The 288,358-nt window shown below is 45.3% G+C and overlaps 1 protein-coding gene and 1 non-coding gene across 17 annotated transcripts; both read right to left on the minus strand.

Annotated features, from left to right (window-relative positions):
- Positions 1-52,828: 52,828 nt before the first annotated feature.
- TRNAC-GCA (transfer RNA cysteine (anticodon GCA)) lies at positions 52,829-52,901 on the minus strand. Its single transcript has one exon. It is a non-coding gene; the product is annotated as a tRNA-Cys (tRNA).
- Positions 52,902-53,801: 900 nt separating this feature from the next.
- Positions 53,802-170,604, minus strand: PNPLA4 (patatin like phospholipase domain containing 4). 16 transcript variants are annotated; one of them, XM_070365579.1, is made up of 9 exons: positions 170,128-170,259; positions 169,231-169,345; positions 168,032-168,152; positions 167,638-167,822; positions 164,406-164,500; positions 162,474-162,609; positions 145,240-145,305; positions 128,782-128,934; positions 94,014-94,876 (listed from the first exon to the last, which is right to left on the minus strand). In XM_070365579.1, the coding sequence occupies exons 4-9, from the start codon at positions 167,815-167,817 to the stop codon at positions 94,721-94,723; spliced, it is 786 nt and encodes a 261-aa protein (XP_070221680.1). In that variant the 5' UTR covers positions 167,818-167,822; positions 168,032-168,152; positions 169,231-169,345; positions 170,128-170,259; the 3' UTR covers positions 94,014-94,720. The 16 variants fall into 16 exon arrangements, 15 of the variants coding, with proteins under 15 accessions (XP_070221688.1, XP_070221687.1, XP_070221680.1 ...); XM_070365578.1 differs by having other exon boundaries at positions 170,124-170,222; XR_011463179.1 differs by lacking the exons at positions 94,014-94,876; positions 168,032-168,152; positions 169,231-169,345 and adding exons at positions 53,802-59,918; positions 67,876-67,993 and having other exon boundaries at positions 170,124-170,270.
- Between the last annotated feature and the right edge of the window lie 117,754 nt (positions 170,605-288,358).

Genomic DNA, 288,358 nt, shown 5'->3' on the forward strand with positions numbered 1-288,358 from the left:
GTAGACACCCCACCTCCCACAACCATAGAGACACCTCAGTCCCGCATGAGCTGGGTCAGGGGTGACTAATGGAATTGAGTGGATACATCCTGCCCTAATGTACACCACCCGATCTCATCACCATAGCAATCCAGGCGTGTCCTGGGTAGCTGTTTGGTACAGCAAGCTGAACACGCTGAGGTCTAGGGAGTGTGGCTGGTTTTCTGCAGGTTACCGAGGTCATAAGGGGCCAGGCTGATTTTAGTCCTCAAGCAGCAGGGCTCCAGAAGCCTGCAAGCTGTACCACCCCAGCCTCTGAAACACACATCAGAAGGTCGGGAACTGGGTGAAAACGCGGAGAGGGGTTTGATCGTATAGTCCAGTCTTGTGAGCATGACGCCCATGAGAGCAGAGATGGTGTCCGCAGTTTTTCGTCACTGCAATTGCCTCCCATTGACATAACTTCACTCTAAACACAACCTTCTGTATTTTGGGCCCTGGCACGTGCAATGTGGAATCTAGTTCCCCTACCAGGGATGGAACCCTTGCCCCCCGTTGTAGGGGCGTGGAGTCTTCACCACTGGACCACCAGAGCCGTCCTAAACACCACCTTCTAGTCATCATTTGTGGCTCTAACGAGTCCAGTGATTAAGCGGCTTGAGGACCAACTCGAGCTAAGACAGACTTATCCAGTCTCTGGTCCCCGAAAAGGCTCAACCCGGAGAAACCTGTTCTCTTCGATACCAGAGGCATGTCTGCAGCTGAGAGAGGAGAGTGTGGGGTCAAGGTGACGATGACATTTTGTGTGTGTCAAGTTGGCCAGGATGCAGCACCCAGACGTTTTGTCAAACACAAGTGAAGGTGTTGCCATGAAGGTATCTTGCAGATGTGAGGAGCATGGACCATCAGTTGACTTCGAGAAGACTTCCCTCCACAGTGAGCATGGACCTCATCCCATCCCTTGAAGACCATGAAAGGAGACACTGAGCTTCCCCAGAGTAAAAGGCATTCAGTCTCACGTCTGGGACATAGAAGCCGTGAGTTTCCAGCCAGCCTGACTAACATCACGCTTGCCAGAACCTCAGTCATACAACGTCTCAAGAGTAAATCTCAGTATATAGATAGTTGGGTAGGTAGGTAGATAGACCTCTAGATCTGTATGGTATGTCTCTATCTGCCAAGCTGTCTGTCATCTTTGTATCTTTGTCATCTTTCTATCTACCTGTTTATCATCCACTCATCCATCCATCATCTACCTATTCAGCAATCCATCATCTGTGTAGCTATCTGTTCTTTTACCTATGTTGATCGATCTACCTACCTACCTACCTTTGTAATCTATCATCCATCCATCCATCATCCACTCATCTATCCATCTATTCTCTTATCCATATCTATCTTTATATCTATTATGTATCATCTGTCTATCTTACTGACTTCGTTTCTCTGCAAAATCTTGACTGGTCCATTGCGAGGAGGTAGACCACATTGCCAGGCGCTCACCGGTAGAATTCCTGTTTCCAGCATCAGCTTTCTTTCAGGTTGTCGACGGCTTGATTACTCACATCCAGGGCTCCAGTGTGGATGAGTTCACTGTATTACACCTTTTATTTCCAGTTGCTCTTTGTTGAGTATTCTTCCTGTTCGTCATCATGTATTTCTTTTTCCTCTCCGGGTGTTTGCTTTCTTCTCTAACGCTTCACCGGCAATCCTGTTCTTTTCGTTATTTCGACACACGTGTCCGCTAGAACGTCCCCATGAAGACTCACTGTTTACCAGCCACTTTAATGTGTTATTTAAGGAGCCTGATTTCCTGGGCTTCCAGAAGATGAAGATATGCTTTGGCTGCAATTGATTCTGATGAATCGTGTCCAGTGAAATTAATTCATTATGCACTTACTATCGCAACATGTTCCATGTACCTATCAATATATTACCTGCCTTGCAAGCATGTAGCCAGCCTCAAATGCCAATAGAGTTGCCTTGTTTACAGCAGTAATACCCAAACGTTGTTCTGTTCGCAATTTCATTTATGCCTTCAAATTACAAACCCGTCTGTTCACTTAAAAAGGTAACATCTACAAAAGCAATATGGCTCTATCATTTAATCAAAGGTCATGCAATATAATTTAATAGAGGTTCAGTGCCAGAAAAAAAAAAATCTCTTTATGCAAACATAGCTCTGGAAATTTATAATTTGAAGGCAAAAGCAATAAACTTTTAATCTCTACAAACATCTCACATTATTTTTATGCAATATTCCCTAAGAAAATCTTTACCTTTTTTTTTTTTCTGTTCTAGTTAGTGCGTGTACTTTAAGTATTAAGTGGAAAAAAATAGATCCTGAGGGGAGCAAGGATCATATATAAAAAGATAGGTGAATAGTTAATAACAAAAGTAAGAAGATATATTATGAAATAAAGTACATTTCCTTCTTTCCTAAAATGTGCTTTTTCTTTTAAAATCTGTTCTGTAAATTATTATTATTGGCTCCTTGCACGGCTTAAATTTTCTGTGATGCCTTTGCAATGATACTGCTCTGCAGAGACACCTGAATTAATGTCAGATCTAGAGATCACATGAGTTTGTAGTCATAGCAACGGACAGCACAGGTAATGGTTCTGATTTTATATAGATTCATGAGCCTTTAAAATTAGGCCTTTTTCATTTTAAAAGAAAAAAAAAGTGAAAAGAACCATCTCTACCCTTAAGAATGAGGTATACTGAAAATTTTCACCCATTACAGTCATATGCAGAAATGATTGCTTGAAAGTTAAAGTGAGTAAGATGCGGTGAACAAACTGTAGATTCTATCTTGAAAATGTCAGGAGTGTAAACTCTACGTTGAAATAGGAAATCCATAGGCCTTACTATTTCATGTGAGTGGAAAGAGTCATCTGAATTATATGACTGTTTGAAGGTATATACATGTTTATTACTTCAAGGCTTTGCGCAGTTTATGAGGGAGAGCTTTGGTTTGCAAAGATAACATGCTGGCCGGTGACGTCCAAGTCTTTATGAATTCTCAGCTAGTCAGGTCAGCAGTACTGAGATATGATTGTGTGAAATAACCTTAATTAATGAGTGCGGCTTAATCTGGTATTTGCAGAAGTGGCTTTTCATCAGATGTGGAACCTGGGTGAACACCCAATTTTCCTCTGCCTACACTACCAGCTTCTGATACATGGGAAACTTCCAGTAGGATACACTGAAATTACGAGGAGCTGATGTAAGCTTTTTAAAATTTTTTACTTATTGATTTGCATCTGTGCTGGGTCTCCACTGCTGGGTGCGGGCTTTCTCCAGTTGCAGCAGTCGGGGGTTACTCTCTAGTTAGTGCAGGCCTCTCATTGCAATGTGAGATAAAGGTTTGAAGGCATATATTACAGCGCACATTTCCCCAAGGAAATACTTAAGACAAAATTGTTAGCATCAATAAACTCTATTCTTGCTGTGACCACCTCATTTTCCTCCTTAAAGATTGCCAAGCAGTTTCCCTAACGAAAGAAACCAGTCTGAAAAGGCTACTTGCTGCAGGATTCCAACGCTACGACGTTCTGAAAAGGCAAAACGATGGAGACAATTAAAATATACAGTGGTTGCCAGGAACTGGAGACGGGTGTGAATAGAGAACACAGAAACTCTCAGGGCAGCCAAACGATTCTGTATATAATGATGATTTGTTGTCTGCTCTTGTTTAGTCGCTCAGTCGTGTCCGACTCTTTGCGACCCCATGGACTGTAGCCCACCAGGCTCCTCTGTCCGTGAGACTTCCCAGGGAAGAACACTGGAGCGGATCACCATTTCCTCCTCCAGGGGATCTTCCAAACCCAGGGATCGACCCCTTGAACTCGCATCTCCTGCTTGGCATCTTGACTATTGGGCCACCTGGGAGCCCACGTATCATTATACACGTAGCCAGATCCACAAAGTGTTCAACATCCAAAGTGAATCCTAATGTCGTGTGTGGATTTTAGGTTATTATCATGAGTCAAAGTGGGTTCACCCTTGGTTTAAAAAGAAAAGCACCATTCTGGAGACTGATGCAGATAATGGGGGAGAAAGTGCATGCATAGAGGTGGGGGATGTGTGGGAATCTCTTTCCTTTCTTCTTAATTTTGTTGCAGACTCGCTCTTAAAAACTGTCCCTAAAAAAAGAACAAAAGAACAGGCTTTCAGTCCTTGCTTGCTCATTGTCCTGTGTAAGCGTGCGTGGTCAGTTGCTCTGTTGTGTCCAACTCTTTGTGACCTCGTAGAGTGCAGCCCTCCAGGCTCCTCCGTCCATGGGATTCTGCAGGCAAGAATCCTGGAGTGGGTTGCCATCTCCTCCTCCAGTTCTGTGTGTGCCAAGGACAAGTCTTAGTTCCTGTGCCCCTGGGTCTTCTCAAACCAAACGGACATGGGACCTCGCTCGGGCCTCTGGGTGAACAATGCATCACATCTCGCTCTTTCTGCTCCTCAGTCACCATCTCAGACCTGCTAAGACGATGCTCCAGGTTGGTTGCAGCTTCTGTGTAGGAACATCTAACGGTCTGTGTGTGTTTCTTCTCTGTGCAGGAGTGTCTCCCCTATTCTGTGCTTTCAGTTACCCTCAGGCACCTGGGGTCCAAAAATATTACAGAGAAGGTTCCAGAAATAAACGGTTCAAGAAGTTTTAAATTCCGTAAGGGAGACCTGAGTTCGATCTATGGGTCGGAAAGATCCCCTGGAGAAGGGAAAGGCTACCCACTCCAGTATTCTGGCCTGGAGAATTCCATGGACTGCATAGTCCATGGGTTCGCAAAGAGTCAGACACCACTGAGCAACTTGCATGTCGCATTCATGTTCTTAAGTAGCTTGCTCAGCCCCACTGGGAACATGAATCACCGGAGTGCTAGTCATGGTCATTGTTCAAGCCACTCCAAGCTAGAGTTTGTCCCGCTGTGAAATAGCATACCTCTGGCCGTGTGTGTGTGTGTGTATGTGTGTGTGTGTGTGTGTGTGTGCACGCGCAGCTCCAAAGAATATTCCTTTCTCTGTGTGTGTGCGTAGTTACCTTCATTAAAATGCATTCAGTGTCTCTTTAATTTGTAAACCGCAGCAAGCAGTCAGTAAGTTTTCCTGAAACCTATTTATTCAACTCGCCTTTGTCGCTAGGCTGCGATGCCATCTCTCTCCGGGAAATGTAGATTCCTTTCCAGTCTTCAATAATTAACCAATGTGATCCCATTTGTGAATCCGTCTCAGGGAATCCATCCCATTCCCTGCTATTTCACTTCCATCCACTTTCCTCATACGATGAAAGTCATAGGCACATTCCAAAAAACTATAGGGTAAGATTCATTTTAAAACCCCATCTACTTGCGGAGGAAAAGCTTTGGACTATAAATACAGTTGACTGAGGGAGAAAATAACACAATCTTTTTTTTCCCTCCTTGGTTTTATGTTTCAATTTTAAAAGTCATTAATTTTTCATTTTCATCCTGGAAGCATTTTCTTTTCCATTTACACAATGCCCAAGCATATCAAGAAAGTTTAAGCAATAAAAACACCAAAGTTGGGTTTTTTTTTTCTTTTGATAACAGTGAGCTGAAAATATCTGGTTACAGAAAGGCATCTGGAACTCACACTGTGTACCCTGCTCACGACTCTGCTTGCTATGTATTATTTAGTACATCCTGTGTGGGGAAAAAGCACTTGGTGCTCGGGGTTTTGAAAGAAATTTTGGAAAAGGATGTTTTGAGTTCTGCTTTCTACCAGATCACATTTGCAGCGACCACCGGTGGCTCAGATGGTAAAGAATCCGCCTGCAGTTCGGGAGACCTGGGTTCAGTCCCTGGGGTTTGGAAGGTCCCCAGGAGAAGGGCATGGCAATCCACTCCAGTATTCTTGCCTGGAGAATCCCCATGGACAGAGAGCCAGGCAGGCTACAGTCCCTGGGGTCACGACTTTCACTCCACTCACTCTGTTTGCGGTGACATGTATCTGCAGGTCCCCTGTGCCCAGCATCCATTTAAAGTCGCAAATGCTCGTGGAGGCATACTCTCAAGATGTCCCGCCATCACGGCCAAGTCTGATGGCTTCAGGGGCCTTGTCCCCAGCATCCTCGTCATGCTGGTCCCAGTCAATGATGGAGGAGGCAGGCAGGGACCAGATTTGGAGACAGACGGCTTAGGAGAAAGGAGGGCATGGACGAGCTCCTAGCAGACTAAGGAGGTGATTGCCCTTACTGTGTTTTCATTCATTCATTTGTTCCCCAGCCCCCTTCCCTTCTATGGGTCCGGGATTGTGGTACCCAAGGGCTGTGCTGTAGCTGTTGCAGACCTGGGAGGCTACAGCTGAGCTTACCGCATCTGGGGTACATTGCTCTCCCCTCAACAGAAGCACCTTTTCTGCTTCTCTGTCCTTTTCCCATCATGATGCTTCCATCCAGATAAAGCAACAAATAAAGATGACAGAAATCGTTAGTGAAAAAGGGAGTAACCTGTTTCATATTCAACTGAAAGCACGCAGCATACACATCGACTCAATTTTTAGTGTTATTTCAGACCATTTTCTTTTTTTTTTTTTTTTAACTTTTTGTGCTGTGTTTAGTTGCTGACTCTTTGCGACCCCACGGACTGTAGTCCACCAGGCTCCTCTGTCCATGGGATTCTTCAGGCGAGAACACTGAAGTGGGTTGCCTTTCCCTTCTCCAGGGGATCTTCCCAACCCAGGGATCGAACCCAGGAAGCTACATTACCTCTCTCCTTTTTTTTAAAAAAAATAAAAGTGCATTTACTTCCCTCTGCCAGGTCTTCATCGCGGCACCCGAGATCTTTGGTTGTGGCATGTCTGCTGTGAGTTGCGGCCTGTGGGACCTAGTTCCTTGCCCAGGAATTGAACCCAGGCCCCCAGCTTTGGAAGTGCAGAGTCCTAGCCACTGGACCGCCAGGGAAGCCCCTCAAGCCGTTTTCTTGCTGTTTGAACAATCTCTTCTTTGGAACCTAGATTTCAAGCCCAGCCTCCTCACCTCGGCCACCACCCTTTTCACACCCCACCCTTATTGAATGACCCTTCTTATTTAGCAGTATTACTTTTCTTTTTTAAGTTCCTTGTGCTGTGTATCCTGCCTAGTAGAGGTGGTTGTTTGCAAGCCCTAATGCATATACGGTTGTTGAGGGCACAGCTGAGATTGCACGTCCTCCGACCTTTCTGACAGAAACAATGGCTCTCCTCTCTGGGCAGAGTTGTTTATTCTACAACCCTGCCTCCCACTGTTCCTCAGGACAGTTCCCTGCATCCTCAGTTACCCTCAGTGAGGTGAAAAACTGGATTTGGTTCACCTTTGCATCCCCAGATACTTGGACCCGGATGACAGATAAGGGGATGCTATTCATTTCTATGTGGCTTGACTTTCCCAAACGCACTGCTCTTTAATTAAACATCTGCAGTTTAATGAAACTGTTAGATTTGTGAAGCCTTTTTTCACCCATCTGGTGACATAGAACACTCAAAGCAAAAGGCAAATGTCTGCTTAAAACTTAGGCTTTTCTGCAGATTTTTTTTGGAGCCACTCGGTGGTATCAATACACCGAGAAAGCATTAGCATGCTTCTGCAAAAGAAAATAAGGGGCAACTTTCACAGTTCGAGTTTTTTTAATCATTGACTGATTTACTGTTTTCTCTTTTGTCATTGCTCTGCTCGGAGTGTTCTCAGTCACATTTGGCTATTTTTAACATCTCGTAAGTGCAGGCGGAAACCCTACCATTGGGAAAAAAAGGCATTATATTAACAACGTCTGTTTTCCCTAAATGAAAGGAAACTTTTGCTTGTAGATGTTTAATTTGCAAGGCACAATTTATAACACTATAAAAGAGACATTTCTCTACAAACTTAGAGCCCGATCATTTCTTTCCCCATTGGACATCTGCAGAGTGAGAGTAAACATTTCTTAATTTAGAGGAAGGTGAGGCTATTTTTCAAGTGAAACCTCTAAATTAATCCTTTGGTGTCAGTGCTATTTCCTGCATCCCACGTCTGCCTTAAATATAGTACCTGCGCAGATGAAGCAAATGCAAAAGTAGCTTCAGATTTAAGTAGGCGATATTGTCTCATGTAGAAAAGATGAGTCTTGGTAACATGAAAGTAGCTGTTTTTTTGATACTTGTAGATTTCCATTTTTTTTTTTCATATGGTTCCTATACTGGGGATGGAATTAGTGCACAGATTTAGGTCCATCCTTTAAAAACTTTTTATTTCTCTTGTAAGGTTGAATCACTTGTTAATAATGAACCAGTGCTTTATTTTTGGCCACCTGTCTACCTACCTTCTGTCTAAGTCATTGATTTATCTACAGCAGCATGTCTTGTGCCAAAAGCTTCTAAAGTGGTCATATGTAGTAATAAATGTTATCCTTATCATGAATTGTCCTCAAGTTGGAAAATATTAGATTCTGGCATGTGAAGGTTAAAAGCTCAAGGGGGAATTCCAGTTTACAAATCTGATTCCAGGAATCTGATCAACAAAATTCCCGGCATCCAATATGTTTGAACTAAATTTGCCCTTATCAAGTGCACAGATGGGGCTTCCCAGGTGGCTCCGTGGTAAAGAATCCTTGTATCAATGCAGGAGATGTGGCTTTGATCCCAGTGTTGGGAAGATCCCCTGGAGGAGGGCATGACAACCCATTCTAGTACTCTTGCCTGGAGACCCCCTTGGACAGAGGAGCCTGGTGGGTTACAGTCCATGGGGTTGCAGAGAGTTGGCCATGACTGAGCACACAGCACACACACGTGCAGATAAGCATACTGGTGCTGGGTCCCCAGGTCCAGCCTACACTGGCCCACTCAGATTACAGTTCACTGGCCTCTTTGGTCCAGAGGTGAATTCTCTTATTGAATTTTAGTCTAAAGAAAATACCAGAGATTTAAGCAACAAACACTTGTTCCTCACACTTCCAGAGGCTGGAAGTTTGAGATTATGGTACCATCATGGTCAGAGTTTTACTTCATTAAGACTGCTTTCTATCAGTGGTGCTGGAGAAGACCCTTGAGAGTCCCTTGGACTGCAAAGAGATCCAACCAGTCCATCCTAAAGGAAATCAACCCTGAATCTTCATTGGAAAAACTAATGCTGAAGCTGAAGCTCCAGTCCTTTGGCCACCTGATGTGAAGAACTGACTCACTGGAAAAGACCCTGATGCTGGGAAAGAGAAGAAGGATGAGAGGATAAGGGGAGGAGAAGGGGACGACAGAGGATGAGATGGTTGGATGGCATCACCGACTCAATGGACAGGAGTTTGAGTAAGCTCCGGGAGTTGGTGATGGACAGGGAGGCCTGGCGTGCTGCAGTCCATGGGGTGGCAAAGAGTCAGACACAACTGAGTGAGTGAATGAAAACAGCAATGCCCTGAACATTAGGGTACATGGAAATTTTCTTTTTTTAACTTTTTTATTTTGTATTGCAGTATGGCCAGTCAGCAACGACGTGATCGTTTCAATTGAGCAGTGAAGGGACTCAGCCATACATATACATGTATCCACACACACCCCCAAACTCCCCTCCCACCCAGGCTGCCACGTGACATTGATCAGAGTTCCCTGTGCTGTCCAGCAGGTCCCTGCTGGTTCTCCATGTCAAATACAGCAGTGTGTCCATGTCCATCCCAAGCTCCCTGACTATCCCTTCCCCCATCCTTCCCCCTGGTGACCATAAGGTTATTACAGAGTATTGAGCAGAGTTCCCTGTGCTGGACAGCAGGTCCTTGCTGCTTCTCCATGTTAACTATAGCCTTGGGTACATGTCCGGATATCCGTCTATGTACCGATGTGTGCCCTTCATTCAGGACTATTTTGACAATCTAACAAAAGACATTGCAGGAAAGAAGTGAATGCCATCCAATCTTCCAAACCACTTCCCCTTCAGAAGTGACTATCTGCACAACCAGATTTAAAGCGGGGTTTCCTACAATGGTAGGCTCTGCAGGTAGGAATCTTGTCAGGTCTGTTTCCCAGCAGTGTGCGTAGCTTGCAGCTTGCCCTGATCACGTGGGCAGGGGTCACACAGGGAGGGACGCAGGAAAGCCGTCCGCTTTAGCTTGGATTTAGAAGGTCTTTGTGGATATAGATACTCTGCCTTATCATCCATTCTGCTGTGTCTTGGAGCAATTTCTTCACTTGACCTCTGCTTTAAGTGACAGAAACGGTTCTCTTTCTGATCTTGAGCCTGTGACGTGTCCATGCAGGAACACGTGTCTGCCCTATGAATAGGGTGACCGCTGAGGTCAAGGCTTGTTCTTTGCAGAGACTCTTACTCAGAGAGTGTTTCTTCTTTTATTTTAGCTCGTACAATTTCTCCTGAACTGAGTGTTATAGCTTTATGGTAAACTTTTAACTGAATACTCAGTGATAGCAATAAAGTATGTAGAAATATACTATCCCAGTGTTTCAGCCCACTCCAGCACTCTTGCCTGGAGAATCCCATGGACAGAGGAGCCTGGCGGGCTACAGGCATAGGATTGCAAAGAGTCAGACACGACTGAGCTACTGAACAGCAACAACCACTGCACATGGTTTCTCAGTTCCCCAACCAGGGATCCAACCCGTGCCCCCTGCATTGAAAGGCAGAGTATTAAACACTCCACCGGGAAGGTCTCGAAATATAACTGCTTTAAACCAAGAGAAGATATATTTTATTTTGACATCACTTCAAAACCTTCTCTTACCACCAGCATCAAATTTTCAAATTCATGAATTGTCCACTCTTACACAGTTGGACTTCCCTGGCGAAGAAGGTAATGGCACCCACTCCAGCACTCTTGCCTGGAAAATCCCATGGACGGAGGAGCCTGATAGGCTCCAGTCCATGGGGTCGTGAAGAGTCGGACACGACTGAGTGACTTCACTTTCACTTTCACACAGTTGGACTTCCCTGGTGGCTCAGACATTAAAGAATCTGCCTGTAATACAGAAGGCCCAGGTTCCATCCTTGATAGAAGATCCCCATCTTCCATCCCCTGGAGAAGGGAATGGCAACCCACTCCAGTGTTCTTGCCTGCAGAATTGCGTGGACAGAGGAAACTGGGTGGGCAACAGTCCATGAGGCCGCAAAGAGTCAGACACAACTGAGTGACTAACGCTGGACACCGTTACCAATCTTTCATCCCAAAAGCTTTCTTCCAACAGAAAATCTTCCAGCAAGGGACTTGTGCCTCTAGAGGAAGAAACTAAAACCAAACACACCCTGAGGCTGACATCTGAATAAGTATTATAAATGATGGTGGATCCTCGCTTAGCTGAGCTGTGTCTCCAAGGCCAAGTGTCTTCACTGTGTTTTACCTTTGTGGAAGCCTGTGAACTTCAGCGAAATGCCTTACAGAGCCCAGCTGTCTACTGATGAAACACTTTAGGTTCTCATCTCCTTTGCAAAACCTCTTGAGCCACCACTGAATTGTACATCTGTTAGCAGTTCCTGGGCCAAATGCATTATTGATGTTGCACGTTTTCCCCACTGCTTTACGACCCATTTTGAACTTGAATTAAAACTGCACTCAGGAACTTCCAGGGTGGTCCATTGGTTAAGAGTCCATTTGCCCATGCAGAGGAACACAGGTTCTATTCCTGGTTCTGGAAGGTTCCACCTGCCACGGGGCAGCTAAGCCCACAACCCACAACTACTGAAGCCTGCCTGCCTAGAGCCCATGCTCTGCAACAAGAGAAGCCACCGCAGTGAGAAGCCCATGACGCAGCTGGAGAGCAGCCTTCATGGCAGCAGCTAGAAAAACGGTGAGCAGCAGCGAAGACCCAGCACAGCGAAAAATAAATGAATAGATAGACAGATAAATAATTGCTTTTTAAGAATCGCTCAATTTTGCTTTTTGTCTACCATCGTTTCTATAGTCTAAAATAAATATTAAAAAATAAAATAAATAAATATAAAATAAACAGTTAATCATTAGCCAAAAAAAAAAAACCATAAAGCAAGAAATGTGCATTCAAATGACAATATACTATAACCACATTTATTTAAGAATGTATTCCAGTATCAAACGGCATAGGTCAACAGTGCAAAACGGCAATTACTTTTCAACCAACCTGATATTTTGGTTCAAAATCTTACACATACTGTGAGTGGCCTAGGTTGTGGGTCTGAGCCTTTCAAACGCCCAGTGGCAGGGGGACATGGGAAGAAGCTACCAGTTTTCAGGGTCTGGGTTCTAGCCTGTCATCACGACGTGACTTTACTCTCAGTCATCTTAAACCAGGTGACATCCTGGTGGCTTTGTTAGCATCTGTAGCCCCATATGCCACCTTAGGTGTGAAGAGCAACAGTGTTCTCATTTTCTTAAGAAAACAAGATTCCAGTCCAGGTTCGATGCATGAGACAGGATGCTCAGGGCTGGTGTATCGGGATGACCCAGAGGGATGGGATAGGGAGGGAGTTGGGAGGGGGGTTCAGGATGGGGGACACATGTACACCCATGGCGGATCCATGTCAATGTATGGCAAAACCACTACAATATTGTAAAGTAATTAGCCTCCAATTAAAATAAATAAATTTATATTTAAAAAAAAAAACAAGATTCAACCACATTTCCAGTTGCAGGTGGGCAACAGGTGGTCCAGTGTATCGTTCTCACGAAACCTCATGGTTTGCAAATTGGAAAGCACCTTGTGAGGTCCAGTGAGGACTAAGGTATGTGGACCCTATTTAGTCAACACATGATTCACTGTCCTCTTTTGTCCCTAATGATTGAAGCAGAAGCCAAGCCTTTCTAGGAGCTTTGGAGCCAAGGAGGAAAGAGAGACAGAGCAGAGGAGAATCTATTTTCTACAGGGAATACTAGCCAGGCTTCAGATGGATCTGTACATTGGCCGTTTCTTTTTTCCCCCAAACAAATCTGTTTTTCTCAATCTGTTCCTATAGCCCAAGTCAGGATTCACAACATGATTTGGTACTTTTATGGGTTTATTTACAAGTTGACATGTGTTTCTCAACCTTTACCATGTCGAGCTGAAATTTCTGATGCTGTGGACCTGGTTTTATTTCACATTCAGTCCTTTCTGGGGGCTTTTCAGGTGGCTCAGTGGTAAAGAATCTGTCTGCCAATGCAGGAGACTCAGGTTCGATCTCTGGGTTGGCAAGATCCACTTGAGGAGGAGATGGTGACCCACTCCTCAGAAATCCCATGGACAGAGGAGCCTGGAGGGCTGCAGTCCATGGGGTTGAAAAGAGTTGCACACAACTGAGCATGCACACACGAAACACACACCTTTCTCACTGCCTGGCACCCTGTTAAATGCTTCAGTTCAGTTCACTCACTCAGTAGCGTGCAACTCTTTGAGACCCCATGGACTGCAGCACGCCAGGCTTCCCTGGCCATCAACAACTCCCAGAGTTTGCCCAAACTCATTTCCATCGAGTCAGTGATACCATCCAACCATATCATCCTCTGTCGTCCCCTTCTCCTCCTGCCCTCAATCTTTCCCAGCATCAGGGTCTTTTCCAATGAGTCAGTTCTTTGCATCAAGGGGCCAAAGTATTGGGGTTTCACCTTCAGCATCAGTCCTTCCAGTGAATACCCAGGACTGATTTCCCTTAGGGTTGACTGGTTTGATCTCTTTGAAGTCCAAGGGACTCAGATTCAGTCAAGGAGACCCAGATTAAATCAATGGTCACAGAGATCCCCTGGAGAAGGGAATGGCAGCCCACTTCAGTATTCTTACCTGGAGAATCTCATGGACAGAGGAGCCTAGCAGAGTACAGTCCATGGGGTTGCAGAGTCGAACATAACTGAGCAACTGATACACACACCTTAACTTTGAAAAGGAGAGGCATTTGAAAGAGATTTTCTTCCTAAAGGATCATTTGGGAAACGTTCTAGGTTTTGAGCTTTCTAAGCAATTGTGATTTTCTTTGGGAATTTAGAGTATTTAGACTTATTTTATTCCTCCAGTTCTGCAAAGACAAAGGCGTTTGTGGAATATAAGAAGAGAACATAATAAGATTAACATGCACATATCTTCAGTTCAGTTCAGTTCAGTTCAGCTCAGTTGCTCAGTTGTGTCCGAGTCTTTGCGATCCCATGAATCACAGCATGCCAGGCCTCCCTGTCCATCAGCATCTCCTGGAATTCACTCAAACTCATGTCCATCGGGTCAGTGATGCCATCCAGCCATCTCATCCTCTGTTGTCCCCTTCTCCTCCTGCCCCCAATCCCTCCCAGCATCAGTCTTTTCCAATGAGTCAACTCTTCGCATGAAGTGGCCAAAGTACTGGAGTTTCAGCTTTAGCATCAGTCCTTCCAAAGAACACCCAGGACTGATCTCCTTCAGAATGGACTGGTTGGATCTCCTTGCAGTCCAAGGGACTCTCAAGAGTCTTCTCCAACACCACAGTTCAAAAGCATCAATTCTTCGGCGCTCAGCTTTCTTCACAGTCCTACTCTCACATCCATACATGACCACTGGAAAAACCATAGCCTTGACTAGACAGACCTTTGTTAGCAAAGTAATGTCTCTGCTTTTGAATATGCTATCTAGGTTGGTCATAACTTTCCTTCCAAAAAATAAGTGCTTTTAATTTCATGGCTGCAGTCACCATCTGCAATGATTTTGCAGCCCCCAAAAATAAAGTCTGCCACTGTTTCCACTGTTTCCCCATCTATTTCCCATAAAGTGCTGGGACCAGATGCCACGATCTTCGTTTTCTGAATGTTGAGCTTTAAGCCAACTTTTTCCCTCTCCTCCTTCACTTTCATCAAGAGGCTTTTTAGTTGCTTAAAACAAACAAACAAAAACACAAAACTCGATGACCAAGTTTAAATTTGCAGCATGATTATGGAAGAATGGAACTGACGCAAAGGAAACAGTCAGTTTTCTGGCATGTAAAAAGATGGGACACGTTCCCAGAAGGCAGAACAATCGGAAGAAATGGATGTAAATGGTGAGAGATTAAAATTATAAATGAGAAAGAAAAGGATCAGCTTCCAATTAGTGTTCCTGAAGATCATTTGAAAGCAAATGGAGCAGAAACAATAGTCAAGGTTCGTCCACAGAACAAAATTTTACCAAAGTGAGAAAGGGACATGATTCTAGCTTGAATGGCTTCACTTGGGTTTCAGGTGACGTTAATAAGAATGAAATGAAATCTAGGCATGCTGTGCTGAAATAAAAGTAAAGAAGCATCTCTAAGTCCCCTGGTAGACAAAGCAGGTGACAAAGGGAGCCGGATGGAAGTGGTCTCCAGACAGTGGGCAGCACCACCTGCAGAAAGACCTAGTGACATCTACAGAGACCTAGACAGTGTATTAAGAAGCAGAGACACCACTTTGCTGACAAAGGTATGTTTAGTCAAAGCTGTGGTTTTCCCAGTAGTCACGTACAGTTGTGAGAGCTGGACCATAAAGAAGACTGAGCACCAAAGAATGGATGCTTTTGAGCTGTGGTGTTGGAGAAGACTCTTGAGAGTCCCTTGGACTAAAAGGAGATCCAACCAGTCCATCCTAAAGGAAATGAGTCCTGGGTGTTCATTGGAAGGACTGATGCTGAAGCTGAAACTCCAGTACTTTGGCCACCTGATGGGAAGAGCTGACTCACTGGAAAAGACCCTGATGCTGGGAAAGATTGAGGGCAGGAGGAGAAGGGGACGACAGAGGATGAGATGGCTGGATGGCATCACTGACTCAATGGACGTGAGTTTGAGCAAGCTCCAGGAGCTGGTGGAGGACATGGAAGCCTGGTGTGCTGCAGTCCATGGGGTCGCAAAGAGTCAGACCCAACTCAGTGACTGAAGAACAACCTGGAGGCCACCCAGGTTATGCTAGTGGTAAAGAATCTGCCTGCAGTGCAGGAGACCTGGATTCAATCCCTGGGTCAGGAAGATCCCCTGGAGGAGGAAATGGCAACCCACTCCAGTATTCTTGCTGAGGAATCCCATGGACAGAGGAGCCTGGTGGGCTACAGTCCATGGGGTCACAATGAGTCGGACTCAACCAAGCGCTCTTGCATGCACATACAAACAATGTCTCTAGAAAGTGGGAGTGTAACTACCTCTTCGAGATCCTGATTTCACTTCTTTTCCATATATCCTGAAGGGGGATGCTGGGTCCTTATAGTAGTTCCCTTTTTTAATTTTTTGAAGATACTGTGTTTTCCATAGGGTCCACCATTATACATTCCCAACTGTGTTCAAGAGGTGAGTTTCTCAGCATCCTCATCCACGTGTCATTGTTTGGTTTGGTTTTGGATCAGTAGCCATCCTAACAGGGGTGAGATGATATCTCTCTGTAGTTTCGATTTGCACTTCTGTGACAATTACAGGTGGCGAGCATCTTTTCATATCAATCCAGTTCAGTTGCTCATTCGTGTCCGATTCTGTGACCCCATGGACTGCAGCACACCAGGCCTCCTGTCCATTTCCAACTCCCAGAGCTTGCCGAAACTCATGTCCATCAAGTCAGTGATGCCATCCAACCATCTCATCCTCTGTCGTCCCCTTCTCACTCCTGCCTTCGGTGTTTCCCAGCATCAGGGTCTTTTCCAATGAGTCAACTCTTCACATCAGGTGGGCCAAAGAATTGGAGTTTCCGCTTCAGCCAGTTGGCTGTTTGTATCTGTTCCTTGCACAAATGTCTGTTGGATTGAAATAAGCCAAGGTTATAGGACAAATACTCCACTTCTGTGAAGCATTTTAAGTAGTGCTACTCATAGAAGCAGAGACTACATTAGTGGTACCCATGGGGGAATGGGAAAATAATGTTTCAGTTATGCAAGATGAGTAAGTCCTACAGATCCTCTGTAAAATACAGCACCTGCAGTTAACAATACGGAATTGTGCGCTCAAAAGTTGTTGAGAGGAGATTTCACGTCAAGTGCTGTTACCACAAAAACAGACAGAAGATGGACACAGAGACATAGGAGGAGGTCGACATGACTGTTACCTTGATTGTTGTATAATATCACAGATGTTTGCATATGTCCGAGCTCATCAGATTATACACTTGCAGTATGTGGAGGTCTTTGTGTGTGAGCCACGTAAAAATAAATACGCTGGGAGAAGTTCACCCACTGAAAGCATTTAGAGTATCAGAACTAGAATGACTTGGGAGAGAATTAGGAGATTGCAATTAATATATATACATGACTATTTAGGGCTTCCCTGGTTACTCAGACCGTAAAGAGGCTGCCTGCAATGCAGGAAACCCAGATTTGATCCCTGGGTCAGGAAGATCCCCTGGAGAAGGGAATGGCAACCCACTCCAGCATTCTTGCCTGGAAAATCCCATGGATGGAGGAGATTGGCAGGCTACAGTCCACCGGGTTGCAAAGAGTTGGACATGACTGAGTGACTATATATAAAAAAAGGTAAATAACAAGGACCTACTGTGTAGCACAGGAAGCTATAGTCAATATATTGTTATAGAGTATAATGGAAAGAATCTGAAATATGAATTTTGTTATACATTTGTGATCAACATATATATACTACCATACATAAAATAGGTAAACCAGAAAGATCTACTATATAGGGAGCTATATTTGACATCTTGTAATAAGCTAGAATGGAAAAAAATATGAAAAGAATATATATATGCTCACATATATATATGTATCCATTCAGTTCAGTTCAGTCGCTCAGTCGTGTCCGACTCTTTGTGACCCCATGAATCACAGCACGCCAGGCCTCCCTGTCCATCACCAACTCCTGGACTTCACTCAAATTCATGTCCATCAAGTCAGTGATGCCATCCAGCCATCTCATCCTCTGTCATCCCCTTCTCCTCCTGCCCTCAATCCCTCCCAGCATCAGGGTCTTTTCCAATGAGTCAACTCTTCGCATGAGGTGGCCAAAGTATTGGAGTTTCAGCTTTAGCATCAGTCCTTTCAATGGACACCCAGGGCTGATCTCCTTTAGGATGGACTGGTTGGATCTCCTTGCAGTCCAAGGGACTCTCAAGAGTCTTCTCCAACACGAAATGTATAAACCACTGTTGTACACTTAAAATTAACATAACATTGTCAATTAACTCTACTTCAAGTTTTTAAAAAGTAGAATGAAAAACAGCATATTAAATTCAAGGCAAAAAAAGATACCACATAATTTATATGAAAATCAATAGCATGGATTTTTTTCCTTTCATTTCTGAAAGCTATAATATGATCTCACAAGGAAACATTGGGAAAAGTATTTTAATAAAGAGAGCTTGCCTATTTAAAAACTCTCAACCAGATAATGGGAATTTTTTTTTCCATTTAAAAACTGTTAATCTGTATCAAAGGAGTCCTGCCAAAAAAGAACTGGGAATCTTTCATGAATATATTAGGCACCGTTTGCCAACCTGATCCAATTTTTCTCTTGTTGAAGCCGCTTCATTAATCTAACGTGCAAGAAATAAATATTTGATATGCAATTAGTTGGAGATTATTATGGCCATAATGGAAACTTTCCAAATAAACAGCTGCTCCAGCACTTTAAATGCATGAAAAGCAAGGCACAGAATGGAAAAATATAATGACACACCAGCTCTACAGAGGAAAAAAGTTAACATATTCAATTAGTTCGAAAGATGGGTGCTCATCTAGAAGTTTGGTGACGGTTTATCAAAGCAGAACAACAAAAAAAGCTGCCAGAGATGGGGCCAAATGCCCATCCACCTGAATTTTCATGGAAGTGCTTGTCTAAAAATGTAAGACATTTCTACCCAAGAAGAAAATATTATGGAAATAGATATGGCCCAATTCCAATAATTCTTCAGCATAGCCATTTTATACATACATATGTGTGTTTCCTTAGTCGATCAGTCGTGTCTGAATCTTGTGACCCCATAGACTGCAGCCTGCCAGGCTCCTCTAGCCATGGAATTCTCCAGGCAAGAATGCTGGAGTGGGTTGCCACTTCCTTCTCCAATACATACATACACATAGACACATATGCGTGCTCTGTGATTCTTTGTGATCCCATAGACTGTAGCGCCAGGCTCCACTGTTGATGGGATTCTCCAGGCAAGAATACTGGAGTGGGTTGCATGCATTCATCTGGGGGATCTTCCTGACCCAGGCATGGAACCCAGGTCTCTGTGTCTCCTGCATTGGCAGGCGGATTCTTTACCACTAGTGCCGCCTGGGAAGCCCCAGCGAAAGAACAAAGGGAGTTTCTGGAGGTGGTAAAAATCTGACTCCAAATCCAAAGAGTCACTGGGAAGTGTTCACAATATACCAGCATTCTGGTGCAGGTCTCTAGAAAACTGACTCCGGGGCGAATGTGTGGGTTGCCGGGGCCCTGCCGAGTTCTGACATGAAAGTCTGCAGTCCGTTGCATTTTGTCTTTGCTCCGCTCTGAAACAACCCGTCAGTTCAAGGGAGGTCAGAATCGGTTATTGTTTCTCTCAGCTTCCCTTCTGCCTCCGCGAGCCAAACACACATACACAAACCAGAAGCACAAGAAGGAAAGCGCTGGTCGAACACCGTTTCGCCCAGGTCGAAGTAAACTGCCTGGTGACGTACTGATGTAGACCGTCTTCGGTAATGTTCTCATGACATTCAGTCTGGTTAACGTACCCTCTCCCCTATTTGGGCTTCCCGGGTGGCTCAGTGCTAAAGAACCCTCCTGCCAGTGCAGGAAATTCGGATTCGATCCCTGGGTCAGGAAGATCTCCTGGAGGAGGAAATGGCAACCCACTCCAGTATTCTTGCTTGGAGAATTCCACGGCCAGAGGAACCTAGTGGGCTACAGTCCGCAGGGTCTGCAAAGTGTCAGACATGACTAAGCAAAGCATAGCCAAAAAATAAATGATGTCTATTGCTTTCCGCCCATTCCTATTGGAGCCGATTGCTGGGAAGTTAGACATAACAAACACACAAGCTCCAGAACTGAGGCCACTTACTCAATCAGTGTATTTTTAGCTTATAAAGTACAAAGGCTACTCTAACATGTGGCTTTGTTGCCACCATTTCCTACTGACTTGTCCATGATGCAGTAGGGAAAGGAGATGTCTTGGCGTGAAACCGGAGCTGAAGTCATTCCCGCTGCCCAGGAGCTGACATTATTCAAGGGAACATGGGGACAGAGGCATAAATTAGCCCCATAAGTAGCACCCAGGGGTACTCTGCAAGCTATTCATCCAACACTTGTATATTGGGAACTGCTGAGCGCTGGGTTATGGTTTTTCCAGTAGTCATGTATGGATGTGAGAGTTGGACTATAAAGAAAGCTGAGCACCAAAGAATTGATGCTTTTGAACTGTCGTGTTGGAGAAGACTCTTGAGAGTCCCTTGGACTGCATGGAGATCCAACCAGTCCATCCTAAAGGAGATCAGTCCTGGGTGTTCATTGGAAGGAATAATGTTGAAGCTGAAACTCCAATACTTTGGCCACCTGATGCGAAGACCTGACTCATTGGAAAAGACCCTGATGCTGGGAGGGATTGGGGGCAGGAGGAGAAAGGGAAGACAGAGGATGAGACGGTTGGATGGCATCACCGACTCAATGGACATAGTTTTGGGTAGACTCTGGGAGTTGGTGATGGACAGGGAGGCCTGGCGTGCTGCAGTTCATGGGGTCGCAAAGAGTCGGACACGACTGAGCAACTGAACTGAACTGAACTGAGCCCTGGGCACATTGACCTCTGTGCTATGAATTCAACTGGGATTGTAAGGACCCTGCGATCAGGATGCTTATATTCCTATAGGTGTGGCCACCAACATGCTAGCAAACAAACTGCTTCTGATAAAGAAACCTACGGGGACTCCCCTGGTGGTCCAATGGATAAAAATCCCCCTGCCAGTACAGGGGACACGGGTTTGATCCTTGGTCCAGGAAGATCCCACGTGACACTGAACAACTAAACCTTTCTATCGCAACTGTTCCTTGAGCCTGTGCTCTGGAGCCTGGGAGCCCTAGAGCCTGTGCCTCAGGACAAGAGAAATGACTGAAGTGAGAAACCTGTGTGCTGCAACTTGCGAGTAGCCCTCACTGTCCACAACTAGAGAAAATGCCCGCCCAGCAATAAAGACTCGATGCAGCCAGAAAAAATGAAAGCTTAAAAAGAAAAAGTGCAGGATACAGCCAGGTGGAGGGGCTGAAGCGAACCCAGTCCTTGGAAGTATCAGGGAATTCTCTGAGAAAGTGGCCTTGAAGCTGAGAAACTGTGATGGAAGGGTGGGACAGGTCAGGGAGATCAGTGGAGGAGGGAGACTTGGGGGAACAAAAGCTGTAGGAAGCGAGGGAAGGAGCCGGGTGTGGAGACTTTTCTGGGGCCCCTCCAGGCTGGGGAAAGATTCTGGAATCGTATTGCTGTGATTCCAAGAGGAAGCTTCTAGCAAGTGTTGCAGGCAAGAGTCTCAGTTGATTCTTGGACGTCGCTTAGCCATGACTTGACTGTCGCATGCATGGTGGCTGGACCAGAATGGAAGGAAACGGGGAGACCAGGGAGCAGACTGCAGATCGCGCCTCGTTATTCTTGGGCTCTGTATTTGCAGATTCATCCGCTCCACTACAATCTGTTCTTAACCATTAGGTCAATCCTGAAGGTTCTTTTGGGAGTCATACATGGACTTGGCTCAGCTGGGGGTTGGACATTGCAACGCCCTGCCTCCTGATTTCAGCTTTCAGGCTGTAAACCGGTGTCTTTTTGTGGACTATGTAGGGCTGCGTTTTCTCATTTATGTGTGTTTTAGCAATGATGTCCCTGTGGGAAATGGCCCCTAATTATGGTGTTTTGATACTGTCTGCTGTAGGGAAGGAAGCCCAAGAAGACTGCGATGTGCCTTAGCAGGACAATACTTGACTTAGACAAGCTCCTTGCAGGCTTGAGTTGCCATGCTGACGGCCTCGGGTTCCAGGTGGATGACTCAAAAATACGTATGAAATAGCTCAGTTCAGTCGCTCAGTCGTGTCCAGCTCTTTGCGACCCCATGGACTGCAGCACTCCAGGCCTCCCTGTCCATCACCATCTCCCGGAGTTTGCTCAGACTCATGTCCATCTAGTTGGTGATACCATCCAGCCATCTCCTCCTCTGTCGTCCCTTTCCCTTCCCACCTTCAATCTTTTCCAGCATCAGGGCCTTTTCCAATGAGTCGGTTCTTCACATCAGGTGGCCATAGTATTGGAATTATGAAATATGGAATAAACAGATACACACTTAACATGGGTTATGTGTTGATCTCTTATGAAAATGTTGTGAGCAGTGGCTCCCAGAAACCTGTACTTCCCTAGGAGAAATGACCCAGCATGCATTAGTTCAGCATTTGCAATGACTTTGTAGAACATACAACCATGGCAAGAATCAGCTCTATTTTAGGAGGTCCAGCTGAGAGGCATTATGATGTGAAAAGTCCAAGTGATAGTTGCTCAGTCGTATCTGATTCTTTCACAACCCCATGGACTGTAGCCCGCCAGGCTGCTCTGTCCTTGGGATTCTCCAGGCAAGAATACTGGAATGGGTTGCCATTCCCTTCCCCAGGGATCTTTCTGACCCAGGGATCAAACCCAGGTCTCCCACATTGCAGGCAGGCAGACTCTTTACCATCTGAGGCACCAGGGAAGCTATTATGGGGTCAGCAGTGGTTACACTTGGTCATGTGATAAGGTTTGACTGTGACCTGGATGCCAGGTATGGGGAATCAACTGACATCCTCAGGTGGTGATGCTAAGTGTAGAGCTAGGAAGTGTGTCTTCCAGTGGAGAAAGAGAGTCCCATGAGGGTTTATGAAGATGGCAGATACTGTGGATAAGGCAGCTTTGGAGCTGCACCTTCAAAGCATGGACTGGTGTATGTGGGTTTGCTTATTACATAATGACATGTATTTCTGTGGGAACTGTATGTTCACATGGCAAAGGACAGTGCTGCTCAGGAAACTTAGAAGCAGATTAGACTCATTTCTTACAGTATTTTTTCAACTGAAGTATACTTGGTTTAAGTGAAAGTCACTCAGTTGTGTCCGACTCTTCATGACCCATGGACTGGGGCACGCCAGGCTTCCCTGTCCTTCACCATCTCTTGGAGCTTACTCAAACTCCTGTCCATCGAGTTGGTGATGCCGTCCAACCATCTCATCCTCTGTCGTCCCCTTCTCCTCCTGCCCTCAATCCTTCCAGCATCAGGGTCTTTTCCAGTGAATCAGCTCTTTGCATCAGGTGGCCAACGTATTGGAGCTTCAGCTTCAGCATCAGTCTCTCCATTGAATATTCTGGGTTGATTTCCTTTAGGATGGACTGGTTTGATCTTCTTGCAGTCTGAGGAAGGTTCAAGAGTCTTCTCCAGCTCCACTAAAGGCATTATTTGATTATATTCTTTTTTCTTTAATTAGGAGCATTTCATTCACTCCTCATAGCCATCAACCGAGAAAGACCTTAGTTTGGCTTTCCTTAAACAATCTACCACCTTTCCTTGCACTATTCAATAACATCTTCTAATATATCATAATTGCCTCTTTTAAAATTTAATTTTTTTAATTGAACAATAATTGCTTTACAGAATTGCCTTAGTTTCTGCCGAACATAAACATGAGTCACCATGGCTTGCCTTTTACAATTCATAACTTATCTGGTGGCTGATCAATCCGAGCAGCTTTAAGCAAGAATTACAGGTACTTGTCTCACACGTTTATTGATTTTATTACTGATAGCCATAAAACTGGCTGACAGCTTTTTGCCTAATCATATATCAGATGTAGTATTCGGTGAAAGCATACTTTTTAACCTCCAGGGAAAACATATGCAGCACACAAAAATACATGTAGGTAAACCTTTATTCTTCAGCAATCTAGGGTTCCTCTATTAGAGATTCATGTTAAAAAACCCAAGATAAATCATGGTACTTAATACTGCAATGTTGGATGTGCATGTCAGATCATTGTTATAACTGCCTCTGTTGACTTATGTCTTGTTTGCTTATTGTGATAACATTTTTCCTGTGCCCTGGAGTAAGGAATCTGGTTATATTTTTATTAGCTTACTTTAATGTACTGCTGAGAATGAACATACTTAATATACCTATATTGAATATGCACCAACTTGTAATAAAACTAGGGCTTTCCCTGGTGGCTCAGACAGTAAAGAATCTGCCTGCAATGCAAAAGACCTTGGTTTGATCTCTGGGTGGAGAAGATCCCCTGGAGAAGGGAATGGCAACCCACTGCAGTATTCCTGCCTGGAAAATCCCCATGGACAGAGGAGCCTGATGGGCTACAGTCCATGGGGTCTCAAAGAGTCAGACATGACTGAAGGAAAGATATAACAACAACACCAGTAAAACTGTATTTAAATATATTTAAAATACCATTTTGCATATAGTATATGAGCTAATGATTCTAATCCCTTGATATGTAGGTGGGTATGTGTACATATATGTACACATATATGCAGCCATGAAATTAAAAGACGCTTACTCCTTGGAAGGGAAGTTATGACCAACCTGGATAGCATATTAAAAAGCAGAGACATTACTTTGCCAACAAAGGTTCGTCTAGTCAAGGCTATGGTTTTTCCAGTGGTCATGTATGGATGTGAGAGTTGATCTGTGAAGAAAACTGAGCACTGAAGAATTGATGCTTTTGAAGTGTGGTGTTGGAGAAGACTCTTGAGAGTTTCTTGGACTGCAAGGAGATCCAACCAGTCCATTCTAAAGGAGATCAGTCCTGGGTGTTCTTTGGAAGGAATGATGCTAAAGCTGAAACTGCAGTACTTTGGCCACCTCATTCGAAGAGTTGACTCATTGGAAAAGACCCTGATGCTGGGAAAGATTGAAGGCAGGAGGAGAAGGGGACGACAGAGGGTGAGATGGCTGGATGGCATCACCGACTGGATGGATATGAGTTTGAGCAAACTCCAGGAGTTGGTGATGGACCGGGAGGCCTGGCGTGCTGCAGTCCATGGGGGCGCAAAGAGTCGGACACAAGTGATCAACTGAACAACAAGTACATAATTTACTTAAAGACTCACCATTTAAATGAATAAACAGTGAGTGCATTCCAGTCACAGAATTTAAAAGTTGCCCATGATTTTAAGCTTTAATTCCCTTAATACACAGCAGACATCCACTGGAGATTGTCTTATACTCCTGTGGTTAACAGCACAGTTTTGAAAATCCAATAAAATTTAATGAAGTAATATCTTACAAGCAACAGAATTAATTTCTATTAAGTATTTATTTGTACCATCCATGGCTCCTCGCAACCACACAGAAAAGAGACAGACTCATAATATACCCATCCTAACCTTATTTTTATTACCTGCCTTTCCCTCTGGACAAATACAGTGTTCGAATTAATGAAATCGGTGTGTAGTACTGATTCCTTGCATTTGAAATGAAGAGGCAACTCTGGGTGTGCAAGAATGTAAATGAAAAGTGAATGTCGCTCACTCGTGTCTGACTGTTTGTGACCCCATGGAGTATGCAGTCCCTGGAATTCTCCAGGCCAGAAGACTGGAGTGGGTGGCCTTTCTCGTCTCCAGGGGATCTTCCCAACCCAGGGATCGAACCCAGGCCTTTCCCATTGCAGGCAGATTCTTGACTCACTGAACCACCAGGGAAGCCCTAGGAGACGGGAAATTGGAAAGTCATTTCTGGAGACCAGGTGAACACAGGGCTGAGGGCGGCGGTTCATGATGGTGGTGGGTTTCAAGTGTGGGCAAGGGTGGGCTGCCTGGGCTGAGGAGCTGAAGGAGGAAAGCTTAGAAGCCTTCCCCTGATGTGTTTGCTGCAGAGTCCAAGGGGGACGTGGGATACCCAGGCTGATTGCTGAATGCCCCCCCCCAGGGGGCAGCCCACAAACGGGGAGGAGTCTAGACCCTTCCAGACCATGGGCCGTGTGGCTGTGCTGCATGCTCTTTTAGTGGTTTGGTTTGAAGACTGAGTGTTTGCAGCCTCCGGGGCGAAGCCATGCCTCTCTGACAGACTCTCCCCATGCTGGACAAGGTGCAGGTCCTGTCAGCTTCCCTCCCCCTGGATTTCCTTTCATTGAGACATTTCTTAAAGAAGGTGCGAAACTGGAATTGGTCTGTATTGAAAATGTCGTGCAGGCGTGCGTGCTGGAAACCCCACCAGGTGGAGAAGTGAATTCCACGATGACCAGACTGTAGCCATGACATAAGCGGCCTCATTTCCCAGAACTGGCCTCAAAGAGAGGGGACAGTGTGACCTCAGAACTGAAGATTGTACGTTCAGTCGCTTCAGTCGTGTCCGACTCTTTGTGACCCCGCAGCCCCACCCCGATCCTCTGTCCGTGGGATTGTCCAGGCAAGAATACTGGAGTGGGGTGCCATTTCCTCCTCCAGGGGATCTTCCCCACCCAATCAAAACTGCATCTCCTGCATTGCAGGTGGACTCTTTACCACCGAACCATCTGGGAAGCCAGCCTTCTAAGCTTCCTGGTTAGCAGTCTCTCTCTCTTCTTGTTTGAGACATGTCTACTTTAAATTTCAGCAAGGGAATTCCCTGGCAGTCCAGTGGATAGGACTCTGTGTTTCCACTGCAAGGGGCACCAGCCAAAAGGTGAAGCAAAAAAAAAAAAATCAGGCAAAAATTGGATAGGTGAATATGCAAATGATATTAAACCTATTTTATACACCTGTGACTGATTCACTGTCTCTGTATGGCAAAAAACCACCACAAGATTGTAAAGTAATTAGCCTCCAATTAAAATCAATTGATTTTTAAAAAATGTTTGTTTTGGGTTGGCTTTGCTACCTGAGAGTGCATCTAGCTGAACACTGAATTTGACCTTAAAACAGAACAAAATCCTAAGAGTTCCACAGGGAGGGGGTCCATGATATACTGGAACATTCTAAGAGCTTCATAGAAACCAGTGATTGGATACCGCTAAGAAGAGAGGTCAGCAAAGCTGATGGAGATGCTGTGAAATTTCACCTCTCTCATTTTGCCCAAGAACGTCCGTGATGGTGGTCAAAGTCATAAACATTAACTAAATCTTAAACAAAGGTACATGCAGAGCGAGAAGAGTGAGCTTCTGACTCTGGCGTCTTCAAGGGGTTCCCAGTTAAGGGTTCCCAGTAAAGGGAAGAACCGTCAGGTGAGACTGGGAGTATGTTTGGAAGGATGAAAGATGATTCCCTAAGGCTCAAGTGTCAACAGTGATAATTAAAAGTGCTACCACGATGGGACCAGTCAGACTGGCTATAAACAAGTCAAGAGCCTCAGGATGGAGTTGAGGTACCTGAAATGACTCTAAGATGAGGTTTCCTCAAGCATTAAAGTGGGTAACTTTCCAAACATTAGATCTAATCTATGCAACAGAACTTTGTCATTAGTCTTGTTTTAGTTGCTAAATTGTGTCCCACTCTTTTGCAACTCCATGGATTCTAGCCTGCAAGGCTCCTCTGTCCATGGGATTTCCCAAGCAAGAATACTGGAGTGGGTTGCCGTTGCCTCCTCCAGGGGATCTTCCCGACCCAGGGATTAAACCCGCGTCTCCTGCATTTGCGGGCCGATTCTTTACCACTGAGCCACCAGGGAAGCTCCACAAGGGAACGTTACTGAGGGTGTTACCATGGTCTAAAGGGCCTGCATGGGTTTCCCTGGGGGTCCTGTGGTTAAGACTTCACCTTCCAATGCCGGGAGTGTGGGTTCCATCCCTGATCGGGGAGTTGAGATCCCACACGCCTTGCATCTAAACTGCCAAAACATAAAACAGAAGCCATATCATAACAAATAGAATAAAGACTTTAAAAATGGTCCACATGAAAAAAAAAATCTTTTAAAAAATAAAAATAAATAAAATGCTTATAGCAAAAATAAAGGACAAATGTGTCTCTAGAAAGGATAATAATGAGAATTCTGGGACAGCTTGTCAGAAAATGTGCTGTAATTTTTCTCATCTAAAATAGCAGGTTAGGTGCCTTCTCCATGAACACGGTCACCACGTCTGGAAGTGCTCTTGTGTTGCCAAATTCGTTCACGGACTGAGAGGGGTGAACGTTTGAGAAATGCCTTAAAGGTCCCCAGCTATCTCTGCTGTATGTCTCCGGGAAACTCAAACAGAGGCTCTGTATCAACCTAGAGGGGTGGGATGGGGGGGGGAGGTGGGAGGGGGGTTCAAGAGGGAGGGGACATATGTATACCTATGACTGATTCATGCTGACATTTGGCAGAAAACAGCCAAATTCTGTAAAGCAATGATCCTTCAATTAGAAAATTAAAAAAATGAGCTCAGCTGTCTACTGATGAAACACTTGAACCCTCTCGTGTGGACACAGAGCCTGCAGTTTAAAATGTATTTTCACAGACTCATACGTGCGTTACTGGGGAAAGGGTGATGACTTTTCTCATCGACACCCAGGCGTAGGTTCATAGATCGTGACAGTGGGGGTCTGGTGGCTCGCTGCTCAAAAGCCAATGAAGAGCAAGGCTGGGGGAAAGGAACCTTATCTGTATTTTTGGATAAAAATTTAGCTGTATTCTGGACCGAGACGAGGATGGCCGTCAACTTGCAACCTGCTGAGGAGATGCCGAAGAGAGTCTGCTCTTGAGCTGGAGATTAAAAAAGAAAAAAAGTTTAATCATAGAAATGAGAATGTGCAGAAACAAAGGAAAACAGTCAAAGGGGGCCAAATTAATAATAGGTTAGTCGTTAAGCCAAATCAAGGAGCTTGCGTTGCTCCTCAGGGGCTGTGGATCATCCTCTGAGCTGCGTTGTAGACACTGAAGCCTCACCAGGTGGAGAAGTGAATTCCACGGTGACCAGATTGTAGCCCTGATGTCAGCGGCCTCATTTCCGAGAACTGGCCTCAAAGAGATGGGAACAGTATGACCTGGGAACTGCAGATCGTGTGCTCAGTCGCCGCAGTCCTGTTTGACTCTTGGCGACCCTGTGGACTATAGCCCTCCAGGCTCCGCTGTCCCTGGGATTCTCCAGGTGAGAATACAGCAGTTGGTTGCCATGCCCTCCCCCAGGAACTGAAGATTAACTGTACCTGAGATAATAAAGATGACTCTGGGCAGACCACCAATGACCTATTCCAGGATGACTGTCAGAGCTGACTGTGGTGTTTCCGCATGAAGCCCCCTCCCTCTGCCTATAAAAGCTCTTGCCCTTGATTGTCAGTGACCAGAAGCCATTTGGATAGAAGTCCATTTCTCTACCCACCCAACCCCACCACTGCCAGTATCCAAAATATAGCTAAGTGTCCCTTCCACCAGCCTTGCTCTTTATTGAGCAGCGAGCCGCCAGACCCCACCGTCACTTACATGTTGAATATTACTCTAGTCTTCCTCGTCATCTATAAATGGACCGGGTTGCCACCATGGCCAGCCACTCCCCTTTCTTTCCATATGCTAAAGAAAAGCTCAGATATTCCTGGAGTCATTACATAGCGGGCTGTCATCTCATTTCCTACAGTGGCTCGAGTCCCAAGGTTTATTTCCAATTTGTCATTCCCAGCTCCACATATAACAGCGTTCTGTTCTGTGCATTCAACTACGGTAAAATGATTTCCTACTGCCTGGCCTGGAGGCAGAGATTTGTACCAATTTTGCCCCCTTTTTTTTTTTTATTTTTTTTTTAATCGGTTCTTCCCAGAAGGCAGTTGACTGAGGCTTAGAGAATCTGGTCTCTCACAGACTAAGATGTGCTTTGCATGAGGACATGTCTTGTTCCTGACGTTGATGCTCTTGTGGGCTCCAGGGGCCACGCTGACGACACAGAGCTTGAAGAATGAGTCATTTCCATAGGGATTTTTTTTTTAAGCATCAAAGAAGAACAAGGAAGTATTGTCGGGCTGCTGACGAAACCAGGGACGTCTACAGAAGATGTGGTTAAGAGTGTCCTCGTTATATTCTGTATTCACACAGAAGGGGACGTTTGGGGGTGACTATCATTAATTCTCTGGCCCTGGCTGAGAAGAGCAGTTTGAATAAGGAAGGGAATCCTCGGAGCAAAGACAGAAAATCAACCCTGCTGCAATCATGTGGAGTTGTCAAGGATGAGTCACCCAGCTCACTGCAGATGGAGTCTCTCCAAAGGGATTAAAGAAGAGAGAAAGACACTCAGATGTTGCCTGTTATCCTCCTTCCTCCCTGGCAAATGGCTTCCCCAAATACCAGATGGAGAAATCTCTGAAACAGAGGCTCGATTGAACTCTGTTGTTGCCAAGGGGAATGATGTACCTGGTTAGACAGCTGTGTCTGGAGACTGAAAAAAATAGGCCAAAAAAAAAAAAAAGGAATAGGGTGAGACATTGCAGATGCTTGGGTGAGAAGTGTGCAGTCTTTGGTGGAGTCAGCAGGCTGTCTCTGGATCTCACCAACGCATGCTTCCTGGATCTTCAAGAACATGTCAACCAAGAGGCTGATATTCTACGCGTGTCTTTTGTTGTTCAGCCGCTAAGTGCTATCTGATTCTCTGCAACCCCATGGACTGCAGCATGCCAGGCCTCCCTGTCCTTTACTGTCTCCTGGAGTTTACTCAAACTCATGTCCACTGAGTCAATGATGCCATCCAACCGTCTCATCCTCTGTCGCCCCCTTCTCCTCCTGCCCTCTCTTTCCCAGCGAGATCCCTGTTTCAGTAGAGTTTTTGTAACTTTGCCAATGAATCCGTGTCCAGGTCATCTGTCACTCATAAAAGCTCACATAATAAAACGTTCCTAGAATTTTAGCTTGGAGGTTGGCAGGGGATAACCTGCCAACCTCCAAGCAGGTTTCTTTACTCTTATGAGCAAAACCAAAATATTTCCTCTTATGAGCAAAACCAAATATGAGCCCTGTGAATCTCTCTTTAGGGCTTCCCTCATGGCTCAGATGGAAAAGAATGTGCCTGCAATGCAGGAAACCTAGGTTCAGTCCCCGGCTCAGAAAAATCCCCTGGAAATGGCAACCCACTCCAATATTCTTGCCTGGAGAATGCCATGGACAGAGGAGGCTGGTGGGCTACAGTCCGTGGGGTCACAAAGAATTGCACACAACTCAGCAACTAACACTATATTGTGCTGTAATCTCTCTTTGGCTTAGCAGTCAACAAATCAATCACACATGTCAGGCTATATTCAGAACCCAAGTTTCTCAGGTAACTGATCTTTGTTCTTAGGAGCACTGAATTCTGCAGGGTTTTCTGATGAAATGCATCCTGAGTCATTCTTTTAAAAAATAATTGCCATACGACCCAGCAATCGCACTGCTGGGCATACACACCGAGGAAACCAGAATTGAAAGACACATGTGTACCCCAATGTTCATCACAGCACTGTTTACAATAGCCAGGACATGGAAGCAACCTAGATATCCATCAGCAGATGAATGGATAAGAAAGCTGTGGTACTTATACAGAATGGAATATTACTCAGCCATTAAAAAAGAATACTTTTGAATCAGCTCTAATGAGGTGGATGAAACTGGAGCCTATCATACACAGTCAAGTAAGTCAGAAAGAAAAAGACCAATATAGTATAGTAATGCATATATATGGAATATAGATGGAGAAGGCAATGGCACTCCACTCCAGCACTCTTGCCTGGAAGATACCATGGATGGAGGAGACTGGTAGGCTGCAGTCCATGGGGTCGCTAAGAGTCGGACATGACTGAGCGACTTCCCTTTCACTTTTCACTTTCATGCATTGGAGAAGGAAATGGCAACCCACTCCAGTGTTCTTGCCTGGAGAATCCCAGGGACGGGGGAGCTTGGCGGGCTTCCGTCTATGGGGTCACACAGAGTTGGACACGACTGAAGTGACTTAGCAGCAGCAGCATGGAATTTAGAAAGATGGTGACGATGACCCTATATGCGAGACAGCAAAAGAGACACAGATGTAAATAACAGACTTTCGGACTCTGTGGGAGAAGGTGAGGGTGGGATGATTTGAGAGAATAGCATTGAAACACGTATATTGTCATATGTGAAACAGATCGCCAGTCCAGGTTCGATGCATGAGACAGGTTGCTCGGGGCTGGTGCACTGGGATGACCCTGAGGGATGGGATGGGGAGGGTGGTGGGAGGGGGATTCAGGATGGGGAACACGTGTACACCCGTGGCGGATTCATGTCAAGTATGGCAACAAACAGCACAATATTATAATTAGCCTCCAATTAAAATAAATAAATAAAAAATGTTGCATTGATTTATTTATTTTCGGCTATGCCAGGTCTTTATTACTGCAGGGGCTTTTCTCTAGTTGGGGTGAGCGGGGGCTGCTCTTTAGGTGAGGTGTGCGGGCTTCTCATCACAGTGATTCCTCTTGTTGCAGAGCACGGGCTCAGTAGTTTTGGCTCCCAGGCTCTTAAGCACAGGCTCCGTGGCTGTGGCACATGGGCTCAGTGGCTCTGAAGCTTGTGGGATCTTCCCAGACCAGGGATTGAACCTCTGTCTCCTGCGTCGGCAGATGGATTCTTTACTACTGAGCTCCCAGGGAAACCCGCTGATTTCTTCTTTATGTTTTCATTCTGTGCTATGTCTCCATCTAGGCGTTGACTCATGATCCCGTCACATCAAACATAGACACCACATGAATCAACATGATGGTCTTTTCCTGAAGTTCTTTGTGCCTCATCTCCCAGAGTCTCAAGTGTCTTGGGTTATCCAGAGTCTTTCTCTCGGGTATATTTTAAAATTTAGATTATATTTATATTTAGGTTATATTTTGGGTTCCACTTATAAGTGATCATATGGTATCCGTCTCTCTCTGAGGCATCTTCACTCAGTATGATAATCTCTAGGTCCAGCCATCTGTTGCAAATGGTATTATTTTGTTCTCTATAGGGGCTGAGAAGTATTCAACTATATATATATATGTATGTACCACATCATCTTTATGCATTCCTCTGTGAATGGACATTGAGGTTTCTTGCATGTCTTGGCTGTTGTGAATAGCACTACTATGAATATAGAAGAGTGAAAAAGCTGGCTTAAAACTCAGCATTCAAAAAGCTAAGATCATGGCATCCGGTCCCATCACGTCATGGCAAATAGATGGGGAAAATTTGGAAACAGAGTCAGATTTCAGTTTCTTGGGCTCCAAAATCAATGCGGATGGTGACTGCAGCCACAGAATTAAAAGACAGTTGCTCCTTGGAAGAACAGCTATGAAAAACCTAGACAGCATATTAAAAAGCAGAGACGTCACTCTCCCGACCAAGGTCTGTCTAGGCAAAGGTATGGTTTTTCCAGTAGTCTGTATGGATGTGAGAGTTGGACCATAAAGAAGGCTGAGTGCAGAAGAACTGATGCTTTTGAACTGTGCTGTTGGAGAAGACTCTTCTTTTTTAATCCATTTATTTATTTCAATTGGAGGCTAATTACTTTACAATATTGTGGTGGTCTCTTGAGGGTTCCTTGGACAACAATGGGATCAAACCAGTCCATCCTAAAGGAAATCAGTCCTGAATATTCACTGGAAGGACTGATGCTGAAGCTGAAGCTCCGCTACTTGGCCACCTGATGCAAAGAGCAGACTCATTAGAAAAGCCCCTGATGCTGGGAAAGATTGAAGGCAGGAGGAGAACGGGATGACAGAGGATGAGATGGTTGGGTGGCATCACCGACTCGATGGACATGAGTTTGAGTAAACTCCAGGAGATGGTGAGGGACAGGGACGCCTGGCGTGTTGCAGTCCATGGGGTCGCAGAGCTGGACACGAGTGAGCGACTGAACAGCAAATGAACACAGGGGTGCGCGTATCTTTCTGAATCATAGATTTATCTGGATATACGCCCAGGAGTGGAACTGCCGGATCATATGGTGATTCTGTGTTTCGTTTGTGGAGGAACCTCCACAATTTTCCGCAGCGGCTGCACCAGTTTCCATTCCCACAAACAAGGCAGGAGGATTCTCTCTTCTCCACAACGTCTCCAGCATTTACTGTTTGCAGACTTGTTAATGATGGCCATTCTGACTGGTGTGAGGTGGTATGTCATTATAGTTTCGATCTGCATGTCTCATAAATAGCAATATTGGGCATCTTTTCATGTGCTTATTGGCCATCTGTGCGTCCTCTTTGGAGAAATGTCTGTTTAGGTTTTCTGCCAACTTTTCTATTGGTGTTTTTTTTTTTTTTTTTTTTTATTGTTGAGTCGTATGAGCTGTTTGTGTATTTTGTAAATTAAGCTGCTGTGAGCTGCCCCTGACTTCTAAACAAGCCTTGCCATTTTCCCATGCACTAAATCTTACTCTTAATTATACACCTGATTGACACTGGGTTGAGCTGATGAGAATTCTTCATATATTTTTTTTTTCGATCAGTGAGTACTGGCTTAATAAATGATCATGCATATGGGCTTCCCTGGTGGCTCAGACAGTAAAGAATCTGCCTGTGATGTGGGAGACCTGGGCTACCCACTCCACTGATCTTGGGCTTCCCTGGTGACTCAGCTAGTAGAGAATCTGCCTGCAGTGCAGGAAACCTGGGTTCGATCCCTGGGTTGGGAAGATCCCCTGGAGAAGGGAAATGCTACCCACTCCAGTATTCTTGGGCTTCCCTGGTGACTCAGCTGGTAAAGAATCTGCCTGCAATGTGGAGACCTGAGTTCGATCCCTGGGTAGGGAAGATCCCCTGGAGAAGGGAAAGGCTACCCACTCCAGTATTCCTCGGCTTCTTTGGTGGCTCAGCTGGTAAAGAATCCACCCGCAAAGCGGGAGACCTGGGTTTGATCCCTGGGTAGGGAAGATCCCCTGGATAAGGGAAAGGCTACCCACTCCACTATTCTGGCCTGGAGAATTCGATGGACTGTACAGTCCATGGGGTCGCAAAGAGTCAGACACAACTGAGTGACTTTCTCTTTTCACTTCTTTGAATTCAGCAAGTGCTGCTGTAGACCTGATTATTCCTGCACACTGATGACGTGGTATCCTTTTGTGTCTCCCCGAGAAGTGCCTGTTGTCCTGTTTCTCCAGGACAATAGCCATGTGTACTTGGGGACATGTGTCAGGAAAATGTTGCTATCATTGTTCAGTCACTAAGTCATGTTAGATTCTTTGCAACCCCCATGAACTACAGCACACCAGGCTCCTCTGTCCTTCACTATCCGCTAGAGTTTGCTCAGAGTCATGACCACTGAGTCAGTCTAACCATTGAAGGCAAAAGAAAAAGAGGCTGGCAGAGGATGAGATGGTTAAATAGTATCAGGTAAATACCAGTCGTTCAATCTGGGGCTTAACCGTGTACCCAAAGGACTCTGTTCTTACACAGCTCATGCTGATCTGTGCAGTATTTTTATTCCAAGGTGGTGTTTCAGCAGGAAAGTTAGATGATGTTGATGAGACTTTAGCAAATGCATAATTGTCAGGCAGGCCCTCTTGGGGCCCCTCTGTGATGTCTTCCAGCAGACTGAGTTGCCATCTGGCTTTCATTTGACATGGTCACCCGGGAAACGAAAGGTAACAACCCACCTGGCAGTGAATCGGGTGATGGGGTACCATTAGCTATCAGGTAGCCTCTCTGGACTTGAAGCAAAGAAAGATGAACTTGAAAGGTGTGGAGACGATGGGGGGAGGGTGGCTTTGGAAGAATGACCTTGCCCTTGACTTATTTCTGTTGACTCCAGGAAATAAAGACCCATTTCATAACTTCGATCTCTCTTTGGAAAGCTACCAGGAAAATTAGACTCCTCATGCTGCACAAGAGAGACTTTTTTCAAAAGCTTTGCAAATAGTGGAGATTCCTTTCTTTCACACACATACACACACACACCTAAAACAGAGATATATTTATATTTTAGTGTTACACTTTTCACTTCTATTTGGTTCAATCTAGGGAATTTATTTTTAAAAAGCATCTTAACCCCGTGGAATTCTCCAAGCCAGAACACCGGAGTGGGTAGCTGTTCCCTTCTCCAGGGGATCTTCCCAACCCAGGGATGGAACTCAGGTCTCCCGCATTGCAGGCGGATTCTTTACCAGCTGAGCCACCAGGGAAGCCCAAGAATACTCAAGTGGGTAGCCTATCCCCTTCTCCAGGGGATCTTCCCGACCCAGGGATCTGACCCAGGTCTCCTGCATCGCAGGCGGATTCTTTACCAGCTGAGCCACCAGGGAAGCCCTAAATATTTACTTATTTGGCTGTGCCGGGTCATCTTTGCTGCATGAAGACTGTTCTGCATTGTTTTGCGTGGGCTTCTCGTTCCAGTGGCTTCTCTTGTTGCAGAGCACAGACTCTAGGGTGCAAGGGCTTTGGTAGTTGTGGCATGCGAGTTAAATAGTTGTAGCACATGGGCTTCGTTGCCCCGAGACACATGGGATCTTAGTTACTCAACCAGGGACTGAACGCATGTCCCCCTGCACTGGAAGGCAGATTCTTAACTGCTGAACCATCAGGTAAATCCTCTTAAACTCTTTAGCTGCTATAATTCAGTTTTAATCCTCTTTTCATGAAACCGTTTCTGTACTGCACACATTTTCTCAGCTCCAGCGGTACCACATGCTCGCACAATTTTCTCCTGTGTCCTTCACTGTCTCCTCCTCTGTCCGAGTTCTCATGGTGGACTTTCTTAGGGCTTCAACTTTGTCCTTGTCTGGGTGTTCAAACAGAACATTTATCGTGATAGCATAGCATTTATCATGATAGTGAAAGTGTTAGCTGCTCAGTTGTGTCTGAGTCTTTGCGATCACGTGGACTGTAGCCCACCAGGCTCCTCTGTCCATGGGATGCTCCAGGCAAGAATACTGGAGCGGGTTGCCGTTTCCTCCCCCAGAGATCTTCACTACCCGGGAATGGAACCTGAGTCTCCTATATCGTGGGCAGGTTCTTTACTGTCTGAGCCACCAGGGTAGCTTCTCATGTTTCCTTTGTCTGTGCTGTCTCCACAGGCAGTGTTATATATAGCATTTATGTTGTCAGAATGCCCAAATTCTGGTCTCTGACCTGTTTGCTATCCTGTATCCAGCCACTTATTTGACCTCAACCCTCGGAACGCCTGCAGGACAACTGAGCAGGAAGATGTCGAAACAAAGCTACGGGACTCCGTAACTCACACTCAAGCGCTCTTTTCCCCAGCATCTCTGTATCAGGCGGGAGCCCAGACTCACACACTGGGTTCCTTTCCTTCTCTGTTGCCACACTCATCTGTAGACTCCATTCATAAGCCCTGTCCACTCTATTTTTAGATTCTTCCTGGGTTTCTTCATTCCTTCCAGTGGCATTTTTCTCCAGGCCAGTGTCGTTTCCATCTTTGTCGTTAGGAGAGCTCCCTGGGCATCTCATCACCACGCTTACACAATCCAGTGTCAGTTTAACAAAAATTACATTTGGAGTGAGAAGTTATCCCTCTTGCTGCAAACCCTCCGATACTTGAGTCACACTTCCACGCAAGGGAAATTCTCATCCTAAAAGCCCTTCCGGGGACCTGCCTGAACTCACCTCTGCAAGCTCATCCCTCTACCGTGATATTTTTGCTCCACTCGTTGCTCCAAGATGCTACACTGATTCCCATCCATAGACCCCATCACTAGGGGCTTCCTCTGCCTAGAATCCTCTTCCCCATATGCCCAGCTGTCTGACTCCTTCATTTGTTCATCTCCACTCCCCAAAAGCCAGCCCAGTGAAGAGGACCTAAAGAGCCTCTCAAAGAGTGTGAAACAGGAGAGTGAAACAGCTGGCTGAAAACTCAATATTCAAAAAACTAACGTCATGGCATCCGGTCCCATCACTTCATGACAAATACAATCGGGGGAGAAGAAAGCTACCCTCGGGACTACAGGAGTTCATACACATAAGTTTATTAGAACAGTATTCACACAGGCAATCAATACATTGGTTTGTACTCAGAGCCTTCAATAAATGGCTAATATTAAGTATATTATCAAGGGTAGGAACTAACTTTTTTCTTGGAGTACAGTTGATTGATAACATTAGATTAGTTTCAGGGGTGTAACAGTGATTCCGCATTTTTATAGGTTCAGTTCAGTTCAGTTCAGTCGCTCAGTCGTGTCCGACTCTTTGCGACCCCATGAATCGCAGCACGCCAGGCCTCCCTGTCCACCACCAACTCCCGGAGTTCACTCAGACTCATGTCCATCGAGTCAGTGATGCCATCCAGCCATCTCATCCTCTGTCGTCTCCTTCTCCTCCTGCCCCCAAACCCTCCCAGCATCAGAGTCTTTTCCAATGAGTCAAATCTTCACATGAGGTGGCCAAAGTACTGGAGTTTCAGCTTTAGCATTATTCCTTCCAAAGAAATCCCAGGGCTGATCTCCTTCAGAATGGACTGGTTGGATCTCCTTGCAGTCCAAGGGACTCTCAAGAGTCTTCTCCAACACCACAGTTCAAAAGCATCAATTCTTCGGCACTAAGCCTTCTTCACAGTCCAACTCTCACATCCATACATGACCACAGGAAAAACCGTAGCCTTGACTAGATGGATCTTTATTGGCAAAGTAATGTTTCTGCTTTTGAATATGCTATCTAGGTTGGTCATGACTTTCCTTCCAAGGAGTAAGCGTCTTTTAATTTCATGGCTGCAGTCACCATCTGCAGTGATTTTGGAGCCCCCAAAAATAAAGTCTGACACTGTTTCCCCATCTATTTCCCAAGAAGTGATGGGACCGGATGCCATGATCTTCGTTTTCTGAATGTTGAGCTTTAAGTCAACTTTTTCACTCTCCACTTTCACTTTCATCAAGAGGCTTTGAGTTCCTCTTCACTTTCTGCCATAAGAGTGGTGTCATCTGCATATCTGAGGTTATTGATATTTCTCCCAGCAATCTTGATCCCAGCTTGTGTGTCTTCCAGCCCAGCGTTTCTCATGATGTACTCTGCATATAAAGTTAAATAAGCAGGGTGACAATATACAGCCTTGACGTACTCCTTTTCCTATTTGGAACCAGTCTGTTGTTCCATGTCCAGTTCTAACTGTTGCTTCCTGACCTGCATACAAATTTCTCAAGAGGCAGATCAGGTGGTCTGGTATTCCCATCTCTTTCAGAATTTTCCACAGTTGATTGTGATCCACACAGTCAAAGGCTTTGGCATAGTCAATAAAGCAGAAATATATGTTTTTTCTTAAACTCTCTTGCTTTTTCCATGATCCAGCAGATGTTGGCAATTTGATCTCTGGTTCCTCTGCCTTTTCTAAAACCAGCTTGAACACTCCACTTAAAGTTATAAAGTATTAGTTATATGCCCCGTGTTGTATATTACATCCTTGTATCTTATTTATGTTGCGCCTAGCAGTTTGAACTTACTTCTTTCCAATCGCACCTAATAATTGAGCAATAATTCTGCCATGAAGATCCCATATCTAATTTCCAGATCATGCTCACTGCCTCCAAACTCAAGCAGGTCACATAGCCAGGGCCTTAACTTTATTCTCAAATGTCTGTAGCTTTTCAGAAAAATTTTTTTCAAGTTTTAAAAAATTTTACTTGGAGTAGATTTGCTTTACAGTGTTGTATTAATTTCTGTTATACAGTAAAGTGAATCAGCTTGCTGCTGCTGCTGCTAAGTCGCTTCAGTCATGTCCGGCTCTGTGTGACCCCATAGATGGCAGCCCACCAGGCTCCGCCATCCCTGGGATTCTCCAGGCAAGAACACTGGAATGGGTTGCCATTTCCTTTTCCACTGCATGAAAGTGAAAAGTGAAAAGTGAAAGTGAAGTGTATACATAAATCCTCTTTTTTTTTTTTTAAATTTCTCTCCCATTTAGATGACCAAAGAGAGCTGCATAGAGTTCCCTGAACTATACACCAGGTTCTCATTAATTATCTCTTTTATACGTAAAAGTGTGTATGTATCAGTCCCAAACTCCTGATTCATCCCACTCTCCTTCCCTTTCTGTCTTCGTGCCCATTCCCTTTGATCTCTATGTCTGCGTGTCTATTACTGCTTTATCAATAAGATTGTCTATACAATTTTTTTTCAGGTTTCACATATATGCCTTAATATACGATATCTGTTTTTCTCTTTCTGACTTAACCTCACTCTGTATGATGGTCTCCAGGTCCACCCGTGTCTCTCCAAATGACCCAATTTCATTCCTTTTTTATGGCTGAGTAGTATTCCATTGCATACACATACCACACCTGCTTTATCCGTTCCTCTGTTGATGGGCATTCCCATTGTCTCCATGTCTTGGCTGCTGTAAATAGTGCTGCTATGAGCACTGGGGTACACGTGTCTTTTTGAATTATGGTTTTCTCTGGGTATGTGTATGTCCAGAAGTAGGATTGCTGGGTCACCTAAAACACTACAGTAATAGCACTCTTAATAAGCTTTCCTGCACATGTCTTCTGATGAACACACATTAAAAGAACATCTCGGATATTAACCCAGAAGCAGAAGTGTGGAGTCAGAGAATCAGCACATCTTCAGGTTGTAGAAAGCTCCCAATAGTTTCCCCAAATTTATTTTCCAAATTACATGTTTATATATTTTAAGTTCAGTCAAGTGGTTTTCACATTAGCCATGTTGAGAAATAATTCCTCTGGAATATAGTCCAGGGGACAAAATGTATTCCTATTAGCTCAGAAGCTTATTATAATTAGGAAGAAATGTATCAGCATAAAAATGATAAAGGAATTACAAATTGCATATCCCTCTGCATTTGTATTGCATGTATCTTTATTTAGAATATCTCATTATTTTAATTGCAACCAATTATTCCAGTTGGAACAGTCACAGCGAGCAGTGTTATATATTTTAGAAATAAATTAAATATATAATTTCATAGCTCATCCTAACATCCTGCTTTTCCATTTGTTAGATCATCAAAGGTTCTATTAATGCTCTTAGGAATTTTGAATCCACATAAATATATCATTAGGCTGAAGGTGAACATCTTTAAGGGAGATTTACCAGAAGGTTGGAATGTCACAGTGATAGCTACTGCACATTTCTACTTTTAATGTGTCACATCCAGTGATGATATTGCTGCAACGCTCATATTGATTGTACCGTCTGTAAAGTTTAAAGATAACCAAACGAGGAGAAGGTAGCACAGAGCGGGGGGGTGAACTGGGGACAGGTGTGCCCAGAGGCCCCACCAGGCCCCGCCAAAAAAAAAAATAAAAAAAATAAAGATAACCAAACGAGAAGGTGATAGTCTACAGTTGTTTTATGGGGTTTTGATTGTATGTGGATCCATTACCACCTTCATTTGGCTTCAACATTGATCCCTTAGGTAAAAAAATTATTTTCCATTTTCTTCACATAGACAAATACTTTTATTCGGTTAAGAGAAATGAATATGTTGAAAACAGTTGTGAATAATAGTATCGTGTGTTTTGAGACAGAATTTCAAAACCTGTGGTATAAAGTAACCACTGACTCTCATACAGTGACTTTCTCACCCACTTTTTCTCTATCTCCGAAAACAGAAATCCTCAGAGGTAACCTTCTATCATTAGGAGCTAGAATGACCAATGCTATTACTGTGTTATATTTGAATACATCCTCCCAGTTTGGCAACGCAATACACTTGACCTGAGTTGCACAAAACGTGTTGTGTGGTTAACTCGCTGTCCCAGTTACTGTGTAAGTTTGCTGATTATTTTTAGTTTGGCACTTCAGTTTCACTGTTTAATCAGATTCTAACTACATCAACTGCCCACCTTTAGCTAAAGTCATTCTCTTCCTCTGTTTTCCAACTACTTTTTTTGTTTTTCTTACTCTTCTGTCTGCATTGTTTTTTGTGCATCTTTAAATTGGGCTCCATTATTTACACAGATTAAGAAATAAGTCTTACAAAAGTAAAAATATGTTTTTCACAGGCTTCATGTTTAGAGAACTAGCCATTTTAGCTTTATTTTCTGGAAGTTGTGCTTTTCTTTCCCAATATGGATTTACGTGTGGATAGAAACTAAGTCCGCTTGGGACATATAAGCCCAGTGTTGGTCTAAACCTCTTCACAGATGGTTTGTATCCTAACCCACGAAAACCCCAAACCCTTTGTCTTAGATCATTTGGGCTGTTGTGAAAGAATACCATAGACTACATGGCTGATAAACAACAGACTTTTATTTCTCAGGTATCTGGAGGCAGGGAGGTCCAAAATTAGATTGTCAGAAGACCCAGAGTCTGATGAGAACCTGCTTCCAAGTTCATAATCTTCTCACTGTGTGAGAACATGTATTCTTCTGTTTGTTAAGGGTACTCTTTAAACAGGGCACTCAATAACAAGGTCTGTTTACTAAGGGCACTCATCCCATTCATAAGGGCCCCACCCTCATGAACTCACCACCTCCCAAAGGTCCCATATCCTAATCCCTGTACATAGCAGGTTAGGATTTCAACATTTGGATTCGACTGGCGGCAGGGATGCAGACAATGTCTATCAGCTCAGTTCAGTTCAGGTCAGTCGCTCATTCATGTCTGACTCTTTGCAACTCCATGAATCACAGCACGCCAGGCCTCCCTGTCCATCACCAACTTCCGGAGTTGACTCAGACTCACATCCATCGAGTCGGTGATGCCATCCAGCCATCTCATCCTCTGGCGTCCCCTTTTCCTCCTGCCCCCAATCCCTCCCTGCATCAGAGTCTTTTCCAATGAGTCAACTCTTCACATGAGGTGGCCAAAGTACTGGAGTTTCAGCTTTAGCATCATTCCTTCCAAAGAAAATCCAGGCCTGATCTCCTTCAGAATGGACTGGTTGGATCTCCTTGCAGTCCAAGGGACTATCAAGAGTCTTCTCCAACACCACAGTTCAAAAGCATCTATTCTTCAGTGCTCAGCTTTCTTCACAGTCCGACTCTCACATCCATACATGACCACTGGAAAAACCATACCCTTGATTAGAGCTTTGTTGGCAAAGTAACGTCTCTGCTTTTCAATATGCTATCTAGGTTGGTCATAACTTTCCTTCCAAAAGTCTTTTAATTTCATGGCTGCAGTCACCATCTGCAGTGATTTTGGAGCCCCCCAAAAATAAAGTTTGACACTGTTTCCACTGTTTCCCCATCTATTTCCCATGAATTGATGGGACCAGATGTCACGATATTCGTTTTCTGAATGTTGAGCTTTAAGCCAACTTTTTCACTCTCTTCTTTCACTTTCATCAAGAGGCTTTTTAGTCTAGGGAACACATTTTAATAACAGAAAACACTATTATCAAGCAATCAGAATGCCATGACAACACTCACCTCTCCATAACATTGTCATTTCTTTTTGTTGCTGTTTGGTCACTAAGTCGTGTCCAAGTCTTTGCGATCCCATGGAATGCAGCACGCCATTCTCCTCTGTCCATGGGATTTCCCAGGCAAGAAGACTGGAGTGGGTTGCCATTTCATTATCCAAGGGGCATTCCAACCCAGGGATTGAGCCCTCATCTCCTGCACTGGCAGATGGATTCTTTACCACTGAAACACCCGGGAAGCCCTGTTCATTTCTTAGATGAATACGAACCATGATATTTTATATTAGTTTTGGTATATAATAGCTATTCCTAAAAATAGATGTGCATTCTAGTGTGTAGTTTTTGCATGATTAAAAAAAAAGTCCCATTTTTATATAACCAAACCTGAAGCCTGATAACACTGTGTATTTTATATTTGTCTCTCCACTTTGGTGGGAGGGAGGTGCAAAGAAACAACAGCTTAGGAGCTGGGCAGGTGTGGTTAAGAAGCGAGCCCTGACTGTGGGCCTTTAAGTCAACCCATTTATTTCCCTAAGCTGCCTTTCCATCCTCTGTGGGACAGGGAGAAAAAGACTTCACAGTTCAGTTCAGTTCAGTCGCTCAGTGGTGTCTGACTCTTTGCAGCCCCGTGGACTGCAGCACACCAGGTGTCCTTGTCCATCACCAACTCCTGGAGTCCACCCAAGCCCATGTCCATCGAGTCGGTGATGCCATCCAATCATCTCATCCTCTGTCGTCCCCTTCTCCTCCCGCCTTCAGTCTTTCCCAGCACCAAGGTCTTTTCAAATGAGTCAGCTCTTTGCATCAGGTAGCCAAAGGATTGGAGTTTCAGTTTCAGCCTCAGTCCTTCCAATGAGTATTGGACTCATTGAGGACTGGTTTCCTTTAGGATGGACTGGTTGGATATCCTTGCAGTCCAAGGGACTCTCCAGAGTCTTCTCCAACATCACAGTTCAAAAGCATCAACTCTTTGGTGCTCAGCTTTCTTTATAGCCCAACTCTTACATCCATACATGACCACTGGAAAAACCATAGCCTTGACTAGATGGACCTTTGTTGGCAAAGTAATATCTCTGCTTTTAATATGCTGTCTAGGCTGGTCATAACTTTCCTTCCAAGGAGTAAGCGTCTTTTTAATTTCATGGCTGCAGTCACCATCTGCAGTGATTTTGGAGCCCCCCCAAAATAAAGTCTGACACTGTTTCCACTATTTACCCATCGGTTTGCCATGAAGTGATGGGACCGGACGCCATGATCTTCATTTTCTGAATGTTGAGCTTTAAGCCAACTTTTTCACTCTTTCACTTTCATCTAGTTCTTCCTCACTTTCTGCCACACTGTAATGCAAATTGCCTTTCAAAGTAGCAGTAATGATTGACAACCTTCCTGGGCCACAGGGTGGGGGTGGGGGGATTCCGCTGAAGCCCTGCCCCCTCTGGCCATCACCAAGTAACTACTGAGCTCCTATTGGTGGATGTGGAGCCAGGGTCAGGAAGGGCTGTGTGGCTGAAGCTCAGACTGGCCGGGTGGGTGGGTGATGAGAGATGATGCTCAAAGATGCTGAAAGCCCGGCAGGGTCTAGTTTCTGGAGAGCCCACGGGTCATATTCAGTTAAAATCAGTCTTCATCCTAGAGCAGCAGTCCCCAGCCTTTTTGACTCCAGGGACCACTTTCATGGAAGACCATTTTCCCAGGGGCCGGGAGTAGGGTGGGATGGTTTCCGGATGACTGGAGCACACCATATTTGTTGTTCACTTTATTTTATTATTATGACATCAGCCCCACCACAGACCATCAGACGCTAGATCCTTTAAGTCGGGAACCCCTGCCCCGAAGTGTGAGACCTTTGAACAAGGTCATCTCTTTGTCTAGATGTCTTTGCTCACATCTTTATTCACTCCTTCCTACTTTCTGCCTTGTCACATGTCTCATGCCTGTTTCCTATCTTAATGAAGCATCATCTTCCCCAAGAGAGGAACCTCTTTCATTTTTTTATGACACACTTCCATCTCACCCTTCTCAAGTTCCTGGTTCAGCCCAGATGGACGTGGCATCCTCCACACTTGGCTCGTGCCTGTAAGCTGACATTGGGGCCTCTGAGCAAATCCACATAGACTTCTGCTCAGACACTCATCATGCAATATCTTTATAAGAATCTCTTTCTCCCATGCTCTTGGCAACCCCAGACAGGAACAGCTTCACCCCTCCTCACCAGCCTCTGCCCACGCCTCCATAACTCTCACTGGATAATCACTGCTCCCCTCTTCCAAGACTCCCATCCTATCAGCCTTGGACTTCTCTCTAACAAATTCACTCCCTGACTTGAAGACTCAAGTGTCACTGGTCATAGAAAGAAGCCGCAACAAATGTTGACCGGATGACATATGAATGTGAAAAATCTGAAGGGACCCAGGGCTCTCCTTCCCATGCCTCGGATGGGCTGTGCGTACAGCTTAGTTTTTTTGTTGTTCTCAGCTACCATTTACAACTTCGTCTATCATTGTTTCTGCCACTGCTTCTTAGAATTTGCTTCCTCTTTCTTCCATTTCCTTTTCTCGTGACTTTTCTAGTTCTCCCTAGAGACGTATTTAATCATAGATATTGTAGCACTTAATTAATTTCTATTGACTGTGGTCTCAGAACACCCGGCACATCAATGCAGGGTCTACCGTTTCCCATCGATGGCTTCCTTGGCAAATATTGAGTTATTTACCCACAGAGCAGGAAATATACACAACCTCATTAATCTCCACTCTGCCTGACCCAGGGCTCTTCTCTTCCCAGAGCTCACCGTGAGACTTATTGAGCCTCCAGTCTCATATATTATTTACAGGGTACCATTGATTTATACAGCTTTTCCTAGGTCAGAAGTCTGGTGATTCATTGGCCCCGTATTCAGTCTGACTGCAGGAAGAGGTCCCATTTGCGAGAAGACTGTTTCCCCATGCCTGAAACTCCAGTAGTGGGTTTCATCTGGTTGGGCCAAACACAAATGCTATGTAAGTATAATAACCTAAAGCATGTGTGGACGGTTTCGCGAATCCATTCTCTAGGTACAGGGGAAGAACTGAAAAGAAAGTGTAACTAACTATTAAAGAGTGAAATGGCTTGGAAGGCTTAGAAAAAGAACGAGAAACTGAAAGTCTTCTGGTTGTCCGGTGGCTAAGACTCTGTGGTCCCAATGCAGGGGGCCTGGAGTTCGATCCCTGGTCAGGGAACTAGATCCCATACACTTCAATCAACTGTCTACATGCCACAACTCACGAATCGAGAAAGAGATAGATCTAGATACACAGAGAGATAGAAACAAATGATTTCATCACCGGGTGCTGACATGAAGACATTTGAAGGCGTTACAGGTATTTCTAGCACTTTTGACAGTGAAGATAAGGAAATAGGATACATCCTCAAGTACATCCCATTTTTTCTTTTAGAGAACACCTATTCCTTACTGAGACATCCATTTGTTGCTGTTGTCAGGTGCTAAGTCGTATCTGACTCTTTGCAACCCCGTGGACTGTAGCCTGCCAGGCTCCTCCGTCCATGGGATTCTGCAGGCAAGAATGCTGCAGTGTCTTGTATTTCCTCTTGCAGGGGATCTTGCTGACTCAGGGATGGAACCTGAGTCTCTTACACCTCGTGTATTGGCAGGTGAGTTTTTACTCACTAGCGCCACAGGGGAATCCCTAATGTTCACTTAGTTCTGTCATATTTTTTTTTTAAGTGACTAAAAATTAATGTACAAAGCACCCAAGTTCAGAAGATCGAAGAAATAGTAGAGACATGAGAGTACATTTCCCTTTCCTCAGAGTTCCTTTTTTATCTCCTTTTTGTTTGCTTTGGTTTATTCATCATGTTAAAACTTGGGCTAACTGGTAATTCTGAACTGTCCAATTCATTTGGAGAGTGACACAGTAAAATGTCAGCTGGTAGCTCTTGTCGGTGCTGGAGAAGACTCTTGAGAGTCCCTTCGACAGCAAGGAGATCCAACGAGTCCATCCTAAAGGAAATCAGTCAATGTTCATTGGAAGGACTGATGCTGAAGCTGAAACTCCAATACTTTGGCCAGTTGATACGAAGAGCTAACTCAATGGAAAAGACCCTGATGCTGGGAAAGACTGAAGGTGGGAGGAGAAGGGGACGACAGAGGATGAGATGGTTGGATGGCATCACTGACTCGATGGACATGAGTTTGAGCAAACTCTTGGAGATAGTGAAGGACAGGGAAGCCTGGTGTGCTGCAGTCCATGGGGTTGCAAAGAACTGGACACGACTGAGCAACTGAACCACAGCAACCAGTGGACTTTACAATAGGATCACTCAGTAGAGACCATGCACTTTCCCTGGGGTACTAGCATGCACAGAATCTCAGGCTCTTTCCCTGTGGCTTGGTCAGTTTCTTGAGAAAAGAATACTGGCTGTCAGCAGTGGGGGCACTGGAAGCTGGTGGGGAAAGAACTGGACAACTCAGCGTTTTGAATGAACGACTTAGCCTAATTCACAACTTCAAGGTCAAGAAATGCCACGTTGACAATAAAAATAACCAATAATCATATTGGAATTTTGCAACAGAAATGCTTGAGATTGCAAGTCAATACAGCATCACCTTCAAAAACTGTGTGAGGGGACTTCCCTGGTAGCCCAGTGGCTAAGACTCCTCCTTCCCAGTGCAGGGGTCCCGAGTTCCATCCCTGGTCAAGGAACTAGATTCCACATTGTTCTAACAGTCCACATGCCGCGACTAAGAGCCAGCACAGGTTAAGAAATAAGTTTAAATAATTAAAAAAAAGAAAACCTACGGGCAAATTAGGCCTCACATACAGTGCAATACTGACCAAAATTATTACTCAATTATGAATGTGAAATATTAATATTTGCAGATACTGAAAATCTCAAAAATGTACCTCTTTTCTGAAGAATGTCCTGAAGACTGTGCCTGACCAAAAGAGAAACAATGGAGGGTAAAGATATAGGAATACCAAGATGGCAGAGAAGTGAAAGGGATTCTAAGAGTTACTGTGAAGAAAAATATTGGAGTGGAAGGTATATAGCATGTCTAGGCAGGAACCGGAGAAGGCAATGGCACCCCACTCCAGTACTCTTGCCTGGAAAATCCCATGGATGGAGGAGCCTGGTGGGCTGCAGTCCATGGGGTCGCTAAGAGTCGGACATGACTGAGCGACTTCACTTTCACTTTTCACTTTCACGCATTGGAGAAGGAAATGGCAACCCACTCCAGTGTTCTTGCCTGGAGAATCCCAGGGACGGGGGAGCCTGGTGAGATGCTGTCTATGGGGTCGCACAGAGTCGGACACAACTGAAGCGACTTAGCAGCAGCAGAAGCAGCAACAGCGGGGAGCCAGCCCAGTGCTTCAGGATGACACGGGGATTCACATGTTGCTGAAAACACAGGTTTGATTCTATGCAAGAGGCTGTTGTCCAGCCAATAACAGGCTTCATCATAAGGGCTTCCCGGGTAGCTCAGTGGTATAAACAATCCACCTGCCATGCAGGAGATGGGGGTTTGATTCCTGATTCAGGAAGATGAAGCCCATTCCAGTAGTCTTGCCTGGGAAATCCCACGGACAGAGGAGCCTGGCGGGCTACGGTCCGTGGGGTTGCAAAACAGCAGCACCTTTCATCATCTTTGTATTCCCAAGTTCAGCGGAGCACAGTATCAGGCTCTTAGCAGAAGCACAGTCAGTGAATACAGAGTAAGTCGGTATCCGATAAGTAGGTTAGTGGCCAAATGACCAGCCTCCACATAGTGTAAGGAGAGAGGGGTCGTGATTCTTCTTGTACCTGTAATTCTATCCAGGCAGTGTCCAGAAAGAAAACATTAAAAAAAAAAAAAAAGCTACAAAGACACAAACAAACCATTCATCAAAGACTGTTTTTACAAACAGAAATAAATTAGCTCCTTAATCAATACCCAAAAGATGCAATTTGCTGCTAAAACATAATGCCCTTGTAACAAGATGGTGGTCACAGTCGAAGTAATTGTGTCTATGCACAGAATGAAATTGTTTCTGTAATGGAAATCAAACAAAATACCCCAAGATGTGCGTGCTCCCTGAGACTGAACTTCCGGGAATACCTTTCCTGAGACCTCACTCATGCTTTGCTGCTGCTCTGCCTCCGCGGTATAATTATTCATTACAGAGATGGAATATCACTGATAGGAATCGTTGCTGAATGTTACGGGGAAGTTACGTGCAAACTTCTTCCAGTTGGTATGAGTTATTGTGACATTTGTCTGTTTTTTTTTAATGGATGGAAGGGAGCGTTGAGTGGCGATAAAAGTATGCTTGTTTATGTGGAGTTCCATGCTTGTCTCATCTTAGCAGTTGGAGCTGAACCGTTAAACACTCTGTCTTTCTTCTCTTTCATTCACATCTTGAACGCACTGACCAGGGAAACTGAGTCTCCACTTATTTGTATACACTCATGGGCTTGTGTTTAGTTGCTCAGCTGTGTCCGACTCTTTGCGTTCCTTTGGACTGTAGCCCGCTGGGCTCCTGTGTCCAGGGAACACTCCAGGCAAGAATACTGCAGTGGCTTGCCATGCCCTCCTCCAGGGGATCTTCCCGACCCAGGGATCGAACTCGCGTCTCCTGCATCGGCAGGTGGGTCCTTTACCACTGAGCCACCAGGGAAGCCCTGTACAAAGGGGACGGGTGTCTAACTGACCTTAGGGGACAAATAATGGACAGATAACTACCCGGCCTTAGGGGAACTAATGCACAGGTAACTAACTGCATTCACCACTGTGCATCCAGCAAAGGGCGGTGAACCAGTAGTTTGAGAAGCATCACTCCAACAGATTTCATCTTTTAAAAAATTTTTTCACTGGAGTATATAGCTGCTTTTCAATGCTGTGTGAGTTTCTGCTATCCAGCTAAGTGAGTCAGCCACACATATACATATATTCCTCCCTTTTTCGGATTTCCTTCCCAGTTAGGTCACCTCAGAGCACTGTGCAAAGTTCTCTGTGCTATACAGCCGGTTCTGATTAGTTATCCGTTTCATCCATAGCATCAATATTGTATATGTGTCTGTGCCAGTCTCCCAGTTCATCCCACTCTCCTTCCCTTTCTCCCTTGGTGCCCAGACCTTTGATCTCTTCTCTGTGTCTCTATGTATGCTCGGCATGGAAGATCATCTGTACTGTTTTTCTAGATTCCACTTAATAATACATACATTTGGATACAGTATTTGTTTTTCTTTTTCGGACTTACTTCTCTTCTATATAACACTCTTAAGGTACATCTATGTCTCTACGGATGACCCAATGTCGCTCCTTTTTCATGGCTGAGTAATATTCCTTTGTGTGTGTGTATATGTATATGAAGAAGTGAAGTGAAGTGAAGTCGCTCAGTCATGTCCGACTCTTTCTGACCCCATGGACTGTAGCTTATCAGGCTCTTCTGTCCATGGGACTTTCCAGGCAAGAGTGCTGGAGTGGATTGCCATTTCCTTCTCCAATATATGTATATACATGTGTGCATATAAGTATATGTGTATATACATATATATGTATATTATATATGTGTGTATATAAATGTATAAATGGATAAAGCTTCTTATTCCATTCATCTTTCAATGCATGTTTAGATTGTTTTGATGTCTTAGCTTTTGTAAGTAGTGCTGCAGTGAGCATAGGGATGCCTGTCTCTCTTGGAATTAAGACTTTCTCTGGCTATCTGCCCAGTAGTGGGATTTCTGGGTTATATGATCACTCTATTTTTTTTTTTAGTTTTTAAGGAAACTCCATACTTTTCTCCATAGCGGCTGTAACTTTTCTGAACATGTCGCAAAATGTCTCTCCATTTAAAAAGATGTTCTTGATGTCTCTAACACCTCTTATGGTTTTCTTAAATTCAAAAGACTGGGACATACTTGGTGGAAAGCGTTGCTGCCTATCCTTGGGCCTCGGAGGAGGTCGCGTTTCAAACAACTGGGAAGGTGGTGAAGAGGCAGCCACGTGGCCTTCTGGGGAAGAGCTTTCCGAGCCAGCAGGCCACGTCCCTGCCTCGGATGGGTGACTGGCACGTCCAGGTAGGTGCTGAGTCTTGGTGTGAGTACAGGTGACACTGAGTAATATGAAGAAAGATTAAGAAGAATGCAAGAGAAGCAAGGACTTTTTTTCCGTGTGTGTGTGTGTGTGTGTGTGTGTGTGTTAAGGTTTGGTTGACTGCAGACTGAGTTTCGCATTGCCAACAGCATCACGGGTCAATGGGGACCTAGAAAAGGCCATTGTCACTACAGAGATGTGAAAAAAAAATCCTGCTTTAAGAGGAAAATGGAAAAGAAGAACTGAAAGATGAGAAAGTGAATCTTATCTTTCCTGAGGTGTTTTAATGCCAGGAGGCAGCTTTGGGGGCAGTCCCTGAAAGGGAAGACGGAAATAAACATTTATGTTTTCCCTCCTTGACAGTGGGTTATGCTGGGAGACACGTAGCACACGTCCATTTAATTTTCTTTTAAACTTTTTCATTTTGTACTGGGGTATAGCCAATTAACAATGCTCTATTGGATTCAGGTGAACAGCACAGGGACTCAGCCATACATAGACAAGTATCCATCCTCCCCCCAAACTCCCATCCCATCCAGGCTGGCTCCTAACATTAAGCAGAGTGCCCTGTGCTGTCCAGCAGGTCCTTGTGGGTTCTCCATGTTAAATACAGCAGTGTGTCCATGTCCATCGCAGACTCCATGACTATCCCTTCCCGCATCCTTACCCCTGGTGACCATAAGGTTATTACAGAGTATTGAGCAGAGTTCCCTGTGCTGGACAGCAGGTCCTTGTGGGTTCTCCATGTTAAATACAGCAGTGTGTCCATGTCCATCCCAGACTCCATGACTATCCCTTCCCGCATCGTTCCCCCTGGTGACCATAAGGTTATTACAGAGTATTGAGCGGAGTTCCCTGTGCTGGACAGCAGGTCCTTGTGGGTTCTCCATGTTAAATACAGCAGTGTGTCCATGTCCATCCCAAACTTCCTAACTATCCCTCCCCACCATCCTTCCCCCCTGGTAACTTCCCTCCTAAGGTTATTTACAGAGTATTGAGCAGAGTTTCCTTCCCAATACTATCCCTTCCTCCCATCCTTCCCCGTCACCACCATAAGATCATTCTCCCAAGTCTGGGAATGTCTGTTTTGTAAGTTTGTTCATTTGTATCATCATTTCTTTTTCGATTCCAAATGTAAAGCATGGCATATGATACTTCTCTTTCTGTATCTGACTGACTTCACTCAGTAGGACAATCTCCAGGTTCACCCATGTTGCTACAGATGGCATTCCTTCATTCTTTTTAAGGAGATATAGTCTACTCCTGCCTGGAGGAGTTTAGTTCACCATGGCTATGGATAATGATTGAGACAAGGGGATAATTGTGGGGGTGGCAAAGAAGTCCACTCTGGGGACTTCTTTGGGTGGTGTGTGGCTACAAGACGGAAGGGTGGATGTGTACGTTTGAAGACTGGTATTGATAAGTGGGGAGATTGCCAGGCGAAGCTTGTGGAATCTTTGTACTGAGAGCATGGGTTTTCCACTGAGGTATGACTGTCGTGAACTGAGACCCAGGCTGGGGAAAAGGAATGTCGCTACGGGACCCCACAGGAGAGAGGACAAGGTAGGATCTCCAAGTCCCTGCCATTCGGAAATGTGTTCTGCAGACCAGCAGAGTCAGTAGGAACTGGGAGTTATTTACCTGTCACCATCCTCTCTGGTTTCCCAGGTGAAAAGAAACTGAAATTGCTCAGTCGTGTCCGCCTCTGCGATCCCAGGGACTGTAGCCCGCCAGGCTCCTCCGTCCATGGAATTTTCCAGGCAAGCGTCCTGGAGTGGGTTGCCATATCCTTCTCCAGGAGATCTCCCTGGCCCAGGGATCGAACCTGGGTCTCCCGCATTGCAGGCAGATGCTTTACCATCTGAGCCACCAGGGAAGCTAGTGGTAAAGAACCCGCCTGCCAATGAGACACAGGTTCTGTCCCTGGGTCGGGAAGATCCCCTGAAGGAGGGCATGGCAACCCACTCCAGTATCCTTGCCTGGAGAATCCCATGGACAGAGGAGCCTGGTGGGCTACAGTCCCTGGGGTCGCAAAGAGTCGGACACGACTGAGCAACTTAGCATGCTAGCACACAGCCTCCCAGGCAGTCAACACACCAGAATCTGCACTTCCTCACCGTGTCTGGGTGAGTTCTCAGCCAGCTGTTCTCAGATTTGCATACCCAATTCAACCGCCCAGACCACACTCTAGGTTATTCCCCGTGAGAATGTTTTGATGGTGAGATCCCAGCATCCGTGTGCTCTCCAGGCCCCCGGAAGGCCGTTGCATGAAACCAGTTGTGATGACGGAGGATTCTGGGTATCTAGTAGGCGAGTGAATGAGCTCGGGGAAAGCCCATGGAGGGGAATGACCCTGGCTTTCAATGGGCCATTCTGCTGCACGAGAACTGAAGACAGGGTGGGGTGGGGTTCCACTTGCTCCTTTGCCTTCTGTCTCCCCTTCCCAGGCGACCAGCTCCATTTGTAGCTGTTCTGCTCTTTAGTTTTCTGAACATATAAAATGATGTTTTTTTTTTTTTTCAGAGTTGAATATAGTGCTTTGCACTCTGCTTTCTCTTCTGTATTCATCGGATTTTCCCATCAGAGATAAGCAAACCTCTGACAATATAGTGGAATCTGTGTGTGTGTCTATTACATGTCGTCAGGGGACTGATTTTATTTGCTGTTTGAACTTGAAGGAACTCAAAGCCTCATCAGTAAATCTATGTGACCCCGGGGCCTTGACCATCATCCCCTCCCCACCACCTTTTGGGTTCATTTCCCCCTTTTTTTTTATTTGCAGATTTCCCACTTCCTCTAGAATTCTTCAGTTAATTTTGGTCATTTATATTTTCAAGGATATTTTCCACTTTGCTAAAATTTTGCGATTTATCCGTAGGGGTGTGTATATCATATTGCCTTGTAAATCTTTGAATCTGATCTCTGGGTCTGCCCAGGTAGGTCACTTTCTCATGCCTAATTTTGTTGGTGCTCCTTTCTGCCTTTTTTGAGGCCTTCTTGTCAAGATTTGCAGAGCCCTGTCTGTTTTCCTGATCGATTCAAAGATGGATTTCCCGGGCTTACAATCATTCAGATTTCTCTTTCGTTTTTATGAAATTAAAAAAAATTATATATAGCATCTTTCTAGTACACAGAGTACACTGCACATGTAGGAACAGGGAGTGACCAGCAATTTATTAGAGAGTGGTTGTGTGACATTTGATCGCTGTGTGCAAAGATCTTTCCTATTGTGTGTGTGTGTGTGTGTGTGTTTGTGTGTGTGTGTCCAAGTGGCATGCGGGATCTTAGGTCCTCAACCAGAGACAGAGGCCATGCCCCCTGCATTGGAAGGTGAAGTCTTCACCACTACACCACCAGGCAGGTCCCTGTTTCCTATGCGTGTATGTACGGATACCATCCACCCAAGTGAAGTCGCTCAGTCGTGTCCGACTCTTTGCAACCCCATGGACTGTAGCCTACTGCTCCTCCGTCCATGGGATTTTTTTCCAAGCCACCTACATGTATGTGAATTAGCCTCATAGTATCTGCTGCCTTAATCACCTTCTCTGTTGGCTTATTCTCGGTTCGACAGCAGAGAAAGTGATGGAATTGGAGGTGACAGTCAGGCAGCCTGGAATTCAAATTCTCAGCCTATAACTTTGGTGTGTAACAAGAAACACATCTCTTACCCACCCTGAAAGGCGTCCCTACCACCCCACTCAAGTATTTTCCGTGGAAGACTTCTAAGGGTATTTCAATTCCTGTTTTGGGGGGGATTTGGTTTGATCCTGCTCAGTGTGATGATGGTAGACTTGTCATTACTATATTGTCATCAAAGTGTATGTGTGTTCAGATCAAAGAATATTTTCAGAATTATTTCTTTTCAAAAAATGAGTTGAAAAAAATGACTATAACATTCTTTATCACCTTTTGATGAATCTACGCACATATACTTGTAAAAATAGAAACTATATTTTCTGCTTCAAAGGCTGACAAGTTAATTTTTATCTATTAACAAAGATTATTGATCACTGTGTACATATTCTCTACATTTTCATTTATTTCTGTGGACTCATTCTGTCAAAGACTGAGGAAGGCAAACAGGATCTTTGCATTTCAAAATACACTTTGTAAGTACATTTCAAATATATTCGGATGCATTGTCATTCACCTCATACATATGCATGACTGTGATACCTCCATTGACATTTTACCTTAATTGATGAGTGCTTTCAAATTTTGTCCTTGACATATTTCAGTATCAAATGTTTCAGCAAATCAAGCTTACTTCCATCTAAGAGACTTTCTTTAAACTTCTGTTTGTGCAGATGAATTGGGTAAAGACTTGGAACACTCACTCTATGAATTTTAAAAAAGATTTTAACAAAGATAAAAAAATATAAACTTCCCTCTTGGTACTGCCTTGATGAATCTCACAGGTTTTCAGTGTTTGTGTTTTGTCATTCGCTTCCAGGTATTTTTACTCTTCCTCTCTATTTTCCTTGTGGCCCCTTGGTTATTCAAGCATTACTGTTATTATTATTATTATTATTCAGCCTCCGTGTGTCTCTGTTTTTATAGTTTTTTCCCCTGTAATAGCTATCTAATCTTAAAGCACTGTGGACACAAAATGTGCTTCAAGTGGTATCAATATTTTTAAAATTTACCAAGGCTTCATTTGTGGCCAAATATGTGATCTGTACTGAAGAATGCTCCATGTGCATTGAGGACCAGCGTCAGTCTTTACTGAGGACCAGAGTCAGGCCTTAGAGGACCGGGGTCAGGGCTTACGAGGACCAGGGTCAGGCCTTACCGAGGACCAGAGTAAGTCCTTACTGAGGACCAGGGTCAGTCCTTACTGAGGACCAGGGTCAGGCCTTACTGAGGATGAGAGTCAGTCCTTACTGAGTACCACAGCCAGACCTTACTGAGGACAACATTCGAGTTTTAGTAGTATCCAGATGAGGCTGTATTGAGTACTGGATTGGGTAAAGCCTGACTGTTCCTCCATAAGGCCTGACTCTGGTCCTCACCAAGCCTCCTGAGGTCCTCAGTCAGGCCTGACACCGGTCCTCAACAAGGCCTGACTCCGATCTACACGGTACCCTTTGTGCCGTGACTCAAGCCTGATTCTCCTCCTCACTAAAACTTCTCTCCGCGCAGAATTCCCCTCTGACTGTGGTCCACACTCATGCCTGACTGTGGCCCTCACTAAGTCCTGACTCGATTCATCACTGAAGACCAGCTCTGGTCCTCACTAACAGCTTCCATCTGGTCGTTGCGAATACCTGACTCTGGACTTCTCTGTAGCCTGACTCTGGTCCAACTGAAGGTCGACTCTCATCCGTAATAAGTCCTGAATCTGGTCCCCACAAAGTCTACTCTGGTCCTCACGAAACCCTCAGTCTGGTCCTCGCTAAAGCATTGCTCTTATTCTCACGAAAGCCCGACTGTTAGTCTATACTCCAGTACTTTCGCAATACAGCCTGTGGTACTCATTACAGCCTCAACTGGTCTTCATAAAACTTACTCCAGTCCTCACTAAAGCCTCAGTTCAGTTCAGTTGCTCAGTCGTGTCTGACTCTTTGCAACCTCATGGACTGCAGCACGCCAGGCCTCCCTGTCCATTGCCAACTCCCATAGTTTACTCAAACTCATGTCCATCAAGTCGGTGATGCCATCCAACCAGCCCATCCTCTGTTGTCCCCTTCTCCTCCTGCCTTCAACCTTTCCCAGCATCAGGATCTTTTCCAATGAGTTGGCTTTTCACATCAGGTGGCCAAAGTACTGGAGCTTCAGCTTCAGCATCAGTCCTTCAAATGAATATTCAGGACTGATCTCCTTTAGGATGGACTGGTTGGATCTCCTTGCAGTCCAAGGGACTCTCAAGAGTCTTCTCCAACACCACAGTTCAAAAGCATCCATTCTTTGACACTCAGCTTTCTTTATAGTCCAAGTCTCACATCCATGAAAGCCTCATTCTTGTCCTAATGAAATTGTTTGCAGCACCTCCTAACGTCTGACATTCAGTTCAGTTCAGTTCAGTTGCTCAGTCGTGTCTGACTCTTTGCAACCCCATGAATCACAGCACGCCAGGCCTCCCTGTCCATCACCATCTCCTGGAGTTCACTGAAATTCACGTCCATCGAGTCGGTGATGCCATCCAGCCATCTCATCCTCTGTCGTTGCCTTCTCCTCCTGCCCCCAATCCTTCCCAGCATCAGAATCTTTTCCAATGAGTCAACTCTTTGCATGAGGTGGCCAAAGTACTGGAGTTTCAGCTTTAGCATCATTCCTTCCAAAGAACACCCAGGGCTGATCTCCTTCAGAATGACTGGTTGGATCTCCTTGCAGTCCAAGGGACTCTTAAGAGTCTTCTCCAACACCACAGTTCAAAAGCATCCATTCTTCGGTGCTCAGCTTTCTTCACAGTCCAACTCTCACATCCATACATGACCACTGGAAAAACCATAGCCTTGACTAGATGGACCTTTGTTGGCAAAGTAATGTCTCTGCTTTTCAATATGCTATCTAGGTTGGTCATATATCTGGCTATCTCGAATAGCCAGTCAATATCTGGCTATCTCGTATAGCCAGATATTGGTCCATCATACATCCGAACTCTTATCCCCTCGTCTGACCTTGTCTTCAGTACTGTTTAACTCTGATCTTTTCTAACGCCTGACAGGTCCTGAATAAAACCTGCTATGTTCCCCAGTAAAGACGGCCCTGGTCTACACTATAGCCTGTGGACTCAATAAAGCCTGACTCTGGTCCTCACCGAAGCCGGACTCTGATCCTTGTGGGTTATTTAGTCGCTCAGTTGTGTCCAACTCTCCATGACCCTATGGACTGCAACCCGCCAGGCTCCTCTGTCCATGGGATTCTCCAGGCAAGAACAGTGGAGTGGGTTGCCACGTTCTCCTCCAGGGGATCTTCCCTACCCAGGGATGGAAGCCCCGTCTCTTACATCTCCCACATTGGCAGGCGGGATCTTTACCACTGGCGCCTCCTGGGAAGCCTGGTGCATTTTGTAAAATGTAGTGTGATTCCAGTTTTTCAAGCTGGAGGTTCTAGAGCTTCATGGGAACTGTTCTCTGTTCTCCCTGTTGTCACTGCCTGCTCACACCCGTGTCATGGTTGGACTGAAATGCAAGGGTAACAGCTTCATTTTTGTACCGTCTTATTTTCTTGTAGTTTGCAGTACTAATCAAATGAAGCGCACGTCTCAAGTTGGCAGGAAGACTCCTAGATAATGACTTCCTTTAGGCATCATTGAATTTTCTCATTTAATCAATGATTTCATTATTTTATGTGGGGCTTGGTAAGGCAGCCCCTTCTCTCTCTGTATCTCTAGTCTTCTCGCTTTCAAAAAATTAGTTCCTGTCAAAACTATTCGTACAATTTTAAAACATTATAAAGCTCCACGTTTATTTCCTGTTAGCACGCTGTCTGGACCATATTATGTAATATCATTATTTAGATCTGAGAGTTTGACAAATGACCACAACAACTCCATTGATTCATTCTGGCGTGTTATAGGAAAAGACATTATTGGTAGCGGTGGACGCTCAGCTTCAAAACAGTGTTGAGTAAATATAAGTGCCGGCTTTGCCTCTGTTTTAGCAGCTGGTGTTGGAATAATGGGGCTTTTCCTGGTGGTTCAGACAGTAAAGAATAGGCCTGCAAAGCAGGAGACCCGGGTTCGATCCCTGGGTCAGGAAGATCCCTTGGAGGAAGGCATGGCAACCCACTCCAGTATCCTTGCCTGGAGAATCCCATGGACAGAGGAGCCTGGCGGGCTGCAGTCCATGGGGTCACAAAGAGTTGGACACGACTGAGTGACTTAACCACAACCCACACCCAAGATATCACAGGAGGAAATAAACGATAACATGGAATCTCCACTTGAGAAAGTCAAGAATTTTTTTCTTTTAGGAGGAAAATGTACTTTTCTCGTCTCTAACTTTGGTAAGAAAGTTTCCATGTAAGAAAAAGATGATGTTCCCTTTTCTCTTTGAAATGTTCTTTATACTTGTATCAAGTAGGGTGTCCATCCATGTATGTGTCTGTGTGTGTATATATACATTTATATATAATTCTAGAGAGGATGGAGTTAAACAGGTAAAAATAGCAGTCATTTTAGTAATCTAGATTTGAAATACGTATAGACATTCAAGGGATTCCCTGGTGGCTCAAACGGTTCAGTCCCTGGGTTGGGAAGATCCCCTGGAGAAGGAAATGGCCACCCACTCCAGTGTTCTTGCCTGGAGCATCCCATGGACAGAGAAGCCTGGTGAGCTATGTAGCATGGGGTTGCAGAGAGTTGGACATGACTGAGCGACTTCACTTTCATTTTCATAGACATACAAGGCAAGATGTTTTACTGTGGTACATAATGGATTCCTGAATTACTGTGCACAAACAAACACACATACATATATGATGCTGGGAAAGACTGAGGGCAGGAGGAGAAGGTGGGTGACAGAGTCTCATCCTGACTCCATGGACATGAATTTGAGTAAACTCCGGGAGTTGGTGATGGACAGGGAAGCCTGGTGTGCTGCAGTCCATGGGGTCGCAGAGAGTCGGACACAATTGAGCGACTGGACAGCAGGTCTGTTGGGCTCTTATCCTTTCTCATGTCTGTCGTCCTCATAACAACTTCAAAATACCTCTTAATATTCACGAGACGAATAGACTTTGTTTCGGGAGATCAGCGTCTTACCAGCTAAGAGAGGATCAGAATCTAGGTGTGTCTGTCCATCTTCTCTCTTGTCAGAGAATCACTGTGGTTAACTGGGCAACTCACTCTGCTGGCCGGCTCCAAGGCCCTGAGATCTCTCTCTTCTTCCAGGAAAACCAGAGAGGATGCAGTTACAACAGGTAAAAATACACCAGTCGTCTTAGAAGTCTAGATAAGAAACAGGAGTAGACGCACAAGGCAAGATGATGTTTGATTACGATACATAATGGATTCCTGAATTAAAGTGTAATTAAAGATATAAAAAGGACAGAGGGAAACTTGTAGAACTGTTATGCATACCCAGCACTGTAATGAGGTGCTTTTTTGAGACACAGCACTACTTGCAGACTCTCCTCCAGTAACAAAAAAAAAAAAAGAAAGAAAATCGAAAGGGAAGGCAGCTTAGGAGGACAAAGACGATGCAGACGTGGAGCTGGGAGCAGGTGGTGCTGGCCGACGGAGCTCGGGCAGAAGGGAGGAGGTGAGGGAGCCTTGTGGGTGGTAGAAACACTTTCTGGGGTGCCAGGTAAATGTCCCAATTTTATTGGCCGTAGAATAAAACTGAAGACAAGTCAACGGCAGTCTATATCCTGGAGGTTCAGTACACTCAACTCTATTTTGCAGGGAGTAGCGCATCCAGAATGTTTGGCAATAGCTCAAGGAAGCCGTATGTCTCTTGATATGTACCGCAAATTAAGTTTGCATGCATGCACGTGTGTGCTCAGTCATGTCCGACTCCTTGCTACCCCATGGACTGTAGTTCTCCAGACTCCTCTGTCCTTGGAATTCTCCAGGCAAGAATCCTGGAGTGGGTTGCCTATCCTCCTCCAGGGGATCTTCCCAACCCAAGGATCAAACCTGTGACTCCTGTACTGGCAAGCAGATTCTTCAGTGCAGGCACCACCTGGCATGCTTGAAAATGGGCCCTACTTGGGATTCTTTCTCGGTGCTCTTCCCCAGGACATTCCTTGAGGGCAGGTGTCTTTTACAGCGCTGCGGGCCTTTTGAACATGAAGTGTCCAGGCCTGGTTTTAACTTGTTGTTACAGGAAGTGGCCACAAGAGGCAGCATTTCCCAATGCTCCACCTGGTTATCTGGGAAACCAGAGGCTGGGGAAAGTCGTGTTGCTGGGATGTGGATCCCAGCGGAAAGGGCCACGATGAACACCCAAGGGCCTACGACTAATTACCTGAATTTTAATTTTATTTTGGAGTATTTTGGAGTATATAGTGGGTTTGATCACCTTCAGGTACATCTGTGTGAATGCAGCTGGCACCATAGCATTCATTTTTTATGCATCAGTCGCTCAGTTGTGTCCGACCCTCTGTGACCCCGTGGACTGTAGTTCACCGGGCTCCTCTGTGGGATTCTCCAGGCAAGAATACTGGAATGGGTTGCCATTTCCTCCTCCAGGGGGAGTAATACTCCACTTGATACATGTACCATATCTTCTTTATCCATTCCTTTATTGATGGACATTGTTTCTTTCTGCTCTTAGGGAGAATTGTTTTCCTTTTCTCTCCTTTTATCATCTGAAACCTTCCTACCTTCTCCTGAGAACAGGGATCTTCTTCAAGTTGCTAATCCTACTCAGAGCTTATCAGCTTTGATAAATACTCCTTGAATAAATGGAGAGAGATAAAAATAAATCTGATCACAATTTGAGTGGATCAAAGATGATGTGATTTCGTTAACAACAAGCTTAAATCTAAGCAGATTATTCAACTTTGTATTAAATGGAATTTTATGGATGGGAGAATTTTAAAAATAATAGAAATCCTTTCACTTTTGCCAACCCTATTCTCTAATTGGGCTGAAAACCCAACTAGCCATTATATGCAAGAAACATATCAGATACTGTGAAAGTGAAAGTCACTCAGTCATGTCTGACTCTTTTGCAACCCCACGGACTACACAGTCCATGGGATTCTCCAGGCCAGAATACTGAAGTGGGTAGCCATTCCCTTCTCCAGGGGATCTTCTCAACCCAGGGATGGAACCCAGGTTTCCTGCATTGCAGGCAGATTCTTTACCAACTAAGTCACAAGGGAAGCCCAGGAATACTGGAGTGGATACCCTATCCCTTCTCCAGGGGGTCTTCCCATCCCAGGAATAGAACTGGGGTCTCCTGCGTTGCAGGTGGGTTCTTTACCACTGAGCCACTTGGGAAGCCTTCTTTACCTTAGACTCCACCATAGAGATAGAGAGTCTCTTATGAGACTCTAGACCTCGGGGAGCCCTGCCCTCCACCCTCAAACCTGATCCCAAATGTGTGGTTAAGCCCATCGTCACTGAACCAAGGCAGCTTGAAAACTCCATGACTCACCTGAGGTTTGGCTTCTCCCCAGAATGACTGGTCTGGCAATTCCATAGGTTCTTTTCTTTGCACTTAAAACATTTTTTTTATATTGGAGTACACCTGATTTGGCTCTTCCAATGTACCTCTGTGAAAAAGAATCTGCCTGCCAATGCAGGAGACGTGGGTTCTATCCATGGTTCCGAAGATCCCCTGGAGGAGGAAACGGCAACCCACTCCAGTATTCTTGGCTGGAGAATCCCATGGACAGAGGAGCCTGGTGGGCTACAGTCCATGGGGCCACAGAGAGCCGGACATGACTGAGTGCATACAGACACGCACGTGCTTGACTGACAATGCTGTGTTAGCTTCAGGTGTAGTGTGTATTTGTTAATCCCCAAATCCTCTAATTTATCCTTCCCTCCCTCTTTCCTCTTTGGTAATCAAAAGTCTGTTTCCTAGCTCTGAGTTTGTTTTGTAAGAAAGCTCACTTGCACCATTTTTTAAAATTCCACGTGTAAGTGACATCACACACCATTTGGTTCTGTGGGAGGGAGGGCTGACCTACCTCACTTGGTATTATCATCTCTGGGTCTGTCCATGTTGCTGCAGATGCCTTAATTTCATTTTTTATGACCGAGTAATATTCCATTTTCATCCCCTCACCATCATCTTTGTCGATTCCTCTGCTGATAGATTCAGAGGGCCACTACCACTCTGTGATGCTCTTAAGAAGACCTTAAAAGGGCATTAAGTGTATATGTGTTCTCCTCATTACTTTAATTCAGACCTTCAAATCCTGTCACAGAACTATAGTCATCTGTACAATTGTTTGCTTTAGAATTGATGCTTTTGAACTGTGTGTTGGAGAAGACTCCTGAGAGCCCCTTGGCCTGCAAGGAGATCCCACCAGTCCATCCTAAAGGAGATCAGTCCTGGGTGTTCATTGGAAGGACTGATGCTGAAGCTGAAACTCCAACCCTTTGGACACCTGATGCAAAGACCTGACTCACTGGAAAAGACCCTGATGCTGGGAAAGATTGAGCACGGGAGGAGGAGGGGACGACAGAGGATGAGATGGTTGGATGGCATCACCGACTTGATGGACGTGAGCTTGAGCAAGCTCCCAGAGTTGGTGATGGACAGGGAGGTCTGGCGTGCTGCAGTCCTTGGGGTCGCAAAGAGTTGGACACGAATGAGCAACTGAACCGAACTGAACTAATACAATTATTTCCTTAAGGTTTTCCTCACTCCCGCTCTGTGATTTCAGATTTATCATCCTGAAATATTGCGTTGGCAAAAAAGTTCGTTCCAAGTGTTTCCATAACATCTTACAGAAAAACCCAAACTTTGTGGCCAACCCAGTATAACAGTGGTGCCCTCTCTGCCGTGTTCAGGAACCAGTGATGTCACTTTATGCCCAGGGACTCAGGCCAGACAGACCTCAGGCCAGACAGGCCAGCTCAGGACACACCCTAGGACACAGTGAATATGATGCATGGACTGAACCATCCTTATGTTGAAACTCTTCTTTTTTATTTTGAAAACCCTTCTAGCACATACAGATTCCTCGATGTATGAAACTGTCATCACAGTTCTGTGTCACTCTTACCAGGGTTCATTAGGCATTAACCTCATTAAGAGCCAAGCAAACCGGCTGCTCAAAAAATTCCCAAGGGGTATCAGGGAGAAAAGAGAAGCCTCCATAGAGAAGAGCTTTTATAATAGAGCAGACCTGGAGAAAGGAGTCAGAGGCTCAGAGGAAGCAAATCGCGGTCTCACAGCTGTCTTCCTCCATCAGGAGGGAAAATGATCAGATGCAAAGACGGGAACCGAGCGTGTGTGTGTCAGCTCTTAGTTAGCATGGGCAGAAGTAAGGCTCTCAGACAAACTGGAATTGCAGGCTGAGGAGGAGAAAGCTTTGCACTGGGACGTCCCTGGTGCTCCAGCAGCTAAGACTCCATCCTCCCAATGCAGGGGGCTGCCCAGGGTCAGTCCCTGTCAGGGATCTAGATCCCACGAGTCACAATGGAGATCAAAGATCTCACTTGCTGCAACTGAGACACTGCACAGCCAATGAATAAATAGAAATACTCATTTAAAAAATGCCAGCTGAACGGAAGGGGAAGAACCGAGAGCCTAGCTATGCAGGGAAGTAAGTCAGAAAGGTGGGGAAACAGTGGAAACAGTGGCAGACTTTATTTTGGTGGGGGGGGCCAAAATCACTGCAGATGGTGAATGTAGCCATGAAATTAAAAGACCCTTACTCCTTGGAAGAATACTTATGACCAACCTAGACAGCATATTAAAAAGCAGAGACATTACTTTGCCAACAAAGGTCTGTCTAGTCAAGGCTATGGTTTTTCCAGTAGTCATGTATGGATGTGAGAGTTGGACTATAAACAAAGCTGAGTGCCGAAGAATGGATGCTTTTGAACTGTGGTGTCAGAGAGGACTCTTGAGAGTCCCTTGGACTGCAAGGAAATCCAACCAGTCCATCCTAAAGGAGATCAGTCCTGAGTGTTCACTGGAAGGACTGACGGTGAAGCTGAAACTCCAATCCTTTGGGCACATGATGCAAAGAACTGACTCATTGGAAGAGACCCTGATGCTGGGAAAGATTGAGGGCGGGAGGAGAAGGGGACAACAGAGGATGAGATGGTTGGATGGCATCACCAACTTGATGGACATGAGTTTGGGTAAACTCCGGGAGTTGGTGACGGACAGGGAAGCCTGGCGTGCTGGGGTCCATGGGGTCACAAAAAGTCAGACACGACTGAGTGACTGAACTGAACTGAAGTCCGAAAGAGAAACACTTGTATGTTCACACATATGTACGGAATCGAGAAATGAGGTACTGATGCACCTGTTTGCAGGGCCGGAATAGAGATGCAGACGTAGAGAATGTGGACACAGTGCGGAACAAGAGGGTGGGCTGGACTGAGAGAATAGCACTGATATACACAACACCAGGTGTAAAGCAGACAGCTAGTGGGCAGCTGCCGGATAGCACAGGGAGCTCAGCTCGGGGCTCTGTGATGACCCAGAGGGGTGGGACTGGGGAGGAGAGGGAGGCTTAACAGGGAGTGGATCTATGTCTACTTAGAGCTGATGGATGCTGTTGTATGGCAGAAACCAACACAGCATTGTCAACCAATTATACTCCAGTAGGGAAAATAAAGATATACTTCATTCTTAGAAGAAGAAGAAGAAAAAAAAAAAAGAAATGCACTTGTTTGTTGGTCTATTTTAAACCTTCACAGATTTTACAGTAGTGGGAGCCAGCAGACAAAGAGTAACAACTGCAAGTCTTAAGGTCAGACCAGGAACAGCTGGCTCAAGGGGAAAGAAAGGAAAAGGATGCCCCTCGTTTAAAATAAAGGATGAAACTTCTAAGCATCAACCTGCAGCTACAGGGGAGGACAGTCCTGAAGCGGATATCAAGAGCAAGAGATGGAAAAATGGTCATCCGTGAGAGAATTCACCTTGCTTCTATGCTGACGTCATTAACGTGCCCTGAAGGCAGTGAGCTGGCTTCTTTTATTTTAATGGAAAATTTGGAATCATCCCAGACGTCTTCCCCTGTGCATCCCAAAAGTATTCCGCACGTTTCCATGTTTATCATCCATTCATGACACACTGACTGTATACCGAATCCATTCACTATATATGTTCATTGTTCAGTGAGTGGATGATAAACCCTGGCATGGAATCAACGTGTAGAGAATAAATGAATAATGGCATGTTTGATGAACATCTTTGTTGCATTTCTTCCCAGGTGGCACTCGTGGTAAGGAACCCATCTGCTAATGCAGGAGACATAAGAGACGCAGGTTCAATCCTAGGGTGGGGAAGATCCCCTGAAGGAGACCATGGCAAACCACTCTAGTATCCTTGCCTGGAGAATCCCACAGACAGAGGAGACTGGTGGGGCTACAGTCCATGGGGTTGCAAAGAGTCGGACCCGACTTAAGTGACTTAGCACAAACACACCTCTTCAGCTCCTACCTACACTTCAAGTAAGATTTAAATTAGCAGAGAAGCTGGATTTATCCTCTTTTTGGACATGGCTCTGCAGATGGTGACTGCAGCCATGAAATTAAAAGACACTTACTCCTTGGAAGGAAAGTTATGACCAACCTAGATAGCATACTCAAAAGCAGAGACATTACTTTGCCAACAAAGGTTCGTCTAGTCAAGACTATGGTTTTTCCTGTGGTCATGTATGGATGTGAGAGTTGGACTGTGAAGAAGGCTGAGCACTGAAGAATTGATGCTTTTGAACTGTGGTGTTGGAGAAGACTCTTGAGAGTCCCTTGGACTGCAAGGAGATCCAACCAGTCCATTCTGAAGGAGATCAGCCCTGGGATTTCTTTGGAAGGAATGATGCTAAAGCTGAAACTCCAATACTTTGGCCACCTCATGCGAAGAGTTGACTCATTGGAAAAGACTCTGATGCTGGGAGGGATTGGGGGCAGGAGGAGAAGGGGACGACAGAGGATGAGATAGCTGGATGGCATCACTGACTCGATGGACGTGAGTCTGGGTGAACTCCGGGAGTTGGTGATGGACGGGGAGGCCTGGCATGCTGCGATTCATAGGGTCGCAAAGAGTCAGACACGACTGAGCGACTGAAATGAACTGAACTGAACTGAACTGCTTTCTAATTCTGTCCACAGCTTTCTGTGAGTAAATTTTAGAAGAACCCTGAACAAATACTAAATTGTTAGGCTGATTATTTGTATCACACGCATTCATAGTGAAAAACACATTGACAGAGCCTACTATTTGTGCAAATATGACACACATACATGGCTTTCCCTGAATGATAGAAATGGTTTAGAATTACGTAGAATGCATAGCAGACTTAACAGTGAGCTAAGCTAGCTGCACGAGAAACATTGGTTTACACAGAAATTTAACGTCTTTATCAAAAGTTTGTCTTCATATTTTAAGGTGAATTTTGGGAAACTGGCAAATGCCCTTCGTCGTGTAAAAAGTTTTCTTTGTGATCTCCATTTTATTAATAGTGCTTTTGTGTGCTTAGCCACTTCAGCTGTGTCCACTCTTTGTGACCGCGTGGACTATAGCCCGCCAGGCTCCTCTGTCCATGGGATGCTCCAGGCAAGAGTACTGGAGTGGGTTGCCATGTCCTTCTCCAGGGGATCTTCCCAACCCAGGGATTGATCCTGGGTCTCTTAATGTCTCCTGCATCAGCAGGCAGGCTCTTTACCAGTAGCGCCACCTGGGAAGTCCCTTTATTAATACCAATATATCTAAAATTTGCAATATTAATTCAAATATCACATCATGCTTATAATTTTTGGTCATATCTACACAATCTGAATCAATATATTGGGTGGGACAGGAACTTTGTTTGGCATTTTTCCATAAGATGGTATGGGAAAAATAGAAATGAACTTTTTGGCCAGCCCAATAAGAAACTTTCCTCCAGTTGGCTACCTTTGGAGTACAAAGAAATTCAATACTGTGAAATCTTACAAATGAGATTAATCATGTACAAGCACAATTTCTGACTCAAACATTTTCAGGATCAGGGGTGACAGTCATTAAGAGAACAAGAGATACATGCTAAAGCGCAGACAGGAGATCCGCATAAAGTCTGAATTGCAGGATGTCTTGTGCATCTGAAGATGACTTAGCCTGGAAGAATCTTCCCACCCCCGCCCCCCAGCACCCCGACCCCATTTAAACTTTAGAGTCCACCTCTGGGAAAAGTGGAGCCAGCAGGGGACGTTACAAACACAGCTGCTGAAGCTGGACACGTGAAAACTCAGCAGTCCTGAAGCTGGACACGTGAAAACTCACCAGTCCTCGTGACGTCTTTCACAGAACAAAGTGAAGCAGAAGGGGGTGGCCCTCACGTGCCTGGATGCAGCCGAGGAGGAGCTAGGAGTCAGCCTCTCTTTGCAGGCAGGGTGAGTTTCTAAGAGAGAGAAAAGGAAGGACAATCTGAACCCGGGCCACACCAAATGCCTACCTGGAGGTCATCTTGGAGAAAACTCTCTCAGATGTGAAAGCAGGGAAAACAAAGAGGCAGTGCAAGTCTTTCCCCCAATACCCACCCCTTTTAAACCCTGGAGCAGAGGTTTTTCACATCAGCTCTATCTCAGATCATCAGGCATTAGACCCCGGAGGTGGGGAAGCCCTGGCTTATAAGTTTCTGAATGTGGACAATGTGCATCTTTAATATGATAAAACAAACTCACTTGAAGATTAATATGTTCTCCCATCAAGACAAGGTATGGTTCTCATTTATTTTTGCCTTCTAGATCACCAAAATTTGAAAAGATTGATACTGTCCATTGTGGATAAAAGTGGGGAGAAAAATGTTCTCAGAAGCTCTTAAGAGAGTGTGTCTTAGTACAGCCTTCTCTGCAGGGGAGTTTGCCTAGAACCCTTCAGAGTTTCAACTGTGCATTCCCTTTGGGCCAGCAATCCTTCCTGAGGTGATTTCTCCTACGGAAATACTTGCAGTGTTCAAAGATGGATGCAAAGAGAATCTAAGGGACTATGAGTAGGAAATGACCCGATGAGTGAGCATGTTCTTCAACAAGGGCAAGTTAAAGGCACTAATTCAAGAGAATTATTTCTTTAGCAACAACAACAAAACAACCCAATTGAAAAATGGTTGTGCTGTGTGCTTACTCGGTCGTGTCTTACTCTTTGTGACCCCATGGACTGCAGCCCACCAGGCTCCTCGGTCCATGGGGATTCTCCAGGCAAGAATATTGTAGTATGTTGTCATGCTCTCCTCCAGGGGATCTTCCTGACCCAGGGATCAAACCCAGGTCTTCCGCACTGCAGGCAGAGTCTTTACCCACGGACCCATTAGAAGACTGAAATAGACATTTGTTCAAAGGAGACAAACTGATGGCCAATAGGCATATGAAAAGGTGCTCAATACCGCTATTTATTAAAGAAATGCAAATCATCAAATCTACAGTAAGGTACCAGTTGTAGTACCTCACACCAGGCAGAATGGCTATCATAAAAAAAAAAAAAAAAAATCTACAAATAACAAATGCTGGAAAGAGTGTAGAGAAAAGGGAACCCTCCTACAGTGTTGGTGGAATGTAAGTTGGTGCAGTCACTTTGGAAAACAGGATAACAGTTTCTCAGGAAAAAAACTAAAACCAGAACTACTTTATGATCTTGCAGTCCCACTCGTGGGCACAGACCCAGAGAAAACCATAATGTGAAAAAGATCCATGCCCCCCAAGGTTCACATCAGCACTATTTCCAATAGCCAAGACGCGGAAATAACCTCAATGTCCACCAGCAAATGAACGGATGAAGAAGATGCGGTATGTATATCACAATGGAATACTACTGAGCCAAGAAAAAGAATGAAACCATGCCCTTTGTATCCACATGGATGGACCTGGAGATTATCATACTAAATGCAGTAAGTCAGAAAGAGAAAGATGTCACATGATTATCACTTATATGTGGAATCTACAATATGACCCAAATGAACTTATCAATGATATGGAAACAGACTCATGGGGAACAGGCTGGTGGTTGCTGGGGGGAGTGGGGAGGGGATGGATGAATTGGGAATTTGGAGTTAGCATATGTGAACTATTATCTATAGAACAGATAACTAAGAAGGTCCAACTGTACAACACAGAGAACTATAATCAATATCCTTTGGTAAAGTATAGTGGGAAATAATATGGAAAATATATAGATGTATAAGTGAATCATTTTCCTGTACAAGAGAAATTAATGCAACATTGTAAATTAACTATCTTCAATTAAAAAAAAGACTTAAAGAATTATTTCTTTCATTTGCTACTGAATGGGGAATATTCTCATAGAAAGTATGAACCAAATCTCTCTTTGTACTTAAAAAAAAAATGATGTACTTTTTGCATCTATATTTTTACTCTCAAAGAAATAATCATATGCCAAACAGATAGTAATGACTATTCTTAATATATGGATATGGGGGATGACTTGAATAATTTTTCTTGTGTTTTTAAATGTACATACACATTTTTTACTATGTGTCTATACCATTTGCAATGAAAATACCACACACATTTTCAAGTAAGCTTTACTGCCAGAGATGTGAAGGTTCTGAAACACTCAGAATCCATGTTGTAGAAGGCAGCCACCCACTGCAAAATTTGTGGCTCGATAGTTTCAGAGGTTTTGCTGTATGTTTTGTTTTATTCTTAATAAGTCTTCTGGCTCGAGTGAAGGAACTCCCTCACTAAGTGAGGAACTAAACTCACCTGAAAGTCACATGTCATGTGTTGAGAGGCTCAGAAACTCCTCTTATCTTCCAAATAACCTTGACAGGGAAATACTTCAGCCCACATAGTAACAGTTTGGAAGTGATTTTGCATGCAAAAGGGGAATGTAAAAATACTCGACTTTTTCTCTGCAAAGTTTCAGAAATATAATATTGTTGCGAACATTGTCACAGATTATCTGGTGTTAGAAAAGGTAAAAGGAAACAGGAAGTGTGCAAAATGTGGACCAAGCTTTACATTAGCAGATTCACCAGGAGTATGAAGATACCACATTTATGAAAATGCCATCACAATCAAAAGGCATTACCAGTACGCAACTAACGGTAATTGTTCAGTCCCTTGGTCGTGTCCAATTCTTTGTGACCCCAGGGACTGCAGCACACCAGGCTTCCCTGCTCTTCACTATCTCCCGGAGTTTGCTGAAACTCGTGTCCATTGAGTTGGTGATGCCATCCAACCATGTGAATTATCTACATGCAGTAATTCAGTACCCTGCCATTACCTCTGCTTGGTATCATTCTGTATTCAGTTTTCTACATTTTCCCAAGCCATAAATACAAGTTTGTCTCTTCCTGTTTTTTCATGCCTGTTCTGCCATAAACAACCTTCTACAGACTCGTAGACTGTTCGGGAAGCACAAGATAATGGGAGCGAAGGTAGTAGGTGAGGTGCATTTTTGCTCTATGCTAAACTTTCCATCTGTCTATCTGTATTTATGGCTCGTACAGCACTTGTTTTTATTTCCAATGGAGCAATCTGATTCTCCCGTCACGGCTGGTGGTCTTCTGTGAGGGTATTCAGCTACTATTTCTAGAGCTAGGCAGATGGCAATCAAAACGCAACTTCATAATTTTATTTTTCTAGCCACCGTCCAAAAATATGAACAGACTCCTGGGGACAGAACTGGCAGTACTTTGAGTTAAAACAGTGCGGGACATGTGTTCAGTTTTGTATGCGTGAGGGATAATCACAAGCATGTACTAGTCGACAGAACCAAACACGGAGAACAACAATCGCATCATCATAATGGTCAGCAGTCACAGAAGTCAATCAGTTCAGTTCAGTTGCTCAGTCGTGTCCGACCCTTTGTGACCCCATGGACTGCAGCACTCCAGGCCTCCCTGTCCATCACCAACTCCCAGAGCTTACTCAAACTCATGTCCATCGAGTCGGTGAGGCCATCCAACCAGCTCATCCTCTGCTGCCCCCTTCTCCTCCCACCTTCAATCTTTCCCAGCATCAGGGTCTCTTCCAATTAGTCAGCTCTTTGCATCAGGTGGCCAAAGTATTGGAGTTTCAGCTTCAGCTTCAGCATTAGTCTTTCCAATGAACACCCAGGACTGATCTCCTTTAGGATGGACTGGTTGGAGCTCTTGCAGGCCAAGGGACTCTCAAGAGTCTTCTCCAACACCACAGTTCAAAAGCATCCATTCTTTGACACTCAGAGCTTTTCTTATGGTCCAACTCTCACATCCATACATGACTACTGGAAAAACCATAGCTTTGACCAAATGGCCCTTTGTTGACTAGACGGACCTGCATCAGAGGGCAGAGAGAACTCAATACCCAGGACTAAATGGCAGATGGACAAGAGCGGTAGGAATTTCCAAGAGCTGCAATGACCTAGACTCTCTCGTGGGACTGGACGTGACTAAGGCGCCCTCAGGATCAACAACGGCAGAGAAGGTGACTCTGGCCTGTGTGATGAATGCACGTGGTACTAAAGGAAGCTTATAATGAACTGTATTATGAGAAGAAGCTGAGGTGTCCAGACCAAGTGACAGCTTGGGAGAAAAGCCAGGGTTACCAGGAAATAAAACTGACCAACCGTCGGAAGCAGCGATTGGGACGCTTCACTTGTGTCAAGGACGGCAGAGCACTGTAAAAGCAGGACCTCTCTTGTTGAGTAATCAACCTGGGAAAAATCATCTGGGAAGGTGCAGACAATCTTCACGAGCTAGATCAGGAATAAATACTGGTTGGTGAACCAAATCCTTCACCTGTGGGCAGCTAGAGAATATGCCTCATCTTTATGGTGTGTAGGACCACTGGAACACTGGACATATATACAGTAGGTAAAATGGATGAAACCAAAGACAGCCTTAAAAAGGAGGAAGAGAGGGGATTTCCCAGGTGATCCAGTGGCTGACACTCGGTGCTCCCAATGCAAGGGGTCTGGGGTTTGATCCCTGGTCAGGGAAATAGGCCCTACCTGTTGCAACCAAGAGTTCACATGTTCCAATTAACCCCTGGCACAGCCAAATACATAAATGAACATAAATATTATTTTAAAAATGAGAAAGAGGGAAAAGCCTCCCTGGTAGCTCAGTTGGTAAAGAATCTGCCTGCAATGCGGGAGACCTGGGTTTGATTCCTGGGTCGGGAAGATCCCCTGGAGGAGGGCATGGCAACCCACTCCAGTATTCTTGCCTGGAGAATCCCATGGACAGAGGAGCCTGGTGGGCCACAGTCCATGGGGTCGAAAAGAGTTGGACACGACTAAGAGACTAAGCACAGCACACAAAGGGGAAAAAGAATATGTCAGACAGTAGAGAAACACTATTAAATTTATTAGCACTTTTGACCTGATTAGCCTAAGTGAACCAATCCAATTTTCAGTAAGTTTAATATTATGTGTGTATTGTGCTCCATACAGTGCTTAAAAAAGCATTTAAGAGAATCAGATATGTCAGACTGATTTGAATTAAACAGAGAAAATTCATGAGGTGTGTAATCAATGCTGAAATGCCTATAGAAATTGAATTAGTTTAATTAATAAGCTTTTGCTTTATTGATTATATCAATGAAATATGGCTACTTGCTACTGCTGCTAAGTCGCTTCAGTTGTGTTCAACTCTGTGCGACACCATAGACGGCAGCCCACCAGGCTCCCCCGTCACTGGGATTCTCCAAGCAAGAACACTGGAGTGGGTTGCCATTTCCTTCTCCAATGCATGAAAGTGAAAAATGAAAGTGAAGTCACTCAGTCGTGTCCAACTCTTAGCGACCCCATGGACTGCAGCCTACCAGGCTCCTCCGTCCCTGGGATTTTCCAGGCAAGAACACTGGAGTGGGGTGCCATTTCCTTCTCCAATGCGTGAAAGTGAAAAGCGAAAGTGAAGTCGCTCAGTCGTGTCCGACTCTTAGCGACCCCATGGACTGCAGCCTACCAGGCTCCTCCTCCGTCCATGGGGTTTTTCAGGCAAGAGTACTGGAGTGGGGTGCCATTGCCTTCTCTGATATGGCGACTTAGAAGAATGCTATACAAGTGAAATAGGTACCAAAGTAGACACAGTGGTATTTTTCATGTACATAACTGGTTTTTATATTAGGGAATCTATCAAAATGAAAAAGGACAGATGCATCAATATCCCACATTATCTTTAGCTAGTAGAAATGGACAGGATTAAAATTAAACTCTAGAAACGCATGGTGGTAAAGGATACAGTGTTCTCTGGAATGTGGCAAATACGATCCGGAACATACAGAGGATGTCATCAGTAACTGAGAATATGGGATCTAAAAATATTGAAATTAGGTAACAGGAGCTAACAAGGTCACTCCGTGAAAGAATTTGTTGGTTATTAATAGAATTAAGTCTTGATGGAGATTGGAGAAGGGCGTGGCAACCCACTCCAGTATTGCCTGGAGAATCCCACAGAGAGCAGAGCCTGGAGGGCTATCGTCCATAGCATCACAAACAGTTGGACACAACCGAGGAACTTGAGCACCAAACACTTAATGGAGATATTCACCGTCAAAAGGAAACTAGGTGGTATAATTCAGCAACTGAAAGAATAACGTGAAAAAAATAAAAAGATGAAGCACAATAAGTAAAATTAAAACCTATATACGCTTCCCTAATTGCTCATTTGGTAAAGAATATGTCTGCAACGCAGGAGACCCAGGTTCAACTCCTGGGTCAGGAAGATCCCCTGGAGAAGGGAAAGGCTACCCACTCTAGTATTCTGGCCTGGAGAATCCCATGGACTCTATAGTCCTTGGGGTCACAAAGAGTTGGACACAACTGAGTGACTTTCACTTTCTTTCTTTCAGGCTTAACCTTACATCTGCATGGTAGGTGGGAGCCACTTGAAACAGAGAAACTTAACTGAGCTGTGGTACATATACACACTGGAATATTACTCAGCCATTAAAAAGAATGCATGTGAATCAGTTCTAATGAGGTGGATGAAACTGGAGCCTATTATGCACAGTGAAGTAAGTCAGAAAAACAACAATACTGTATATTAACGCATATATATGGAATTTACAAAGATGGTAACAATGACCCTATATGCGAGACAGCAAAAGAGACATAGATGTACATAACACACTTTTGGACTCTGTAGGAGAAGGCGAGGGTGGGATGATCTGAGAGAACAGCATTGAAACATATATATTACCATATGTGAAACAGATCGCCAGTCCAGGTTCGATACGTGAGACAGGGTGCTCAGGGCCGGTGCACTGGGATGACCCAGAGGGATGGGATGGAGAGGGAGGGGGGTTCAAGATGGGGGACACATGTACACCCGTGGCTGATTAAAGTCAATGTATGGCAAAAACCACTACAATACTGTAAAGTAATTAGCCTCCAATTAAAATAAATTAATTAAAAAGATAACATACCGCCCCCCAAAAATACATAACTGAGGGTTTCAAAGTGATGGTGGGAATAAAGATGAGTTTGAAGGTGCCTCAGAGCCCAGCATGTGGAGGCGTTCAGTAGGTGGTTCCGTCCATGGGCCTAGGAGTCAGACAATGGGATGTCTCGACTGGAGATAGAGCTTGGGGGTCATCAACCAACAGACTCCCGTGGTAGCTGCTCTGTCTGACTGGGAAGAATGAGTGAGAAAGCCTAAGGGTTGGCAAGATGATCTGAGATGCCCCAATGTTCTAGACGGAGGGGGCATATGTATACCTATGGCCAATTCATGTTGATGTATGCCAGGAACCAACACAATATTATTGCAAAGTGATTATCCTCCAGTTAAAAATAATAATAAAGGAAAAAACCTTCCTAAGTGGCATAAGTGGTAAAGAACCTGCCTGACAGTGCAGGAGACACAAGAGATACAGGTTCGATTCTTGGGTCAAGAAGATGCCCTGGAGAAGGGAATGACAACCCACTCTAGTGTTCTTGTCTGGAGAATCCCATGGATAGAGGAGCCTGGTGGGCTACAGTCCATGGAGTCCCAAAGACTCAGACGTGACTTAGAGACTTAGCACGAAGGTAAGCTCTTTGCTCACGAACAAAGACAAGAGGTAAATAAAATGATTAAGGAAGGGCGGATCTTAGCCAGTCTGCAAAAAGAAAGCTGGGACACAACTGAAGGGACTTGGATGCACGTGGGGGAAACCAATACAAGTTGTAAAAATTTCTTTTTAATTTATTTATTTATTTTAATTGGAGGCTAATTACTTTACAATATTGTAGTGGTTTTTGCCATACATTGACATGAATCAGCCATGGGTGTACATGTGTAAATATATATTTATTTTAAAAAGACTTCTATGCTGGTCCAGTGGCCAAGACTTGGAGATCCCAATGCAGGGGGCCCCACCTGGATCCCTGGTCAGATAAGTAGATCCCACATGCAGAAACTGAAAAGATCCTGCATGCTGCAATGAAGATCAAAGATCCTGTGCAACATAACTAAGACTCAACACAGCCAAAGAAACAATCAAAAATAAGTATTAAATATATAACACATAAGATGTTTCACAGAGAAGTCTTACATGATTCTTCCCTTGGCAGTAGACAGAGAAATAGTGTCATTACTAATCATTCAAGAAGGCTGAGCGCTGAAGAATTGATGCTGAAGATTCTCGAGAGTCCCTGGGACTGCAAGATCAAACCAGTCCATGTGAAAGGAAATCAACCCTGAATATTCACTGGAAGCGTTGATTCTGAAGCTCCAATACTTTGAGTTTCAAAGAGCGTACTCACTGGAAAAGACCCTGATGCTGGGAAAGATTGAAGACAGGACCAGAACGGAGCAACAGAGGATGAGAGGGTTGGATGGCATCACCGACTCAGTGGACAAGAGTTTGAACAAACTCTGAGAGATAGTGGCGGACAGAGGAACCTGGCGTGCTGCAGTCCATGGGGTCGCAAGAGCTGGACACGACTTAGTGACTGAACAACAACATCAAAGGAAGTTACTGCAGAAACATCGATGAACAGACCTTTTCCTCAACTGATAATGGAATTGGGATATTTATTTTCGATTAATGTCAAAGGGAAAGCTCTTTTCTCTAATGAGTTTAGAAACGGAATCACCAGCACTCCAGTTCTGTGTACAGGATGTTCTATGGAATTTCGCATCAGAAAGAAAGTATCCTGTGGTTCTGGGAGCTCCATGTTTCTCTCGCAGGCCCTCGCCTCATTTCTCTTAACGTATCATTCCACCCAGCCACATCCCAGGCAGCTCTGACACCACAGCACCTCCACGCCATGACCTTCCACTCTCCTGTTTCTACTTCTTCACCATCAGAGTCCGTATTCTCTTCACAGGTCTCATTGTAAGCTCTTTAATTGTGGTACAAAGCAATTTACTGGTTTCGCAAATAGTCGAAATAAATGATCTCAGCTAGCCTTGCTCCTTGGAAGCAAAGCTATGACAAACCTAGACAGCATACTAAAAAGCAGGAACATCACTCTGCCGACAAAGGTCTGTAGAGTCAAAGCTATGGTTTTTCCCATAGTCATGTAGGGATACGAGAGTTGGATCATCAAGAAGGCTGAGTACCAAAGAACAGATGCTTTCCAATTGTGGTGGTGGAGAAGACTCTTGAGAGTCCTTTGGACTGCAAGGAGATCAAACTAATCAATCCTAAAGGAAATCAACCCTGAATATTCATTGGAAGGACTGATGCTGAAGCTGAAGCTCCAATAGTTTAGCCTGCTGATGCTAAGCACCAACTCATTGGAAAAGACACTGATGGTGAGAAAGACTGAAGACAAAGAAAAGAAAGGGACAACAGAGGATGAAATGGTTGGATGGCATCACCAAATCAATGGACGTGAGTTTGAGCAAACTCCAGGAGATAGTGAGGGACAGGGAAGCCTGGCCTGCTGCAGTTCACAGGGCCGCAAAGAGTCGGACATGACTGAGTGACTGAACAACAACAGTTAGCCTGGCAGAGTCAACATTTTTTTACATAGCTGTTTGAGTCATAGATGCTTTGTCTGTTATTCTCAAATGGAACCCAACAGCCTGTTCTCTTTTTCTTCTCTACTCGACAATTCTGCTTTTTTTGAGCCCATGCCTGCCTTCATTGAGAGCTCGTCTCTGTAAAGCAGCTCCTTCTCAGGGCTGCCCTGGTGGTCTGGGGGTTAATCCTTCCCCTTCCAATGCTGGAATTGCAGGTTCGATTCCTGGTTGGGAACCTAAGGTCCAGTATGACTCACAGCCAAAAAACAAAGCATAAAACAGATGCACCATGGTAACAAATTCAATAAAGGCTTTTAAAAAATGGTCCACATCAATAAAATAAAATAAAATAAAAAAAGGAGCTCCTCCTCAGTCCTGCAGCAGCCTTTGACGCAGCCCGCTCCAACCTTCACCAGAAACCTGCTCCTTAAACAGGCCCTCCTGTCTTTCTCTTCCTTTCCACCATCAATTGCATCTTCCTCATGTTTTCTAAGATGCCAGGCCCTTCTTTCCCACTTGTCTACTGAACCCAACCCCAAAATAATACCCATCAGTACACATCTGGCTTCCAATTTGACTGTCCTCCCTTTGTCTCTTTAATATCTTGGAAAAAAATCTGTCTAAAATACAATGTAATGCGGTCTGTATAACCTGCCACTTTTACCCTCACAGAACCATTTCTTCCACCCATCACCGTAGAACGCACCGATGATGCAGCATTTCTCAATACCCAGCGAATCTGTTCCCATGTGGCTCAGTGGTGAAGAATCCACTTGCCAGGCAGGAGATGCAAGAGAGGCAAGTTCAATCCCTGCGGAAGGAAGATTCCCCTGGAGGAGCAACTGGCAACCCACTCCAGTATTCTTGCCTGGAAAAATGCCATGGACAAGAGGAGCCCGATGGGCTACAGTCCACGGGGCTGCAAAGAGTTTGGACGTGACTGAGCATCATGAATCCCTTGAGAATGTAGTTCAAAGGCAGACTCCATTCACAACATTGGGGATGAACCCTGAGCTTCTGCATGTCTCACAAGTTGCCAAGTTTCCAGGGAAACCACTCACTGTAGCCAGCCCACATTCCCATCACACCTGCAACTACTCGCTGTAAGGCATCAAGCAATGAAAGACAGTGCGTCCAGAAGAAGAGTCTGGGAACACTGCCCTCAAAAGGCAACTTGGGGCATCTTCAGGAATCCACCTGTAACAGTTTTAGTCAGATCAATTAAAACTTTTGGAAGGCTTCACATTAAAATGTAAATATTCTCATATTACAGTAGAAACAGTATTAAAAAAAAAAATCAGAAAACAGGCAAAAGACTTGAGTAGGCATTTTTCCAAACAAGACATACAGGTGGCCAATACACACATGAAAAGATGCTTCAACATCACTAATTATGAGAGAAGTGCAAACCCAACCTGCAAATCATCATCACCTCACACTGGCTGGAATGACCATCATCAAGAAATCTATAAACAAGAAATGCTGAACAGAGTGTGGAGAGAAGGGAACTCTCTTACATACTGGTGGGAATGCAAACTGGTGCAGACACTATAGAGAACAGCACAGAAGTTCCTTAAAAAACCAGAATGCAGAGCTACCGTATGATCCAACGACCCCACTCCTGGGCACACAGCCGGAGAAAAACACGGCTCAAAAAAAGATACAGGCACCCCAATGCACAGGGCTTCCCTCATAGCTCATTTGGTAAAGTTTCCCCCGAGGAGACCCTGGTTCGATTCCTGGATCGGGAAGATCTGCTGGAAAAGGGACAGGCTACCCACTCCAGTCTTCTTGGGCTTGCCTGGTGACTCAGCTGCTAAAGAATCCGCCTGCAATGAAGGAGACCTGGGTTCGATTCCTGGGTTGGGAAGATCCCCTGGAGAAGGGAAAGGCTACCCAGTCCAGTGTTCTGGCCTGGAGAATTCCATGGACTGTATAGTCCATGAGGTCACAAAGAGTCAGACGTGACTGAGAGGCTTTCACTTTTCCTTTCCCCAGTGTACAGCAGAATTATTTACAATAGGCAGGACATGGAAGCAACCTAAACATCCATCAACAGGGGAATAGATAAAGAAGATGTTGTACATATACAATGGAATATTACACAGCCATAAGAAAGAACAAGATAATGCCATTTGTAGTGATGTGGATGGAACCTAGAGATGATCATACTGAGTGAAGTAGGTCAGCTAGACAAAGACAAATATCGTATGACATCACCTATACATAGAAAGGAGATGTATAAATATACAGTGGAATATTACTCAGCCATTAAAAAGAAATCATCTCATTTCCGTCAGGGGAGCCATTGACTGAAATGGCCCTCCCTGGCCAGGCATGATAATAACCACTCACAGGAGTCATCTTACCACAGCAGGTCCTAGTACAGAATGCAGAACTAAGAAAGTACCACCAACTGGAAGGATTCATGAAAGATGAAAAGGAGAGAGGAGACGTCAGGCCATAGGTGCTACTCACCTCCCAGAGTTTTGGTGAGTGAAATGAAAGTCGCTGAGTCTGACTCTTTGCAACTCCATGGACTCTACAGTCTGTGGAATTCTCCAGGCCAAATACTGGAGTGGGTAGCCTTTCCCTTCTCCAGGGGGTCTTCCCAACCCAGGGATTGAACCCAGGTCCCCTGCATTGCAGGCAGATTCTTTACCAGCTGAGCCACCAGGGAAGCCCAAGAATACTGGAGTGGGTAGCCCATCCCTTCTCCAGGGGATCTTCCTGACCCAGGAATCAAACCAGGGTCTCCTGCATTGTAGGCTGATTCTTTACTAACTGAGCTATGAGGGAAGCCCCATGGTTTGGGGCATAGCCAGCTGAACGATGGATGGGAAAGCCCCTGGATATAACATTACAGAGACAAATGACGTCACATGTGTCTAAGTGGCTACACTGGCATCCACCTTGGCTGAGCGATGCAGGCACCCCCAGGAAGGACCCTGAGTCAGAACAACTGGCCGAAGACAACCAGGAAAGGAATCCCATCACCATTAAACCTGAGACTGTGAGCCACGTGGCACAGCAGTCCTCCTGGGTTCCCGCACCCTCCTGCCCTCCTCCCGAGGGGTCCCCTTGCCAATCAAGTCTCTTGCTTGGTCAGCACAGGTGTCTCCTGGGACAATTTATTTCCAAGTGTTACATGTGAGCCCCCTCTCAAGCCCTGGAAGGGGTCCCCCTTCCTGCAAAAGGGTGATGCCCAGTGTCAGACCGGCAATTAGAAAGGCAAGGATTGTGGGAGAGGAGTTGGGGAGAATGGATACATGTGTATGTATGACTCAGGCTCTTCACTGTTCAGCTAAAACTATCCCAACACTATGAATCGGCTGCACCCCAGTGCAAAATGCAAAGGTAAAGAAATGCAAGGACCTAAAGCTTCATTCCTCGAAGACCAGCTGGGTTTCCGCCCACAAGTTGTGACTTGAGCATGAAGACTAGAACCCTGTCTTTGTATTTTGCTCTCTTCTGACTCTTTGAGTTGATGCTATTTGTTTGCTGCGTCCGTCTCTACAGAACTGGCCCTTGTCTGCAGCCATACCACCCTGAACACGCCCCATCTCGTCTGATCTCAGAAGCTAAGCAGGGTCGGGCCTGGTCGGTACCTGGATGAACCAGCTCTCCCTGCCAGTCTGTCTCTGTGACGTCACTTCCGGGGCCTTTCCCATTCGCATTCTAACTGGACCTCTCTGCTGAATTCAATACAGAGGACTGCTGGTACAATGGAAATGCACAACTCTGGCTTCAGGGGAGGAAGTGATTCTTTTTCACAGCAGTACTCCTGTGCAAATCTCAATTTTATTCTTTATAAAAAGCCAGTAATAAAAAATATTTCAGTATTTACCTCTTTCCATACTGTATGAGCCTCAGGGCAAAACCTATGGGTTCCAGCAAAAGCAATTCCAAGACGGAAGTTTATATTAAGAAAAGCTTACCTTAGGAAAAAGAGAAAAAAAAAAATTATACAATTGATGAACCTTTAGCCAGACTTATAAAGAAAAAAAGGGAAAGGGCCCTAATCAATAAAATTAGAAATGAAAAGTATTCCTGACACCACAGAAATATAAAGGACCATAAGATACTACTACAAGGAACTGTATGTCAATAAAATGGACACTGAAAAGAAATGGACAAATTCTTAGAAAGGTATAATCTTCCAAGACTGAACCAGGAAGACACAGAAGATATGAACAGACCAATTACAAGAACTGAAACTGAATCTGTAATTTAAAAACTCCCAACAAACAGAAGTCCAGGACCAGATGGCTTCACAGGTGAATTCTATCAAACACCTATAGAAGAGTTAACAGCTATCCTTGCGAAACTCTTCCAGAACATTGCAGAGGAAAAAATACTTCCATACTCACTCTATGAGGCCCCCATCACGTTGATATCAAGATCAGATAAAAATATCACATAGGAAAAAAATTACAGGCCAATATCACTTACCAATAGAGGCAAAAGTCCTCAAAAAAAAAAAAAAAATACCAGCAAACTGAATCCAAGAGTAAATTAAAAGGGTCTAACACAAATATCAAGTGGGATTTATCCCAGGGATGCAAGGATTTTTTCAATATTCACCAATCAACACGATACACATTAACAAACTGAAGAATAAAAACTATACGATCATCTCAATAAAAGCAGAAAAGTCTTTTGATAAAATTCAACATGCATTTATGATAAAATTCTCCAGAAAGTTTATGATAACAGTTCCTCCAGAAAGGAAATCTACCTCAAAATAATAAAAGCCATGTATGATAAACCCATGAAGGAGGCAGAGCACCAAATAATTGATGCTTTTGAACTGTGGTGCTGGAGAAGACTCTTGAGAGTCCCTTGGACAGCAAGGAGATCCAACCAGTCCGTTCTGAAGGAGATCAGCCCTGAATATTCATTGGAAGAACTGATGCTGAAGTTGAAACTCCAATACTTTGGCCACCTGATGCGAAGAGCCAACTCATTGGAAAAGGCTGTGGTGCTGGGAAAGACAGGTATACCCTGGTGGCTCAGACAGTGAAGAATCTGCCTGCAATGCAGGAGACGTGAGTTTGATCTCTGATTAGGAAGATCCCCTGGAGAAGGAAATGGCAACCCACTCCAGTACCCTTGCCTGGAGAATCCCCTGGACAGAGGAGCCTGGTGGGCGGCAGTCCATGGGGTGGCAAAGAGTCAGGCACAACCGAGCAAGTAACACTTTCACTTTTTCCGGGAAAGACTGAGGGCAGCAGGAGAAGTGGGTGATAGAGGATGAGATGGTCGGATGGCATCACTGACTCAATGGACACGAGTTTCAGCAAACTCTGAGAGGTAGTGAAGTGCAGGGAAGCCTGGCGTGCTGCGCTGCATGGTGTCACAGAGAGTCGGACACGACTTAGCAACTGCACAAAAACAGAAATGCTGACATCACACTCAAAACTGAAAGCATTTTTCTCTAAAATGAGGAACGAGGTAAGGATGTCCACTGTCACCAACATTACTCATCAGAGTTTTGGGAGTCCTAGCCACAACAATTAGAGGAAAAAATAAACTAAAAAGGACTCCAGATTAGAAAAGCAGAAATCAAACTGTCACTGGTTTGCAGATGACATGATACTATACAAAGAAAATCCTGACGCCGCCACCGGAAAACTGCTAGAGATCAGCAATGAATTTGGTAAAGTTGCAGGATACAAAATTAAAACACAGACATGTGCTCCTTTTCTATACACTAAGAATGAAAAATGAGAAAAAGTAATGAAGGAAACATTCCTATGGACCATATCAAAAAGAATAAAACATCTAGCAATAAGCCTACATAAGGAAGCAAAATACATGTACTCTGAAAACTTTAAGGTGCTGATGGAAGAAATGAAACACAAACAGATGGAAAGATATATCACGCTCTTGAATTGGAAAAAGCAAATTGGCAAAATCACTATACTACCCACAGCAATGGACAGATTCAATGTAATCCCTTTTGAATTACCTACGGCAGTGTTGACAGTACTAGAACAAAAAAAAATTTTTTTTAATTTCTATGGAAACACAAAAGATCCCAAATAACCAAAGCAATCTTGAGAAAGGAGAACAGAGTTGGGGAAATAAGCTCAAAAATATAAGTAAAAAATAAAGTGGCTCTCCCTATAAAAAACAAAGCAAAACATAAAAAATACTTATCCTGTCTTAGCTGTCATTGAGCATGTATTCTGCCAGATGAATGCTACCATCCATTTGTCACACTCTGAAAACAAAAATATGGAGCATGTGGTCAGAGACTGTACAATGTGTGCATTAAACTATACCTGACATGGTGTGTAATCTCATCTCAGAAGGTGAACACGTCATTATTGCATGTGTCCTGAATATTTTTAAGAGGTTGTACATCTTTTTCGCTACAGTGAATGTACTGTTCCACTGCTGACATAAAAGCACTATTACTTTTCAGATATTATTCAAGCATTTCTAATGAATTCTTTAACTTCTTGTAATACTCTTTCAGTTGATTATTTTGGGTTTTCAGGAATAGAATCATTCGCTGGTTCTTCAACTATTTAGCATATATGCATAATGCTAGAGACAACTTATAAATGATAATCAGTTCAGTTCATTCGCTCAGCCGTGTGTGACTCTTTGTGACCCCATGGACCGCAGCACGCCAGGCCTCCCTGTCCATCACCAACTCCTGGAGTTTACCCAAACTCACGTCCATTGAGTCGGTGATGCCATCCAATCATCTCATCCTCTGTCATCCCTTCTCCTCCTGCCTTCAATCTTTCCCAGCATCAGGGTCTTTTTCAATGAGTAGGCACTTCACATCAGGTGGCCAAAGTTGTAGCTTCAGCATCAGTCCTTCCAATGAATATTCAGGACTGATTTCCTTTAGGATGGACTGGTTGGATCTCCTTGCAGTCCAAGGGACTCTCAAGAGTCTTCTCCAACACCACAGTTCAAAAGCATCAATTCCTTGGCACTCAGGTTTCTTTATAGTCCAACACTCATATCCATACATGACTACTGGAAAAACCATAGCTTTGACTAGATGGACCTTTGTTGGCAAAGTAATGTCTCTGCTTTTTAATATGCTGTCTAGATCGGTCGTAACTTTTCTTCCAAGGGGCAAGCATCTTTTAATTTCATGGCTGCAATCACCATCTGCAGTGATTTTTGGAGCCCCCAAAATAAAGTCTGCCACTGTTTCCCCACTATTTGCCATGAAGTGATGGGACCAGATGCCATGATCTTAGTTTTCTGAATGTTGAGTGTCAAGCCATTTTTTTCACTCTCCTCTTTCACTTTCATCAAGAGGCTCTTTGGTTCTTCTTCATTTTCTGCCATAAATGATAATCGTTTTGCTATATTTTACATATATATTTGCTATATATGTCTTCAGGTTTTATTTATCTTTGCTGCTGTATTTTCTAGAGGTTCCAAAACTTGACAGAGATGCCAGGGTTACTTGCTACACTCCTGCTTTTATGTAATGCCTTTCATATTTTATTAATAGGCACAGGCTTGTCATTCAAAAACATCATTTTTTGAATGATTTTTTTTTACTCAAACCTCTTTTTATTCCAAATTGAGTGTCCCTTATTTAAATAATCTAGCATGCATATTGAAAGTTATCAAATTAATGCATCAGGCAATTTCTTATCTCTTTGGCAATTTGCATGGTGACTTAGAATTCTACTGAACTGTCAGAATCCAATTATTAAATGATGGACAGACAGACATCAGAACCAGGTCGGCAACAAGGAGAGCATATATGTATTAGATAACCAGAATCACAGAGATGAAGATAGAAATAAGTACTTGTAGGTATAAATGGTGGAGAAGGCAATGGCACCCACTCGAGTACTCTTGCCTGGAAAATCCCATGGATGGAGGAGCCTGGTGGGCTGCAGTCCATGGGGTCTCGAAGAGTCAGACACGACTGAGCGACTTCACTTTCACTTTTCACTTTCATGCATTGGAGAAGGAAATGGCAACCCACTCCACTGTTCTTGCCTGGAGAATCCCAGGGACGGGGGACCTGGTGGGCTGCCGTCTATGGGGTCGCACAGAGTCGGACTCGACTGAAGCGACTTAGCAGCAGCAGCAGCAGCTATAAATGGTGTTATGCCAATACATACATAAATGTCCAAATCCCCTAGGTCTATTCACTGAGAGGACCCAGGAGCAGCATCACAGCAGTAAGACTTACTGTGATGATATGTCTTGTTTGTACGTCCTATAAAGATAAATATCGTTTTCTACTAGAAGTAAATACAACTTTTACAGAAACAGTTGATTCCAGAGCTGGGGCAGAGAAGGTATAAGAAAAGCCTGGAAAGTACTGTTCCAGAAAGCAAACAACTGCTCAAAGAGTGAGATGAGTATCTATCTACAGGACACAGGATCCTAACAGCCAAGATCTGCAAACAACCTAAATGCCCATCGACAGACGGATGGATAAAGAAGAGGTGGTACATGTGTACAATGGAATACTACTCGGCCATTAAAAAGAAGGAAGTAACGCAATCTGCAGCAACATGGATGCAAGTAGAGACGATCCTACTAAGTCAGGTAAGTCAGAGAAACCCAAACACCACGGGACATTGCTTATATGTGGAGTCTAAAATGTGGCACAGATGAGCCTACCTACAAAATAGAAACATACTCAGATACAGAGAACAGACTTGTGATTGCCAACGGGGAGGGGGGAGGGAGGGTTTCTGAATCTGGGATTGGTAGATGCAACCTATGACGTCAAGATTGGATAAGAGACAAGGTCCTACTGACTAGCACAGGTATATTGAATACCCTGAGGGAAACCATAACAGCAAGGAATTAAAAGAATGTCTATATGTTAATAACTGAAGAAAAGGATGTGTGTGTGTGTGTGTGTGTGCGTGCGTGCGTGCGTGCGTGCATATATGTATGTATGCATAACATACAGGTATATAATGGAATATTACTCAGCCATGAAAAGGAATGAAATTTACAGAGACATGGATGGATCTAGGGTCTCATACAGAGTGAAGGAAGTCAGAAAGAGAAAAACAAATGTTGTATATTAACACCTATGTGTGGAATCTACAAAAATGGTATGAAGTGAAGTGAAGTGAAGTTGCTCAGTCATGTCCGGCTCTTTGCGACCCCATGGACTGTAGCCTACTTCGCTCCTCCGTCCGTGGGATCTTCCAGGCAAGAGTACTGGAGTGGGTTGCCATTTCCTTCTCCAGAGTATCTTCCTGACCCAGGGATTGAGCCCAGGTCTCCCGCACTGTAGGCAGATGCTTTACCCTCTGAGCCACCAGGGAAGTGCAAAAATGGTATAGATGATCTTATTTGCAAAACAGAAATAGAGACAGAAACATGAAGAGACATATGGACACCAAGGAGAAAGGGATGGTGGTGGGATGACCTGGGGGGTCAGCATTGACATCTGTTCATTATTAACACTACATATAAAACAGATAACTAATGAGAACCTACTTTATCACTCAGGGAATTCTACTCAGTGATCTGTGGTGACCTAAATGGGAAGGAAATCCAAAAAAGAGGGGATATAGATATATATCTATGGATAGCTGATTCACTTTGTCGTACAGTAAAAAAGTAACACGATATTGGAAAGCAACTATGCTTCAAGAAAAATTCATTTTAAAATGTAAAAGTATAATTAATTTTTAAAGTGGGCAGAAGATGGGAGTGGACATGTCTCCAAAGAAGACATGCTGATAACCGACAGGCACATGAAAAAAGATGTTCCGTACTGTTAGTTATTAGACAAATGAAAATCAAAACTAAAAAGAGGTATCACCTCACACCAGTCAGAATGGCCATATTCAAAACATCTCTAAGTGTCAAATGCTGGCGAGGGTGTGGAGAAAAGGGATCCTTCCTACACTGTTTCTGGGAATGCAAGTTCGTATGGCCATTGTGAAGAAAAGTATGGAGGTTCCTTCAAAGATTAAACAGAGCAAGCATATGATCCAGCAATCCCACTCCTGGGCATGTATTGGAGAGAACCATAATTCAAAAAGATACATGTACCCCAATATTCATGGCAGCACTATTTACAACACCCAAGACAGAGAGACAACCCAAGCGTCCATCGACAGATGAATGGATAAGATGAGGTAATACATGTCCAGTGGAATATTACACAGCCATAAAAAATAATAAAATAATGCCATTTGTAGCAACATAGATGGAACGAGACATGAACATACTAACTGAAGTACGGCAGACACAGACAAATATCACAGGATCATCACTTAGAATATGAAAGAAATGATACACAAGAACTTACATCCTAACAGAAATAGATTCACAGACACAGGCAACAAGCTTATGGTTATCAAAGGGGGAAGGAGAGAGAGAGAAATCAGGAGTTTGCGACTGGCATATACACTTCCTCTAGCTCAAATGGTAAAGAATCCGCCTGTGATTCAGGAGACAAGGGTTCGATCCCTGGGTTGGGAAGTTCCTCTGAAGAAGGGCATGGCAACCCACTCCAGTATTCTTGCCTGGACTGAGCGACTTCACTTTCACTTTTCACTTTCATGCATTGGAGAAGGGAATGGCAATCTACTCCAGTATTCTTGCCTGGACAGAATTCCTGCAATGGACAGAAGAGTCAGACACGACTGAGTGACTTCACTTTCACTTTTCACTTTCATGCGTTGGAGAAGGGAATGGCAATCTACTCCAGTATTCTTGCCTGGAGAATTCCATGGACAGAGAAGCTTGGCAGGCTGCAGTCTATGGTGTCGCAAAGAGTTGGACACGACTGAGCGACTAACACACACACATAGATAAAATGGACAATCAACCAGGACCTACTGAATAGCACAGGAAACTATATTCAATATTCTGTAACAAGTTATAAAATAATTGCAAAAAAGGTATGTACATATACATGTAAGAGTGAAGCACTTTACCATATACTTGAAACTAATACAATATTATAAACCAACGACACTTTAGTAAAAAATGAAATATAAAGATTAGATGTCCTTGGCGGTCCAGTGATTATGATTCCATGCTTCCAATGCAAGGGGCGTGCGTTTTATCTCCGGTTGGGGAATTAAGATCCTACGTTCTGAGTGTTGCAGCCCCCCAAAAAATAAAGACATAAAAAATAAAGTGGCTCTTCCTATTAAAAAAGAAGTTAAAAAAACACAGAAAGAAGGAAATAGCCTTTCTTGGTGGTCATTGAGCATTTATTCTGCCCGATCAACAATGCCACACTTGCCACATTGTGAAAATAAAATAATTGAGCATGTGACCAGACTGTGTACAATGTGTGGCTTAATACGACTTTATACCACACAGGGTACAATCTTCCCCTCTCGGAAGATTATAGGTCATTATTGCACCAGCAGGCAAATGGGAATGCTTTTCACGTATGTCTTCCGCATTTTAAATACGTCATGCGTCTTTTGCTACGGTGAATGTATTGCTCAGCTTTTCAACTTCTGCTGGTACAAAAGTACTATCGATTTTCATATATTATTATACCATTTTTGATGAAATCTTTTCCTTCTCGTAACACTTTTTCAGGTGATTGTCTTGGGCTTCCTGGCGTAGCATTACTCACGACTCCTCAACCATTGAGCATCTGTGGTCTTGTAGCTGACGTGCGTGCTGCTGGACACAACTAAAAATAATGGCTTTGTTTTTCCCCCACCACATTCCTTCAGATTTATGTTTGCTTCTGTGTTTTCTACGGCTGCCAAAACCACTGGCATAGGAGCAGAGATGCCAGACTTACTTGGTCTTATTCCTGATTAAATGGAATGTCTTTCACACTTAATTACTGGGAATCGGCTTGTCATTCAAAAGTCATTGATTTTTTTAAATGATTTTTTAATTTAAACCTCTTTTTATTCTAAGCTGAATGTCACTATTTTATTAATCTAGCATACCTATTCAAAGTTATCAAATTAATGCATCAGACAGTTCTTTAATGTTCTTTTTGGCAATTTGTATAGTGACTTAATTTAGAATTTTATTCAACTATCAGAATCCAGTTATTGAACAATGGACTGATACCCCAACCAAGTAGATAAGCAAGGAGAGCTTATATATATTACATAAAAAGATACAGAAATGAATATAGAAATAAATATTCATAGATGTAAATGTTGGTATGCCCACGCACATGTACATAAATGTCCAGATTCTATAGCTCTATTCATTGAGAAGCCCTGGGAGTGGCATCATGCCAATAATACTGTTATTTTGCTGATCGATTTTGTTTATACTTGTGCTATGCTCAGACAGCAGTGTCTGACTCTTCTGTGACCCTGTGGAATGTAGCCCGCCAGGCTCCTCTGTCCATGGGATTTCCCAGGCAAGAATACTGGAGCGGGTTGCCATTTCCTCCTCTGGGGGATCTTTCCGTTCCACGGATCAAACCTGCATCTCTTATGTCTCCTGCATTGGCAGGTGGGTTCTTCACCACTAGCACCACTGGGAAGCCCTTGTTTATCCATTCCATGAATATAAATAACATCTTCAACTAGAAGGAATTGCAACCTTTGGAGACATAGCTGATTCCAGAGAAGGTACCAGATAAGCCTCAAGATTACTGTCCCAGAAAGCAAGGAATTGCTCAGAGTGACAAGGATCTGTCAAAAGGACAGAGCATCACAACAGCCAAGACAAAGAAACCATCTAAATGTCCATCAACTGGCTGAATGGATAAAAAGATGTGGCACATACATACGATGGAATACTACTCAGCCATGAAAAAGAACGAAATAATGCCATTTGCAGCCACACGGATGCAACTAGACATTATCGTACTGGGTGAAGTAAGTTGAACTAACTCAGAAAGAGAATGACTAATGCCATATTATAGCACTTCAGTTCAGTTCAGTCGCTCAGTCGTGTCCGACTCTTTGTGATGCCATGGACTGCAGCACACCAGGCCTCCCTGTCCATCACCAACTCCCAGAGCCTGCTCAAACTCGTGTCCATGGACTCAGTGATGCCATCCAACCATCTCATCCTCTGCCGCCCCTTCTCCTCCTGCCTTCAATCTTTCCCAGCATCAGGGTCTTTTCCAATGAATCAGTTCTTCACATCAGGTGGCCAGAGTATTGGAGTTTCAGCTTCAGCATCAGTCCTTCCTATGAATATTTAGGACTGATTTCCTTTAGGATCACTTACATGTGGAATTTGAACTTTGGCACGGACGCACCTATATACAAAATGGAAACAGACTCACAGAGAACAGACTTCATGGTTATGTGGAGGGGCGAGGATTGGGAGTTTGGGGTTGGCAGATGAAAACTATTATAGATAGTTTTATATATATGTGTGTGTGTATATATATATATGGCTATATATAGGATGGATGACCAACAGCCTCCTACTAATATATAATATCCTGTGATGAAGCATAATGGAAAGGAATATTAAAAAAGAGAATGTCTATATGTGTGTAAGTGAGTCACGTTACAGCAGAGATTGCCACCACACTGTAAACTATACTTCAATTACAAAAAAAAAAAAAACACAGGGATCAGCTGACACAGGCTCCCACTGACCAAACTGAGGAAAATTCAAGCATCCAAATACATGATGATTGTAACAGATTATAATCCATTAAACAGAAGAGGAAGCTACGAGTCCATATAGGTATAAACAAATGAAAATCTTGGTAGAGACCATGATATTGACATGGTCTTTGTCCATGAATCGTTGACCACATGATTCACGGTGTTTGCCAAGATTTTCATTTGTTTATACCTGTACAGACCCAAAGCTTCCTCTTCAATTTAATGGGTTAAAATAACTTGATAGTTATTATAAAAGGGAACAGCTAACTTCATACGGAAGAACCTGGCAGACACTGCTTTTGAACCAAGGATGAGTCAGTTCTCATCTGCTGAGATGCACTAAGAAGCTAGCAGCACATCTGCAATTTCCCTGCCAGTCCTGAGAACACAGCAGATGAAAAGCAAATGAGGGAAAGCCTATAAAACAACTGTGGAGGGTTGAATAGTAGTACCCCTCCAGTATTCGTGTCCACCCAGCCTCTCAGAACGTGACCTTCTTTGGAACCAGCTCTTTGCAGATACAAGTCATTTAAAAAAATATCAAGATGGGATTATTCCACATTGAGGGTGAGTCCTTAGTCCAATCAGGGCTTCACTAGTGGCTCAGATGGTAAAGAATCTGCCTGACAGTGCAGGAGACTCTGGTTTGATCCCTGGGTCAGGAAGATGCCCTGGAGGAGGGCATGGTAACCCACTCCAGGATTCTTGCCTGGAGAATCCCACGGACAGAGGAGTCTGGCGGGCTACGGTCCATGGGGTCGCAGAGAGTCGGACATGGCTGGACAACAGCACACTCACACACTAAGTCCCATGACTGGTGTCCCTACAGGGATGTAAGAGGACAGAGGAACACAGAGGGAAGATGCTCCCATGAAGACAAAGACAGAGTGATGCTTTCACAAGCCAAGAAATGCCCAGGAGTGCCAGCAACCACGAGGAGGTGGGGGTGAGACCCTGGAGTTCAGTTGTCTCCAAGTTCTTGCCAACGTCTTGATTTCTGCTCTTCTGCTCTCCTCAACTGTCAAAGATCCATTCTGTGCTTTTTTCAAGCTACCCAGTTTATGGCACTTATTGCAGCGACCCTAGGAAACTAACACGACCCACAGTCTTCCAAACTCCCAGGTCCATGAAGTCAGAAAAAAAAAAAAAAGGAATATAAGATGGTCTAGACGGAAGGAAACCAAAGACCAAGTGGAACTTGCCATTCTTACCTGACTTCTTTTGTCATAAAAGACATTCTTGGGACAACTGATGAACTTGAGTTGACTTTGAGCATTCAAGCAATATTAACTACCTGACTTTTTGATTCTCATGCTGTGCTTGGGTAGGAGAAAGGGCTTCCTTGGTGGCTCAGCTGGTAAAAGAATTCTCATGCATTGCAGGAGACCTGGGTTCGATCCCTGGGTTGGGAAGATCCCCTGGAGAAGGGAAAGGCTACCCACTCCAGTATTCTGGCCTGGAGAATTCTACAGTTCATGGGGTCGCAAAGAGTCGGACACGACTGACCGACTTTTTCAATTTCACTGTCTGGGAGAAAGTGCTTGCTTGTTGGTGGGATGTCAGGTGGGGGAAACTGACTCCAGGTGACTGGGGAAAATGCGTGTTACTCAAGAGCCAATATTTAAGATTCTCCTAGAAGTTGCTATTGCTTAAAAAGGTCCATCTCGGCATATCCCTGGTAGTCCAGTGGTTAAGAATCTGCCTTCCAATGCAAGGGACTCAGGTTTGAGCCCTGGTCAGGGAGGTAAGATGCCACATGCAGGGCAACTAAAGCCTGTCTGCCTAAACTAGAAGGTGAGAGGGTAACAGACAGGAATGCTAGGGTCCCCATGCCAAGGGGACAGACTACAAGTGTCAGATGGTTTTTTCTCTCTCTCTCTCTTAAGCGGCAGGAGGAAACACACTTCAAGTGTCAGACATTTTTTTTTTCTCTTCTCTACCCAAAATTTAAAAGGACGTTTCTTTTAAAATTCTGGGTTGCCAGGACGACACCTGGTTCCACCTGAACTGAACTTTTCTCAAACCTTGAGCTCACCAATGCGTTTTTCTTATGGAAGTGCTTTTCTTAAGCTATGTTAATGAACTCTGTATTTACCTTAGACTGCCTTTCTTCAAGTCGGTTCCAACTAAGACTCAGAACCCTTAAGGGCTTAACAAAACGATAAGTTTGACTCAGGGAAATGTTCTCTTAAGCTATGTTAATGAAACCATGCATTTGCTCAGAAACCTGCCTTTCTTCAAGATTCATGTCAATTGTTTTATGGCCCGGGATGACTGCCTGGTACCAATGCATCCTGTGGGTGAGGGGCCTGGTGCCAGTCTCTGAGTTTTGAGGCATTTCCTTCCTCTAATTAGCAGCTTGCTAACAGGTAAATAGGGCTTCCCTCATAGCTCAGTTGGTCAAGAATCCGCCTGCAATGCAGGAGACCCTGGTTCAATTCCTGGGTCAGGAAGATCCCGTGGAGAGGGGATAGACTACCCACTCCAGTATTCTTGGGCTTCCGTGGTGGCTCAGCTGCTAAAGAATCCACCTGCAATGCGGGAGACCTGGGTTTGATCCCTGGGTCGGGAAGATCCCCTGGAAAGGGAAAGGCTGCCCACTCCAATATTCTGGCCTGGAGAATTCCATAGACTGTATAGTCTATGGGGTCACAAAGAGTCGGACACGACTGAGCGACTTTCACTAATAGGTATATAACTTCTTGCTAAAAACTAGCAAGGGGGCACTCTTTCTGTCTCCTTCTGAAGCTTTCTCTCTCTTCTATATTCTACTAAAACTTTATTACACAGAAAGCTCTGAGCTTTCTCAAGCCTCGTCTCTGGCCCTGGACTGAATTCCTCTCTGTCAGGCGCAGGCTGGAAAAGGATTTCCAGACATGAGACAGAATGAGAGGGAAATCAAGTTTATTAGAGTGGGAGACGCTGTTGGAACAGCGGGCCAGCTGAAGGGAGAACCGACGTTGAACGGGGGTCTTTCGTCCACTTTTATACCCAGGGTACAAGGGGTGGGACAGGGGTCTCGTGGGTCATTAGCTGATCGGATGAGGCATGTATACTGGGCGGAGGGACGAGTAGGGCAAATACCTTCTCCCTGTGGGCTAGGAGGGGAGACGGGTTATACCGTTGTGTTACAACATGCGGTGGAGGGAAGGATGACAGGGTCTGGTTTTTCCGCTTCCTGCATTCCAAGACCCTCCTTGGTTTTATCTGCTCTTCTGTACTTGGTTCACCACACTCTCCTCTGGAGGCCAAGAATTTCCGCGTCGTTCACGGCTCCTAGCAACAGCCTTTGAAAGGCCTGGGGCCACAAAGCACAGAGCCCACACTCTCTGGGACTCACACAGCCACAACCACAAGCCCACACACTGCAACAGAGAGCCCACGGGCCTCCACTAAGACCCCACCCAGCCATAAGTGCATAAATATACATTTTTTTATTTAAAAAAAAAAAGATAAAAATTTTTAAATAATTTTTAAAAATCCAGCTAATAATCAGGGAAATAGAAATTGAAGCAAAAATAGAAATGGAAGCAAAAAAGAAACAGCATGTCTTTGAATACTGATTAGAAGAAAATCAGTAAGTCGGAGGAAAACGGATATAGGTAAAAACAAGCAGCGACGGGACTTGGTGTTCAGTTCTGTGCGTGAGGAAGAGGTACCCTGTATCGGACAGGAGGTTTGCGGTCTCTGCTTAAGTTGAAGCAGTGGTGTGCAGCCTGGGATGACCCAAAATCCCGCCTGCGCACAGGGCGCCCTTGGATTCACACGCAATGCACAGGAAACATGACTGACGAAGGTCGTCCCGACACCGCTCGTAAGGACTGAAGACGCGGGATGACCGAAATGTCTGTGGACAAGAACCACGGATAAAGAAATTGTGACAGGTTGAAACAATAGTTGCAATGTGTGAGCCTGACCCAGATTTATAGCAGGGATCTATCTTGAAGATAAATGGTCAACTGAGAAAAATGAATGAAACAACATCCACTGAGTGATGACAATTTGCAGATGTTAACAGGCACACAAAAATACTCGACTGTGTATAACTGTATGTGTGCTTTTGTATGTGTATGAATATGTATTTAGTATAGGCCTACTTCGGTAAAACTGTTACCCTTGGGAAATGGGAGAGATACAGAATAAAAGGAGAGGAGCTTTAGATTGAAAATTTAATATTTTTGACTGCTTTTAAAATGCTAGAACAAATATGCTAATTGCCAGCAGTTAAATTAAGGCATGAGACATGAGGCTGTCCTTTTTAACGCTTTTCATATTTTTGTTTTTCCAGTGTTGAAAAATACTGTAAAAATAGAGTTATTTTCTTAATGGAAACATCATTTTGATAAAATAAAGCAAACAAAAAGGGTAGGATTTTCAGGGATCCAAAGATTCTTCAATACACACATACTAAACAATATGATATACCATATTAACAAACTGAAGGATTAAAAACCATAAGATAATGTCAATAGATAACAGAAAAGGTTTTTAACAAAATTCAGCACTCATTTATGATAAAAAAAAAAACAAACTTCAAAAAATGGGCATAGAAGGAACCTACCTTAACATAATAAAGGCCATATACAACAAACCCACATCCCTGGTGACTGAGGTGGTAAAGCTTTTGCCTGCAATGCGGGAGATCTAGGTTCAATCCCTAGGTTGGGAAGATCCCCTGGAGAAGGAAATGGCAACCCACTCCAGTATACTTCCTGGAGAATCCATGGACAGAGAAGCCTGGTAGCTGAGTCCCTTTGCTGTCTGCCTGAAATTATCACAATATTTTTAATTGGCTATAGTCCATGGGGTCACAAAGAGTCGGACACGAGTAAGTGACTAACACACACACACACACCAAACCCACAGCAGTTTTTTCAATGGGGAGAAACTGAAAGCATTCCCTCTAAGATCAGGAACAAGACGAGGATGCCTATGTTGAAAACAGACTTAGGGACGAGGGGAGAGGGGGAGAGGGACAGGGTGAGACAAACGGAAAGAGTAGCACAGATACGTATGTACTAGCACATGTAAATAGAGAGCCAATGGGAACTTGCTATGTAACTCAGAGGCTCTGTAATAACCTAGAGGGTGGGTGTGGGTGGGACGTGGGAGGGAGACTCAAGACGGAGGGGACATATGTACACCTGTGGTTAATTCATGCTGCTGTATGACTGAAATCAAACCAGTATTGTAAACCAATCAGTCGATTAAAAATAAATATATTTTTTAAAAGGTAGGGTTGTGCCATTAAAGGAGAGATGCATGCAACAGAGAAATGGATACAGAAGACATGGTACTTATATACAATGGAATATTACTCAACCACCAAGAAGAAGGAAACAAGGCCATATACAGCAACATGGATGCACATAAAGGCTATCATACTGAGTGACGTCAGTCAGACAGAGGAGGAGAAGTATCATGTGGCATCTAAAAAAGAAATGATACAAATGAGCTTAGAAACAAAACAGAAACAGGCTCACAGACTTGGAGAAAAAACTTATGGTTGCCAAGGGGGAAGAATGGGGTGGAGGCATAGTTAGGGAGTTGGGAGTCGACATGGACACACTGCTGTATTTAAAATAGATAATCAACAAGGACCTGCTGTCCAGCACAGCGAACTCTTCTCAATACTCTGTAATAACCTTACGGTTCCCAGGCGGAAGGATGGGGGAAGGGACAGTTAGGGAGTTTGGGGTGGACATGGACACACTGCTGTATTTAACGTGGAGAACCAACAAGGACCTGCTGGACAGCACAGGGAACTCTGCTCAGTGTCATGTGGCAGCCTGGATGGGAGGGGAGTTCGCGGGAGAATGGATACATGTCCATGTATGGCTGAGTCCCTTTGCTGTCCGCCTGAAATTACCACAGCATTTTTAATTGGCTATACCCCATTACAAAATAAAAAGTTACAAAGGAAAGATGTATGGATATGAATGCCCATCAAATACAGCACTCAAAACATTTCTGAGCACCCTTATGACACAATAAAAAAGTGTATAATTATTACTCATGATTTTGCATTATCTGTGCCAAAACCTTATCAAGATAGACCAAAAGGAAAAACATCTGTGAAGATCCATCACAATAGCACCACCCCACCAGCAGACACAACCAAACTCCTGCACTGCGGCATCTCTAACAAGGTCTATACAACGGCACTTGCATAGGGAGGGGTGATCAAACCAGTCCATCCTAAAGGAAATCAGCCTTGGAATATTCATTGGAAGGAAGCTGAAGCTCCAATACTTTGGCCACCTGATGCGAAGAGCTGACTCACTGGAAAAGACTCTGATGCTGGTAAAGATTGAAGGTGGGAGGAGAAGGGGCGACAGAAGATGACATGGTTGGATGGCATCACTGACTCAATGGACATGAGTTTGAGTAAGCTCCGGGAGATGGTGAAGGACAGGGAAGCCTGGCGTGCTGCAGGCCATGGGGTGCAAAGAGTTGGACAGGACTGAGCGACTGACCAATGGTTGGGCGGGTGTTGTGCATAACAGAAGCATGAAAAATAAGCAGCACAATGATAAGAATACAATAACTTCCCAGGGCAGGAGCATAAAACACCTTGAGGAAACGGAGGCCGTGTTCTGAACCCTAGAAAAGCACCCAGGAAGCACCGGTGATGGGTCATCTGAGGCCATCGATGTTTTCTATAGCACAACATTCTATCTGTTTTGGTAACGTGATTCTATGAGCATTTTTCAAACCTTGTTTATTTGCTCATCTACTATCTTCTATATAAAAAAGGCTGAGCACCAGAGAATTGATGCTTTCAAAATGTGGTGCTGCAGAAGACTCTTGAGAGTCCCTCGGACTGCAAGATCAAACCAGTCCATCCTAAAGGAAATCAGTCCTGAATGTTCATTGGAAGGACTGACGCTGAAAACTCCTTTGGCCACCTGATGCGAAAGAGCCAATGCACTGGAAAAGACGTTGGTGCTGGGAAGGATTGAAGGCAGGAGGAGAAGGGGGAGACAGAAGATAAGATGGTTGGATGGCATCATTGACTCAATGGACATGAGTTTGAGCAAACTTAGGGAGATGGTGAAGGACAGGGAGGCCTGGTGTGTTCCCATTCAAAGGTTCACAAAGAGTTAGATACCACTGAGAGACTGAACAACAATACTATTTTCTATTGGGCTTCCCTAGTGGCTCAGGGGTAAAGAATCTGCCTGCCAATGCAGGAGACGTGCCTTCTATCCCTGGGTTGGGGAAAATCCCCTGAAGGAGGAGATGGCAACCCACTCCAGTATTCTCTCCTGAACAGACAGGAATGCTAGGTCCCCCATGCCAAGGGACAATTTACAAGTGTCAGATGGTTTTCTCTCTCTCTCTCTCTCTCTTAAGCGGGAGGAAACACACTTCAAGAAGTGTGGACATTTTTTCCCTCTTCTCTACCCAAAATTTAAGGACGTTTCTTTTAAAATTCTGGGTTCTCAGGTGATTTCACCTGGTTCCACCTGAACTGAACTTTCTCAAACCTTGAGCCTCACAATGCGTTTTTCTTATGGAAGTGCTTTTCTTAGCTATGTTAATGAACCTGTATTTTAGACTGCCTTTTCTTCAAGTCGGTTTCCAATCTAAAGACTCAGAACCACCAAGGGGCTTAACAGCGATAAGTCTGACTCAGGGAAATGTTCTTAAACTATGTTAATGAAACCAGCCATTTTACTCAGAAACCTGCCTTCTTCAAGATTCGCATCAATTGTTTTATGGCCAGGATGACTGCCTCCGTACCAATGCATCCTGTGGGGTGAGGGCACAGTACCAATCTCTCTGAATTTTGAGGCATTCCTTCCTCACTAGCAGCTTGGCTAACAGTAAATAGGGCTTCCTCATAGCTTCAATTGGTCAGGAATCCGCCGCAATGCAGGAGACCTGGAGATTCAACTTCCTGGTCAGATCCCCGTGGAGAGGGATAGAGACTACCAGTGATAGCCTGGCTTCCGTGGTGGCTCAGCTGCTAAAGAATCCACCTGCAATGTGAGACCTGGGTGATCCCCTGGGTCGGGAAGATCCCCTGAAAGGGAAAGGGCCGCCCACCCAATATTCTGGCCTGGAGAATTCCATAGACTGTATAGTCTATGGGGGTCACAAAAGAGTCGGACCACACTGAGCCACTTCACTAATAGGTATATAAACTCTTGCTAAAACCAGCAAGGGCACTCTCTGTCTCCTTCAGCTTTCTCTCTCTTCTGTCTTCTGCTAAAACTTTAATACACAGCTCTGAGCTTTCTCAAGCCTGCCTCTGGCCCTGACTGAATTCCCTCCCTGTCAGGCGAGAAGCTGGAAAAGGATTTCAGACATGAGACAGAATGAGAGAAATCAAGTTTATTAAGTGGGAGGCGCTGTTGGAACAGCGCCAGCTGAAGGAGAAACCGACGTTGAACAAGGTCTTTCAATCCACTTTATACCAGGGTACAAGGGGTGGGACAGGGGTCTCGTGGGTCATTAGCTGATCGGATGACATGTATACTGGCGAGGAGGGGGCGGTAGGGCAAATAATTTCTCCTGTGGGCTAGGAGGAGATCGGGTTATACCAAGCAGTTACAACATGCGGAGGGAAGGATGACAGGGTCTGGTTTTCGCTTCCCTGCATTCCAAGACCCTCCCAACAGTTTTATCTGCCTTCTGTACTTATTCACTGTTCTCCTCTGGAGGCCAGACTTTCCAGCGTTGTTCACTTGCTCTAGCAACAGCCTTTGAAGGCCTGGGGCCTGGCACAGAGCCCACACTCTGGGACTCACACAGCCACAAAATTCACAAACCCACACACTGCAACAGAGAGCCCACGGCCTCACTAAGACCCCACCCAGCCAGTGCATAAATATACATTTTATTTAAAAAAAAGATAAAAATTTTTAAATAATTTTTAAAATCCAGCTAATAATCAGGGAATAGAAATTGAAGCTTAAAAATAGAAATGGAAGCAAAAAGAAACAGCATGTCTTTGAATACTGATTAGAAGAAAATCAGTAAGTCGGAGAAAACGGATATAGGTAAAAACAAACAGCGGCAGACTTGAGTGTTCAGTTCTTGTGCGTGAGGAAGAGGTACCCTGTATCGACAGGAGGTTTTATGTCTCTGCTTGTTGAAGCAGTGGTGTGCAGCCTGGGATGACCTGCAAATCACGCTCGCGCATAGGGCGCCTGATTCACACGCAATGCACAGGAAACATGACTGACGCACGTCCACACCGCTCATGAGACTGAAGACGCTGGATGACCAAATGTCTGTGGACAACCACGGATAAAGAATTGTGACATATTGAAACAATAGTTGCAAAGTGTGAGCCTGACCCAGATTTATAAAGGGATCTATCTTGAAGATAAATGTCAATTCGAGAAAATGAATGAAATAATATCCACTGAGTGATGACAATTTGCAGATGTTACAACAGGCACTACAAAAAATACTAAACTGTGTATAACTGTATGTGTGCTTTTGTATGTGTATGAATATGTATTTAGTATAGGCCTACTTGGTAAAAACTACCCTTGGGAAACGGGAGAGATACAGAATAAAAGGAGAGGCTTTGATTGCAAATTTAATATTTTGAATGCTTTTAAAATGCTAGGAACAAATATGCTGGTTGCCAGCAGTTAAATTAAGGCATGAGATATGAGGCTGTCCTTTAACGCTTTTCATATTTTTTGTTTTTCCAGTGTTGAAAATACTGTAAAATAGAGTTATTTTATTAATGGAAACACTATTTTGATAAAATAGCAAACAAAAGGGTAGGATTTTCAGGGATCCAAAGATTCTTCAATACACACATACTAAAATAATATGATATATATTAATAAACTGAAGGATTAAAAACCATAAGATAATGTCAATAGATAACAGAAAAGGTTTTTAACAAATTCAACACTCATTTATGATAAAAAAACAAACTTCAAAAAATGGGCATAGAAGAACTACCTTGGCATAATAAAGACCATATACAACAAACCCACACATCCCTGGTGACTAGGGTGGTAAAGCTTTTGCCTGCACGCGGGAGATCTAGGTTCAATCTTTAGCTGGAAGATCCTGGAGAAGGAAATGGCAACCCACTCAGTATACTTCCCTGGAGAACCCTTGGACAGAAAGCCTGGTAGCTGAGTTCCTTTTGCAGCCTGCCTGAAATTATCACCAATATTTTTAGTGGCTATAGTCCATGGGGTCACAAAGAGCCGGACACGGTAAGTGACTAACACACACACACACCAAACCCCAGCAGTTTTTTTCAATGGGGAAACTGAAAGCATTCCCTCTAGATCAGGAACAGCGGGAGGATGCCGGTGTTGAAAACAGATTCCAGGGACGAGGAGAGGGAGAGGGACAGGGTGAGACAAATGCGGAAGTAGTAATAGATCATTATGTACTAGCATGTAAATAGAGCCAATGGAACTGCTATGTAACTCAGAGGCTCTGTAATAAACCTAGAAGGGTGGGAGTAGTGGACGGGAGGAGACTCAAGACGGAGGGACATATGTACACCTGTGGTTAATTCATGCTGCTGTGTGACTGAAATCAAACATTATTGTAAACCAATCAAGTCGATTAAAAATAAATATATTTTTAAAGGTAAGGTAGGCTGTGCCATTAAAGGAGAGATGCATGCAACAGAGAAATGGGATACAGAAGACATGGTACTTATATACAATGGAATATTACAACCACCAAGAAGAAGAAGCAGGCCATATACAGCAATATGGATGCACACATAAAGGCTCCTCATACTGAGTGGCGTCAGTCAGAAGAGGAGGAGAAGCATCTGTGGCATCTAAAAAGAAATGATAAAATGAGCTTAGAAAACAAAACAGAAACAGTCACAGACTTGGAGAAAAAAACTTATGGTGCTAAGGGGGAAGAAATGGGTGGAGGCATAGTTAGGGAGTTGGGAGTCGATATGACACTGCTGTATTTAAAATAGATAATCAATAAAGACCTGCACAGACGACACAACTCTTCTCATTCTCTGTAATAACATATGGTTCCCAGGGGGAAGGATGGGGAAGGGACAGTTAGGGAGTTTGGGGTGGACATGGACACACTGCTGTGTATTTAACGTGGAGAACCAACAAGGACCTGCTGGACAGCACAGGAACTCTGCCTAGTGTCATGTAGCAGCCTGGATGGGAGGGGAGTTAGCGGGAGAATGGATACATGTCCATGCATGGCTGAGTCCCTTTGCTGTCCATATGAAATTACAGCATTTTAATTGGCTATACCCCATTACAAAATAAAAATTACAAAGGAAGATGTATGGATATGAATGCCCATCAAATACAGCACTCAAAACATTTCTTGAGCACCCTTATGACACAATAAAAAGTGTATAATTATTACTCATGATTTTGCATTATCTGTGCCAAAACCTTATCAAGATAGACCAAAGGAAAAACATCTGTGAAGATCCATCACAATAGCACCACCCCACCAGCAGACACAACCAAACTCCTGCACTGCGGCATCTCTAACAAGGTCTATACAGCACTTGCATAGAGAGGGTGATCAAACCAGTCCATCCTAAAGGAAAATCAGCCTTGGAATATTCATTGGAAAGGCTGAAGCTCAATACTTTTTGGCCACCTGATGCGAAGAGCTGACTCACTGGAAAGACTCTGATGCTGGGTAAAGATTGAAGGTGGGAGGAGAAGGGGCGACAGAAGATGACATGGTTGGATGGCATCACTGACTCAATGGACATGAGTTTGAGTAAGCTCCGGGACATGGTGAAGGACAGGGGAAGCCTGGCGTGCTGCAGGCCATGGTGCAAAGAGTTGGACAGGACTGAGCGACTGACCAATGGTTGGGCGGTGTTGGCCGCATAACAGAAGCATGAAAAATAAGCAGCACAATGATAAGAATACAATAAACTTCCCAGGCAGGAGCATAAAACACCTTGAGGAAACGGAGCGTGTTCTGAACCTAGGAAAGCACCCAGGGAAGCACCGGTGATGGGTCATCTGAGGCCATCGATGTTTTTCTACAGCAACATTCTATCTGTTTGGTAACGTGATTCTATGAGCATTTCAAACCTTGTTTATTTGCTCATCTACTATCTTCTATATAAAAAGACTGAGCACCAGAGAATGATGCTTTCAAAATGTGGTGCTGCAGAAGACTCTGAGAGTCCCTCGGACTGCAAGAGATCAAAACCAGTCCATCCTAAAGGAAATCAGTCCTAATGTTTGGTGGAAGGACTGATTGAAACTCTTTGGCCACCTGATGCGAAGAGCCAATGCACTGGAAAAGAGCGTTGGTGCTGGGAAGGATTGAAGGCAGGAGGAGAAGGGGAGACAGAAGATAAGATGGTTGGATGGCATCATTGACTCAATGGACATGAGTTTGAGCAAACTTAGGGAGATGGTGAAGGACAGGGAGGCCTGGTGTGTTCCCATTCAAAGGTTCTAAAAGAGTTAGATACCACTGAGGGACGAACAACAATACTATTTTCTATTACTTCCTAGTGGCTCAGGGTAAAGAATCTGCCTGCCAATGCAGGAGACGTGCCTTCTATCCTAGGTTGGGAAAATCCTGAAGGAGGAGATGGCAACCCACCCAGTATTCTCTCCCAAAAGCAATCCCACGGACAGAGAGCCGTGGGCTGAGTCCACGGGTCACAAAGTCAGACATGACTAGGAGACAAACAACAAGCATTTTTATTATCTTACTCAGTAAAACATTCCATGGAAGTAAGGGACCTACTCTGTTCACTTTCACAGGTTGACTACAACCTGTATCAGATGCTGGCACAAACTAAGTTCTAAATCAGTACTGATGGCACAGAGCGAAGAGCAACAAGATGAAATATCTTCTATGTCCTTCTAATGAATATAAACATCTTGCAAATCGCTTGGCACTCTGAAATGTACATTAAAACCACCCTGGCGTTTCAATCTTCCTGGTCATAGCCCAGTGCTTAAATGACACTGCTAAAATGTAATATGGATGTCAGAATGAATTACCTCTGAGCAAATGGGATAGATCAGTGTAAAACTTGACTTACAGAAAGATCTTTAAGCAAGCGTGTCACCATACCACATAGGGGTTGATTCGAACTCCATATGCATTTATTTTTAATAGCAAGTTGATTATAGGCTACCCTGACAAGAGAGACAGGCACTGTAGACATAACAAATACGTTGCTTATTGTTCTGCATTAGATAAGAAATGACAATGAAATCAACTGTACTTCTTAATACAAAAATTGGTATGAGCTTGGAATACTAGATGGGTCAAGACAAAAATCTCTGGCACTGCAGAAAACAAAAGAGAGATCCATGGAACAGGATACAAAAGGTTCTATCCTGTTCTATCCCAGAGCAGAACCCATGTACCTATGGTAGCCCTAATCTATGACAAAGGAGGCAATAATATGGTTGGAGAAGACAGTCTCCTAAAATTAAGGGAGTGCTGAGAAAGCGGATGAATGTGTAAAGGATAAAATCAGAACACTCTGGAACACCACACACAAAAATAAACTCAACATGGGTAAAGACCCAAATGTAAGACCAGACACTGAACACAGGCAAACAGTCTTGACACCGTCACAGCAAGATCCCTTTGGCACATCTCCTACAGTAATGGTAAGAAAAAATAAACAAATGGGACTTAATGGAACTTAAGCTTTTCACAGCAAAGGAAACATAAACAAAAAGGAAACGACAATAACCTCCGGATGGGAGAAAAACAATTTACAAACAAAGCAAACTGACAAGGGATTATTCACAAAATATACAAACAGCTCAGGCAGCTCAGTATCAGAAAAACAAACACAAATGAGTGGAAGATGTAAACAGACATACAGATGGCCAGTAGGCACATGAAAAAAGATGTGCCTGGAACATGACTCATTATAAAAGAAAATGAAAGTCAAAGCCACAATGAGGAATTATGTCTCACTAGTCAGAATGGCCATCATCAAAAAAATGTACAAATAATAAATGCTGCAGAGATTGTGGAAAAAGGAACCCTCTGGCACTGTTGGTGAGGATGTAAGTTGGTGCAGTCACTACAGAGAACAGTAAGGGAGTGCCTCAACAAACTAAAAAATAGAACTACCATATGAACAGCAGTCTCACTCTGGCCATATATGCTGTTGTGGTTCAGATGCTCAATCGTGTCCGACTCTGTGACCCCATGGGCTGCAGCACGCTGGGCCTCCTGTCCATCACTGCTCCTGGACTTTAGTCAGACTCATGTCCATTGAGTCGGTGATGCCATCAACCATCTCATCCTCTGTGCGTCCCCATCTCCTCCTGCCTTCAGTCTTCCCAGCATCAGGGTCTTTTCCAGTGAGCCAGCTCTTTGCATCAGTTGGCCAAGGACTGGAGTTTCAGCTTCAGCATCAGTGCTTCCAGTGAATATTCCGGGTTCCTTTCCTTTGAAGCTTGATTGTTGGATCTCCTTAGAGTCAAAGGACTCTCAAGAGTCTTCTCCAACAATACGATTCAAAAGCATCAATTCTTTGGCCAGCTCAATCTATGGTCCAACTCTCACATCCATTGTCATCACTGGAGGACCATAGCTTGGGCTAGAATGGACCTTTGTTGGCAAGTAACACCTCTGCTTTTAATATGCCTCCAGGTTTGTTATAGCTTCTTTCAAGGAGCAGCATCTATACCCTGAAACTATATTCAGGAGGAGCACATTACCTTAACGTATCACTGCAGCGATATTTACAATCAGCCAGGACAAGTGTTTACAGAAATGCACCTACTGATAGGTGAATGCATGAAAGACATGGTCTCTATATACAATGGACTATGTCTCAGCCACAAAAAGGAATGAAATTGAGTCACCTGTAGATGTGAATGGACCTAAGTCTTTCATACAGAGAGTGGTAAGTCATAAAGAGAACAACAAATTCCATATATTAATGCGTATATATAGAATATATGAAAAATGGTACAGATGAACCTGTTTGCAGGGCAGAAGTAGAGAGAAGGAGGTAGAGAATGGTCACGTGGGCACAGAGGAGGAAGGCAGAGGTGGGGCGATTGAGAGAGGAGCGGTGGGATATACACACGACCGCGTGTAAATCAACAGCTAGTGGGAAGCGCCACGAGCAATAGAGACCTCAGCCGGGCACTCTGAGATGACCTCGAGGGGTGGGATGGGGTGGGAGGGAGGCTCTAGAGGAAGTGGTCCCGTGTACATATATCTGATTCACATTGTTGTGACCAAGGCAAAAACTAGCCTCAACCATAAAACAATTGTTTCAGCAAAAATTAAGAGGGTAGGTAGCCATGATTATATAATCGCTCCTCAAAGGTGACCAGGACCTGTTATCAGCTGTTTATATCTTTAAAGCTAAAGTCAGTATTTGAAAAATCACAGTGCAACAGAAAATTAAAGTTGCTTTTTGAGTTATGTAATTAATCGATTAAAGCCTTCATCGGGATTACTTATCATCGCTGCAGATTTTAACTAGATGAAACCAACTATGGAATATTACTTATAGCTTTGTCACAGCAGGGAGTAAATCAATATATTAATAGAAAAATTACTGTGGTATTGAGTAGAATGAGTTGTGTGTGATGTTCTGTGAACCCAAGGCTTGATTTGGAGAAGGCAATGACGCCGCACCTGGTCTTGCCTGAAAATGCCATGGACAGAGGAGCCTGGTCAGTTATAGTCCGTGGGGTCACTTAAGAGAGAGGCAAGACTGAGTGAGCGTGTAAAGGTTAAATAAATATCTTTACCAAATTTATGCTGAGAGGAGAAATAAGCATTTAAATACAGTAATAATTATGTGTTCTGCACCATATGGTGATTATTTTTTAAAAAGGCACTTTAAAACACACATTGCTAACTTAGGTTTCTGTTGTAATATCAGGTTAGAATAACGCTTTCAAAACTAGCTCCAACTGTATTAGCAGCTGTGAAATCACTTAACTGTCATGACAATGTTTTCTTTAAATAAATGTAATAAAAATATCAGAAAGAATTACATATAGTGAGAGTACTGTTTTATGAAATTTTTTTACATTTTTAAATTTATATAAAATGTGTACATAAAATACATACATATAGGTATTGGTGGAGAAGGAATGGTAACCTACCCAGTATTCTTGTTTGAGAATCTCATGGACAGACGAGCCCTGTAAAGTGTAGGAACCATGAAGTCAGAAAGCTCTCTGTCAGGCGCAGGCTGGAAAAGGATTTCCAGACATGAGACAGAATGAGAAATCAGAGATTTATTAAGTAGGAAGCGCTGTTGGAACAGCGGAGCCCAGCTGAAGGGAGAACCGACGCTGAACGGGGTCTTTCGTCCACTTTTATACCCAGGTACAAGGTGGGACAGGGTCCTGTGGGTCATTAGCTGATCGGATGAGGCATGTATACTGGGCGAGGGATCAGTAGGCAAATACCTTCTCCCTGTGGGCTAGGAGGGGAGACGGGTTATACTGCTAGGTTACAACATGCGTGGAGGGAAGGATGACAGGGTCTGGTTTTTCCGCTTCCTGCATTCCAAGACCTCCTTGGTTTTATCTGCTCTTCTGTACTTGGTTCACTACACTCTCCTGAGGCCAAGAATTTCCGCATTGCTCACGGGCCCTAGCAACAGCCTTTGAAAGGCCTGGGCCACAAAGCACAGAGCCCACACTCTCTGGGACTCACACAGCCACAACCACAAGCCCACACTGCAACAGAGAGCCCACGGGCCTCCACTAAGACCCCACCCAGCCATAAGTGCATAAATATACATTTTTTTATTTAAAAAGATAAAATTTTTAAATAATTTTTTAAAAATCCAGCTAATAATCAGGAAATAGAAATTGAAGCAAAAATAGAATGGAAGCAAAAAGAAACAGCATGTCTTTGAATACTGATTAGAAGAAAATCAGTAAGTCGGAGGAAAACGGATATAGGTAAAAACAAGCAGCGACGGGACTTGTGTTCAGTTCTGTGCGTGAGGAAGAGGTACCCTGTATCGGACAGGAGGTTTGCGGTCTCTGCTTAAGTTGAAGCAGTGGTGTGCAGCCTGGGATGACCTGTGATCCCGCCAAGACAGGGCTTCCTGATTCACGCTAGTCGTACAGGAAACATGACTGGACGAAGGTCAGTCTCCGACACCGCCGTAAGGACTGAAGACGCTGGATGACCAAATGTCTGTGGACAAGAACCACGGATAAAGAAATTGTGACAGGTTGGAAACAATAGTTGCAATGTGAGCCTGACCCAGATTTATAGCAGGGATCTATCTTGAAGATAAATGGTCAACTGAGAAAATGAATGAAACAACATCCACTGAGTGATGACAATTTGCAGATGTTAACAGGCACACAAAATACTGACTGTGTATAACTGTATGTGTGCTTTGTATGTGTATGAATATGTATTTATAGGCCTACTTCTCTGTAAACTGTTACCCTTGGGAAATGGGAGAGATACAGAATAAAAGGAGAGGAGCTTTAGATTGTAAATTTAATATTTTGACTGCTTTTAAAATGCTAGAACAAATATGCTAATTGCCAGCAGTTAAATTAAGGCATGAGACATGAGGCTGTCCTTTTAACGCTTTTCATATTTTGTTTTTCCAGTGTTGAAAAATACTGTAAAATAGAGTTATTTTCTTAATGGAAACATCATTTTGATAAAATAAAGCAAACAAAAGGGTAGGATTTTCTAGGATCCAAAGATTCTTCAATACACACATACTAAACAATATGATATAAATGGTACAACAAACTGAAGGATTAAAACCATAAGATAATGTCAATAGATAACAGAAAGGTTTTTAACAAAATTCAGCACTCATTTATGATAAAAAAAACAAACTTCAAAAATGGGCATAGAAGGAACCTACCTAACATAATAAAGGCCATATACAACAAACCCACATCCTGGTGACTGAGGTGGTAAAGCTTTTGCCTGCAATGCGGGAGATCTAGGTTCAATCCTAGGTTGGGAAGATCCCCTGGAGAAGGAAATGGCAACCCACTCCAGTATACTTCCTGAGAATCCCATGGACAGAGAAGCCTGGTAGCTGAGTTCCTTTGCTGTCTGCCTGAAATTATCACAACATTTTAATTGGCTATAGTCCATGGGGTCACAAAGAGTCGGACACGAGTAAGTGACTAACACACACACACACACCAAACCTACAGCTTTTCAATGGGAGAAACTGAAAGCATTCCCTCTAAGATCAGGAACAAGACGAGGATGCCTATGTTGAAAACAGACTTAGGGACGAGGAGAGGAGAGGGACAGGGTGAGACAAACGAAAGAGTAGCACAGATACGTATGTACTAGCACATGTAAATAGAGAGCCAGTGGGAACTTGCTATGTAACTCCAGAGGCTCTGTAATAACCTAGAGGGTGGGAGTGGTGGACGTGGGAGGGAGACTCAAGACGGAGGGGACATATGTACACCTGTGGTTAATTCATGCTGCTGTATGACTGAAATCAAACCAGTATTGTAAACCAATCAGTCGATTAAAAATAAATATATTTTTTAAAAGGTAGGGTTGTGCCATTAAAGGAGAGATGCATGCAACAGAGAAATGGATACAGAAGACATGGTACTTATATACAATGGAATATTACTCAACCACCAAGAAGAAGGAAACAAGGCCATATACAGCAACATGGATGCACAGCGCTATCACAATGATATTTAGTCAGACAGAGGAGGAGAAGTATCATGTGGCATCTAAAAGAAATGATACAAATGAGCTTAGAAACAACAGGAAAATAGGTCACAGATCTGAGAAAAAATCATATTGCTAAGAGCAAAAGAATGGGTGGAGGCATAGTTAGGGAGTTGGGAGTCGACATGGACACACTGCTGTATTTAAAATAGATAATCACATGACCTGCTGGACAAGTACAGCTTAACTTCCTTCAATAATTTGTAAGAATTTACACCCAGGGGAAGGGATGGTAAAGGAGCAGTTAGGGAGTTTGGGGTGACATGGACACACTGCTGATGACATGGAGAACTAACAAGGACCTGCTGGACAGCACAGGAACTCTGCTCAGTGTCATGCAGCTGAGGAGGCTCATGGATAATGGATACATGTCCATGTATGGCTGAGTCCCTTTGCTGTCTGCCTGAAATTATCACAACATTTTAATTGGCTATACCCCATTACAAAATAAAAAGTTACAAAGGAAAGATGTATGGATATGAATGCCCATCAAATACAGCACTCAAAACATTTCTGAGCACCCTTATGACACAATAAAAAGTGTATAATTATTACTCATGATTTTGCATTATCTGTGCCAAACCTTATCAAGATAGACCAAAAGGAAAACATCTGTGAAGATCCATCACAATAGCACCACCCCACCAGCAGACACAACCAAACTCCTGCACTGCGCATCTCTAACAAGGTCTATACAACGGCACTTGCATAGGAGGGGTGATCAAACCAGTCCATCCTAAAGGAAATCAGCCTTGGAATATTCATTGAAGGAAGCTGAAGCTCCAACACATTACTTGGCCACCTGGATGTAAGAGCTGACTCACTGGAAAAGACTCTGATGCTGGTAAAGATTGAAGGTGGGAGGAGAAGGGGCGACAGAAGATGACATGGTTGGATGGCATCACTGACTCAATGGACATGAGTTTGAGTAAGCTCCGGGAGATGGTGAAGGACAGGGAAGCCTGGCGCAAGGTAGGCCATGGAAAAAAGAGTTGACAGGGGACTGAGCTTACTGACCAATGGTTGGGCCGGGTGTTGTGCATAACAGAAGCATGAAAATAAGCAGCACAATGATAATATGGGCAATCAGGGCAGTGAGCATAAAACACTCCTGAGGAAACGTGGATTGTTATTCTGAACCCTAGGAAAGCACCCAGGGAAGCACCGTGATGGGTCATCTGAGGCCATCGATGTTTTTCTATAGCACAACATTCTATCTGTTTTAGTAACGTGATTCTATGAGCATTTTTCAAACCTTGTTTATTTGCTCATCTACTATCTTCTATATAAAAGGCTGAGCACCAGAATTGATGCTTTCAAAATGTGGTGCTGCAGAAGACTCTTGAGAGTCCTCGGACTGCAAGATCAAACCAGTCCATCCTAAAGGAAATCAGTCCTGAATGTTCATTGGAAGGACTGACGCCAAAGCTCCGGCTACCTGATGCTAAGAGCCAATGCACTGGTGTACGCTAGCAAGGATTGAAGGCAGGAGGAGAAGGGGAGACAGAAGATAAGATGGTTGGATGGCATCATTGACTCAATGGATATGAGTTTGAGCAAACTTAGGGAGATGGTGAAGGACAGGAGGCCTGGTGTGTTCCCATTCAAAGGTTCACAAAGAGTTAGATACCACCACACTGAGAGACTGGAACAACAAGGCCAGTTTTCTATTGGGCTTCCCTAGTGGCTCAGGGGTAAGAATCTGCCTGCCAATGCAGGAGACGGGCCTTCTATCCCTGGGTTGGGGAAAATCCCCTGAAGGAGGAGATGGCAACCCACTCCAGTATTCTCTCCTGGGCAATCCCACGGACAGAGGAGCCGTGGGCTACAGTCCACGGGTCACAAGAGTCAGACATGACTAGGAGACAAACAACAAGCATTTTTATTATCTTACTCAGTAAAACATTCCATGGAAGTAGGACCTACTCTGTTCACTTTCACAGGTTGACTATGTATCAGATGCTGGCACAAACTAAGTTCTAAATCAGTACTGATGGCACAGAGCTTAAGAGCAACAGATGAAATATCTTCTATGCGGTCCTTCTAATGAATATAAACATCTGCAAATCGCTGGCACTCTGAAATGTACATTAAAACCACCCTGGCGCCTGCTTCAATCTTCCTGGTCATAAATAGTGCTTAAATGACACTGCTAAAGTAATATGGATGTCAAGGAATGAATTACTGCCTCTGAGCAAATGGGATAGATCAGTAAAACTTTGACTTATAGAGTATCTTTTACAGCAGGTTACCATAACAAGAGCAAGGGGGTTGATTCGAACCTATATGCATTTATTTTTGTTATAAGTTGATTATAGGCTACTGACAAGGAGAGCACAGGCACTGTAAGCATATAACAAATACGTTGCTTATTGTTCTGCATTAGATAAGAAATGACAATGAAATCAACTGTACTTCTTAATACAAAAAATTGTATGAGCTTGGAATACTAGATGGTCAAGACAAAATCTCTGGCACTGGCAGAAAAACAGAAATATAGATCCATGGAACAGGATACAAAGGTTCTATCCTGTTCTATCCAGATAGAACTTATGTACCTGTATGGTAGCCTATCTCAGACAAGAGTAAGAATTTGCAAACAAAGCACTCAACAAAAGATTAATCTTAAAATTTACAAACTGCTCATGTAGCTCAATATCAAAAAACCAACAACCCAATCAAAAAAATAAGTGGAAGATTTAAATAGACATTTCTCCAAAGAAGTCATATAGATGGACAAAAAGCACATGAAAAACAACAATGAGATACTTTAGGCTTGATTGGTTTGATCTCCTTAGAGTCCAAGGACTCTCAAGAGTCTTCCAACAACACGATTCAAAAGCATCACCCTTTACGCCAGCTTCTATGGTCCAACTCACATCCATTGGTGCCTACTGGAAGACCATAGCTTGGGCTAGATGGACCTTTGTTGGCAAGTAACACCTCTGCTTTTAATATGCTCTCCAGGTTTGTCATAGCTTCTCTTCCAAGGAGCAAGCATCTATACCCTGAAAAACCATAATTCAGGAAGGCACACGATTCTAACTATCACTGCAGCGATATTTACAATCGCCAGACAAGTGTTTACAGAAATGCCTACTGATAGGTGAATGCGCGAAAAAGACATGGTCTCTATATACAATGGACTATGTCTCAGCCACAAAAAGGAATGAAATTGAGTCACCTGTAGAGATGTGAATGGACCTAGAGTCTTTCATACAGAGTGAAGTAAGTCATAAAGAGAACAACAAATTCCATATATTAATGCGTATATATAGAATATACGAAAAATGGTACAGATGAACCTGTTTGCAGGGCAGAAGTAGAGACACAGAGGTAGAGAATGGTCACGTGGGCACAGAGGAGGAAGGCAGAGGTGGGGGCTGGATTGAGGCAGGAGCAGGTACACACGACTCACGTGGTAATCAACAGCTAGTGGGAAGCGCCACGTGAGCACAGAGACCTCAGCCGGGCACTCTGAGATGACCTCGAGGGTGGGATGGGGGGGTGGGAGGAGGCCCTGGAGAAGTGGTCCCGCACATATATCTGATTCACATTGTTGAACGACAGAAACTAGCTCAACTCTGTAAAACAATTCTACTCTAGCAAAATTAAAGAGGAGAGACAGTAGCTCACTGATTATATAATCGCTTCTCAAAGGTGACCAGGACCTACAGTATCAGCTGTTTATATCTTAAAGCTAAAGCCGTATTTGAAAATCCACAGTGCAAATAGAAAATTAAAAGTTGTTTTTTTTTTTGAGTTATGCCAAACCCACAGCAGTTTTTTCAATGGGGAGAAACTGAAAGCATTCCCTCTAAGATCAGGAACAAGACGAGGATGCCTATGTTGAAAACAGACTTAGGGACGAGGGAGGGGGGAGAGGGACAGGGTGAGACAAACGGAAAGAGTAGCACAGATACGTATGTACTAGCACATGTAAATAGAGAGCCAATGGGAACTTGCTATGTAACTCAGAGGCTCTGTAATAACCTAGAGGGTGGGAGTGGGTGGGACGTGGGAGGGAGACTCAAGACGGAGGGGACATATGTACACCTGTGGTTAATTCATGCTGCTGTATGACTGAAATCAAACCAGTATTGTAAACCAATCAGTCGATTAAAAATAAATATATTTTTTAAAAGGTAGGGTTGTGCCATTAAAGGAGAGATGCATGCAACAGAGAAATGGATACAGAAGACATGGTACTTATATACAATGGAATATTACTCAACCACCAAGAAGAAGGAAACAAGGCCATATACAGCAACATGGATGCACATAAAGGCTATCATACTGAGTGACGTCAGTCAGACAGAGGAGGAGAAGTATCATGTGGCATCTAAAAAGAAATGATACAAATGAGCTTAGAAACAAAACAGAAACAGGCTCACAGACTTGGAGAAAAAACTTATGGTTGCCAAGGGGGAAGAATGGGGTGGAGGCATAGTTAGGGAGTTGGGAGTCGACATGGACACACTGCTGTATTTAAAATAGATAATCAACAAGGACCTGCTGGACAGCACAGCGAACTCTTCTCAATACTCTGTAATAACCTTATGGTTCCCAGGGGGAAGGATGGGGGAAGGGACAGTTAGGGAGTTTGGGGTGGACATGGACACACTGCTGTATTTAACATGGAGAACCAACAAGGACCTGCTGGACAGCACAGGGAACTCTGCTCAGTGTCATGTGGCAGCCTGGATGGGAGGGGAGTTCGCGGGAGAATGGATACATGTCCATGTATGGCTGAGTCCCTTTGCTGTCCGCCTGAAATTACCACAGCATTTTTAATTGGCTATACCCCATTACAAAATAAAAAGTTACAAAGGAAAGATGTATGGATATGAATGCCCATCAAATACAGCACTCAAAACATTTCTGAGCACCCTTATGACACAATAAAAAAGTGTATAATTATTACTCATGATTTTGCATTATCTGTGCCAAAACCTTATCAAGATAGACCAAAAGGAAAAACATCTGTGAAGATCCATCACAATAGCACCACCCCACCAGCAGACACAACCAAACTCCTGCACTGCGGCATCTCTAACAAGGTCTATACAACGGCACTTGCATAGGGAGGGGTGATCAAACCAGTCCATCCTAAAGGAAATCAGCCTTGGAATATTCATTGGAAGGAAGCTGAAGCTCCAATACTTTGGCCACCTGATGCGAAGAGCTGACTCACTGGAAAAGACTCTGATGCTGGTAAAGATTGAAGGTGGGAGGAGAAGGGGGCGACAGAAGATGACATGGTTGGATGGCATCACTGACTCAATGGACATGAGTTTGAGTAAGCTCCGGGAGATGGTGAAGGACAGGGAAGCCTGGCGTGCTGCAGGCCATGGGGTGCAAAGAGTTGGACAGGACTGAGCGACTGACCAATGGTTGGGCGGGTGTTGTGCATAACAGAAGCATGAAAAATAAGCAGCACAATGATAAGAATACAATAACTTCCCAGGGCAGGAGCATAAAACACCTTGAGGAAACGGAGCCGTGTTCTGAACCCTAGGAAAGCACCCAGGGAAGCACCGGTGATGGGTCATCTGAGGCCATCGATGTTTTTCTATAGCACAACATTCTATCTGTTTTGGTAACGTGATTCTATGAGCATTTTTCAAACCTTGTTTATTTGCTCATCTACTATCTTCTATATAAAAAAGGCTGAGCACCAGAGAATTGATGCTTTCAAAATGTGGTGCTGCAGAAGACTCTTGAGAGTCCCTCGGACTGCAAGATCAAACCAGTCCATCCTAAAGGAAATCAGTCCTGAATGTTCATTGGAAGGACTGACGCTGAAGCTCCTTTGGCCACCTGATGCGAAGAGCCAATGCACTGGAAAAGACGTTGGTGCTGGGAAGGATTGAAGGCAGGAGGAGAAGGGGGAGACAGAAGATAAGATGGTTGGATGGCATCATTGACTCAATGGACATGAGTTTGAGCAAACTTAGGGAGATGGTGAAGGACAGGGAGGCCTGGTGTGTTCCCATTCAAAGGTTCACAAAGAGTTAGATACCACTGAGAGACTGAACAACAATACTATTTTCTATTGGGCTTCCCTAGTGGCTCAGGGGTAAAGAATCTGCCTGCCAATGCAGGAGACGTGCCTTCTATCCCTGGGTTGGGGAAAATCCCCTGAAGGAGGAGATGGCAACCCACTCCAGTATTCTCTCCTGGGCAATCCCACGGACAGAGGAGCCGGTGGGCTACAGTCCACGGGGTCACAAGAGTCAGACATGACTAGGAGACAAACAACAAGCATTTCTATTATCTTACTCAGTAAAACATTCCATGGAAGTAGGGACCTACTCTGTTCACTTTCACAGGTTGACTATGTATCAGATGCTGGCACAAACTAAGTTCTAAATCAGTACTGATGGCACAGAGCGAAGAGCAACAGATGAAATATCTTCTATGCGGTCCTTCTAATGAATATAAACATCTTGCAAATCGCTGGCACTCTGAAATGTACATTAAAACCACCCTGGCGCCCGTTTCAATCTTCCTGGTCATAGCCAGTGCTTAAATGACACTGCTAAAGTAATATGGATGTCAAGGAATGAATTACTGCCTCTGAGCAAATGGGATAGATCAGTGTAAAACTTGACTTACAGAAAGATCTTTAAGCAAAGCGTGTCACCATACCACATATGGGGTTGATTCGAACTCCATATGCATTCATTTTTAATAGCAAGTTGATTATAGGCTACTGACAAGGAGAGCACAGGCACTGTAAGACATAACAAATACGTTGCTTATTGTTCTGCATTAGATAAGAAATGACAATGAAATCAACTGTACTTCTTAATACAAAAAATTGTATGAGCTTGGAATACTAGATGGGTCAAGACAAAAATCTCTGGCACTGGCAGAAAAACAGAAATATAGATCCATGGAACAGGATACAAAGGTTCTATCCTGTTCTATCCCAGAGCAGAACCCATGTACCTATGGTAGCCTAATCTATGACAAAGGAGGCAAGAATATACGTTGGAGAGAAGACAGTCTCCTCTATTAAGGGGTGCTGAGGAAAGCGGACAGCTACGTGTAAAAGGATGAAATCAGAACACTCCTGAACACCACACACAAAAATAAACTCAACATGGGGAAAAGACCCAAATGCAAGACCAGACACTGAACACAGGCAGAACAGTCTTGACATAAATCACAGCAAGATCCTTTTCGGCACATCTCCTACAGTAATGAAAGTAAGAGCAAAAATAAACAAATGGGACTTAATGGAACTTAAAAGCTTTTCACAGCAAAGGAAACCATAAACAAAAGGAAACGACAACACTCCGGATGGGAGAAAAATGTATTTGCAAACAAAGCAACTGACAAGGGATTATTCGTCAAAATATACAAACAGCTCAGGCAGCTCAGTATCAGAAAAAAACAAACAATAAATGAGTGGAAGATGTAAACAGACATACAGATGGCCAGCAGGCACATGAAAAGATGCTCAACATGACTCATTATAAGAGAAATGAAAAGTCAAAGCCACAATGAGGAATTATGTCTCACTAGTCAGAATGGCCATCATCAAAAAAATGTACAAATAATAAATGCTGCAGAGGGTGTGGAAAAAAGGGAACCCTCTGGCACTGTTGGTGAGGATGTAAGTTGGTGCAGTCACTACAGAGAACAGTAAGGAGTGCCTCAACAAACTAAAAATAGAACTACCATATGAGCCAGCAGTCTCACTCCTGGCCATATATGCTGTTGTGGTTCAGATGCTCAGTCGTGTCCGACTCTGTGACCCCATGGGCTGCAGCACGCCGGGCCTCCCTGTCCATCACCAACTCCTGGACTTTAGTCAGACTCATGTCCATTGAGTCGGTGATGCCATCCAACCATCTCATCCTCTGTCGTCCCCTTCTCCTCCTGCCTTCAGTCTTTCCCAGCATCAGGGTCTTTTCCAGTGAGTCAGCTCTTTGCATCAGTTGGCCAAAGGACTGGAGTTTCAGCTTCAGCATCAGTGCTTCCAGTGAATATTCAGGGTTCCTTTCCTTTAGGCTTGATTGGTTTGATCTCCTTAGAGTCCAAGGGACTCTCAAGAGTCTTCTCCAACAATACGATTCAAAAGCATCAATTCTTTGGCGCTCAGCCTTCTATGGTCCAACTCTCACATCCATTGGTGCCCACTGGAAGACCCATAGCTTGGGCTAGATGGACCTTTGTTGGCAAAGTAACACCTCTGCTTTTTAATATGCTCTCCAGGTTTGTCATAGCTTCTCTTCCAAGGAGCAAGCATCTATACCCTGAAAAAACCATAATTCAGGAAGGCACACGTACCCCAACGATCACTGCAGCGATATTTACAATCGCCAGGACAAGTAAGCGACAGAAATGCCTACTGATAGGTGAATGCATGAAAAAGACATGGTCTCTATATACAATGGACTATGTCTCAGCCACAAAAAGGAATGAAATTGAGTCACCTGTAGAGATGTGAATGGACCTAGAGTCTTTCATACAGAGTGAAGTAAGTCATAAAGAGAACAACAAATTCCATATATTAATGCGTATATATAGAATATACGAAAAAATGGTACAGATGAACCTGTTTGCAGGGCAGAAGTAGAGACACAGAGGTAGAGAATGGTCACGTGGGCACAGAGGAGGAAGGCAGAGGGTGGGGCGGATTGAGAGAGGAGCAGTGACATATACACACGACCACGTGTAAATCAACAGCTAGTGGGAAGCGCCACGTAGCACAGAGACCTCAGCCGGGCACTCTGAGATGACCTCGAGGGGTGGGATGGGGGTGGGAGGGAGGCTCTAGAGGGAAGTGGTCCGTGTACACATATATCTGATTCACATTGTTGAACGACAGAAACTAGCTCAACTCTGTAAAACAATTCTACTCTAGCAAAAAATTAAAGAGGGAGAGACAGTAGCTCACTGATTATATAATCGCTCCTCAAAGGTGACCAGGACCTACAGTATCAGCTGTTTATATCTTTAAAGCTAAAGTCAGTATTTGAAAATCCACAGTGCAACAGAAAATTAAAAGTTGCTTTTTTGAGTTATGTAATTAATCGATTAAAGCCTTCATCGTGGGATTACTATCATCGCTGCAGATTTTTAACAGATGAAACCAACTATGGAATATTACTTATAGCTTTGTCACAGCAGGGGAGTAAAATCAATATATTAATAGAAAATTACTGTGGTATTGGAGTAGGAATGAGTTGTGTGTGATGTTCTGTAGTCCTAAGGCTTGATTTGGAGAAGGCAATGACATACCACTCTGGTACTTCTTGCCTGAAAAATGCCATGGACAGAGGAGCCTGGTCAGTTATAGTCCGTGGGGGTCACGAAGAGAGAGGCAAGACTGAGTGAGCGTGTGCAAGGTTAAATAAAATATCTTTACCAACTTATGCTGAGAGGAGAAATAAGCATTTTAAATACAGTATTAATTATGTGTTCTGCCATGCCATATGTGAAGGGTGATTATTTTTTAAAAAGGCACTTTAAACACACATTGCGAACTTCAGGGACTCTGTTGTAATATCAGGTTAGAATAACGTTTTCAAACTCTAGCTCCTGACTCATTAGCAGCTGTGAAATCACTTAACTGTCATGACAATGTTTTTTTTTTCTTTAAATAAAATGCAATAAAAATATCAGAAAGAATTACATATAGTGAGAGTACTGTTTTATGAAATTTTTACATTTTTTAAATTTATATATAAATGTGTACATAAAATACATACATATAGGTATTGGTGGAGAAGGAAATGGCAACCCACTCCAGTATTCTTGCCTGGAGAATCTCATGGACAGACGAGCCCTGTGGGGGCGGGTAGTGGTCCATGAAGTCAGAAAGAGTCGGACACGACTGAAACGGCTTAGCATAGGTATTGGGTCACCAAATAAGGAAGCTTATTCAGGGAGCTTTGGAAATTTCTGAGGAGAATGGTGCAGAGCTGGTCATATAAAAGCTGGTTCGCCAAATAAGGAAGGTGACATTCAGGTAACTTTGGAAATCCCTGAAGAGAATGGTGTAGAGCTCTTTACAGTGGGCAAATAATCTTAACTCCGCTGGGAAACCAGTTGTCAGGTTGTAAAACCATAGAACCCATTCAACTGCATTCATGCATTCAGTTCGCCACGTGCTAGGCAGGGATTTGCACAGCTGCTAAGCTAACAACTTGATCGTGCAACGTGAGGAATGATCACAGAGAAGCTCGTACACTTTGCTTCAGCTTCAGGGTGTTCAAATCAACAAATTCAAACGCTGTTCCTCCCTCTTAGGCTGTACAAAAAATGGCGATGAAGCACCAAATGCTTCCTTCTGAGACCAATGGCGAGTCTCTGTCTCTGTAACTGACAACCTAATTGAGATCCTTTTGCGTCTGCCCACCTTGTGATAGGGCTTCCCTGGTGGCTCAGACGGTGAAGCAGCTGCCTGCAATCCAGGAAACCTGGGGTTCAACCACTGGGTTGGGCAGGTCCCCTGGGAAGGGCATGGTTGCCCACTCCAGTATTCTCACCTGGAGATTTCACGGACAGAGGAGCCTGGCGGGCGACAGTCCGTGGGGGTCACAAAGACACTTTCACAACCTTCTGATGCTTTAGAAAGACGTACCCTATGGTAAAACAGGTGCCTTGGTGCTTCTCTTCAAGGGGATTTTTAAACACACGACATTAAGAAGAAGATAATCTGTAAGGTGTCTGCTTTTCCCTAGTGACTGAACCGATGTATTTTAACTGCCAACTACACTTGAGTAGCCAAGATGAATAGCAGACACTGGCTTTGGCTACTCTTAACGTTACAGCAATTAGGCCTCCGTCCTTTCACTGCTGGGGCCTGGGTTCAATTCCTGGTCAGAGAACTAAGATCCCACAAGACAAGCTATGCGGCCAAGTCAGTCACAGAGAAAGAGAGATTCAAAGGGCTTGACGTGGCAGCTCCTGCAGTCGGCAGGCGTGAAGGATCGTGGTTCTGAGAGGCATTGAGGCTTGACTGTCCTGCATCAACTCGACATCCCAGAGCACTGCTGGTGCCTTGGACTGCAGGACACCTGCCCTGTGGCTGCGGCTGCTTCTCAGCTAAGACTGACTCCACTCATTCACTCTTCATCACGGCCACTCTGCTCCCGCTCGTACCACACGGGATCAGAGCCTGCTATCCACCAGGATGACCTACATCTTCAGTCCTGCCTGATCTCAACTCTTGCTTCTGCCATAGGAGGTCACGGTAGCCTTCCACTAACTAGACCACAGGTGACCATAGCAGAGGGGATGACCAAGGGAATTACCTGGGTTTCGTGTACATACCTCCCTAACCCTAACCCTCCCCTCACTGCACATCAGTGAATCTAACTCCCTTTGAGCTGCAGACTGCACGTTTCCTTCGGTTCGGTTCAGTTCAGTCGCTCAGTCGTGTCCAACTCTTTGCAACCCCATGGACTGCAGCACGCCAGGCTATGTCCCCGAAAATGCATATATTGAACTCCTAACCCCCAATGTGATGATCCCTGTTGGCTCAGCGGCAGAGAATCTGCCTCCCAATGTAGGAAATGCAGGTTCGATCCCTGGGTTAGGAAAATCCCCTGGAGAAGGAAATGGCAACCCATTCCAGTATTCTTGCCTGGAGAATCCCACGGACAGAGGAACCTGGTGGGCTACAGTCCACGGGCTTGCAAGAAGCAGGACACAACACTCAAACATGCAAAATGTGATGGTAACAGAAAGGGGGGGTTTGGGGAGGTGGTTACATGGTGGGGGTTGAGCCCTCATAAACGGGATTAGTGTCCTTACAAAAGGACCCCAGAAACCTTCTTCACCCCTTCCACCAAGTGAAGACACTGAGCCAGAGAGTATCTTGATGCTTGTTTGTTCATTAAGAGACGTTTTTAAAAAGTAGACCATTTTTAAACTCTTTACTGAACTTCTTACAATATTGCTGCTGTTTTACATTTTGGTTTTTTTGGCCCCAAGGCATGTGGGATCTTAAGTTCCCTGACCAGGGATCGAACCCGCAGCCCCGTACACTGGAAGGGTAGGTCTTAACCACTAGAGTTTCAGGGAAGTCTCTAGTGCCTTGATCTTGGACTTCCTAGTATCTAGCACAGGGAGAAAGGTGAATTCTCTAGGGCCTTGATCTTGGACTTGCTAGCATCCACAACAAGGGGAAAGGTTTGTGGTTTTGTTACGACAACCTGTATGGACTGAGATGCCTCTCTAGGGAAGATGACATCACCCATCTCCTACCATCGATTCTGGGCATCCTGTGTTAAGAGCCATGAGAGGTGGCTGTGAAATGGATCTCTTCCCTTGTCTGTTCTTTTGAAAAACTACCTTATTTCAAGATCAAGTTGGATGTGTTATTCCAAGTTGTGCAGGACTTCACAGTCGAAAGGTTTTCCACAGCAAGGAAAAGACTGAGTCATATTCTTGCCCCTTTTGAAGTCAATCAAGAGCAAGGGAAATTAAAAAAAAAAAAAAAAACGATCAGCAGAGGAATTATCCCAAGGGGACATATCTGAGGATACACAGATATATGGATCAGCATGCAGCTGGCAAAGCTTTGAGTTGAGTCAGCAAAAGCAAAATGAAGTACATGGTGAGTGATTTCATGGTGAATTCAGCCCACTTAAACTGTCTGTCTGTAAATATTAATAATTTAATAGTAATAAAAACTACTTTCCATAGAATTATAAAATGACAATGAAATAATAATTACTACTACTCTTAAATAATTTCCAGTAGTCACATACGGATGTGAGAGTTGGACCAAAAAGAAGGTTGAGTGCCAAAGAATTGATGCTTTCGAATTGTGGTGTTGGAGAAGACTCTTAAAGAGTCCCTTGGACTGCAAGGAGATGTAACCAGTCCATCCTAAAGGAGATCAGTCCTGAATATTCATTGGAAGGACTGATGCTGAAGCTCCAGTACTTTGGCCACCTGATTTGAAGAACTGACTCGGAGAAGACCCTGATGCCGGGAAAGACTGAACCTAAGGGAAGGGGGCGACAGAAGATGAGATGGTTGGATGGCATCATTAACACAATGAACATGAGCAAACTCCAGGAGACGGTAAAGGGCAGGGAAGCCTGGTGTGCTGCAGTCCATGGGGTTGCAAAGAGTCGGATACGACCTAGCGACTGAACAACAACAAAAAAAATCATCATTAACAAAACGTATCCACTTTTCCTAATCCGCAGTTAATTGCTTTTCTTCCTGCTTCAAGTTATGTAGACCGTCACTTCAAAAAATTTTGCGACAGTGCAGACATAACTTAGGCAAGAAAAACACTAAACCCTGAATTTCCCTGATAATCAGTGCCTCAACTGTAAATGTAGTGCCCAAGAACCAAAAACATTTCTATGATTAATATTTATATACATATAAGTAATTATGTGTATCTGTTTTAATCAGGAAAAAAACGCAGCATAACTGAAACCTTTTCACACTGTTCCTGGGGTCCTTGCAGCAAGAATCCTGGAGTCGGTTGCCATTTCCTCCTCCAGTAGACCACATTGTATCGGAAGTCTTCACCGTGACCCATCCGTCTAGTGTGGCCCTGCATGGCACGGCTTGTAAAGAATCCGCCTCCAGTGCAGAAGACGTGGGTTTGATCCCTGGGTCGGGAAGATCCCCTGGAGGAGGAAATGACAACCCACTCCAGTATTCTTGCCTGAAGAATCCCATGGACAGAGGAGCCGGGTAGGCTACAGTCCACACACTCGCAATGAGTCAAACACAACTGAGCGACTAAGCACTCACGCGTGCACGGCATGGGTCATAGCCTCATTGAGTTACACAAGTCCCTTTTGTGACAAGGTTCCATTGTAACTGCCCGGGTCTCTTTAAAATCCTAATTCAACACCCAGAGCCTTATGGTTCTTTCTTTCCCAGCTTCACGTATGCACACATGATGCCCAGTATTAGGAAACCTAAGAGTTTTTTTTTGTTTGTTTTAATATATGGCTTGCTCCTTCAGCACATTATTTAACTTCTAATCTCTTTTCTCTAATCATCTATGGAAGCAGTAGGTTACCATAGTTACAAAGTAAAGAGTGTTACGGCAAGAAAGACATGACTGATGAAATTTTACATGCCAGATTCAAAGATAGTAGGAAACGGCCCCAGCGGGCAACTGGGAACTTATCGAGCTGCCGGTCACAGATAACGACCGTGCCAGCGTATCAGGACCTGGGTCAGAAAGTCTCTCCAGGTTTTCCAAACGCCTCTCCTAGGGGGCGCTTTGAAGGGCTGATGTGAGGAACCTGGCCACACTGGCGTCAGCATCCATTTCTGTTAGCACAGCACCCAAGGACACGCTGTGCCCATCGCACGCCACGCGGCTGTCATGGGTTCCGGTGAGGGGCTGTCATGACACACCTGGCGAACCCTGGGGCTGCAGGTGAACGTGCTGTGTGATGCCCGTGTACCTGCCATGGGGGCTTCCCCTGTAGCTCAGTCCACAAAGCATCTGCCTGCAGTGCAGGAGACCTGGGTTCAATCCCTGGGTTGAGAAGATCCCCTGGAGAACGAAATGGCAACCCACTCCAGTATCCTCGCCTGGAGAAGCCCATGGACAGAGGATCCTGGCAGGCTGCAGTCCACGGGGTTGCAAAGAGTCCGGGCATGCCTGAGTGACTAACACTTACTTACTTACTCACCTCCCACACATGAGAAAGCTGATGCTCCACGGACCTTTCAAGCATCTTACACGATCCTCCCACTAACAGGTCAAAGGCGTGCCGTGTGGGGACGATACACTTTTTAAAAGTCTAACATGCTGACCTTTCCTCTGTCGATGAGATGGACACAGAAGATGTTGTACATACATACCATGGGATATCCTTCAGCCATGAAACAAATGAAATAATGCTACTTGCAGCATGGGTGGGCCTGGTGAGGGTCACAGTGAGTGACTTAAGTCATACACAGGAGGAGAAATAGTGTATGACATCCCTTAGGTGTGGCATCTGAAAAGAAATGCTACAAATGAACTTACTGACAAAACAGAGATTCATAGACTTAGAGGATGAACTTACAGTTGCCCAGGCAGGGGGACAGGAGGTGAATGATACAGGGGAGGGGATAGTTAGGGAGTCTGGGATGGACATGGACACACTGCTGTATTTAACACGAAGAACCAGCAAGGACCTGCTGGACAGCACAGGGAACTCTGCTCAATACTCTCTTGCCAGGAGCCAGCGTGAGGAACTCCGCCCGTGGCAAAGGTCATGAGGAAGGAAGCTCGGCATATGCAAAGGCGGGATCGAGCCTCAGGAGTCCCCCTGGAAATTCTCAAGCATCTACCCCCAAACCAGAGTCTGCCTACTTTACTGCTTTGTGCTCTCACCTACACCTCTGATTTACGGGGGGCTGTCCCCCACCACCTCTCTCTGAAAAAGAGTTAACTTACAGCTCCAGTTGATAAAGTTCCTGGGTGTGATAAGAGTGTTTTAACCTACAAACTCCTCTGAAGGTTATTCCGGCCACATGTGATTGTTCAGAGCCTCCCAACTGTGAGAGGCATGAGATGTTCTAAACTGTCTAAATACAGATTCCTTTGAGCAGTTAAAAGATTGATTAGAAATTGTATTGGTGAAGGGTTTTTCACTTGTTGGGCCAATGTTTGCTGCTAAGTTTCCATATCCCTTACCTCCTGTGTCCCTGGCAGTTTATTGATTAATATAATTGGTGTATAGGAATGTAAGCAGTAGCTTTAATGCTTGTAACCTTGGACCCTTGAGTTAATTCTTTTTCTTGTTATAGCCCACCACACCTTTGCCCTATAGGAATGCAACTTTATCTAATGCTTTCGGAGGGTGCTGCCTGACTTTAGAATGATCACCTTTAGAGAAAAATAAGTTTTCTGAAGAAAGAGTCACAAAATGTTAACAGGCCTCTTGGCCAGAAGATGATGTAATTCACTTAAACTTTTGCATATGATAAGTTTGCAGGAAGAAAGTCTGGCTTACTGCTGACTCTCCCCTTCCCCTATTATGCTCTATGTACAACTTAAGGTATAAAAACTACTTTGGAAAATAAAGTGTGGGCCTTGTTCACCGAAACTTGGTCTCCCCATGTCGTTCTTTCTCTCACCTTCTGGCTGAACTGGGGCGTGGAGGCTCGTCAAGCTTACTAATTTTGCCTGGGCTTCTAAGATCTGACAGGGGAGGCCTTAGTGTCTCCTCTCCTTCGGGAGAATGGGAGGACGCCTGCGGCCTACGTAGATGACGTAAATTCCTTATTTTGGAATTTTATTAGCTTTCCACATAAACCAAGTTATTCAGCCTCTTTTCTCCACTGAATTTTCTCACTGGGCTATTCTTATTTAACCACGCTTTATATCTTTAATTCTATCGTATCCTGATTGCCGAATCCGTCTCCCCTTCGAATTCCCTGGATCCACCAGGGCTGGACCCCGGCACTCTCTAATAACCTTATGGTTCCCAGGGGGAAGGGTGGGGGAAGGAATAGTCAGGGAGTTTGGGATGGACGTGGACACACTGCTGTGTTTAACATGGAGAACCAACAAGGACCTGCTCTCCAGCACAGGGAACTCTGCTCAGTGTCATGTGGCAGCCTGGATGGGAGGGGAGTTTGGGGGAGAATGGATACATGCATATGCATGTCTGAGTCCCTTTGCTGTCCACCTGAAACCATCATAACGTTGTAAATTTACCTCAAAACAGAATAAAGTTTTTAAAAACTGCAAGCATTACAAAAACTCATAATAAAATTGATAACGACGATAGGCTTTTATAAAAGGATTTAATTAGAAACTTCCCTGAAGAACTGTGTTCTCCATTAACAAGTTGTAAGCGTCCTACTCAAACCAATTTTCTTTAACTAAAAACCTGCTGGCGTCGTCGAAGCCCCGTCGATAGAGCGACTCCATTGTCCTCCTGCTCGGCGGGAAGAGGGCCCGGTTGAGTCTCACCAAGTTTGCCACGGACAGCTGGGACAGAAAGACACACCGTAGGATACGACAGGGCTGGTCTATCAACATTTACTTCTGTAAGCAAAGCCTGCTTGTTATACATGCTATTAGCAATACAAAAAAAACAATAATACTAAGTAGGAAGAAAATCATCTTAAAATGGAACTGCAGGGCTTTCCAGTCAGTATAAACAAAATGATCTTAAAATCTCAACTGTGGGCTTTGCTGATGGCTGGGTGGTAAAGACCCTGCCTGCCAGTGCAGTGGGTACAGGTTGCATCCCTGGTCCCGGAAAAGCCCACACGTCTCAGGGCAACAAAGCCTGTGCACCACGATTATTAAAGCTGTGCTTGAGAGCCTGGGAGCTGCAGCTGCTGAGTTCACGTGTCACCACTAACGAAGCCCGTGCGCCCGTACTCTGCAACCAGAGAAGCCACTGCAACGAGAAGCCTGCGCTCTGCAGCTCGAGAAAAGCCCACATGGCAACTAAGCCCCAGCATACTCTCCTCCCCCCAAAAAACAAAACAAAACAAAACACAGAACTCCACACGAAGACTGCAAGAGGGTTTCTCAGCCTGGGTACCACTGACGTTTAGGGCCAGATGCTTCTCTGTCGGGGCGTCTGTCCTGTGCACTGTAGGATGCTGAGCAACATCCCTGAGCTCCATCCCTAGATGCCTGTACACATTCCCGACTTAGCCAGTGTCTCCTGCATATAATGGGCTTCCCTGGTGGCTCCAAAGGTAAAGAATCTTCCTGCCAATGCGGGAGCCATGGCCCGATCCCTGGGTGTGGAAGATGCCCTGGAGGAGGGCATGGCAACTCACTCCAGCCAGAGGCTACAGTCCATCGCGTCTGAGTTAGACACCACTGAGCAACTAATGCTTTCACTTTCAGGGGCTACAGTCCCTGGGGTTGCAAAGAGTCAGACATAACTTAGCACACACACACCTGTATATAGTATCACTCCCTGCTGAGAACTAATTTTTGACTAGATTGAGGGAATCAACATTTTTGCCACTTCCTTCCTCACCTACCTCCCTGACCACGGATCCAATCCATATCCCCTGCTTTAGAAGTCTTAATCACTGGACTACCAAGGAAGTCCCATCAGTACATTTGTAAATGAGATCATCTGATTGTTTTAAAAGGTGGCAATGATTAAGTATGTAAAAACATTAGTGGAAAACTTAGGGACCTACCAGGAAGGAAATGGCAACCCACCCCAGAATTCTTGCTGGAGAATCTCATGGACAGTGGAGCCTGGCGGGCTATAGTCCATGGGGTTGCAAGAGTCAGACACGACTTAGCGAGTAAACCACCACCACCACCACCACCACCACCACCACCACCACCAGGGAGGTAGCATCCCACATTCCGTGTGACCAAAAAATCAGAATATAAACAACAGGAGCAATATTATAACAAATTCAATAAAGATTCTTTAAAAAAAAATGGTCCATATTAAAAAAAAATCTTAAAAAAAAAATTGCACTTCCCTGGCAGTCCAGTGGTTCAGACTGCCTTCCAATGCAGGGGACACAGGTTTCAATCTCTATGGGGGGATCTAAGGGTCCCACATGCCACAGGGCAACTAAGCCCAAGCACCTCAACTACTGAGCCCAAGCACCTCAACTACTGAGGCCAAGCACCTCAACTACTGAGCCCGAGTGCCACAACCACGGAGTCCATCCGGTCTCCAGCCACAACCAGAAAGCCTGTGAGCTCTGGAGACCTCTTACTGAAACAAGGAGCCTGCCCACCGCAACTACAATCTAATTCAGACAACCAGTAAGTAAATAAGTGTTTTGTTTTTTTTTTAATAAAATTGCATTGAAAACTTGCCAAGTATGCTGACCTGAAAGATAAGTGAAGAAACAGGAAATGTCCCACAGAGACAGTTCAAAAATAGTAAAAAAAAAAAAAAAAAAAAGATTGCACACGCACAGTCTACAGTAGAGGTACCCAGGTCCATATGCACAACATACGTTGTGACTCATTTAAAACATGGCAAAAACCACTACAATTATTGTAAAGTAATTAGCCTCCAATTAAAATAAGTAAATTTTAAAAAAATATGCATGCAAATCTGTACATACGATGGAGTTGCCAAGTGTGGGAAGCGTGTGGAGAGTTTCAGGGGGTCTGTGACGGTCGGGAACATCAGGACTCACCAGTACTTCCTGGTTGGTGATGCTAACGTAGAAATGCAGCCGCCCTTTATCCTGCGGGGAGATGTCCAGTCGCCCACTGAACGGGGAGATGGTCACAGTGCGGCCGACGGGCAGGACTGGCAGGCTGTTGGTGAAGCCTCCGTCCACCCACCTCTGCGGAGAGAATGGCCCCGGTCAGCACGTGAAGACAGTGACCGTGGACTTCCCCGAGACGACACCGTCCTTCTGAGAATCCGAGCCTTGGGGATGAACGCCCTTGAGTTACTATTGATGAGGACCAGCTGGATTGGATTTGTTTTGGAAGCGAAGCAAATCTTTGTATGCATATCATTTACCCACAGGCTTCCTCGGTGGCTCCGTGGTAAAGAACCTGCCTGCAATGCGTTTGATCCCTGGGTGGGGAAGATGCCCTGGAGGAGGGCACGGCAACCCACTCCAGGATTCTTGCCTGGAGAATCCCATGGACAGAGGAGCCTTCTGTGCTACAATTTATGGAGTCACAAAGAGTCGGACATGACTGAGCACAGAACATACACACACAGCCTTTATGCATACAGTAAGAAGTTTGGGTTTATAGTAAGAAATTATAGTAAGAAACCCATGGGTTTCCCTGGTGGCTCAGCTGGTCAAGAATCTGCCTGCCAATGCAGGAGACCTGGGTTTGATTCCTGGGTCGGGAAGATCCCCTGGAGAAGGGAATGGCAACCTGCTCCAGTATTCTTGCCTGGAGAATCCCATGAACAGAGCAGTCCGGTAGGTTCTCAGTCTATGGAATCGCAAGGGTCCGACACAACTTAGTGACTAAACCAAACCAAGAAATTTGGACGGAATCAAGAAATCTCTCCAGTTGTTTCAAAGCTTTGAGTAGATTACTTAAGACCTTATTATTATTATTATTTTTTTAACTGATGATGGCACATGCATAAGAAGCCACATGTAACGAGCTTGGGATTTATCATCTAATCAGGATGCAAAGCCAAGTTGACTCTGACACTGAGCAGATCATCCCCCATAAAAGGCGGCTCCATTTTTAACTTCAGAACTGCAAATCGGCATTGTCTGTAGCCAAGTGAAAAGTAAATAAATAAAGGACCACCAGAAAGGCTTTCATCTCCAAAGTGACTCCTGAGTTAACAGGGCTTCAAGCCGTGAAGAATTCGGGGTAGCGTGGCTGGAAGGGCGGGAGAGGGCTAGGAAGTGTTCAACAGGAGCACTGTTCAGAAGAGAGTCTGTGCTTTCAGACCTCGGCCCAAAGGAAAGAGGGAGAGACAGAACAGCAGGACCGAGGACCGTCCACAGGCTTCTGCACACCTGGACACTGGGGGCAGGCGGAAGAAGCACAAAGACAGAATTTCCTATGGTGTTTCAAGTGAAAAAGACTTTCAATCTGTCCTTGAGCCCTAGAATCAGCTCTAACAATAAACACACAGACACACAAAGCTGAAGTTCAAACACTACAGGCTACATCCAGATTGGAAATATCCTGCCGTGGATGTGGGAATACAAAGCTAGAAATTGTGGAGAACACCTTATCACTCACCCAGAGTCAGACATTCTGGAGTGTGAAGTCAAGTGGGCCTTAGGAAGCATCACTATGAACAAAGCTAGTGGAGGTGACGAAATTTCAGCTGAGCTATTTCAAATCCTACAAGATGATGCTGTTCAAGTGCTGCACTCAATACATCACCCAATTTGAGTTGGAAAACTCAGCAGTGGCCACAGGACCAGAAAAGGTCCGGCCTCCTCCAAATTCCCAAGAAGGGAAGTACTCAAGTATGTGCTAACCATTGGACAGTTGCATACATCTCCCATAGTAGTAGGATCATGCTTAAAATCTTGCATGCTAGGCTTCAGCATTATGCCAACCAAGAACTTCCAGATGTAAAAGCTGCATTTAGAAAAGGCAGAGGAACTGCAAATCAAATTGCCAACATTCACTGGATCGTGGAGAAAGCAAGAGAATTCTGGAAAATATCTACTTCTGCTTCCTGCTTCACTGATTTATACTAAAGCCTTTGACTAAAGCCTTTCCAAAAACTGTGGGAAATTCTTAAAGACATGGGAATTCCGGACCACATTACCTGTCTCTGGAGAATCCTGTATGCCAGTCAAGACGCAACAGTTAGACTCAGATGCAGCAACTGACTGGTTCAAAATTGGTAAAGGACTAAAATGAGGTTGTAAACTGTCACCTTGCTTATTTAACCAATATGCAGAGTGTATCACACGAAATGCCAGGCTGGATGAATCCCAAGCTGGAATCAAGATTGTCAGAAGAAATATAAACCATCTCTGACATGCAGATGATAACCTCTCTAATGGCAGAAAGTGAAGAAGAACCAAAGAGCCTCTTGATGAAAGTAAAAGAGGAGAGTGAAAAAGCTGACATGAAACTCAACATTCAAAAAACTAGGATCATGGCATCTGGTCCCGTCACTTCATGGCAAAGAGATGGGGAAAAAGTGAAAGCCGTGATAGATTTTATTTTCTTGGGCTGCAAAATCACTTCTGAAGCTGAAGCTTCAATACTTTGGCCACCTGATGCAAAGAACTGACTCATTGGAAAAGACCCTGATGCTGGGAAAGATTGAGGGCGGGAGGAGAAGGGGGTGACAGAGGATGAGATGGTTGGATGGCATCACCAATTCAATGGACATGAGTTTCAGTAAACTCTGGGAGTTGGTGATAGACAGGGAGGCCTGGTCTGCTGCAGCCCATGGGATCACAAAGAGTCGGACACAACATCGACCGAACAACAACAGCAACCTCACAAAATAATCTATTTTGGAGAAAAAAAAGCAAGAAGGTGAGGACTGAGAAACAGGTTAGCATAAAGCATCCTTAACTGAGTTAAGGACCTTCATTCACCTTCATTCACTTCATGTCTTTTTTTCTTTTAAAATGTTTTTCTTACCTGTTTTGATTTCTAAAGCAGGTGACTAAATGATAGGTATTGTTTACAAAGGCCTTGGCCAGCAACCACCTCCCCTCAGAGGAAATAAAAGTAAATAAACAGAAAGTGAAAATGTGTTGAAAATCTCTGGTTGAGGGAACTGCATTTTGGTGGAGGAAAAAACATAAGTGGATTGGATTAAAATGAACCTGACCTGGGTAATCTGCTTACCGTCATTATTTTTTAAAAGAACAAAACACATTATATAATTATGTATTATATACACACATTTATATATGCTTGTGTACGTATAAATATGGATACACACACACACAAGACTATACAAATACTGTCTAAAAAAGACAGGTTTGTATTAAGAAGGCCCCCACATTGTAAAGGAACTACTGTATTTGAGCAGACTCCAGCAGACAGTAGAGGGCAGAGGAACCTGGCATGCTGCAGTTCATGGGGTCTCAAAGAGCTGGACATGACTGAGCGAATGATCAACAACAACAAATACACTTCAATAAAAATTAATTAATTAAAAAAAAGAAGGTCCCAGATATCTGGTTCTGTGCCTTACTGTCCTGGAGTTTTTTGGTTTTTTTTCCCCCTTCTCTTCCCTCATTGCTTTGGATGTGGACACCAAATTCTGGAATAGATAATACCTAGAAAGAGAGAGAGAAAGAACACCTTCCAAAATCACCTTTCATACCCTCAGTAGAGTATCTCATCAGTGATGCAAAAATTCAGAGGTTTCATCAAGGGAAATAAAAAATATGCACCATATGCCATATAACTTAACTGACAGCTCCCTTGTTTTATTCAACTGAAGGAAAAGAAGGGCAATCTGGCTCGTTAATGTGCAGTGTTCTAATTTACCATGGGGCTAATGACTGCCGCTTAAGGGAATTGAAAGTCTTTTTTCTAAATTTTGTTCACTCTTGTTAGCTTATTCTGATTGGATAAATGAGTCAGGGAAACAAACAGCTTATCAAGGGGCTTCATTAAATTTTCAGCGTTACTCGCTACTCTGTAACCATAACCCCAGCAGCTCAGATGTTGTAAATACAGTCCATCTTTCTCCTGATTCCTGCTCTCATGAACTGTATCACTCCCAACAACCATACACACACAGAGCCCACCCCACCCTCAGGCATGCTAATGTGAGCAAAATTTCTGGAAACAACAATAACATTACTAAATCCAAATACCTTATATCTCACGTGCTATGGATCGATTGATGCTTTTGAACTGTGGTGTTGGAGAAGACTCTTGAGAGTCCCTTGGACTGCAAGGAGATCCAACCAGTCCATCCTAAAGGAAATCAGTCCCGAATATTCATTGGAAAGACTGAGGCTGAAGCTGAAACCAATACTTTGGCCACCTGATGCGAAGAGCTGGCTCTTATGAAAAGACCCTGATGCTAGGAAAGATTGAAGGTGAGAGAAGGGGACGACAGAGGATGAGAGGGTTGGATGGCATCACTGACTCAATGGACATGAGTTTGGGTAAACTCTTGGAGTTGGTGATGGACAGGGTGGCCTGGTGTGCTGCAGTCCCTCGGGTCACAAAGAATCAGACATGACTGAGCGATGGAACTGAACTGAACTGACTGATGGATAAATTAAAACTGCAGTCCCTATGCTTCTGGCCATGACTTCTCTGGCTGTTTGCAACATATTCCTCAAAATCATTCCCACTTTGTGGGCAGCATTCCATAAGCTGCCGTGACACTGAGGATTCCAAAATCTTGCTGATGGCTCTTCCCAGGAGAGTTTTGCCCAGAGTTTCTTAGTTTCAGATTATAGCACCTTCATTCATCAAAGGAAAGGGGAGGCCAAATAAGTTAAAAAGAAAATTATTCCAGGAGAAAAATGTGCTTCAAAACCAAACATGTGGGACTTCCCTGGTGGTCCAGTGGCCAAGACTCTCCCTCCCAATGAAAGGGTCCCAGGTTTGATCTCTGATCAGGGAACCAGATACCACATGCCCCAACTCAAAAAAAAAAAAAAAAAAAAAAAAAAAAAATTCATGTGCCACAATACAGGCCCAGTGCAGGCAAACAAACTAATATTTTTTTAAATTCTTATATATTAAAAACATTTATAAACGTGTATAGAGAGAAAGAGAGAGAAGTCACTCAGTGGTGTACGACTCTTTGCGACCCCATGGACTATAGCCTGCCAGGCTCCTCCAGCCATGGGATTCTCCAGGCCAGAATACTGGAGCGGGTTGCCATTTCCTCCTCCAGGAGATCTTCCTGACTCAGGGATCGAACCCAGGTTTCCTGCACTGCAGGCGGACGCTTTGCCATCTGAGCCACCAGGGAATCCACCAGGGAATATTTAAATGTGTATAAATATTAATAAATATTAAAAAAAACCTGGCCCCTACAAGTTGCTGCAACTTGTCCTAACATCCTTTACCTGCATCTCTGCATTCTGGCCCCTACAGTTGATTGTCTTTTCTCCTAACGCCCTTTACCTGCATCTCTGACCATATGCTAACGTGCTCCATGGTAAGGTGAACTGTCTGAGTCCAGAGAGTAGAAAAGAAACAACGGTTCTTCAGTAGAGAAGACGAGCTTGTGCCCAGAGGTGGGGCGGGGGTCTACTGTGGCTGTCCCTGGTGGATTACAGCGCTGGAGACCAGAGCCGAGGCGATGATTCTACAGGACAGGGACACCCATCACAGCAAACCCAGAGGGGCGGTCGTCTGCCAGCACACGTCAAGCCGTGTCTCACAGGTGACGCCTTCTGGGTTCACACCAGGCTCATGACCTCCAGCAGCTCATGTCATATAATTGAAGGCGAAGACTGTAAGCTCAAGGCTGTCCCCGGTACCGAAAGCGCTCACTTCTTCATGCACCAAGTCCTTTCAGAACACGCCGTGCGTGCCTGGATGTATGTTCCACACTGCGAGAAGTTCATGCTAGAACCTCGAGGCAGGGCTGGACTTGCTCTGCAAACAGTTTTGCCAGAAAGAGGAAGACAAAGACCATATGATAGCATTTCTATGTGGAACATAAAAGGTGAGGAAATGAACTTATCGACAAAGCAGAAACAGGGTCACAGACTCTGACTATGGTCAGAGAACATGGTCAGAGAACAGACCGTGGCTGTCAAGGGGGAGGCGCAGAGGGAGGCAGTGGGGAAGGAATGGACTAGAAGCTTGGGGTTAGCACATGCCAACTGTTACCTAAGGGATGGATAAACAAAAGGTCCTGCTGTACAGCACATGGAACTGCATCCAGTCTCCTGGGATAAACCATAATGGAAAAGAATGTCTATATGTGTATACCTGAGTCGTTGTGTTGTACAGCAGAAATTGACACAACACTGTAAATCCACTATTCAGTTAAGTTCAGTCGCTCAACGTGTCTCACTCTTTGCAACCCATGGACTGCAGCACGCCAGGCTTCCCTGTCCATCACTCGGAGCTTGCTCAAACTCATGTCCATTGAGTGGGTGATGCCATCCAACCATCTCATCCTCTGTTGTCCCCTTCTGCTCCTGTCCCCAATCCATCCCAGCATCAGGGTCTTTCCAATGAGTCGGCTCTTTGCATCAGGTGGCCAAAGTATTGGTGTTTCACCTTCAGCATCAGTCCCGCCAATGAATATTCAGGACTGATTTCCTTTAGGATGATTGGTTGGATCTCACTGCTGTCCAAGGGACTCTCGAGAGTCTTCTCCAACACCACAGTTCAAAAGCATCAATTCTTCAGTGCTCAGCTTTCCTTATAGTCCAACTGTATGCTCAGTCATGTCTGACTCTTTGATACCCTGTAGACTGTAGCCCGCCAGGTTCCTCTGTCCATGGAGATTCTCCAGGCAAGAACACTGGAGTGGGTTGCCATGCCCTCCTCCAAGGGATCTTCCTGACCCAGGGATTGAATGTAGGTCTCTGCACTGCAGGCGGATTCTTTACTGTCTGAGCCAACAGGGAAGCCCAGGAATACTGGAGTGGGGTGCCATTCCCTGCTCCAGGGGATCTTCCCGAATGAGTCCTTAGCAAGTGGCAAACGGCCACCACGTGGCTGCAGAAACAAGCAAGCACCTCCAGGAGCACCCTGTCAGTCACCGTGCACATGGGGTCCCCTCTTCCCGGGCCTTATTACACAACCAACGGGGACCAGGGAGTTCCCTGGTGGTCCACGGATTAAGGATCCGCCTGCCCATGCAGGGACACAGGTTCGGTCCCTGGTCCAGGAAGATCCCACGTGCCACGGAGCAACTAAGCCTGAGAGCCACAACTGCCGAAGCCCCTGAACCACAGCTACTGAAGCCCACACGCCCTAGAGTCTGCTCCAGAAGAAGACAAGCCGCTGCAATGGAAAAGCATTTGCACAACTCGAGAGTGGCCTCCACTTAACTAGAGGAAGCCTGGGTGCAGCAACAAAGACTCAGTGCAACCAAAGATGAAACAAACAGAAAAACACGTCATTATGACACTGCTCCTCTGCACAGAGGCCAGTCATCAGAGGGTTGTGCCTCGCCTCCCAAGGTCAAATATATATATATTTCTTACTATATGTAAATATAAGTATATATATTTCTTACTATATATAAATATAAATATATAAGTATTTCTTAATACATAAGTCGCTCAATCGTGTCCGACTCTTTTTGCAACCCCATGGACTGCAGCCTACCAGGCTCCTCCATCCATGGGATTCTCCAGGCAAGAGTACTGGAGTGGGTTGCCATTTCCTTCACCAATTTCTTAATATACCTATGTCTTAATATATAAATATCTATTTCTTAATATATATATTTCTTACTATATATAAATATATCTATTTCTTAAAATACCTACTTGTTAATATATATAAATATCTATTTCTTAATATATATAAATATCTATTTCTTAATTATATATATGTATTTCTTAATATATATAAATATATACAGTTCTTTATATATATATATATACAGATTTCTTTACATACATAAATATATAGATTTCTTCATATATATATTTACATATATATATATATATATATATATGTATATTTCAAAGAAATGAACAAGACTTAGTAGAGCAAGAGGCCTGTGATTGATGCAAACATTACAGATCATCCTGGGAAAGGTGCCCCCTGACTCAGCTATACATCTTCAGTGAAGTGAATGAATGTTTCTGCACCTCCATTTCCTCATCTGTAACATACAGTGGTAATATTCCCTACAGCACATGGGAGTGGACTCTGATGCATCAGATAGAAAGCAGTAACAACAGAAGTTTTGCTTCTTTTTCCCATGAAAGCAGCATTGAAGGTACATTGGTAAGGTGCCCCTCCTCAAATCATGCATGCCCCAACTCTGTCTGTCTCTAATTAGAGTGATCTGTGACCTCATGATCCACAATGGCTGCCAGAGCTCTGGTCATCACGTCTAAGTTCCGGGCAGCAGGGAGGAAACAAACACACACAACCTCACTTCCTGTAAGTCCCACAATAACTCGGCCTACCTCTCCCTGCCCGCACTTGAGGGGACGGCCACACCTAGCAGCAAGGAGCACTGGTGGACGTGACCTTTCAGCTACACGGCAATAAGTCCACATAAGAATTGCAGTTCTGTTACTGAGGAAGAAGAGGACACTGTATGTTGGAAGAAACTGGGAGCCATCAGCACCTGCACCTCATTCATAATACAGTTATCACTACTTAAACACGGGGCATGTTCAGCATAGTCTTACAACGTATTCAGGTGGCCAGAAACATCATTGACATTTCCCCATATTACAGAAAACCCAAGTGGACCTTCTGGCCAACTCAATACTAGCCTTCTGGGTCTCCGTTCTCTAACCTTCGTTCCATCCTCCCTTTCCTTCCTTCCTTCCCGTAGCTCCATCCACCTTCTCCGTCAGCACCTCTTAATTTACCCATCGCATCAGCAATGCTGATGACTCCCGGATTCCAAATCCCCTTTTCATGATCATATATAATCTCGTAAGACACCTGAGTGCTTTGCATATATATTTTTTTTTTCCTGCCATTTAGCCATTTCTGTCATGATTATATATTATCAAGCAATAACTTGAAGTGAAATCATCACATTTCAGATCATCAAATTAAAGTTCATAACTGTAATGTAAAGTTGATTTGGCTAGCATCTGTGTTCAACATTTATAGGTAAAAATAAGTGTTGATTTTTACTGCTCTAACGGAAAAATGCTACTTAGCCTACTTTAAAATTGTTATGTCAAGTGGGGTACTTTTCACGTTTTTAAATGACAACAAAAAATCGTGCTCCTTGGTAACTGAGTATCTGCTACCTCTGAGCGGCAGTATCCAGAATAGGGGTGGGAAAAAAACCAGCTTTGAGATTCCCAAGTGCTCTAGTGGCTCAGACTCCCTGCTCCCAATGCAGGGGGCGCTCGTTCAATCCCTGGTCAGGGCACTAGACCCCACGTGCCTCAATTAAGCGATCCCATGTGACACAACCAAGACAGAGAACAGACAAATGAATATTTAAAATGGCTTTCTGCGAGCTTTTGTTTATGCTGCTTTACAGAAAAAAAAATCAGTGTATATGATGTTTCTGAGTGGTCACGGAGAGGGTTTCAGCCAACAGCACGGAGGCCCATCCCTCCAAGTAATGCCTGTGCCTGTGGCTAATAAAGAGAGCTCAACCTGGACAAGGCAGACCACCGTAAGGTTCTCCGTCTCTGCCTCTCCATGATGTTATCCAGTGACTCAGCCTCACGCTTCTCATCTGCCCCTTTTAGACAATCGTGCCAGGGCACACTGGTTTGGCCAGGAATACTATGAGAAGCACGGAAAAGGGCTGGGATGGCCAGGAAAAGTCGGAGGAAGAAAATCATGAGGGCTCACAAGGTCCAAACACAGACAGATCCCCAAACACATTAGCCAAGAGATGTGTAAAAATCAGTCCCCTGGTTTTGAGACCATCCACCCACTGAGCACAGGCCTTTTGCAGGGTCTTCAAAATGAATGAACCAATGACAGCTATTAAATGCTTTTCATGTACACATTTATAAATGAATACATACATATCACATGTCTATAAAATAAACAGCATTAATCATCCATGAGGATGTGCCTGATTTTGAGTAGGTGTTACACAGTGTATGGGATTACAGAATATATATCTGCAGTGTGTGTTACATAGCTTGTGTGTCTGGGAATTCCCTGTGGTCCAGTGGCTGAGACTCCCAACTCTTAATGCAGGGGCCATCATGGTTTCAGTCCCTGGTCGGGAACTAGACCCCACAACGCCCTGCCTGCTAAGAGGTCTCATGCTGTAATCAAAAGATCCTTCATGCTCCAACTAAGACACAGAGCAGCCAAATAACATTTAACTAAATGGTGGCGCTAGTGGTAAAGAGCCTGCCTGCCAACGCAGGAGACTTTGAGAGCCGCAGGTGTGAGTCCTGGGTCACGAAGATCCCCTGGAGGAGGGCACGGCACCCCACTCCAGTGTTCTTGCCTGGAGAACCCCATGGACAGAGGCGCCTGGCGGGCTACGGTCCGTGGGGTCGCAGAGCCAGACATGACTGAGTGACTGAGCACACAGACAAATAAACAGCCCTGTGTGTGACCATAGAACGCTCATCTCTGGTGCGCATTCAGGAGATACTGTGTCTGCTTATCAGTGTGTGCGCTGGTGTGTAGGCTATGGAAGAGCAGGATCACACAGGATGGTGAAATTTTATAGCACAGACATGTTTTGCAGGACGCAGAAAGAAGACTTCGGGCAGTGTGGACAGCAGATAGCAGGCGGTAGTTCACTCAGTTCAGTCGCTCAGTTGTGTCCAACTCTGCAACCCCATGGACTGCAGCACGCCAGGCCTCGCTGTCCATCACCAACTCCCGGAGCTTACTCAAACCCATGTCCATCGAGTCGGTGACGCCATCCAACCATCTCATCCTCTGTTGTCCCCTTCTCCTCCAGCTTTCAATCTTTCCCAGCATCAGGGTCTTTTCAAATGAGTCAGTTCTTCTCATCAGGTGGCCAGAGTATTGGAGTTTCAGCTTCAGCATCAGTCCTTCCAATGAACACCCAGGACTGATCTCCTTTAGGATGGACTGGTTGGATCTCCTTGCAGTCGAAGAGACTCTCAAGAGTCTCCTCCAGCACCACAGTTTACTACGTCTCTCTAAAACACCTCCTGTGGCTCTCCGTCAGTGATGGCTGTTTCAGCCTCTCCTTCACAGATACATTTCCAAGGAGGACCGAAGAGAAGAGCAGCTGGCTGCCGGCAGGGGTACCCCTGGGGGTGGGATGGCATGAAGGGCTCCAGCCTCACGTGAGGGCCAGGTGAGGGACATCCTGATTGGTTTCCCCAGCCTGCCAGCACACTTCGCTTCTAACTGTTCATAGAAGGGGCCGTCAAGAGTACTTTTTTTTTTCTTTTAAGATCTAATAAACACTTTATTATGAAGAATTATCCTGATTATAATAGTCTCTGGTTCATCAATGGGGAAGCGTTACAAAAAAAGGCAGCTTATAATATACCAACTGTGCAAATCAGATATTTTAGGTAGAGATATTTTCTCTGTGAAAACTGAAACTGGTAGTCACTCAGTCGTGTCCGACTCTTTGCAACCTCACAGACTGTAGCCCACCGGGCTCCTCTGTCTGTGGGATTCTTCAGGCAAGAATACTGGAGTGAGTTGCCATTTCCTTCTCCAAGAGGACGTCTTGTAAGTCTAAAGAAGTCTTTTGCTGAGGCTTGATTTGTGACTCAAGATGTGATCTGAAATTAAAATCGTATCAAGCATCTGCCCTGATACCAATGGCGTGAGATCAGAAATTAATTATAGGGGAAAAACTGTAAAAAACACAAACACAGGGAGGCTAAATAACCAAGGGGTCAATGAAGAAACCAAAGAGGAAATCAAAAAGTATCTGGAAACAAGTGAGAACGAAAACAAGACGATCCAAAACCTATGGGATGCAGCAAGACCCGTCCTAGAAGCAAGTCTGTAGCAGTACTATCCGACCTCAAGAAACAGGAAAAATAGAGAACAACCCAACCTTACACCTAAAGCAACTACAGAAGGAAAAACAAAAACAACAACGAAAATCAAAATTGGTAGAAGGCAAGGAATCATAAAGATTAAATAAATAAAAATACATAAAATGGAAATGAGGAAAACAATAGCAAAGGTCAATAAAACTAAAAGCTGGCTCATTGAGAAGATAAACAAAATTGATAAACCTGTGGCCAGACTTTCCAAGAAAAAAAAGGCACAGGACCCGAATCCATAAAGTTAGAAATGGAAAAGAGTAGCTACAACAGACAATGCAGAAATACAAAGGATCATAAGAGACTGCTTGCTGCTGCTGCTGCTGCTAAGTCGCTTCAGTCGTGTCCAACTCTGTGTGACCCCACAGACGGCAGCCCAGCAGGCTCTGCCGTCCCTGGGATTCTCCTACAAGCAACCATATGCCGATAAAATGGACAACCTGGAAGAAACGGACAAATTCTTAGAAAAGTACAGCCTTTCAAGACTGAATCAAGAAGACATATTCAGGGGATATGAACAGACCAATCCAAAGGAGTGAAATGGAAACTGTGATTGAAAAATCTTCCAATAAAATGAAAGTCCAGGACCAGATGGCTTCACGAGCGAATTAAATGAAGAATTTTTACAGTAGAACTAATATGTATCCTTTTCAAACCTTTCCAAAAAATTGCAGAGGAAGGAATACCCCCAAACTTGTTTCATGAGGCCATCACCATGATACCAAAACCAAAGATACCACACAAAAAAAGACAATTACAGGCCAACATCACTGATGAACATAGATGCAAAGGTCCTCAACAAAAATACCATTAATAGCAATCCAAATCCAAGCAAAAAGATCAAACACCAGGATCAAGTGGGATGTTTCCCAGGGATGCAAGGATTCTTCAACATACACATATGATCATCTCAATGGATGCAGAAAAAGCTTCTGACAAAATTCAACACCAGTTTATGGCAAAAATGCTCCAGAAAGTGGGCACAGAGGAGACCGATCTCAACATAATAAAGGCCACATGCAAGAAACCCACAGCAAACACCATTCTCAATGCTGAAAAGCGGAAAGCATTTCCCTTGAGATTAGGAACAAGCTAAGGGTGCCCACTGTCACCACTATTAATTCAACATAGTTTTGGAAGTCCTAGTCAGAGCAATCAGAGAAAAAAAGAAATAAAAGGAATCCGGGTTGGAAAAGAAGTAAGTGTCATGTCACTGTTTGGAGATGACATGATGGATAACATAGAAAAACCTACAGATGCCACCAGAAAACTACTAGAACTCATCAATGAATGTGGTAAAGCTGCAGGATACAAAATCAATACACAGAAGCCTCTTGCATTCCTACACGCTAACAACCAAATATTAGAAAGAGGAATTGAGGAGACAATCCCATTTACCATCACAACAAAAACAATATCTAGGAAAATCTACCTAAGGCGACGAAAGACCTGGACTCAGAAAACTGAAGACATTGAAGGGAGAAATCACAGATGATACAAACAGATGAAGAGGCATGCCATGTTCCAGGAGTGGGAGAATTAACACTGTGCAAGTGACTGTACTACCCAGAGCAAGCCACAGATTCAGGGCCACCTGTCAAAGGAAGAATCAACATTGTGAAAGTGATTATACTACCCACAGCAATCTACAGATGCAGAGCAATCCCTGTCAAAACACCAATGGCATTTTGTTTCCCCAAGAATTAGAACAAAAATTTTTACAGTTTGTATGGAAACACAAAAGACTCCAAATAGGTTCTGCGTTCATCCACCTCATTAGAAGTGACTCAAATGCGTTCCTTTTCATGGCTGAGTAATATTCCATTGTGTATATGTACCACAACTTCTTTATCCATTCATCTTTTGATGGACAAGAGTGAAGTGAGTCAGAAAGAGAAAGGTAAATACCATGTTCTAACACATATATATGGAATCTAGAAAAATGGTACTGAATAATTTATTTACAGAGTAACAGTGGAGAAACAGACATAGAGAATTTACTTATGGACATGGGGAGAAGGGAGGAAAGGGTGAGATGGAAAAAAGAAAAGACTCTGAATAGCCAAAGCAATCTGGAGAAAGAAAAACAGAGCTGGAGGAATCAGGTTCCCCAACTTCATACTCCAAAGCTACAGTAATCAAGAAAGCATGATATTGGCACAAAAACAGATCAATGGAACAGGACAGAAAGCCAGAGATAAACCCACACATCTATGGTCACTTAATCTATGACAAATGATGGGGAAACAGTGGAAACAGTGGCTGACTTTATTTTGGAGGGCTCCAAAATCAATGCAGATGGTGACTGTCAGCCATGAAATTAAAAGATGTTTACTCCTTGGAAGGAAAGTTATGACCAACCTAGATAGCACATTAAAAAGCAGAGACATTACTTTGCGGACAAAGGTCCATCTAGTCAAGCCTAGGGTTTTTCCAGTAGTCATGTATGGATGTGAGAGTTGGACTATAAAGAAAGCTGAGCACCGAAGAATTAGTGCTTTTGAGCTGTGGTGTTGGAGAACACTCTTGAGAGTCCCTTGGACTGCAAGGAGAGCAAACCAGTCCATCCTAAAGGAAATCAGTCCTGAATATTCATTGGAAGGACTGGTGTTAAAGCTGAAACTCCAATCCTTTGGCACCTGATGCAAAGAGCTGACTTATTTGAAAAGACCCTGATGCTGGGGAAAATTGAGGGCAGGAGGAGAAGGGGACGATGACAGAGGACGAGATGGTTGGATGACATCACCGATTCGACGGACATGAGTTTGAGTGAACTCCAGGAGTTGGTGATGGACAGGGAGGCCTGGCATGCTGCAATTCATGGGGTCACAAAGAGCGACTGAGCGACTGAACTGAACTGAACTGAATCTATGACAAAGGAGGCAAGAACATACAATGGAGAAAAGACAGTCTCTTCAATCAGTGGTACCTGGACAGCTACATGTAAAAGAATAAAATTAGAACACTTTCTAACATCAAACACAAAAATAAAGTCTAAATGGATCAAAGACGTACATTTAAGGCTGGACACTATAAAACTCTTAGAGGAAAACACAGGCAGAACACGATTTGACATAAATTGCAGTAAGATCTTTCTGACCCACCTCCTAGAAGATAAAAAATCAAAACAAAAATAAACTAAGAGGGTCCAGTTACACTCAAAAGCTTTTGCGCAGCAAACGAATTCATAAATAAGACAAAAAGACAATCCTTAAAATGGGAGAAAATATTTGCAAATGAAGCAGCTGACAAGGCATTAATCTCTAAAATACACAAACAGCTCATGCAGCTCAATATGAAAAAAAAAAAATCTGCAAACAATAAACGCTGGAGAGGGTGTGGAGAAAAGGGAACCCTCCTATGCTGTTGTTGAGCATGTAAATTGATGCAGCCACTATGGAGAACAGTATGGAGGGTCTTCACAGAACTAAAAATAGAAGCACCACATGATCCAGTAACCGCACTCCTAGGCATACACCCCAACAAAACCATAATTCACAAAGACGCATGCACCGCCACGCTCCTGTTTACAAGAGCCAGGACGTGGACGCAACCTAAATGTCCACTGACAGAAGAACGGATAAAGAAGATGTGGTCCACACAGACAGTGGAACGTTACTCTGCCATGAAAAGGAACGAAACGGTGCCATTGGCAGGACATGGACGGACCTAGAGACCATCATACAGAGTGAAATAAGTCAAGAAGAGAAAAGCAAATATCATATAAGATCACTTACACGTGCCATCTAGAAAAATGGTACGGATGAACTTACCTGGCAAAGCAGAGAGAGACTGACTGAGAGAACACATGTATGCAGACCAAGAGGAGGGGCGGCGGGGAGGGATGACCTGAGAGCCTGCGGTGGACATATCTCCACTACTGACACTGTGTCTAACATAGACAAGTGACAAGAAACTCCTGCAGAGCGCAGGGAACTCGACTCGGCGCTCTGTGGTGACCTAGGTGGGAAGGAAATTCAAAAAAGAGGGAATATATGGAAACACACGGGTGATTCACTTTGCTGGACGGCAGAACTAACAACAGGGCTTCCCCGATCACTCAGGGGTAAAGAATCTGCCTGCCAATGCAAGACATGCAAGAGACAGGGGTTCAATCCCCCGGTGGGGAAGATCCCCTGGAGAAGGAAAGGGCAACCCACTCCAGTGTTCTTGCCTGGAGAGTCCCACGAACAGAGGAGGCTGGCGGGTCACAGAGTCGGACATGACTGACAGGCACACACAGCAGTGCAAAGCAGCTATACTTGAGTACATTTTTAAAAACTTTATTGTTGCTTCTTTGGATATTAAAAATAAGGGCAAAGTTTTTTTAACCAAATGAAAAAAGGAGGGCCCTCGTCAATCATTCTCAACCACGAAGTCTCAGTTCCAGGTTACCAGGGCCCCTGCACTGGACTCCTTTCCTTTTGTTAAACAGACACAGACCCATGAGACCAAAGTCATAGGAACAGAGCTGGAGCCGCCAGAATAATGTCAACAATCATGGATGTTCCTAAAGGAAACGGATGACTACAGGAACCACGGATCCCGCGTCGGCTCTAGGACGCTTACCTGCCCTTTGTATTCCACTGGCTTCAGTCCTGCATAGATGGGCAGGAAGCTGCTGGCCAGCAGGACCTAGTGGACAAAATAAAGACACAGCTCTTGAAATGAGACAGCAACACGCCCTACCATCTATTTCACACGTCACCTACTAGGAAGTCACAATTGTTTAAACACAAAGTGAAGCGAAAGTGAAGTCGCTCAGCCGTGTCCGACTCTTTGAGACCCCATGGACTGTAGCTTACCAGGTTCCTCCGTCCATAGCATTTTCCAGGCAAATTGCCATTTCCTTCTCCAAAATCTACTATAAAAATGAAACATGGTCCATGTATTTCATGGACACAGTGAAACCGAAAGCATTAGTAGCTCGGTCATGCCAAACTCTTTGCGACCTCATGGACTGGGGTCTTCCCAAGCTCCTCTGTCCAAGGGATTCTCCAGGCAAGAATACTGGAGTGGGTTGCCATTCCCTTCTCCAGGGGATCTTCCCAACCCAGGGACTGAACCTGGGTCTCGTGCGTTGCAGGCAGAATTCTTTATCAAGTGAGCCACCAGCACATACTTAAACAGAAGATAAAATTTTTCATGTTGGAAAAGACATTAAAGACATCGGCACAATTCATGGTCCTCTGATTCCATCGACTTCACCTGAGAAACACTGGCACTTTAATGGTAGATGGTCGAGTCACTGCACAATTAAAGTCCAGTTCAATTGAGTTGCTCAGTTGTGTCCGACTCTTTTCGACCCCATGAACCGCAGCACGTCAGGCCTCCCTGTCCATCTCGAACTGCCAGAGTTTACTCAAACTCACGTCCATCGAGTGGTTGATGCCACCCAACCATCTCATCCTCTGTCGTCCCCTTCTCTTCCTGCCCTCAATCTTTCCCAGCATCAGGGTCTGTTCAGTGAGTCAGCTCTTCGCATCACGAGGCCAAAGTATTGGTGTTTCAGCTTTAGCATCAGTCCTTCCAATGAACACCGAGGACTGATCTCCTTTAGGATGGACTGGTTGGATCTCCTTGCAGTCCAAGGGACTCTCAAGAGTCTTCTCCAACACCGCAGTTCAAAAGCATCAATTCTTCTGTGCTCAGCTTTCTTTATAGTCCAACTCTCACATCCATAGATGACCACTGGAAAAACAATAGTCTTGCCTAGACGGACCTTTGTTGACTAGATGGATTAAAGTCCAGGTGTGTCTAAATTCCTGTGTGCGTACAGGCTGCAAGTCAGTTATTTACGATGTTCTATGCCACACTGTGAGAATCATTTGGACGTTTCAATCTTCCAGAGGAACAAACCCCTCTGGTTGTCATGGTAGTGATTAGCTCACTGCTGAGGGATGTTTGCATTAATGTCACCAGGCTGTCACCAAAGGAAGAAAACATGTTACATGCCAGGGACATGCCCTGGATATGTAATGAGACACTGCCAGCTAGACGCACCAATCATACTTTACCTTCCATTTAAAAAGTCAAAAAAGACTGACGTTGCAAATATTACCGTCTTCTCCCACAGAAAAAGCCGGGTTCTGGGGAGCTTTCCTGAAATGCACAAGTTTTTATTGTGCAATGCGGTTTGCAAATCGCTGTATTCTATCAGGAAAGATACAGCGTTAGATACTGACTACTTAAGCTCCAAAGCTTCAGTTGATAAGTCAAGACTCCATGGCTGTTTGCTGTGAAAGGTTTCATCAGGTTTCTTTTCCCAGCAGGAATTATTCAGAGATGGGTTATGAGCCTTAAAAATGAGTCGTGCAATTTGCATCAGGGATTCCCAGGTGGCACCAATGGTAAAGAACCCGCTTACCAGGGCAGAGAACATAAGAGACGTGGGTTCAGTCCCTGGGTCAGGAAGATCCCCTGGAGAAGGAAATCACAATCTGCTTCAGTATTCCTGCCTGGAGAATCCCATGGACAGAGGAGCCTGGTGGGGTACAGTCTATGAGGTTGCAGAGTCAGATACAACTCAGCAACTGAGCATACACAATATCCATTAAGAGTTACTCAGAAGTCAGAAGGGTACTTCCCCCAAAGAAACGACGCTGTACCTGTGATTTGTGAGGTCAGCTCTCACAAGCTGATTTATTCTAAAGGGCAAATTATGAGAGGCCCGGTCACCAGCATAATGACCTGGAGGGAACAGCCAACTCACCGGAAAAGACCCCGATGCTGGGAAATACTGAGGGTGGGAGGAGGAGGAGGGGACGAGAGAGGACGAGATGGTTGGATGGCATCACCGACTCGAGCACTGCCACATATACATACGACCATGTCTACAATAGACAGCTAGTGGGAAGCTGCTGTATTAGCACAGGGAGCTCAGCTCGGTGCTCTGCGATGACCTAGAGGGGTGGGATAGGGCGGGGGGGAGGTTCAAGACGGATGCGATGTGAGGGGATAGATGGATGTATATATATGGCTGATGTATTTCATTGCAGAGCAGAGAGCAACACAACATTGTAAAGCAAGTGTACTCCAATTAAAAAAAAATCCTATGATAAACCATAATCAGATCAGATCAGATCAGTCACTCAGTCGTGTCCGACTCTTTGCGACCCCATGAATCACAGCACACCAGGCCTCCCCATGCATCACCAACTCCCGGAGTTCACTGAGACTCACATCCATCAAGTCAGTGATGCCATCCAGCCATCTCATCCTCTGTCGTCCCCCTCTCCTCCTGCCCTCAATCCCTCCCAACATCAGAGTCTTTTCCAATGAGTCAACTCTTCACATGAGGTGGCCAAAGTACTGGAGTTTCAGCTTCAGCATCATTCCTTCCAAAGAAATCCCAGGGCTGATCTCCTTCAGAATGGACTGGTTGGATCTCCTTGCAGTCCAAGGGACTCTCAAGAGTCTTCTCCAACACCACAGTTCAAAAGCATCAATTCTTCGGTGCTCAGCCTTCTTCACAGTCCAACTCTCACATCCATACATGACCACAGGAAAAACCATAGCCTTGACTAGACGAACCTTTGTTGGCAAAGTAATGTCTCTGCTTTTGAATACGCTATCTAGGTTGGTCATAACTTTCCTTCCAAGCAGTAAGCGTCTTTTAATTTCATGGCTGCAGTCACCATCTGTAGTGATTTTGGAGCCCAGAAAAATAAAGTCTGACACTGTTTCCTCATCTATTTCCCATGAAGTGATGGGACCAGATGCCATGATCTTAGTTTTCTGAATGTTGAGCTTTAAGCCAACTTTTTCACTCTCCACTTTCACTTTCATCAAGAGGCTTTTCAGTTCCTCTTCACTTTCTGCCATAAGGGTGGTGTCATCTGCATATCTGAGGTTATTGATATTTCTCCCGGCAATCTTGATTCCAGCTTGTGCTTCTTCCAGCCCAGCGTTTCTCATGATGTACTCTGCATATAAGTTGAATAAACAGGGTGACAATATACAGCCTTGATGAACTCCTTTTCCTCTTTGGAACCAGTCTGTTGTTCCATGTCCAGTTCTAACTGTTGCTTCCTGACCTGCATACAAATTTCTCAAGAGGCAGATCAAATCAACTATACTTCCATAAAAATAAAGAAGGAAAAAAGAAGAAATTGGGGTGGAAGGTGCGAGGGAGGTTTAAGAGGGAGATGACACATGTGTACCTACGGCTGATGCGTGTGGATTGGACGGCAGAGACCAACACAATATCATAATGCAACGATCCGCCAGTGAAACACAGAGAAATAACTAAAGGGAGAAGTGTAAGGTGTCGAGCGCAAAGCATGGACCCGAGGTATGATGACAGCCCTGCACGAGAGGTCTCAGCCTTCTAAGGAGGGTCAGTGCAGACCAGCCCTCACTGAGGCATTCATCTCCAACATCTCAGCTTCGGTGTGGGCATGATGGATAGGGTGCCACGCCTGCCGCTACCCGCACCCTTCCCAGAAAGGTGCAAGCCGGGGTGAGCAGCCTCTCTGGTGGTTTGCAGAAGATCACAGCCATCAGTGGGGCCGATAGGATGGAAATCAAGCAAGCTCAGGCCCAACCTTGTCAGCCCCGTAGTCGCCCTGACCAGGTTTCAGCACAAGACTGGACACAGTTCTGGTCACTGCCTTCACCCTAATTCATCAGTTCTCCACTCCTTTTAAAAAACATAATTACAGTGGCTTCCCTGGTGGCTCAGTGGTAAAGAATGTGCCTGCCAATGCAAGAGACATGGGTTTGATCCCTGGGTCGGGAAGATCCCCTGGAGGACGGCAATGGCAACCCACTCCAGTATTCTTGCCTGGAGAATCTGCATGGACACAGGAGCCTGGCGGGCTACAGTCTGTGGGGTCGAAGAAAGTCGGACACAACTGAGTGACTTAACACTTTCTAGCCGGTGCTCTGGGACCACCCAGCAGGACAGGGTGGTGAGGGAAATGGAAGGGGAATTCAGGACGTGGTGTGGTGGGGGAACACATGTATACTTTTGACTGATTCATGTGGATGTATGCAAAAACCATCCCTAGACTGTAAACTCATCCTCCATAGGCTCTCAAAGAGTCAGAAAAGACTGAGCAACTTCACTTTCAGTTATTCTCCAATTAAAATTAATTAAAAAAAAAAGCTGTGAAAAAAATTATAAAGTACAATGGATACAGTGCTGGGGGGAAAAAAATTATTACAGGACTTCCCTGGTGGCCAGTGGTTAAGAATCCACCTGCCAGTGCTGGGGACACGGGCTCGATTCCTGGTCAGGAAAGTAAGGTGCCACAGGCCACAAGGCACCTGGGCTTGCTGACTACAGTCACTGAGCTTGTGCTCTGCAACGAGAAGCCCCTGCCAGAAGCCTGAGTACTCCAACTCGAGTAGCCCTTGCTGACCTCGACTTGAGAAAGACCGCGCACAGCAGCGCAGAACTAGTGTGGCCATGAATACATAAACAAAGCAACACAGAAAACAATCACAGACCCTAGGTGTGCTCCGCAAGCGCAGTGCGGCTCTTTAACGAAGCTGCCAGCAAAAGGCAAGGCTGAACTAAAGCAATGACGGAAGCAATCTGTGTCTGGCACACGTCTTGGAAATGACAGGACTTAGAGGCCTTTAATTTGGGTTTCCCTCCTAGCTCAGTTAGTGAAGAATCTGCCTAACAGTGCGGGAGACCTGGGTTCGATCCCTTGGTCAGGAAGACCCCCTCGAGGAGGAAATGGCAACCCACTCCAGTATTCTTGCCTGGAGAATCCCATGTATGCAGGAGCCTGAAGTCAGAAATTACTGAGTGACTTCACTTTCACTTATCCTCCAATTAAAGTTAATTAAAAAAAAATACGAAGCTGTGAAAAAAATAATAAAGTACACTGGATACAGTGGTGGGGGAAAAAATTATTACAGACTTTCCCTGGTGGTCCAGTGGTTAAGAATCCACCTGCCAACATGGACACCCGTGGCTGATTCATGTGAGTGTATGGCAAAAACCAGCACAATATTGTAATTAGCCTCCAATTAAAAAAAACAAAAAGAATCCACCTGCCAATGCAGGAGACACATTTTTTACTGTCCATGGGGTTGTAACAGTCAGACACGACTTAGCGACTAAACCACCGCCACAGGGGCCTTTAAACAACCAAAGACACTCTATAACTCTAGTCACTTATTCCACTGTGTGTGCGCTGCTCGGTGGTGTCTGACTCTTTTCGACCCCATGGACTGTAGCCCATCAGGCTCCTCGGTCCGTGGGATTCTCCAGGCAAGAATCCTGGAGTGGATTGCCATTTCCTCTTCCAGGGGATCTTCCTGACCCAGGGATCGAACCCCTAACTTCACTATAACAGCTCATTTCACTATGCTATGCAGACATGTGGCTTGCAAAAACAAAGAAAAAAAAAAAAAAACCGCTACCTTTAGAAGCTGAACTATGTGGGTTCCCCCATCCCTCATGACAAGATATAAAGTAAAGTTCACAAGTTAATGCCTGGATCTCTTTTGGAGGTATTGAGATGAAAAATGCTATCCAATTACTTTGTCACAGATAGAAACAGTTAAGAATCCTCTGAGCGGGTTTGAAGAGTGCAGTGAACTGGAAAATACCCATCATTTTCCCCCAAAATCAATGTATTTGTTCTGTCACAGTTTATTCAGGCTAGTGATTTGTGTATCAAACTGTGGTTAGTAGGGAAATTGGCTTTCGACAGACAGGAACTAAGCAGCTTTTCTTACTGCTGCAAGTAAATAGGATTTTCTAAGGAGGGAGATGGTTAATGAGATATGAAACACTACGGCTAAACAGGCTCCTCTACTGTCTTAACCTCACCGGTGTCCCCGTGAAATTTTTCTTAATAAGTCTCGATATGTCTAGGGCCGAGGGTGGGGTCTCAAGCGGGGGTGTCTGAGCCCTCCGAGGATATTTAGCCACGTCCTGGGGATGCTCTTTGGTTGAAAGCACTGCTACAGAAGGCAGGAACCTAGTGCTCCTTCCCCGTCACTTCGTCCAGCACTGTAAGAATTAACACGTGTGTCGGGACCTCCCTGCTGGTCCAGTGGCTGAGACCCTTGCGCTCCCAGTACAGGCAGCCCTGGATCCATCCCTGGTCAGGGAACTAGACACCACATACTGCGGCTTACTGTTCATAGGTCTCAACTAAAGAGCTTACGTGTTGTAGCCAAAAGCAAAGATCCCGTGTGCCATAAGTAAGACCCGATACAGCCAAAAAAAAAAGGGAAAGAATTAGATGTATGTTAAACCGCTAATGTGGCTTTTGTTTCCCTGAGCTTCCCTGGTAGCTCAGTGGTAAAGAATCCAGTTGCCATGTAAGGAGACACAGGAGACTTGGGTGCAATCCCTGGGTGGGAAGATCCTCTGGAAGAGGGCATGGCAACCCACTCCAGGATTCTTGCTGGCGTATTTCCCACAGACAGAGGAGCCTGGTGGGCTAGTCCTTGGGATCGCACACAGTTGAACACGACTGAGTGAATGAGCACAAACACACACGCTCAAAGTACACCACGGTAAGAAAAAAAGTTAGTGACTTCCTTTACAACTGTATAAACCACGGCCAAGTGCGTATTCCACAGACGTTAGGACTAGCTCTTCTCATGTTTCATTGCACAGAAAAGAGGCGTTTAGAAAATGATGTAGCCTGGCCTCCTTGGAGAATAAATTCTCAACAAGTCTCATTTATGCCTAAAGTTGACTGTGGCGTTTAATGAGAATCTGGCTGTTTATTCAGAGCCTGCTGGCGTAGTTGAAATTCAAAGACAGCCTCAAATTTATCCTCCCCAGTCTTTCCAAGATAATGACCAATCTTAAATTCAGTCCTTATTTCACCTTCAAAAGGCTAAACGTGAGCTGTCCCTGAAAAAAAACACTCACACTGTGTGCAGGGAGATTGAGGACATCGTAGTGATGGAGACGGGGTTCTTCTTCCCGAAAGGGACACCATTCTGCATGGACGCCCTCCTGGCTGTGTGTGTATCAGAGAGCATCCGTGGATGTCGAAAGATCATCTCAGAGCATACACACAGTGGGTGAGCTTTAAACATGGATTCAATGATTTGTACTAATTTAGACAGATGCCAAAGCTCTATCCCTCTGCTGTTGCTGTTGTTTAGCTGCTGAGTCATGTCCAACTCTCTCTGACCCCTATGGACGGTAGGTAGCCTGCCAGGCTCCTCTGTCCATGGGATTCTCCAGGCAGGAATACTGCAGTGGCTTGCCATTTACTCCTCCAGGGGGATCTTCCCAACTTAGGGATCAAACCCTCCTCTCCTGTGTGTCTTGTAAATGGCAGATTCTTTACCAGCTGAACCACCAGGGAAGCCCCAGCCCTCTGTGGTATGGTTAATTTCAAAATCATTTCTGCTCAGCTGTGGGGGTGATACATGACTTTTAAAAAATTTTTTCTTTTACTGAGATACAGCTGATTTACTATGCTTTTTTTGTTTGTTTGTTTTGAGTATAATTGCTTTGCATGGCTGTGTTAGTGTCTGCTGTACAAAAGCCGGTGAGTCAGCCATATGTATACATATAACCTCCCCTCTTGAGCCTCCCTCCCAGCTCCCCACCTCATCCCTTTAGGTCATCACAGAGCACAGAGCTGAGCTCCCTGTGCTGGGAAACCATAAACAAGACGAAAAGAAAACCCTCTGAATGGGAGAAAATATTTGCAAACAAAGTAACTGACAAAGGAGGAATTTCCAAAATGTACAAGCAGCTCACACAGCTCAATAAAAGAAAAGAAAAAAAAAAAAACCAAAATGCTTGGAAGACCTAAACAGACACTTCTCCAAAAAAATAAAGATATATGGATGGCCAAAAAACACATGACTTGGTTTTTAAAAAAAGGATTTACTTCTCTACGTATCCTTTGCTGAAGACTAATATTACACTACGTTTGGATTTCCTGATTGTATGCTTCCTTTTGAAGAAAAATAGCCCAGAATAAAACCTGGAGCGTAAAAGGCATGAAGTGAACACATTCAGACATTTGGGGGACACTACGCAAAGGGGCCCACAGATGAACTCCAAGGACCCATGATGGCAGATCAAATCAATCTTGAGGGAGATCAACCCTGAATATTAACTGAAAGGAACTTTGCTGAAGCTCAAGTATTTTGGTCATCTGATGTGAACAGACGACTCATTGGAAAAGTCCCTGATGCTGGGAAAGGTTGACAGCAGAAGGAGAAGAGGGCATCGGAGAATGAGATGGTTGGACGGCATCCCCAATGCAATGGACATGAACAAGTGCAAAGTCCAGGAGACGGTGATGGACGGGGAGCCCTGGCGTGCTGCAGTCCATGGGGTCACCAGGAGTCGGACACGGCTGGGTGACTGATCAAGCAAACAGAGAGCCCGTGACAAGTGTTCGCCTCTGTGCCTGGGTCCCCCAGGGTTTCCCTAGCGGCTGAGGTGGTAAAGCATCTGCCTGCAACACAGGAGACCCGGGTTCAATTCCTGGTTTAGGAAGATCCACTGGAGAAGGGCATGGCAACTCACTCCAGTATTCCTGCCTGGAGAATCCCATGGACAGAGGAGCCTGGCAGGCTACAGTCCATGGGGGTGGGGGTCACAAAAGAGTCGGACCTGACTGAACACAAGTGGGTCTCCTGGTAGGGTCTCCCCAGGGCTGGGGTCGTGGGGTGGGATGGGGGTCAGCTGCACCCCCTGGCTCTGCAGGGCACTGCCTTCATGGGAGCGCCTCCTCTGCTGTGCCCTGTGTTGGCGAGGGCCTGGCACTCTCAGACCTCTGATGCTAAGAGCCACCAATGCTGTCTGAAAGGCCTTCTCCCGTGCTCTGGGACCACAGGGCCTGGCTTCCGTCTAGATGGCCGAACTCGCCTGACCCCGTCATCACAAGGTTACCCGGTCAGACAGCCACACCCTTCCTGTTGCATCCTAAATAGGCAGTCTCCTTCTTTCCAGGACGTCCAGGCTGAAAACGTTCCAAACCTTTAAGTCCTCCTCCAGGTTTTGCGGAACAATTCCATCTTGAAGTCTCTTCCCTCTTCCTGTCTCTCACTCTAAGTAGCCAAGAGAAACCAGGTTGCTCCTTCCACGCTGTGCTTGGAAACTGCCCCCAAACATACAACATGAGCACCAGCGAGCTGTAGCATCCACAGAACACGGGAGGACACACACATAATTCTTCTTGGTCAGCTCATGACAAGGATGACCTTTCCTCCGCCGTCTGCTTAAGATTTCTGGGTTTCCAGGGACTCTGCTGGAAGGCCAGTGGTTAAGGGCCCGCCTTGCAATGCCAGGGACGTGGGTTCAATCCTTGGTAGGGGAATTAGGATCCTGTTCGCTAAGGTAGGCGCTGAGACTGCTGAGACCATGTGCTCCGGACCAGTCACAGCACAACTAGGGAGCCCGTAGACTGCAAAGAAACATCTCACGTGATGCAACGCAAAGTTTCCAAGGGCCGCAACTAAGATCAGACGCAGTCCAATAAAGTAATTAACAACAACAACAAAACTTTGCTTCCGACTGCGACCTCATTCATATGGCCTGCACTCTCCAGGTTTCTCTAAGAAGACGGAGGCGGAGGCTCTCTCCCCGGTTTCCTGTTTTCTTTCCGAGTCCTCACCGGAACTCCCTGCGGCAGTGCAGGCTTTTGCTAACCTGAGCCTCTAAACTCACTGAGCCTCTTCCTGGTCATGAACTCAGTTACAGAGCCACGTCCGGTATTTGTTATAGAGGTTTCTCGCCTCTCAATGCCAGTCCCCCGTTCTAGTCTGTTCAGGTTGCTACAACAAAATCCCACAGACTGGGAGGCTTAGGAACCGAAGTTTACCTGGCACAGTTGTAGAATCTCGGCAGTACGAGCCTCCGTGTCTACTGGGAACCCACTTCTACATCCTCACCTGCTGCAAGCGGTGAGGGGCGCTCTCGGGGTCTCTTTCGTAAGTGCACTCATCCCATTCATGTCAGCTCCATCCTCATGACCTCAGCACTTCCCAAAGACCCTCCACCTCCAGACACCATCATAACGGGGGTTAAGACTTCGACACGGGAATTTGGGAGGGATACATTCAGAGCACGGCAGTAAGTTCCATTGCCAGGGACATACGATGCCAAATGCTATGGAAATCCAATCTCAGATAAAATGAGTCTTTGGACCACATAACTTTCAAAGGAGGTTCTGAGAGGAGTTTCTCTGCTGGTCCAGTGGCTAACACACTATGCTCCCAATGCAGGGGGCCCAGGTTCGATCCCTGGTCAGGGAACTGGATGCCACACGCTGCAACTAAAGATCCCTGGTGCCCCAACTAAAACCCAACGCGGTCAGGTGTTTTTTTTTTTAAGAGGTTCTTAGAAAAGAATCAACTACCATTGCCGCTCAGATGAAAGAATATCTCCACGCCACCAAAAATGAAGCTAATATAGTTTAAGTGTGAATCATCACACAAAAGCACGTGGGTGAATGTGCACCGGGCCAGTGGTGAGAGGTGTTAAAATCAGATGCCTAAAGGCAGCAAAACCCAGTAGTAATCATCCATTTCTCAAGACTTTATAGATGTAGGTGAGCCACCCAGGTGTCACTAGTGGTAAAGAGCTCACCTGCCAGTGCAGGAGACATGAGAGACGCAGGTTCAATCCCTGGGTTGGGAAGATCCCCTGGAGGAGGAAATGGCAACCCACTGCAGGATTCTTGCCTGGAGAATCCCATGGAGGGAGGAGCCTGGAGGGCTACAGTCCATGGGGTCGCAAAGAGTTGGACTCGACTGATGCAACTCAGCACGCATGTGACCACTGTGCTCATGAACAAAGATAGGAGTACAAGAACGTTTAGGAAAGGGTAAATTCTATCCAGTCAGCGGAATAAAATAAAAGCTGGGGCTTTAATTTCATGACAGACTCACACAGGAGTGCAAAGCAGTGATGTGTGTGGCTTATCCTATTTATTCATTATTTACTAAACATTAACTGTAATTACGGAGAAGGCAATGGCAGCCCACTCCAGTACTCTTGCCTGGAAAATCAAGTGGACGGAGGAGCCTGGTAGGCTGCAGTCCATGAGTCGGACACAACTGAGCAACTTCACTTTCCCTTTTCACTTTCATGCACTGGAGAAGGAAATGGCAACCCACTTCAGTGTTCTTGCCTGGAGAATCCCAGGGACGGGCAGCCTGGTGGGCTGCCGTCTATGGGGTTGCACAGAGTCGGACACGACTGAAGCGACTTAGCAGCAGCATCGGCAACTGTAATTAGGGCTGCCCTCGTGGCTCAGCTGGTGAAGAATCCGCCTGCAATGCGGGAGACCTGGGTTCGATCCCTGGGTTGGGAAGATCCCCTGGAGAAGGGAAAGGCTCCCCACTCCAGTATCCTGGCCTGGAGAATTCCATGGGCCACACAACTGAGTGACCTTCACATTCACGTTTTGCTTTAGATTAAAAAAAAAAGGAAAGAACAACTATCTCAGACAGTGGTTCCCACTTGCCTCATTCATCAGAACACAGCACGTCACCACCCACAGGGGGAGGGTTTATTTTCCCGTCGTCATGCTTTTTTCTTCTTCCCTCCTGTACGCTTGACCAATCTTGCTCTTTGAACTACGTGCTCATGCGTATTCCAGGCGTCTATTTCATGCATTATTATTGCCACCATCTGCTGTCAAGGAACTAGCCACCTGTTTTTAGTTTCTGCAAAATATTAGACCATTCTACTCAACTCTTAAAATGTGTCTCGTATAACCTAGGATACATGTTAATTATTCTATTATTTTCCTTACAAGGTATTACGCAGTTGTGTCAACTGTTTCTCTTCTGTTCAATGAACTCAAGTAATTACACTAGTTCTCTGAGCAATTATTATCCAAAACAAAGCAAATCAGAAAAAAAAAAAAAAAATCCTGTTTACGTGCTGCCACAGTTCACTATCCTGGAGAAGGAAATGGCAAACCCACTCCAGCATCTTGCCTTGGGAAGTCGCACGGACAGAGGAGTCTGGCGGGCTACAGTCCGTGGGGTCGCAGAGAGTGGGACACGACTGAGCGACTAAACCACCACCATGGTTCAGTGCTGCTGCTAAGTCACTTCAGTCGTGTCCGACTCTTTGCGACCCCATAGACGGCAACCCACCAGGCTCCCCCATCCCTGGGATTCTCCAGGCAAGAACACTGGAGTGGGGTGCCATTTCCTTCTCCAATGCATGGAACTGAAAAGTGAAAGTGAAGTTGCTCAGTCGTGTCCGACACTCAGCGACCCCATGGCCTGCAGCCCACCAGGCTCCTCTGTCCGTGGGATTTTCCTGGCAAGTGTACTGCTGCTTTAACAATGTACTGCAAACCGAGAGTCTAAAAACAAGACAAACGGACGATCCTAGGGTACGGAGATCGGGACCCAAAATGGGCTGGATCCACCTGAGACAAAGAATTAAGGTGATGGCAGGGCCTTCCTTCCCGGGGGCTCCTGGGGAGACCGGATTTCCTGCTCATGTAGATCTCGGTAAAGTGCGCGGTTCCAGCAGCTGTAGGACTGTGGTCCCTCAGCGTCACTGGCTGCTCCAAGAGGTGCACACCCTCTGTGACCTCCTTATGCAAAGTCTCCTGCATCTCAGAGTCTGCAAGCGTCTCTTATTTCTAAACGCACTCAGGCTTAGCTGGGGTCCGCCCACCTAGCCCAGCACCATCTCCCCCTCCCCACTGAGATCGTCACGTTCATCCTGTCTACACGATCCCGTCTGCCAAGTGAGATGCCTGGTTCGCAGGTCCTGGGGAGTACAGTGTGCACATTTTAGTGGCAGGGGTGGGGGAAACGTTAGTCACACCCCCACACGAAAGGAATTAAGAGGGTGATTTTATCGAGCACTGGTGGAGTGGGAGTGTGGCGACCAAGCAGGATGTTAGACACCTGGGCCGCTGTGGGGCCTCTAAACCAGGTCCTTTATTTTGTCCAGATCACTCAATGTGAAGGATGCAGCTTTTTCGTGCTTTTAGTAGGTGCCACCTCAGTTCATTGATTTATTAATTCATATTCATTCATGGAACACAAATTGATGGAGCTGGCATAGTGTGAGGGCTGGGGACTCAGTAGGGGACAGAAGACAGCAGTCCCTGACGCTCCGTGGGGCTTACACTCTAGTGAGGGAAGACAGACAAAAACTAAGTTAGACAGAGCAGTAAAAATGTGTGCTGAACAGCGGTCAGTGAGTCATGGTGGGATACAGAAAATATCCAAACCACCCGACCTGCCTCCTGAGAAAGCTGTGTGCAGGTCAGGAAGCAACAGTGAGAACTGGACATGGAACAACAGACTGGTTCCAAATAGGAAAAGGAGTTCGTCAAGGCTGTATGTTGTCACCCTGTTTATTTAACTTATATGCAGAGTACATCATGAGAAATGCTGGACTGGAAGAAACACAAGCTGGAATCAAGATTGCCGGGAAAAATATCAATAACCGCAGATATGCAGATGACACCACCCTTATGGCAGAAAGTGAAGAGGAACTCAAAAGCCTCTTGATGAAAGTGAAAGAGGAGAGTGAAAGAGTTCGCTTAAAGCTCAACATTCAGAAAATGAAGATCATGGCATCTGGTCCCATCACTTCATGGCAAATAGATGAGGAAACAATGAAAACAGTGACAGACTTTATTTTTTGCGGGGGGGGGGTGCAAAATCACTGCAGATGGTGATTGCAGCCACGAAATTAAAACATGCTTATTCCTTGGAAGGAAAGTCATGACCAACCTAGACAGCGTATTAAAAAGCAGAGACATTACTTTGCCAACAAATGTCCATCTAATCAAGGCTATGGTTTTTCCAGTGGTCATGTATGGATGTGAGAGTTGGACCATAAAGCAAGCTGAGAGCCAAAGTATTGATGCTTTTGAACTGTGGTGTTGCAGAAGACTCTTGAGAGTCCCTTGGACTGCAAGGAGATCCAACCAGTCCATCCTAAAGGAGATCAGTCCTGGGTGTTCATTGGAAGGACTGATGCTGAAGCTGAAACTCCAATCCTTTGGCCACCTGATGTGAAGAGCTGACTCACTGGAAAAGACCCTGATGCTGGGAAAGACTGAAGGTAGGAGAAGGGGACAACAGAGGATGAGATGGTTGGATGGCATCACTGACTTGATGCAATGAGTCTGAGTGAGCTCCGGGAGTTGGTGATGGACAGGGAGGCCTGGCGTGCTGCAGTCCATGGGGTCATGGAGAGTCAGACACGACTGGGCAACTGAACCTAACTGAACTGGTAGAAAATATCAAGGGTTGTGTAGATAGAGTAGCCAGGCACAGACTCAATATAAAGGTAGAAACTATGAGCAGAATTCCTTATATATACATATATACACACACAGGTATGTGTGTGGGTGTGTATATATATATGTATATTGGTGGCCCCACAGCACAGCATGTGGTACTTCAGTCCCCCACCCAGGGATGGCGCCCGCTGCAGTGGAAACATGGAGTCTTAACTGCTGGGCCACCAGGGAAGTCCCTCCCCTCCTGTTTTATGATGAGATGACAGTCCTTTGTTCACAATCTTGTACAAGAAGAGGTGTTCTGACCCACTGCCAGCCTGATGTCTCTGTGTTGGTGTTGACGATCTGTGACAACTCAGGCATGGATTTATCGGCTTCCCTCTTTCTAGTCTTTAAGTCTACACAAGCTTAACAATTACATTATAGAAAAATATTTTCTTAAGAGAGATTGAATATCAGTGTATGAGTGAGACAAGAATAATTGGTACATGGAGTGAAGATATTATAATCTCTTAAATCGCAGAGTAATTTCACTTGTCAGCTCAACACTTCATTAGGTATTTCAAATCATATCATTCAAATGTAAAATTCAAACAGGGAGATTCGATAGTTAAAAGAAAACAACAATGCATTTATCATTAATTCAGGTGAAACTTTTAGCTCTCACGCTCAATCCATCACCTGCTGCTGTCTGCACACACATGTTCTCTATCACCCGAGGCTTGCTATGTTTCCCACAGAAAGATAAAGTGTGAGTCCCCCAGTCGTGTCCGACTGTTTGGAGACCCCATGGACTGCAGCCCACCAGGGTCTTCTGCCCGTGGGGACTCTCCACTGGAGAATACTGGAGTGGGTAGCCATGCCCTTCTTGAGGGGATCTACCTGACCCAGGGATCAAAGCCAAGTCTCCCGCATTGCAGGCAGATTCTTTACCATCTGTACCGTGAGGGAAGCCCCACAACACCCACAGAAGGAAAATAAAACTTGGCTGGCATTTCTAAGAGCCGTGCATCCTTGCACATTAGTCGCTCAGTCGTTCCGACTCTGCAAACCCATGGATTGTAGCCTGCCAGGCTCCTCTGTCCATGGGATCCTCCAGGCAAGAACACTAGAGAGGGTTGCCATTTCCTTCTCCAGGGGGTTTTCTCAACCTAGGGATTGAACCCAGGTCTCCTGCATGGCAGGTGGATTCTTTACCAACTGAGCCGTCTGAGTTACTAGGGAAGCCCTAGTGTGTCCTTGACAATTTAAAATATTTCATGTACCCCCTTACCAATGCATTGCTATTTGCAAGTCAGCTGAAATAGCTCCCAGAAATCAGGAATTCTCAACCAGCTTCCACGTGTGTGTGTGGACAGAAAGGCGTCAATGCCAAACAGAAGAAACGAAAGGGAGCATTCGGTTGAAAAGGTTAAGAGACCCGGATTCCCACTGGCAATCGGTACAGCCTGGGGCGTGCCACATAAAATCTTTCTGCCCCTTTCTTCTGTTAAGAAAGCAACAGAAGAGGCGTTAATCTTGCCTGTCCTGCCTGATTTACAGAAGGCGTGTGGAAGGACTGAATACGGTAGTCCACGCACAAAGTCTTACGTGAACTGCAGAGCATTAACCTACAACAGTGTAAAGAACAGTTATTGGTACTCAAGTTCACCCACAGAGTAAATGTGGCCACACTGAACATCACGAGACAAGACACCGGGCTCGTCCACAGGCCTCTGGGAGCCGCCTGCTGTGTTGTGGCCTCAGGAACACTGAGATCCATCCATGAGACGCAGGACTGATGGAGCACCCATTATCTATGAGGCCCGAGATGCAAAGCTGGATTTAGAGCAGGGGTTCACAACCTCCGGGGTCTAATGCCTGAGAACCTGAGGCAGAACTGATGCAATAATAATAGAAATAAAGTGGGCAATAAATGTGATGTGCTTGAATCATCCCCGAAACATCCTCCTGCACGTTTCCCCAGTCCACGGAAAAACTGTCCTCAGTGATACGGATGAACCTACAGAACAGAAGGAGATGCACAGACTTACAGAGGACAAACTTACGGTTGGCTAAGGCGGTGGGGGTGAAGGATGGGGGATGGAGTTGCAGAGTCTGGGATGGACATGGACACACGGCTGTATTTACCATGGAGAACCCACAAGGACCTGCTGGACCACACAGGGAACTCTGCTCAGTACTCTGTAATCACCTTATGGTTCCCAAGGGGAAGGATCGGGGAAGGGATAGTCAGGGAGTTTGGGGTGGACATGGACACACTGCTGTATTTAACATGGAGAAGCAACAAGGACCTGCTGGACAGCACAGGGAACTCTACTCAGTGTCACGTGGCAGCCTGGATGGAGGGGAGTTTGGGGGAGAGAGGATGCGTGTGTATGTGTGGCTGAGTCCCTTTCCGTCCACCTGCAACTATCCCAACGTTGTTTATTAATTAGCTATACCTCAATACAAAATAAAGTCTTTAAGGGAAAAAAAAAAGAAAAAGTGTTCCATGAAGCCATCCCTGGTGCCCGGAACGCTGGGGACCGCTGACTTAAAGACCCTGCACGCTCACTGTGCTCAACACGCACACCGGGCTGGCTGGCTCCCTGCACTGTGGGGCGTGGCCACCTTTACCTTGACGAGGTCCTCCCTGGAGGGAAAGCTGGACACCAGGCAGTTCCGCCTGGTCCTGGTGTTGGTGATGGAGACGTGCAGGCGGCCATGGGCCAGCTCGTGCGCGTTGGTGGGGAGAATCGACTCCACTCCGCTCCTGGAGGAGAGAAAGGGAGTGGCCTGCAGGACTGCACCCCCTCAGGCCTGAGAGCCTTCTAGCTGCCCCCACCCGAAATCCATGAGATAGTCCAGACAGTGACAGGAACACCAGAGGCTTAGCAGCTGCAGAATCTCACACGTCCAAATCCAAAAAGATATAAAAGCGGTGGAGCAATGCCTCGCCCGTGTGTCGTGGACAGGACAAGGCAGCCAAGAGTGGTGGGAGGAGGAGGTCACCGTTTATACGGGGCATTGGGGTTAGGTAGGCTCCTTGTTTACAGCAGGGACCAGCTCATAAGTTTGCAGGTTAACGACCATCGTGGAGGACAGCCATTCCGCTTCATGAAACTGGCAGGTGGAGCCCCTCTGGCCTAAAGATGAGGAGGATCGCGGGGCAGAGACAAGCGAGGAGACGAGACTGTGTGCCTGGGTAGCCAGGACAGGTCCGGACAGGGGATGTACAGAGAGCAAGAGAACTGCCATCTTGAGCAGCCTGACTGTCCACTGCACGCTTCCCCTTTGATGACTGGCCACCTCGTGAACATCTGAGGAGTGACAATGCTGACTGAGCTTGCTACGGTTCATCCACAGCAGCCCGGTTACGCAGGCTCTGCGGTGAAACGTACTATATACACGCTCTGCTGACAATGCTGCCTGAGCTCGCTACAGCTCATCCACAGCATCCCGGTTACGCAGGCTCTGCGGTGAAACGTTACTATATACACGCTCTGCTACTCAGTCATGTCCGACTCTTTGGGACCTCATGCACTGCAGCCCGCCAGGCTCCTCTGTCCATGGGATTCCCCAGGCATGAATACTGGAGTGGGTTGCCATGCCCTTCTCCAGGGGAATCTTTCTGAATCGAACCCAAGTCTCCTGTGTGTCCTGCATTGGCAGATGGATTCTTTGCCACTGTGCCACGTGGGAATATATATATTCTCACCTGGAATCAAGATTGCTGGGAAAAATATCAATAACCTCAGATATGCAGATGATTCGACCCTTATGGCAGAAAGTGAAGAACTAAAGAGCCTCTTGATGAAAGTGAAAGAGGAGAGTTAAAAAGTTGGCTTAAAACTCTACATTCAGAAAACTAAGATCATGACATCCGGTCCCAACACTTCCTGGCAAATACATGAGGAAATAGTCACAAACTTTATTTTTGCAGGCCCCAAAATCACTGCAGATGGTGACTGCAGCCATGAAATTAAAAGACACTTGCTCCTTGGAAGAAAAGCTATGACCAATCTAGACAGCATATTAAAATGCAGAGATATTACTTTGCCAACAAAGGTCTGTTTAGTCAAAGCTATGGTTTTTCTTTCCAGTAGTCATGTTTGCATATGAGAGCTGGACTATAAAGAAAGCTGAGGACCAAATAATTGATGCTTTGGTGGTGTTGAACTGTGGTGTTGGAGAAGACTCTTGAGAGTCCTTTGGACTGCAAGGAGATCCAACCAGTCCATCCTAAAGGAAATCACTCCTGAATATTCATTGGAAGGACTGATGCTAAAGCTGAAACTCCAATTCTTTGGCCACCTGATGCAAAGAACTGACTCATTGGAAAAGACCCTGATGCTGGGAAAGATTGAAGGCAGGAGGAGAAGGGGACAATAGAGGAGATGGTTGGATGGCATCACCAACTCAACGGACATGAGTTTGAGCAAGCTCCGGGAGGTGGTGATGGACAGGGAGGCCTGGTATGCTGTGGTTCATGGGATCACAGAGTCGGACACGACTGAGCAACTGATCTGATCCGATCTGATATATATATATATATATAAAAATACGTACCTCAACCGGGCCATGAAATCATAGCCAGGTGTTAGTGCCCCAAAAGACTGCCTTCGGATTTCTTCAGCAAAATCATAGGTAAACTTGTTGCATTCCTGAAAGAGAAAATTAATAGGTGAGCCTATGTTTTGTCAGAAGAAAAGTCATTCTGGTTCCAGACCTCTGTGCCCACCACACAAGGTAATTATATAAGTGACAGTTGCTCAGTCCTGTCTGACTCTTTGTGACTCCATGGACCGTAGCCCACCAGGCTCCTCTGTCCATGGGATTCTCCAGGCACGAATACTGGAGTGGGTAGCCATGCCCTCCTTCAGGGGATCTTCCCAACCCAGGGATTGAACCCTGCATTGCAGGCAAATTGTTTACCATCTGAGCCACCAGGGAAGCCTGCCAAACGCAACACCTGGACCCTACAAAGCTAACCCCAGGTGTCGGGTGCTTCACAGGCTAGAAGCCCTTCTGGGCCTGATCCTCACCCTCCACTCCTGGTCCCCAGGCAAGCTATGTGTTCTCCCAATTACAATCTTATTTATTTATTTTTTTTATCACCTTTGGAAAACCCTTGAAGGCTGGATTCCAATGCTAACTGAGCACTTTCTTCCTACAGACCTCTCTAAGGCAACTCCTCTCGCACGACAATTCTGTGGCCTCAGAAACGTTTCAGTTGCAGCTCTGCAACAGCGCTGCCAATTAACACCAATGCCGACAACAGAGAAAGGAGTCGTGATGACTGTCGTCCGCAAAGAGCAGATCACAGTCTCTGGAGGTTAGGCTGGGGCAAAGGTGTTCAACAAAAGCCCCCCTGCTCCCTAAGTGCGGTCTCACAGGCAAGCCAATGCTGGATCCTCTATTGGCACGTGCTCATGTAAGATTGCAAGGTGGCTTAACATAAGTAAAACAGACAGCCAGTGGGAATTTGCTGTGTGACTCAGGGAACTCCAACTGGGGCTCTGTGACAACCTAGAGGGGTGGGATGGGGAGGGAGCTGGGAGGGGGTTCAAGAGGGAGGGGATATGTTATACTTATAACTCATTCATGTTGTAAAGCAAAAACTAACAGAACATTGGAAAGCAACTGTGTATTGTGCTTAGTCGCCCAGTAATGTCTGACTCTTTGCAACCCTGTGGACTGTAGCCCGCCAGGCTCCTCAGTGTGTGGGATTCTCCAGGCAAGAATACTGGAGTGGGTTGCCATGCCCTCCTCCAGGGGATCTTCCCGACCCAGGGATCACACCCAGGTCTCCCGCATGGCAGGTGGATTCTTTACCATCTGAGCCACCACGGAAGCCTGGAAAGCCACTATACTCCAAGAGAAAAAAATATCCTATGAGAAACCATAATAGAAAAGAATATTAAAAATTAATGTGTATATATATGTGTGTGTATAACTAAGTCATTTATTGCCCAACAGATATGAATAACAACTTTAAATCAGCTATACTTCACTAAAAAGAAATAAGAAAAATAGAATTTGGGATGGGACGTAGGAGTGAGTTTTAAAAAGAAGGGGATATATGTATACCTATCTGATCCACGCGGATGTATGGCAGAAACCAACACAATATTGTAATTATCCTTCAATTAAAAATAAGTAAAGGTTAAAAAAAAAAGAATGCAAGGTGGATATAATCACCACACAGGACAGATAGGAAAACTGAAGTTTGTATGGTTAAGCATCTTTCCTACCATGTCATTAAGAATGAGTGTCATAGCCAGGATTTGAACCCAGACCCATCCTTGACTTTTTTAGTTCATCCATCCAGCAAGTTACTGACACCAGACTTTGGGCTCGGCACTGGGATTCACGAGATACACAGAGCCCCTGTGTGAGGGGAGACACTGGCGGAAACCGCCCATCCTAACTCGGCCCGATAGTAACTGTTTACATGAGTTATTTTACGACAGGAGGTTCCCGGAGGAGCGTGTAACCAGCAAGCCAGCACGGAGGAGGAGTTCGGAAAGGTCAAAGGGAGGACACCACGCGTCCTTCCACCTCCCAGAATCCTTCTTGCAGGCATCCACCTTGGCTGAGCAAACAAACAGGAAGGGCCGTGACTCAGACTGATGGCCCAGAGACAACCCGGAGACTAATCCCCTCACCCTAAAACCCCAGACTTCGAGCCACGTGGCAGAGTAGTCCTCCTGGGTTCCCTCACCCTCCTGCTCTCCACCAGGGCGCCCCTTCCCAAGAAAGTCTCTTGTGTTTAAAATGTTTTGCTTCTGAACACTTAAGTGTGAACTTGAATTCATCCCTGGGCACGGAAGTGTTAATCATTATATGATGACTATGCCAAGTGGTTAAGAGAATGCATGTAATTAACAAACAGAGTATTTTCCACCCACTGAGGCCAGTTCTCAAAGTCAGAGAGAGCATCACGACCGTCTAGAAGCAGAAAATTGATTTTAAAAACACTGCTGCTGTTGTCCTTTAGTCGACTGTCTAGAAGCAGAAAACAAATCTTAAAAAACACCGTCGTTGCTGTTGTTTGGTCGCTAAGCTGTGTCTAAGTCTTTTTCGACCCCATGGACTGCAGCCCGCCATGCTCTTCTGTCCATGGGATTCTCCAGACAAGAATACTCGAGTGGGTTGCCATTTCTTTCTCCAGGGGATCTTCTGGACCCAGGGATTGAACCCGAGTCTTCTGCATGGCAGGCAGGTTTACTACTGAGCCACCACGGAGGGCTTAAAAATACAGACTACATTAAATGAAAAACTTAATGAAAGCTTATTATTCTTACTTCTAGATAAACTACTTCAAATTCAGGGCTTCTTACTATGGGAATGAAAAAGCCATTAATTACATTCCATTATCATCCCATTTAAATTACAGGGTCATGTTTTACTTTACAGGCCTGTCTGTAAGTAGAAGCAAGCTAAGACTTCATCAGCTACATATTCCAGGCCTTGAGGACAGGCCCTGTGTTCTCAAGATCAGTTAACGGAGAAATAAACCTTTGCTGGAAAGAAACAAAGCTGGAATCTTAAGACTAAAGAAATACTCATGAGCAAAATAAGGCATTTTGTTTCCTTGTCTCATTGTCACCCCCCGAATAATCTTCTTTTCCAAATGGAGAGCACAGCTCTTTAAGGGTGACGCTTTAAAAGAAATCTTAACCTTTTCTGTTTCCCAGGCAAAGGATGACTTCTATGCAGTTAACTTAATAAACAATCATCTTCCCTGTTTGTTCTTAATTTACTGATGAGCAACACAGCCTAGTTACTACTTAATTACCTCTATTTTCTGCGGCGCTGTCAGGAGAACCGAAGCAACCAAGGATCCCGCAGAAGCCCCTGCACAGGCCTTGACATCCTTCAGCAGCTTTCTGCCGTGGTTGCAGAGTGCCGATGCTGCCCCCAAGTGGTAAATGCCCAGAAACCCACACGCTGCAAAGGACAAGTTGATGTGCTTCATTCTAGCTGCGAAAGTGGGGAAACAGAACCCAGGAAATGCCTGTAAGGTGGTATAGTTTGTTCCACATGGATGCTAGTCATCATTTCTTAGAAGTGATGAGATAAATACAACTATGTATGTTTAATTATATATATATATATATATATATATACACACACACACACAAATATATGCATATGGGCTTCACAGATAGCTCAGTTGGTAAAGAATCCACCTTCAATGTGGGCTAAACCCCGGTTCGATTCCTGGGTTGGGAAGATCCCCTGGAGAAGGGATAGGCTGCTCACTCCAGTATTCTTGGGCTTCCCTTGTGGCTCAGCTGGTAAAGAATCCGTCTGCAATGCAGGAGACCTGGGTTTGATTCCTGGGTTGAGAGGATCTCCTGGAGAAGGGAAAGGCTACCCACTGCAGTATTCTGGCCTGGAGAACTCCATATAGGGGTTGCAAAGAGTATGTATATGTGTCTGCTACTGCTGCTGTTAAGTTGCTTCAGTCGTGACCGACTCTGTGCGACCCCACAGACCACAGCCCACCAGGGTCCCTGGTCCCTGGGATTCTCCAGGCAAGAACACTGGAGTGGGTTGCCATTTTCTTCTCCAATGCATGAAAGTGAAAAGTGAAAGTGAAGTCGCTCAGTCGTGTCCGACTTGAGTGACCCCATGGACTGTAGCCCACCAGGCTCCTCCGTCCATGGGACTTTCCAGGCAAGAATACTGGAGTGGGGTGCCATTGCCTTCTCTGGTATATGTGTCTACATATAATTTTCTGGTCTAAGCATATTTTCAATCAAAGTCTAACTGAACATCCAAATCTTTCAAGGAAACATTTTCTTTTCCCTCACTCACCCTGACCCAATATAATCATATTAATTAAAAAAATTAACATCAGTTTATATCTGTTCAGTACATAGACTATGCAGCCTACTTTCTAATTACTTAGCAAAAAGCAAATGGATTAATTTCAACTGGCAAGGCATTTGGCCTTTTTTCTTAACCTTTTGAAACATTTGGGGGTCTGGGTGATTGGTAACATTAGTAACATCACTACAGACTGTAGCAAACTCCAAATTAAAGACACATTTGCTCTTTGCCAAGTGGCATCAATAAATTTAAATTAGACAGCTTGGCTCCCTACCCGTTTCCCTTGTGAGCATTCCTTTGTTTTTGTCCTGCTTTTGTTTTTAAACGGATGCTCACAATTATTCCATAATGCAATACTGAATTATTCAACAATTTAATGTATTTCATAGGGAAGTTTCTCAAGACAAACTGAGACTGCGACTGCCAAGTGCAATTGAAGGCCCAAAGAAACGTCACCTGCACCATCTGATATTCGCAACAAATTTAACTGTAAAATTCCCCCCCCCCCCAAACCTCTGGGGGCACGATTTCACCATGTGTATAAAACATTCACCTTTGCAATGCTCTTCACTCCGAAGGGGAAAGGGGCATCACACCGGATTTCGGTACCTTCAGATTAGGTATTTGGCCTGGGCTTGGAATTTAGGAACTCAAGGACCTGATCCATCCTAAAAGAAATCAGTCCTGAATATTCATTGGAAGGACTGATGCTTAAGCTGAAACTCCAATGCTTTGGCCACCTGATGCCAACAATTGATGTTTTTGAACTGTGGTGTTGGAGAAGACTCTAGAGAGTCCCTTGGACTGCAAGGAGATCCCACCAGTCCATCCTAAAGGAGATCAGTCCTGGGTGTTCATTGGAAGGACTGATGTTGAAGCTGAAACTCCAATCCTTTGGCCACCTGATGCAAAGAACTGACTCATTTGAAAAGTCCCTGATGCTGGGAAAGATTGAAGGCGGGAGGAGAAGGGAACGACGGAGGATGAGATAGTTGGATGACATCACCGACTCATGGACATGAGTTTGAGCCAGCCCCGGGAGTTGGTGATGGACAGAGAGGCCTGGCGTGCTGCAGTCCATGGGGCCACAAAGAGTCAGACACGACTGAGCGACTGAACTGATCTGAAGGCCCTGATGCTTGGAGCCAGGCCTTGCGCGTTCAGTCACTGAAGCCGAGCCCCGGTTTGGGTTTAATTTCTTAAGGATGGACCGGGGAGAAGCGTTTGGGTGCTCAGCCTCCAAGGAGCCGGCCCAGCAGTCGCAAGCCCAGTGCCCAGCCTCCCACCCTCGAGGTCTGGGTGCGGCGGGAATAAGGACTCCTCCTACCCAGACCCGCTCGCCCCTCGAGACACATGGGCTGGCCAGAACGTGCGGCCCGCCCTCCGCCCTCCACCCTCCGCCCTCCGCCCTCCGCCCTCCGCCCCCCGCTCCCGGTCCCCCTCTACCAACGCAGGTCTGAGACACTTCGGCGCAGAGCAGCATTCTCCCGCCCTCAACCGGAACCGGAAGGCGGGGCTAGGCCGTCATTCAACTTGGCCCCGCCGATCAGGGCGGGACTACGCGCGCCCTGGGCCCGCCCAGGAAGGTTCCGCAGGTAGAAGGCAGGCGCCCGGTCTACGACGTCATCGCGCTGACGCCGGCGTCCACTCGGCCCCGCCTGCTCCGTTGAAAATGCCGAACCTAACATGGCGGCGCGCGCTCGGCCCGCTTCACCCTGGTGTTTCCTCTCGCGCGGGTAAGGGAGACGACATTCTGGGCTCGTACCGTCTCCGGATGGCTAGGGTCGGCCCTTACCTGTGAGTCCGCTCACCTCCGAACGACCCGCCTGTGCCTTGCACCGGAAGTGCTTGGTCCTGTGGTCGGCTGTTTCCCGGAAGTGGTTTCCCGTCTCCTTCTCCTCGAGGCGGGCTCGGCTGTCCGTGTTAGGGCGGGCCGTCCCTCGGCTTTTGCAAGCCAGCCTGTGATTTGTTCCTCAGCATCATTGGAGAGGCCGAACTACGGCTTTGGGCTGCGTTCGGTTCCTCAGGCCGCCTTAGGTTGTGTGGACAAGGGTTGTGTTAACCTTTCTGAGCTTCCCAGGTGACTTCTCTGCAAAACGGGGTGGCAAAATGCGAGCTGGCGCTAACGCGTGGAAGTTCGTGTTGCAGAGCCGGCCTGCAACGGACCAGCCTCTTGCTTTCGTCAGCGGGCACCACTGGCCCTTGTTAGACCTAAGTATGGCGGCCCGCACTCGGCTGGCATTTCCACCCAGAGTCAAAGGACCGGCGGCTCTTTCTGTCCCTGAACAATGTCTTCCCTGTCCAATCCTAACAATCAAGCCTGGAGGAATTGGTGGGCTTTGTGGTGGAAGGTGACCCAGATCCCCTTGTTGGAGGACAGGTTTATTCACACCGAAGCTACAGAAGAGAATCTGAAGAATGCCAAGAGAGTCTCTTAGCGGGAGAGGGAGTGGGCGGGAGCTCCCCAAATGGCCTTTGCCTTGCACCTTTTCTTTCTGCCCTGTTTGAGATTCCAGGGCCCTGGACTCTGCCCCAGGACACTTTCTGTAAGCAAGAGAGCGAAGGAGGTGATTTTGTTTTTCTTTCTTGTGAACAGCAGATCATGAAGACACCCTAACAATTATGGGTAGCACAACTGCCTTATGCTGAATTCTTGATTGCATTAGGGTTTAGTGAAGGGAAAGGGGAGTGGGTATATCAGGAAATGTAGAAGGACGCACTGTTCAATCTTTCATCCTTCCGCTGCCTTCTAACTCTGGTAGGGTGTGGTCTTTCCAAGAGAGCACCCTCCAGGGAACTTAATGGAAAAGAGGAAACCCAGGCCTCAGATCTAAAGCAGAGTCTGCGTTTCAGCAGAATCCCCAGAAGTTGCTTATTATTTCCAGGCAAGAGTACTGGAGTGGGGTGCCACTGCCTTCTCCGTCTCAACCTGCTGGCAGTGCCCAAATGCACGAAACAGTTGGTTGGCTACCATGACCACCAAATTCTGGCTCTGTGGCACCACAGATTTTTGCTCTGTGGACCTTATCTCTCCTTAGATCTGTGATGCCACCACGTCACTTTAAGCCAGACCACCCCAGGTGTTAGGCCAGGCCTTTGCCAAGTTTAGCAACAACAGCAAGCAGGTTGATTCAGAAGATAGATGAGCACTATGTCCCTGGGGCAGCAAGGCTGAACACCATGACTCGGAGATCCTTTGTTAAAAGAGAGAATGAGATCAGCGGTTATTACCACCCCTGTTGGTGAGTGTGATCCCACCACATTTAAGGGTCACGGAAAAGTGTTCACGAGCTCTATAATATAAGTCTTAACAATTTAAACTCTAAAAAATAAAGAAACATCCCTCTTCTCTCCCTTTTAGCCCTTGTCATACCTACATGCGACTAATTAAAAGGTTCATTTGCATGCAATGAATTAAAAGGTTCAGTTCCCTTTCCTTAAGGAAGAATATCAGATTTAAGCGTATTTGTTTTCCTAATCTCAGCTCCGTGCATACTGCTTCTCACATAGTGCATGATTAATAAATATTTGTTGTGATTGTTGGATTTAAGTAAATTACTCTTGTGAGTGAATAGTACTTTAATTGCCCTTTAAGATCTTTGTTTTTTTTCCCCCAGTATATCTTTTGCCTGTTTTTGCTGCTCTGTTTTCCCCAGTAACTTAGTTTTGAACTGGCTTATTTGCTAGCCATTTATCATACATTTATTAAGGACCCATTGTTTAACAGACATAGTGTATGTACCGGGCACACCCAGTTAACAGGGATTCATTCTTCCTCACCTAGAGCCTAGCGGGCAGGGAGGCAGTCGATGTGTAATTGTAGAGGCGTGATCGTGTGCTAGTACACAGGCACACGGAGATGCTGTGCGTGTCCACACTGAACTGGGGCCTAGTGAACCCTTAGCTCTGAGAGGCACCCACGACAGCAGCTGGCACAGAAGCAAAGTGCCCAAGGCTTTCCCTGTCCTCAATTTGAGTGAAAGTTGCTCAGTCGTGTCCGGCTCTTTGTGACCCCATGGAATTCTCCAGGTCAGAATACTGGAGTGGGTAGCCTTTCCCTTCTCCAGGGGATCTTCCCAACCCAGGGATCGAACCCAGGTCTCCCACATTGCAGGCGGATTCTTTACCAGCTGAGCCACCAGGGAAGCCCACTGGTGTGGGTAGCTTCTCCCTTCTCCAGTGGATCTTCCCAACCCAGGAATCGAACTGGGGTCTCCTGCTTTGCAGGCAGATTCTTTACCAACTGAGCTATCAGGGAAGCCTGTCCTCAACTTCTACAAAATTTGATCATGTGTTTTCATCAAGAAGGAGAAAGATGCAGGCAAGGGATGCTTGCCAGCCCTCTGCCCCAAGGACAGGGCCAGAGTCTCTCCTGTTGCAGTCTGCCGTCCACGTGGTGGGATTTGTGTTCCAGCCTTGGCATCCTAGCACAGGGGAACAGGTCTGTGGGGCAGGCCATCATTCCGTGTGACACCGTTATGGTCCCTCCGTGTGGCAGCTCCTCACCCCTGTCACCTCCTCCCAGAACTCTGCATGCTGAGCCTGATGGAGATGAAAGAAGAAATGCACAGGCTTCAGTTTCAGGGGGTTGTGGCCAGAGCATTGGCCCACACAGCGGCGCCCTTGCCCCAGAGGCATTGAGGTGGTACCGCAGGTCGCCATGGCCTGGTGAAAGCATCCCTTGTGTCGAGACCACCGTAGAGTTCGGAGGAAGGCACTTCTGCAGTCCTGGAGTAGAGCATGCCCTGGGCACCCACAGAGAAGGAGGCTGCATTCCTTCCCACAGGTTGTTGCTCAGGAGGAAGGGCAGGCAGCTGTTGGTGAATGACACCACAGGGAGGGAATAAAGGCCGTTTAGAGGGAGTTAGCGCAGAGCCAGGGCTTTCCTGGTGGTTCATTGGTAAAGAATTCACCTGCAATGCAGGAGACCTGGGTTTGATCCCTGGGTTGGGGAAGATCCCCTGGAGAAGGGAAAGGCTACCCACTCCAGGATTCTGGCCTGGAGAATCCCATGGACAGAGGAACCTGGCGGGCTACAGTCCATGGGGTCGCAGAGTCAGACATGACTGAGTGAGTAAGCACAGCACAGCACCACGCTGAGAGACAGGGACAGAGAAGCTGGCCTGGGAGGTGTGATGGCGTTTGTTGGGCCTGGGGAGGCAACTGTGGTCTTCCCATACCACACCCACCCTTTTCTCTTTGTCTTCTTCAGTGAGTTGAAACTGAATTTCTAAATCTTGCGAGCAGAACAGTTCTTCATAATATAAGTGCCTTTTCCGTTGCACCTGCTTTCTGTCTGTTAGAAATATGCTAGAAGAACTGACCACTTGGAGTAAAACTCAGTGACTCTATTCTAAATGGAAATATTTGTTTTCACACTGTATATGAATTCCATATGTAATATATATTTGACATATATGTGTGTGTGTATATATATATATATAGGCTTCCCAGGTGGTGCTAGTGGTAAAGAATGGTAAAGAATTTGCCTGCTGATGCAGGAGACGCAAGAGGTGCAGGTTTGATCCCTGGGTCAGGAAGATCCCCTGGAGGAGGGCATGGCAACCCACTCCAGTATTCTTGTCTGGAGAATCTCCATGAACAGAGGAGCCTTACGACTAACGTCCATAGGGTCGCAGAGTGGGATACGACTGGACTGACGGTAGCACGCAAGCATGCACACATATATGCAAATGTATGTATTTAATGTGTGTGTGTATATATATGTGTGTGTGTGTGTGTAGTTTAAAACTAGGGGATACATCTGGAAAATTGGATACATCTGAAAATATATAGTACAGATCCTAGCATAGCCTAGAAACTAAATATCAAGCTTTTTTCCATTAGAGAAGCATTTTTTTAAATGTAACCTTTATGTATAAACTTTGTTTTAATTACACAGGTGAAGGGTTCCAAATATACACTGAACTGAGAAATCACAAATGGAAAGGTTTTTTCCCAGGTGTTTCTATTATTTATACTACTCGCAATTGATATTCTGCATAAGTGTGAGATGGGCCAGATAAGCTTTCAAAATTTTCATACTTAAAAAATATCTTTTTATACCAAAGGAGTTGAGGTCTTTGGTAGCTAGGTATTGGTGATTGGGGGTGATGGTGGGAGAGGGATACCAAATGCAGGACAGAGTCCTAAATACTTTTATAAGCCCAATAAAACAAAATCTGTATTCTCTGCCCTGTTTTTTTTTTTTTTTTTTTTAATTGTTGTTGCTAAACAGCGCTGCCCTTGACCTGACTGTTTGTGATCCACAGTTTGTACGGATATTTGCAAATAGGCCTTCTTGTTATCCTGCACGTGGAGGATCTTCCAGTGGGGGGAATTATTGGGGAAATTATATCAGTGTCAGGAAAGTGAGGTTGCTGAGTAATACGCAGAATGTCATCTTTGGTGACTTATGCTTCATCAGATTCACCAAAATGCCACTCTGTTTTAATTTGGACTGCAGGATCTGATCATTACTGACACTGTTATCAAAAAAAATACCGTTAATTGCCAAAACATCCACTTATCTAATCACCTCATTTCAAACGGATTAAATAAGAATTCTGGTCTATTTCGTTTTAGCCTGTACTCCTATTTGCTGGAATTCTACTATTGATGATTATTATACCTATTGACTGCCCATTCCGTGTCAGTCCTTTGTACACAAGGTCTCCTGTAACTTTTACAACAGTGATGTCAAGTGGGACAGTAAAGGAGAATTCTGAGCTAAAATGGTTTTCCTACATCCACACAGACGCAGAGATTACCAGCCCCAGTCTCCCTAATTCCAAAGCCTGTACACAGACCCTACTTCCCTACACTGGCTCAAAAATGAGAAATATTCTCAATAATGAGATATTTAAATATGTGTGTTTCTCATTATGCGTCCAGGATTGCGCTGTTTGGCCATTATAAGTATCACAACCTTGTTATCGCTTCAGTCCTTTCCTTGGTCGGAATTTGTATATGGTCTTCACATTTGGTTATTTATAATTTTACTAAAAAGTGGTAAAGTAACCCAAGTGTTAGTCATTCAGTCGCGTCCAACTCGTTGCGACCCCATGCACTGTAGCCCACCAGGCTCCTCTGTCCATGGGATTCTCCAGGCAAGAATACGGGAGTGGGTTGATATTTTCCTGCTCCAGGGGATCTTCCCAACCCAGGGATTGAACCCACGTCTCCTGCATTACAAGTGATTTCGTTACTGTCTGAGCCATCAGGGAAGCCCCCCAAAATAGTAAAAGGGTTTAATAAATGGGATGCATGAATTTATTTAAAATGTGTAGGAAACGTGCTTGCATCTGGAAAAGAAAAATGAAGGGTAGCAATTAATTAAAGCAACCCTTCCTGCGTTTATCAGTTACGGCGGTAACTCTTCATGATGACTGCTTTTCTGGGAAGTGGTGTCATAAAGTTGGTTATTGTAATGAGGCCAAAATTTGCATTAAGAACAGTGTTCTAAAAGGCGGTCACGTCATTGGCCAGGGTCCTACCTCCAGATATACTATATATCTAATCAGTTGTCTTTATGCCTTTCATCACTCTTTAAATAAACTTTATTTAGTGTCTAATATAAGACAAAGACTGGAGTAGGCATTCGAAAATTAAAAAAAAAAAATCTTGATGGATAAACTGTCCATTTTTAGCTCGCTGTCTTTTCTTGCTGGAATGTACTTTCACATTTGTCTGTTGTATTACGTTTTACTTATCCTTCAAGGCCTAAACAGACCCTTCTGTCTCAGGGTGCCCTTTGGGATTAAATTCAAACAACTTCTGTCAATATTAACCCCACTCTTCTGTTTGCTACCAGGCCTGGGGCATCATGACAGCATTTATCACCTCTTATTTTGGTGAGAGATGTGTTTCGCCTCCACCTTCTGTGTTCAGAGTTGATTAGGAGCAGGGACTGTCTCGTCCGGACTGGTTGCTGCCAGCTTCTAGGAGGTAGTTAACACATAATACCTGTTTAGAGGAGTTATGAATCTTTAGGTTGTGTGTTTGATACAATCTTAATTGGTGTATCTGACTGGCTGAGGCAGAGAGAAAGTTCTGCTTCAAGTATCTTCACGTTTCAAGTTTCTTCAAACTTCGAGGCAGTTTAGCTAGAAAAATGGTACCAATGAATCTGTGTGCAGGGTAGAAACAGACATGGACGCAGAGAACAGATATGTGGACCCAGTGGGGAAGCGGGGGGTGGAATGCACTGAGAGATCAGCACTGACATATCTACAGTGACATGTGTAACACGGACAGCTAGTGGGGAACTCCCGGATAGCACAGGGAGCTCAGCTTGGTGCTCTGTGATGACCCAGAGGGGCGGGATGCGGGGAGGAGAGCGAGGTCTCACAGGGAGGGGTCATATGTATGCATATGGCTGATTCCCTGGTGGCTCAGCTGGTAAAGAATCCTCCTGCAGTGCGGGATCCATGGGTTGGGAAGATCCCCTGGAGAAGGGAAAGGCCACCCATTCCAGGATTCTGGCCTGGAGAATCCCATGGGTTGTATAGTCCATGGGGTCCGCAAAGAGTCAGACACGACTGAGCAACTTTCACTTTTGGAGAAGGCAATGGCACCCCACTCCAGTACTCTTGCCTGGAAAATCCCATGGATGCAGGAGCCTGGCGGGCTGCAGTCCATGGGGTCACAGAGAGGCGGACACTCCTGAGCGGCTGAAGCCGTCTCTGAGATGGGACCTCCTCTTCGGTGAACGTGCTGCTGCTAAGTCGCTTCAGTCGTGCCCGACTCTGTGCGACCCCAGAGACGGCGGCCCACCAGGCTGCCCCGTCCCTGGGATTCTCCAGGCAAGAACACTGGAGTGGGTTGCCATTTCCTTCTGGCCCGTGAATCAGAACACACACATTGGACCCCAGTCCCACTCGGTACTGGCCCTTCATGCATCTCCATGGAGCCCAGGCTCTATGGAGAATCGAGCTGGAGAAGAGAATGGTCTAAATTAGAAGAAATGAGCTCAGTGCTGTGCTGCAAGAAAGTAAAAATTCTTACACTCCTCAGAGGTACCCAGAATAGTCAAGGGCAGACAAGGGCGGTTGAAACATGGTGTGACCGAAAAACCCAGAAGACAAAAGCCCAACCCTCTCATTATAGTCTGAGATGTTAGCGTCTCATATGGACTTCACAGGTGTTTCAGCGGTAAAGAACCTGCCTGCCAGTGCAGGAGACACAAGGCACTTGGGTTTGATCCCTGGGTTAGGAAGATCCTCTGAAGGAGGAAATGGTACCACACTAAAGTATTCTTGCCTGGGAAATCCCATGGACAGGGGAGCCTGGTGGGCTACAGTCCATGGGGTTCCAAAAGTGTCGGACACAGCCTAGTGACTGAGCAAGAATTCAATCTCTGTGTAAAACAGGCAGACAGTCCTTTAGATATACAAAGATTTACAATACATATTCATCTGGTGAGTGTTTCCTCAAAACAAATAAGACTTAAAAGTGATGTTTGGTGCATTGAAAAGTTAGTTGCGATTTTACATATGTTTGGATGAGCAGTGCATGCTATTTGGCATAAATGTTGTTTAGCGTTAAGTCAAGAATACTTTTGACTTTTTTTTTTTTTTTTTGCATTATCTGGGCAATTGGGGATATTAGAAATGGTACAAGACTATTGCTGATGAAATCGGTATAAATGGATGCAAATTTTTCCCTGTGAAATTTCCCTGTAGGAAGCTGTGATTCTATCGGTGTGCTACCGATATCTCATCCTGTACATAGGGGCAGAGAAGTAGATGCTAAATAATGTTTGTTTTTGACAAAGAAGTAGATGCTAAATAAATGTTTGCTTTTGACATCAGTGAAAATACTGACAGTGCCCTTCTCCCAAGAACATTTCGTAGAGTGGGGAGTGATCCCAAATGTCTCCCCGTCATCCCTCACTTCAGAGCAATTGGGAAAGAGTATAGTCCACACTTAGTCAGTGTCCACCAACGTTTTTCATATTTTATTTTAAAGCCATAACAAACATAAACTTTCAAAAACATCTTTTGCAACATCTGCACAGAATTTCTAAGACGAAAGTGACGTAATATTAAAAACTATACAGATGCATCCCCTATATGGAATGCTACAAATTAAACAAGCAGAATGGGCCAGAAGTCTGAAATGCAGGTCAAAGTGAAATTTTGAAAGGACCCAGGCTGACATGGAAAAGGCAGCTATAATTTCTGAATCTTCTGTCAGGACTTGAATTCTCAGGAGACTGGTAGCAGAGCCGTTGTGAGGCATTATGGAGCCACATTTGTTGAATCGTATAGACTGATTCCATTTTTTCCTGGGGGAAAAAGAAATCCCCCGGTATGATCAACAGTCCTAGATCCCAATAGACAGGTAGATTTATAATATGAAATTCATTCTCAGGCTTCCCTGGCGGCTCAGCTGGTAAAGAGTCCGCCTGCAATGCGGGAGACCTGGGTTCCATCCCTGGGTAGGGAAGATCCCCTGGAGGAGGAAATGGCAGCCCATTCCAGTACTCTTGCCTGGAAAATCCCATGGATGGAGGAGCCTGCTGGGCTGTAGTCCATGGGGTCACAAAGTGTCAGACTAAAGGGTCGACTTAGCAGCAGCAGCCAGTATGAGAGGCTTCTCCTGTAGCAAACCATTAAGCACGAAAGTTCTCAAGACTAAGACTCGGAGATGTCCTTTCTTCCTGTGGAGGAAGGGGGCTCAGGATGTGATTTAGAGCAAGTCCCTGCCTGAGCACAGGGAGGAAGCCCCTCCCGCGCACAGGCACAGTTGAGAGGGAGAGGAGAGATTGCTGAGATAGAAGAGTCACCTGCTCACCCTGGTTCTGCTTGCAGCTCAGGAAGGGGCCTTGCAGACAATACAGACCACATCCATTTCCCCAGATTCAGCCTTGGGGCCTGGGACACCCTCCTGCAGTGTAGGGTGTACGCCCCTCCAGCTTCACTCTTCTGGTTTGGTTAGTCTGTGATGGAGCCTGGAGGTCAAAACTATCATCAGGAAGAAACAGACAGCTCCCAGGTGAGTCTAAAGTGTGGTCAAGTCTGATGACCACTGTTCCTGGCAGGGGAATCTTAAGGTGTAGCCAAGGATCAGGACGAACGTTCTTTGAGAAGTTCTTGACGTGGCCACCAGGGTGGTGGTGGTGGTTCAGTCGCTCAGCCATGTCCGACTCTTTTGAGAACCCCCTCCCCCCAGACTGTAGCTCACTAGGATCCTCTGTCCATGGGATTCTCCAGGCAAGAACACTGGAGTGGGTTGCCATTTCCTTCTCCAATGCATGAAAGTGAAAAGTGAAAGGGAAGTCGCTCAGTCATGTCTGACCCTCAGCCACCCCATGGACTGCAGCCTACCAGGCTCTTCTGTCCATGGGATTTTCCAGGCAAGAGTACTGGAGATGGGTGCCATTGCCTTCTCCGGGGCTACAGTCCAGGGGGTTACAAAGAGTCAGACACAACTGAGCAACTAAATAACAGCAGGAAACTTGAAAGTAGGCTTTTGAACTATGTTTGTGGATTTGTGGCTGGACAAACACACGCTCCAGTTCAGTCGCTTAGTCATATCCGACTCTGTTCGACCCCGTGGACTGCAGCACGCCAGGCCTCCCTGTCCATCACCAACTCCCAGAACTTTCTCAAACTCACATCCATTGAGTCGGTGATGCCATCCAACCATCCCATCGTCTGTCCTCCCCTTCTCCTCCCGCCTTCAGTCTTTCCCAACATCAGGGTCTTTGCAGTGAGTCAGCTCTTCGCATCAGGTGGCCAAAGTATTGGAGGTTCAGCTTCATCATCAGTCCTTCCAATGACTGTGCAGGACTTATTTCCTTTAGGATTGTCTGGTTTGATCTCCTTGCAGTCCAAGGGACTCTTAAGAGTCTTCTCCGACACCACAGTTCAAAAGCATCAATTCTTCGGCACTCAGCTTTCTCAAGACAGCATTATTACTTCACCAAAGAAGTGTGAGTTATTTGTACTCCTGTAAGAGTTTACATTTTAAGAAATAAAATATTTTTCTTATTTCTAAAGAAACACATTCTTCATGGAATATTTAGAGAATACAGATACAAATTTAGAGAAACAAAATATTGACTACCCATGTAAAATTAATATATGTGATAAATATACCATACACTGATAGGTAAATGGAATGTATAATTTACTTTATAGAGATTTCTATCTCACACTTGGTACAAAACATTATATAAAAAGCCATCAATATGAGATCATCTAAGCTAATAACTTCCTGGTGGCTCAGTGGTAAAGAATCAGCCTGGCAATGCAAGACACGTAGATTCAATCACTGGGTCGGGAAGATCCCCTGGAGAAGGAAATGGCAACCCACTCCAGTATTCTTGGCTGGAGAATCCTATGGACAGACAGAGAAGCCTAGTGGGGTACAGTTCATGGGGTCTCAAAGAGTCAACACAAGTGAGCGACTAACACTTTCAACATAAAAGCTGCCAGTAACTTGATTGATTATACAGTCAGTGACCTAATAGTAAGTGTATGTAAGACTCCCTTTTGCATATCTCGCTTCTAGACGTCGTATCAATAATCTAGACTCGTGAACATCATATCAACATGTAATAGTGTCCACTTGTGAATGATGTGAAGAGGAGAAAGATTGTATTAGATATGGACGTTTAATTATTTGCTAGGCTTTTTCACCACCTAAATGAGGTCTTCCCACCGGCTTTTACAACCATGCTGTCTGAATTTGTGTCTTAACAAACATAAATTATGACTTGCCTTGGGTGTCAGTGCCAGAAGTACTAAATACACGAAGATCAAGGCTGTCTATTAAGTAATATGGTAAAGTTTTTTAACACACCCATCAGAGCTCATACTTTCAAGTAAGTGTTTTATTCAACAGAGTCCTGTTAAGAGGTGATTAACTGTCTGCTTCATCTATGAATGTATTTATTCAGCAGTGACGCCTGTGAGTGCTCTGGGTTTGACATTTTCCCAGGCTCATGGGTGTAATAATGAATGAGGCAGGTAGGCTAGAGTCTCATGAGGAGGAAAGATGGCACCCAGCCATTGCAAAACAGGAGTGTAAGCCTTAAGTTGGCACTGATGATGTGAGATCCTGCCCAACCTAGTCCCTGGCATCAGGTCACTTGTTAAAACAACATGACTTCTCAGAGAAGGAAATGGCAACCCACTCCAGTATTCTTGCCTGGAGAATCCCATGGACAGAGGAGCCTGGCGGGCTACAGTCCATGGGGTTACGTGCATGAGGGTGGAGGGAGATGGGTTGGTAGCAATAAACTGCTGCTGCTGCTGCTAAGTCACTTCAGTCGTGTCCGACTCTGTGCGACCCCATAGACGGCAGCCCACCAGGCTCCGCACCCCCCATTCCCGGGATTCTCCAGGCAAGAGCACTGGAGTGGGTTGCTATTTCCTTCTCCATACTAAAAAAAAGACTCCTAAGCTGAATCCAGGCCATTGGAATTCCAGAGTATGAGTAAAGACTTTAAAAGTTCATTGATTATCATTAGTTCCATTTGCAACGGTGTGGGTACTCCTAGGGATTGTCGTACTGAGTGAAGTCAGTCAGACAGAGAAAGAGAAAGCATGTAATATTGTTTATACGTGGGATCTAAAAAGAAATGATACAGATGGACTGTCTGTTCACAAAACAGAAACAGACACACACTTAGAGAATGAACGTATGGTTGCGTGTGTGCAGCGGGGGCTTCGGGCGAAGGATGGGGGAAGGGAAAGTTAGGGAATTTGGGATGGACATGGACACACTGCTGTATTTAACATGGGGAACCAACAAGGACCTGCTGGACAGCACAGGGAACTCTGCTCAATACTCTGTAATAACCTTATGGTCACCAGGGGGAAGGATGGGGGAAGGGCCAGTTAGGGAGTCTGGGATGGACATGGACACACTGCTGTATTTAACATGGAGAACCAGCAAGGACCTGCTGGACAGCACAGGGAACTCTGCTCAATATTATGTAACAACCTAAATGGGAAAAGAATTTGAAACACAAAAGATACACGTGTATGCAGAACTGAATCAGTTTGCTGTAAACCTAAAACTATTGTTAATCCACTATGTGGTCATTTTGTGATGCATATAAGTCGAATTATTATGTTCTCCATCTGAAACTTACACAGTGCTGTGCACTAATCATGTCTCAGTAACACTGGGAGAAAAAGTCCAGAACTGTATCATAAGTCACTGTAAAAGCGGGCTGCTCTTGGAATCATCTTCAAAAGTCTAGGGTGTTTTATTGACTGTTCCAAATGATAAATATTTCATATAAATGAGATTCTTTTCATATGAGTACTGCTAGTTCAGAACAGTGTTAGAGTCATACTTAAACCTTCTGTTTTGTCGTTTTATTTATTCTTTTTGACTGTGCTGGGTCTTGGCCGGTTTTTGCGTAGGCTTTCTCTGGCTGTGGCTAGCAGGGGCTCCTCTGTTTGCAGGCTCCTCATCGCAGTGGCTTCTCTTGGCGTGAAGCACGGGCTTTAGGCGCACAGGCTTCAGTAGTCGTGACTCATGGGCTTCGCTGCTCCGCGGCACGTGGAATCTTCCCAGACCAGGAATTGAGCCCGTGTTGCCTGCATTGGCAGGCAGAGTCCCAGCCACTGGACTGCCAGGGAAGTCCCCATGTTTAACCTTGTAAAAGCTCTGGGTTTTGGTAGAGGGAACGGCATACAGTAGGCGCTCAGTGACTGTTTGCTGCTAATTGACTGCACGAGAGGTCTGACAAAATGATTGACGTACAGCTGGAAAGTTCTGTTTCTGGCCTGAAAGCAGACAGGCCGGAGTGCTGAGCCAGCTTTGCCAGTGGCATTTCTCATTCATTGTGTCATTTCCAGGCACTCTTCAGAGAGGAGAGACCCTCTTGGACAAGAGAGGCAGGCTGCAAAAGCCCACTGAACGTGCTTCTGATATTCAGGGTGAGTACTCAGCCAGGACCATACATATTCAGATTTTAAAATTCAGATGCATTTAAGTCACATCAGTGGGATGTAAAGTAACTCCGTTCACATGTACACTGATATGTTTACACACAGACACACACTCACAGTGAGAGTTTAATGGCTGTGGCTTACGGTAAGTCAGCATTTGTTTTTCCTCACTCGTGCCGACTGTTTGGTTCAAATCCGGGAAGTGCCACATATAGCTGTGTGACCTTGGGAAGCTTACTTAACCTCTCTGTTTTTCAGTTCCTTACGTTATACATTATGGATAACATAATGTAATTAACACCTAAATTATAGAATGTGTGTGAGGCTAAGTGAGTTAATATGTATAAGGAGCCTAGAATTCTGTTTGTCACATAGTCAGAACCGTTTCACTGTTGAATTGTTATTATTTTCCACCATAACAATATTAACATTAGAAATATTTAATTTACCAGACAAATAATCAATAAATTGTTAATATGTATAAGAAGATATTATTATGCTTAAAGTTTTAAATATTTCTGAGTCCAGATAAGTTAATATATACAAAGAGTGTAGATTACCTTTTGTCACATAGTAACTATTTTATTGTTGTTATCCTTAACTATAATAATGTTATATATAATGAACACATAGATTACTGGATCCCACTACCATTTTAATGGTTTTGATTATTTTTCATGTTTTCAGTATGTAGAAAAACCTGAATTATCAAAATGAGAATGAAATTAAATGGTTACTTTGGAAATGCAGTAATTTAGAATACCTTTCCTCTCTAGATGAAAAATGTGTCCTCAAGAAATCCAATTCCTTGGAACTGAGTGTATTTTAAAATTCTAACTCATTTTCCTTGCAATGTATAGATCTAGCATTATTAAAATATTCATATCTTTGAGCTAATGTGGCATAACAAATTTAATTTGCACAACAAATATGACATGAATAGAACATGATCTATAATCACTTTTTTTCAGCCTCACGCTGTAGGCACTTCATCAGAAAGAGGAACAAGTCAGACATATTTTGTAACTCTATAAATCCTTCCAAATAAACTTAGGAAGTGATGCAGTAACACAGTTTGAAACAAAAGATTTTGTATGGTTTTCATGGTGTCTTAGTTGAGTAAGGTACCACCAGCTGTCCTTGACAGGGTTGTTTGACATGTATGGGGGTGTTTTGTGTTATTTTTCACTGAGGATTCTCTACTAAGCAATATAAGCTGGTATTGTGAAGGAGGGATGGAGGAGAAATGGGGGGAGGAACCATAGGCTGCAATGCCGGTCCAAGGGCAGCTCCAGGGCAGACATGACCAGGCCCGTACTGAGGAGCCTGGTCTACCTCTGGCTGGGGACTTCCCTCAAAGACTGGGGCCTCCCGAAACCCGGGAGCAGACCCCGGGGCTGCTGCTGGAGGCCTGTAGCCCAGTGTACTCCTCACTGCCCAGGACAGGACACAGGGTCTTCGTCAAAGGCAGATGTGAGGCCTCTGAGGCCTCTCTCCCCTGGGTTCTGTATCCAGCTGAACATCTGTGTAGAGTCTGATTGTTTGCTCTTTGTACCAGACACGTCCAGGGTTCAACATGGACACGTGCCTGGGGTGTCCGCTTTCACAGAGCGGCTTCTCTGAGGATGACTCACGTTGCCCTCTGGTGTTTTGGGAGCGTGTGTGAGAGGCGGGTAAAGATTAGCTCAGGGGGGTTTACAGTGATTAATCTTGTCTCTCTGAAGGGCTCTGCCTTTGGGGCTGAATGTTATTATTAGTTCTGGTAGGGGGAGGAGGGGGAGGGGAGGAGGAGGGGGAATTATAGCAGTAAAAGCAGGTGGGGAAGGGAGTAACAGAAGGAGTAACTGTAACAACAGCAATAGCAATGACATTGTTACTATTTTTTGGATCTGCTGCTGAGGTTTGCCATGTGAAATGTTACCCAATTCTTACAGCACTGCTGCAGAGCAAGTATCTGTGTTATTTTAATTTCAGAGATGATACATGCAGAGGTTGAGTAATTTGCCCCAGTTTATCAAGCCAGGGAATGACAGATGTGAAATCCAGACCCACGTGGTAGGGATCCCCAGGCGTGTGCTCCTCACCTCCATGTTTCTAATCAAGAGGCGGGCGTGATTACTCCACATGCTCTTTGTGTTAGACGCTTGGTGCCCGTGTGCGTCATCTCTGAAACCCCAATATCTTCTCCCATAGAAAGTCAATAATCATAATAACCAACCTGACTTTCTCATAGAGTTAATGCAAAGAAAAAAAGATACTGTTGAAAAAGTGTTTTTGTAAAGGGAAAAGGTTTTGTTAAGTGTAAACTCTTTGTAAATACATGTTGGTTATTACTGTACTGTTGGTTATTATTGTACTGGTGTGAAACTTTTTGTGTTCTGGAAAGGAGAGTAGTTTGCAGTTGACCATAACAAGGGTGAGAGAAAGTCATGCTCAGGAATTAGGATCCCAGAGTTTTGAGAGCTGGAAGGTCTTGGGAGCGTGTCCAGGTCAGTGGTTCTCGGTTCCGTTGCCTATTTATGTTGCCTGGGGGACCTTTTAAAAATCGATGCTCAAGATGCATTCCAGTTTCAGAAATCTCATTTAACTGTTCTGGAGTAGAGCTTAGACATCTCAGTGTACGCATATGCATATGTGTCCGTACATGTAAATGTGTGCATGCTGATGTAGTATCAGTATATGCTTGTGTGTGTGTGCACAGGCACACTTGTGTGTGTTCACCTGCGATTGAGTCTAGTGTGCAGTTGGGGGCAAGAATGGCTGAACAGAACTCACAACCTTCTTTCTGATAATCGTTGTTCAGTTCAGTCGCTCAGTCACGTCCAGCTCTCTGCGACCCCACGGACTGCAGCATGCCGGGCCTCCCTGTCCATCACCAGCTCCCATAGCTTACTCAAACTCACATCCATTGAGGCGGTGATGCCATCCAGCCATCTCATCAACAATCACGGTAGCCTCTTGTTTACCCAGAATGGTTACAGCCAGCACGCCCTGCCCAGGTCCCGGCTGATAAGCCCACCCCCTTCCCTCTCAGGTGTCCTGGCTTGGATGATAAATTATGCCGTCCTCTGGTGGCTCAGGTGGTAAAGAATCTGCCTGCCAACACAGGAGATGTGGGTTCAGTCCCTGGGTCGGGAAGAGCCCCTGGAGAAGGGAATGGCAACCCACTCCAGTGTTCTCCTGGAGAATCCCATGGACAGAGGAGCCTGGCGGACTACAATCTGTGGGGTCGCAAAGAGCCAGAGGTGACTGAGCAGCTGAATGCACTGCTGCGGAGGAATCAAGACTTTAGGGGGCTATTTTCCTTCCAAAGGGAATTGATTAGAATGCCCTCCTTGGGCTTTCAAAGGTAGCTTTGCAGTCATGTTCAACACCATATGAGTAAGCATGGTGCTTCTTGAGAGTCTTAAGATGAGAGAATTTCTCTTTTGTTAAAGTATTCTTTTAAAATTTATTTTATTTTTTGGCTGCACCGTGCAGGGCATGTGGGATCTTAGTTCCCTGACCAGGGATTGAACCAGTATCCCCTGCATTGAGAATCTTACCACTGGACCCCTAGGGAAGTCCCCAAGCTGAGAGAATGTCTTGCTTTTGCTGTGATAGTGAAAATTCTTTAAAATAGAACTACACTGTGTTTCCATGTGGCCACCTAAGTTTTGCAGGACTGAAGTCTCCCATCTCCTCTGATTCATGTATGTAGGGAACACGTCATCACTGTTTCAGTTCCTGAAAGTGCCTTCTCATGAATGCTAGCAGGTGTTACTTAGGGAATTAAAATTTGAAAACAGATCAACAGCTTTACCAACTGTCTCGGGTCTACTTCTCTGAGTATCATGCAGGGTGGTGTGGACCCTGCTGGGTATGACATGCCTGATGACAACATTTATGAGACCTTTGTCCAAAAGAAAATTTGACGTTGACCAAGAAATCTGAGTGCTGAAGAATTGATGCTTTTGAACTGTGGTGTTGGAGAAGACTCTTGAGAGTCCCTTGGACAGCAAGGAGATCAAACCAGACAATCCTAAAGGAAATCAACCCTGAATATTCATTGGAAGGACTGATGCTGAAACTGAAGCTCCAGTACTTTGGCCACCGGATGTAAAGAGCTGACTCATTGGAAAAGACCCTGATGCTGGGAAAGACTGAAGGCGGGAAGAGAAGGGGATGACAGAGGATGAGATGGTTGGATGGTATCACCGATTCAATGGATATGAGTTTAGGTAATGGCTCAGAGGTTAAAGTGTCTGCCTCCAATGCAGAAGACCCAGGTTCGATCCCTGGGTTGGGAAGATCCCCTGGAGAAGGAAATGGCAACCTACTCCATTATTCTTGCCTGGAGAATCCCATGGACGGAGGAGCCTGGTGAGCTACAGTCCATGGGGGTCACAAAGAGTCGGACATGAACAACAACAAAATCTGACCTGTAGTTGAGTCTGACAGGTCTTGATGGCTTCTTCTTGGCTGAGACTTTCTCAGCCAAGGTCACATCTGATTTTGTCATTAAGGTCTGCATAGCCCAGACTATACACACCCCAGAATAACTCAGATACTTCTCGGCCAGTAGGCTGGCTTTTAGGGGATACACAGGAAGTCTGTGTTCAGTACAACTGTGAGTCCATGGATGTCGGCACTTTTTTTTGGCTGTACTGGGTCTTATTTACCACACGTGGGATCTTATTTTTTAGTCGCCGCACATGAAATTTTAGTTGTGCCATGTCTGGGACCTGGTGTCCTGACCAGGGGTCTGACCCCGGTCCCCTGCATTGGGAATGTGGCGTCTTAGCCACTGGACCTCCAGGGAAGTCCTGGCACATTTCTGTAATAATAGTAATCACGCGTTTCTCCTCACCGTTGGGCGTATCGTCCCGGAACGAGCCAGTCTCTAACTAGTGCGCTAGTGCAGCTCTCGGAAAGTGAAATGTTTCTCTTGAAATTGGTCAGAGTGAAATCAAAGACGGAAGATGTTCCTGTCAGCCAGCATTAATGGCTTTGCCTCCTTGAGGTTACAGCCAACACTGGCTTTGAATGCTCATCTGTGACAGCTGAGTCGTCACCCCCAAGATAAGAGAGCTCTGAACCTTCCCAAGTCCGTTAGATTTACAGTGTGTCTTTCATACATAAAGGTGTCCGTTTCTGAGCATTGCATCATCTACGTGCTAAAAAAACAAAAAAAAAAAACAAAGAGCTGTGTATCGAATTGGACTCCCACGCAGGTGGTGCTTTTCGTAACACCAAGCAGCTTCTGGTTTTCCTGTGTGCGTTCAAGGGAACCATAAACCACCTGGCTGAGTTGAGTTGTGCCTATCCATAAAGCACCAGGCGGCCCCAGGACCCCAGCTCTGCTTGCTAATTAAAAGCGATATTGTCGACGTGCCAGCTTAATGCAGAGATTGATAAAGATACGCAGGTGCCGTGGGGCTAGGCAAGTTTTATACCCAAGCCAGCTTCTATGCCTGTGCAATTAGCTATGTTTGCAGACCACTTTTGGGATTTTTCCCTCCAAGGATAAATCACTGCCTTTAATCTCATTATCATCTGTACATCACTGAGGTGTTATGCTCTGTTTACAAGATGAATGACACTCTTCCTTTTGGAACTCAAAAGTGGCAGATGATTCAAGACCCACCTGGAAACTTTTGACTTTAGGGAACCCCCCCTTCCCCTGCAACACACACACAAACCCAACATGCACTTCGCTCCCTGACTTGCAAACCATCAACATTAAAGAAAGAAGAAAATGACTAAGAATGATTTGGAACTATGTTGCAATCTCCTAACCAGATTGTAGGGGGAGCTCTCCCTGGAATTAGCCCTGGGCACTACCTGCGGCAGGGTTGACCACTGCACCTAGCCTTTTTTTTTTTTTCCCAGAGCTCTTTTCTCTGCTTTTCTGCTTAAAAGATGGAGCTTCGTATCCATTCTCCTCCCCTGTCCCTGGTAAAGGAAATCTTGCAAATAACCCATTTCATAGCTTACCAAAAGTGAAGTCACTCAGTCATGTCCGACTCTTTGTGACCTCATGGACTGTAGCCTACCAGGTTCCTCCATTCATGGGATTTTCAAGGCAACAGTGGGTTGGGTTGCTATTTTGTTCTCCAGGGGATCTTCCCAACCCAGGGATCAAATCCGGCTCTCCTGCATTGTAGGCAGATGCTTTACCATCTGAGCCACCAGGGAAGCTTACCAAAAGCAGTGACTTTTTCATATGACTTGCATCATGATCATTATGTATTTCTGGTTTTCGAAAAACAGGAGCGACTTGAACATGTTAATAACCTTGGACAAGCAGTATGAGTTTTTAACAAGAATATATTGTGCATAAGCTGCAGTGAAAGAATTGTTAATTGTCTAGTATGTATCTGAAACGTACATTCAGATGTACATTGCATTCAGTTCAGTTCAGTCGCTCAGTCATGTCCGACTCTTTACGACCCCATGGACTGCAGCATGCCAGGCCTCCCTGTCCTTCACCATCTCCCAGAGTTACTCAGACTCATGTCCGTCGAGTGAGTGATGCCATCCAACTATCTCATCCTCTGTTGTCCCCTTCTCCTCCTCCCGCCTTCAGTCTTTCCCAGCATCAGGGTCTTTTCCAATGAATCAGTTCTTCACATCAGTTGCATTATTTCTATAATTTGGTTCTTCTTTATATTTTTTAATCTTAAAGAAAAAAGCAAAAAAGATGTATTTTTGGAGTAGGTGGTTCTGACTGTTGCCTGCCAGGCTCCTCTGTCCATGGGACTCTCCAGGCAAGAACACTGGACTGGGTTGCCATTCCCTTCTCCAGGGGATCTTCCCAAACCAGGGATCAAACTCGGGTCTCCCACATTGCAGGTGGACTCTTTACCATCTGAACCACCAGGGAATTCCCAAGACAACAACAAAAAAAGACTTACTTTGGGAGTAGGTGGTTCTGTTGTCCGGTTCTGATTTACCCAGGGGAACAGTTGTGGCATGCGAGTTCTGGTTCCCTGAGCAGGGACTGAACCTGGGCTGCCTGCTGTGGGAGTGCAGAGTCTCAGCTACTGGACCTCCAGGGAGCTCCCGTGCTGATTCTTAATATTCTTACTTCTTCTTTTCGTCTTCTGTCCATACCCAGCCCTCCCCCCTCGTTTTCCTCTTCCTTCTACTGCTCGTCTTTTTCATGAGGTGCCTTCTCATGACCTGTGCTCACCTGGTCGTGAGGTTTTTGCCCTATCGTTCATTAACATGCTCCCTACAGTAGGGAGCTTTAGGAACTGTAGTTGAATACCTTTTTCTCTGGGCACTAGCGGTAAAGAACCCGCCTGCCAATGCAGGAGACTTAAGAAATGCAGGTTCTATCCCTGGGTTGGGAAGATCCCCTGGAGGAGGGCACGGCAATCCACTCCAGTATTCTTGCCTGGAGAATCCCATGGACAGAGGAGCCTGGCAGGCTACAGTCCACGAGTTCACAAAGAGTCGGACATGACTGAAGCGACTTAGCACGCACGCGCCTTTTTCTTGAGAGAGGCAAACTCAGAGGTAATAGGAGCGGACGCTCCTGTTTACAGAGCACCTCCCCATCTCAGAGAATGCCCCAGCTGCTTTCTGCTCAGTAGGGCACTGGGTCTCGTCTCGGCCCTTCAGGTGGACAGAGCGGGCCTCCCTTTGCAGGGAGGACTGTTCCAGCACGCCATGCTACGCTCTCGCCAGACCTGAAGCCTGTGCAAGAGACTTGAACGTGCACCTAAGATACAGTTCTCCGTTTAGTAGAAACCGGGACAGTAGTCTGGGGGCCTGATTGAAGAAATAGAAGCCAAATGTAATCTTCATGGGTGGACATCTCCCCGCATCTTTATGGGGGTTCCTACCAACATGTGACCCACTTCGCCCCCGGCTCTGTTGTGAACTGCTGTGTGGTCAGTCGCGTCCGACTCGGCGAGCCCGTGGACTGTAGCCCACCAGGCTCTTCTGTCCAAGGGATTTTCCCAGCAAGGAAACTGGAGTGGGTTGTTGCCTCGTCCTTCTCCGGGGGATCTTTGAGACCCAGGGTCAAACCCTCATCTCTGTACTGGCAGGTGGATTCTTTACCCCTGGCACCACCTGGCCTCAGGTCATTTATTCTGCCTCCTTATCCTGCTACTGTTGAGACGCTGAGTACTTAATATAAATAACAAAAAAAAAAAATCCTTCAGAGAGAAAAACACTGCTGACAGGTGGGCAGTGTAACTCACCTTCCTTTCTTTTTCATATCTGTTTGCTTTGGAGCTGACATTTCCGTATGAAATACTCTTCTGTCTCAAAGCCGAATACCTCGGCTTCATTTCCTTCTCCAAGACCATGAATTCTTTCCAAGGAAATGCTGTTTTCCGTGGGGCCTTATTTCCACGTCGCCCGCTGCTTTGTAATTTACTTACGCGTCTCTTGTTGAATGAGAACACAGGTCCGCCTTGTGTCTCCAACTTTGTTTTTCCTGTAAATTGCTTCTCCTCCCCACCCCCCACCTTGTTTAATTTCTCTGCAACCAGCGTGCTCTGTACGTTTTCACGTGCGTCTCACGGTTCTCCGATTCCCCGCATGCACCGTGGTCATCGTGAGACAAACGTTTCTAATTCTGCTTCTCACGTGACGCGTGGACAGGCACTTGGGCGTTCTGTGGGATGTCTGACACCTGTGAGTTGGTTGACACCTCAACACTGGTTTCTGCTTTTTTTCCTGTTTCTGAAAACTCATAAAAAAGCAACGTGTATAGTGTCATTTATTTTTACTTTTGTCCTCAGGAAGGTTTTCTTTCTATCATACAACCCATGTCCTTCTGAGGCAGTTTTTTTGTTTACATGTTTCCTCACATTTGCTTTGAAAATAAAATTGACGGACGTTTAGAAATGTTTAGTTGGAAAATAAAGCCACCTGGCTCAGCAGTTTCTAAACTTCACTGTGATCGAAACAAACAAACAAACAAAAAATGTTTGTATTCATTAAAGAGAACACTTTTCAAAATGCGGATGGGATGATCTGGATGGAAGCAAAGAGAAAGGAAAGACGGGCGTGCTCTCGGTATGGAATGGACATCCCCTGGCATTTGATGAGGGCTGGTGGCTGAGGAAGGACCCAGAGGGAGAGAAGTGAGGTTCCGTGTCCCTGTTGCCACCCTCAGTAACCCCGATCATGCCGGTTGAGCTGCGTGGCAGGCGTGGGTATTGGTGTCTCGCCTTCAGCTCCAAGGCAGACAGCTGGGAATAGACTGAGCTGGGCTGAGGATCGAGCTTCATTTTCAAAACTGCCCCATGGAGGTCACCCAGAGCCTGAATTCCACTTGTCCATGCAGGTACCGCAGCTTCAGTTCCTCATCATCTTTATGATTGGAGGAGATCAGGGCATGTGTTAAAGGAATGATCTGATGAATGAATGAAGTCTGTATTTTCACAACTTTTTTTTGTGTGGATTCTTTGCCATCTTTTTTGGGGGGTTCAAGATTCTTAAGTGCAGGACTTTCCTGGCAGTCCAGTGGTTCAGAATCTGCCTGCCAGTGCAGGGGACCCAGATTTGATCCCCAGTCTGTGAAGAGCTCACACGCTGTGGAGCAAAAAAAACCCGTGTGCCAGAACCTGTGAAGCCCGTGTTCCGAAAATCCATGCTCCACCACAAGAGCAGCTCCTGCCATCAGAAGCCTGTGCTTTGGAACCAGAGTGACCCCCTTTAGTAGCTCTCTTCAACTAGAGAAAGCCCATGCACAGCCACAAAGACCCCATACAGCCAAAAATAGAAGGGAATAAAGTCAATGCACGATTGTACTTGGGAAAAAAAAAGATGTTTTAGTGTGATGTTTTACTGTTGTGTCCAAAAGTCCGAGGTGTGTTGTTCCAGCTCACCCACGGAAGCTGGCATTGCAAATACACTCCGGTGCAAGAGAGAGGGGCTGGCCGAAGGCTGTCACAAGAGCCAACAAGAAGACGTCAGGAGGCCGAGATCAGTGTGCTTAAACACAGCATGAGGCTTCACAGCTTGAGGGGCTTCAGACAGACGGTGGGAATAAGGGCCAGGCTGATGGAACTGGGTGCGGTCACTTCCGGCACTGGGGCACCAGGACTTACGAGTCCCTGCTTATGGACTCCATGATATGATGACAAGTCATCGTCTCTGTCGGCAAGCACGATGCTAGAATGGAATTTGAACCAAGCTCCTCCGTTTTCGTTCCTTTGCCTTCAGGCCCTGGCCCTTCTGTTCAGACGGCACCTTTGAAAGGGTCTGGTTTCTCACTCAGACCACAGTCTGTCCACCCATCCTGCTGGGAGAACACACGATGCGCGGTGGATCCTAAAAGTAGGAAAAGGCAGGCTCCGTCAGCCGGGTGCTTGATGCCCAGATGACACACGCTGGGATCCTGATAACCACCCCCACCCCCACCTCAGCTTTCTCTCTTGTCCCACATGTGAATCCTGTTACTCCAGCATGGCGGTATCAGCCTAGATTTTAAAGACCCACTTTACAGTAGAGGTATCTCTATAGTCATGGCTGTGGTCTTTCCAGTAGGCATGTACAGATATGAGAGCTGGACCATAAAGAAGGCAGAGCACTGAAGAATCGATGAAGAACTTCTAAGAATCAAACTGTGGTGCTGGAGAAGACTCTTGAGAGTCGCTTGGACTGCAAGGTGATCAAACTGGTCAGTCTTAAAGGCAGTCAACCCTGAATATTCATTGGAAGGACTGATGCTAAAGCTGAAGCTCCGATACTTTGGCCACTGGATGTGAACAGCCAACTCACTGGAAAAGGCTTTGATTCTGAGAAGGATTGGAGGCAGAAGGAGAAGAGGGCAACAGAGGATGAGATGGTTGGATGGCATCACCGATTCCATGGACCTGAGTTTGAGCAAAGTCTGCGGGATTGTGAAGGACAGGGAAGCCTAGCATGCTACGGTCTGTGGGCTCACAGAGTCGGACACAACCTGGCGACTGAACCAACAACAAAGCAAGGAAGGAGAAATTGGTGAAAGAAACGTGAAAGTGTTGGTCTCTCAGTCGTGTCCAACTCTTGCCATGCAGATCTCCAGGCAAGAAGACTGCAGTAGGTTGCCATGCCCTCCTCCAGGGAATCTTCCCGACCCAGGGATCAAACATGGGTCTCCTGCATCACATGCAGATTCTTTACCATCTGAGCCACCAGGGAAGACCAGAGAAACTGGGAACCAGTTATAAAAGAGAGTGGAGATAAAATCAAATGCAGAATCATTACATTAAATCTCTGTACTTTTCACATTGTAAGTGAAGTAGCCATCATTTTTAATAGTTCAGATAGACATTTAACGGGCTTCCCTGGTGGCTCAGTGGTATAGGATCCGTCTGCTACTGCAGGTGACGTGGGTACCATCCCTGACCCAGGACGATCCCGCCTGCCACGGGGCATCTAAGCCCGTGTGCCACACCTATTGAACCTGTGCTCTTCAACAAGAGAGGCCACCACAGAGAGAAGTCCATGCACTGGCTCTCCGCCCCTGGCTCTCTGCAACTAGAGAGAAGCCCACCCAGCAACAAAGACCCGGCACAGCCAAAAATAAAGAACATAAATGAATAGCTTTTTTCAGGTAGACTTTATGAGCCCGAAAGTTACACAACAGTACTTTCAACGACAGAGGGGATTTGGCTCCACGTATATTTTGCACAAGAAAAATTCTTTACAAATTAAGTAAAAAAAAAAAACATATATATATAATGTGAAAGGGCCTGTGACTTGGAAATGGAAGTCTTGGGTGTGGGTGCTGGGTTGACCTTTGAACTGTTGATCCTCAGCAAGATCACTGTGACACGTGACTTTCAGCCAAACCATCCATGAAGAGGTAGCGGGAAAAGTGAGGCTTCCATGGTGTTACTTGGGGACCCTCACAGAGAGCTGCTGTGTGTGTTGTGTGTGTGTGTGTGTGTGTGTGTGTGTGTGTGTGTGTGTGTGTGTGAAGAAAGTAGCCAGTGTGAATTTAGAGACATCATAACTGTATATAGCCCTTGCTATAAGTCGCAATACATACACATTTCTCTTTTAGAACTTTATTCATGAGGCATTAATATGAATACTAATAGCGATTCTATGACTCCAATAGTAATTCTCAGTCCTTGAGTAGTAAAACTGCGTATAGTTTTTTTTTTCCACTTGATGGCAAGACTATAATGTTTAAGGCTTTCATAGGTTTTATAGATGACGGAGATTAGAACTCTTTTAAAAAATGATTACGTTTGTCCTTGAATAATAAAAAGGCACTGCAGTCAAATTAGTATTCAGTTGAATTTTTTTTTAATCCCAACTTTCTGAGCTGTTTCCTAAAGAATCATTGAGTATTTGCCACCTCTTTTGAAACCCACGCAAAGTAAGTACGACTGAATGAGTGTCTGTAGAATGCAGAATATCTAGAAAGTATAATACAGCTGGAGCTTTGATGGATCTCACGTTGAGAATATAGTGGAACTTTCTGAGGAGCTAGGTAAAGTTGAGACTTTGCCTGCCAACACAGGGGGTTCGGGTTCAATCCCTGGTCTGGGAGTTAAGATCCCAGATGCTTCATGGCCAGAAAACTAAAACATAAAACAGAAGCAGTATTGTTACAAATTCAATAAAGGCTTTAAAAGTAGTCCACATCAAAAAAAAAAAAAAAAAAAGCAGTCTTTATTCCTTGAAGATAGTTTGTGTGTGTGCTCAGTCACTTCAGTCGTGTCTGACTCAGTGCAACCCCATGGACTGTAGCCCGCCAGGCTCCTCTGTCCCTGGGATTCCCCAGGCAAGAATACCGGAGTGGGTTGCCATGCCCTCCTCCAGGGGATCTTCCCGATGCAGGGATCGAACCTGCATCTCCCGTGACTCCTGCATTGCAGGCAGTTTCTTTGCTTGCTGAGACACCAGGGAAGCCTAACCGGAACCTTGGTTAATTACTGATCCACATGATCAGATTTGCTGCCTGGCTTATCTCTGGGTTAGTGAATCAGCCAGAAAGCATGGATCCTGCAATTTACAACTGGGGCGCATCTCTGGATCAACCAACTTTGGATCAAAGTTTTAGAAGATTAAAGCATGTTTCACTCAGGAATGACCTTTAGTTGTGCAGAATTTGTGTTTTATTTTTCACTATTCTTGAGTGTTAGGTCATAAATGTGAGCTAATGACAGAAAATGTGTGTAAGATTAACAGGTTAGGTGGATAGTAGACATGAAAATATGATCCTTTCCAGGGGACTTCCCAGGTGGTCTGGTGGTTGAATCCGCCTTCCAATGCAGGGGACGAGGGTTCAATACCTGGTCGGTTCACTAAGATCCCGCAGGGTGCAGGGCGACCGGCCCATGTACTGCAACTCGAGAAAGCCCGCATGCTGCCATGAAGGCCCAGCTCAGCCAAAATTGAAGGGAAAAAAAAGGATCGGTTCAGTTCAGTCGTGTCTGATTCTTTTCGACCCCATGAACGGCAGCACACCAGGCTTCCCAGTCCATCAGCAACTCACAGAGCTGGCTCAAACTCATGTCCATTGAGTCGGCGATGCCATCCAACCATCTCATCCTCTGACGTCCCCTTCTCTTCCTGCCTTCAATCTTTCCCAGCATCAGGGTCTTTTCCATTGAGTCAGCTCTTTGCATCAGGTGGCCAAAGGATTGGAGCTTCAGCTTCAGCATCAGTCCTTCCAATGAATATTCAGGACTGATTTCCTTTACGATTAACTGGTTAAAAAAAATTTTTTTTTTTAATTTGCTATTGCAGTGCATAATAAATCAGCATTACCTTTTCTGGGCCTCTTCATGAATCACTGCCTGGTCATGGCAAAGCTTGTGTAACTCAACAAAGCTCTGAGCCAGGCCGTGCGGGACCACCCAAGATGGACAAGTCATAGTGGAGAGTTCTGACAAACTGATCCACTGGAGGATGGAATGGCAAACCACTCCGGTATTGCCTGAAGACGCATGAAAGGGTGAAGAGGGAAAAAGAGATGACACTGGAAGATGAGCCTCTCAGGTTGGAAGGTGTGCAGTGGAAAAAAAAAATCACCTGATATTTTCTTAGCTCCTGTCTTTGTGTCATGGTGCTCAGATCCTTCTGCAAGGATCTACAGGTAGTTCTTTCTATAAAGGAATCCTGGGAAGAAACTGTATAACTGTATTTTCACTCAGTAATTCAAAACACATCTGCTCTATCAGTTCAGTTCAGTCCAGTCGCTCAGCCGTGTCCTACTGTTTGTGACCCCATGGACTGCAGCACCCCAGGCCTCCCTGTCCATCACCAGCTCCTGAAGTTTACGAAAACTCGCGTCCATTGAGTCGGTGATGCCATCCAACCATCTCATCCTCTGTCATCCCCTTCTCCTCCCACCTTCAGTCTTTCCCACCATCAGGGTCTTTTCCAGTGAGTAAGTTCCTCAAATCAGGTGGCCAAAGGATTGGAGTTGCAGCTTCAGCGTCAGTCTTTCCAATGAATATTCAGGACTGATTTCCTTTGATGGACTGGTTGGATCTCCTTGCTGTCCAAGGGACTCTCAAGAGTCTTCTCCAGCACCAACATCTGCTCTATAAATTAAGATAAACTACACTCCCTGTGATTTCCTGTTTTATTTGGTCACAATCATGACCACTTATGGACTCATTGTCATTCCTTTGAGATTGCCGATTGGGAATTGCGTCTCTTTTTACACCGTGTTTCACTCTGTGGGCTTCTCACTGCAGTGGCTTCTCTTGTGGCTTCTGAGCACAGGCTCGGTAGTTTTGGTGCATGGGGCTTAGTTGCTCCGAGGCATGTGGGATCTTCCTGGACCAGGGATGGAACCTGTGTCCTTGGCATTGGCAGGCAGATTTCTTACCCACTGAACCACCAGGGACGTCCCTGGGAATTGCATATCTTGGAGTGTTCATTGCAGTGCTGTTTATCAAACGTGTGTGTGCCTGCTCAGCTGCTTTAGTCGTGTCCGACTCTCTGAGACCCCGTCGACTGATGCTCACCAGGCTCCTGTGCCCACGGGATTTCCCAGGCAGGAATACTGGAAGGGGTGCCATGCCCTTCCTCCAGGGGATCTTCCCGACACAGGGACTGAAGCCATGTCTGAGTGGGTAGCCTTTCCCTTCTCCAGGGGGGTCTTCCCAACCCAGGGATCGAACCCAGGTCTCCCACATTGCAGGCAGTTGTTTACCAGCTGAGCCACAAGAGAAGCCCAAGAATACTGGAGTGAGTAGCCTGTCCCTCGGAGAAGGCAGTGGCACCCCACTCCAGTACTCTTGCCTGGAAAATCCCATGGATGGAGGAGCCTGGTGGGCTGCAGTCCGTGGGGTTGCTGAGGGTTGGACACGACTGAGCGGCTTCACTTTCACTTTTCACTTTCATGCATTGGAGAAGGAAACGACAACCCACTCCAGTGTTCTTGCCTGGAGAATCCCAGGGACGGGGGAGCCTGGTGGGCTGGCGTCTATGGGGTCACACAGAGTCGGACACGACTGAAGTGACTTAGCAGCAGCAGCAGCCTGTCCCTTCTCTAGGGGATCTTCCGGACCCAGGAATCAAACCGGGGGTCTCCTGCATTGCAAGTGGATTCTTTACCAATTGAGCCACCAGGGAAGCTCTAAGTGGGAATTAGAGGGGGCTGACAAAAAAAAAAAAAAAGCCCTCAAAAAACAGAACTGTTAAAGACACAGGGGTTCACAGAGCACCTAGCTTGGAAAGAGCAGAGTGTGAAGCTTGTGGGGAAAACGAGACAGGAAGAGGCTGTCCTGATGCTCGGGTTGCCGTTTCCCCGAGCTCAGGAAGAGGCTGTCCCGATGCTCGGGTTGCCCTTTCCCCGAGCTCAGGAAGAGGCTGTCCCGATGCTCGGGTTGCCGTTTCCCCGAGCCGTGTCTTCATGGTCCTTCTCATTTGTGTTTGTCCTTGTGTTCGTGAGATGGGGTGTCATTAGGGTGTATAGGATGTGATTGAGTTGCATATGTTTCCTGAGTTTCTCTCACATGCTGCCTGCTGCTGCTGGTGCTGCTAAGTCGCGTCAGTCGTGTCCGACTCTGTGCGACTCCATAGACGGCAGCGCACTAGACTCCCCCGTCCCTGGGATTCTCCAGGCAAGAATACTGGAGTGGGTTGCCATTTCCTTCTCCAATGCAGGTAGTTAAATCTGAGCACCTTGGTTGCAAGACTTATCGCATCCCCTTTAGCACTTGGACAGAATGTATCTGGAGTGATTGCAACACGGTTCATCTGCTTCAGAACATGGGGAAAGATTAAGCATTGCCTTTTTTAAAAAAATTTTAAAATACCTGCAAAATTTACACTGGCCATAAACTGTAACAGCTGGGAAGGACAGTACTTGCTATCAACCTTTACCACTAATGAGTTCATCAAGGTTCTGTGCATTTGCAATGATTTTTTTTTTTTAACTGCTTGCCTTTTAAGGGGTCGCTGAGTTTTGGTCCTTCGCAGGATCTCCTAGTCTGCAGATAGCGTCCAGCTCCTGGAGGAACAATGTTGAGCTTCACTCCTCACCCCTGCCTCTTGGTTCTGAGACTTTTGCTTCCATTATGTTTTGGGGGGGGGTGGGCTACGCCCTTCCCTCCTGTCTCCCCTCCCCGCCATCCTCCTCAGCCCTGCGGGGTCTTGTTCAGCCCCCCAGTTATTCTCGTCCCCTTAAGCCCCACAGCTTCTGCTCTGTTGACTGTGTTATGCTGCTCCCCGCCCTCCACAGTATCATTTGTGTTTGCACCGAAGGTGATGGTTTATTTTGTGTTTGCACTGAAGGTGATGGTTGATGAAAAATAGCCCTGTTGCTCTTGCTTGTCCTTGGGCTCAGCCTCCACCCCTCTCAACCTCCTCCGGGGAGCCGGAATCATCCATTACCTAAAATGCCTGATAAGGATTTCTAAAGCAGGAGCGGAAAGAAGAAATAATGAGGTCATCGTTCACCTCCACCCCCAAAGTCTTTTTGAGAGCCTGAGGTGAAGCTGGTGATCCTGAAAGGCAGGCTTTCTCAAGAAGGGGGATTTGCGGCCAGCTTTGCATATCAAAAGGAAAGCTGGGCGGCCAGCCGGTCAAGTCTGACTCAAGTCCTAGAATAGAGAGAGTGGAGGGTTACCTTTGAGGCTGGGATCAGCAGGCTTTTCCCATCATGTGTCGACAGTGAATACTTTAGTCTTTGCCACCACTCCTCTCTGCGCTGTGCTGCAGAAGCTTCCGCCGGCAGTGCCTGAACCCACGAGGGTGTCCGTGTGCTCGTAAAAAGGTTGCTGAGGACTGAAATTTCAGTGTCAGTAATTTGCATGTGTCACCAAGTCTGCTTTTGGTTTTCTTCAACGATTAAAAAAAAAGATTTAAAAGATATTCTTTATCTCTTGGGCCATAAAAAAAAACAGCAGGGCCTGGCCTGGATTTGGGTCTCCTTAGGCTAGTTTGCAGACCCCATGATTTCAGTGAAGAGTCTCTCTGCGTAAAAACTTTAGGCAGGTACAGGAGGCAAGGAAGGAAAGAGCTGTTTATTCTATTTTTTATTTTTTTGATCCTAAATATTTTATTTCACTTTTTTTATAATTTTCTTTCTTTACTGGTGGCTGTGCTGTGTCTGTGTCGCTGCTGAGGCTTCTCTGTAGTTGCAGCAAGCGGTGGCTCATTTCTAGTTGCCGTGCGCACGCTTCTCATCATGGGGGTTGTCTGGTCGTGGAGCACAGGCCCTAGGGCTCCTGGGCTTCTGTAGTTGCAGTTGCCAGGCTCCAAGACAGGCTGACAAGTTGTGGCACACAGGCTTAATTGCTTTGAGGCATGTGGGATCTTCCCCGGACCAGGAATCAATCCCACATCTCCTGCTTTGGCTGGCAGATTCTTTACCGCTGAGCCACCAGAGAAGCCTGTAGTTCATTTTGTTTTAGGTTGGCGTATAATTGAAAGAAATGATGCTGAAGTTCCAATCGTTTGGCCACCTGATGCAAAAAAACTGACATTGGAAAAGACCCTGATGCTGGGAAAGATTGAAGGCGGGAGGAGAAGGGGGCGACAGAGGATGAGGTGGTTGGATGGCATCACTGACTCCATGGACATGAGTTTGAGGAAACTCAGGGAGTTGGTGAAAGACAGAGAAGGCTGGCATGCTGCAGTCCGTGGGGTCGGATATGACTTACCAACTGAACAGCAATAACTGCTTTATAATGTTGTGTTAGTTTCTGCTGTACAACTGGGAATGCCCGACTGAGTTGAAGTGCTGGAGAGGAGGCTGGCTGCCCTTTTCCCTCGAGGGCCTCCGTTAGGAGCCACCTTGGCACAGAGGAGACCAGGTTTGTTGTAGTAATTCTCTGTGGGGGACAGTCAGGCTTTCCTGGTGGCTCAGTGCCAACGCAAGAGGTGTGGGTTTGATCCCTGGGTCGGGAAAGATGCCCCAGAGGAGGGCATGGCAACCCACTCCAGTATTCTTGCCCAGAGAATCCCACAGACAGAGGAGCCTGGCGGGACTACAGTCCACGGGGTCACAAAGAGTCAGACACAGCTGAGCGACTCAGTACACACAGGCACTGGAGACGCAGGAAGCAGCTCCTGGGGGTGACTCAGTGTGGTGGTGTGGCAAGGGGTAAGGGGAGGTTTCAGCAGAGGCGGTGGGCTGGACACGGGGGGACATTCGGAACAGGAGGAACAGGACGGGAGGAAGCAGTCCTTCCAGCAGCTGACTTGTGGAAGAGACAGGGGTATATTTCATGCATTTTCTCCTGAATTACCTCAGTATGGATATTCATGATTTTTAATCTCTCACTCACCGCTGGGAGTTATTTGCAAATATAGTCCTTTTTTTTTTTTTCCCCTGGCTGCAAAACCAACTGGTGTCATTTCAAGGGGCTCCGAGGAGCTCTGGTAACCCCGATCCTTCATGTCAGGGCAGAGGAGAATTCAGCGAGAGCAAAGTGGTAGGTAAGAATGATTTAATGGAATAGGATGCTTCCGAGGCTTCCAAGCGGGTGGGCGGGAAATGCCACCCTGAGAACGCAGTGGGCTGCAGTTTTATACTCAGAGGAAGGGGTTGGGGGAGAAGACTTTTTCTCTTGAATCATCATCAAGTTCCTTCTTCCTCTTGAACAAGATCGTCTCTTCCATCATCATGAGTTCCTCCCCCAGGTAGGGCAGGGAAATTTGTCCCCGTGTGGTCAGGCCGCGACTGTCGTAAAGCACTTTGGAGAAATATTTTCAGGTCCGAGTACGAGGATCTTTTGTTTTGAAAAGTCACCTTCCCATAAATGATTTTTTCTTATGTTTTTTTTCTTATATTTTCAAAACAGAGCCTGTTTTGAAAGTCATTAACTTACTGAGTTGGTGATGGACAGGGAGGCCTGGCGTGCTGCAGTCCATGGGGTTGCAAAGAGTCGGGCACGACTGAGCGACTGAACGGAACTGAACTCACTGAGCTCCTGGGACAGGATGTGGGGCTCCTGCCGCCATTGTTTCATAGTTTGGGGGCGCATCCCATGCTTCAGTAGCATGCTTTTGTTGCTACGCAAGCCAGCTTGGTTTTGTGGTTAAGCCATCCTGCTTTCCTGAGGAATCATTAACGTACAGGAGTTTCCCATAATTTTCCACGTATAATCCCCTAGTGGGATTAAGCGTTTAATTGCCTCTTTTGTCCCTTCATTCTGTTCCTATCGGCTGTGCTGCGTGGCTTATGAGATCTTATTTCCGTGACAAAGTTTATGAGATCTTAGTTCCCTGACCAGGCATTGAACCTGGGCCCTCAGCAGTGAAAGGGCCAAGTCCTAACCACTGGACCACCAGGAAGTCCGAGTAATATAGTTCGTTTCTTCACCTCCTTTTATCACCCAAGATCTAGCCTCCCCGCCAAAAAACAGGTGGTTGATGATTCTTTATTTTTATTCTTTATTTATTCTTTTTTCTATATGTTATGGTATATTATTTATGCCTCACTTATATTTTAAAGGACCTAACGACCCAAACTCACGTGTTCTTAAGTGAGCCTTTGCATGCATGCATGTTCAGTCATGTTTGACTCTTTGCAACCCCATGGACTGTAGCCCACCCAGCTCCTCTGTCCATGGGATTTTTCCTGGGCAAGAATACTTGAGAGGGTTGCCATGCCCTCCTCCAGGGGATCTTCCAGACCCCAGGATCGAACGTAGGTGTCCTCCATTGTAGGCCGATTCTTTACCGTCTGAGCTACTAGGGAAGCCCTGAAATATGTATATATATGTGTGTGTGTGTGTGTATTTTTTTTTTTTTTTTCTGAGAAGCTGCTTTAGACTGAACGGTGTCACCCCCAGAAATCATATGTTGAGATCCTGACACTTAGGGCCTCAGGAGGTGATGGTAATTGGAGATGCGGCTTTAAGGAAGTAATGAAGGTAAGATGAGGTCATTAGCTTGGGCCCTAATTCCTTCTGACCCATGGCCTTATAAGAAGAGATGCGGACACAGACACACCCAGAGGGACGACCGCATGAGGACCCAATGAGGAGACAGCCATCTCCACGCCCAGGAGATGGGACTTATGGGTAGCCAACCTGCCTGCACGTTGATCTCGGGCTGACAGCCTCCAGAGCCGTCAGGTCCGTTTGTGTTGTGGAAGCCTCCAGTCTGGGGTGCTGTGTTGTGGTAGCACACTCATACAGAAGCATTTTGGGATTTGTAGGCCCCTGGGAGATTGGGATGAGTAGCCCAGGCGTGATTACAGCATCCATTCTCTTTACAACACTGTCTTTCTTTATATTCTCAGAATTGGATTACAAGTTTCAAGTCCAATTCAAAAAAAATTTTTAATCAATAAGGTAATAAACTTTCTAGACTTTTAGCAGTAATGTGGATGTGAGTTCAGTCCCTTCGGTCATGACTGACCCTTTGCGACCCTGTGGACTGTGGCCCGCCAGGCTCCTCTGTCCATGGGATTCTCCAGACAAGAATACCGGAGTGGATTGCCATTTTCTTCACTAGGGGATCTTCCCAACCCAGGGATTGAACCCACATCTCCTGTGTTGAAGGCAGATTCTTTACCACGGATCCAAGAAGGAAAGCCCTGTGGCAGTAATATTAGATGTCAAAATACACAGAAGTATATCATAGTTTTGAATGAATATAAATTAGAAATGTAGCATTTGATTCATACTAAGTCAAACAAGTCGAATCAAAATGTCATCAATTTTTTAGATAGGCAGAAATTTTTAAGTTTTCTAAAATATATAGATTATATTGTACATTCTATTTATATGTGTGTGTGTAGTGCTTTAGTTACTAAATTGCATCTGACTCTTGGGACCCCACAGACTGTAGCCGTCCTGGCTCCTCTGTCCAGGCAAGAATACTGGACTGGGCTGTCATTTGCTTCTCCAAGGAATCTTTCCGACCCAGGGATTGAACCCAGGTCTGCTGCATTGGAGGTGGATTCTTTACCAACTGAGCCACCAGGGAAGCCCCATATGTGTGTGTACAGAAGCTTTTCTACTACACTTGATAAAGCCTTGAGAAAGAACAACAACAACAACAAAAAAAAAAAGATGGAGAAATTGGAAAACATAAACCGAGAGAAATGGGAGCACTGAATATGAAATAGAAAAAGTGGAACAGACAAGATAGAAGTAAAAGATCATCGTATAGTCCTGTTGTTTTTAAACACGGATACTCAGTACAGATGCCCAGTGTTGAGGCAGTCCGAGCACCTGGACAAGAGTTCCCAGACACAGGGCGTTTCAGAAGGGAGTGAAAAGCTTGCTAAGAACAAAGAGCAGAGATAAAGTGGGCAGTGTGAGTGCTTCAGGCCAACCTCCCGACAGACAGTTTTCATGGGTTAACAGCCAATGTTTATAGTCTCAAGACAGAGAAAATTCCTGTTGGAAGGCTGGCGTTAGGTGACTGGTTTGGGGGTGTTTACTGGAGTGCGCATCTCTGCCTAATAGGCAGTGAGGAAGCTTGTGAGTAATGATTGGGGGCTTTTGGCAATGGTTACAAAAGGGCTCGGTCAGCTTTGGAGGCGTCGTTGTTGCAAGGCCTTGGTCCTGTGGCCCGGGGTAGGACTCAACGCCCAAGTATTGCCTTCCCCCCCAACCGCAGAAGCTCCGTAGGTGTTTGTAATCAATACACATCCTTTGTCTTGCTGGGTATCTCTGAGCTCTTGATTAAGATGGGCACACAGCTGGTGACCATCCAGGCACACAGGTCAGCAGGTGTCAGTCGGGCTGGCTTGGATGATATTTGGGTGTCACGCATCACCAAGGTGGGGGTGTCCAGCACGTAGGTCCCCCAGAGGCCTCTGGAGTACAGCTGACTTCACTGAGTCCCAGAAGTCTAGGGTTTCCTCCTCTGCTCTGAAGTCTCAGAAACTTGTTCCCATCGGAAGCCAGCGGGGGCTGGGTTCTCTTTAGGTTTGCCTCCACCGTCCATCCATAAGATCAGTGAAAGGATCGGTCAGACTTCAGCCCTCTCATCTGCCTTTAAGCATCGTTCTTCTTTCTTTACTGACTTATGCAGGCTGCGGTGGGTCTTCCTTGGTGTGTGTGCTTTCTCTAGTTGTGGCAAGTTGGGGCGATTCTCTAGCTGCGGTGTGCGGTCTACTCATTGTGATGACTCCTCTGGTTGTGGAGCATGGGCTCTAGGCGCTCAGGCTTCAGTACTTGTGGTACACAGGTTTAGTTGCTCTGCGGCTTGTAGGATCTTCCTGGACCAGGGTTGAACCCATGTCTCCTGCATCTGCAGATGGATTATTAACCACTGGGCCCCCAGAGAAGCCCTGAACATCATTATTCTAAAGACGATGTTCAACATTCAGGAGACTTTGGCCACCTGATGCGAAGAGCTGACTCATTGGAAAAGGCCCTGATTCTGGGAAAGATTGAAGGCAGGAGGAGAAGGGGACAACAGAGGATGAGATGGTTGGATGGCATCACGAATTCAACAGACATGAGTTTGAGTAAGCTGCGGGAGTTGGTGAAGGACAGGGAAGCCTGGCGTGATGCAGTCCATGAGGTTGAAAAGAGTCTGACACCACTGAGCAACTGAACAACAAAAGACACTCAAGTCCTTTAACAGACACTCTCACAAGGGTGTCTTCCTGCCCTGCAGACTGCTATGCGTGCGTGTGAGTCAGTCACTGTTATTACGTAGGTGCTGTTCCTGATGTTGTTATGGAGACAGACACGGCTCAAGTGACCTGCCTGTCTCCTCAAGGGCGGTTGGTCAGCACGATGCTTGGCAAATTGTGCTGTTGCTGTTGTTTTCCCTTCTTTCTCTTCTCCTCTTCCTCCTCACTTTTCTCCCTCCCTTCTCTCCTCCTCCTTTGCAAGAGAAATACTGCAAAATAATTAAATACAAAATAAATAAAAGAAAGTTAATACAAATTAGTTTACAAAGAAGTTACATCCCAATAGTCTATTTAGAAATTAATTTGAAGTTGTGTGGTGCCTTTGAATCCAAATTGTAAGTGGAAGTCATGTTCCTGGTCCATTTGCAAGCATCTGTTATAAGCCACGGTAGCCTTGAAAGTAGTAAATAACTCAGCTGCATTTGTTTGATTTCAATATTGTGTATTTGGAAGTCAAACTATGACTTACGATTGTGCGGTTTGTATAGGCAATAAAAGTTTGTGTTTTGCACACCGACCAAGGAGCAAGGCAGCTTGCACATCACCCCTTCTCACTCACCCAGTATCACCCGCAAAGCCACTTTTGCTGGCTTCCGGGCTCGGCTCCCTGGACTCACATGACAGCTGCTTGTTTAGTTGTGGGAGGAGGGAGAATGCTCAGCGCTTCTAGAAACATTTTGAAAGTTGGGGTGAACAGGGTTGTTACTCAGAAGGAAATCTCACTCTTTCAGCTTTACCTATTTTTTTTTTTTTTAATTGGTGACTTAATTATGTGCGTCTGTGCTGGGTCCTTGTCACTGGGTTGCAGCCATGCATTCCGGGAAACAATTTCTGTTCACTCAGAAGGACAATGCAGATCGTGGCGTGCAGTTGATTACACCGGCCGGCCCAAGGCAGAGTCTCCTCTTAGCCAAGGACCCTGACCAGTTTTTGTGAAAACCTGATATACCCTAAGTGTACGTGCCCAAATCCACCTCCCCAAATTCCCTGAAACTAGTCTGAACAAAGGAAAAGAAAGATACAATCAAAGTTATCCCAAGATTCATATGTCGTAAGCCTAGCTAGTTAAACAGAGGACATTTATCAATAGGCCTGTGGTCATATCCTGATAAATAGAATGGAATTTATGACTTTGTTCTGTTACAGAGATAATTAGTATATTCTTTTAGGCGACTGAGAGTCCAAGTCCTGAGGCTTTTTTATTGGAGGGTCTGGTTTTCCATTGATATGCCATTTCCATAGACACACCAGGGCGCAAAGTTCAGAGTCCATTGGGAGGGAGACCGTGCGTGTAGCCTAATCTTGGAATCCTGGCCTAAGACGGAGTCCAGCTCTGTCTGTTTCCTCCTTCAACCCCACGGACTGTAGCCCGCCAGGCCCCTCTGTCCATGGGAGTCTCCAGGCAAGAATCCTGGAGTGGGTTGCCATGCCCTCCTCCAGGGCATCTTCCTGACCCAGGGATCAAACCTGTGTTTACAAAGACGGAAACCGGAGCACGGGAGACGCGCAGCCTTTCTTCCCATTCCCTGTCTTCCTTGTCGGTCGCAGCAGGACTCCTTTCTTTCGTTCCTTTGCTGCAGCCCCACAGTAATCCTTTTACGGCTGGGAACCAGAAACGCCTGCATAAGAACCTGAGGACAAACTCCCTGAGGCTTCCTCAGGGCCGGGGGCGGGGCAGGGTGGGGGAGTGGGAGCTTATTCCCCAGGTTCCCCGGGGCGGGAAGGGCGTCCCTGAGCTGCTATGGTCCTCTCACCCCGGAATTCCCCCAGGGGTCCTCTGAGGGTGAGGGGTGTGCAGAAATGGAGTCCCGGAACAGGCTTCTGAGGCCAGGGGTCCAGGCTGGGACAGTGGGAGGGGGTGCGTTGGGAAAAGCTGGGGTGGGGGGGGTGGGTCCCGGCACCACTGACTAGGGTGGCCTGGGAGTTGTTAGTGAGAAAGGGAAGGGAGTGGAACCCACCTACCACTGTGGGGTAGGAAGAGGCTCCCAGAGCAAAGGGATTCCCTCCAATAAGCCCCAGTGCGAGTGTGTGAAGGCAGGTTGCTCACACGGCAAAGCACACCGCTTGAAAACATCCTTGGCTCCAATCCTTTGGCCACCCGATGCGAAGAGCCGACTCTTTGGAAAAGATCCTGACATTCCCACCAAACAAACAACAAAAAACTCTCAACTCCCAGGTTGTGACTCATTTTTCAGTCGACATCATTTTGGTGAAAATAAGTTGGTCATTGGAAAAGACCCTGATGCTGGGAGAGATTGAAGGCGGGAGGAGAAGGGGATGACGGAGGAGATGGCTGGATGGCATCACTGACTCGATGGACATGAGTTAGAGTAAACTCCGGGAGTTTCTGATGGACAGGGAGGCCTGGCGTGCTGAGGTTCATGGGGTTGCAAAGAGTCGGACACGATTGAGCGACTGAAGAAGCACTTTATGCAAGATGCCAGGGGGTGCTGTGACAATCTCAGCGTGTCCTGGATGGCATGCATTCATGCTGAGGGCTGTGACTAAGGACCAGCAGTGACTCGAAGGTGAAGAGTCTGGGGGCAGGGGAGGGACTTCCCGGCTGGTCCTCTAGTGAAGACTTCGCCTTCCACTGTGGGAGATGCAGCTTCCATCCCTGAGCGGGGAGCGAGGAGTCCACATGCCCCGGGGCCAAAAATCCAAACCAGAACACAGAAGCAGTATTGTAACAGATTCAGAAAGACTTTAAAAGTGGTCCATGTCAAAAAAAAAAAAAATTCTTAGATGGGAGAAAAGAATGGCAGTCGGTTTTATTGGGATTCCAATACCTGTCAGTCACCAGAACAATGGATTTGTGGAGACTGCACTCACCAGAAGATCTCTAGTGCACCTCTAGGTATGAGGGGGAGAGACAGAGGGGCGGGGGGACCCTCACCCAGATAGAGAGACAGGGGTGGGGGACCCCCACCTGGAGGGGGAGAGACAGAGGGATGAGCGGATCCCCACCCGGACGGGGAGAGACAGAGGGGCGAGGGAACCTCCATTCGGACGGGGAGAGACAGAGGGGCGAGGGAACCTCCATTCGGACGGGGAGAGACAGAGGGGCGGGGGGACCCCCACCCAGAGGGGGAGAGACAGAGGGGCGAGAGGACCCCCACACAGAGGGACAGAGGGGGAGAGACAGATGGCGAGGGGACCCCCACCCGGATGGGGAGAGACAGAGGGGCGAGAGAACCCCCACCTGGAGGGAGAGACAGAGGGGCGGGGGGACCCCCACCCAGAGGGGGAGACACAGAGGGGCGGGGGATCCCTCATCGGACCCCCACCCAGAGGGAGAGACAGAGGGGCGAGGGGACTCCCACCAAGAGAGGGAGACACAGAGGGGCGAGCGGATCCCTCATGGGTCCCCCACCCGGAGGGGGAGAGACAGAGGGCCTGGGGGACTCCCTCCCAGAGGGAGAGACAGAGGGGTGGGGGGATCCCCACCCGGAGGGACAGAGGGGGAAAGACAGAGGGGATAGGGGACCCCCACACGGAGGGAGAGACAGGCGGGGGGACCCCTACCCTGAAGAAGGGGAGAGACAGAGGGGCGGGGGGACCCCCACCCGGAGAGGAGAGACAGAGGGCGAGGGGACCCCCACCTGGAGGGAGAGAGACAGAGGGGAGGGGGACCCCCACCCGGAGGGGAATAGACAGAGGGCCGGGGGGACCCCATCCGGAGGGGGAGAGACAGAGGGCTGGGGAGACCCCCACCCGGAGGGGCAGAGACAGAGAGGGCTGGGGGGACCCCCACCTGGAGTGGGAGAGACAGAGGGGAGGGCGAGAGACAGAGGGGCGGGGGGACCCCCACCCAGAGGGGGAGAGACAGAGGGGTGGGGGACTCCGACCCAGAGGGGGAGAGACAGAGAGGTGGGGGGATCCCCACCCAGAGGGGGAGAGACAGAGGGCCGAGGGGACCCCCACCCAGAGCTCCCACACTCCCCAGCATGCGTGTGGGAAGAAGAATTGCAGAGCAAAGAGGTGAGCCCCCGTGAGGAATTGCTCTGTTTTCTCAGAGGGTGTTAACAGCATCTGAAATGACTCCGTGGCCAAGATGCAAGGGTCTCCCCTAGCTTATTCAGAGAGGGATCCCTGTCAGATCTGGTGCATTAAATCATCCTGCAATGCAGGAGACCGGAGTTCCATCCCTGGGTCGGGAAGATCCCCTGGAGGAGGGCGTGTCAACCCTCTCTGGCATTCTTGCCTGGAGACTCCCCTGGACAGAGGAGCCTGGCGGCTACAGTCCACGGGTGACAGGAGTCACATGGGACAGAGGGACTCACGCTTGTGTGGCTTCACGGAGCTTTCCTGTGGGTTGGGGCCTCTCTGGGGAGCTTTCAGGAGGTGGCCTATGGCCAGTTTCCAAGGGGATGCAGAGAAATGTGGGGGACCTCTTATTCTCAGCAGTCCCCTCTCTCTCCCGGACCTCTCCTGCTGCCTGCCAGGTGTCTGCCCTGGACACCTGCAGCGCTTCCTGTTTCTTAGCTGGGATGGAGCTGTAGCGGACAGGCCACACTCACTGCTCGCCTGCCCTGAGTTTTGGGGTGCTGGTCATTGTTTAGTTTCTCATCATGTCCAACCCTTTTGCAACCCCATGGACTATAGGCCGCCAGGAGCCTTAGCCCATGGGAGTTCCCCCAGACAAGAACACTGCAGTGGGTTGCCGTTTCCTCCTCCAGGGGATCTTCGAGACCCACTGATCGAACCCATGTCTCCTGCATTGGCCAGTGGATTCTTTACCACTGAGCCAGCTGGGAGGCCCTACTCACTTAAATACACATTATTGAATAATTTCCTCCCCCAAACCTTGACTGGAAGCGATGTTTTAGGGGGAAGAAAATGGAGTTGATGTTGCTGCCTCTTAAACAAAATGTCTGTTTTTAGAGATGGTATTCTGGGCTTGCTGCTCGTTGTTCACAGCCAAGGAAAAAGCAACTTGTGTTCAATTTTTCATTCCCAGTTACCAACCCACTTGTTACGGATGTTGAAATCATTCCTGGGCAGACTTCCCTGGTAGCTCAGATGGTAAAGAATCTGCCTTCAATGTAGGCGACCGGAGTTTGATCCCTGGGTCGGGATGATCCCCTGGAGAAGGGAATGGCAACCCACTCCAGTACTCTTGTCTGGAAAATCCCATGGACAGAGGAGCCTGGCGGGCTACGGTCCATGGAGCACAAAGAGTCGGGCATGACGAGTAACTAACAGTTTCAGTTTTCCCTGTAAGTAACAGACTTAGACTTTTCAAAACCTGTTCTCGAGCTAGCAAAGCTCTGAGCTGGTGGCAACCATCTGTTTGTAACTGAGAAGGGCTGAACCACATTTGCCTGAATCTTTGGGGACTTGCAGCTTATGAACCATTGATTAGAAGCTCTATTAAGAGATAGAAACACACACACACACACACACACACACACACAGAGAAATGGCTACATGCAAGGACTTTTTGCAAACATCCTTTCAAATATAGAGAATGTAGATGCTCCATTGCGGAAGTGACAAATAGACTCACATTATACCAAAGTGAGATAATTGAGTATGTGAAACTGGTCATGGCAAGGATTTAATAGGCAAACTGTTCCTTCCAGGGTTCTTCTTAACCTCTTCTATTATGTTCGAGCCTTTTTAAACTTAAGATCAGGAGTAAAAAGATCCCAGACCCTCTAACCCATCTTTCTCTTTGCCCCGCCAGGGACAGTCTCTCCCACACCCTCTCAAAGTCCTGGTGCCCCAGAGAACCTTCATTAAAAGGGTGGTCTGCTACCCGTCACCTTCGCTTGGGGCTCTTCCCCGAACATAGTGACAGCGATACAAAGCTGAAAACGGACATCTGGAGCTTGGAACGCCTTCTCTGCAATGCAGGTCACTTTTCTTCCTGTGATAGAAATCTCCTCTGTGCATCAGAAGACTGATTTCAGGGCCTGAGACGTCACGGACGCCAAGCCTCGCTTCTCAAGTCGTGTCTTAAATCATGAAATGCAGCTCGGGGACTTGAGTGTAGATGACCTGTCTCAGCAGAGCGAGGTCTGGCAAACAAGAGAACGCTCAAGAGTCAATAACTGCTCAAGTGCTTTCTCCTGACTCCGGAGGCTCTCAGATCCCGGCGTTAATGTGAAACCTCTCTGTTTCTCTCTCTCTCTTGCCCTAATACCGTGTATGTTTTTTTTTAACATGGTCTCTCTGTCTCACTCTCTCTCTCTTCTATTGCTTGTAGATTTGCAGAGTTCTCTAAACGCCCGCAAATCCTGTTTCATTAATCATATTTCCATCAGTCCAACAGAGTAAAGCGTGCAAAGGCATCTTACTTGCATTGAGGTTAGAGACAGTCTAGAGAGGTTTCAGAATGAGATTGTGGTAATTTGGTGAGGGCGTGCTGGAACACACCCAGGCTTGATGTCCTCAGCCTTCTGCAGGATGATCCTGCTGTTCCCGCTGTCGAAAACACAGCAAGACAAGGGGAGGGGCGTAAGAAGTACAGTGTACTGTGTATAAAATAATGAGCTACAAGGAGATACTGTCCAGCACAAGAAATATAGCTAGTATTTTTTTAATAGCTATAAATGGAGTATGGGTTTCCACGGTGGCTCAGATGGTAAAGAATCTGCCTGCAACGCAGGAGACCTAGGTTCGATCCCTAGGTTGGGAAGATTTCCTGGAGGGGATGGTATGACTACCCACTCCAGTATTCTTGCCAGGAGAATCCCATGGACAGAGGAGCCTGGCAGGCTACAGTCCATGGGGTCACAAAGAGTTAGGCAGGACAGAAGTGACTTAGCACACACATAGCCCTGACATGGCCCATCAAGGCTATGCATTCAAATTTTCTGTATTTTTAGGCACACCAGTGCCTAAATACAACGTGAATAGTTACTAGAGTTTTTAAACCAAATTGTAATGCGGGAAAATCTTTCAGGTAGACACTTCGCTGGTTTTATGAGAAAGGAATAACTGTTTTGGGAATTGATCGAGTCAAGAAGCATAGAAAAGTTGGAGAAAGGCAACAATCTGTAGAAAGTCACAGTGAGAAGTGTAATATCAATAACATTATTGTTAGTCTGAGTCTTTTTTTTTTTTTTTTTTTAAAGTAGGCCAGCTCTGTGCAGAGATTTCCCTTCTTGGTGGCATCGTGTGATGCCCATAAACCCTGTGTAAAGTGTAATTCCATAAAATAATTATATTCATGCTAGAGCTGACCAAGTGTCCCTGAGGGTGTGGCTTTGCATAAAGCTATCCTGGTTGTAAGTAGTCACCGCCCAGGTTTTGAACCCAGACGTGGTAATGCGTGTTCCACTTCACCTTGGCCACCAAATTCTAAAACCCACAGAGATCTTCCCAAATCTGTGCATGGTCTTTAGGGAGGTCGTGAGCATCTGCAGACCACATGTGCCTGTGCATGGCTGCATTTTTCTCAGGGAAGACACCTCAATATTTCAAATTTCTCGAAGGTTTTATAAGCCGTACCAGCCACCTAAGAGAAAAAGCAGAGGAAATGGAAAACTTGTAAAACTTAGCAGAGAGGCAGTTTCCCGTCTTTCCTGTTTAAAAAATATGCTCTCAGAGAATGACCTTCAGAAAGCTTCTCTCTTTTTTTTCCACACTAGTAGCCTGTTTATTGATTTTTTTTATGATGGCTGTGGAGATAACAGTAATTAAATGTGGTGGTGTTTCTTTATCATATGAATGATTTCTTTATCTTGTGCAATCATGTGAATGATTTATAAGTTGTATAGCATTTCCAGCAGTCAAATATTAGATAGCAATTTGTCCTGATGGAGATCACTGGTGACGTTCCTTTCTTTCTCTCCAAGACCAACCCTCAATACTAAAGAGCGTCTCTGAGCCTCTGATGGACTTCGTGTGTGAGCACGTGTCTGACTTTCTGTAACCCCAGAGACTGTAGCCCAGGAGGCTCCTGTGTCCATGGGAGTCTCCAGGCAAGGATACTGGAGTGGGTTGCCATGCCCTCCTCCAGGGGATCTTCCCCACCTAGGGATCGAACCCGGGTCTCTTATGTCTCCTGCATTGGCAGGCAGGTTCTTCACTACTAGTGGCCCCTGGGAAGCCTGTGATGGACTTGGAGATGTTTTTATTCGGGAAAGACGCTACTGGGCTGTGTTCTGAAAAAAACGGCACCAAAGGTTCACATAGATAATCCTTTACAGAGTGCGCCCCCTGCTGCTGGCTGCTGTGGAATTGCGCGTCCGTGGCCCCGTTTCTATGAGCGAAAATGGAACGCAGTGTCAGGGCCAGAATCTAAGAATAGACACACTCGGGAATAAGAAGCTAAAGCCTGGCCCCGCATCAGATGGAAGCCGGACGATACATCGGTGCCAGAGAAGAAGATAAATTAATGACTGAGAATTAAGGACCATGAGGCTGGGAAGATGGGCTGCTGTCCTTCAGGGTATGGCTCTCATTCAGTCCCTCAGTCGTGTCTGACTCTTTGCGACCCCATGGACTGCAGCACGCCAGGCCTCCCTGTCCATGACCAACTCCCAGAGTTCACCCAAACGCAGGTCCATTGAGTCAGTGATGCCATCCAACCATCTCATCCTCTGTCGTCCCCTTCTCCTCCCGCCTTCAATCTTTCCCAGCATCAGGGTCTTTTCCAATGTATCAGGTCTTCACATCAGGTGGCCAAAGTATTGCAGCTTCAGCATCAGTCCTTCCACTGAATATTCAGGGCTGATTTCCTTTGTGAGGTCGCACAGAGTCGGACACGACTGAAGCGACTTAGCAGCAGCAGCAGCAGGGAATCAGGATGTGGTAGACGGGGTCAGAGATTGAATGTGGGACCGTGTGTCTGAGGAGACGGTTACCAGGTCCAAGCTCACTTTCTCGGTGAGTCAGAGACGAGCTGTTGAGGCGAGGAATACGGCTTTACTCAGAGAGCAGACTGACCAAAGAGATGGCAGGGTAGTGTCTCAGAGTAACCATCTTATCGGGGTTCTGAGTGCCAGGTTCTTTCATGGATGAGAAGAAAGCGGGAGGTGAGGAAACCAAGGAAAAAGGCCATTGATCTTGCAAATGTGTCCTGCAATGGCAAGCCTCGGGGCAGGAGACTGTGTTAATTCCTTCCTTCCTGCTGTCCCCAGGTGGACAGGGCTCTGAACAAACGTGCTTGCTTTAGTTTAAGGGCCAGGCAGAGGGGCAGGATGCTCTGAGGCAGGCCGTTTATGTATGATTATAATAACAAAAAGCAACGAAAAGCAAGTCAAGGAAACAGTTCCAACAGGGACTCAGAACTCGCCTTTCCCTTGCAGCAAGATGACCTGGGTCCTGAAAGCCCGACTCGAGGCGGGAAGGTCTTGTTGCAGGAAGAGGGAACCCCCACCCCTCGGGCCCCCGAGAGTGGGCTCTTGTCTAACCCTTGGAAATGAATTGTCCAAGGAGACACATACATGCTGACAGTCCTTGTTTAATGACGCGGGCGATGAAGCCCACCGGCCCAAGGAATGGACTTGGGAGACACCAAGTGCAGCGAGAAGTGAGGCTTTCGTGATGGTCTTTGCAAGATCAGCTGCCTGGTGGGGAGGCTCACCCAGAGTCGTTACAGCGGGGGTTTTTATCCACTTGGCCCACAAGTCCCTCATGAATTTTTTTATTGGGATGCCACAGGGTTAGCCATCTTCCTGAGAGGGTCACCTGGATTTTTTTTTTTTTTTTTACTCTCCCCAAGTCCTTCTTCTCGTTTTTATGTTTTGAGTTTACCAGCAGAATGAAAATCCTCAGCATTTCAGTCTCTTCCCTTGTCTGGCTTTTCCTGCGCAAGGATCCTGAAAGGCTGTTTGGTCAGCAGGCTGTCCCTCTAGGCTGGTTGTCCCTGAAAACGGAGCACTTGGTGTTTTTTGGTTTCACTTCATAGCGGTGGCTGATGCTGCGTTCTCCAGGGAAGAGCTGCCTCGAGGCTGCATGCACCAGAGTGTCGCCTTCTGTGCTCTGGCCTCGGCGAGGAGGACGTGTGTGGCTCCATCAGGGAAGCCAAGCGACCAGCACAGGTGACCCCTGAGGTTCAGGAGTCAGGTGGCGGGGTGGGGGGTGTCTAGCGTGAGATGCGCTGCTGGGAGCCGAGGTTTCTCCTCCTGACTTAGAGCTGAATTCCCCTCCTAGAGCAGAAGTCAGGGTCTAGAAGAGACGGACAGGATCCCTGAACAGGGACGGAGAAGAGAGGTGGACTGGGCTGCCCCTTCCAGGTGCCCAGCGTGGGTGGTGGGTGCGTGCGTGGGGCACGGTTAGTGTATGGTATAGTTCGGGCTGAGGCAGAAAAGAAGGAGAGACGACGTCAACGGAGGTGGGTGACCTTCATTCAGGCAAGGAGGGGCGACAGTGAATCTAATGACCAGGCTGAGCGCGAGAGGGATCAGGGAGGCTTCATGTTTAAAGGGAGGTTTGTGGAAGCAATAAGGGAAATGGTAGTCAAGTGGGATGTTTTGGGCACTCTTTAGTTGAGATGGCCTTTGTCGTTGAACAGGGGGTAGGAGGTTTCTGGGCAGGGGATGGTAAGTTCCAGGTAGATGCAACTGGCGGGGACATCAGAGTGGAACTTAAAGTTGGGTTTGGTTTTCCCCGAAGTGAGATGACTCAGCAAGGGCCTTTGAGACCCTTGTTTTCTTCTCTAGGCCCAAGGACTCGGTCAGTTAGGAGTGGCTTCAGCCACAGGGCGTTCCTCTGCTCAAGGCTTTGTCTCTGCTGGGGTGACCCACATTTAAAGAGCGCTTGAGGTGGGAGGAGACACAGCCCTGCCAGCCAGCATGACACAGGACGACTCTCTAAGGCTCCCTGCTCCCCAGTTGCCTCCCTGATTCCCTCGGGCTGTGCCAGAGCCTGGTCTGTTCAGCCCTCTCCATCGACCCCCATCTTGGGTCTTCTCCCTCCCTTCCACCTGTGTTGATAGGAGAAGTCTTTGGATGCTCATCTATTTTTTTTAAATTGTCAATTGGATAGACAAAATATCTATGTTTACATTTAATATCTTGACATTTTAGTTTTTAATTTCTTATCCCCTCCCCCCTTTTGGAATTGAAGTGTGCTTACTCAGAATACACTAGATTTGTGGAATTATTTTATGTACCACAAATAGAATGTTGGGATTAGATAAACCAATATCCTGGTGGCTCAGGTGGTTAAGAATCTGCCTGCAACACAGGGTGCGATCACTGGGTTGCAAAGATCCCCTGGAGGAGTAAATGGCAACCCACTCCACTGTTCTTGCCTGGAGACTCCCATGGACAGAGGAGCCTGGTGGGCTGCAGTCCATAGGGTCGCAAAGACTGGGATACGACTGAGCAACTAACACTTTCACTTTCTTTTCAAACTGACATTTAAAAATTTTTTTATTTATTATTTTTTTATTATTTTATTTTTAACTTTACAATATTGTATTGGTTTTGCCATATATCAAGTCAAACTGACATTTTAAAGCAAAACCAAATATGCAGAAATACACTATGATGAACACACTATGATGTCTTTTAATTTGTTTTCTGGGGATTCATTTCATCATTGCGAAATGAAGAGACGTGGCATGTAGTGGTGAACTTTAGTTTGTATTTTTTTATTGCTTTAAAGGAGATTTATATCTGTTATACATGGTTGGCAAACAGCTTTCCTCTGTGGAAATTTTTTATCATGTGGTTTAATATTTCCTTCTGGAGAAGAAACGAAAGGTTTATTTCTGCCCATTGTTTGTAATCTGAACTAATGTTCCAAGCATAGTGTGATTTCAAAATGAAATATCCTAGGAGTCCATGGGGTGGCTGAGGGTCGGACACAACTGAGCGACTTCACTTTCGCTTTTCACTTTCATGCATTGGAGAAGGAAATGGCAACCCACTCCAGTGTTCTTGCCTGGAGAATCCCAGGGACGGGGGAGCCTGGTGGGCTGGCCGTCTATGGGGTTGCACAGAGTCAGACACGACTGAAGCGACTTAGCAGCAGCAGCAGCAGACATTCAGTTCAGTTCAGTTCAGTCTCTCAGTCGTGTCGGACTCTTTGCACCTATCTCTGACTTTACTAAGTAACCAAATGTCACACAGAGAATGGAGATGGCTGAAAATGTTGACTCTGAAATGAACGACCTGCAGGGGGCAGTGTGCTACAGTGTAAAAGACCCATCTCTGCTTGGATGGCTAGCCTTTGCCCTGCCCTCTGGTAAGCTTAATACCAGGCTTCCTAACTTGATTAAAAAACGTTATTTTCCCTACTGTGGCGACAGGAATGTTTGTTTGTGGAAATTATACTAGCAACTGATCTCAGTTCTTTATTAAAAATGGATACATATATATATATATGTATGGATGAGTCCCTTCTCTGTATTCACCTTGAAACAGTCACAAAATTGTTAGTTGGCTATATGCTGCTCCTGCTGCTGCTGCTGCTAAGTCGCTTCAGTCGTGTCTGACTCTGTGCGACCCCATAGACATCAGCCCACCAGGCTCCCCCGTCCGTGGGATTCTCCAGGCAAGAACACTGAAGTGGGTTGCCATTTCCTTCTCCAGTGCATACCCCAATACAAAAGAACAAATTTATAATAAAAGTAAAAAGCAAATTTCTCTGGGGAAAAAATATAGGGATAGCATGATTGTCACAAATGTGATGGTTAGATGGAGTTTCGATTTTCTATAACGTTGCTTGTCTCCATTTATTAAATGTCTCAGCTCAGTTCAGTCGCTCAGTCGTGTCCGACTCTTTGCGACCCCATGGACTGCAGCACGCCAGGCTTCCCTGTCCATCACCGACTCCCGGAGTCTACTCAGACTCATGTCCATTGAGTCAGTGATGCCACCCAACCACCTCATCAGCTGCCGTCCCCTTCTCCCGCCTTCAATCTTTCCCAGCATCAGGCTCTTTTCAGATTAACCGTTTATACTTTGAAAAAAAAAATATATATATATATATAGTTTGAACTTAGAATATCGGTTTCTTAGTTTTAGTGTATGTTTTTTAAAAAGGCATCCAGATGGTAAAATACTGTTTCAGCTTTCTGGGATTCATTTATTATGATTGTTACAAAATTGACAAGTCAAAAGTGTTAGTGAGTCACGCTCAAGGTCAGTAAACTGCCGGTCTCTAGCACAAGATGCTGGAGAGGGCGTCTTGATGCTCCTGTGGTTCTCAGGCAGTCGCTCCAGTCCCCGCCGTGTATCAGGCATTAGGGCTTTTCTCCCGTCCGCTGGAAGACTCCATGTCTTGGCAAGTGGTTCGCTCTGTAGCACCTCACAGGACTGAAGAACTTAATCGTACGCCTGAAGCCTTGGAGTCTGTCCCTTTGGCAAGACCGGTGGGAATATTGTTACCGGCTTGGATTTCCACTTCAAGAGAAAAAAAGAATGCTTGTCGTTTTCAGCCTCCTGTGCTGAAATTCAAATGCAGATCTGACTTGGCCTGCCCGACCACAGTGGAGGGAAGAACAGTTAGAACGCTGAGGTTCTGAGAACTGGGCGGAGGCCCTCTTTTTATCTCCTTTTTCCATTTTTTCCCATTTACTCTCCTTTTCTCTCTTTTCTTTTTTTTTTTTTTTCAGACCTGCCTCAACATATAGAACTCACGGTTCCCTGGCGGCTCAGCAGTAAAAGAATCAGCCTGCAATGAAGGAGACCTGGGTTTCGATCCCTGGGTTGGGAAAATCTCCTGGAGGAGGGCATGGCAACCCACTCCAGTATTCTTGCCTGGAGAATCCCACGGAGAGAGGAGCTGGGCGTGCTGCAGTCCATGGGGTCGTAAAGAGTTGGACACGACTGAGCAATTTAACATAACACAAGCATCCCCTGAGCCTTGTTAGGGCCAGATCTTTTTTGTTTCTTTTACTTTATTTACTTTTTTATTTTTGGCTGGGTCTTGGGCTTCCTCTCGTTACAGCGGGTAGGGGCTGGGTCTTGGGCTTCCTCTAGGATAGGTAGGGGCTGTCCTCTGGTTCTGCTGAGCAGGCTTCTGATTGCAGAGGCCTCGCTTGTTACGGAGCACAGGTTTCTGTAGTTGTGTTTCTCGGGCCCTAGAGTGCGGGTCTCAGAAGTTGTGGCTCAGCACGGCCTTAGCAGCCCCGAGGCATGTGGCATCTTCCCAGACCAGGGATCGAACCAGTGTCCCCTGCATTCCAAGGCAGACTGCCAACCACTGGACCACCAGGGAAGCCCGCTTTGACATTCCGAATCTTGGCACAGTAGAAGTTTACAAGCCAGTCGTTGTGTGGAATACCCCTCAGTTTACCTGGTAATTTCCTCGTGAACCTGTGTGGGCTGCCCGTCTTCGCCAGAAGGGCAGCACAGAAATAACGCTCTGTTCTTGTCATTGTATTTAGTTGTAGACCATAGTGTTTTGAGCGTTTCCATAGCTGCTGACGCTTTGACTAAAGTGAAGTGAAAGTCGGTCAGTCATGTCTGACTCTGCATACAGTCCATGGGATTCTCCAGGCCAGAACACTGGAGTGGGTAGCCTTTCCCTCCTCCAGGGGATCTTCCCCACCCAGTGATCAAACCCAGGTCTCACGCATTGCAGGCGGATTCTTTACCAGCTGAGCCACCAGGGAAGCCCAAGAATGCTGGAATGGATAGCGTATCCCTCCTCCAGCGGATCTTCTCGACCCAGGAATCGAAGCAGGGTCTCCTGCGTTACAGGTGGATTCTTTACCAACTGAGCTAAGGTGGTCCTCAATTTTAACACTTTAAGCTTTAAAGAAGGTGAGCTCTTTCCTTGATGCTAGCTCAGCCGGCAACCAGGATTAGAGTCTGTCATGAAATCACACTATCAGAGTTTTGGAGATGAGAAACATCAGTTCCTTCCTTTGACAAGTACCCTAATATCTAGAAGGCAGAAAGAGTGCTTACTCTTGTCACGCACACGTCACCTTTAATCTTGTCCATGTTGCTTATTAAAAAACCGAACAAAAGTTGAATGTTTCTGATTTAGTTTCACTTAAGGTTTGAATCTTTTTTTTTCTGGAAAATTCATCAAGCTGAGGCGTTTTTGGAGTAAGAACTTCCTAAGTGCTCCTTTAGGAAAATAGGAAATCATAATTTGGAAACGGGGATTTAAGGAATTTTACTTTCCAGAAGACTATTTCCTATTCCATGTCTAGTTTACTTGTGTTTCTGGACAGACCCTCAGAATACATAATATTTAATTTAAAGAGTATATTTTCTCATGTCTTAGGTTATATTTATCGAGAAAGGATAGATGCTGAAAGTAAACCACGGTTTCTCGCCTTTAGCATTATGATCATTTAGGCTCGATAATTGTGTTTTTTTTTAATTTACTTTTTATTGGATTTCAGTTGCTTTCCAATGCTGTGTTAGTTGCTGCTGTCCAGCAGAGTGAATCAGCTATATGTACACATATATCCGCTCTTTTTTTTTGGATCTCCTTCCCATCGAGGCCACCCCAGGGCACTGAGTAGATAGAGGTCCCTGAGCTGTACAGTGGGTTCTCATCACTCACCTATTTTGTGTGTGTGTGTCTGAGTCTGCAGCCCCATGGACTGTAGCCCACCGGGCTTCTCGGTCCATGGATTTCCCAGGCGGGAATACTGAAGGAAGTTGCCATTTCCTACACAGGGGATCTTCCTTGACCAGGGATATATTTTAAACATAGTATCAATAGCATGTATATGTCAGTCCCATCTCCCATTTTAGCCTATCACCATCCCTCGCCACCTTGGTATCCATGTGTTTGTTCACTACAATCTGCGTCTCTTATTTCTTTGGCTGTGTGTCTATAGTGGGTCCGGTCTGTAACTTACAGGCCATTTAGCAGCTTCCATGGCCCCTGCCCACTGGATCCAGATGTTCCTCCCAGTTCTGACAACCAGAAATAGCTCCAAATGCTGCAACTGTCCCTTTCTGGGTAACAGAAGCATGGACAAAGAAACTTTGTTCTCTGCTTGAGAACTCCTGAAGCAGATCATAGAGTTGTTGCTGCTAAGTCGCTTCAGTCGCGTCCGACTCTGTGCGACCCCATAGACGGCAGCCCACCAGGCTCCCCCGTCCCTGGGATTCTCCAGGCAAGAACACTGGAGTGGGTTGCCATTTCCTTCTCCAATGAATGAAAGTGAACAGTGAAAGTGAAGTCGCTCAGTCGTGCCAGACTCTTAGTGACCCCATGGACTGCAGCCCACCGGGCTCCTCGATCCATGGGATTTTCCAGGCAGGAGTATTGGAGTGGGGTGCCATTGCCTTCTCCGCATAGAGTTGTTATGTAATTTTTATACTTTGTCATTTAGGAACTATAGGTGGGGTTATAGACTTATAATTCAAACTTTTATTCAAGTAGAATTTTCAGCATTTCCATTATTAAGTGTAGGGACTTTTAAGTATAAGTTTCAAGAAGAAAGTAGACCAGATAAGGTTAAATTTTAAGTATTTCTAGAGATGTATCTTTACAATACAATAACAATATATTAAACTATAATATCAATATATAAAATATTAAAATGAATATATATTAAAATTAATGTGTGTTCTCAGGGTGTCCTCAGTTGCTCAGTTGTGTCTGACTCTCTGTGACCCCATGGACTGCAGCCCACTAGGCTCCTCTGTCCATAGGATTCTTCAGGCAAGAATACCAGAATGGGTTGCCATGCCCTCCTCCAGGGGATCTTCCTGATCCGGGGATTGAACTCATGTCTGCCTGCACTTCCTGTATTGTAGGCAGATTCCCTACGCACTGAGCCATAGCGAGGTCAGCAGCATTAAAATTAAAATATGTTAAAGTATCAACATATATTAACACATTACAATTTTAAGTATTTCTGCAGATACGTTTTTACCCCATAATATATCTATATCTATATATATAGAGAGGTGTTATGGGGATGACGTTTATTTTTTGCTAAATTTCATCAGCATTTAAACAACAAATCCACCTTTTTCATGTCAGTTAGGCCAGTCACGGTTTCCCCGAGTAGACTTTGATAGAATTTCTCGTCACACGGAAGGATGCATTCTCTGATCCTGCGTTCACCAGACTGCCTCTGTGCTGGTGGTGACCGCCGAGGAAGCTCAGCGCCCATTCCGGATGAGAACTTTGGTGGGAATGTGTTTCCCCAGGGCGCTTCACCATCAAATCGAGACCTGCTGTAATTGCTTTTCAGTGGTGCCAAGTTTTACTTCTTTTTCAGTCCTCTTCTGTCAGCTTGCCACTGGGAGGACTGAACTGCAAGGAACTGCACATAATTTGAAATGGGTGTGTGTTCCCTACAAAAATCCTCTTGGCAGACGAAATATTTTTTACTGCGTTCACCGTGTGCGGTAGGGAGGAATGAACAAATACTTTCCCATCGTATCTCTTGAGTCCTTGGACAGGTCAGAAATGAAGCTTGAGTAACCACAGGTGCTCACAAAAGGAATGCGAAAATATTTCTGATGTGTTGTTCACCCATTATGCAAGTATTTGCTTTATTACAGCTATTGAAATACCTTCACAAATATTTTCTGGCAAAGCGAGCATTTATTTTGGAAACATTTACTTGGCTTTGAAGGTTGCTCTTACTCAATTGTTTGCTCAGTAGAGGGGAAAAAATGGGAAATGCTTTTCAAGTTATTTGTCACATGTACCTCTAGTACCCTCGTGAAGAAATCTTTGGGGTTAGGCTAGTGTTAAAATGGTTCACAAATCAAAGAAACATGAAAGAAAGTGAGGAAAAGCCAATCTGATGGCTACAGAAGATGACAACGTGGTAGAGACTTAAGAATTAAAAAAAAAAAAAAGAAAACACAAGAGCCCTGAAGATGAAAACGGAAGAAAAACCATCAGCAGATATGAGAGTAGTGGAAATTAGCAACAGGAGCAGCTTCACGGGGACAAGGAATTTCACTTTGTTCTAAGATTCCTGATGTTCAGGGTTCCTTCCTCAGGTGTCCGAGGTGATCATGGAAACTCAGTAGATAAGGGTATGAGGCTGGCTTTGGGTGGATTGAATATAACTTTCTGCTAAACTGGATTTATGAACGAAGGAGAATATATGCGTTGACTAGAAAAAAAAATGCACAACGAGAGAGTTGAGTTAAGTTTTATTGGAGGCACAATGAGGACTGTGGCCTGGGATACAGCCTCTCAGGTGGCTCTGAGGAGCTGCTCCCGAGAGGGCGGGCGGAGGTCACGGTGTATCTTGGCAGAACGTGATTGTAGTGAAGGGGGATCTGTGCAATGAAGCACACACGTTTGGCAGAAGGTGGTCGCTGGTCACAGAGGGTTGCTGGTAGTCGCAAGGAGCTGCTAACTCCATCAGGGATTTTAGGGCCTTGCTAGATATGAGATGATGCAAGAAACTGGGCATGTTAAGCCTTTTCCCAGGGAGGTCCCTGGTAGTACAGCGGCTAAGACTCTGCACTTCCGCAGCAGGGGACATGCATTCATTCCTGGTTGGAAACTAAGGTCCCATATGCCACACGGCCAAAAGAAATAAATCAATAAATACTAGAAACAAAGCTTCATTATAGAAACTAGGTAGCCACTGAGTTACGGATAAAGAGGGGGGTTAAGGGAAACTATCAGTCACTCAGTCGTGTCCGACTCTTTGTGATCCCGTGGACTGTAGCCCTACAGGCTCCTCTGTCCATGGGATTCTCCAGGCAAGAATACTGGAGTGGGTTGCCACTTCCTAAAGAGGGAGAGCGTGAGATAAATCGAATAGCATGGATGCGTACGCACTAAGATATGTAAATAGATAGCCAATGGGAATTTGCTCTCTGACTCAGGAGTCAAAGTGGGGCTCTGTAATAATTCTAATTCAAATTAGAATTCTAATTCTCTGTGCGTCCTAAGTTGCTTCAGTCGTGTCTGACTCTTTGCGACCCCATGGACTGTAGCCCTCCAGGCTCCTCTGTCCCTGAGGTTCTCCAGGCAGGAATACTGGAGTGGGTTGCCCTTTCCTTCTCCACTAATTCTCTGTAATAATCTGTAGGAATGGGCGGGAGGTGGGAGGGAGATTCAAGAGGGAGGGGACATACCTACATCTCTGATTAATTCATGTTGATGTATGACCGAAATCAAACCAATATTGTAAAGCAGTCATCAATCAATTAAAAATAAATGCATTTAAAAAAATATTAATAGAAACAAATACTTAACAGGACAAAAGTTAAAAAAAAAAAAAACTAGGTGGCCCAGCCCAGTCCCCAACATGTTTAACAAAAAAAAAAAATCGTTTCCTGAAAATATCTAACTATCTGCAGACCTGGTCTGCTAGTCTTTCCAGAGCACAGATGGCTCAATTCCTCACCTCCACCCTGAACTCCTTTCAACGGGGCATGGAGGGTCAGTGACTGCAGTGGCCAGGGACCTCATCCTAAAAGAAGCAGACGACAATGGCCAGTTTTCAGTCCTGACAAGAACACGATCAGTTTGTTTGTTTTTCACATTTATTTATTTACTTGGCCGTGCGAGGTCTTTGCTGTAGCGTGCAGGGTATTTAGTTGCAACACATGGGGTCTAGTTCCCTGACCAGGGATCGAACCCAGGCCACCTGCATTGTGAGCTTGGGGTGTTAGCCACTGGATTGCCAGGGAGGTTCCTCAAATAAGTGACGAGCTCATGCTGGAAAGGACTCTTATTTCTTTGATCCCGACGAGGGAAAATTCTTTGATGGTTAATAACTAAGTACCACCTCATAAGGAACAACGGGCACGATCCTTTTATGTCTTTTTGTGCATTTCTGGAAACTTTGCGCATGGAAAGTGCTCAGTAAATGTACACTGAAATGAACTGAATTAAGTTGAAATTGCTGTCTCCAAAGCTCGCGGTAGAGCAACAGTTTGGGCTACGAGAGCCCCAGGCGGCATCTGTCATCATGCAGATAAGCATTCCTAATAAAGTTTAAATGCTAGAGGCATTTGCCTTCATTCCAAGCCTTCTGTGAGGGCTCATTCGAGGGTCCGGAGAAGATGAGAAGTCTTGTCAACACCACATCAATGGGGACACACATGAGTTCCTTCCGCCCTGAAATGTTATCCGTGGCACGACCGCCCCTGAATAGGAGCTTTTGAAACCCAGGCTTCGAGCTACCCAGTACAGCATCAATACCATCAGAGCTTATTATCAAATTTCCATTCCCCCCAGAACTGACACCCCCAGGCCAGTCATAACAGCAGCAGCCTGCTTCTCGGATGAATGAGAACACGTTCATTCATCGGAGGTGCTGAGTGCCTTCTGCAAGGAGAACACGAAACGCCAGTGCTTTCAATTGCATTTAACTTCTGTAATGTGATGATTGAGTGTTCTGGCCATCCTGACATATAGAAGTATTCACTTGTGTATTGTCACACTTAAGATTTGAAACACGTATCTTTGTTTAACGCCATTTCACATTAAATAAGGGAAATAGATCGGTGTAACAGTTTATATCTAAGTTTTCTTTGGCTGAATTTCCTTGAATTCTCGCAAAACATTTCCCACTAAATTTGTTTTGTCGTTCAGTCGCTCACTTGTGTCCGACTCTTTGCAACCCCATGGACTGCAGCATGTCAGACCTCCCTGTCCTTCAGCATCTCCCAGAGTTAATTCCTATTAACTTGCATAATAAAAATACAACCTATAGGGACTTCCCTGGAGGGGCAGTGGTTAAGCTTTTGCCCTCCGATGCAGAGGATGTGGGTTTGATCCCTGGTCAGGACCTGAGATACTACATTCGTCACGGCCAAAAAACTGAAACGGAAAACAGAGATGATATTGTAACAGATTCAATAAAGTCTTTAAAAAATGGTCTACGTGAAAAAAATAAAATCTTAAAAAAAATCATCTATTTCTTGCTGAGGAAATGTACCTATGTGTGTTACTAAAAACAGAGTCCCTTGGCAAATGTTATTAAATATCCATACAAAGGTAGACACAGGGGTGGATGAAGGATTAAAGAGAAGGGGGGAAAAGTGAAGAATGTGAACAGATTGTGTTTCAGAAAGGTACAGATAAACAGAAAGATCAGGAAAAGTAGCAGCATTCTGAAGTAGTGCTCAAAGGTGATGCTCAGAGAGGCTAGAAATGGGTGGAAAGAGAATCTTGGGTTTTCCTGTGGGAGACCACTGCTTCCCAAGGTGGGGGTGAAATTTGGAGGGTAGGGGTCATGCTTTGGAGAAGGGCATGGCAACCCACTCCAGTATTCTTGCCTGGAGAGTCCCCATGGACAGAGGGGCCTGGTGGTCCACAGTCCACGGGGTCGAAAAGAGTGGGACACGACTGAAGAGACTTAGCACGCAGTACGTCATGGTTTAGTTGCCACGGTCCTTGGGGGAATTCCACAGCCACTGAGAGGCTCCATAGACAAGGGCCTCAGGCGCATACGACTTCTGAATGACCCACAGGGTCCACTTGTATATGACTCTCCAAAGCCCACAGCTGACTTTATGGTACGTAGATACCCAAGGCTTGCTGTTTGTGGTTCTGCCATGTATTGAGGATTGCAGGCACGCAGCCCTGCAGGTGGTTCAAAGAAATATTTTACTTTCTTTTGCCAAGACTATCCCTGGGCGTCCTTGTGCAGTGCTTGAGAAAAATCTCTTCGTTTTTGACAATGCCCCTTGTTATCTTGAGTTGTGAGTAGATAACTCGTGTATCAGCTGCTCCTGATATCATGTATTTATGGTAGATTTATAACGATGCACCAGACTCATCTGATTTCAGAATATCAATTTTTTTCAAAAGTATCATTATTCATTTGAACAGTATCTTACACCTTCTATATCTAAGTTGTTCTTTAGAAATAGGAACAAGCATGCAACCTCATTCTGCATTCTGGTGTCACTGTGCCCAAATATTTACATGTAAAAAACAGAATCATAACAAATTATAGTATCTTGCTTTATGCTTTATATTGCAATGGCCATTGTTTCCTATAAAACTGATAATAATATCTGTGAAAGTGAAACTTGCTGCATCGTGTCCAACTCTTTGTGACCTCATGGACTCTACAGTCCATGGAATTCTCCAGGCCAGAACACTGGAGTGGGTAGCCTTTCCTTTCTCCAGGGGATCTTCCCAACCCAGGGATGGAACCCAGGTCTCCTGCATTGCAGGTGGATTCTTTATCAGCAGAGCCACCAGGGAAGCCCAAGAATAGTGGAGTGGGTAGCCTATCCCTTCTCCAGCGGATCTTCCCGACCCAGGCATTGAACTGGGGTGTGAATTTTATTTCAGGAGAGTTCAAGAAAATGTGATGAAATGTTTATGGTACAGAGGAAGGGTGGTCCTGAGAAAAGAAGGATGCAGGACCTGGGAGCAACAAGTCCATAAGTCCAGTTCTGGTTTTTAACTGCAGCAAAGTTAGCCTAGGTACCCACCTAACATAATCAGCTATGTAGTACTGCATTGGAATAAGTTTGTAATGAAAGTCAAAATGTTAGTCACTCAATCGTGTCTGACTCTTTGTGGCCCCGTGGACTGTAGCCCCCCAGACTCCCCTATCCATGGGATTCTCCAGGCAAGAAGACTGGAGTGGGTTGCCATTCTCTTCTCCAGCGGATCTTCTCGACCCAGGGATCAAACCCAGGAGACCTCCGGGAGTTGGTGATGGACTGGGAGGCCTGGCGTGCTTCAGTCCATGGGGTCACAAAGAGTCGGACACAACTGAGCGACTGAACAGCAACAACAATGACAATCTGTTGCAGGCAGATTCTTTACTGTCTGAGCCACCAGGGAAGCCCTACTTTTCACACAAATATTTAAAACATAAAAAACAAACACAGAAACTAAATAAAAAAGTTTTTAATCTTACAGCACAGCACCGTGAAAAAGCATAGTACAGTACTACCAGCTCCATCACCGCTGGTTTTACACGCACTTTCAGACATCCTGGGCTTGGAATAAAGATTCCGTATTACTGGCCTCTCTACAGTACTGCCTCAAGGAGATCAGTCCTGAATATTCACTGGAAGGACTGATGCTGAAGCTGAAGCTCCAATACTTGGCCATCTTATGCGAAGAGCTGACTCATTGTTAAAGAGTCTGAAGCTGGGGAAGATGGAAGGTGGGAGGAGAAGGGGTTGACGGAGGATAAGATGGTTGGATGGCATCACCGACTCGATGGACATGAGTTTGAGTAAACTCTGGGAGTTGGTGATGGACAGGGAGGCCTGGCGTGCTGCAGTCCGTGGGGTCACAGAGAGTCTGACATGACCGAGCGACTGAACAGCAACGACAATGACGATATAGAATCGTATAGTAAAGCACAACCAGACGTAGAGGGTACACGCCTGTGACAATGTAGGCCAGACATGTAAACTAACTGATGTAACTGGACACTCGAACGCATGTTCCCATCTTTCAAAGATTGCAGCTTGAAGGTTTATATGTAGTGGACTTATATGATACAGCGTTTTTTTTTTTTTTCCTAAACCTAAATAAAAATCACCTATTATTTACAAAGCTGTGTCCTATAGTGTAGACCCAGATGACTAAGACACTTGCTACTTAGGAGGAGTTCACATGTTGTTTTGAGTAAAAATATGTAAACACGGATATAGGGGCAGACAGTTGGCTCAAATGTTTAAAAGAGTGGAATTCAGATTTGTAAGAAATATGACCGGTAATGTTGCTAGATGTGCTGATTCTCGAAGGGAATAAAAAAAATAAAGAAACCTTTATAAGTTTGTAAAATCTTCTGACCTGATTAACATGGTTGTTATTGTTCAGTCACTCAGTCCTGTCTGACTCTCTGCAACCCCATGGACTGCAGCACACCAGGCCTCCCTGTCCATCACCAACTCCCGGAGTTTGCTCAAATTCATGTGCATCAAGTCAGTGATGCCATCCAACCATCTCATCCTCTGTCGTCCCCTTCTCCTTCTGCCCTCAATCTTTCCCAGCATCACAGTCTTTTCCAGTGAGTTGGCAGTTCCATTCAGGTGGCCAAAGGATTTGGCCAGATTTATATATAATTATACATATATGTGGACTTCCCTGGTGGCTCAGCTGGGAGAGAATCCACCTGCAGTGCGGGAGACCTGGGTTCAATCCTTGGGTTGGGAAAATCCCCTGGAGAAGGGAAAGGCCACCCACCCCAGTATTCTGGCCTGGAGAATCCCACTGACAGAGGAGCCTGGCGGGCTACAGTCCATGGGGTCACAAAGAGTTGGAGACAACTGAGCGAGTAAACACACACACACAAATACATATATTTACAATTACTATGTATCATTGGAATAGGAAATGAATCTTTCCTCCACTAGTTGGAAGATGAAAAATCCTTCACCGTGAAGACATCAGACACCCATCTGTGCTTTCTCCTTGATATTTTGTGTTTTTAATTAAATTCTCCAAGGCGTTCAGGATTCAAGTTAGTGTTTGATGTGCTGTAAACCTCTGAATCTTTTATTTTACTGAGATGGCTATCCAGTTGTCCTGATAACATTTATTGCACAGTTCTTTCTCTCTAAATAAGATAGTTCTGGATCATGAATCTTCCTATCCCTCTCCAGCCAAGTAGTTATTTTTTATGTATTTTACCAGTTTCAACTAAAGAACATACTAATGAAAGCCTGACTAAAGTCCTGACTGTAGAATACGTATGGGCTTGTTTGCATGGTCTCTCTCACTCCCTGGTCATTCACTTTTATTCATGCTTCTTGAATTTGATAGATGAGAAATACCTCTTTATTTTGGTTAATAATATTGAGATTAAATTGTTTAAAATTTAGCTACGGAACCTTTTTAAAAGCTATTTTTTCAAAGATTTATTATTTTGTTTGATTTTCTTATTTCTGGCTGCCCTGGATCTTCAGTGCCATGTGGGCTTTTTTTTTCCTCTAGTTTCGGTGAGTCGTGGTCACTCTAGTGGCCGTGTGTGGGATTCTCACTGCGGTAGCTTCTCTTACCGTGGAGCGCATTCTAGAGCACAGGCTCAGTGGCTGTGGCACCACGGTCTTAGGTGATCTGCAGCATGTGGGATCTTCCCGGACCAGGGATCGAACCCTGTACTGGCTGTCTCCTGTACTGGCTGGCAGATTCTGAGCCTCCCAGAATTCTGAGCCACCAAGGAAGCCTAGGCACTTATTCTTTGCTGTACAAAATTTGACAGCATGTTCCTATGATTTTTTTGAATATTCTTACCTTATCAGAGAAGGCAATGGCACTCCACTCCAGTACTCTTGCCTGGAAAATCCCATGGACGGAGGAGCCTTGTGGGCTGCAGTCCATGGGGTTGCTAAGAGTTGGACTCAACTGAGTGACTTCACTTTCACTTTTCACTTTCATGCATTGGAGAAGGAAATGGCAACCCACTCCAGTGTTCTTGCCTGGAGAATCCCAGGGATGGGGGAGCCTGGTGGGCTGCCATCTATGGGGTCGCACAGAGTCGGACACGACTGAAGTGACTTAGCAGCAGCTTATTTAAAGATATTTGAACATCTATCTTAGCTTGGGCTCCCATAAGAAGACACCGCTGGAGGGTCCTAACAACGAATTTATTTCTCACAGTTCTGGACTCTGGAAGCTCTCGATCAGGGTGGCAGTGTGTTCAGGTTCTTGGTGGGTAAACTCTTCTTGGCTCAAATTTTATTGTTCCAAAAGGTATCAGTGAATTGTATAGTTTTCCTTGGCTCATTATCTTTAGTGGGATGCTTGAAGCTTGACCCTTTGTAAGGAGATTAGCAATTTGTGCCATTAATATTGAAAATATTCCTATGAATCTGTATATTTTATTGTCATTAGTTTTTTTTTTATTTTTAAAATTTACAAAATTGTATTAGTTTTGCCAAATATCAAAATGTTCTCATTAGTTTTGTGTTTATTTGCCTATTAGGTGAAATAGGAAATTATATATGAACTTTCTTATCTGTGACTTTAAATAGATGAACTTCAGGGTTTTTAATCCTAATGTAGGAGAAGGCAATGGCACCCCACTCCAGTACTCTTGCCTGGAAACTCCCATGGATGGAAGGAGCCTGGTGGGCCGAAGTCCATGGGGTCACTAGAGTCGGACATGGCTGAGCGACTTCACTTTCACTTTTCACTTTGATGCATTGGAGAAGGAAATGGCAACCCACTCCAGTGTTCTTGCCTGGAGAATCCCAGGGACGGGGGAGCCTGGTGGGCTGGCGTCTATGGGGTCTCACAGAGTTGGACATGACTGAAGTGACTTAGCAGCAATAGTTTATATGGGCTTCCCTGGTGGCTCAGATGGTAAAGAATCTGCCTGCAGATTCAGGAGACCTGAGTTCAATTCCTGGGTCGGGAAGATCCCCCTGGAGAAGGGGATGGCAACCCCTTCCAGTATTCTTGCCTGGAGAATTCCGTGGACAGAGGAGCCTGGCGGGCTGCAGTCCGTGGGGTCACAGCACACAGCTGAGGTACCGGCACACGTAATAGCTTATATGTGTATACAATTATAATTCTGCCGTGTTTTTGCATGTATTACTTTCACTGTTACAGTTTCATGTCTGTGTGTTTATGTTCCCATTCCCCCACATATGCTGGGTTTTTTTTTTTTTTTGATGTCGTTCTTTCCTTAGAATTCTAGAATGCTTCTGATCCTTGTGGTCTTTTTCCTGAAGGTTCCCTTCATATTTTAAAGACTGCACTTCTGTCGTCACCATCATTAACAGAGCTTCACTTTTCAGTGTTCTTGTATTTCCTCACTCTTCCTGAGGCTCAGGGATCATGGGTGTTCCGTAGAATTTTGCATCTGAATTCTTACTAAATGGCCTTGTGTTACGTTGATTTTCCACAATTGTTTGTATATTTCTGTGAAGGTTTATGAGCATATAAATAAGACGCGTGTGGTGCTTCTTCTGTGACAAGGTTTTTGACTTGGCACGACTCTTTTCGTTTCTACTTTTCCGTTCTTGAGCTCAGGTTTATTGGTACGTGGGTGGTTCGTGTACTTTCGTTTCCATGGACGGTGTGCTCCCAATCTCCTTTGTGTCCTGAAATGATCTCTCCTTGTCCCTTTCCCTGAATGACAAGTGAAAAAATTCTCGGATCGTGGGGCAGAAAATTCTCGGATCGTAAGCTGTTTCCTCAAGAGCTTAGGAACTTGGCTCTAAGGTCTTTGGTACTTAATATGTAGGAGAGAGTTTTGAGTCGCTCTTTGTTGGTTCTTTTGATATACTTTTTTTTTTTTTACCATTCTTTTAAAATTTAAATTTATTTATTTTAATTAGAGGCTAATTCCTTTACAATACTGTATTGGTTTTGCCATACATCAACATGAATCTGCCGTGGGTGTTTTTTACCATTTTTAAATTTTTTACGTGTTGATGACGTCTGCCGCCTTTGGAAGAGACGCATTTTGTCGGGTTGGGTTGGGGTCTGCGTTGTACAGTTATTGTGTTCTGCAGGAAACGATCTCCACACCATTCTGAATTCCAGCTCAGGAAAATCCCCCATTCCCACCTCAGCCCTGTTCTCTGTGTATTCCTTCTTTTCGGAGACGTTCTGTATACCTGTCGTATCCCCTCTTTCCCGTGCGGGCGTGCGTGCGTGCGTGCGTGCGTGCTAAGTCGCTTCGGTCGTGTCTGACTCTGCGACCCCACGGACTGTAGCCCGCCCGGTTCCTCTGTCCATGGGATTTCCCAGGCAAGAGTACTGGAGTGGTGTTTCCACGCCCTCCTCCAGGGGATCTTCCAGACCCAGGGATCGAACCGGCAACTCTTAAGTCTCCTGCATTGGCAGGCGGGTTTTTTTCCCACAGGGGCCGCCTGGGAAGCCCCCTCTCTTTCCTAGAGGGTGCTAAGCTTTGTCCTCTCTCTCTCTTGTTTTTCTGTCTTTTTTATTTTTCTCATCCTATTTTTTGGCAGTATTATTGGTAATTCTGCTTTGGATTTGGGTGTCACAATCCCTGATGGATACAGAAGAACTTGGCAGGGGGAGGGAAGGAGACCAGCAGACTGATATCTCACAACCTGCTTCCTCAGAGTGCTTCTTCCTCGAGGAACAGTGGCGGTGCACTCTGAACCACACATAATACAGCCAGTCTGCACGGTTTTTTTGATTTATGACTTGTCTCCAGGAATTCTGAGAACTGAATGAAGCTGAAGACCAGCCAGCAAACTCCCCAGAATACCAGCTCCTGAGCCAAAGAAAATTAGATTGGAGGAAGGTACTCAGTTAATGCCCTTTTTTTTTTTTTTTTACACAACCTTCTGAAGTGACCGAAGAAGTGTAATTGGTCTCCCCCTTGAAGCAGAAGCAGTCTCTTCAAGTGGAGAGATACTGAAAAAGAAAACACTCTTGCTGTTAAACAAAAAGACTTCTGGCTGACCCTCAAGATCTGCAGCAGTTGACAGTCAGCTGAAATATTCTCTTTCAGTCATGTGAAATCCTGCAGATTCATAATGCATGGGACAGCTCGGCAAACTCGAGACAGACTTCGTAATTCTATCCACAAGGCTGAAACTCTGTCCTTACCAGGAATGAGTGGTTACTTAACCTAGTACGACTCTACCCAATCAGCTAGGATATTATGTTGCATGTGGGGAAAACATTGCTTACATCAAACACACAAGAATATGCACATGGCTGTTTGTGCTAACATATTTTTCCTTCATGTCGGAAAGAAAAAAAATAAGAAAATATAGGTAGCTTCTCCACTGTATTTTAATGTCATTCAATCAATAATATGCCCTGGTACTGATTCTAAGCCTATTTAGGGAGAGGTTCCTTTTCGTTTTTAATTGATAACAGAGGTATAAGATTTTTTGTGTATTTGTAACATAGTTTATGCAGCCACTTTGCTAAATATGGGCATTTAAGTTTCAGATATTTTGCAGTTACAAATGATTCAATGAATAACTTTGTTCAATCTATATTTTTGTTTCCTTGGAAGAATCTTCAGGTTAGATTCCTAGAAGTAGGATTAATGAGATATCTTTTTATTTGTTTAATTGGCTGCATCCAGTCTTAGTTGTAACATGCAGGATCCAGTTCCCCACCCAGGAATCAAACGCAGGCCCCCTGCATTGGGAGGTGGAGTCTCAACCACTGGACCACCACCGAAGTCCCTTAATGGGCTATCTTTACTGCATTGCCGTTGTTCAGTCACAGAGTCGTGTCTGACTCTTTTCGATCCCATAAACTGTGGTACACCAGGCTCTTGTGTCCTTCATCATCTCACGGAGTTTGCTCAAATTCATGTCCATTGAGTCGGAGATGCTATCTAACTGTCTCATCCTCTCTATGGTTTCTTTTAAATGTGATAAGGTCTATTTTTTAAAGTGATATATATCAGATCAGATCAGTCACTCAGTCGTGTCCAACTCTTTGCGACCCCATGAATCGCAGCACGCCAGGCCTCCCTGTCCATCACCAACTCCCGGAGTTCACCCAGACTCACGTCCATCAAGTCAGTGATGCCATCCAGCCATCTCATCCTCTGTCATCCCCTTCTCCTTTTGCCCCCAATCCCTCCCAGCATCAGAGTCTTTTCTAATGAGTCAACTCTTCACATGAGGTGGCCAAAGTACTGGAGTTTCAGCTTTACCATCATTCCTTCCAAAGAAATCCCAGGGCTGATATCCTTCAGAATGGACTGGCTGCCTCTCCTTGCAGTCCAAGGGACTCTCAGGAGTCTTCTCCAACACCACAGTTCAAAAGCATCAATTATTTGGTGCTCAGCCTTCTTCACAGTCCAACTCTCACATCCATATATGACCACAGGAAAAACCATAGCCTTGACTAGACAGACCTTTGTTGGCAAAGTAATGTCTCTGCTTTTGAATATGCTATCTAGGTTGGTCATAACTTTCCTTCCAAGGAGTAAGCGTCTTTTAATTTCATGGCTGCAGTCACCATCTGCAGTGGTTTTGGAGCCCAGAAAAATAAAGTCTGACACTATTTCCACTGTTCCCCATCTGTTTCCCATGAAGTGGTGGGACCGGATGCCATGATCTTCGTTTTCTGAATGTTGAGAATTAAGCCAACTTTTCACTCTCCACTTTTACTTTCATCAAGAGGCTTTTTAGTTCCTCTTCACTTTCTGCCATAGGGTGGTGTCATCTGCATATCTGAGGTTATTGATATTTCTCCCGGCAATCTTGATTCCAGCTTGTGTTTCTTCCAGTCCAGCGTTTCTCATGATGTACTCTGCATATAAATTAAATAAATAGGGTGACAATATACAGCCTTGACGAACTCCTTTTCCTATTTGGAACCAGTCTGTTGTTCCATGTCCAGTTCTAACTGTTGCTTCCTGACCTGCATACAGATTTCTCAAGAGGCAGGTCAGGTGGTCTGGGATTCCCATCTCTTTCAGAATTTTCCACAGTGTATTGTGATCCACACAGTCAAAGGCTTTGGCATAGTCAATAAAGCAGAAATAGATGTTTTTCTGGAACTCTCTTGCTTTTTCGATGATCCAGCGGATGTTGGCAATTTGATCTCTGGTTCCTCTGCCTTTTCTAAAACCAGCTTGTACATCAGGAAGTTCACAGTTCACATATTGCTGAAGCCTGGCTTGGAGGATTTTGAGCATTACTTTACTAGCGTGTGAGATGAGTGCAATCGTGCAGTAGTTTGAGCATTCTTTTGCTTTGCCTTTCTTTGGGATTGGAATGAAAACTGACATTTTCCAGTCCCGTGGCCACTGCTGAGTTTTCCAAATTTGCTGGTATATTGAGTGCAACACTTTCACAGCATCATCTTTCAGGATTTGAAATAGCTCCACTGGAATTCCATCACCTCCACTAGCTTTGTTCATAGTGATGCTTTCTAAGGCCCACTTGACTTCACATTCCAGGATGTCTGGCTCTAGGTCAGTAATCACACCATCGTAATTATCTGGGTCATGAATATATATATATTTTTCCTCCAGTTAATAAATAGTGCACAGACATAGATATTTAGGGAATAAATGTTTTTGCACGCATGTGTGCTAAGTCGCTTCAGTTGTGTCCCAATTCTGCGACCCCATGGACTGCAGCCCGCCAGGCTCTTCTGTCCCTGGGATTCTCCAGGCAAGAGTACTAGAGTGGGTTGCCACGCCCTTCTCCAGGGGATCTTCCCGACCCAGGCAGTGAACCTGTGTCTCATTATGTCTCCTGCACTGACAGGCAGGTTCTTTACCACTGGTGCCAACTGGCAAGTCCTGAATATGTTATAGATATACCTTATTATTGGAGAAGGAAATGGCAACCCACTCCAGTCTTCTTGCCTGGAGAATCCCAGGGTCAGGGGAGCCTGGTTGGCTGCTGTCTATGGGGTCGCACAGAGTTGGACACGACTGAAGTGACTTAGCAGCAGCAGCAGCTTGATTTGGCTTTAGGTAGCTACTTACTTGGAGAAGGCAATGGCACCCCACTCCAGTACTCTTGCCTGGCAAATCCCATGGACAGAGGAGCCTGGTAGGCTGCAGTCCATGGGGTCACGAAGAGTCAGACATGACTGAGCGACTTCCCTTTCACTTTTCACTTTCATGCACTGGAGAAGGAAATGGCAACCCACTCCGGTGTTCTTGCCTGGAGAATCCCAGGGACGGGGGAGCCTGGTGGGCTGCCGTCTCTGGGGTCACACAGAGCTGGACACGACTGAAGCGACTTACCAGCAGTAGCAGCAGCTACTTACTATTTTTTGTTGCTTACCTCTGGAGATTCTTCTTGCCTCTTCTGAGAATAGTTTGGTTAGAGAGCTTTCAGCGGTAGTGAGACAAATTTTATTTAATTTTTTTTGCTCAAAGGTATTTCAGCAAGAAGTTAGAAATTCCAGGAGTCATGTTTGCACGCCTGGCTGCCATCTCTTAAGAGCTCTGTGATCTGGGGCTCAGTCGTTTCTTAACCTTGTTTCCCTGAGCATGTTTAGGAAGTCTGCGCCAGCGCTTGTGAGCGTTTGGTGACTTCCAAGGCAAACCATTCAATATCACAGTAATCCAAGTCTACACCCCAACCAGTATCACTGAAGAAGCTGAAGTTGAATGGTTCTATGAAGACCTACAAGACCTTTTAGAACTAACACCCAAAAAAGATGTCCTTTTCATTATAGGGGACTGGAATGCAAAAGTAGGAAGTCAAGAAACACCTGGGGTAACAGGCAAATTTGGCCTTGGAATACGGAATGAAGCAGGGCAAAGACTAATAGAGTTTTGCCAAGAAAATGCACTGGTCATAACAAACACCCTCTTCCAAAAACACAGGAGAAGACTCTATACATGGACATCACCAGATGGTCAATACCGAAATCAGATTGATTATATTCTTTGCAGCCAAAGATGGAGAAGCTCTATACAGTCAGCAAAAACAAGACCAGGTGCTGACTGTGGCTCAAATCATGAACTCCTTATTGCCAAATTCAGACTTAAATTGAAGAAAGTAGGGAAAACCACTAGACGATTCAGATATGACCTAAATCAAATCCCTTTTGATTATACAGTGGAAGTGAGAAATAGATTTAAGGGCCTAGATCTGATAGATAGAGTGCCTGATGAGCTATGGAATGAGGTTCGTGACATTGTACAGGAGACAGGGATCAAGACCATCCCCATGGAAAAGAAATGCAAAAAAGCAAAATGGCTGTCTGGAGAGGACTTACAAATAGCTGTGAAAAGAAGAGAAGCGAAAAGCAAAGGAGAAAAGGAAAGATATAAGCATCTGAATTCAGAGTTCCACAGAATAGCAAGAAGAGATAAGAAAGCCTTCTTCAGCAATCAGTGCAAAGAAATAGAGGAAAACAAGAGAATGGGAAAGACTAGACATCTCTTCAAGAAAATTAGAAATAATGAGAGAGTCATTTCTTAGGCAGGTTGATAGGAAATCTAGGGGTCCCCAAGGAGAGAGGGGTCTGGAATTCTCAAGGAGGAAGAAAGGACAAACTTTTCACAGTCTTTGTAGACCAGGACCTGGGGACTGGAGTCGAAGAAAATGAGAGGGTAACAGGCAGGAAGGCCAGGGGTCTCCAAATGGAGGAAATAGCCTGCAAGTGTCAGACATTTTTCTCTCTCTTAAGCGGCAGGAGGAAACAAACTAACAATATTTTTTCCTTCTCTATACAAATTTAAAGGGAGGTTTCTCTTAAAATACTGTGTGGCCATAATAACACCTGGTTTCCCCTGAAGTTAGCTATTCTTGAGCCTAGAGATAACCAATGCCTTTTTCTTATGGATATGTTTGTCTTAAGCTATGCTAATGTGCTATGCCTTTACCCCAAACTCTGTCTCCAAGTCTGTTCCGCCTCTTGGCCCAGAACCTACTTGACAAACCAGTATGTTATACTCAGATATTGTTCCCCTAATCTATGTAAATGAAACTATTTGTATGGTGGTCTGCCCTTCTTCAAGATTCAAGTTAATCATTTTATGGCCCAGGATAAGCCGTTTGGTGCCAAGATTATCCCAAAATGCATCTTATGGGTAAGGGGCCTGGTGCCATTCTGAATTTTAAGACATCCCTTTCTTTCATTAACAGACTGCTAGTGACTATATAACATCAAGCTGAAGACTAGCAGGGGGCTACTCTTTCTGCCCCCTTCTGATGCCTATGTCAGAAGCTTTCTCTATCTCCTTTATACTTTAATAAAACTTTATTACATAAAAGCTCTGAGCGATCAAGCCTCGTCTTTGGCCCCGGATTGAATTCTCCTCTGGGGGCCAAGAATCCCGGTGTATTCACGTGATTCAACAACAACCTTTCAATACCAAGGGAACATTTCATGCAAAGATGGTCTTGATAAAGGACAGAAATGGTATGGACCTAACAGAAGCAGAAGATACTAAGAAGAGATGGCAAGAATACATAGAAGAACTGTACAAAAAAGATCTTCACGACACAGATAATCATGATGGTGTGATCACTGACCTAGAGCCAGACATCCTGGAATGTGAAGTCAAGTGGGCCTTAGAAAGCATCACTATGAACAAAGCTACTGGAGGTGATGGAATTCCAGTGGAGCTATTTCAAATCCTGAAAGATGATGCTGTGAAAGTGTTGCACTCAATATGCCAACAAATTTGGAAAACTCAGCAGTGGCCACAGGACTGGAAAAGGTCAGTTTTTATTCCATTCCCAAAGAAAGGCAATGCCAAAGAATGCTCAAACTACTGCACAATTGCACTCATCTCACACGCTAGTAAACTAATGCTTAAAATTCTCCAAGCCAGGCTTCAGCAATATGTGAACTGTGAACTTCCTGATGTTCAAGCTGGTTTTAGAAAAGGCAGAGGAACCAGAGATCCAACTGCCAACATCTGCTGGATCATCGAAAAAGCAAGAGAGTTCCAGAAAAACATCTATTTCTGCTTTATTGACTATGCCAAAGTCTTTGACTGTGTGGATCACAATACACTGTGGAAAATTCTGAAAGAGATGGGAATACCAGACCACCTGACCTGCCTCTTGAGAAATCTGTATGCAGGTCAGGAAGCAACAGTTAGAACTGGACATGGAACAACAGACTGGTTCCAAATAGGAAAAGGAGTTCGTCAAGGCTGTATATTGTCACCCTATTTATTTAACTTATATGCGGAGTACATCATGAGAAACGCTGGACTGGAAGAAACACAAGCTGGAATCAAGATTGCTGGGAGAAATATCAATAACCTCAGATATGCAGATGACACCACCCTTATGGCAGAAAGTGAAGAGGAACTAAAAAGCCTCTTGATGAAAGTAAAAGTGGAGAGTGAAAAAGTTGGCTTAATTCTCAACATTCAGAAAATGAAGATCATGGCATCTGGTCCCATCACTTCATGGGAAATAGATGGGGAAACAGTGGAAACAGTGTCAGACTATTTTTTTGGGCTCCAAAACCACTGCAGATGGTGACTGCAGCCATGAAATTAAAAGACGCTTACTCCTTGGAAGGAAAGTTATGACCAACCTAGATAGCATATTCAAAAGCAGAGACATTACTTTGCCAACAAAGGTCCGTCTAGTCAAGGCTATGGTTTTTCCTGTGGTCATGTATGGATGTGAGAGTTGGAATGTGAAGAAGGCTGAGTGCCTAAGAATTGATGCTTTTGAACTGTGGTGTTGGAGAAAACTCCTGAGAGTCCGTTGGACTGCAAGGAGATCCAACCAGTCCATTCTGAAGGAGATCAGCCCTGGGATTTCTTTGGAAGGACTGATGCTAAAGCTGAAACTCCAGTACTTTGGCCACCTCATGCGAAGAGTTGACTCATTGGAAAAGACTCTGATGCTGGGAGGGATTGGGGGCAGGAGGAGAAGGGGACGACAGAGGATGAGATGGCTGGATGGCATCACTCACTTGGTGGACGTGAGTCTGAGTGAACTCCGGGAGTTGGTGATGGACAGGGAGGCCTGGCGTGCTGCGATTCATGGGGTCGCAAAGAGTCAGACTCGACTGAGCGACTGAACTGAATTGAACTGAACCACCATTGGCATTTGCCGAATAGGGAAAGGCGTTTCAGAGACGACAAGGCAGCTGACGGCTTGTGCGGGAGCGGTTCAGTAAACAGTGTGGAAGAGTGATGCGTGGATGCTGAGGGGTCTTGTGGCCAAGGAAGCCTGGTAGAGTGTGGCGAGGCACAGACGTGGCTGGATTGCAACTCCCCGCTTCCGCCTGGCCGTCACTCACGTCCTGTGGGTCTTGCAGCTTCTTACCCATAACGATGAACTTCAAATGTGCAGGCTTCCAAAAGCCACTTAGTCTGGGTGGTTCCTCCTCACGACACCAGTGGTTTTCCTCTGAACTTTTCTCCAGCACATCCTGACCCCCCGGCCCCCAAATTTCCTGCTTGTTTGCACCCACTTTGAGTCTTCGGATGTCGAATTTTTGCAGGCCTGTGTCTGTGTTCTCAGTCCAGTTTTCCCCTGAGGTTCTTGACTTGGGTTCAACCCCGTGGTTCTCCGTGACCTGAAACACAGTATTCGTTTCCACTGAAACATCTGAGATCTGATCTGTTTCAGGGGAGCAACGATTCCAAGGTACAGGCCGTGAATTTCGATATATAGATGCTTATATGTAAATGCAAGAATGGTAGTATATAAGAAAAATGAATTTTATTAGTAGTGATGGGTTAAAAACCTGTTTCATACAAATGTTAGGTAGAAATCAAGTGGTGCTTGTGGTGGTTTAGTCACTAAGTCGTGTCCGACTCTTGTGACCCTACGGACTGTAGCCCGCCAGGCTCCTCCGTCCATGGGACTCTCTAGGCAAGAATGCTGGAATGAGTTGCCATTTAAACATAATACTTCCAGTGATGTTCTGAAAACAATAAGCATATTAAAATAAAGCTTTGGTTCTGACAAAAAAAAAAAAACATAATACTTCAGTTTGCATCAAGGAAAAAGAGCTGAGGTTGCCTGAAAATGGGAAAAACTAATGTATTTTTAAAAAATTCTACTTATTGAGACATGTGTAAATGAATTTACTTGTGGTTTTAAAAACTTGATCACAGATAAGCCCCGCTTTAAAGAAATGTGTTGGTCAGAACTCCACTCACTGTCACAGTGAGGAGTGATCCTAGACCATTATACGGCCCCAACATACTTCCCTTTTTTTTTTTTTAATTTATTTTTAAATTAAAAAAACTTTAAAGTCATCATTGGTTTAAATTTGTAAGCAAAGCAGTAGCAATGGGCTTCAAGCAGCAGTTATCGGAACACCCTGAAGATGAAAGGGAATACGGGCATAGCTTTGTCTTGAGACAGTAACTTAACCTTTTGAGACTGACATGGTGAAGATCAGTAAATAGTTACGAGGCCTTGTAGGTGGCCCGCTGGCTAAGACGCTGCACTCCCAATGCAGGGCGTCCAGGTTTGATCCCTGGTCAAGGAACTAGATCCCAAATGCCTCAGCTAAGACCCTGCATGCCGTAACTAAAGATCCCAGAGGCTGCCACCAAGATCACAGGTCCTGCCTGCTTCGACTAAGAGCCAGTGCACCCAAATAAATAAACAAACATTTAAAATAGATAGCTGTACAAGTGCTATTCAGAATTAAAGAGAAATCTATCTTTATTCCGAATTTTCATTTTCACAAAGTTGAGAGTCTGACTCGAAGAGCAGAGAGCTTCTCTGTATCACCGAATGAAAAAAATGTTTTTTCATAGCTCCAAAGATCAGTGACCTGTAACCTGTAGTCTAGAATATGTTTCTTATCGACAGACACTTGTCAGACTATTTGCTTCAGAAAATTTTTTGTTTGCCTAAATTTTTGAAACATGTTTGTTAAAAGAGGTTGGCCACTAGCTTTGGAGACGGGTCTATCTCGATGACTTCACTAATGTGGTTAAACTTAAGATAACCAATTATTTTTTTTTGTAAAAATATGTTTTCAATATAGTTTTATTGAAAGTTTATAAGGCAACTTGCACATCTAATCAAATGCAGAATATCAGTTTTTCATGTTAGGTCCCAGTAACACATGTTTTTGTTCAGTCACAGAGTTGTGTCTGACTCATTGTGACCCCATGGACTGTAGCTGCCAGGCTCCTCTGTCCATGGGATTCTCCAGGCAAGGATACTGGAGTGGGTTGCCGTGCCCTCCTCCAGGGGATCTTCCCGACCCAGGGATCAAACCTGTGTCTCTTAACGTCTCCTGCATGGGCAGGTGGGCGCTTTACCACTGGCGCCACCTGGGAAGCCCAGTCTTCATGGTAAAGTCTCCTTTTAAGATTAAAAATATATATGCCTGTAATACATTTCTCTTCCTTTTCAAGCCATCAGGAGAGTTATGGGACGCCCTGTGTCTCCCAAGCACAATAGCAAATAAATCCTGGGAGTCGAGTCATTCAGTTATTTAACACACGATCACAGATTTGGTTTTCAGAGTCAAGCTTTCAGGGGTTTGTGAAAATGTCTTGTTGAGTGGTGTCAGTTCTCAGACTGGCATTTAGGAAACGCCGTTTCCTATTTTTTGATAGGTATTTGTGGAGATGCCTGGGGTGAGTTATAAACTTATTCAAACCATGATTTTGGGAAACTCTTGTGATTGCTGTCAGGTGTTATTTCAAGAAAATATTTCATGTTTATATATATTTATATATATATGATTTATATAATAATATATTATTATCTATATTACATAATATATAATATAGGTAATTACATATTGGTGTCATACATATATAATTATATATAACATATAGTGTAATACATATATATAATTTATATTTCATGTTTATATATGTAATTATATATATATATAATTGAATTAACAGCCATTACTTCACCACATCTGCCAGACTTTCTGTGCCCAGAATGAGTTTTGGCTGCATATCATAAAATAAAATCCATCATAAAAGATTACGCCACTGATAATATTCTAAAAATCTTCTATATAAGGACACGATAAAAGAGGAGAGAATCCAAAAACGTTTGAGGGAGGGGAAGTGTGTTTAGCTAAGTGAGCTGTTAAAGAGGACTGCTCCCAAGGATGTGGGTGAATTTGGTGTCAATCCAGTGTGTTTGCCAGAAACACGCTGGCTTGGAGGCATACCCTGCAAGTGGTTTAGTATCTTGGATCTTCCTCATGCAGTCCTGGAGCCTCAGCCTCCGCATTTAAAGGCAGAAGTGCTGTTGGCCATTTTCCTAGATTGCAATCTCCCCATCCGGGTCTTGGGTGCCAACCCAGCTCTCTGGAGGAGCACCCATTTGGCTCCATGCTAATCCTATGTCGTCGCCAGGCAGGAAGACCCTTCAGTGAGTCCTTGCAGGAAACATGCAAACATTTGTTAGCTTGGAGAATTGTCTATTTAAATAATTTTCAAGTAAGTTAACTTTGGACCGTTCTCACTGTGCGGTGTAGAGATTCCCTACCTCAGCATTACAAACATAAAAATTACAGTGTGTTTCATATGGCGCCTTTCAGTCAGGTGTTTAGAACTTGCATTTGGCGTCATGAAATTTGGACTCTTTATGATCGTTGTTACAGTAGGAAATTTCAAGGGAATCGCTTTACGATATGTATTTTACTTCTTATAGCTTGGCTGCTAAGCCTGTAACGTCCACTTACGTTTAACCCTGTGAATTAAGTTCGAATATTTTCAAAACCCTCTCTGTGTTCTAATTGTTCTTGGCTTCCACCCTTCCACCAAAGCCAAGTAGAATAGAAAAAGGAGTCTCAAAGAAAAATCACAAAATGCTCGATTAGCCAAATGGTTTCTCCTTCGTTTAGCTGAGAAGTACTCTTATGTTTTGCCAAAAGTTGAAACAAAATTCCATTGTCCTTTAATACATCTCTTTGTGGTCACTTGATTAAATGTTAAACGTTCTTCCTGTGCATTGGAAGAGAGGGAAGTGTTTCCATGAGAAAAGCGGGGATCCGTGCCCCAGTTTCCACATTTTCAGAGAGCTATAGCAACAAATTCTGCAGAAAGGGCATGGCAACCCACTCCAGTATTCTTTCTTGGGAAATCCTCTGGACAAGGGAGCCTGGCGGGCTACAGTCCGCGAGGTTGCAAAGAGTCAGGCATGACTGAGCAACTAAACCAGCACCACCTCAACCAGCACCGCAGCAACAAATCTAGAATTATATAAGGAGGAAAGTCATAGATCCCCCTGGCTCATGAAGCCCTGGTACTCATTTTCACAGACTTCAGTGGGAGAGTAGGCGGAAGAGAGAAGGAGAATAGCTCGTAGATGCAATTTTTAATTTCTGGAAATCTGTCTCTCATCGGAGTAGAGATGACAGAATGTTGTATTTGGAAGGAATTTAATTTTTCCAATCCAGCTGTCTATGCAATTCATACATCCTCTCATCAAAAACCAGCGAGAGGCCTTCATTAAAGATTAAGGAACTCATTGCCTTCTGAGACAGTCCCTTCTAGCTTTGCACAGATTGGAAGTTCCTGCTTGTTCTGAAACAAAAGATCTCTCTGAAGTGTCTCTGCCTGATTTCTCAGGGAGTCTTTGCCAGCAACGCCGAACAGCTTTTAATGAAGCAACTTGTGTGATTTGGGGTTTTCCCTGGTGGCTCAGATGGTAAAGAATCTGCCTGCAATGCAGGAGACTCGAGTTCAATCCCTGGGTTGGGGAGATCCCCTGGAACAGTGCATGGCTACCCACTGCAGTGTTCTTGCCTGGAGAATCCCATGGACGGAGGAGCCTGGTGGGCTACAGCCCATGGGATCACAAAGAGTCGGACACGGCTGAGCGAGTAACACAACCCCGCAACCGTGTGATTCGAGGATTGTTAGTGTGTCTGTCCACTCCAAGTCTGGGCTCCATGTTTCCAAGCTCTCTTTTCCAGTGGAGGACTTTCTGTAACTCCCTGTGTGAAGGTCACCCTTTCAAACATCTGTCCACATTCTTAATAACCATGTTGAATGCGTCAGATGGCTCAGAACCTAGAACAGCACCCTCGGGGGAGTCTCAACGTGAGGAATGGAGCTATTCCTTATTTATTGTCCTCATGTTCATGGATTCATTAATGAAGTCAGAATTGGACTAGCGTTTGATATATTTACACTGTTGATTTATACTGAACTCATAGTGAAGTAACTTTTAAAAATAATTTTTATATACTACTCTCCCACATATAATATTTATGGATTTGTTTTTCTTTTTTAATCATGAATCCGAGGCTTTATATATTTCATCATTAGGTTAAAGTAATATCCGTGAGTAAAATAATGTTTAGGAAAATAGAGTCAAAAATATATACAAGGGTGCAGGGTTGATGGTAGAGGTTTTTTTTTAATCTTTGTTGTTATTTTTTAAACTAATTGATTTTAATTGGAGAATAATTACAGTATTGCGATTTTTTTTTTTTGCCGTACAGCAGCTTAAATCGACCATAGGTATACATGTGTCACCCCAATTCTTTTTTATTGTTGCTTTTTAAATTATTTTAATTGGAAGATTATTACTTTATAGTATTGTGATGGTTTTTGCCATACGTCAATATAAATATTCATTGGAGAGAATGATGGTGAAGCTGAAACTCCAGTACTTTGGCCACCTCATGCGAAGAGTTGACTCACTGGAAAGACTCTGATGCTGGGAGGGATTGGGGGCAGGAGGAGAAGGGGACGACAGAGGATGAGATGGCTGGATGGCATCACTGACTCAATGGACGTGAGTCTGAGTGAACTCCGGGAGTTGGTGATGGACAGGGAGGCCTGGCGTGCTGCGGTTCATGGGGTCACAAAGAGTCGGACATGACTGAGCGACTGAGCTGACTGACTGACAGTATGAATCGGCCACAGGCATCCATGTGTCCCTCTGCATCCTGAACCCCGATCCCCCCAGCCTTCCCGCCCATCCCACCCCTCCAGGTTGGCACAGAGCAGCAGCTTCGGGTTCCCTGCATCATAAAGCACACTCCCCTGGCTCTCTGTTTTCTGTTGGGCAATGTGTATGTTTCAGTGCTATTTGTTATTTTTGAGTCTCTGTTGATGTCGATATAATGTGTGTGCCCTCTCAAAAAAGTAAACGTCCTGCTCCTCTTAGGGGCTTGTTCCAAAGGGTTGAGATATGGATCCTCTTTTTTTTTTTAAATTTATTTATTTACAGCAGTGTCCTGTCTTGTTTGCAGCGCTCAGGATCTTTATTGCGGCTCTCAGGCTCAGTAGCTGCAGCTCGTGGGCTCCAGAGGGCAGGCTCAGTAGCTGAGGTGCGAGAGCTTGGTTGCCCCACTTGGTTGCATGTGGGATCTTAGTTCCCCGAACAGGGATCAAACCCGCACGCCTTGCACTGGAAGGTGGATTCTTAACCACTGGAGCACCAGGGAGATCCCTGGATCCTCTTCGCTAACTCATTGTCTGTTCTTTCCAAATAGCATCCTCTGGAACACACACATCGTCACCCAGGTAACCAAAGATGCTGTCACACAAGTTGGAGTTGAGGAATGTGTTCATGGCCACCCAAGCCCCATATCTCTACAAGTTCAGCATCGGCTGTGACACTGGCCTGTTAATCAGCCATCTGTTTGTGGAGTCAGTTACATATCTACCAAGGGCTTCCCTGATGGCTCAGCTGGTAAAGAATCTGCCTGCAATGCAAGAGACCCCCAGTTCGATCACTGGGTCTGGAAGATCCCCTGGAGAAGGGAAAGGCTACCTACTCCAGGATTCTTGGGCTCCCCTGGTGGCTCAACTGGTAAAAAAAAATCTGCCTGCAATGCGGGAAACCTAGGTTGGATCGTTGGGAAGATGCCCTGGAGAAGGGAATGGCTACCCACTCCCATATTCTGGCCTGGAAAATTCCATGGACCGTATAGTCCATGGGGTTGCAGAGAGTCAGATGCAACTGAGCAACTTTCACTTTCATGCACTGTTGATGGGAATGGGAATTGGTGCAGCCACTACAGAAAACGCTACAGAGGATCCTCAGAAAAAATTTACAAACGGAACTCCTGTGGGATCCAGCAATTACACTTCTGGGTATGGATCCACAGGCACTGAAATAAGGATTTCAGAGCGATCACTGCATCCCATGGGCCTGGATTCAGTCCCTGGTCATGTAACGAGATCACACACGCTACAACCAAGAGTTTGCTTTGCAGAAACTTGGAGATTCCATGTGTCTCAGCTAAGACCTGGCACAGCCAAATAAACAGATAAACAAATGGAGACTTCCCTGATGGTTCAGTGGTTAAGAATCTGCCTGCCAGCGCAGGGGATGCAGGTTTGATCCCCGCTCTGGGAAGATTCCATATGACGTGGAGCAACTAAGCCGTTTGCCAGAACTACTGAGCCCCCAAGCCTACTCTTTGTAACAAGAGAAGCTTCCGAAATGTGAAGCCTGAGAAACGCAGCTAGAGAGTAACCCCTGCTCGCTGCAACTAGAGAAAACCCATGTGCAGCCATAGAGACCTAGAGAAGCCAGAAATTAAAAATTAATGTAAAAAATGAATAAAATTAAATAAATATATACGAGCTAAACAGGCTATATGAATTCTCCATCACTACCCAAATTCTTGTTACCTGAATGCTCGCCCTCCAGATTCATGAACAGAGTGGATTCAGAGCTGCTTTGGAAGACAGAAAGACCCTCTCTTTCTGTCCTTTAGAAATGGACTCTTGTGGGTTTTTTAATTTCTTTTTCCAGAACCAGTGAACAGTTAAGAGATAAGCCTTGCAAGACGGGAGTGTATCAAATAAAAGAGAACCTCAAATATGAAAAAAAAAAAAAAAAGGTGGGGGCGGGGAGAAATGTACCTTGGACAAAAGAAGTCCTTTAAGAATATAGCTTTTTAAAACTGTCAGGATTTTTATGGCTGATTCAGGTGTGTGTTTGGTAGAAACCAACACTCTCACGTAAAGCAGTCATCGTTGAATTAAAAGTAAATAAACGTTAAAAAATAAAGCTGTCAGCATTTATCAAAGTCATCAGTTTACAAGTAGTGGACTACATAATACTATGGTGAGCCGCAGGGATTAGCTGTAAAACGCTAGCTGAAGGTTCTTCATGTGGACGGGTCTGCACTGCACGCTAGCAGAATCTAGTTCAGTAAACCTAAGTTGAGCGCCAAAGGCCCCTAGTGTCTGTGAAATAAACCAACCCCTGTCTAATAGGGCAGCATAGTCACACTCCATAAAAGGCGTTTCTGAGATTTAAGGATCTGGAGAAGTGTTACTCTTGATTTTCACGCACGCTAGCAGGAGAGATTCTGCCAGACAATGTTTCAAGAAGAGATTTCAGCATATGATCGATGTTGGTTTTGGCACAAGCTTTGGTACGTCATCGAAAGTGTCTTTTTTTGGACATTCTCTTCCTTCTTCGTTTTCAAGTCTGGTCCGGGTAAGTAACGAAGGATTGTATTAATGAGGTTATAACAGTCATTGTTGAGAGGTCCTGTACCTTAAAAGCATCCACTGGGCAAAGATTTCATTCATCTTCCTGCCCTCATCTCTTGTTATTCCTGATGGCGTTGTTGGTATGCTCTCTGCGGCTTTGGCTGTACTACCAGCAACCAGGATAACAGAAGCATTTCTGGGAAGGTTTTACTCAGTGAAGAGTGCAGTAGCCAGGAAATCCTGTTAATCCTGTGAAATTATGGGAATTTGATTTTCTAAAAGAAGTTCGTTATCAGGACCATTGTACCAGGGGCTTTTGAAGTGAAACCAAAATATTGATACTGCCTGTGTGACTCTGGACTTGTGGTGTAGCGTGTGCCTTTGAAGTTGGTTGCTATTGAGATATGTGAGTAACGTATTGCTGTTTGGTCGCTTCAGTCATGTCTGACTCTTTGCAACCCTGTAGACGGTAGCCCATCGGGCTCCTCTGTCCATGCGATTTCCCAGGCAAGAATACTGGAGTGGGTTGCCATGTCCTTCTCCTGCAGGTAACATAAGAAGCCTCTAAAAACATTACACTTGTCCTGCTCCTGGGGAAAGCCAACTGACAGAGTGTTTCGTCGTCTGTGGATCCATGATGAACACAAGGTGACTCAGAACTCACTGAGCACTGCTCCTCTGTCTGAGCCGCACCTCAAAAGCATTTTTGTTTCATCTCAGAGGTAAATGGCTAGATTTTTTTTTCCCTCAGATATAAATGGTTCAGATTTCTGACATGCAGACGTTTGTCCCTGCAGTGTTCCAATGGAGGCATGTAGATGCATGTAAAACCGTATTTTTCTTTTTTCTTGTAATTAAAGTAGGCACCTGGGAAAGCATATAAGACTTTATATTATTACGAAACGCTTTATACTGCAATTAAAAATAAAGCAAAAAAAAAAAAAAAAGCAAGCGTCTTTGATGGAGGCTTCCCATATGTGTTAATTTCTTTGATAACAGAAGCCTCTTAAAACAGGTGTGTTTTTAAAAGCATGTTATCCATTTTTGCAGAAGAAAAAATACTTATAAAATGTTTCTATTTTAGAGGACAGCCTGGACATTGAGGTGTCCAGAGCTCCAGCATCCCGGCCATGAGCCTTTGGTCTTGTTTGAGCCTGTGGTTCAGAGAGCGTCCTCCCTGTAGACGTGGCTGCCGCAGACTGTTGGCCTTCATGTTCCGTGGCCTCCAGACGCCTCGTGTGTTGGGTTACGGCTCTCAACTTATACTTCTCCTGCTTCCTTCTTCTCTTTCACTCCAACATCAGCTGTGTTTTTGCAGCTGATGGAAACTGCAAGCCCGTGTGACGTCTCGATGTTTTTTTTTTTTTTTAGCTGTTTATCTGAAATGTACGTTTAACTGTGAGTCCTATAGTTCACCTGGCACCTTTATCACACCCTTTTCTGGGAAACCCTAAACATAGGAAGCCTGCTTCCTCCAGAGGTCCCAAGGGAGATAGCAGGCAGCATAGGGCCCTAGGGACTCCGACAAAAGAGTCCCATGCCCAGCACAGACAACACATACAATTCCTGTGATTTTCTTCCTCTTCTTCTTTTAATACTTTTTTTTTTTTTTTGAGGCGGGGGGTGGCTACAACTTTTAAATTTTGGCAAAGAGTTGAAGGTGACTGAGCGTCTAAGCACACATGCAAATTTCCTTTCTCCCTCCCCGTCTCTTTCACCCTCTTCCTTCTTCTCTTAAGTTGTGTTACACCCTTGAAGAGAAAGGCTGGTCAAGGGCAGAAATACTTAATTAAGTCTGGGAGCAGAGACACTTACAAAGTCTGGGAGCAGAGATACAAAGCGCAGTGCTTTGTCTTTTGAAGTTTGGGGTTGTACTTTATTTTTTTCTGTAGAGAATTCAACAGTCCAAATGCTAGACCAGGGTGGTGGTGTTTAGTTGCTTCGTTGTCTCTGACTCTTTGCGACCCTGTAGACCCTCCAGACTCCTCCTGAGCCACCACGGAAGCCCAGACTAGGATGCTTGGTATCAAACTCTCAAGCTTTTTCCTGTGTTCCATCAGTAACAAGGTACAGCAGCTATCACTTGCTAAAGACGTCCATTAGAGAAGTTGGTTATTTAAAGTAGGACAGTTACCAGGAAATACGTGGAGAAGAAAAATATAATCTCTGGATACCAAATTTGAAGGTGAACTAATGTAGTGAATGTAGTCTTTCAAAATGACAGGATTTAATCTCCTGCTTTAAAGTATAGGTCCCAGGACTTTGCTGGTGGTGTAGTGGTTAAGAATCCATCCGCCAGTGCAGAGGACATGTCGGTCTAGAAAGATCCCATGTGCCACAGGGCAGCTAAGCCCATGCGCCACAAGTACGGAGCCTGTGCTCTGAAACAAGAGAAGTCAGCCCAGGGAGAAGCCCGCACACCACGAGTGGAGGGTAGCCCCACTCACTGCAACTCGAGAAAGCCGGCACACCGCAACCAAACCCAGCCAAAACCAACCAACAAAGAAACAAACGAAGAGCACAGGCCCCAGATTTATGTGTAAATTGTTAAATATACTCAATTTAAAAAAGTGAGCTGAGGTCTATACGCAGTGTGTGCATAGTAGATGGCATTTGTGATTTGATATTCGGATATCTGCTGTGAACAGCCGACTCTGGAAAAGGCCCTGATGCCGGGAACGATCGCAGGCAGGAGGAGAAGGGGACGACAGAGGATGAGATGGTTGGATGGCATCACCGACTCGATGGCCAGGAACTTGGGCCGACTCCGGGACATGGTGAAGAACAGGGAAGCCTGGCGTGCTGCCGTCCGCGGGGTCATGAAGAGTCAGACATGACTCGGCAACTGAACAAAAACATCTACTATGAAAATGGCTTTCGACTCCAGCCCCCTAAGCACCCTAGAAGACTCTTGCTAAAGTGAAAATTTGAGTCCCAGACAGGTTTAGCGTGGACCAAACACCAACCAGGATGCATTGTGAAAGCAGGAAAAGACTTCTAATAATCAGCTTCAGTGCCTTACTTTTTTATTTTTAACATTGATCCAAGGGTTCTGATCACTTCAGTTCAGTTGCTCAGTCATGTCCGACTCTTTGCGACCCCATGGACTGCAGCAAGCTTCCCTGTCCATCACCAACTCCTGGAGTTTGCTCAAACTCATTTCCATCAAGTCAGTGATACCACCCAACCATCTCATCCTCTGTCATCCCCTTCTCCTCCCGCCTTCAATCTTTCTCAGAATCAGTCTTTTCCAATGAGTCAGTTCTTCGCATCAGGTGGCCAAAGGATTGGAGTTTCAGCTTCAACATGAGTCCTTCCAATGAACACCCAGGACTGATCTCCTTTAGGATGAACTGGTTGGATCTCCTTGCAGTCCAAGGGACTCTCAAGAGTGTTCTCCAATACCACAGATCAAAAGCATCAATTCTTCGACGCTCAGCTTTCTTTATGGTCCAACTCTCACATCCAGGCATGACTAGTGGAAAAACCACAGCTTTGACTAGATGGATCTTTGTCGGCAAAGTCACGTCTGTGCTTTTTAATATGCTGTCTAGGTTTAGTATGCTGTCTGTGTTTATATATATATGGACATTTATTTACTTGGATGCCTCGGGTCTTAGCTGTGGCAGGCAGGGCCTTCTTTGTTTCATGCAGAATCTTTCTTTCCGGCACTCAGGCTGTCTAGCTGTGGTGCGTGGGTTCAGCAGGTGCAGAATATGGGCCATCTACTTGCGGTGCTGGAGGGCTAAGTTGCCCCCAGGCATGTGCGATCTTCATTCTCAGACCAGGGGTCAGACCTGCCTCCCCTGCACTGCAAGGTAGATTCTAACCTCTGGACCACCAGGGAAATCCCAGTACCTCTTGGTTTAAGGGCAAACCAAAACTATGGCTCAGATGTTCCCACGTGGGCATTGTCCAGGAAAAGGGAATTTCTCTGCTTCTGTTTGGAACTTATCTTGCAATGCATAACACATGTGTACACCATGAGATTTATAAAATCGCCTTGGAGCTCTGGGGAATGATGGCTAATTGTGCAGTATTTGGAAGAATAATGCATGAAGGTTAATTCCCTTACTATCTAGTTAATTGTTGTTGTTGTTGAGTTGCTAAGTCGTGTCCATCTCTCCTGTGACCCCGTGGACTGTAGCCCGCCAGGCTCCTCTGTCCATGGGATTCTCCAGGCAAGGATCCTGGAGTGGGTTGTCATTTCTTCCTCCAGGGGATCTTCCCCACCCAGGGATCTAAGCTGCATCTCGTTTTTGACAGGTGGGTTCTTTAACACTGAGGCAGCAGGGAAGCCCACTAGTTAAGTAATCCAGGGTTGAGTAGGCACTCTGCATGTGTATCTGGGCTTCCTAAGTGACACCAGTGGTCAAGAACCTGCCTGCCCGTGTAGGAGCCGTAAGAGATATGGGTCCGATCCCTGAATTGGAAAGATCCCTTGGAGGAGGGCATGGCAACCCACTCCAGTATTCTTGCTGGAGAATCCCATGGACAGAGGAGCCTGATGAGCTACAGTCCGAGGGTCGAAAGAGGCGAACACGATGGAAGCAACTTAGCACTCCCATGTGTATTATTTTTTACATTTATAGTCGTAAGGAACAACTTGGGTTTTACCTTCTCACCCCTCTTTCTGCAAATAGAAGCAGATCATTTGAATACAAATATCTTTTTTTTTTTTTTTTTGTATTATTATCCTGGGCAGTTTGAATGAAGTTTAGCATAATTTGGAAAGAGTAAATATATGATGCAATTAGTGTTATTCCCTTTGTGGCTACATGAACTGCAGATTCACACCTCCACTAAGGGCTTCCCTGGTGGGCTCAGGCTGTCAAGAGTCTGCCTGCAACGTGGGAGACTTGGTTTTGATCCCTGGGTCGGGAAGATTCCCTGGAGGAGGGCATGGCAACCCACTGCAGTATCCTTGCCCAGAGAATCCCACGGACAGAGGACCAAAGTGGGCCCCAGTCCATGGGGTCACCAAGAGTCAGACACGACCGAGCCACTAACACCCAGGACATTATTTACATTTACAAACCACAGGCCCCATGGTTTGTGATCATTCTGTCATTTTAAGAGCAGCTGATGGTATCTGGAGGTTGCAGAGAGCAGGTGTTCCCCACTGCGTGGTGGGCGTGTGCATCTGAGTTTGTCTTGCTGGCTCCTCGGTGCCTACTCTGGTTCCATGGCATGCCAGCTTGCTCCTGCCAAGTCTCAGAAGTTCCCTGCATGGCTGGCAGCTGCAGACTGAGGCTGACATGGGCCACTGTGCCCACAGAGTGGGTTGTGCTTCCTGGGCATGTCCCACCCTGGTAGGGACTCCTGCTGACAGGTGCATGGCCGAGACCCCAGCATCCTCAGCAGGCCCCCCATCATGAACAGGGCTCCTTTCTTGATGGCCCTTATCGCCAAACCATCAGTAACAGGGCGGATTCCATGGGCTGAGCCAGACAGATGAAAGGTTCCGTTTGAAGGTGACTGATGATACTCACCCTCAAAGAGCCCTCCTTTGAAAGACGACACAGGGGTTACGTTTCAGAGGTTGGGATCCCCTAGGGCTGCTTTTCATCTCTCCCAGGGGTCCCCTCTGTGACACTCACCTCTTGTTGACCGCTGAGAAAGAAACTGATGGATACGATCAGACCAAAGAGCCCGAGGCCCTCCCGTTCCATCCTGCCTTGCCTGTGGGGCCATCCAAAAACTCCCTGTCTGCATCTCATTCCTGGTGGCTTTCTCCTTAGGGAGCTGCCTGGAGGTTATGTCACAGCCCAGTGAAGAACAACACTCGTGGTTTTTGCTGTTGTTGTTCAGTCGCTAAGTCGGGTCCGACTCTTTGCCCGCCAGGCTCCACTGTCCATGGGATTTCCTAGGTAAGAATCCTGGAGTGGGTTGGCATTTCCTTCTCCAAGGGAACTTCCTGACCCAGAAATCAAACCTGCATCTCCTGCATTGGCAGGTGGATTCTTTATGACTGTGCCACCTGGGAAGCTCACAGAGTCACCTGCAAACAACTAGCTGCTATAATTTGCATATCATATGACACCTGCTCTGGCTTGAGACCCGATCGGCACGGTTTCTTGTCTAAAGTCTGAGTCAGAGAGGAACCATGTGGAAGCACATGCTTTCAGCAAAATGGGCCGAAACGGAGAAGCTTCACTCGATGGCCCAAAGTACGGAGAGTATTTTCTTCCTCATGTCCGATAATGACCCATGAGGTTAACTTGGACGTTTTCCCACATAACCCGGGAAAAGTTTGCAGTTTCTAAAGTCAGGTAAAGGGAGATGCTTAATTTAATGACTCCTGCTATTTGTAGAAGTCGTTCATAGCTTCTGAACTCTCAGATGTTGGGAAATTCATGTAATTGGAAAAGCAAGTTGGACAGTTAATGGTGAAATTGGGCTAAAAGGGACTAGCTAGCCATTTGGGTTTAGGAAGAGTATACATTTTTAGCTTCTTTTTACTTGCAAAGTTCATACAACGTTGGGCTTCCCTTGTGGCTCAGGTGGTAAAGAATCTGCCTGCAATTCTGGAGACCTGGGTTCGATCTCTGGCTTGGGAAGGTCCCGTGGAGAAGGGAAAGGCTACCCACTCCAGTATTCTGGCCTAGAGAATTCCTATGGTCCATGGGGTCGCAAAGAGTCAGACACAACTGAGCGATTTTGACTTCAGTTCACCTGTTATAACATAGTTGGGAATGCAGTATATGAAATATATGATGTTGGCAGTGATATACGCGATTGTTCTGCAGTGCCAGACTATGCCAGCTGTAACAGCAAATGAGCTCAAAGAGATGTCGTGAAGTAGGAAATATTAAATATTATTTAATATTGAATAATATTTGAATTGAATAGTTAAATAAAAATATTAATTTTTTCCCCCTAAGAACAAGAACATAGGTAGTTCAGGACTGCTTTGCAGACGAATGACTTGGGAATTTAGACTCTGGGGATTTTCCTGCTCTGAAATGAGGAGTCTTCCATGTTGACTAAGGAGAAAACAATTGGCTGTTGAGATAAACAGTTCAGTTCAGTCGCTCAGTTGTGTCCGACTCTTTGCGACCCCATGAATCGTAGCATGCCAGGCCTCCCTGTCCATCACCAACTCCCGGAGTTCACCCAAACTCACATCCATCGAGTCAGTGATGCCATCCAAGCATCTCATCCTCTGTCGTCCCCTTCTCCTCCTGCCCCCAATTCCCTCCCAGCATCAGAGTCTTTTCCAATGAGTCAACTCTTCCCATGAGGTGGCCAAAGTACTGGAGTTTCAGCTTCAGCATCATTCCCTCCAAAGAAATCCCAGGAATGATCTCCTTCAGAATGGACTGGTTGGATCTCCTTGCAGTCCAAGGGACTCTCAAGAGTCTTCTCCAACACAGGAAGGAATAAATCAAGAGAATATTCCAAAAAAAATCTTGCCCGACACTTTATGTTAACAGGTATGCAGCAAACTTGTGCCAACAGAAGTAAAAGGAAATAGAACCATCGAAGATGACCGTACGTTCTAAGTGTCCTGGTGACCGGCAGAACTGTGGTGTGACCAGCAAGAAAGTTGGGAAGAAACACAGAGTGGAGGAGGACACAGAGACATGTTTGGGGCCAGTTGATCATGATTGGTTTGACAAAGATGATCAATATGCTCAAGGTGATAAATACTCAAGAAGGCACCAAGACCGTAAGAGCAGAGCAGAGGTGAGAGCTGGGGTCTGGGACGATCAGATGAGATTTAGCAGCAGCAGCAGCAAGACCAAACTTGAGTCGCTGTTTAATTTTTTTTTTTCAAATTTATATATATATATTTATTTATTTGGCTGTGTGGATCTTCGTTGCTGCACCGTGACTTGCTTTGGTTGTGGCCAGTGGTGACTTCTGTCTAGTTGAGGTGCAGGGCCTTCTCACTGGGGTGGCTTCTCTTGTTGCAGAGCACAGGCTCTAAGGCACGTGGGCTTCAGTAGTCGTGGGGCGCAGGCTTAGTTGCTCCACAGCACGTGGAATCTTCCCTGAGCGGGGATCAAACCCGCGTCTCCTGCACTGGCAGGCGGATTCTTAACCACTGGACCACGGGGGAAGCCCCTGTTTTGCATCCTTGACGGATGTTAGAGCTTTTAATACCAAAACATCCTAAAGAATGAAGGGAAAGATCTTGTCGCAAAATACACGTGCGTTTTGAACTTGGTTACCATGGAGAGGGAAAATAGATTCATTTCATAAACAATGTAAGTGCCATGTGGTTAGTTTCTCTCTCGGCTTCTCAGGTCCTCAGTAATGCTGGACAGTTTGCTTGCTGGAAATTCTAGTTTAATGTGACCCGAACATTTGACTCTGAAGCTTCATGAAGAATGTTAGTTCCTGTGGGACCTGGAGAAAAACAATAGCAGTAATAAAGCTTTTGATTTATTGATTGATGCTTTTAAATTGTGGTGGAAAAGACTCCTGAGAGTCCCGTGGACCGCAAGGAGATCAAAGCAGTCGATTCTAAACGACATCAACCTTGAATATTCACTGGATGCTGAAGCTGAAACTCCAATACTTTGGATACTTGATGCGAAAAGCTGACTCATTTGAAAACACCCTGATGCTGGGAAAGATTGAGGGCAGGAGGAGAAGGGGACGACAGAGGATGAGATGGTTGGATGGCATCACCGACTCGGTGGACATGAATTTGAGCAAACTCCAGGGATAGTGAAGGACAAGAGAGCCTGGTGTGGTGCAGTCCATGGGGTTGACAAGAGTCGGACACGACTTAGCAACTGAAAAACAACAGCAAGATAAAGCTTAGAAAGTCATAGGAGAGTTGATCGTTGGCCAACCAGTGGCTTCTCTTACATTTGGAACGACATTAGAGCAGATTGTAAATGCTTGCAACGCACGCATCTCCCTAATTGCAAGGCTGATTGAAAGGACTAACTAGGTCACCTTCTAATGTAGCAGCTAAAGCTAGCAGATCAGAGTGATACATGTAGACAAATTCAGAAGAGAGTGTACTGTATCCATCTGACTGTGCTTGTCCGCCATCTGCAGATATAGATGCAGTGCTGACTCACTGAAAAGACTGGGAAAGTGGCCCGGAACATTCTTATCTTGACATTTTAAAAACGTGATGGACCAAGAGAGGAAACAGCAGAAAAAGTCCCCTGCGCTGAATGTGGGTAGAGGCCAGGCCTAGAGACACAGAGGCATGTAGAAGCAAGAGAGGCAGGAGAGGATGGGGGTGTGGGCAGTGCCTTACGGCTCCCCCCATCCTGAGAACCACCTCGTTTAAATTCAGCAGGAGGATGTCCCTGGTGGCTCGGCAGTCAATAATCCGCCTGCCAGTGCAGGAGACACTGGCTCTGTCCCTGGATCGGGAAAGATCCCCACTTGCCTCAAGGCAACTCAGCCACAACCGCTGAGCCTATGCTCTGGAGCCCGGGACCTTCCACTACGGAAGCCCTTGCACCCTAGAGCCCGTGCTGCAAAACAAGAGAGGTCACTGCAAGGAGAAGACCAAGCATTGTAGCAAAGAGCGCCGCACCCCCCTCCTCCACACCCCAGTCTCTGCCACAGCAATGAAGACCCAGCACAGCCAAAAGGGAATCAATATAAAATAAACTCATCAGGCGTAGAGAGGGACGAGTCCCGGCTGACGCAGGATTCCCAACCACCCGCATTTGTATCCCTTTTCTCCAACACGATTGCACATAAGACTTCTCCTGAGCCTCTCCTGAAGATGTAAAGACAAGATCGACCTATACCTACTCTAAATCAATCGATGAAACCCTTAAAAGACAGCTCTTTCTGTGCTGGATCTCATAAAGATCTTTCCCATTCCTGATTCATCTCAGGATGACTTGGATCACGCAGCTACGAAGGAAATGGCTAGTACACCTAACCCTTGACTTGCTTGGAACTTATGTACAATTATCAATTCTTATAGGATACATTATATTTAGATGAGAGAGCTTAGGGCTAAAAACTGCTACCATGATGAGACTTCCCTGCGGGCCCACTAGCTAAGACTCCAAGCTCCCCATGCAGGGGGCCTGGGTTTGATCCTTGGTCAGGCAGCTAGATCCCCACAATACTGCAACTAAGACCTGGCCCAGACAAATAAATATTTTTTTTAAAAGCTGCCACCATAAGACATGGGAGTTCACAGGATGCTCAGTGGTAAAGAATCTGCCTGCAACGCCTGAGATGCAGGAGACGCTGATTTGATCCCTGGGTTGGGAAGATCCCACACGCTGCGGAGCACCTAAGCCTGTGGCCTAGAGCCTGGGAGTCGCAGTTACTGAGCCCCCGAGCTGCAAATCCTGAAGCTTGTGGACCCTTACCCACAGCAAGGGAAGCCCCTCAAGAAGAAGCCCACACACCACAACGAAGAATAGCACCGGCCCTCGGCAACTCCAGAAATGTCTGCGTGCAGCGACAGACACAGGGCAGCCAAAAATAAATAAAATTAAAAAAAAAAAAAAACAGCAACACAGTTTCACACTGTTTTTATAGGGAAACCCATGCCTGACACCCAGCCCACGTGAATGAAATCCCCGTGGTTCGGAATTTTTTTCTCAGTAAACATGAGCTTTGTCTGTGTCGCGTTGGTGTTGTGTTCATGTTTGCTGAGCGCTGAGCAGTTTTGTGCTCACGTACCTGCAAGCCCTGCTGTTGGTAAAGGGTACAGAGCCTCAAGTGTTTTTATCTCTAGATGGTGGTGGGGGTGGCGGGGCGGCCCCAAGGGTTCTGCTAAATTAATCTCTTCGAGGCTGGACTGGGGAGATCGGGGGAGGCTTGTGAAATCTGTACGCCCTGAGCTCTGAGTTAAAGCCTTTCCAAACAGTGTCTTTGTGCCAGTTGGGTGGGAAGAGAGCTTTTATTTCTCGCTGGAGTGAGGCACACATGAAGAACACAGGACCAGAGACCGCAGGAGGCTCGTTACGAGGCGCGGAAGGCAGACGTCAAGGGTTTCTGCCTAACAAGCTGCTGACGCATTTCCAACAGGGCTCCCCAGTGGCAGCCTCGCATCACCGCTGCTCACCTCTCAGGAGCCCCTCTTCTGTCTGAAAACGTTTGTGTGTTTAAGGGACGTGACCTTCCCCAGGTAGCTTCTAATTCAAGCCCCCCCGTTGCATGCGGTCGCTGTGCTTTCTTCAGTGGAGTCTGTGAAGTGTGGCCCCGGGGAAAGATGTAATAAACATCAGAGCTGGCCTTACTCACATTTAGAGGGCAGGACAGCTTTTGTGGGAGAGAGAGAGGACAAAAAAAAATGTCCTGGTCTGATTTTTTTTTTTCTTTTTCGTTGAATGTGTTGTGTTTTGGCAAGTACTATGGGGAAAGTAAAAGTGAAGTTGCTCAGTCGTGTCTGACTCTCTGCGACCCCATGGACTGTAGCCTACCAGGCTCCTCCGTCCATGGGAGTTTTCTAGGCAAGAGTACTGGAGTGGGTTGCCATTTCCTCCTCCAGGGGATCTTCCCAACCCAGGGATCGAACCCGGGTCTCCCGTGTTCTAGATAGACGCTTTACCATCTGAGCCACCAGGGAAGTACTATGGGGGGTGGGGGAGAAAATATTAATTTACTGTGATGCAGTCATTTTCTCCTATTAGCAGAAGAACAAGCGCTGTGCTCATTGAATGGCCATCCTGCTATTGTGGGTGTTGGCACACTACAGCCTCTGGGATGAGTCTGGCCCCCTGCTTGTACTGTCAATAAAGTTTTATTGGAAGACAGTCATGGACACTCCTGGGCAAGTGGTCTATGGCGACTTTTGTAAGACATAAGACTTAAAGAAAGACGTTTGTTAGACAGCACTGTTGAGCTATGAAAAAAAGATTCTTTGGCCTACAGAGCCTACAATATTGACTCTCTAACTCTTTACAGAAAAGTTTGCTGACCTCCAAAAGACCCTTATGGTACTCAGGGTCTCCATTTGACTGTCTCACCTGTGAATTTCTCTGTGATGGATTCTAGTCCAGCATCTCTTTCCCAAAATACCTTTTACTATCTGCATGTGGAAAGGAGAGTATTTGAACTGTGACTGCCATGACTCAGGAACTGAGCTTTCAATTTTATTTAGTGGTAAGTAATGAATTAAGAATGTTTTTTAAAAAAATTGTTTATTTTTTGGCCATGCTGGGTCTTCTTTGCCACATGCTGGGTCTTTCTCTAGTTTTGCTGTGAGTGAGGGGCTAGTCTCCAGTTGTTGTGTGTGGGCTGCTCATTATGCTCATTCTCTTTTTGTGACTCCTGGACTTCAGTCATTGCCAAGCACTGGCTTTGTTGCCCCCAGGCACTTGGGATCTTCCCGGAGCAGGAATGGAACCCACGTCCCCTGCATTGGAAGGTGAATTCTTAACCACTGGCCCACCAGGGAAGCCCCATTTTAATTAATATGAGTGTCTATATGGGACTTGCTGTGGCTCAGACTCTGGTAAACAATCTGCCCACAATACTGGAGACCCAGGTTTGAGCCCTGGGTCCGGAAGATTCCCTGGAGAAGGAAGTGGTAACCCACTGCAGGATTCTTGCCTAGAGAATCGCAGGGACAGAGGAGCCCTGGTGGGCTACAATCCGTGGGGTCTCAAAGAGTTGGAGACGACTGAGAAAGACTGAAGGCGGGAGGAGAAGGGGACGACAGAGGATGAGATGGTTGGATGGCATCACCGACTCAGTGGGCATGAGTTTGAGCAAGCTCCAGGGGATGGTAAAGAACAGGGAAGCCTGGTGTGCTGCAGTCCACAGAATCACAAAGAGTCAGACATGACTGAGCGACTGAACATAAGGAACAGAAAGCACCTATATATGGCTGCTGGCTCCTCTGTTGGGTACATGGAAGGGTTTTTTGATTGCATCACAAACCAAGGAAAGAAGGGAACTATCAAGCTCTGGTCACATTGTGACATTTCTTTTCTGAATATTTTATTTTTTGGTGCAGTTCTAACCTGTGTCATTTTTTTCTGCATTCCCTTTCTTATATTTCATTATTAAAGAAATTAGTTGATTTCTGTGTATTAATCTTGTATCCTTCTACCTTGCTGTGATATTTATTTTCTGTTTTTTTTTCTTGTGAGTATAACGAATGCACACTTTATACAGAAACGTAGTTATACCATTTTTATTTAATGCGTATCTGATAATGTAGGATTTCAGTGTCTTTTTTAGTTGGCGTTAATGTTTTTAAAGGAATGTGTATGATTTAAATTTTGAAATACTGAGTATAATGTAGCTATCTTCCCAGTTCATTTCTATCATCAATTATATGTGCTTCATTTTTTTTTTTCTGGGACAGTTTTCCAGTTGATTTTTAATTTTACCTTTCTGTTAAAAAACTGAACACTCAGCTCTGTTCTAACTCTGTTTCACGTCTTTCTCTCTGTCAGTTGGTGCTATCTTTATTATCACCATCTTTTCACTTTCTTTGAATAATTTTCTTGAGTTGATTTTATGTCTTTCATGAACTATATATATATTTTTCTATTAAATGCATTTTACCATCAAAATTTCTGTCTCCTTGTGTTTGATATGACCAATTTGGCTAGCATATGATTGGACTTTCTTTTTAATCTTGCAGCTTGAAACTGGTTGGTCTTTGAGTCTAAAGATTTTTGTCTTTCACCAAAGCTGCAGAGTTCTCCACTATTTTAATATTGCCTCTTCTGCATTAAAAAAAACCCATTTAAATATATTTTGGGTCTTTTTATATATTTAGTCAGTTGAATCTAAAACTTCCGCTTAATGTTTCGACTTCATTTTTCTGTAGTTCGCTCTGCATTGTTTGTGTACATCTATATTATAATCTAACCCACTCCAGTGTCCTTGCCTGGGGAGTCCCAGGGACGGGGGAGCCTGGCGGGCTGCCGTCTGTGGGGTCGCACAGAGTCGGACACAACTGAAGTGACTTAGCAGCAGCAGCAGCATATTATAAGCTATTAGTATTCTCTTCAGCTATCTTAGTCTGTAATTCTTCCATTTAGTTTTAGGGTTTTTTTTTTTTTTTTTTTTTTAAGTTTTTTTCACTTAAAAATTTTGTTTGCTAATTTCTCAAAAATCTTCCTGGCTATTTTTATGGTATTTTGTTTTTTATGTTGCTAATTCTATTTTTTTTTTTTTTTTTTTAGATATTTAATTCATATTTATTTTACATCCTGCATTGACAGTTTTAATGCCTGATATCTTTGGGGGCTGATAGCCTACTGATTTATGCTAATGACTATCACTCTTGGTAGGGGGGGCATCATATATTTTTTGATTTTTTTATTGTAATATTTTGGATCTATGTCTATGAGGTAGAAACATTTTATGAAGGTGTCTCTGAACCTTCAAACCGTGAAATCTATAAACTGTATACATGGTTGGTGTGAGGGGTCAGAGGTGCAGACTGCAAAAGCTTGTGCTCTTGACCGCTTTTGAGCATAGCCTAGTATCCAGAATAGTTTAAATGTTGATAATGTTAGTCTGAAACACATTCAGCATCTTCTACCCTGACAGTTTTTCTCTAATCGAATGGCATTGTCTTCGTAGAACGAAGAAGGTGATTTTTGCTTTTCTGACAAAAGCAAATTTTCTTAAAGGGAATTCTTGGGCAGTGAAAAAAATCTTTTTTTAAATTTTTAATTGAAGGATAATTGCTTTACAATGTTGTGTTGGTTTCTGCTGTACAGCAAAGGTGAATCAGCCGTACGTATAAATATATCCCCTCCCTCCAATGGGAACTTCTCATCATCTCCAAACTTAGGAAGGTTTCACAGAGTAATCTTTTCACGTACATAGTTGATGTCAAGATCTGGATGGAAATTTTTACAAAATCATCTATATGCCTGGGGGATTTTTTCCCCTCCTATTAAGCAGTCAAGTTACCAAATTAGTATCTTTGGTCTTTGGAAGTTTGCTAAATTGCAGATGCAATATATTGATGGACAGATGTCTGTTTCTCTCTCGCTCTCTCTTTTTTAATATTTTTGGTGAAAGCAACTGAGGGACCATAGACTAATATGACAGTGATTTTTTTTTTGTTTGTCTTTGTTCTTGTGTGTGCCTTTCTCTGCTTGTCCTGAATCAACAGGGATTAGTCAACTGATAGACTAAGCAAAGTGGGAAAGTGATTCTCAAAGACACTTAGCTTTGCTGTTCGCAGGCTTGATATCCAAGGATCAGTACTTTTTACAAGTACCCCAAAGTGCTTCTTATCATCAGACAAGTCAGGGAAGCACTAACTTAGGGAATCCCCTCTCCATTAACCACACACTCAATTTACAAAATGACCCAGATGCTTGCGAAACGTGTTTTTTTTTTTTTCCTGTTAAGTGCCAACGTCAAGATACAAGATATGATACCTTAGGATGAATGGTGTCCGATTCTTGATCTCTGAAGAAGAAGATTTAGCTTCGGGATCAGAGACCTGGCTTGACTGCTCAGGGCTTTTGGGTGGCGGAGGTTTTAACTACAGTGAAAAGGGTCAGAGAAAGCTTCTGACATAGACATCAGAAGGAGGTGGGAAGTGCCCCACTTCCTAGTCTTTGGCAAGGGAATTATATACTTTTTAATTAGCTATTACAATAAGTCAAAAGCATATCTCAAGGTCGTAAAAATTTTACCAGACCCACTCCCATAATACACATTCTAAGATACCAGGATTAGTCAGAAGGTTCTCAGGAAGGAGAAACTGTCCTCAAGCAGGATACACTGTTGTTATTATAATCCCTAGTACAGAGTTTAAACTGAGTTGTTTGTTGTGTAATCGTCAATTCCCAGCTTAAAGAAAAAAAAAAAAAAAACGATTTTATGTGATGAAGACTAAGGAATGTAGAGGGGGGAAAAAAAGTTTGTCCTTTCGTTCTCTTTGAGAATTCCAGACCTCTATCTCCTCCTCGAGACCCCCAGACCCCTCTCTCCTCAGGGACCCCCGTACTTCTTATCAACCTGCCTAGGAATTGACTGTGTCAGATAAATACATTTCACCGTCAGAAATCTGCAAAATTCTCATAGACTGTGAATTCATGAATACCCTCATTGGTGCATACCATGTTTTTGTCTTCCACTGATTCTCAGTCACTCTTTTTTATATTTTTGGCTTGTGGTGGGTCTTCACTGCTGTGTGTGGGCTTTCTCTAGTTGCGGCAAAAGGGCCTACTCTCTGCTTGCCTTGTCTGGGCTTCTCCTTGTGGTGGCCTGTCTCTTGTTGGGGAGCACAGGCCCTAGGGCACACATACTTCAGTAGTCGCAGCCTCTGGGCTCAGTAGTTGTGGCACATTGGCTCAGTTGCTCCACGGCACGTGGGATCTTCCTGGACCAGGTAGAGAACACCACGGATAGGTGTCCGGTTGCCCTGCAAGGTAGGGTCTTAACCACTGGACCAGAAGTGAAGCCCTCAATCCCTGTTCTTAAGCTCTCAGGTATACGGGAGCAGGAAAGCGCGTTACCAGTTAGAATTTTGTTATCTTGAAACGTTATTACCTTGGAATGCATGTCATCTACTGGCTTAAAGATGGTTGTATACCTGTTGTGTTAATGGCATAGACACAGTGGGCACACGATGGGAAGGGTATGATAGCTCAGCTCTCGAGCTGTAGGTTCATCAGCTTCTCGTCATCTGTGTCCCCTGCTGGATGGGTTGTTTGTTGCTATTCAGTCCCTAAAAGTCATGTTCGACTCTCTGTGACCCCATGGACTGCAGCACACCAGGCTCCTCTCTCCTCCACTATCTTGAGGAGCTTGCTCAAACTCAAGCCTGTCAAATCGCTGTTGCCATCCAACCATCTCGTCCTCTGTTGCCTCCTTCTCCTCCTACCCTCAATCTCTCCCGGCATCAGGGTCTTTTCCAGTGAGCTGGCTCTTTGCATCAGGTTACCAGAGGTATTGGAGCTTCAGCTTCACCATCAGTCCTTCCAATGAATGGTCAGGGTTGATTTCCTTTCAGATTGACTGCTTTATCTCCTTGCTGTTCAAGGGGCTCTCCAGAGTCTTCTCCAGCACCACAATCTGAAAACATCAGTTCTTTGGTGCTCAGTCTTCTTTATGTCCAACTGTCACGTCCGTACATAACTACTTGAAAAACCATAGCTGTGACTATACAGACCTTGGTTGGCAAAGAAATGTTTCTGCTTTTTAATATGCCACTAGATGGGTACCTTGGGGCAACCTGTATAAACTCTGGGAGGCTCATTTTCCCTTACCGTGAAATAGGCAAAATAATTCCTCTGATTGTAATGGGTGGATCCTAAAGTCAGATGATTTACATAAATTACTTTCAGAGGGTTAAGTATTCAAGAAACGAAACTATCTCCTAGTGTTATTGTGAGTAGTGGCCATTTTTTTGTGAATAATTGTGTTTGTTTATTTTTGGCTGTGCTGCATCTTCACTGCTGTCTGGGCTTGTCTCTAGTTGCAGGGAGTGAGGGGCCACTCTCTAGCTGCCGCGCTCCGGGCTTCTCATTGCGGAGGCTTCTCGTTGCAGAGCACAGGCTCTAGGGTGTGTGGGCTTCAGTAGTGGTGGCTCTGGGCTTAGTTGCTCTGTGGCCTGTGGGATCCTCCTGGATCAGGGATGGAACCCGTGTCTCCTGCATCAGTAGGCAGATTCTTTACCACTGAGAGCCAGGGAAGTGTACAATCCTTATGTTGGTGATTATTGCTGTTATTATTAGAAGTCGTGGCAACCGCCCGTGAGGAGGACAGAATGCCGATACCAGACGGTGCAGCAGGGTGTCCATGTGTGTTTACTGTACTTTACACACTGCGAGCACCACAGTTCTGGTGCAGTCAGGAAATAATGGAGCGTCTGGGGATACAACTTGCCATCGCTGTTCACAATTAACCTCTACTTGTCACTTTCACAGAGAAGTCTGCAGTGTTCTTTCCATACAAAATATCTTGTATTAATAGCCAGAAACCAGAACTGAAAGAGACACACGTACCCCAGTGTTCATCGCAGCACTGTTTACAATAGCCAGGACATGAAAGCAACCTAGATGTCCATCAGCAGACGAATGGATGAGAAAGCTGTGGTACATACACACAATGGAGTATTACTCAGCCATTAAAAAGAATACATTTGAATCTGTTCTAATGAGGTGGATGAAACTGGAGCCAATTATACAGAGTGAAGCAACCCAGAAAGAAAAACACCAATACAGTGTACTAGCACATATATATGGAATTTAGAAAGATGGTAACGATGACCCTATATGCAAGACAGCAAAAGAGACACAGATGTAAAGAACAGACTTTTGGACTCTGTGGGAGAAGGCGAGGGGGGGATGATTTGAGAGAATACCATTGAAACATGTATATTATCATATGTGAAACAGATCGCCAGTCCAAGTTCGATGCATGAGACAGGGTGCTCGGGGCTGGTGCACTGGGAAGACCCTGAGGGATGGGATGGGGAGGGAGGTGTGAGAGGGGGGTTCAGGACAGGGAAACACATGTACACCCGTGGTGGATTCATGTCAAGTATGGCAAAAACCACTACAGCATTGTAAAATAATTAGCCTCCAATTAAACAATTTATAAAAAAAATATCTTGTATCAAAAGTTCCAAGTTATTCAGAGCAGTAAGCCTTGACTATCAAGAAAGGAAGGACAGGACTTTTAACAGAATTAGTAAAGTGAAGAATTTACGGAGAAGAATAAATGTTTACAATTAACTCTGTTTTGAGATACTGCAGATTATCAATGTGATGATGGCCTTGTGCCTATGATAATTCTTCAGTTTTCTTGATCCTTTTTTTTTTATAGGTAGAATGATGAATCCAGTTTATAGCATCCAAAATAAACAACATTTCCTTGGTCACTTACAGTTGCTCCCTATACACTTATAGGCTTCCCTGCTGGCTCAGACAGTAAAGCGTCTGTCTGCAATGCAGGAGACCCAGGTTCCATCCCCGGGTGGGGAAGATCCCCTGGAGAAGGGCATGGCAACCCACACCAGTATTCTTGCCTGGAGAATCCCATGAACAGAGGAACCTGGTGGACTACAGTCCGTGGGGTCGCAGACAGTTGGACACGACTGTGTAACTAACACACAAACAAGGCTGCCTCAGTTCAGGAAGACATGATTGAATTTGGGGATAACAGCCTTAAAGGGCTAGGGTGAAGCATGTTTGCAATTTTTTTTTTTTTTTTTTAGATTTTATCAGGAAGCATTTTAGATAAATACAAGAGTTAAGAAAATAGTATCATAGCATTGTTGTCCAGCCACCCTTACACATCCAGGCCAGCACACAGCTTCAAGCTACACACACACGGAAATAGCCATTTGTGGGGACACCCCTGATGGTCCAGTGGTTCATAATCCGCCTCCCAACGCGGGGGATGTGGGCTTGATTCCTGGCAGGGGAACTGAGATGGCCACGGAGCGGCTAAGCCCATGTGCCACAGCTGCTGAGCCTGCACACAGTAGAGAGTTGGTGCCCTGCAACGACAGATCCCACGTGACGCCCGTAAGACCAGACCCAGCCAGATAAATAAATACTTGTTTAAACCAAATAGTATAATAAACTTCCCATCCCTCAGCTCCAACACACGCACTCCCAGCCCCTCTCGTCTCACTACACCCTCCCCTCTGGTTTGGACGATCTTGAAGCCAAGCCTAGACTTGCGTCTTCCCTTCAGTAAACATTTCATCTGTTTGCCTCCAGCACGTGGGACTCCTTTGTTACGAGTGAGGTGAGCATGTGAATTTGGAGCGCACACGTGAGCCGTGGAGCCTGTTTTGTGAGTGGCGCGGCTTGTCAGGATCCGCAGACAACATCCACCGTGCAGCCGTACCTGCCTGGGGTGAGAATATTCATCACACAGAAGCGGTGCCTCGCAGGGATTAGAGGAGCACAGCGTTGCTTACTCTGCATGTTCTTTGCAAGTTCGTTGCCTCCAAGAGACACCTCTCTTTAAAAAAAAATTTTTTTTATTTATTTGGCTGCTTCATGCGGTATGTGAGATATTAGTTCCCCAACCAAGGAATGAATGCGTGCCCCGTCCGATTGAAGGTCAAAATCTTAACTCCTGGATCGCCAGGGAAGTCTCCAAGAGACACCTTTCTTAACAACACCAGCCTTAGCTGACTGCCGTGGCCTCTTGGTTCCTGTTTAGCCGCTCACTCATGTCTGACTCTTTGCAGCCCCGTGGACTGCAGCACGCCAGGCTCCCCTGTCCATCACCATCTCCTGAAGTTTGCTCAAACTCATGTCCATTGAGTCACTGATGGGCTCTTGATCAAGACAGTATTTTCCATGTGCCACAACTACATTAGACAAAGCCTTATTTGACAATTTTCTGTCAGTGATCAGAATAGGGTAAAGGTGGCCAAATAACCCTGGTTGTCCAGGACACCCTTGGGTTTTGCCCTTTGCCCCTGAGCAAGGCCTGTGTGTAAACTCCTTCCACTCAAAACTGCCCAGACTTGAACCATTCAATCCGTGGTAACCCTGGATAGCTGTGTCTTAAGCTAGCTTGGAGGTGGAGACTGACAGAGGAGCTACCCCAGATGGAAGCGCATAGTCCAATTGCCATGAGTATACAGGATTTGCAGAGAAGCCACTGGTCAAATTTAACAGTGGCAGGAGCTCAGTTGATTGAACAGGCGAGTCCACGGGATGCTGCGAAGGGTCTGGTGTCCTCTGCTCTAGCTTTCGGCTTCCCAGGTGGCTCAGTGGTGAAACATCTGCCTGTCCGTGCAGGAGATGCGAGAGACGTGGGTTCAGTTCAGCACTGAGGATAAGTGATCTCTTCCCTTTGCTGCTATGAAGATTAAAGATCCCACGTGCTAGAGCTAAGACCCAGCGCAGCCAAGCAAACAAATAAATATTTAAAAATAAAAAAGAGGTAGAAAGTGGCCCAGTGTATCTGATTGTGAAACCATGAATTATAAGGATGTTACAGACGCAGAGTGGGTGGGCACTGATGATATATCTGCTTCAAGGGAGCAGGAGAATTGAAAAGGACCAGGTGAAGCAGGTCCGCCAGACCACATTGATGGAGGAGTTCAGAGAAAGGAGCCAGATGGAAATGAAGCAACATGCAGTGAAGACTGAAGGGAATTTTCAGGGAAGATTGCTCTGGGTAGACCAGAATGGGTAAAGCCCCAAAGCAACAAGACTAAAGCACCTTAGTCAGATAGGGACATTTTTGTGCAACAAGTGGACCAGCTTTCAGTTCAGTTCAGTCACTCAGTGGTGTCCGACTCTTTGTGACCCCGTGGACTGCAGCAGGGCAGGCCTCCCTGTCCATCTCCAACTCCTGGAGCTTGCTCAGACTCATGCCCATTGAATCGGTGATGCCATCCAACCATCTCATCCTCTGTCATTCCCTTCTCCACCTGCCTTCAATCTTTCCCAGCATCAGGGTCTTTTCAAATGAGTCAGCTCTTTGCATCATGTGGCCAAACTATTGGAGTTTCAGCTTCAACATCAGTCCTTTCAATGAACACCCAGGTGATCTCCTTTAGGATGGACTGGTTAGATCTCCTTGCAGTCCAAGGGACTCTCAAGAGTCTTCTCCAACACCACAGTTCAAAAGCATCAATTGTTTGGTGCTCAACTTTCTTTATAGTCCAACTCTCATGTCCATACATGACTACTGGAAAAACCATAGCTTTGACTAGATGCACCTTTGCTGGCAGAGTAATGTCTCTACTTTTTAATGTGCTGTCTAGGTTGGTCATAACTTTTCTTCCAAGGAGCAAGCATCTTTTAATTTTATGGCTGCAGTTACCATCTGCAGTGATTTTGGAGCCCCCCAAAATAAAACCAGCCACTGTCTCCCCATCTATTTGCCATGAAGTGATGGGACCAGATGCCATGATCTTCGTTTTCTGAATGTTGAGCTTTAAGCCAGCTCTTTCACTCTCCTCTTTCACTTTCATCAAGAGGCTCTTTAGTTCTTCTTCACTTTCTGCCATAACGGTGGTGTCATCTGCATGTATATTCTGACCTATATTGTGTGTGTCTAAATATGTATAAATGCAATCAGATATGTGTAGTTTGTATATGTACCTCAGGTATTTATAGCCATATATGTATATATGTAGTTGTGAGAGACTCAATTCCTAGGCAGATTGATAAGAAGTCTAGGATCCCCGAGGAGGAGATAGGGGTCTGACGTTCTTAAGGCGATAGGGGTCTGGGATTTTCAAGGAGGAGGAAAGGACAAACATCTTTTTTTTTTTTTCTGCATTCCTTAGTCTTAGTCACATAAAACTTTTTTTGTTTGTTTGTTTTTTTTTTCTTTAAGCCTAAACTGATGACTATACAACAAACAGCTCAGTTTAAACTCTATACTAAGGATTATAGAACAACAATGTATCCTGCTTGAGGACGGTTTCTCCTTCCTGAAAACCTTCTGACTAATCCTGATATCTTAAAATGTATATTATGGGAGTGGGTCTGGCAGGATCTTTCTATTGATAAGTTCTAATCACGTTATCCTAAAATGTAAATTGTGGGAGAGGGTCTGGTAAAATTTTCGCAAACGTGAGACGTTCTTTAGATTTATTGTAATAACTAATTAAAAAAGTATGTAACTCCCTCACTAACACTAGTGAGGGGGGCACTCTCTGTCCCCCTTCTGATGTCTGTGTCAGAACGTTTCTCTGTCCCTTTTCTTACTTTAGTAAAACCCTGCTACGCAAAAGCTCTTGAGTGATCAAGCCTGGTCCCTGGTCCCAAAGCTAAACCTTCCACAAATCTGACGTTGTTTACTATCGTAAGCTATCAGTTGTACATACACACACACACACACACACACACACACACACACAGGATCCAAAATGTGCATTCCAGGAACACAGAAGAGAAAAAGGATCGTCCATTTCAGTTCTGTTACAGGAAATAGGAGGTCATGTTAATGGAGAATTTTACCATGTGAATTTTTTAACCACAAGCCAAATATTTTCTGCCAGTATCTCTCTACCAACGGTTAACTAAAAAAAGATGCTCAATATAAGAGTTGTGAGTTAAGTTTTATTTGGGGCAGTATGAGGACTGTAGCCTGGGAGACAGCACCTCAATAGTTCTGAGAGCCTGCTTCAGAGAGGCAGTGGGGGGAGGTCCACATATAAGATTTTGGTGAAGGGGGAGTTCAGATAATTAAGCACTCATTTTACTAAAGGTTTTCTGCCAGTCAGAGGAGCTGATGTCACCAGGAAGGATTTCCCTGGTGGCTCAGATGGTTAAGCATCTGTCTACAATGCAGGAGACCCCGGTTCGATCCCTGGGTCGGGAAGATCCCCTGGAGAAGGAAATGGCAATCCACTCCAGTACTATTGCCTGGAAAATCCCATGCACAGAGAAGCCTGGTAGGCTACAGTCCATGGGGTCGCAAAGAGTCAGACATGACTGAGCAACTTTTCTTTCACTTTCTAGAGGTGAGAAGATCCTGAAATCACCTCCTGAACATATCTAACTATCTAGAGACCTGTCCCACCAGATTCCCTGGAACACTCAGTTCCTCACTCTGCCCTGAGCTTCCCTCAGGGGGCGCTGAAGCTCAACAGCTACAAAGCACAGGGTTCAGTCTCCGCAGAAAAAGTGAAGGAAAGTCAAGTCGCTCAGCTGTGTCAGACTCTTTGCAGCCCCATGGACTGTAGCCCACCAGGCTCCTCGGTCCATGGGATCCTCCAGCCAAGAATACTGGAGTGGTTTGCCATTTCCTCCTCCAGGGGATCCTCCCGACCCAGGGATCAAACTCGGGTCTCCCGAAGGCAGATTCTTTACCATCTGAGACACCAGGGAAGCCCTGGAAAATGCTCTTGGCAAGCGCCAATTTGTAGTTGAGACAACAGTCATCCAAAACAATAAAATAATTGTAAACAAAGTTCTGCTTATATGGAAAATATGGTGAAGATCGTCTAACTCAGTAAGGCTGTATTTCTGTTCTTGTGTGCTGGGTACATTCTAAGAACTTGCTTTGTATTCACAGCATCCTTTGCCTGGATTTTTTTTTTCTTGTTGAGTTAGGTCTGGGAAGACAATGGCTAGTAGAATGGGCGGGTGGAGGGGGGTTGATGAATTGTGTACTTAATAAAACAACAGGTGATTGAAATATATTTGAATTCACCAGAAGGAATCAATGAGATCTGGAAAAGTGTTAGTATTCACCCCTGGACCAGAAAGTCATGCGATTCGAATCTTCCTCCTCCCAGCTTTGGCTGCAGTGACAGAGCAAGGTAGATGGGGTGTGTGAAGATTTTAAGATAAGAAGACACTCTGGGATCATGCTAAGTTGGCTGATCAAGTCAACTGTTGCCATATAAAACAGCAGAAATCAAGGCCATAGGATAGTTCAGCTAGCTGTCTGTGTGGGGCCATTCGGGTGAAAGGCTGAGGGACCGATTGTGGTCAGACAAGAGCAGTGAATCTTTGTCAACCAGGAGTGTGAGTCTGTGAAGCCAGGGGGTGATAGGATCAGGCAGATTGTTGACATCCATCAAGTGAGGCTGGGTGACACCAAAAAACCCCCAAAAAATCCATAGTGAAAACCATGGAATGTGTCTGTAGTATTTCATTATGATACATGCTCTAAGATGAAAGTGATCTAAGATGTTAAGAAGACACATTTGTTTTTTAAGTACAGGAGATAATGCTCTAGGGAGAGTATAATGCATGACCAAGGTCATGTTGACAGTTCATGAAAAAACAAGCACTAGAAATACTTTGTTTCTCCCAGATTCCAGTGAATATTCTATATACCACATTACCTCTTGTTTTTCTTTTTAAAAGTAATTGAATAATTGTTAAAGAAAGCTGTGACAAGCCTGCTGCTGCTAAGTCACTTCAGTCGTGTCCAACTCTGTACGACCCCATAGATGGCAGCCCACCAGGCTTCCCCATCCCAGGGATTCTCCAGGCAATAACACTGGAGTGGGTTGCCATTTCCTTCTCCAATGCATGAAAGTGAGAAGTGAAAGTGAAGTTGCTCAGTTGTGTCCGACTTTTCACAACCCCATGGACTGCAGCCTACCAGGCTCCTCCGTCCATGGGATTTTCCAGGCAAGAGTACTTGAGTTGGGTGGCAAGCCTAGACAGCATATTAGAAAGCAGAGACATCCCTTTGCTGACAGAGGTCCATCTAGTCAAAGCTAGGCTTTTGCCAGTAGTCATGTACACATGTGAGAGCTGGACCATAAAGAAGGCTGAGCGCCAAAGAATTGATGCGTTCACATTATGGTGCTTGAGAGTCCCTTGGACTGCAAGGAGATCCAACCAGTCCATCCTGAAGGAAATCAGTCCTGAATATTCACTGGAAGGCCTGATGCTGAAGCTGAAGCTCCAATCCTTTGGCCACCTGATGCAAAGAGCCAACTCATTGGAAAAGACCCTGATGCTAGGAGAGATTGAAGGTGGGAGGAGAAGAGGACGACAGAGGATGAGATGGTTGGATGGCATCACTGACTCGATGGACATGAGTCTGAGCAAACTCCGGGAGATGGTGATGGACAGGGAGGCCTGACATGCTGCAGTCCGTGGGGTGGCCAAGATTCGGGACATGACTGAGTGACTGAAAACAACAGCTAAACTTTAAAGCAACCAAAGGAATACCATCTAGTGTTTGTTTAATTTTCCCCATTGATTTTCAACATTGAAGTATATGTAAAGTATACGTGGAAAAAAAAAAGTATTATTTTGAGCATACAACCACTCAGTGTGGGCTTACTTATGCACGTCACCGTGACAGACGGTGTGGTCCATCCAGTTCTACATCATGTAATGGTCCCTTTAAACGCCTGGCCCTGCTCCTCAGGGTAATGAATTGAGATCCGTTGAAAGTGTAGATCTTATGTGCTTGCCACTTGCCCTCTTCACATTATTGTTTAAAGCAATAAAAGCTTTACTAATGCACAGGCTTTTTCCTCCTCTCATTCCACACAGTATATTCGTCTGATCTGGCTACTCTGGGGCTTCATGACATGACTTCGTTGCACTTTCTCAAAGTGTTTTGGCTCCTAGCATTCCTTCCCACCCGTGTTCAGGTGAAAATATGATCTGTTAGTGAGTTTCATCAGTCAGCAATCTCTTATTGTACACCTAGGCCAGTTTTTTCATTTCAGCCTTAGGCCCTTTAAGTCACCGGTCCCCAAGCTTCTTGGCCCCAGGGGCCAGTTTCATGTTGGGTGTAAGCTAAGTCAAGCTGCCCAGAAAGGCTCAAAACCCGTAACCCCCGTGCTTGTATGAAAGAGAGGTATGGAACTGAACCTTATATATATATGTATTTTTTGAGACATCATTGAGTTGTACACTTTAAGTTTTTTGGCTTAACCTCGTTTGTGGTCCAACTCTCACATGCATACGTAACTCCTGGAAAAACCATAGCCTTGACTATACAGACCTTTGTCGGCAAAGTGATGTCTCTGCTTTTTAATATGCTGTCTAGGTTGGTCATAGCTTTCTTTCCAAGGAGCAAGCGTCTCTTAATTTCATGGCTGAAGTCACCCTCTGCAGTGATGTTGGAGCCCAAGAAAATAAAAGTCTGTAACCGTTTCCACTTTCCCCCTTTCTATTTGCCATGAAGTTACAGGACTGGATGCCATGCTCTTGGCTTTTTTGATGTTGAATTTCAAGTCAGCATCTGCAATCTACTGAACAGGGGACAATAGAACTCTTTATTGATTGGCCAGTCAGAGTGCTGGACACGCCTACATTATCTCTTAAATGTATTTATTTGAGAGAAGCTCAATACACACACACAGGGAATGAACAGATTGCCAGTTTGTCCTGTGCTTTTCGTGATTGTTGAAACATCTTTGGTTTTAGATGATGAATTTATAGTTACATGTGGAGCCAAAATACGTTAATTTTTTACAATGTAGCATTGAAAGGATAAGCGTAAAAAATGGCAAATAAAAGTTCTAAACAAGAGCGTAACATTAAGGGGGAACATTTATAATTGTGTAAAGAAGAGAAAGTATTGGGTGAACAAGGAGTAAATCACTTCATCTGTGCAAATGATACTCCATGGCAAGCATTTTAAGTGTAGGAGAAACAGACAAAAGTTAATTTAGAAACTCATCATATGAGCGACTTAGCAGCAGCATATGAGCCAAGCTGCCATTTCAACCGAGTCAGCCTCAGTTACTGTCCCCCTGGATGACATATTTATATGTCCTGGCTCACTGTGGGGTGATTCATGTGGCTAGGTCATCCTTACCCTCTCTTGCCAGTGTCCTGCCTCAGATTAAAATATAAACACTCCCTCGCGCCTGCCCCCTGCTTCTGAAGCATCATTAACTTCGTCTGAGGGCACATTTGGTTATGAGCCAGTAAAATCCTTACGCGCAGTATTTAAACAAGATGGCAGTGATATATGACGTTCAGTTCTCTCCCTTTTATCTCGCTGTCAAGTTGGACAAGCTCAGCTCTTAATAAGAGTCGAGGGCTTGGCCAGATCACAGCTCGGTCTCCTGTAAATTAAAAGGGTGTGTCTCTTCCCTGCATCCTTCCCCTTAAGTGGGAACCTTGAGTTCGTTCTTTAAGTTTGTGAATCTGTTTCTGAATTTGTTTGTACATCAGTGCATTTCTATCATTGCTTTTTAGATTCTGCTTATAAGGGTTGCCATACTATAGTTAGAGAGTTTGGGATGGACGTGTACACACCATTGTATTTAACATGGAGAAGCAGCAAGGACCTGCTGGACAGCACAGGGAACTCTGCTCAATCCTCTGTAATAACCTTATGGTCACCAGGGAGAAGGATGGGGAAGGGATAGTCAGGGAGTCTGGGATGGACATGGACACACTGCTGTATTTAACACGGAGAACCAGCAAGGACCTGCTGGACAGCACAGGGAACTCTGCTCAGTGTCATGTGGCAGCCTGGGTGGGAGGGGAGTTTGGGAGAGAATAGATAAATGTCCATGTATGGCTGAGTGCCTTTGATGTCTGTCTGAAATCATCACAAGACTGTTAATCAGCTATACCTCAATACAAAATAAAAAGTTTAACATGGGGGAAAATAGAGGAATATTTCGGGAGGCAATAAAGGAAGCAAAAAAAAAAAAAGAAAAAAGGTGTGTCTCTGCTATAAGCACTTGCATCTCAGCAGCTAACCTCGCTTTCAAACCTCCCTCTTCTCCAGTCCGCCCCTTAAGCTCTGTGAGTCTTCCAGTGGCCACCTGGCTGGTCAGTGTCTCCACAGAGCTCTGCTTCCTCTTTTTCCAGTTTGAATTGTTTACTTTGCCATTGGCCCATCTCAAAACCTCAGAACTCTCCTCTCCCATTTCTTAGGGTCTCGTATGATCTGCTCCTAGTTGGTTCACCATGTCCCCGCTCAGACTTAGAACCTCTCTCCAGAAGAGCCTCACTGACTTTCTGACAGCCGTCTCTGCCTGCAGTCTCTCCTGAAACCATTCGTGAATAGGCCAGAAGATTTACCTTTGTAGTTCTGCTTAGTCGCTTCAGTCGTGTCTGACTCTTTGTGACCCCATGAACTGTAGCCCAACAGTCTCCTCTGTCCATGGGATTTCCCAGGCAAGAATACTGAAGTGGGTTGCCATTCCCTTCTCCAGGGGATCTTCCCCACCCAGGGATCCAACCCGTGTCTCCTGCATTGGAGGTGGATTCTTTACTGCTGAGCTATAAGGGAAGCCGTGTGTGTGTGTATGTGTGTGTGTGTTTGTAGACTGCATCTTAAAAAGAGTATTATCAAATTAACTGAATATTTTAAGACTTACTGAAAGGGAGATAAAAACAAACTTACAGAATGACAAAAAATTACTCTCCAAAGTCATGCTAACTCAAACTCCCACTGATGTGGTCCTTCTGTGATAAATCTTTTTGTTAGAGTTAAGAAGGGTTGATTATTCATCGGTAGATACAGACATTTCACAGGAATGCACCGCATTAATGTAAATGAAACCACCAAGGAGATTTTTTTTTTAATTTCAAGTTCACTGCATCCAGCCATAACAGTCCATGGAAAATTCTTACTTAGAATAGCTCTCTTCAGTCTGACACTCCATTTATGGGTAGAGGATTTCAGACGAGATTCAAACGTGGACAGAAATGTGAAATCATGTATATGTGTTTGCCATGTTTTATACAATGTGCATTATCAAACAGAAATAGCAATGTTTTATGTGTCTTTGCTGTGGTCAGAATTAAACCTGTTACCTCCGGGGCTGTTTGTACACTATTGCAACATGTCAAGAGTTTCTCAGGCATAGCTTTTCGCCCAGTCAGAAACCATGGCTCACACCTTTCCCCTCACCCACGTCTTACTTTTGCGATTCTCTCCTGGTTGCCTTTTCTCCTCCTGCTGCATTTTCTTTCTTTTCTTCACAGACATGTCTTCCTTCTCCACCCTGAAGATTCATCTCCGAGACAGTTCTCAGTCCCCAATGGGCTGGAAAACCCCAGCTTCATGTTCTGGCCTCTGCACTGTGGAGTGTCAAATTCGATGTCCAAACCTTCACAGCTACCTCTTTCAGCTGTGTGTGACTCTTTGTGACCCCCTGGACTGAGCCCACCAGGCTCCTCTGGTCCATGGGATTCTCCAGGTCAGAATACTGGAATGGGTTGCCTTGCCCTTCTTCAGGGGATCTTCCCGACTCAGGGATCGAACCCAGGTCTCCCACATTGCAGGCGATTCTTTACCGTCTGAGCCACCAGAGAAGCCAGCACAGAGAGGATGTAATAATAAAGGAAATAAAGAAATAAAATGTAATATGCTTGATTCATCCTCAAACCATCCCCCTGACACCTGCTGCCTGTCTGCGGAAAAATTATCTTTCATGAAACCCATCCGAGGTGCCAAAAAGGTTGGGGACCACTGCTGTAGAAGGTGGGCTTCCCAGGTGGTGCTAGTGGTAAGGAACCCACCTGGCAGTGCAGGAGACGTAAGAGGTGCAGGTTCGATCCCTGGGTCGGGAAGATCCCCTGGAGGAGGAGGGCATGGCAACCCGGTCCAGTATTCTTGCCTGGAGAATCCCCATGGACAGAGGAGCCGGGAGGGCTACAGTCCATAGCGTTGCAAAAGAGTCAGACACGACGAAAGGGACTTAGCACATGGTAGAGGGCAGAATAAGAAGCCTGCCCCTCAAAGATGTCTCCATTGTAATTCCCGGAGTCTCTGAACTTGTGGCTTTCCATGGCAACGTTGCAGATGGAATTAAGGCTCCCCACCTACTGAGACAAAGTAGATTATTCAGACGGATCCAGTGTCACCCCAGGGGTCCTGACAGGTGGAGGAGGCAGGCAGGGATATAGTGTGAGAAGCACTGGAAAGCAAAGCCCAGGCTGGCTTTGAAGGTGGCGGAAGGGGCTGGGAGTCAAGGACTGTGGGCTCCTCCGGGATTCTTACCTGAGCTTCCGGAAGGTACTGGATTCCTGCAGACATCTTCTCGTTGGCCTCGTGAAACCCATCTTGGACTTTTAGCCTTCAGAACTGTAAGATAATAAATTTGACTTGTGCGAAGCCACTGCGTTTGTGATGACCTCCTGCCGCAGCGCTGGAGATGAGTGCGTAGGTGAGATTTCTCATGAACACAAGTTTACTTGAATACGTTGCAGACTTCCAGCTGGATTCTCCGGGTGCCTGAATCAGAGGCACCCCAATGCCTTGTGTGCCTAATTAGGAAATGCAGTTCTCCTTCTTCTGTCCTCTGAATCCAGTCGTTTATTCCAGATCTGAATCTGGCTCAGTTCCTCTCGGCACTGCTTTACTTCAAGCCTTTGTCATTTCTCACGTGCACGAAGCTATTTTTGTGGTAACTGGTGTCACTGAATATGCTTTCTTCTAAAGTCGCTCAGTTGTGTCCAACTCTTTGCAACCCCGTGGAATTCTCCAGGCCAGAATACTGGAGTGGGTAGCCTTTCCCTTCTCCAGGGGATCTTCGTGACCCAGGGATCGAACCCAGGTCTCCCTCATTGTGGACGGATTCTTTACCAGCTGAGCCAGCAGGGAAGCCCAAGAATACTGGAGTGGGGTAGCCTATCCCTTCTCCAGGGGATCTTCCTGACCCAGGAATCAAACTGGGGTCTCCTGCATTGCAGGCAGATTCTTTACCAACTGAGCTATCAGGGAAGCCCAATATATACTTTGGACCTCCCTTTGAAAGAAAAACGAAAGTGAAGTCGCTCAGTCTTGTCCGACTCTTTGTGACTCCATAGACTGTAGCCTACCAGGCTCTTCCATCCAGGGGATTTTCCAGGCAAGAGTACTGGAGTGGGTGGCCATTTCCTTCTCCAGAGGATCTTCCTGACCCAGGGATCGAACCCGGGTCTCCCACATTGTAGGCAGACGCTTTACCGTCTGAGCCACCAGGGAAGCCTATGGACCACCCTTTGGACCTCCCTAAACCCATCTTCTACTTGTGAGTAGTCGTTGGTGGCTTAGTTGCTCAGTTGTGTCTGACTCTGTGATCTTGTAGACTGTATAGCCCACTAGGCTCCTCTGTCCATGGGATTCTCCAGGCAAGAATACTGGAGTGGGTTGCCGTTTCCTTCTCCAGAGGATCTTCCCCACTCAGGAACTGAACCTGCATCTTCTGTAATTGAGGCAGATTCTTTACCACTGAGTCAACCTTTATTTTTTCATTATTTTATTTTTAGTACTTAGAATACATTTTATTATTAATTTCAGTATTATTTTGCATTAGCATAAATGAAAGTTAGTAATATTCTAAAAATCTTTTAGATTGACTACATCAAAAATCTGTTTTTCTATTTGATCGTGGAAAATGTTGTGAGGCAGTTCAGTCTTTTAGTGTTTTTTTGTTCTTCGATTATTTCCAGATTAGTGCTTTTTGTCACAATAAACCACTGTGTTTCAACTACTGGAATACTTTTATCCCAGAATTGAGAGTTATGGACTTTAAAATAGTATCCATGTATTTAGGGGTTCCCAGGTGGCTCGGTGGTAAAGAATCTGCCTGCCAATGCAAGAAGCGTAACTTCAATCCCTGGGTGGGGAAGATCCCCTGGAGGAGGAAATGGCAACCCACTCCAGTGTTCTTGCCTGGGAAATCTCATGGACAGAGGAGCCTGGCGTGCTACAGTCCATGGGGTCACAAAAGAATCGGACACGAGTGAGTGACTGAGCATGCATGCACTCATCCATGTGTTTATATACAAAAAAAATCCATAAAATTGTTTGCCAGAACTATAAATGTTTTTATGACCCAAATTTATAAATCTTGGAAGAACTAAATGCTTCAAATAAAATAAACACAAGTCAAATATTGGCCCATTAAAATATTTTTTAAATAAAATATTTATTCCTGCAAAGGATAAGTGAACCATCATTTACTATTGGTTATATACTGCTTTTATCCTTATAGCTGTCACAATAGCTAGGTGGGATCATTATATATTATACACATAAAATATATATACTTGCAGCCATAATTCACAGAAGTGTATGTTCATATAGATTTTATAGATACTAAATTATACATCTATACACATAAAATCTAATTTGGAAACATTATGCTCAGGCCAAAACAGCTTTGCTTACTTTAGTTTTCAATATTCCTGTCACTTGTATGGATTTTATTTAAAACCTACTGGAAGGACTGAAGCTGAAGCTGAATCTCCAATACGTTGGCTACCTGATGCGAAGAGCTGACTCATTTGAAAAACCCTGATGCTGGGAAAGGTTGAAGGCAGGAGGAGAAGGGGACGACAGAGGATGAGATGGTTGGATGTCATCACTGACTTGATGGATATGAGTTTGGGTAAACTCCTGGAGTGGGTGATGGACAGGGAGGCCTGAGTGCTGCAGTCCATGGGTCACAAAGAGTCAGACACGACTGAGGGACTGAACAGGGTTGACTGAAAGCATTTAATTTGCAGATGAATATTTATGTAACAGAGCCCAATTAATACTAATGCAAAACAGCCATCTTTCTTTTAGAACAGGCTCTAAACCTTTGACTTCAGACTTAGAAGCAGCAAACGAACGAAAGGGCAGGAGGGGAGAGGAGAGAAAACCTTTTTTTTTTTTTTTTGAATTGGAGGCTAATTACAATATACTACCGTTCAACTTCTATATGTACAGGAAGGAAGGGATCATGAAAAACACTTCAGATGTGGCCTGTTTATTAGCGTGAAAACCTTTTTTCTGCTTCTCCGGGAACAAAAACATCCGCTTTGCAAAGATAACAGCTTCACAGTCTTGCGACCCCGGGGGTCGGGGGGGGGGGCGGGTAGAAATGCCCGTCCCTTCCTCTCCAGTTTTATGAACCGTTTGTTAACAGCTGTTCTTAGGACCCTCACCTCATTCTCACGTTTGACATTTTCTAATGCAAAGATGATGGTCATTGTTTTATTTGTTTTTAATTTATTTATTTCTTATTGGAGGATCATTGCATTACAATACTGTGTTGGTTTCTGCCATACATCGACATGAATCAGCCACAGGTATATGTATATCTCCTCTGTCTTGAAGCTCCTTTCCTCCTCCCAGCCCATCTCCCTGTAGGTTGTCACAGAGTTCCCTGTGCCATCCATCAAATTTCCACTGGCTATCTTACCCTGGTGGCTCAGATGATAAAGCATCCACTGCAGTGTGGGAGACCTGGGTTCAGTTGCTGGGTCGGGAAGATCCCCTGGAGAAGGGAGCGGCTACCTAATCCAGTATTCTTGCCTGGACAATCCCATGGACAGAGGAGCCTGGCGGGCAACAGTCCATGGGGTTGCAAAGAGTCGGACATGAGTGAGCAGCTGAGCACACATCTGTTTTACATACGGTAACGTGTGTGTTTCAATGCTACCGTCTCCCTCTGTTCCAACCTCTCCTTCCCCCTCTGTGTTCACAGTGGCCTGTTTTGGAAGAAATCCTTCTCTTGGCTTTCAAGCAGCCAATCAACGCACGCGTAGACCTCATTTTAATCGTTACTGTAGAGAAAGGGAGTCCTAGACTTGATCGTTCAGGCCGCGTGTCTCTCGTACACACACACTCAGTGTCTTTTCAGGGGGAAAGTGAAAGTTGCTCAGTCGTGTCCGACTCTTTGCGACCCCATGGACTGTCCATGGAATTCTCTAGGCCAGAATGCTGGAGTGGGTAGCCTTTCCCTTCTCCAGGAGATCTTCCCAACCCAGGGATCGACCCGGGGTCTCCTGCACTGCAGGTAGATTCTTTACCAACTGAGCTATCAGGGAAGGTGGAGATTCTCTTAAATCAACTTTTGAGCAAATGGAAGGGACAGCTAGTGAAAGCACCCTAGTAATTTCCAGAGCAAATAAAGTTCACGGACACACTGGGCCAGGCTTGTAATCGGATGGTTCTGATGGCTCCTGTGTCTTTAGGCCATGCAACCTTGTCAAGCCTCAGTTCCCTTCATGCACAGGGATCTCTTGCTGTCTGCCAGTGGGTGTGTCCTCCACGGTATGAACTGTTGATGTGGAAAGTGTTGGAAAAGCAAACCTCTACCGGGGTGACTTCACCCAGATCGGAGGTCCCCAGCCTATAGGATCTTCAGCTAGACCGGGGGTCCCCAGCTTACAGGATCTAATGCCTGATGACCTGAAGTGGACCTCATGTCATAATAAGAGAAATAAAGTGAAGTCGTTCAGTCGTGTCCGACTCTTTGCTACCCCATGGACTGTAGCCTTCCAGGCTCCTCTGTTCATGGGATTTCCCAGGCAAGAATACTGGCGTGGGTTGCCATTTCTTCCTCCAGGGGATCTTCATGACCCAGGGATTGATAAATGTAGCATGCTTGAATCATCCCAAACCCATCTGCAGACCCCGATCCATGGAAAATCTGTCTTCCATGAAACTGGTGTCTGGTGCCCAAAACGTTGGACACCACTGCCCCTGATGACCTCCCGATGCCTTAGACCAGGAGTGACCGCCCTCAGTTATGAGTGTGTCTCAGGATGAAAACTGTCTGTCACTCCTGGCTGTCATGAATGAGAGACTTTTGTGTGAGAACAGATGTTCCTTTCGGTCTGGTCCTGAGTGCAGTGATGAGCAGCTGTGAACATGTGCCTGATTCATTGGTCTTCCCTCCTCACACACGAGTGTCAACATTCTTGTTGTTATTCAGTCACTAAGTCGTGTTAGACTCTCTGTGACCCCATGGACTGCAGCATGCCAGGCTTCCCTGTCCATCACCAAATCCTGAAGCTTGCTCAAAATCATGTCCATCGAGTTGGTGATGCCATCCAACCATCTCATCCTCTGTCGTCCCCTTCTCCCGCCCTCCATCTTTCCCAGCATCAGGGTCTTTCCAGTGAGTCAGCTCTTTGCATCAGGTGGCCAAAGGATTGGAGCTTCAGCTTCATCATCAGTCCTTCCAATGAATAGTCAGGGTTGATTTCCTTTAGGATGGACTGGTTTGATGTCCTTGCTGTCCAAGGGACTCTCAAGAGTCTTCTCCAGCACCACAATTTGAATGCATCAATTGTTTGGCGGTCAGTTTTCTTTTTATTTTTTTTTAACAGTATCAATGAAAAGGCAAAAAAACAAATCAATAAGAAATCATCTTTTTTCGTGTCTAGGCTGGTTTGGGATTGAGTTTGCATGTCCTGCGAATCCCCTACTATCATGAAAAATAATCCTTTGGGCCAAATACGCACCAAATTCTGGAAAGCTGAGATTTTCTTTTTGTGACTTTGCTGGTATGTCAAAGACACAAATTAATATAATGTGAAAGTGAAAGTCACTCAGTCGTGTCCGACTCTGTGCGACCCCATGGACTATACAGTCCATGGAATTCTCCAGGCCAGAATACTGGAGTGGGTAGCCTTTCCCTTCTTCAGGGGATCCTCCCAACCCAGGGATTGAACCCAGGTCTCCCACATTACAGGCAGATCCTTTACCAGCTGAGCCACAAGGGAAGCCCAAGACATCCTTATGTACCCAGGCCAGGTGGGTTCATGTCTCAAATCATTGCAAGTCAGATTAGACAAATCTCAATTATTATCATAGTCAGCAAACATTTAAAAATAAGTCTGCCCTTTCTGTGGCCTTGGTTTTCTTTGAGAATGTTATCATGGTTTAATTCAAGTACGAGTAACTAATGAGATAGAACCTGCAGGTTTTTTTTTTTCCCCCTCCAAACTCCAGAAGATTTGCCAGAAGTTAATCTTCTCAAGAGGAAACCAAGAATGGCTCCCTGCAGGTAATTCAGTGTGTGGAGCAGAAGTGAAAAGGTGAGTTGAAATGAAGCACAAAATAAGAAAGTGTGGATTCTCGAAAACCAAGCCTCAGGTGAGACCCTCAGGACACCGTGTGTCCCCAGGCTTGCTAGAGTTGTCTGCTTAATTTATTTCTGGGGTCTAGTTTTGTAGCAGCAGCCCCCCAGACTCCACATGAATTCTGCCTCTGAAGTATGATTACCAAGATGTGAAAAATGATGGAATTCACTGAAATGATCAGAGAGCATCTGTCAAGATAACTTTTTGGCAAGGTTCCCAGCTTTTCATTACTTAAGAGAAGGAATAATGTGTTCCCAGCTTTTCATTACTTAAGAGAAAGAATGAAGAAAAACTCAGAAAATGTTAATCACGACTGAAGTGTAACACCATCATGTACGTCTGAGAATATCCCATGACTGATTTTTTTGGCCTTTACAGCTATTTCTCTTCCCTCTGAGATACAACTTTATGGTGGGGAAAAATATTTTTTTTTTTTTTTTAACCTACCAAGTTCTTATTAGCCAGTAAGTTTCCTTTATGGTTGATTCTGTATCATGTAAGGATACAGTTCATTGAGGGAGTAAATAAAAAGAAAAAAACTTGGCAAAATGATTAATTTTTTTTTTTTAATGTGGACCATTTTAAAGTCTTTATTGAATTTGTTACAATATTGTTTCTGTCTTCTGGTTTGGTTTTGTTGTTGTTATTGTTACAATGTTGTTTCTGTCTTCTGGTTTGCTTTTTGTTACAGTATTTTTCTGTTTTCTGGTTTGGATTTTGGCTAAGAGGCATCTGGGATCTTAACTCCCAGATCAGGGATTCAACGCACACCCTCTCCATTGGAAGGTGAAGTGTTAACCGCTGGACAACCACGGAAGTCCCTCAGAATAATGTACAATGTATACCTGAGGAATGGTTTCCCAGGCGGTGCTAGTGGTGAAGAATTCAGCTGCCAGTGCAGGAGACTCAAGAGATGTAGGTTCAATCCCTGGAGGTTCCCTGGTGGAGGGTACGGCAACCCACTCCAGTACTCTTGCCTGGAGAATCCTGTGGACAGAGGAGCCTGGCGGGCTACAGTCCATGGGGTCTGAAAGAGTTGGACACGACTAAAGCTACTGAGCCCATACATGAGGGATAGGATGGATTGAAAGTTTGGGGCCGACAGTAGGTGGTTTCAGCTTTCAGAATATCGTCAACATGTGGGAGTCTTTCGACACCAACTCAGGTTACACTGTTCGCAGTATCCTTACGGAATGCCAGAGCTCCGTCATCCTTGTCTTCTGTCTTATTTAGCACTGCCAGATGAAACACACGACACCTAGTGAAATCTGAATTTCAGCGAAACAGGTTTTTATTTGAGTGTGAGGTATACATATGGAGAAGGCAGTGGCACCCCACTCCAGTACTCTTGCCTGGAAAATCCATGGACGGAGGAGCCTGGTGGGCTGCAGTCCATGGGGTCGCTAAGAGTCGGACATGACTGAGCGACTTCTCTTTCACTTTTTACTTTCATGCATTGGAGAAGGAAATGGCAACCCACTCCAGAGTTCTTGCCTGGAGAATCCCAGGGATGGGGGAGCCTGGAGGGCTGCCGTCTATGGGGTCGCACAGAGTCGGACACGACTGAAGTGACTTAGCAGCAGCAGCAGCAGAGGTGTACATATGCTAAACAATTTACTGCTATTTATCTGAATTTTGAATTTAATGTGATATCTTCTTTTTTGTTTTTTGGTAACCGACAACCCCTGAAGTGCGGTGCCTGTTTTCACATACGTGAAATTATGTGATCAATAAAAACAAAGTTGATTTGACAGCATAGCATGGCGGCCGCTCCATATGAAGGAATGTACAGCACCCAGTCCTTTCTCTTGGAGAGGAGGCCATCTAACTGTGGGAAATGGAGCATACTGTAATTCATTCTTTTTTTTTTTAATTTTTATTTTAATTCACTTATGTGTGGCTGTGCTGAGCCTTCCTTGTTGCATGTGGGCTTTCTCTAGTTGCAGAGAGTGGGGGCCCTTCTCTCCTTGAGGTGCGCAGGCTTCACACTGCAGTGGTTTCCCTTCTTGCGGAGCACCAGCTCCAGGGTGCACGGGCTTCGGTACTTGTGGCAGCATGTGGGATCTTAGTTCCCGGAGCAGGGACTGAACCCATATCCCCTGCATTGCAAGACG

The sequence above is a fragment of the Bos mutus genome, chromosome X, assembly GCF_027580195.1.
Source record: "Bos mutus isolate GX-2022 chromosome X, NWIPB_WYAK_1.1, whole genome shotgun sequence".
Classification (NCBI taxonomy): Eukaryota; Metazoa; Chordata; class Mammalia; order Artiodactyla; family Bovidae; genus Bos; species Bos mutus.

Excerpts from the sequence above, each read along its gene's own strand:
- PNPLA4 (XM_070365573.1), bottom strand. The coding sequence starts at position 170,160 with ATGCTGCTCTGCGCCGAAGTGTCTCAGACCTGCGTTG. Across the intron at positions 128,935-145,239 it reads CAGTGGAATACAAAGGGCAG|AGGTGGGTGGACGGAGGCTT; the intron begins GTAAGCGTCCTA and ends TTCTCTCCGCAG. Across the intron at positions 94,877-128,781 it reads TCACCAACCAGGAAGTACTG|ACATTTCGGTCATCCCGCGT; the intron begins GTGAGTCCTGAT and ends TCTTGTCCACAG.